The 270,183-nt window shown below is 37.8% G+C and overlaps 5 protein-coding genes across 25 annotated transcripts; 4 read left to right on the top strand and 1 right to left on the bottom strand.

Moving 5' to 3' along the window:
• Positions 1 to 1,402: 1,402 nt before the first annotated feature.
• Positions 1,403 to 23,131, top strand: heg1 (heart development protein with EGF-like domains 1). The gene is made up of 14 exons (XM_028435710.1): positions 1,403 to 1,841; positions 8,008 to 8,989; positions 10,559 to 11,103; positions 17,464 to 17,577; positions 17,722 to 17,844; positions 18,516 to 18,619; positions 18,700 to 18,755; positions 18,841 to 19,001; positions 19,800 to 19,934; positions 20,068 to 20,110; positions 20,197 to 20,234; positions 20,365 to 20,452; positions 22,148 to 22,325; positions 22,408 to 23,131. The coding sequence occupies exons 1-14, from the start codon at positions 1,574 to 1,576 to the stop codon at positions 22,549 to 22,551; spliced, it is 2,979 nt and encodes a 992-aa protein (XP_028291511.1). The 5' UTR covers positions 1,403 to 1,573; the 3' UTR covers positions 22,552 to 23,131.
• Positions 23,132 to 44,807: 21,676 nt separating this feature from the next.
• Positions 44,808 to 65,360, top strand: kansl1l (KAT8 regulatory NSL complex subunit 1-like). 4 transcript variants are annotated; one of them, XM_028435714.1, is made up of 15 exons: positions 44,808 to 44,941; positions 47,666 to 48,678; positions 53,523 to 53,670; positions 54,253 to 54,399; positions 54,472 to 54,575; positions 55,192 to 55,396; positions 55,490 to 55,670; positions 56,640 to 56,762; positions 56,918 to 57,061; positions 59,369 to 59,463; positions 59,599 to 59,717; positions 60,582 to 60,636; positions 60,716 to 60,828; positions 61,771 to 61,897; positions 64,721 to 65,360. In XM_028435714.1, the coding sequence occupies exons 2-15, from the start codon at positions 47,708 to 47,710 to the stop codon at positions 64,916 to 64,918; spliced, it is 2,730 nt and encodes a 909-aa protein (XP_028291515.1). In that variant the 5' UTR covers positions 44,808 to 44,941; positions 47,666 to 47,707; the 3' UTR covers positions 64,919 to 65,360. The 4 variants fall into 4 exon arrangements, with proteins under 4 accessions (XP_028291515.1, XP_028291516.1, XP_028291517.1 ...); XM_028435715.1 differs by having other exon boundaries at positions 44,879 to 45,117; positions 59,375 to 59,463; XM_028435716.1 differs by having other exon boundaries at positions 44,879 to 45,117; positions 60,749 to 60,828.
• Positions 65,361 to 69,935: 4,575 nt separating this feature from the next.
• map2 (microtubule-associated protein 2) lies at positions 69,936 to 153,711 on the top strand. 18 transcript variants are annotated; one of them, XM_028435689.1, is made up of 20 exons: positions 69,936 to 70,025; positions 93,164 to 93,216; positions 102,137 to 102,247; positions 110,968 to 111,229; positions 119,385 to 119,474; positions 120,785 to 120,859; positions 124,240 to 124,455; positions 126,311 to 126,559; positions 127,575 to 130,481; positions 130,579 to 130,821; positions 130,954 to 131,091; positions 132,475 to 132,536; positions 133,640 to 133,781; positions 134,855 to 134,911; positions 135,907 to 136,211; positions 138,747 to 138,839; positions 141,061 to 141,153; positions 142,015 to 142,096; positions 150,216 to 150,328; positions 152,239 to 153,711. In XM_028435689.1, exons 4-20 carry the CDS (start codon positions 111,019 to 111,021, stop codon positions 152,458 to 152,460), a joined length of 5,298 nt encoding a protein of 1,765 aa, XP_028291490.1. In that variant the 5' UTR covers positions 69,936 to 70,025; positions 93,164 to 93,216; positions 102,137 to 102,247; positions 110,968 to 111,018; the 3' UTR covers positions 152,461 to 153,711. The 18 variants fall into 18 exon arrangements, with proteins under 18 accessions (XP_028291490.1, XP_028291494.1, XP_028291495.1 ...); XM_028435693.1 differs by having other exon boundaries at positions 110,965 to 111,229; positions 126,311 to 126,538; XM_028435694.1 differs by having other exon boundaries at positions 110,965 to 111,229; positions 150,216 to 150,277.
• Positions 153,712 to 155,815: 2,104 nt separating this feature from the next.
• Positions 155,816 to 160,961, bottom strand: myl1 (myosin, light chain 1, alkali; skeletal, fast). Its single transcript, XM_028435754.1, has 6 exons — positions 160,706 to 160,961; positions 160,089 to 160,116; positions 157,992 to 158,135; positions 157,686 to 157,859; positions 157,517 to 157,594; positions 155,816 to 156,318 (listed from the first exon to the last, which is right to left on the bottom strand). Exons 1-6 carry the CDS (start codon positions 160,847 to 160,849, stop codon positions 156,290 to 156,292), a joined length of 597 nt encoding a protein of 198 aa, XP_028291555.1. The 5' UTR covers positions 160,850 to 160,961; the 3' UTR covers positions 155,816 to 156,289.
• Positions 160,962 to 175,877: 14,916 nt separating this feature from the next.
• On the top strand, positions 175,878 to 239,398 carry cps1 (carbamoyl-phosphate synthase 1, mitochondrial). The gene is made up of 38 exons (XM_028435707.1): positions 175,878 to 176,133; positions 179,284 to 179,393; positions 179,488 to 179,632; positions 179,918 to 180,007; positions 180,089 to 180,145; positions 180,209 to 180,301; positions 180,395 to 180,484; positions 182,966 to 183,094; positions 183,711 to 183,817; positions 184,427 to 184,568; positions 184,809 to 184,886; positions 185,346 to 185,444; positions 186,230 to 186,325; positions 187,751 to 187,940; positions 188,073 to 188,230; positions 188,314 to 188,442; positions 190,184 to 190,328; positions 190,451 to 190,661; positions 192,637 to 192,835; positions 192,920 to 193,096; positions 194,653 to 194,771; positions 198,885 to 199,026; positions 199,111 to 199,176; positions 200,183 to 200,246; positions 202,247 to 202,428; positions 205,439 to 205,633; positions 207,654 to 207,721; positions 212,962 to 213,037; positions 215,061 to 215,138; positions 218,938 to 219,045; positions 221,954 to 222,043; positions 222,351 to 222,521; positions 227,103 to 227,177; positions 227,301 to 227,399; positions 234,157 to 234,216; positions 234,329 to 234,441; positions 238,820 to 238,949; positions 239,027 to 239,398. Exons 1-38 carry the CDS (start codon positions 176,008 to 176,010, stop codon positions 239,126 to 239,128), a joined length of 4,509 nt encoding a protein of 1,502 aa, XP_028291508.1. The 5' UTR covers positions 175,878 to 176,007; the 3' UTR covers positions 239,129 to 239,398.
• Positions 239,399 to 270,183: the final 30,785 nt, after the last annotated feature.

Below are 270,183 nucleotides of genomic sequence, written 5' to 3'. Positions count from 1 at the left end.
AACGGATCACATTGTGGGATTGGGTCAAAGGTTAGAACAACCAAAATACATTGAACAATGAATGGCAGACATTGAGAGAAATACCAACTATCTGTGATTTCAAGCATTACAAAGTACATCAATTCAAAAACGATAGTTTGCCATTTCTGTAAAATGAACGGATGAATGCATAGCACTTTGGGATGTAGCCTGGGACCAAAAGTGTCTGATAATTCCTTCAAAGCAAGAGCAAATGTCAGCTTCCAAACATGAAAACAACTCGATTTGTTTTATTTTTACATTTCTAAATGAAAGTTTCTCCTACATATTTTATCTCCTGCGTTAGGTGAGCAATAAATAAGGACAGCTATACCAAAGATGGGATGCATTTATTTACAATTATTTTTTGTTGTTGTAATTTCAATAGGACTATACGTTGACTCATGTTCACCTTCTTTGCATGTTGGTACTGTATATTATGAAGTGCTGTAGCGATAGAAAGCCGTTTGAGCATGAATTTGATATCGATAAGCTTTACTAGTACTTAAATTTGGAATACATATGCTAAATTTTGATTTACTAGTGCGCGAGGACACTTTGCTAGTGAAGCAAAAAGTGTCACTACTAGTGCTAGTGAAGTGAATAGTTTTTTCCCAGCACTACAAGTATAGGTGCGTTCACATCAAACGTGACTCTGGCGACGAGATTAAATTCAAAGTCAATGTAAATGATGCAATGTCACGTGACCTCCCTTCAAGCCACGCAACTCGCGTGAATCCAGCAACTCAATCGTGTGATCTACTGGAAGTCAGTCAAAGTTGAACATTTTTACATTTTCAAGCAACTTCGAGTGGCGCGATATAGCAACATCCTCCAATCAGCAAAAAAGCGCGACTATGTTCACTGACTCATCACGGCAACTATAGTCGCTGAAGTCGCGTTAGGTGTGAACGCACCTTAAGCATAATATGCTAATAAGGGGGCGGGGAAAAGCAATTTAAGGCTTGCCATTGGCTTGTGAATGTATCACAACCCATCAGGTTACTGGACTTGGTTATAATCCAATTTGCATTAGGTCTACTAACTACTAGTGAATCTTTACGCATTACGAGCACTACTTGTAGACTAAAAACAGTCTACTAGTAGTACTGGTAAGATTTTGAGTGTACAAACTACCCATCCATCCATTTTCAGATCCGCTTTGTCCTATTTTAAGATCATGGCGAGTAGAACTAGTAAACAATAAATGTGTTTTACCAGTGAAGAAGAAATAGAATGTTTTTGGTGCACTGTACACCTCACCTGTGTGTGTGTGTGTGTGTGCGCGTGTGCGTGTGCGTGTGTGTGTGTGGGGTAGGAGGAGCCGGCTCCTCCACCGTGATAACAGCCTGCAGCCTCGCTCTTATCTTCCGTTGCTCGTGGTCTAAAGTTGCGGCTCTCGCGCGGAGCTCGTGCAGTGCAGGGTTCCTTCTTTTCCCGGTTAAAGTGCACCGGTGTCCGCTGCTCCTTGCCCCCCCCCCCTCCCCATGCTGCCCCCGGGACTTTCCCCTGGCACTCTTTCGACTCTAAGGAAACTATCTTCGGAGCTGCTATCATGGAAACGTGCTTTTTGAATCAACTCCTGTGTGTTTTGTGTGCGGCGGCGGCCCTCACGCGCAGTGTGCCGGGCCCCTTCGGGGCAGGGACCCCCGGGAACAACAGCACGTTCCCGGCGGACGGATTCACTTACTCTGCGGCCACGGACGAGCTGAGGAACTTTGAGAACAATGCAACTTCTACTTCATCCTCCAGTGAGAGTTTATCACCATCCCAGAGGAAGCTGCTGCTCACGCACAGCGAACACACGCACGATGCAGACGTCGGTAAGACTCCGTCTCATAACGGTCCGTGGTCGTCTGTAGAATCTACAACAGGTGTCTGATGAAGGGCTGTAATCATAACACAGTCTAAACGTGTTGTCTGAATGTTCCGATACACATGGAGGTAATAGAAATTATAACTCATTGAATTTAGAAGCAAATGCACAGAAAATGAACAATACTGCATGGTATTCAACTGTTGTGGCCAGAGGTGGGACGATAGACGGTGATCACGATGCGATAAACGATAATGGTCAATATTATACGATATTTTGGATAATGGGGAAAAATGCTGTTTGGAAAATCTCCAAGCTTTTATTTATTAATAATAATGATACATTTTATATAAGCACCTTTCAGGACACTTTATAATAAAAATGTAATAATACAAACATTAAACACAAATATAACAGATTTTTTGATTATTATTTTTTTATTTTAAAAGCAAAAAGTGCCACACTGTAAATAGAACACAAAAACAGAAACCGACAATTATTATTTTTGATGAACATCAAACAACAGTATACAGAGCCAGATTTATGATATAAATGTGCTTATCATTACTTTTTCTGGTGACATTTGAGACCTTTGGATATTGACTAAGTCTCGCTGGGGGCAGATGTATTAGGGATTGAAACTTGGGTATAGTTGGAACCCCCCATACCACGTGCGCTATCAACGATAGATCTTGTCACATTTTAATATTGCGATATAGTGTCACACAATGTATTGTCCCACCTTTAGTGTTAAAATGTCAGATATTTACAAAGCAATGACAGCAGAGGTAGAGTATACAGTAAATGATCATTCTAAAGTAAAGGGGAAATATGTAATTATTTTTGAATGAGGTATTGCAATATATTGTTTAGAACATTATGGTGAAGGAGTTTTTGAGCATTTGGTATTTGAAAGTTCAGGGCAAGGACAATAAGTCAAAACAAATTGAGGCACAGGAAGAAATAGTTTCATTCTTTTCTTCTATTATTCTTCTGTTTTTTTTTTTTTACATCAAAATAATTCTTTGAAACAAGTAGACATTATATTTCTAATGTCAGTTTTAAACTGTTACATACTAATATATCAGGTTGGATACTGCAAATGTATAGAAATTTACCGTACTACCCAAAATATTCAATATTACCAAACCAACTACTGTTTTGTAAAGCTACTCAAATTTAGCTTCTCCACATATTTTCTACCATATATTTATCCTGAAAGAGTGGAAATGACATTGTAGTATGTAACGTTTAGCTGATAGAATGATTTACACATTGTTAGTCAAAGCATAGATAACCCAACAGACTAAACACAAAAAGCTGATGTAGATGTTGCAGGTGCCATGTCCTTCTTTAACCATTCTTTTTTTGGGCAAGTGCTTTAATATTCAGACATGTTTACATGAGGTTTGCGTGTCGATTTAAAATATCTAACAGTTTAAACTGATCTCTAGCTTCCAGAGATTGCTCCAAAGCTTAAAAAGCTGCTTCAGCTCAACTGGTTTTGATCCTGTATCCAACCAATACTGTTGTAAGAATTGGGTCAATTTGCTTTGTTTGTCTCGAGTAGAGTAAATGTTTATTTTGCTGGCAAAAATCAAATACTGGTCAGTGGTTAATCACAAAACTGGTTTAGGAATGTCCACTGGTCGACTCGGGGATTAAAAATGGCTGCATAAACAAAGAAGGAAAGTTGACTCAAAAGACTGTCCAGTTATTCTGATTCAAAGACAAAACTCTGTTATTATCATCACTGTTTTGGGTCTTAAGTTACTACATTGATGGTTTATGTTAAATATACAACATTTTCCCCAACCTCAACCAGTCGATACTAGTTTTTCCAATATTTGATCCTGACTTCAAAAAGTCGAGGTTTAAAGGAATTTAAGGTTTTGAAACATGGCACTATTCCTATGGCAAGCCGTTTGGCAATTTGAGTTTTTTCAGTAGTGAAAAGTACATTTTGACGTGTCGAAATGTTAATTTTAGATATCTGGAAAAAAATTGATTTTCACATTTTAACTAGCCAAAACGTATTCGCAGATATATTTAATTTAATCACACATAACAGTAATTCCTTTTCCACAAGTAAGAATAACAATTATAGATATATACCGTACAAGTAGAGGTGTCCCGATCCGATATTGGTCCGATATCAGCCAGAAAATGAATATCGTATTTTATCGGACTGCATCTAAAATCTCCGATATAAGTGCTCCGATAAGTTTTTGTTGTTTTTGTCCCCGCCCTCAGTTGTTCCCACCATATACTGACAGTAAAAAAATAATTGAAGTGAACTTGAATTGTTGACTATTGTTCCTTGTTTTAGTAACATCACTTGATCGAGCTTTTTCTAACATTCCACACTACAAAATAAGTAATAAAAGTATGTTTGATGCGTGTTGATATTGTAACAATATCGGTATCGGGCAATACCCAAGACCACAATATTGGTATTGTATCGGAAGTGGAAAAGTTATATCGGCACATCCCTATATACAAGTGGATTTCAACATAATATGTCAAGGTTTCATTTATTCAAACAACTATTTTTCAGGAAATGTACTTTGATCTCCTAGGAGATCAAAGTAAATTTTAATCCCCTTGGTAAATTTCAAAGTAAGTTGATGGAAAAAGAAGACAAAATTAACTTGTTGGAAGTAGGAATTTCAACATGTTTAAAAAAACAATTGTAACAATCCATCCATCCATTTTCAGACCCACTTTGTCCTATTTCAGGGTCGCAGGGTCTGCCGGTGTCTTTCTACGGCTCACACTGGGTGCAAGGTGGGAGTACACCCTGAACAGGGCGTCTGACAATTGTTACTAGTAAAAATGTATTTTCCCATTTTTAGATATCAACAATTGCATTGTGGATATGTGGGACATATCCGATTAAATGTTAAAAACGGCTTCCATGCTCTTCCAAAGCTACACACTAGTAAAAGTGATGGTTACCATGTTTTGAGTTATTGGATCTGAAAATAAGAAAATGGAATATTAATTTATTACTTTTGATACTATTTAATGTTCAGTAGATTGTAATAATACGATTGAATAATACAAATTTTAAGTGTAAAAGAGAGTATGTGGTCCTATTTTTTTGAGTGCTGTGAGCGTTCTCAAGTTGAACTCTGGTCTGAATCAGATTTGGATGGTACAGGAGCTGCTGGTGGCACTGATGCTGTTGTTTCAGTCCTGGAGGAGAGCCAGAGAGAGAGAAACTAGACTGCATCAGAAATAGACAGAAACAAAACCAGCGAGGCCACAGAGAGGCCTGATGAATACTGGCGTTAAGATTCAAACAGACTTAAGAAGGATGCATTTGTAGCGTGAATTATCAGTAAGCAAACTAATTAGTTCCATTGGGTTTTTGTCGTGATTGTTAATTTTCAAAAACCCACCACTGCATCTTTAATGGATTAGTTGGTTAATATTCAGGGTGCAAATTAGTCAAGTTATACATTATTGTGAGCAGATTGTTGTCCATAACTCCAAATGTCAATCGTCGTCAATAAACAATCATTTCACGGTGTTGAATACATTTCTAAGGCAAACAGTGAAATGAGTTCATGGCTACACGCCCATGCTGGCAGCGTCCAGCCTCGGCCTTCTGCTCACTCAGCCTAAGGAAGGAAATGCGTTCCCAGCAGAGAGTCGGCTCCATATATAGGACTTGAAGCCATTGTTAAGAGGAGCAGTTGTTCTCCACCCTAAACTATGAGGCGCACTGCTTTCTTCTCTTCCATTGTGCAGCAGGTTAGACGGTCTGTTCAGCGCCCTCTAGTGGGATCAGTGATACATGCAGCAGATCTATCAGCATAATCGATTTTCATCATTTAAAGCTGCTGGAGACAATTTTTTTTTTCGCAGATAAATATAGATACATAATTCAAAGATCAATTGTTTGGAAAACAGATGAAAAAAGTTTAAATTGTTGCTTGAAAGTTTGTTTTAATCTCCTCTGTAAGTGCTTTCTTATTGACTTATTGAAGAGTTGGGCTTTGCATTGTGGGATGTGGAGTCCAGTAAACGGATGCATAGAAGTTTTTTTCACTTGATTCTTACTGTCATTTTTTGTATTTGTTTGCCAGACAATGAGGACAGGGATTTGCTCGACACCATTTTTGTTCCAACTTGTATTTATTGATTATTTAAAAGGGACAATGCGTGACGTTAATAAACAGCCATGCTGTAAATGAGCCACAGTTAGCCAATACAGGCTAGTTTTCATCTGCTGTATCAATGAGACATTCAATTTTGGATTTGGATTTTTTTATGTAAGCCAGAAAATAAACATCCACCTAGGGCTGGGCGATATGGCCTTTTATAAATACCGCGATATTTTTAGGCCATGTCACGATACACGATATATATCTCGGTATTTTGCATTACCCTTGAATTAACACTTTGATGCACAAAATCACACCAGTATGATGATTCTATATGTCTACATTAAAACATTCTTGATCATACTGCATTAATATATGCCAATTTTAAACTTTCATGCAAAAAAGGGGATATCACAACTAAGTCAAAGTTGACATAACTGTATTTATTAAACAGTGAGTGGCTCAAACATAAAATTGTCAACAGAAAGTGCACGTTCTGTGCAAAATTGTCACAGAGACATTTCAAAACAAGACATTAGTGCAGGATGCAACTCACATGGCATTTCAAAACACAAAATTAAAGTGCACTTTTTGTACATAATGCCACTACAATATTTTAAAACAAATAGTGCCCTTTTGTGCATGTTGTCATTGAGATGACATTTAAAAAAAAAAATTAAAAAAAAGTCAGCGAGTTTAACGGTATGGTCATTTTCAACACCGCACAGACTACAAGCTGCGATATATCGAGTATATTCGATATATCGCCCAGCCCTACATCCACCATTGTTTTCCTGCAACTTTCAGTCTGTGAAAACACAAAATTGTGTTGGGAAGTCACTTTGGAAGAGTTTTTGGGGGCAAAATCAAGAATACACAGTAAGAATGGAATAAAAACACTTCTATGGGACTACACGATACACATCCCACAATGCATAGCTCATAACTTTTCCAAAAATGTCAATACGAGAGTGTTTACAGTGGAGATGAAAAGAAACTTTTCAGCTTTAACAAAGTGTGGCTAATGAAATATTTGGTTTGACTGTGCTTTGCCACCATAATTGTAGTAGTTTTTCTCGGCATATTCTGCTTTGAGATTGTTCAAAGCATGTAAGGAATACTTTTACCAAATGTTCTGTGTATGTAGGCTTCGAGTCGCTAAAATACTCATTATTTTACTTCTCTCTGTGCTAATCAGCAACCAATCTTCCTTTTCTTAATAATAAATATTAAGAAACCATCTCCTCCCTTAATTAATATAATTATAATATCCTGTTTTAGATAGATTATACTTTATTGTATCCAACAGTGGGGAAATGCACGTTACAGCAGCCAAAAGACGCAAAAGCATTACAAATACAGAAAGGGAAAATTAAGGGAAAAAAAACACATAGTAAGGCAGTGGAGGAACATTATTACTTACAGATAAGATTAAAGAATACCACAGTACCTATCGGTGTGTATTGCATGGCATCTGGTTACACAATTCGTATCCCGATACACAGGTCAGGATACGATATATCCTTCCCGATATTAAAGTATAAGGCGATTATTGCCATTTTCTTTTTAAATATGTGACTTAAGAAACAACTAATCTGTAAATGTGTACACCTTCATGAGAACATCATGTATGAAATATATTTTATTGGCATATTTTACACTCAAAACATTGGCTTTAACATGTCATGTGTTAACAACTTAAAATAAAAATATAACATAGAATCTGCTTGTGGCTTTTAAACCAACTTTGACTTTAGTGCAACTTAAGTGAGGTATATGCCTAGAACAACAAATAAATGCAGAAAGTTTGTACTTTCTTTTTAGATTTTATTGAAAAAACACAAGCTGGTCAACGTGCAATGTCTCCTGCAGTGGAAAATGCTTTCTTGGTTAAATAAAGGTTAAAAAAATAAAATAAATAATGAATTGATCCGAAAATCGTGCAACGTAATATCGCGATATATCGCCCCTAACAGTGTTTTTACTTATTCTTTTGAAGCCAAGAGTAAGATTTTACTGAAAGTGATGAAACGTCTGATTTTTGTTCTGTTTTATTAACAGCCACTGAACCAACACAGGCCTTCACAGAAACAAGCAGCAGGAACCATGAGGACATCAGTGTGTCCATAGAGCCTCTCACCACTGAGAGCAGCAGTAGCAACATCAGCAGCAGTAGCATCATCAGCAGCAGTAGCATCATCAGCAGCAGTAGCATCATCAGCAGCAGTAGCATCATCAGCAGCAGTAGCATCAGGGAGGACAGGACCAACACACACCAGACCCAAAGCGACTCGCACTCTGTGTCCCAGATTATTACAGATGAGGCCAGTCTGCCTCAGGACAGCGCTGATACCACCCTCAGTCTGTCCTCACAGACATCTGCGCTGACAGACGCTGCCTACACTACCACTATTAGCCGAGCTGGAGAGAGAACCCTGCTCTCCGTCACCTCCACCGTCACCAACAGCACCTCCTCTGCTTCCCCAGAGGAGTCGTCCTCCCACCAGCCGCCCTTCACTGGGCCCATTCCTCCCAGGCCTGTTGACACTGTGAACTATACCTACACTAACCCAGACGTAAACACTGAGGAGACGCAAACAACAGACCAGCACATGAGCTCTTCAGAGACAGGAAGCTCTGCTAATCCCAGAGCAACCCACAACACTGCCCAGCATCAACACACTCCACCATCAGAAAACACAACACCATCAGTGACAGAGAGCACCACTGAACAGTCTGTAGCACCAGTTTCCTCCACACCTGCCTCCACGCCACCATTGGGAGGCCCTGCTACTGTCTCACACACGGATCAGGGCTCAGGTTCCGGAGTTTCCACAGAGTCGTCCAACAGAAACCACAGCTCCAGCACTATGAGTGTAGAGACTTCATCCCAGATCAGTCAGGAAAGCTGGGGAGCAGCTCTGACTGTAGCGCCCTCTACAGTCAGCAGCAGTACAACAGGCTCCAGTGATGCTGTGACAGATGTGGCTGTAATGGATACAGAGGTTTTCCTCACCAGCGTGTCTGTAACTGTGACTGACGGGTAAGTCTGGCTAATCAGTTGTATCATTAACACTCCCATTTCATGCTAATACAAAGCTACAAGTAGCTTAAATAGGTAGCACTTTTCCCTCTAAAAGATATATTAACCAGCAATAGACTTTATCAATTTTTATCGGTTATTTGGATCAATAGACTGATTCTGGATCAGTTTGAATAATTGAAAAATCTCCATTACTGGCAAATATTGAAAAATTTGTACCTCAGTTTGTAATAGACCAATCTTTATGAAATTTGACTCCGTCATGTCAGCGCGGTTCCTCATTTAGCCCACCAAGTTTCATCCGGACTGGATCGGATTGCTCATTTCATTGCGATTATTTTGTAAAAAATGAAGGTGTCCATGCATTTGGATTTACTGTATAGTTATTAATTAATTATTTTATTCCAAGCCTTTAAAATGTGAATAATCACGACATAATGATCAGGATCACTGACGCAGATAACTGACAATACCCGAGTACGCTTATTTAGTTTACGGTAATTTAACACTTTAGCTCAGGGCCCATGTGGGGTTGTTTGAAAATAAAATGGGGTAGCCTAAAATGTCTAGTAAAATATAAAAATGTATGATTACATTTTTTTATTTATTTTGAATGTATTTCTTGTTGATTGGAATAGGAGTGAATGTGTGTGTGAATGTGTGTTGCCCTGCGATCGACTGGCACCCTGTCTAACGCCCAGTGTGAGCTGGAGATGGGCACCGGCAGACCCCCGCGACCCTGAAAAACAGGAACAAGTGGGTCAGAAAATGAATGGATGGATGGAAAATTGTATGATTCAATTTTTATTTATTTTAAAATGTATTTCTTGTTTTATTCTGCACAGTTAAATACATCATTCAAGGATTCAAGCATTATTTGCCATGAATATGTACATAATGAAATAAATTCCCCAATTTCCCTGTTAAGCTCTTAAAAAATAGAGTAAAAGAATAATAGTATAAAAGAATAAAAGAATAAAAATAGAATATATACAAAATAATCCAAATATACAATGATATTCAAAATATTAGTAACAATAATATCAGAGAAATAGATATAGAGTGCAGGAAGAGGCAAAAACCTCAGATCTTTTATGAATATTATTTTTTAAATTAAAACCCCACATGTATTCTATACTTTCACTTTCTCAAATATAAATCTAGTTCAAATAAAAAGCTGTATGAAAATATTTCAGCTGGTGCATATCGTCACTGTATTTGTAATTTTGTATCACAGTATAACAAAAAACTAATTTTAGAGAGAATTTCTCGAGTGTTGCCAACAATTTGTGATATAAAAATGGGATCACGACAAGCAAAAGATTGGGAACTACTGCTTTAGCTGAACCATGTCGTGGGTAAAGTAGGAATAAAAGACAAGAAGAATATGATTATGTTCTGTATGTACAGTACACAGTAATGGGGAATAAGTCCCACTATTGCCTTTAAGCACAAGATAGAATTCTTCCAAAAAGACGAATATAACCTTTTTATTCCCAACAAATAGTTTAATCTGAAGAAGCGAAACAAGTGAACAGATATCCTTCTGTGTTATGTTCTCATTACCAGCTCCCATTTGCCTGAAGAAGACTCTTACAAAGCTACTACATTTAACCTGACCACGCCCCCCAGCAGCACCACCGCCACCCTTCCCAGATCTGTGACCTCATCCTCCACCTCCAGTAGCATCATCTCCACTAGCTCCACCCAACTTCTTCAAACAGAGCCCACCCGTTTATCTGTAGCTCCCTCTACATACACCCCCACCTTGACCCTGCAGACCTCCGCCACCTCCCCGACTCTTCATCTGACCCCCATTCAGACACAGGAGACCTCTACTGGGACGTCTGCCCCCACTCATGCCTCCACCCTGCAGACTGCAACAAACACACAAACTGAGAGAGCCACCGAAGTGCACCGTCAGTACGTCACCACCTCCACCTCCTTCTACACCCACAGCCCCCCCCCAACCAGGAGCACAGAGTGGGAGCACACCTCCAGTAAACAGACGCACAGTGGAGTGACGGAGCAGGTGGTGACAACACCGACTACTACAGTTATTCAGACAACCAGAGCACCACCACCACCACCCCCACCACCACCACCACCACCCAGTGAGTCATGGAACGCTTTTACTTTGAAAGGGTGTGTACAGGATTTTATTTGGAAGGCAGTGTCAGCTGTGGGGATTAGAACTGTTTATTATGAATCAATTAAGTTTTTTCTTATGTGGGGCATTAATAGTATTTCTCTACTCTAAAACAGTGCTTCACAAGTGGGGGTGGAGGTGGGGGGAGGAATCTAGAACAATCTTACTGAACCTTGAGCCTGAAAAAAAATAGAAAATGTTTTGGAGGTTTTTTGGACTTCATAGATGAAGATTTTTTTTTTTTTTTTTTTTTTTAACTGTTCTACAATATGCGATTGCAAAATTTTTCATTCTTCAAATGTGGGGCGCAGCAGAAAATGTTTGGCAATCATTGCTTTAAAATGTATCTATTTTTGGATTCATTAATTTCCAATAACTTACTTTTTAATCTTTATTTAATGTCTACTGTATACAGACTACAGATTGCCTAAATTAATTTTATTTAAATTTGAAAGCGTTGGTTGCCGTACGGACAACCTCGGTGCTATTAGTACTTTTACCGAAGTACACGTACGTAGTGTCTTAGGGTTAGGTTTAGTCTTAGTCACATGACCTAAAGTGGCCAATGAGGGGCGCTGCGTACAGATAGAATGTCGGTATAATGATACAGCAACCATACAGATAGCCACTGCCTTTAAGTTTATTAATATACATTTACTCAATTATTTGGAGTTTTATCCATTTTCCATCCTGATCTGTAGCTTGTTTACCAAATTAGAACATTGCAAATCAATTTATTTTATAATGTTGAACTTTATTGTGCTGTGTTAAACTCTTTAGTAACATAAAAATGTTCCTGAATATAAAGTCTAAAACAAATATTTAAGCATGACAGAAAAAATACCAAATTAAACAGTTTTGTCCAAGGTTTGAAGTTATAATATTGTAGTGTGGATGCGCCGTGAAATAAGGATTGCTGAAGGAACAAAAGGAAACGTCACAATCACATACATCAACCCAGGGCGGCAAACACACACGGGAAACACCCAACGTGGCAACCCAGACATGGCAACACAGAACAACACCAAGGCTGGATTCACCGGCATCACATAGCCCCCTTCTAAAGGGTCAGCCGTCCCGGCAACCACATTAGTCCACATAATCCGTTAGGTAACCAGGGCGCCTGCGGGTCCGCACAGGGCGCTCGCGCTCCTCGGGTGTCACCGCTGAGTGGAGCTCACCCGCGAGAGCGGAAATCAGTCCATCTTCTCCCTCGGCAGTCTGTAGAGCCTGTGGGTGGTATGGTGCAAGTCTGTCCCGATGCAACACCACGACTCGTCCCCTGATCGGCATGCGCACTCGGTACACCACATCATTCAGTTTGTCCATCACCTCACCGGGCCCCTGCCACTGGCTGCTCAGTTTAGGGCAAACTCCCTTCTTCCGCGCGGGACAGTATACCCACACCTTGTCTCCCGCAGCAAACACCTGTCCCCTGCACCGTGTGTCATACGCCCGCTTTTGACGCACTCCAGCGCTGGTCTGAGCCTGGCGGGTAAAATCATGGATCTCGTGAAGGCGATCCCTCAGCCGCCGATAATAATCCATTTCTTTTCCACCAGTGATCTCCGGTTCAGGTGGGGCTCCGAACACTAAATCCACCGGTGTCCGGAGATCCCGCCCGAACATAAGGGCTGCCGGTGTGCACTGACTGGACTCCTGGACTGCAGTGCGGTACGACCAGAGGACCAGCGGATAATACCGGTCCCAGTCCCGCTGATGATGACTGGTCAGAATAGCGAGCTGGGTTGCAAGAGTGCGGTTAAACAGCTCCACCAATCGGTCACTTTGGGGGTGAAGAGGTGTGGTTCTGGTCTTATGTACCCCGAGCCGCCGACAGACCTCGTTAAAGACCTGGGATTCGAAGTTTCGGCCCTGATCGCTGTGGAGCTCCGCCGGAACTCCGAAACGAGTGAACATCTCCTCAACCAGCTTCTCTGCGGTGGTATTGGCACTCTGATCCGGCACCGCATATGCCTTCGGCCACTTGATGAAATAATCCATGGCCACGAGAACATAGCGGTGCCCAGCGTCAGTCACGGGAAACGGGCCGAGGATATCCACTCCCACTCGCTCCATCGGGGCTCCCACCAGGTACTGCTGCAGCGGTGCTAGGGAGCGCTGGGAAGGGCCCTTCCGAGCAGTGCACTTGTCACAGCAGTGGACGTGCAGCTCAACATCTCTGCGACAGCCGGGCCAGTAGAACCGTCCTCGGAGACGACGAAGAGTCTTAGCGTTCCCATAATGACCCGCCGCCGTTGAGCCGTGGGTCAGCCGAAGGACTTGGGGACGGAGCGCTCGGGGAACCAGCAACTGGAGGATGTCGCCTCCTCGCTCCGGAGCCTGCTACCGCCGATACAGCATCTCATCGTGACGTTCAATGCTGTTCCATTGGGAATAGTAGGACTTCAGCTCCGGATTTTGTGCAGACATGGCAGCCCACTCCGGTCGCTGTCCAGCCTCCAGCCAGCTCCTCACCGCAGCCAGCGTAGTGTCATTCTCCTGTTGCTGTCTCAGCTCTAACTACGGTGGCTGGGAAGTGTCAGGTGAATGCATTTACAGAAACGAACACAAATGCAAACAGGTCACAACACGAATGCAAACCGGCCACAACGGAAGTGTTTCCGACGGACCGGTATTACAGTCGGACCGATATTATATGATAGCCTGATATGAAAAATATAAGAGTGTCCTAATCAACTTTCACTTACTTTCATACGCGTTTCGATGTCTTCTTCTTGTTCTTAACTGTTCTGGTGGGTTAAAAACATCCGCCAGAAACGTGTCCGTCTGTAATACCGGTCCGTCGGAAACACTTCCGTTGCGGAAACCCGGTGGCCGGGAAGTGTCAGGTGAATGCATTTAAAGAAATGAACACAAATGCAAAAAGGTCACAACACGAATGCAAAATGGCTACAACGGAAGTGTTTCTGACGGACCGGTATTACAGACGGACACGTTTCTGGTGGATGTTTTTAACCCACCCGAACAGTTAAGAACAAGAAGAAGACATCGAAACACGTATGAAATTAAGTGAAAGTAAGTGAAAGTTGATTAGGATACTCTTATATTTTTCATATCAGGCTATCATATCATAATACCCGTCCGACTGCAATACCGGTCCGTCGGAAACACTTCCGTTGTGGCCGGTTTGCATTCGTGTTGTGACCTGTTTGCATTTGTGTTCATTTCTGTAAATGCATTCACCTGACACTTACCAGCCACCGTATCTAACGGGGACAGCGTAGCAAACTCCTCAGTAGCCTCGGCAGCAGCCACTGTCGGTACTTGGTCCCGCTCCTCCTGGCGGTCACAGTAGCGGCACTCTTCTGTCACACAGGGCCGCCGGGAAAGTGCATCAGCGTTACCGTGGTTACGGCCAACCCGATACTGAATGTCAAAATCATAACCTTGCAGAGTCTCGAGCCACCGTGCTTCCTGCCCCTCCGGCTGTTTAAAGCTCAATAGCCAGGTGAGGGAGGCGTGATCAGTCCGGAGAGTGAAACGGCTGCCCTGCAGGTATGATCGGAAGTGTTGCACCGCTGAGACCACCGCCAACAGCTCCCGTCGTGTTACACAATAATTCCTTTCAGCTCGGTTCAGAGCACGGCTGAAGTAAGCAACTGCGCGTTCTCCATCATCTCCTTGCTGTGCCAGGACTGCTCCAACCCCCGTTTTGCTGGCGTCCGTGTCGAGGATGAAAGGTCGGCGGGGATCTGGAAAAGCCAGGACCGGAGCCTCCGTTAGAGCTGCTCTGAGTTGGTTAAATGCGGCAGCACACGCGTCATCCCACCGGTAGGCCTGACCTTTATTTGTCAGGCGGTGAAGAGGGCTGGCTATGGTGGCAAAACCTTGAATGAAACGCCGATAATAGGACGCCAGTCCCAGGAAGCTCCGCACCTCGCTGACATTTGTGGGAACAGGCCAGTCTCTGACAGTGGCGGCCTTAGCGGGGTCAGTGGCTACCCCGTCAGCGCTCACCACATGACCCAGGAACTCGGTCTCTTTAGCCAAAAGGCTGCACTTGGCTGGATTCAACTTCAGTCCGGCTCAGCGAATGGCAGTGAACACCTCGGTAGGTTAGCCAGGGCACCCTCGTAGCTTCCAGCGTGCACCAGCAGGTCATCCAGGTAAATGACGCACCGGTTTCGGGGTACGTCAGCCAGACCCGCTCCATCAGCCGCTCGAACGTTGCTGGTGCGTTGCAGAGCCCAAACGGCATCACCCGAAACTGCCACAGTCCCTGACCGATGGTGAAAGCCGTTTTCGGTTTAGCGTCAGGGGCCAACTCCACCTGCCAGTAACCACTCCGCAGGTCGAGGGAGCTGAACCAACTGGAACCAGCAATCCAATCCAGTGCGTCATCGATCCGGGGGAGGGGATAAGAGTCTTTCTTAGTGACACTATTTAGACGTCGATAATCCACACAAAATTGCCAGTTCCCATTTTTCTTTTTAACCAGCACGGCTGGTGCTGCCCACAGGCTGTCAGACGGCACAATCGCTCCATCAGCTGCCATCTGACGGATCATGTCTGCCGCTGCCTGTCGCTTGGCGAACGCCAATCTGTGATGACGTAAGCGAACAGGCGGGGCTGAGCCCGTGTCAATGTGGTGCTGGACCAACCCCGTCTGTGTACAGTCCTCATCCTTGGCAGCGAAAATGTCCACAAAGTCTTTTAGGAGGCCCTCCAAATCTTGCTTTTGTCGGGGATTTAATACATTGCAGCTGCGTTGTAAAAGCTCCTGCACCGCTCTCGCTGATTCCGCGGAGGGGGAGTTGCTGGTGGAGGGGATCCTCACTGGTGCTTTATAGGTGTTTGGCGTGGAACTGCTGACTGCGTTAATTCTCTTGGTTATGCCTGCCTTCCTTCCACGTTGCAGCCCGATGGTCACGCCCCCCAGTGTGATGCTTGCTTTGGTGGCGTTGATGCAGGCTCCCCAGTGTGACAGTAAGTCCAGGCCGATGATGCACGGCTCCTTAATGTCAGCCAGCCAAAGCTCGTGCACCACCTCCTGACCACCAACCCGGACCCGAAGCAGCTTCCTCGCCGTGAGCCCCGTCTTTTCTCCCGTCACTGTCATCAGCTGGGTCTGGGTGGGGGTCCATGCATTCGTCAGTGGTCCGCTGGTACCCATTAAAACGCCCGGTCGCACCAGGGAGATGGTAGACCCCGTGTCTATGAGCGCCTGACAGCTCTGATCATCAAGCTGGCAGGTCAAATACAGTCCCTTGGTATGACCAAAACGTCCCACCAGCGTGCAACGGCCTTGGAGGGGTATGGTGGGCTGGGATGGCGACCCCCTCATCGGGCCATCCCGCTGTCGTTTCCCTCCAGCGGGGCTGTTCTGACTCTCGGTGCGGGGGCGGGGCAGTCGCAGGCTCATCACACCAATAGCAGCGGTCAGATGAGCGGCGTGGGCGCTGTCTGGTCGATGAACGTCGCTGCTGAAATTGCGGGGTGGGTGACTGGGCTTGGCGTACCTCCTCAATGTCATAGTCAGCCATCCTGACGTAGGGTTGAATGCTTGGTGCCGCCAGTGCTGTGGAGATGACGTCTTCAACACGCTCTGCCTCCCGGAGCGCCTCCTCCAGTGTCTGAGGCGTCGCCAGGCGAACATGTTGGCGGAGCCGTTCGGGGGCGAGTCCTTGCAGGAACGCAGGGAGAGCTAACTCTTCCTGCGTCATGTGGGGGAAACGTGGGTAACCCCTGCGAACGTGTAGCTGAATGTCCGCCGCAAAGGCGCCCAGGCTTTCTCCTTCGCGGCGGCGGTTGTTTAACTTTTCTCTTTCTGCTGTCTCTGATGAGCGCTGTCCGAACCGCCGTTCTAACGCCGGAGACAGTGCGAGCAAGTTCCGCTCCTCTGCTGGGGCCAAGTCCAGAAGCACCTGCTGCGCCCGGCCTTCCAGTGCGAGGGCCAGATGTGTGGCGGTGTCTCCTTCGCTCCATCCATTGTGTGCTGCAGCGATTCGAACCTGTTTGAGGTATAACTCCAGCTGGTTTGTGCCGTCATATTTCGGCAACTTGACAGCAGCCTTGGGTGTGACTGTAGTGCCACGAACTAACGCGAGAGTGAGGACACAACAAAAGGAAACGTCACAATCACATACATCAACCCAGGGCGGCAAACACACACGGGAAACACCCAACGTGGCAACCCAGACATGGCAACACAGAACAACACCAAGGCTGGATTCACCGACATCACAATATGAAGAATCTGTACGTTTGTCTTTTGTCTCATCTAAAGGCTTCACATACACTGTAGTTAAAGACGTGTGCGCACAGTTCAGTTTTCATTTTTCTGTCATTTTTTCAACTCCAGAAAACCCCTGTGTGTCGAACCCGTGCATGAACGGAGGGATGTGTGTGAGCTATATGAAGCATCAGTTCGTGTGCCACTGTCAGCAGGCGTGGACAGGACCCACCTGTAGCCAAGGTGAGCCAAGCTTCTCCTTTAGTCTCCTCCACTTTCTGACTTTATCAGCCTTTCCTCAGCTTTAAGTTAAGGTTCATATTAGAGTGAATGATTTAAAGTAACTTTGAGCTACGTTTCAGTGATATGTTTGGTCTGTGTGTGCAGATGTGGATGAATGTGAGCAGGACCCCTGCCCACTGGGCTCAATATGTGTCAACACTCAAGGCTCCTTTAGTTGTGAATGTCCGCTTGGCTTTGACCTGGAGGATGGACGCACATGTACCAGAGGTAATACAATCCATCAAAAAGTTACAACATTCACATCAGCATTAAGAATTATGACCAATCTGAGCATTAATACAGGAAAGAATAAAGGATTTGTTTGTATTTGTGTTGTTTTTTTGAGTAATGTATGTGTATTTTTTAGGTTTTATGAATTATTCAGGTATTTTTCTGTATAATTGTGTTTTGTTGTCTTTGTGTATTTTTGTTTGTCCTTTAACGTATTTTCTCTTGTCCTTTTGTTCTATTTTTCAGTAAATTTGTATGGTTTTTTTTTATAATTATTCTGTGTATTTTAGCCGTTTCGTTTATTTGTTTGTCATTTTGTGTGTTTCTGGAGTCATTTCCGTGTATTTATTTATGTTTTATACATTTTTCAGGTATTTTTGTTGATATTTTGTAAATTCATCATGTACTTTTGTGTATAATTGTATTTTTGTTGTACTATTGTTTAATTAAATTTGTCCTTTTGTCTATTTTTCTGTAAATTTGAATTTTTTTGTGTCAATTTGCCGTTTTGTGTATTTTTCTGTCCTTTTGTGTGTTTTTAGGGGCCGCACAAAATTAAACCAAGTGCCGAATGTGGCCCACGGGCCAACAGTTGCATGTCTGGTATAGTGTAGTGATCTAATATGCCTTAAAATTTGCTGAGTGTGTTTTTGTTTGTTTTTTCACAGCAAAGACGTTTTTAGGAACGTTCAACATAAACAGGCAGCCACACGAACCAACAAGCTTCAAGAGCACCGCCATGCATGAGATCCAGAGAGAGATCCTCCAGCTGGTGAGACGCGCTTCAGATTTCTGCTCATTTTCATGAAACTATTCGATTCAATTATTTGTGTATTCTCGTCTTTGCTGCAGCTCAACATGTCGCTGTCGGTTATTCAAGGTTACAGCCGCTCAACACTCAGTAAGCGGTAAGTTTACCACACGTGAAGAGTTTTAATCAGCAAATTCTTTTTGTCTTAACTCACCAAACAATGTTCTCTCCTTTCCTCACAGGGAAGGGAAAGGAGTTCATATCTTAGCAGTCAACATGTTTTCCATCTCCACTGATGTGACGACAGCTGAAGTCTTTAACAGCATCCAGATGTCATTGGGCAACTGCAGCTCCTCGTTGTCTCACTGTCGAGTGGTCCTGCACCACCAGCTCACATACCACAGTAGGTTTCAGTAATGAATATTGTAATCGAACCCATCATACTGTATGTAGTTAAAAATCATGCCAAAACCTCACGTTTTACTCACGCCCAAATGATTTACAAACAAACAAAAAATCTCTCACAAACTAATGCATTTTGTGTTGCAAATAAGAAACGTACCCATTAAACAAGTGCGTCATGTTTTTGCACACGAAAATTACGAAAAAAATATCCTCAAGTACTAAAAAACCTTCAGCGCAAAAAATATATAAAAAACAATTCTGCACCCACAAAAAACTGTCATGTGACCTTTGGCTCTAATTTAATGTCCATCCACCCATTTTCCAACCCGTTTGCTGCTTTTCAGGGTGGCATGAACTAATTTCATGTTTAAAAAAAAACATCCACCTTGGTACCTCCACTCTTATTTCTACTGTACTTGTATGTACTTTTTTATTATGCATTTTTATTATTTATTTATGTTGTATTATTTTTATATTGCACTATATTTCTGTAAATATTTCTATTATTGTATGCTGCTGGCCCCGAGAAACAAATTTTGTTTTCATGGAAACATGAAAATGGCAATAAAAAAGCCTTAATGTGGAATTGTGATCCACCACCACTAGAGGGCACTGTTCAACTCTATGAGGGTCTCTTTTCTTGTTGTGCCATAAAACATGTGATAATGTTTTTGCAATTGTTGCTTCAAAAAACAAGCAAACAAACTATCAAATCATGCTCTACAATCTCAAATCTTTTACAAAGTTATATTTAGTTTTTTAAACACGACATTGTCATTTTCCCACTGTATTCTAGAGGAGAGCCTGTGTGTTGCCCAGAAAACTCAGTGCGACACTGAACGTTCGAGCTGCTCCGACAGCAGTGGCACGGCTTCCTGTCAGTGTCAGCCTGGATACTACAAACACAACGCTGATGACTTGTCCTGCCTGGGTAAAATCCCATCATACGTCATATATATATTGCACAAAACTACGGCTGTTTTGTATTTCCAATATACATGCAACTTCTTCTAAGAAATATGAGTAAAACGTTTCCTAACACACATACATGCATTCTATTACAGAATGTGGCGATGGCTACAAGCTGGAAAATGGCACATGTGTCCCGTATGTTTGGTTTAATCCCTATATTCGTCTTTAACATGTATTTGGCTATAGTGAAAGAATAGTTAACTGAAGCTTCTGGTTCACAGGTGCATGTTTGGATTTGGAGGATTCAACTGTGGAAACTGTGAGTGCTGTAAACTATTCAGTATTTTTCAAGCTGCAAATTATATTATGTATATTATACGTCTTCTGCTCAGCTTTGGTTTTACTCCTTTGTTGTTCTTTGATACATTTTTTTTGTTTTAACTTTACAGTTTACAAGCTGATAGCAGTTGTGGTGGCACCTGCAGGGGGCGCCCTGCTCCTCGTTCTCATCATTGCTCTCATCGTCACCTGCTGCAGGTAAGTCTGCCCCTAGGCTGCGTCCGAATAGTCCCTCCTATCTCCTTTCCTATCCACTGTTCCTTCACCCCCGGAAGTGTTTAAGTGGTGGACATGATAAAGAACGTCCAAGTTCTCTTTAAGCTCAGGAAAAGAGACTAAATTTTTCCCTTTTTTTTTACCTCCTTTAGCCTAGGCAACATTGATACATCCTTTACCAAAGGAGATGAGGTAATGCTGACCCACAATTCCTTGCGGCGACAACATTTAAAGGGACACACACACCCGAGCGCTGACAAGTAACGGAGATCATGCAAGTTCAATGCAATAATATGCCTTAAACAACTTTAAATAATCTAAAACCCATATCTTATTATATGTAAGACATATTATCAGATTATAACTGACTGGTTCAAGAATACAAATCAGAGACATTTTTATTTTTTTTATTCAACATAATTCATATTTGTGAGCGGAAGGTGAGTGTGAGAAACCATTCTCAATGTGACGTTCTTTTAGTTTCACTTTTGTTCCTCGTAGCCTGGTGGCCTCTTTTCCTTTGATTTACATTTAAACCATGTCGTATTTGATATTATATTAGCGCAAAAGTGTTCACAATGTGCTTTTAGTTAATTTCCGGAAATGTGTAGTTTTTTCACCACGGCAGACGTCACTAAAATTTGCGGCCGTCAAGTTATTACGTCACCTAGTGGAAGTGCATCGGACTGCCAAAACAAATATGATGGCCATTTCCTAACTTCTCTCCTAACACCTTTCCTTAACCCCGTGATGTCATTCACGGAGTTATGCAAAAGTGGATAGGAAAGGTGATAGGAGGGACTAATCGGACGCAGCCCGCATGTTTCTACAGAGTATCCTCTTTGTACAGGTAAACATTTTTCACTGGAAAAGACATTTTTTATTGTTTTTAAATTGTCTTCATTTTTTTAGTTCTTGACAAGCACTTAAGTTGGAAAAAATAATACAAAAAAAGGACCAAAAAAATACAACTACAATTATTGCGCATTTCCTGAAGAAAATGCAAGATGCATAGCTGAAAAGTACTTTTGGTCTAGAACTAGTTTAGCACTAGCTTAGCACTTGCCTAACAATAGCCTAGCATTAATCTTGAATTAGCTTAGCACTAGCCTAGCATTAACTTATAATTAGAATGTGGATCTTGTTGGGTTTTTTCTTTCTTATTATGAATTTTATATTTTGATAAGCGCATTGAGATGACTTTGTTGTAATTTGCGATATACAAATAAAGTTGAATTAGAATTAGCACTAGCCTTGCATTGACTTAGCACTAGCCCAGCATTACTTTAGCACTAACACTTAGCTTTAGCCTAGCCCGTTTTGATGCCTTACGTGTTCAAAATGGTTGAATACTGCAGGACGAGTATAAGACCCTATGATAATGATAATAAAGTTTAAGGATAATTATAGTGAGGCTGCTATGCATCAAACAAAATACAATTCTACACAAAAACACCTGAAGAATTTTCAAAACATCAACAAAAATACCTGAAGCATTTACACCAACATTTTGACTGAAAGAAGAATATCACAGGTTACATCTCAGTTCTGAGAATGTATTTCATTGCTCCACTGACTTTTATTCATAGAAGAAAATGTCTGTTATGACAATTTAAAAATGCCATTTCTAATATCAGCGACTGTAATGTTGTTTGACAGTAATGGTGAATTTTTCAGAAAGGACAAAAACGATCTCAATAAAATCATCTTCAAGAGCGGTGACCTACAGATGTCGCCGTATGCCGACTTCCAGAAGAATAACCGAATATCCATGGAATGGGGCAGGGACACTATCGAGATGCAGGAGAACGGCAGCACCAAAAACCTGCTACAGATGACGGACATCTACTACTCTGTAAGAAAACATGTCTTCTCCCTCTCCCACTTTGGTCTTTATTAATTAACCTGATTTCTCCTTTCTCTGTTTTTTCCTTCAGCCTGCTTTACGTAACTCAGACCTGGAGAGAAACGGTCTGTACCCGTTCACAGGCCTGCCCGGCTCTCGCCACTCGTGCATCTACCCTGCTCAGTGGAACCCGTCGTTCATCAGTGATGATTCACGGAGACGGGACTACTTTTAAAACAAGTGCACAGACAAAGAACACGTTTAGGAGAACCAATTCTACCATCAGTATTTTATTGCATTGTTTGTCAGAGTGTGTGTGTGTGTGTGAGTGTGTTGGCATGTTTTAGCTTTACTTTAGCTTGTGTGGTCAACATGGTTTCTGTTTCACAGATTCACATTTGATGCACTCTTTTGATATTTCAGTTTTTCTCCCGTGGTGAGATTTGGCTTCACTTCCTGCTGACCTCGTGCAGATTTGTTTGAAAACTCACCTGTAATGTGAGTAGACATGATTTGTTCACGTGTGTTGAGATTCTTTTGCAAAAATGTGACATAAAATTTTTTCCAAAAAAGCACAAACTAAGCTTAACACAATAATACTATCTGAGGAATTCATCGTTAATTTATTTTAAACATGTCCATTATCCACTAACAAATGTTATTGTGTGTGAGTGAGTTGTATGAATCTTGAAAGTTATGCTTATTTTGTTTGTGTGATGTTTTCTGTATACATAAAAGACCAACACTGTTGAAAATTGAATGTAAAGATGTATCATATTTTGCTCTCTGTCATAAAGTTTTATTTTTACGCTTTTTATTATCGTGTGTGTGTGTGTGTGTGTGTGTGTGTGATTGGTTGATACTGGCGTTTTAGTCAGTCATTCCTATTTAAATAAAATTGTTGCACAGTGTTCTGCTTGAAATGTGTTTATTTTTACCATGTTCTGCCCATGTTTTGGTTATTATCACCTTCATTAATTTGTTAATGTTTTAATATATTCTCTTTTTTCCCCCCTGTTGGCGCAACTGTATATATGATTAAGATTGCAATTTCCTGTATGGAACAGGAAGTTCATGTTAGGTAACAACATTTTTCTTCTTCTCAACTTTTCATCATACGTGACCAAACCTTGACAGATTTATTTGAATTAGCTATTTTCCATGTTTGTCCAGAGTAGACGAGGTGAACCAATTCAAATCTAATGCAAATGAATGAGCTGCAGTAAATCTTAAATAAACAGGAGGAAAATCCAGAATATGAATTATGGAAAACTAAAGTATCTAAAAACAACCAAAACAATTAAATGGCAGTTATTGTCAAAATGTACAATAAAAAAAAGGACCAGATGAAACATCTTAGATAAGTCTAAAAAATGAATATATTCATTGTTTTTTAAAGTAAAACCAATAGTTTGTGGACTGGTTTAAAAAGGCAACAAAGTAAATACAAAAACCAGCAGCACAACTAACGTTAATTAATTCATGGGCTAAACAACAGCAAAAAGGATTTTTTTGAAAAAAAATATTTGAGCAATGTTGAAGGTCCATCACCAGACATAACGTCTTGGAAGTATTTGATGAGGCTGATGAATGCCTTTGGGATACTCAGCGTGTTTCTTTTGAGGAATGCTTCTTTAATGTGAGTTTAACGCTTAATGAAAAAAGGTTCTTTACAAACTTAAGAGTCTTTGGAGGAGTTTGATCTTGTGTACGCCTTCGTTTTCTTCTCCTCAAAGACGAGTCAAAGGTTCTTGTCTCCTGCCTGCAGCAGGTTTTTCTTCAGGAGCTTTCCAGCCATTTGTTTTTTGGCTGCCTTCTTTCCTTCACCAGCTGTTCAATCTCCATTTTAGGGTGGTTGATGTTTTCTTTCTTTTTTCTGCATATTCAGTTATTTCCCAACCATAGGTTTGAATCACTTCTTGGTTTCTCTCCAGCTTTAAGGCCTGGTTCCATCTTTTCCTCTTGAAAAGGAGTTTGATGTCCTGCAAACTTTGGTTTTGGTCCTGCTACTGAACTCTTAATTGACTTGCTTTGTAAGAAGCAGCAGTTAATGCCAGGTCCATGTTGACTTCACCTATTGGGGATGTTACTTTCTTCCAACCACATCTATCTAAAAATACAAGGAATGTCTGTGTGTGCGCATGCATGTGTGTGGAGAGCATATCTCCCAGACGCTTAGTCTGATGGTGCTGAAACCTGTTAACAGTGTGTGCAAATCCCGGGTTTGTGCATCCATTATTTTGGACTTAGGTGGTGTTGCAAAATGTTTATTTTCATTTTATTTTAAAGTCACCGCGGTCGGACATCAGCAGAGAGAGAGAGAGGGCGCTGCAGCAGCGTGGCTGAAGAGGATCCTTTTAAGGACCGAAACGTTGCATTACCGGCTTGCTTTTTCTTCCTTTTGGCTGTTTTACTCCTGTTGTGGATGGACGGGGATAGCAGACTGGCGAGACCCCTTCCAGACAACCTCATCCTGGGCTAGATGCAACCTGGGGATGCATTTACAGGATGAGACTCTGAAGCAGGTGAAAGCTCTCATCACACAGTATGTCGTGTAGAAGATGTGAATGAGCAGGGGGAGGAGGTGAGAGAGTGGAAGACAGGGTTTTACCACCACCAGAGAGCAAGATACATTGTAGCCACAGCTGACCTGAGGCATATTAACGGAAGCGTGACTGCCATTTCGTGCCTACCACCAACATTCATGCACAAATCGTACCCACTCATACAAGAAAATGTGGGTAAAGTGCCTTGCCCAAGGACACAACAACAATGACTTTGATAAAGCGGGATTCGAACCCCCAACCCTTCGGTTATTGGACGACCCACTCCACCTCTGAACTTTTTGATGCTTACTATCATAAGCACATATTACATTTTAAAGAAATGCAAGCGTTCTTGAGTGTTCTCTTTTAATGAATGTATTGTTGATGATTTCAAGACCTACACACAGCAAGTGATGCTCATGTGATATTCTTTCCTGTAGCCTTCTGTGGTTTCAGTTGTTTCCATAATGATCATGGCAGCTATGGTTTAATTGAATGCATCGAGTCTTCCTAACCAGAAGAACAGACTCCATCACACAGAGAGGCTCATCTAGCTTTACCTTTTACAAACCAATGATGGATGTGATTGACATGGGTGAGCAAGCTTTTAGAGGGATCAATGTTCCTCTCATTTTATTCAACATCACAGCCAACATCTTCTATGCATGGAGCTTATTTCTGGACAGAGGAAAACTGAAGCAGCTTTTGAATGTTCTTCTGGGATATATGGTCCTATGGACAATTGTTTATTGTGCCACTTTGATTGTTGTGGATATTTCTGATTATTTAGAAAGTCATGGATTCATTCTGGTGTGGATCATTTTGGGACTGTATACAAAGAGCAGCATGACATGTTATGTCTTGCTGAATTTCTACTACTACATGAACATTGTGCCTGCCAAGCAAGTTCTCATGGTTTGGACAAAGAAGAACATCAAGTCAGTCATCTATGTGGCATTGATTGGTGAAACAATGCTGTATTTAGTGAATGGAGCAGTCAAATGGACAGTGTTTACCTTACGTTTCGACTGCATTAACAACCAAACAGGGACTGGATGGCTTAATGAATTTTATGACTTCAACTACGCTTTAACCGCTATCATCCAAGTGTACATATTTCTCTACGTGTTGATTATGATGGTTTCCAGCTTCTCAACAGCCCACTACCTGGGAAAACACATTAGAAATTTTTCAAAAAGTGCCAGTCGCCTCACCAGTCCCAAGATTCAAAGTCAGATCCGAGTCACCGTTGCTGGAGTCTTGCAAGGACTTTTATATCTGTTCTACTACATTTTCTATCTCACAGATCTTCTCATCTTAAGGTTGCACCCAAATACGTTTTTGAGCCTCAGAGTTTTTATAACAGCTACTACATTGTTCTTCTCATTCACTACAGTCAATATAGGCATCAGTCAGACTGTAATAAGACAAAGAGCAGCTGATGTGTTGAGGGGACTCAAAGCACTGTGTGGGGTTAACATGGAAACACATGATGTGAGTGTGCACACCAGCCCAGTGACATAGATATTTCTTTAATTTTAAATTAAATTAGGGATTTCTAGATTTTAGATTTTAGATTTTGTACTGTATCAATGTTCTGTCTCGTGTACAATGTCTGAATATTACTCATTGTAAATGCAAATGTAAGCTTACAAAATCAGATGTTTTTATTTTGGAAAATGTGGAATGTATAGAATATTTCCTGTAATGTCCAGTAATGACAAAAAACCACTCAAATTAAATGAGATTGTGTACTGTATATAATGTACCTCCTCACATTAAGTAAACCATAGATTATTTGCATCTTTCGGTTGACTGTAATGCAAAGCCCTTCAATTTGCTACTTTACAAAGTAGTGGAAAACTGCATCTCAAACACCAGTCTTGTATAAGCACCGCTCCAAGGCCCTTTGTAGACGCATCAGTTCCAGTGACCACAAGTTTGTTAACCTTTAACTATTCAACATTAGACAATTTATCTACAGTGCATTTATTACATATCGCTTTCAGAACTGTACTGTTTGATGTCAATAATCATAAAGATGCCATTTGAGAAGTACTAAACATTTGATGAATTCAACAATGACTCACAGGTGGTGTGTTATGCTTCTGTGATATTCTTTCCTGTAGCTTCCTGTGGCTTAAGTTGTTTCCATAATAAGCAATGTATACATCGAGTCCTGGTGTTCAACACACTCTTTTTAACCAGAACAGACTCCATCACACAGAGAGGCTCATCTAGCTTTACCTTTTACAAACCAATGATGGATGTGATTGACATGGGTGAGCAAGCTTTTAAAGGGATCAGTTTCCCTCTCTTTTTTTTCAACATTACAGCCAACATCTTTTATGCATTGAGCTTATTTCTGGACAGAGGAAAACTGAAGCAGCCTTTGAATGTTCTTCTGGGATATATGGTCCTATGTACCATCATTTATTTTACCACTTTGATCATGATGGATACTTCTGATTATTTACAAAGTGATGCTGGATTTATTTTGGTGTATACGAACAGCAGCATGACATGCTATGTCTTGCTGAATTTCTACTACTACGTGAACATTGTGCCTGTCAAGCAAGCTCTCATGGTTTGGGCAAAGAAGAACATCAAGTCAGTCATCTATGTGGCATTGATTGGTGAAACAATGCTGTATTTAGTGAATGGAGTACTCAAATGGACAGTGTTTACCTTATGTTTTGATGGCACTAACAACCAAACAGGGACTGGATGCCGTAATGAAATTCATGACCTCAAGGAGGCTTTTACCATTATCATCCAAGTGTACATATTTCTCTACGTGTTGATCATGATGGTTTCCAGCTTCTCAACAGCCCACTACCTGGGAAAACACATTAGAAACTTGGCAAAAAGTACCAGTCGCCTCACCAGTCCAAATATTCAAAGTCAGATCCGAGTCACCATTGCTGGAGTCTTGCAAGGACTTTTATATCTGTTCTACTACATTTTCTATCTGACAAATCTTTTTTTCTTCAGCTTGCGCACAAATATTGTCTTTAGCCAGAGAGATTTTATAACAGCTACTACATTGTTCTTCTCAGTCACTACAGTCAATATAGGCATCAGTCAAACTGTAATAAGGCAAAGAGCAGCTGATGTGTTGAGGGGACTCAAAGCACTGTGTGGGGTTAACATGGAAACACATGATGTGAGTGTGCACACCAGCCCAGTGACATAGATATTCATTTAATTTGAAATTAAATGTCTGTGATTTTTAGCTTTTAGATTATGTACAGTATCAGTGTTAGTTTACAGAATATCCCAATATTATTGTAAATGCAAATGTAAGCATATGTTTTTATTTTGGAAAATGTAGAATGTATAGAATATTTCCTGTGATGTCCAGTACCGGCAAAAACAACTCAAAGTAAATGAGATTGTGTACTGTAATAATGCACCTCCTCACGTTATGTAAACCATTATAGGATATTTGCAGCTCTCGGTTGACTGCAATGCAAATCCTCTCAATTTGCTAATTTACAAAGTAGTGGAAAACCTCAATCTGCAAAGGGTTACTCTGTTGATGGTGGGGAAAAAAAGAAACAAAGACACCAAGTCAAGCCATTTCTTCATAATACAACATCTGAACTTACATATACGCATTTATATCAAGGAGCATTGAAATGTTTACACCTAAATTCCAAATGTCAACATCAAATGATGCCTCATGCATTTTAATTGTGATTTGAAGTGTATAGTATGTACCCACGGCTTGTTGTGGTGTTCTATTGTGTGGTTAATGCAACACTCTGTGTATCACAATAAAGAGAGTTGAGCTGTTTGTTTAAAACTAATGAAACACACTTCTTTATTTGTATTCAAGTCGCAGGAATTTGCTTCCATACACTGGGGAAGAGCAACTGCAGGATTAGGGTGAATCGACTCCTGCTTATTGTTGTGGCGGTTTTGATGAATAAGATAGAGTCAAGCTTTAGGGTTGCTGGTCAGATGCAGTCACGGGGGTTTAGAAGCTGCAAATGTAATAAAAAGCACTTTAACAATGAGATTGTCACATGTTGACAATCTCTGATGTAGTGAGTACTCAAGGATGTGAGACATTCATGTAAGTAGAACTGGTTTAATGAGGTTAGATGCCTCCAATCAATGGGTTTTAACTTAAAGGGTACCTGTAGTAAAGACATAACATAATAAAATATAATAAAAATGGGTTAATGTAATACAAATAAACAAAATATGTGCACCTTTTTGAAAAAAAACAAAAAAAAAACGCTAATAGGACTTTTTGAAACAATGTTATTAGGCTTACACTACGGAGAGCCGCCGTCTGTTTACATTGTGGGAAGTGTAGTTTTTCTGTTGTTATGGTTCCGTGTGCGCTCTCGTAAGCTCCCCCTTAGTGATAAAAATGCAGCATTCAGGTTGTATGTTACGAGAGGATTTAAATATCCCCTTATCCCCTGAAACGAGCCATGACTGAGTAGAAACTTGAACTCCGTAATTTACCAGGCCTCTCAACCACAGTTTGAAGACAACCTGGCGGAGGGTAACACAATGCAACAGGGTTCAGTTGATCTACAGCGTGTTGGAAGTGTAAAAATATGGCAATCAACTGTGATGAAAGCTGTGTGAAGGAATATATTTTCATTAACAGGATGATGCGCCACCACTTCCAAGGACCAGCGCTTGACGTCGCCCTAACAAACAGCTAAGTTCTCCTGACGGAGTTCATCATTTAGCCACAAGGAAATAAGAGAGAACAATTTGGTGGGGATGCGGTTAGTGACATCTAGCAAGTCACATTCCTTGTAGTGTTTTAAACTCTAACCGGCAAATAAAATTATTCTGATTCTGACAGCCGCCCATAGTCTCCCCTGTAAGCAGAAATGTAGTAGTGCTTTGAACAAGTAGGTTTACAAGCTGCATTGAAGGACGTTCTGTGAATAAATTCTGTCAGGACCACGTCTGGTTTCAGACGTAACTTTGGCTTTATGCCATTAGCTTAGCCCATTAGCTTAGCCTGCAGATTCCTCTCATAGCAGCTCAGCTTGAAGTGGTCCTCGCATACCACTGAGTTTTGACCAAACAGAAACGTTATAGGTGTGTATCCTGTATCGATATGGAGCCAACATCTGCCTAACTCTAGCTTAGTACCGTTATTTGGCTTAGAAGACGCAAAAGAAATGTTTCTACTGGGTTTTTCTCTTGTTGTTTGAGCAACCATCAGCTTTACAATCCGCCATTGTTCAGAAATATGACCCAGCACTGGACGATGATAGATTAGCGTCTGCACTGCGTCACACTGCGGTTCAGCCAATCGTCATTCAGCCTGTTCATTGGTACATCACAGCCAGACAAGATGGCACTGAGCATAGTCCTCTGAGGGTTAAATTCCTAGTGCTCTTATATCCTTAAACAGAGCTTGTAATTAAAATTCATTTTAGGTACCCTTTAAGGTCTCTTCTTTGTTCCGCTGAAAGCATGCTTGGATCTGTAGTGAGATTGTGGCATCCAAATGCTCCACCAACTGCCATTTTCAAAGTGAAATGTCTCATTTCCTGGTAGGTTTAAAGTCAAAATCCATCCACGGTCATATTCCCAATATTCTTAGGAGTAACTTTATAACCTTTAATTATTCAACATTAGACCATTCATCTACAGTGCATTTATTACATATCGCTTTCAGAACTGTACTGTTTGATGTAAATAATCATAAAGATGCCATTTGAGAAGTACTGCTTTATTTTGAAACCTAAAACATTTGATGAATTCAACAATGACTCACAGGTGGTGTGTTATGCTTCTGTGATATTCTTTCCTGTAGCTTCCTGTGGCTTAAGTTGTTTCCATAATAAGCAATGTATGCATCGAGTCCTGGTGTTCAACACACTCTTTTTAACCAGAACAGACTCCATCACACAGAGAGGCTCATCTAGCTTTACCTTTTACAAACCAATGATGGATGTGATTGACATGGGTGAGCAAGCTTTTAGAGGGATCAATGTTCCTCTCATTTTATTCAACATCACAGCCAACATCTTCTATGCATGGAGCTTATTTCTGGACAGAGGAAAACTGAAGCAGCTTTTGAATGTTCTTCTGGGATATATGGTCCTATGGACAATTGTTTATTGTGCCACTTTGATTGTTGTGGATATTTCTGATTATTTAGAAAGTCATGGATTCATTCTGGTGTGGATCATTTTGGCACTGTATACAAACAGCAGCATGACATGTTATGGCATGCTGAATTTCTACTACTACGTGAACATTGTGCCTGCCAAGCAAGTTCTCATGGTTTGGACAAAGAAGAACATCAAGTCAGTCATCTATGTGGCATTGATTGGTGAAACAATGCTGTATTTAGTGAATGGAGCAGTCAAATGGACAGTGTTTACCTTATGTTTTGATGGCACTAACAACCAAACAGGGACTGGATGGTGTAATGAATTTTATGACTTCAACTACGCTTTTACCGCTATCATCCAAGTGTACATATTTCTCTACGTGTTGATTATGATGGTTTCCAGCTTCTCAACAGCCCACTACCTGGGAAAACACATTAGAAATTTTTCAAAAAGTACCAGTCGCCTCACCAGTCCCAAGATTCAAAGTCAGATCCGAGTCACCGTTGCTGGAGTCTTGCAAGGACTTTTATATCTGTTCTACTACATTTTCTATCTCACAGATCTTCTCATCTTTAGGTGGCACCCAAATACGTTTTTGAGCCGCAGAGTTTTTATAACAGCTACTACATTGTTCTTCTCATTCACTACAGTCAATATAGGCATCAGTCAGACTGTAATAAGACAAAGAGCAGCTGATGTGTTGAGGGGACTCAAAGCACTGTGTGGGGTTAACATGGAAACACATGATGTGAGTGTGCACACCAGCCCAGTGACATAGATATTCCTTTAATTTTAAATTAAATGTCTTTGGGATTTCTAGATTTTAGATTTTAAATTTTGTACTGTATCAATGTTCTGACTCATGTACAATGTCTGAATATTACTCATTGTAAATGCAAATGTAAGCTTACAAAATCAGATGTTTTTATTTTGGAAAAAGTGGAATGTTTAGAATATTTCCTGTAATGTCCAGTAATGACAAAAACCACTCAAATTAAATGAGATTGTGTACTGTATATAATGTACCTCCTCACATTAAGTAAACCATAGATTATTTGCATTTTTCGGTTGACTGTAATGCAAAGCCCTTCAATTTGCTACTTTACAAAGTAGTGGAAAACTGCATCTCAAACACCAGTCTTGTATAAGCACCGCTCCAAGGCCCTTTGTAGACGCATCAGTTCCAGTGACCACAAGTTTGTTAACCTTTAACTATTCAACATTAGACAATTTATCTACAGTGCATTTATTACATATCGCTTTCAGAACTGTACTGTTTGATGTCAATAATCATAAAGATGCCATTTGAGAAGTACTAAACATTTGATGAATTCAACAATGACTCACAGGTGGTGTGTTATGCTTCTGTGATATTCTTTCCTGTAGCTTCCTGTGGCTTAAGTTGTTTCCATAATAAGCAATGTATACATCGAGTCCTGGTGTTCAACACACTCTTTTTAACCAGAACAGACTCCATCACACAGAGAGGCTCATCTAGCTTTACCTTTTACAAACCAATGATGGATGTGATTGACATGGGTGAGCAAGCTTTTAAAGGGATCAGTTTTCCTCTCGTTTTTTTCAGCATCACAGCCAACATCTTCTATGCATGGAGCTTATTTCTGGACAGAGGAAAACTGAAGCAGCCTTTGAAAGTCCTTCTGGGATTTCTGGTCTCCTGTACAATTACCTTTTGCGTCTCTTTTATTGTTACAGCTTATTTTGGTGGTTTACAAAATAACATTGTATCTATTTTGATGTGGGTCATTATGCGACAGTATACAAACAGCAGCATGACATGTTATGTCTGGCTGAACTTCTATTACTATGTGAGCATTGTGCCTGCCAAGCGAGTCCTCATTGTTTGGACGAAGAAGAACATCAAGCCAGTCATCTACGTCACCTTGATTGGTGACACAATGCTGTATTTAGTGAATGATACACTCGCTTTAGCATCACTTACCAACAGTAACAACATCTCAATGGCTGGATTGAATATTGAATTGAATGACAGAACAATAGCTTTTTCCACCTTAACGCAACTGTACATATTATTCTGCATGATGATCATGATGGTTTCAAGCTTCTCAACAGCCCACTACCTGGTGAAACACATTAAGAACTTTGCAAAAAGTGGCAGTCGCCTCACCAGTCCCAAGATTCAAAGTCAGATCCGAGTCACCGTTGCTGGACTCTTGCAAGGACTTTTATATCTCCTGTATTTTGTTTTCTATCTGACAGATTTGTTCACCTTAATGCTCCACCCAAGGTTTTTTTTCGGCTTTCGGGTTTCTACCACAGCTACCACTTTGTTCTTGTCAGCCACTACAGTCAATATAGGCATCAGTCAGACAGTGATAAGGCAAAGAGCAGTTGATGTGTTCAGAAGACTCAAAGCACTGTGTCTGTTACGTAATAAGGAAATAAATGAAGTGCAGGGACATCAGGTGACATACTGTAGTTAGTCCTATACCAGCAAATCAAATGTCTCTATGATTTTTAATGATTATGCACTTTTATTATACCATGTTTCCATATCATTCAAGTAAATGCTTTTGGAATTACCCATTAAAAGGGGTAACTATTGTGGTAAATATTGAATGCTTTTGAAGTTTTTTTTTTTTTGTGCTATGTATACAATTTACTCCCTCACAATATTTGAATCTCTTGGTTGACTGCAATGCAAATCCTTACAATTTGCTACTTTACAAAGTAGTGGAAAACCTCAATCTGCAAATGGTTTTCTGGCTTTCTAAATCTGTTGCCATGTTCTTTTAAAAGAAAATCCCATATATAATGGAATAACAATAAACATGGGATAAGGTTATGTGACAATTTCAGTGTACAGTATAGTATAAGTGATGTATGATATATGAATGTAGATGTTTGTATTCTGTTAAGTGTATTTGTATTGTTGGATACTGTTATAGGCAGGTCGAAATAAATGAACTGCAACTTAAAGTTGTTCTGTCCTGTTATTAAAGTAACATTGAAAATACTCAACGCTCACGTATCAAAATAAAAAGAGTTGAGCTGTTTGTTTAAGCTAATGAGTCACACTTCTTTATTTGTATTAATGCAACAGGAATTTAAATTCACACTTGAGAAGTTATGACAAATGCAGGATTAAAGATTAAGTGAAACACATTGACAAAAGGATACCATTTGATTTATACTCTGTTTTTGTTAATGAACATAACTAACTGCTTTTGAAATTAGAGCTTTTTAAAGAAGCAATCCAACATTTTGTTAATTTCTTGGGTGGGACGTTGCATGTTGTGGCGGACATTTTGTTTGTGTCTGCCTGTAACATACAAACAGGGCCAGCAACTTCATGAACGCTTCAACAAGTGCAAAGAAATACAGGTCCCGAGTTTTTTAAGGAGCTAATTGCAGTTTTACTGTACCGGTTGTTTTTCCTGTATGGTGTTGCGACAAACAAACCAGCTGCTAAGCTAAGCTAGCAGGGCAAAAAGCTGATGACTCACCGTAAAAACAAAGTCACTTCCTGACTCCAAAAACATTCCCTGTTGGGTCGGACAGGCCTTCTCAGTGAAGCTCCTGAATAGCAGTTTATATGCAAATCTGTCTCCATCTCCTTCCTCTTTTATTTTGTATGTTTGTCATGTTTTTTGGTCACACGAGTTATATGCGACTACTTCTACTTCTTCTTCTTCTTCTTCTTCTTCCTTCTTCTTCTTCTTTCTTCTTTCTTCTTTCTTCTTCTTCTTCTTCTTCTTCTTCTTCCTTCTTCCTTCTTTCTTCTTGTTCTTCTTGTTCTTCTTCTTCTTTCTTCTTCTTCCTTCTTCTTCTTTCTTCTTCTTTCTTCTTCTTTCTTCTTCTTCCTCTTCTTCTTCTTCTTCTTCTTCTTCTTTCTTCTTCTTTCTTCTTCTTTCTTCTTCTTCCTTCTTCTTCTTCTAAGGCAGAGTGGATGTCACAAGGCATCTTACTGCCCCCCACTGGTTTTTATTTGAATGAATAGATCCTTCCATACGTTCCAGTGTCATGCAGGAATTGCTTGGAGACCATCTGGTGGTGGTTCTCATTGTGACCAAATAAAAATAGTTTAAAAATAGAAAAAACCTTTGTTCATAATCTAGACATGCTTGCAAATAGATGCTGCCTTTCTCTCTGTCTTCTTTCCTGTTTCAGTGTATTTCTGTGGCAGAGTTACAGTGCCACATAGAGCCCCCTAATGTTTACTACAGTGTTTTTACTGCCTTTTCATGTGAACACACACACAATTATCCATTTTAGGGAAACCGTTTTCTTTTTGTCTCTGTGTGAACAGTGCCTTAATCACAGGCTCTTGTTTTCCTGCTTCTGTTAGCACAGATAAGGTTTTGGGTGCTTGAGGCTCAATTAATTATAAAGCAGGATGTTGATATTAATCATGTGTAACATAAAAACATGTATAGTTTTATGTTGATACAAAAGTTTTTAATGCTTCTTCCCTTTCAGTGAATTAATTGTTAATGACACCTTCTCCCAACCGTGCTATTTTGTCCATGTACCAGTAGTCATTTGTGGCTTTAGTTGTTTCCATAATGGATATGGCAGTTCAGGTTTAAATGTTGGTTTTCCACACACTCTTCCTAACCAGAAAAGACTCCATCACATAGAGAGGCTGAGCTAGCCTTACCTTTTACAAACCAATGATGACTAAGATCGATATGGATGAGCAAGCTTTTTTGTTCTTTAACTTTCCTCTCATTTTTTTCAACATCACAGCCAACATCTTCTATGCATGGAGCTTATTCCTGGGCAGAGGAAAACTCAAGCTGCCTTTGAGTGTTCTTCTGGGATATCTGGTCTTCCTCACAGTTATGCACTGTGTCACTTTGATTGCTTGGTATTCTACTTACAGCAGAGTTATCAATGCATCTGTGATAATGTGGATCATTTTGGGACTGTATTCACACTGCAGTGTGACATGTTATGTCTGGCTGAGCTTCTACTACTACGTGAGTATTGTGCCTGCCAAGCGAGTCCTGATGGTTTGGACCAAGAAGAACATCAAGTCAGTCATTTATGTTGCTTTGACTGGTGAAACCATGCTGTATTTAGCGAATGGAGTAGTCAAATTCACAGAGTTAACCTCACGTTTTAATTACACTACCAACCAAAAGGAACCGAGTAATAATTTATATGACATCGAGGAGGCTTTTACCATTATCACCCAAGTGTACATATTATTCTGCATGTTGACGATGATGGTTTCCAGCTTCTCAACAGCCCACTACCTGGTGAAACATATTAGAAACTTGGCAAAAAGTACCAGTCGCCTCACCAGTCCCAAGATTCAAAGTCAGATCCGAGTCACCATTGCTGGAGTCTTGCAAGGACTTTTATATCTGTTCTACTACATTTTCTATCTCACAGATATTTTAAGCTTCATTTTCCAGCCAAGGTTTTGCTTCAGCTCTGGGGTTTTAATCACAGTTACTACATTGTTCTTCTCAGTCACTACAGTCAATATAGGCATCAGTCAGACTGTAATAAGACAAAGAGCAGCTGATGTGTTGAGGGGACTCAAAGCACTGTGTGGGGTTAACATGGAAACACATGATGTGACTCTGCACACCAGCCCAGTGACATAGATATTCCTTTAATTTTAAATTAAATGTCTTAGGGATTTCTAGATTTTAGATAAGGTACTGTATCAATGTTCTGACTTATATACAATGTTGATGTCGTAGTTAGGAAATAATTGAAATGCAGGGACATCAGGTGACATACTGTAGTTAGTCCTATACTAGCAGATCAAATGTCTTTTTGATTTTTTGTGAAGTATGTACTTTTAGTATGCCATGATTCATATGAGGTTTCCATATCATTCAAAGTAAATTATTATTGAATGACCCATTAGAAGGGGTAACTATTGTGGTAAATATGGAAAGCTTTTGAAGTTTTCTCGTGTTGCGTATATTAATAACACATACTTTACTCCCTCACATTATGTGAACCTTTAAATAATATTTGCATCTCTTGGTTGACTGCAATGCAAATCCTTACAATTTGCTACTTTACAAAGTAGTGGGAAAACTTCAATCTGCAAATGGTTACTCTGTGGAATGGAAAAAACAACACATGTCATCAAGTCAAGACAACACCAGCCACTTGGAAACCATTAAACGATGGCTTATGGATTTTAATACAGACAAAATAACTTTCTAAATCTCTTGTTGTCATGTTATTTTAAAAGAAAATCCCATATAAAATAGAATAACAATAAACATTGGTTAAGGTCAAGAAACAATTTCAATGTACAGTACATAATATAAGTAATGTATGATATATGAATGTATGGAGATGTTTGTATTCTGTTAGGTATATTTGTATTGTCGGATGCTGTTATAGGCAGGTCAAAATAAAGTACATGAAAGGCTGCAAGTTCAATCAATCAATCAATCTTTATTTGTATAGCGCCAAATCATAACCAATGGTATCTCAAGGCACTTTACAGTAGAGCAGTCTTAAGGACGGACTCTTCATTTTATGGATACACACATATGCATATATACGTATATACACATACATATGTATCCCACACCCAACATGAATTCATCATGGCGGCAAGGAAAACCTTCTGTTAAGCAGCAGGAACCTTGTGTGGATCCCATTCCTATGATGAACAGCCATCCACGTTATGCTGTGTTGGGTGTGTGCAGAGAAAAGGGTGGAGACAGAGCCAAGTTAAAGTTGGTGTTCTGTACTGTTGTTAATGTAACATTCAAAATACTCAACACTCACCATATCAAAATAAAGAGTTGAGCTGTTTGTTTAAGCTGATGAGTCACACTTCTTTATTTGTATTAATGCAACAGGAATTTAAATGCACAATAGAGAAGTTATGACAAATGCAAACATAGTGACAAAATGATACATTTTGATCTATCACATCTCTTAAGACAGAATTCAGTCAGCGTTTCCAAGATTTTTCTACCATTGAGAAAGAAATCAAATTGTTCTCAACTGGTGGATGCAGAAGAAGTGGAAGAGAGTCTGCAATTGGAGCTTATCGAAATGCAGTGTGATGATTCTCTGAAGAATCAGCATCAGCTTCTCTCCCTACCCGACTTCTACCAGAGCTTGGAAAAGGCCAAGTTTCCTCTGATGCGACGTCACGCAAAAAGGATGATGAGTCTGTTCGGCTCGACATACATATGCAAGCAAACGTTTTCTCTGTTAACGCTCAACAAAAGCAGATTGAGAACCAAAATGACCGACAGCCACCTCCGTGATGTCCTTCGCATCTCAACCACCAAACTCACTCCTGACCTGCCAGCCATCCTTCAGTCCAAAGTGCAGCTTCACTGCTCCCATTAAGTGCAACGCTGTTTCTATTAAAGGTGAGTTTCACAAGCTCAATTATTTAATTACTTCAGACAATTTAAGTTGATAACATTTTCTAACAAACGTTAGTTGGTGTGAACAACTTTAATAACTTATTTGCATCAATATCTTATTTTCACTCTTTATACAGGGCTATGAAGAGAGGTCCCCATCCTGACTAAGAAGCAATCTCAGGCTGTTGTATTGAAAATGAGCTGCCAAACCTGTTTGAAACAAATAAAATAAAATAAATGAAAATCTATTAATGGAAATTTGTGATGTAGGTTTTTTTTCCTTTAAGTTTGTTCAGTTATCAAACATAATTTAACTAAATTTGATTGATTTTGTTAACTTTGACTGAGGTGCGGCGATAAACCTCATCTCTTGTGAGTGGCCCAGCCTTTCATATATTTTTCTGCATGTGGCCCTCCATGAAAAAAGTTTGGACACCCCTGATCTATACTGTTTTTTTGTTTGTTAATGAACCTAATTAGCTGCTTTGAAAAATAGCACTTTTTGAGCAAGCAATCCAACATTTTCTTGATGTCTTTGGTGGGACGTCACATATTGGGGTGGACTTGTTTGTGCATGTCTGTAAACAATCATAACAACAGGGCCAGCAACGTTAAAATACAGGTCCTGAGTTTTTTAAGGAGCTAATTGCAGTTTTACTGTACCAGTTGTTTTTACTATAAGGTGTTGAGACAAACAAACCAGCTGCTAAGCTAAGCTAGCAGGGCGAAAAGCTGATGACTCGCCGTAAAAACAAAGCCACTTCCTGACTCCAGTGACAGGCCTTCTCAGTGAAGCACCTGAATAGCAGTTTATATGCAAAAGTAAATTACCAATATTTTCACAAAAATGAAATACATACATGTTTTAATGCACATAAGGTTTAACAAAAACCCAGATGGATTACCATTGCTTAAATGTTGTTGTAATTACACATAAAAAAATGATATATATTTTAGTAAATGCAGAATGATTTTGAATTTTTCTTGTGCTGCGTATATTAATAACACATACTTTACTCCCTCACATTATGTGAACCATTAAATAATATTTGCATCTCTTGGTTGACTGCAATGCAAATCCTTACAATTTGCTACTTTACAAAGTAGTGGAAAATTTCCACCTGCAAATGGTTACTCTGTGGAATAGAAAAAACAACACATGTCATCAAGTCAAGACAACATCAGCCACTTTGCATTCTGATACTGACAAAATAACTTTCTGAATCTCCTGTTGTCATGTTTATTTAAAAGAAAATCTCATGTATATTAGAATAACATTAAACATGGGTTAAGGTTAAGTGTAGAGTATATATAATTTATTTATTATTTATGAATGTATCTGTTGAGATGCTTGTATTCTGTTAAGTACTGTATATTTGCATTGTTGGATGCTGTTATACTGTATGTATGCTATTTGTGTTGTTACTCACTCAAAATAAATTAACCAATAAAATCAATGTTTACACGATGGCAGTGAAACAATTGTTAAGAATCGTAACTAGGTGCTTTAGAAAATAAAATCCAACTTTTTCAAATTTTTTTTTTTTTGGGTGGGACTTCACATGTCTCTGTAAACAACCATAACAACTTTAATACACACTTGCCTCCGTTCATCCAACTGGCAAAAAGAGTTCAAATGTACTTGTCTATAGACATCTTAACTTACTTTGCAAAGTTAATTTGATTTGAACATCATAGTTGACACCCCTAATGTAGACCTACACAATAACAAACAAGCTACTTCAACATTTAGATCATCTTAGGATTTATTAGTTTATTCTGAGCTGTGGTATGACATTTTGAACTTTAATTTGAATTTGCATGAGTGAAGTGAATGAGAGGAGAAACTCGATTGATCTGCTGTCCAATCAGGTTCCAGAGATGGCCAGTGCTACCCCAGCCACCCCACTGGCTCCGCCCCCTGTTATACACGAAAATAAATTACCACCATTTTCATATTAAATAATTACATACTTATTTTAACGTGTGCAAGGTTCCCATATATATATATATATAAGTCCCAAATGGGTCGTGTTTGTCATGTTTTTGTGTTTGTAAATGTTTGGGGGCGGAGAGAACAGTAATTTTGACTCTCTACATGTAGTGGATTTGACAGTAAAGCTGACTTTGACTTTGACTTTTAATCTAACTTGACTTTTGAATTTAAATTCATTATAAAGTAGGGGAAATGCTCTTTAAAAACTGGACTGTTTAATGTTAATAATCACATATAACATAACTATGTATGGTTTTATGTTCATGCAAAAGTTTTGGTAACACTTTTCTTCTTGTGGGGTTAAGGTTAGTGTTATTGTTTAGGGTTAGTGTTATTGTTTAGGGTTAGTGTTATTGTTTAGGGTTAGTGTTATGGGTTAGGGTTAGTGTTATTGTTTAGGGTTAGTGTTATTGTTTAGGGTTAGTGTTATTGTTTAGGGTTAGTGTTATGGGTTAGGGTTAGTTTTATTGTTTAGGGTTAGTGTTATTGTTTAGGGTTAGTGTTATGGGTTAGGGTTAGTGTTATTGTTTAGGGTTAGTGTTATTGTTTAGGGTTAGTGTTATTGTTTAGGGTTAGTGTTATTGTTTAGGGTTAGTGTTATTGTTTAGGGTTAGTGTTATTGTTTAGGGTTAGTGTTATTGTTTAGGGTTAGTGTTATGGGTTAGGGTTAGTGTTATTGTTTAGGGTTAGTGTTATGGGTTAGGGTTAGTTTTATTGTTTAGGGTTAGTGTTATGGGTTAGGGTTAGTGTTATTGTTTAGGGTTAGTGTTATTGTTTAGGGTTAGTGTTATTGTTTAGGGTTAGTGTTATTGTTTAGGGTTAGTGTTATTGTTTAGGGTTAGTGTTATGGGTTAGGGTTAGTGTTATTGTTTAGGGTTAGTGTTAGTGTTATGGGTTAGGGTTAGTGTTATTGTTTAGGGTTAGTGTTATTGTTTAGGGTTAGTGTTATGGGTTAGAGTTAGGGTTAGGGTTAGGGTTTATGTTAGGGTTAACTCTAACCTGCAGTGTAATACCTTACGTAAATACTTGCTGTTTTTTTTTTTTTTAATCCTGTTTTACTAATAACTGATTACTTTTCTGTAAAGGAATCTTACACATGCATAAAAAAAATGTGCAATATACTTATCTGCATAGGAATCTTACACATAGCTTTTCCTCTTGATATTTATTTATGTCTACACCGTTTTAAATATTACTTATGTACTGTATGTACTTGCTGCTGTTTATCCTGATTTTATCCTGCTATACGAGCCAATACAACCAAATGTTGTTCTTATCTGTGACAGTAAAGGAAGTCTAAGTCTATTTCAGTGAATTTATTGTTGATGATTTTGACACCTGCTCACTACTGTGCAATTTTTTCCATGTACCAGAAGTCATTTGTGGGTTTAGTTGTTTCCATAATGAATATGGAAGTTCAGGTTTAAATGTCGGTTTTCGTCACACTCCTTATCTGAACAGACTCCATCACACAGAGAGGCTCAGCTATAGCTTTACCTTTTACAAACCAATGATGGAGGTGATCTATTGGGATGAGCAACATTTTTTATTCTTGCTTCATCCTCTAATTTTTTTCAACATCACAACCAACATCTTCTATGCGTGGAGCTTATTTCTGGGCAGAGGAAAACTCAAGCAGCCTTTGAGTGTTCTTCTGGGATATCTGGTCTTCCTCACAATTATGCACGGTGTCACTATGATTACTTGGCATTCTACTTACAGCAGAAAAATGAGTGCATCTAATATTGCATGGGTCCTTTTGGTACTGTATACAAACTGCTGCATGACATGTCATGTCTGGTTGAACTTCTGCTACTACTCAAGCATCGTGCCTGCCAAGGGAGTTCTGATGGTTTGGACCAAGAAGAACCTCAAGTCAGTCATCTATGTGCTGTTGATTGGTGACACGATGCTGTATTTAGTGAATGGAGTACTCAATGTAACAACGTTTGGCACTTTATTCAGCAAAACTAACAACCAATCAGTGGCTGGATTGAACGACAGAATGACATATACGTTTGACGTTTTTACCGTTATCATCCAATTGTATTTGTTTCTCTGCATGTTGATCATGATTGTTTCCATCTTTTCAACAGCCCACTACCTGGGGAAACACATTAGAAACATTGCAAAAAGTGCCAGTCGCCTCACCAGCCCCAAGATGAAATGTCAGATCCGAATCGCCGTTGCTGGACTCGTGGAAGGACTTTTTTATCTCCTCTACTACATTTACTATGTCACAAATACTTTTATCGTAAAGTTCCACCCAGAAGCAATCTCTGGTCCTCAAGTGATTATTTTACCTAACGCACTATTTTTTTCAGCCACTGCAGTCGTTATAGGCACCAGTCAGACTGTAATAAGGCAAAGAGCAGCTGATGTGTTCAGGGGACTTAAAGCACTGTGTGGGGTTAACAAGGCAACAAATGATGTGAATCTGCACACCAGTGAATCAGCTAATAAGGTAATAAAAGATCAAATGTCTCAGTGATCTCTGGCTGTTTGATTATCTCCTGGTGTAGTTAGAGTAAAGTAAAACAAAGTATAATTTGTGTAACCGTTTTAAGTGATATCTACTCTTAAAAAAATTGGGATCTATTAAATAATTCCTGTGATGACCAAAAATGTAAAAATAAATCAAAGTGCATGAGGTGGTGCACTTTACATAATGTAGTCTAGCGTCTCACATTATAAGAACCATTATGGCTTATTTGCACATTTTGTTTGCTTGCAATGCAAATCGCCAAACATGTGTTCTTTACAATATTGTGGAGAACCTCAGTCTGCAAAGAGCTACTTTGTGGAAATGTCATTTTTTTGCTTTGTATCTGCTAACTGTGCTACATATATAGTAATCTGTTTTTTTTACTTATAAGTAACTGTAATCTTCATTCAACCATGATGAATCATTTATTTCTTGTTATTCCTTTAACATCTATATTGAGTTAACTTGATCATTTTGTTTTTGTCTTGCTATAATATAGTGTCTTTTTCTTAGTTTTATGAGCCTAAATGATGCTATTTGGAATCTTGTCAACCATACATCCTTCTTCCTTTTTAAAAGTGATCTCACACACGTACACACACACACGCCTCATTTCCTTGACCTAGTTTGCACATGATGCAAATAAATCCCAGGTCTTACTTTAGAAAATGTTACATTACCACGCTTGGAAGGAGATGTTTAAAAAAAACACACAATCAATAAGGAAGATGGATTATTTCACCTGGCTGCTGATTATTGGGCCTTCCTCCACTATCTTTAGTTTGATGGTGAATACATTTTTATATCTATAAGCAGCCTTTGAAGCTTCTTTTGTCATCCTTGATTTTCTGCACACATATTTATCTGGCTTCCAATTCATGTTTGCACGATCTGCTTTTATGGTTTGGCTTTAGATAGCATTCGATTGAATATCAGTGACGAAGAATGGTTTTGTCTCGAATATTTTATCATTTGTTCATGCTTATGTTATGTTACTTAATATCACAATATGTTTTAAAGTTAAAGTTCTTTATATGGAGTTTTTTTGGGGAAAATTCTGTAAAAACTATGTTATCCATTAAAGTTCTTGTGGACCCTTTTGATCATTTTGTGTGAGAATTATCTATCTTCTATCTATCTATAAAGCAAGGAACCTCTGTCTGTGTGTGTGTGTGTGTGTGTGTGTGTGTGTGTGTGTGTGCGTGTGTGTGTGCCTGTGTGTGTCAAGTATCTCAGCACATCAGGATCAGACTGACCTGAGACTTTCAACATGGCTGCTGCTCGGTTCAAGGGTGTGCAACGTCGGATTTGTTTGGCCTGCAATGATACCATTCGCAACGTGATATTTTATTATTGCACTATATATATATCGTCCTACTCCTAATTTGGACACATCTCCCTGAGTTTGGCTGAATTAATTTAGAGCACATGTGTCAAACTCAAGGCCTTGGGGCCAAATCCGGCCCCTTAGAGCATAAAATTCTGCCCGTCATTGCGTAAATTACCAACTAATTCAGTTGTAGATATCGCAGCCCCTGAATAATGAACTATTCAAATGATACTTCACATTATTTGCAGTGCTCACAGTTGTTCTGTGCTTATTACAAATGACTGCAGGCATTTTTAATCTCAAATAAACTCAAAGCTGTTTCTAAAATCCTGGATATTCTCACAAAATTGTCCTAAATTACACAATATTTGGTCACAAAATTAATCAATTTTGAAGTGAAGATGTTGTTGGTGCCTTCCATACTTTATATATAATTTATAAATGGAAGTGCAAACTAGGGCTACATATTTTTGAAAATGCTTCTTTGCTAAAAAAAAAAAAAAAAAAGTGGCTGACTTGCGATAAATCTGGTCCTATAGTTGGCCCCTGACCTAAAATGAGTTTGACTCTCAAAGCAGATCACACAGACAAGTTTTTCTGTAATACTTCATAATGTATTTGTTATATTTTCGTTTTGTGTTTTTAATATGTCGAACACCAATCTCTGAGTAGAAGTGTACGTTGATGTTTTCGTTGTGTAGAAGCAAAACGTCCGAGTCTGAGGTGGGTCCATGAAGGCATCACCAGTGTAGCCCCGCCCTTCCTTCTTCAGCTGTGTTTATTCCCGTCTGCTGTCCGGGAAAAGCAGTGGGAAGGTAACGGCTCAGAAATGGATTTACAGCACCGTAGATTCGCACTTAAACGAGATTAAAATCTATTTCTTTTCGATTTACAAGCACTTTTCGACATCAACTCTCACTATCCGGGATTTAATGCGACGTTTAGGTGTTTAACGGCTCTGAAAATGGAACGCGAAGGTAGCGGTTGAGCGGTGAGTGCTTAAGCCTGATTTTTTTCCGAACTGTTTTTAACAGCCAACGCTCATTGTTGTGGTATGTAGTGAATGTGTTTATCACTGTTGGAAAACTGCTTGATTATATCTGAGACTTTTCTTTGGACGTGTCCCATCCGTTACTTATAAAACTAACGCCAGTTAACAGATTTTTGTTTGTCGTACTACTTTAAGAAGAGCAGCAGTATGATGTGTGGAGGGTTACGGTAAGCAAGAAAAGATTTAACCAGAAGGTTTAACTAGTTTAATACTAATAATTACTAAGTTATTACAGCACTTTATCATTAAAAGTTTTTTTTTTTTTTTTTTTTAATTATTTGTCAGGGGTTCTCAACATTGGGGTCAGGACCCCAATTGGGGTCGCAAGCTCAATTTTGCGTATTTTTTCCATTTCTTTCTGCAACTTCACCAAACTTGTCATATTCTAAACTATTTTTATTACTTTTTCTTGACATATTTTTGCTCCTTTTTTTTTTTTTTTGCATTTTAGCTACATTACTCCTATTTCTGCCACTTCTCCATTAAATTTTAATGCCTTTTCTGCAAATTTTTCCACTTTCAATACATTTCCTTATCTATAAACCCTTTCCACCACTTTTTCCTCCTAATGTTGCAAATGTTGACCTATTATTGTCACTTTTACCCTTTTTAACCATATATCATGCTTATTTTTTCCAGTTTAACCACATTCACGGTTTGTCATGCCCATTACTTGCCAATTCAAATGACTTGTTCCTACTATTTGTTCCAATATTGACACTTCGAACCGTTTTTACCACTTTTTATGTCAGTTTTTGGCCCCTCTAATTTGCACATTTTAACCAATTTCTGTTAAAAAAAAAAAAAAAAAATCCCATATCAACATCTTTTCTTCCATTTGTTTGTCACTTTTATTATATAGGATATTAGACCCACTTTAGTTGTTTTTTTAAAAGCCCTTTGTACACTCACTCCTGTAGACTCTACGCAGCTTTCAGCTTGTCCTGAGTTACCATCAGAGCTGCAACTGACAATTATTTTTGTAGTAAACTAATCTATCAATAATTTTTTCGACTAATGACGATTATTGTTTTTGTTTTGAAGCACATATTTTTGAATACAAAGTGCATTTGGTCTTGAACAACTACTCATAAACACTTTAAAAGAAAAATTAATTAAAAAAAATCTGGATGGAAGGTCTGTATCATCATCAGCCATGGATATTGGTCTCATATCAATGACTTATCATATTCAGGATGCTCTCTGTTAGTACTTTAGCCATTTGGGGGGTGCATGAACCTCTCCTCATGACAAACTCATCCTAACGCCTTTGCTTAGGAGCACTATTAAAAAAAAAAAAAGATGTATATGAGTTCACAATTTAAAGATTATATATGTTTATCACAATAAAATACCTATTTACAAACGATCAGATTATCTACAAGTTAAGAAAAATCTAATCATTTATCAATATTATATAAAATTACACAATTGATAGTAGATGAAATCTTTATACTATTCATAATTACTGCTCGTATAAACAGAAAACAAGGTATTTTAATTCAAAGCAGGTTTAGTGAAGTAAATTATGCATAAACAAAACTGAACTAGCATTTGCTAACTTAGTAAGCTTCTTCTGTAGTTTTTTGACAGATGAGCACTAAACGAACGTAGTAACTATTTCTATCACAGTTTGTTGGCTAACAAACAAATCTGCATGTGATTAAACTGAAAGGTTCTTGAGACGTAAACGTGATTTATAATCTCACCTTTCCGCTGGACATGAAGAACATGGAACACCAGCTACGGGGTGCTTGAGCTTACCATGGAAATCTAACTTGTTTTGCTGGTTTATCTTCGCTCAAATGTTCCCACACTTTAGAAACTTTAGGTCGAAGCTTTCGGGCTTCTTCACCATTTTGGTCCATTCTTCCTCACTTGTATTTTCCAAATTCCAGCATTGAAACGGTCAGGTTGGAGTGGTACTGCCCCCCCCCCCCCCCCCCCCCCCCCCCAGTTCATGTAAGGACCTGCACCAGGAATGGCCTCGTGTCGGTTTTTATCCTTTGTTATTGTTAACAAGATTAAACGCTATAAAATCTGCTTCAACAAATTTTTGTAGTCGACGTTATCGATTATGTCAACTAACTGTTGTAGCCTTAGTAACCATGACTACCTGTCAACATTGAGCTGTTCTGCAAAGTTGCATTGAAGACAATTTTATGAACGTGTCTTTGCAGTCCAAACAAATCCGACGTTGCACACCCTTGAGCCAAGCAGCAGCCATGTTGAAAGTCTCAGGTCACTCTGAGCCTGATTAGCAGAGATATTTGAGGAACAGACAGACAGACAGACAGACACATACACAGACAGACATATATTCCTTGCTTTTATAGATAGATTATAGTCTTGTACAAGATTTGAAAGTATTTCTCTTTTTCCCCCCATCGTAATATTCATGCAAACCTTGCCCAATAATGTCCATTTTATGAAATATCATGCAGCAAAAATCCTTTAACCCATTAACAGTTGTTTTTCTCATTGACAGATAATTTACTCCGTGCAGCACCTTCTATTATTCATCACTGCTATGGCCCCAGCTCTGGCTAAAATGCTGAAAAATAGCCATGGGATCCACCTCTCTTCCCCTCCTGCCTCTGTCACAGTGGACCAAACTAAAATAACCAACTATAATCCAGATCTGGGGCCTGATACGAGCTGGATTAAAGATGGAGACCTGAAGAAAATGTGGCAGAATCTGTCTTCGTTTCACTTCCTGGATTCATGCCTCCTGCTGAATACCCTGGACGACCCAGGAAATGTTGAGTTTTCACCACTTCCTACAGAACCCCATCCCTTGAACTCTGCTTTCCCAGGTGTGTTGGGCATGTTTTCAGTCCCTGCTCCTGAGCACAATAGACAGGAGGCGTGTCTGCTACATGAGCAGAGAACGGTGCCCGAATGCGGGCCAGATGGTTCTAATATGCCTCACTCTTCTCGTGTTTTCCCTTCAAATTCCCACTGGGAGATTAACTCTCAGGGCTGCGCTGCTTTGTTAGTAACACCGGATTCACTGACACACGCAGAAATAACTGAGACGGGCCGTCCTCCTCCTGGGAAAACCTGGCACAGATGGGTGGCTATAGATCATGTGCCATCCACAGCTGTGAAGCAGCAGCAGTGTCTCTCCAGGCAGGCTGAGTTACATGAGCGAGCGTTGAAGCTGCAGAGAAGACTGCAAACTCTGCTGGGGGAGCATACAGTAAAGCACTGTAACCAGCAGTTGGAGGGACTGAGGGAACACTGTCAAAGGGGAAAGGTTTCACCTCAATGTCTGAGTTCTCCTTCACACCGTTGTCCACAACACTCAAAACTAAGCAGAAAAGCACTGTTTTCATGGCAAAAGCAGCCGTGTTCACTTGAGGAGGTCAGGGAGTTCAGCCGCTCCAGCCAGGTGCTGCTTCGAGGACTACAGGAGGCGTTGGACTCGGAGGCCACAGCCAATAGCAGCTCAGATGAAGAACTGGACAATGTCAGGAAAGATGGAAATAATTCACCCAAGTGAGTATAATTACATTACATTGACCGGCATTTTTCCCAATTACAATTAAAAGTACGAATATTATTTTCCCCCTGACAGTCAATTACAATTATGTCCTCAATTACTAAAGGTCAATTGCAATAATCACAATTACTGAGCCTTTAATACAGACATGGGCAAGTGGTGGCTCGGGGTCCACATGTGGCACTCAGTCCAACTTTTGGCGGCCCAAAAAAAGCAAACCCCCAAAAATTGTAATTCAAGAAGTCACACAAAGTACACAAATGCACCAAGTACAAAAAAATACAAAAAAATCAAAAAATTCTAAAAATACAACAGATTATAATAATGCACAAAATGACAACAAAGACAGGCACAACAAACAGTTAAAGCAAAACTAAGTAACTTTTTCACCTTAATAAATTCTTCTCGTAGTCCCTGTGAGGGTAATACAAGTGTTTATGGGGTGATTGGGGGGTCTTTCATCACCCCTGCTGTCTCTGGCCAGAAAACAGCACCTGCAAGTTGCAACTTTCCCTGCCTCCGACTCGGTGGCAAGATGTACTGTTTTACGGCAGCCCAATACAAACACACTGTCGTCGCGGCAACAAAAACGCACACACTCGCAACGCAGCGCTCCATCAGGCAGCACACACAAATATCCATCCATCCGTTTTCAGAGCCGCTTTGTCAGCACACAAACACACACACATCACACACTCCCTTCCGTATTACTCCCACATCATTTATTTTACTTGTCTCTCTTCCTCATACTGTTCACATGGTCTCATGGGACTATATGTGTGAAAGCACCCTCAGTGTCACTGTTGTATTAGGATTTTTCAGTGATCGATTGCTACTGTCTTGGGAAAGCAAAGGTGCGCATGTAGCTGTGGGGTGCAGAGTTTTTACGACAGTGACATAACCAAAAAGGGACCTTTAGGGGGAGCGCTAAGCGCAAGTTACTTAGTTCTGCTTCAAACAAACAAAATCACTACAAAAACATACAAAACAACCCATTAAAGATCTGAACTCAATTACAATTCAATTACTAATACAACAGCAACATATGTTTTTCATTTGTCATTACAATTGTAATTGGCCCCACCCCTAAGTGAAACCTGCACAGATACCAAGCTTTAAACCTAGACAGAAAACGAGCTTTCTAAATAAATAGTTTCCACTTTAAACTCAAATGTGTTTCCCTACTTTGATCTTAATGTGTTTACAGCGTTTCCTCTGCATGTGGCTGGCAGAGCGTGTTGTTACAGCTGAATTAAAACGCTTGAGATAAAAACAGAGCCTCATAGCACATGTTAGACTCTTCAAGCAGAGCTAGATTTAAACTATATCTGATATTTTAATACCGAACAACTTGTGGAATTCTTACCCATCGCGTCGTCACTACCAAAGCATGCGTTTGTGACGACATTGTTGTTCTTCACAAACCACTGACCTTTGTTTTAGCATGCAGTGGTTCATTCCATCACTGGAGACTGCGTGTGCACTCACATGAAGCATAACTGGATTATTTAAACAAATCATGACACAAGGAATCCTTGTTTTCTCTCAATGTCAGTTGATGGTTTTATAAAGTTCCTCTACAGTGTGTCTCCAGTTTTCCAGGCTTGTTTTTCTTGGACCATAGTGACATTTACAGTGCAACTGGTATAAGTACAGGGTTTGCTCTCACAGCTGTTCGTATGGTTCTGTCAGATTGAACTCACCAAACGTAGGGAATAAAGCAAAAAGAAACAAGAAAAAAAGCCACAGGTTCCCCTTGTTGTTAAATTTCCCATTACCTCTGCTTTTTCTGTCCATTGTTGCGGTGCAGAAAAGTTAGTAAAAGGAAAAACTTCATGGAGCTTTGCCACATACGGTTTTATCAATTGTTTCTCATACAAACAAGATTGCAACTAAAAACTGTTATGTTTGCTACACTGTTAAGAATAAAAATGTGACTTTCCTTAAAACATGCTAACTTGTTGTCTTAAAAATAACAAAATAATGTTGACTTAAATCAATTAGATATGATTTACGAATCAAATCTAATTTATCGAAGTCAACTTATAAGTTTATCAATGATAGGCGAGACACTGCGTCACCTGCACTGTAAAGGATAAGCTTTTGACTTTACTTAAAAAAAAAATTTGCAAAGTTGTTGCCCAAAAAAAACTAATCAATTAGATTTGATTAAGTTAATCAAACATAAATATATGTTTGATTAACTTAATTAAATAAGTTTTCTTTTTTAAAAGTCTGTGTAAAGCAGAAATACATTTGTGTTATGAGTTTGTTATGAGTCACACCACTGGGGCAACTTTGAAAGATGAAAAATATCACTAAGTATATCAAATTAGGTCTCAAAATCATGGAAAAACAAGTGCTTCTGTCTGCTCTGAGACGCTGGAGGTGTGTCAGTTAGAGGCACTGGAATCAAGCCCATGCACGGGAAGGGTACAGTGTAGGTGACGCAGAGACGAACAAATGATTAAAAAAAATGATTGCCAATTCAACTTTCATCCACTAATATTTCATTTTTCCACATATATTTAACAAAAAAAAAATTCCATTAAAAATTGTTAATTTTTTGCAATTCTCGTTCAAATATAACTCAACTCAACTTTATTTATATAGTGCAAATTACAAGAAAGTCATCTGTGTGCTTAACAAAATATAAAGACCATAGTAAGAGAAATCATAAACACAGTAAGGAAAGCTGGCTCTCCCTATATCACCAACATAACGTTGTCACATGTTGCAATTTATTAATATATTGAGTTTCATTCAAAAATGAATATTGTCATAATGGACACTTTTGTCCAGAAGGGATTCAGCGATGATGGAAGTAAGACCATAAAAAAAAAAACTACATTTTTCATTTTTGAAAATCTAATTTCATCAAATTGTAACTGTAGTTACTCTATTGTGTTTGTTTGTAAAACTAATTGTGATAAAAATCTGTGCCTCACCAGCAGTGAAGCTCACCTCTAAGATTAAAAAAATCCTCCTCAAAAACAGTTTAATCGCACCAGTGTCTTAACCAATAGATAATCATTCTAAGGTAAGACCTGACTTACACTCTGCTGTTTAATATGAGTTTATAAATTAGGGCAATAAAAGTGTTTATTTTTATGTGTCTGCTGTTGATTGTGTGCAGCGCGCCCTTTTGTTCTCTTTGCAGTGCCTGTCTCTGAGGTAACAGTTTGCCCTTTACAGTTTCTTCTCATGCACGGAGGGATGCTTTGTGCTCTTTTTTTAAGTCTTTTTTCCCCGGGGAGGTTTTTAATGGCAGCTTCCTCCTCAAACAGGATGACTTTCTACTGAGGAGTGCATGGGTCACTGCTCCTCTGGAGAAAATGTGGAAGTTGTCAGACAGATGAAAATACCAAGCAAGAGAGATTAAAAAAAAAAAATCCTGTTACACCTTTTGCTTTTGTTGCGTTTAGCCTTTTGTACATTTCTTTATGAAAGTGGATTAAGACACACCTAGTAAATGTGATCCCTGTGTGGGTGATATGAGGAAGTACTCAAGCAGAGGACTATTTAGAACAGAATTACGTGCTGCAGCAGGCAAGTCATCCAACCCCGACTTGGTTATCAAATCTCACAGAAGATGTTTGCAAATGCAATTTCACTCAAACATGTGAATATTATAATAAGATCTAATACATTCCGTTTTTATAATGCAGCTTTCCATACAGAATGCAGTTATCACTACTCCGTCCTCTCCTTTCCCACTGAATGCTTGGCAAATATTTCAAGAATTTTCTCATTATACAGATGGAAGGAGCCACAGGGCGTACACACACAGATGTACGACTAGTGTTACGACTTGGAAAAAAAAATGATCTTTTGTGTAATTTGGTGCAACCAACAGAAACTGATGTACAGTATTTGATTATACATTATGAAGTCTACCTTGTAGTATCAAAGCGTATGAGAAAAGGAAGCACAGTATCTGATCCTCCCATACATCAGTGTTTGAAGTGTTTGAAGTGTGTGTGTGTGTGTGTGTGTGTGTGTAGAGGTGGGGGGTTCTTTGCTGTTCTAGACAAGGTCCAAGATCATTGCCATAGCAACCATTGCCCTGCCACTGACAGCCAACTGCATGCATGCACGCTATAGCAAAGAAGGTGATTGGTTACTAAACACACTCGTGTCATGGAAACAACACAACACAGAAAGTCAACCGTCGTCTAAATGAGGTTTGTGCTTTCAGAGAATCTACCCTGGTTCCCTGTTGTTGGTGTTGGTACACAGAACATAAGGTGTTTGAAGAGTGGGTCATTGAACAGAAGATCAATAGGAGAGAAAATCAATACTGGTCACCAACACTGACTAACACCACTCGTTTATTATTTTCTTCTAACCTTTTGGCAACGTCTTTCTACTTTTATGTCAACCTTTTCATCCAATGACACTCAGACATTTATCAATCTGTAGGCATCTACAAAGTCACAATATTTAATCAAAAGGCATTTGTGTAATTCCGAGATTCTTAAATCCGACCTTGGAGAGCCCCTGTCCTGCATGTTTTAGATTATATCCTGGTCCAACACAGCTACTTGTAAAGTAGCTGTTTATCAGGCTTTCTGTGCAGCTGAGCGATGACACCATCATCTAATATATTACTGTAGGCGCACAATCATCAGTTTTGGTCTCGTATTGGCCTTTTATTCTGTTACCGTGCACACATTAAGAAAAGTACTGGAAGTTAGTTGATAGAATAATTGCATGTTCACTGAATTTTTACAATATGCATGCAATTGATTTTTTAAAAGATATATTATAGGTTTGTGACTGTTATGACTGAGATCCTGGTAGTACTGTAAATGTCCTCTGTCCGTCTGTCTGTCTGCAGAAGCCACAGCTATGACCGGGAGAGGCACTGGTTGAAGGAGCGAGCAGAGCTGGGCAGCAGATGGAGTTGGCTGCAGCTGCGTCTTTCTGAACTGGAGGGAAGGATACAGGGCCTGGTCGGGGTCTACAAGCACATACGCTCCAACAAGGTACGACTGAAGTCGTAGAAAAGGGTGATTTAAAAATATATTATCCCACATTTAATCTCATCAAGTTCTTTTTGTCTTCTTTTTGAATAATATGTTAAGGTTTCTTTTATTCAGACAACAGTTTTTCAGGAAATTTCCTTTGATATCCTGACAAGTATCTCCTGTCAACTGCCAGTCTTCTTCAGAGGTGTCTGCTGATTGCTTTATCAATGAATAAATGAAACCATAACATATTATTCAAAAAGAAGACAAAAAGCTGGAATTATTATGTGGATGTCAAAGTCGAAACATGTCAGGAGATCAAAGGAAATTGCCTGAAAAACTGTTGTCTGAATAAATGAAACCATAACGTGTTATTCATAAAGAACTTGCTGGAATTATTACGTGGATGTCAAGGAAACACCAAAGCAATCAGCATAAGCCTCTGAAGGACAGTTGAAACATGTCAGGAGATCAAAGTACATTTCCTGAAAAACAGTGGTCTGAATAAATGAAACCTTAACATTATATTATCACACATATTTAGAATAACTAAAAGCTTGATAATGAAATGAGAATCTGAAGTATTTGTGTCTCCTATAGAGCGGTGTGGTGCTTGCAGACTACAAACCACTGACTGAGATCCAGCGGTCACATGTTATGGCGAGTCCAGGCATATCCTTCACCTCCTCAGACGCTGACACTGAACCCTGCAGCCCGACTCGTCTTTTACACAACATAGAGAAACAGGTGAGAGGCTCCACGCAGGATTTTATTTCACCCTTTGAATCGATCTGACTCGTGACTTTTGTTTTATTTCAGAGCGCCCAGCTCAACCAGATCGTCAACAGTCTGATGCCTCCTTTTGGCTTTTCACCGCCCTCCAAACAAACGCCCACCTGGAGGGGAAATCAAACCTCCAAAAGGTATGAGTGATTTGAATTATTTTTTTTACTGTAAAATCATTTTTCGTGGTAAAAAAAATGAAAAATTAGACCCAATTTGTGCTTCAATTCCCTTGGATTTGTGCCTGTTTTTGCAATTGTTAAACACGTGTGTACAACTACTATATTGAAATACTTCCAGCAAGATTCTTTTTGTCTTCTCTTTAAATAATATGTTATGGTTTTATTTTTTTTAGAAAACTGTTCCTCAGGAAATCTACTTTGATCTCCTGACATTTTTCGACAACTGCCAGTCTTCATCAGAGACTGCTGATCGTTTTGATGTTTCCTTTGATGTTTTTTTTAAAAGTTTCCTTTGAAGTTTCCTTGACTTCTTTTTGAATAATATGTTAACACATTAACATATTATTGAAAATATTGTCATCAAAGCGTTCAGCGGATGCTTCTGACGAAGACTGGCAGTTGTCAGTTAAAACAAGTCAGGAGATCATAGTGGATTTCCTGAGGAACAGTTGTTTGAATAAATGAAACCTTAACATATATATTGAAATACAGTTTTAACCAACTTTATAGTGAAAAACCCCACACAAAAAAACATTTACTAAAGAAAACAATATATTCATTTTTACTCCTGCAGGGCTCAGATAAGCAGGGATCTTTTTCTGTCCGGGAGCAACAAGAGAAACGCATTTAGGACCAGAAGAAGAAGCTTCAAAGTTGATTCATCATGCACTTGTGCCCGCACCCGACCCTTGGTCTTCTACCAAAAGCCTAAACTGTTCAATTTTAACCCCTGCAAAGCCAACAGGCTACTTCACCAAACCATTCACGATACAATCAATGTAAGACAAATTCTTATAAAAAGATGAGTGAAAATGTGTTGGAAAAAAACTACATATTGTATCACGACCAATTTCTCTATCTTTGTGCTCTAGGACTCAGGATGTGTGAGATCTGACCTCTCCTCCTGTCCGTCCCCGTCTTCCTGTTTGTGTTGTTCTCGGTGCGACTCCGTAGTGTTGTCTTCTGATCATAATTCCTCCAGCAGCATCTTGTCCTCCAGCTCCTGTAGTTCCTTCAGCTCTAAACCTCACCTGTTGCCTTCCTTATCCCTTGGTAGGAAAAACAACAGCAGCAGCATGTGTTGATGTTTCACTCGTGCCAAATTTGTAGAAAATAATCAAGTCATTTTATGTATCATTCCATGTCATTTCTACAAGTGAAAGCTACAATGACCTCATGTAAAGTATTGCTAATATTTGCGAGTAGTAAAATAAAGTTGAGGTCCAAAAAAAAAATGAAGTCGATAAAGACAATATTTTATACCCCATGAAAAAGTCATCTTTATATTATAATTTAAAGCAGAGATCAGATTTTTTCTTACGTTTATTTACCACATGCACATATGGGCCAATGAAAATAGTAAAAAAAAAAAATTTCGGATTTCAATAGACTGTCACCCTAGAACCAATGCTTATATCTGACTAATCATTAGTGATGTGAATAGTCTATATACATAGCTCAAAGCTGATTATATTACAGGGAACGGAGGCATATGCAAAGTAGTTTATTGAAGGCCCAAACATGTTCCAGCCCTACACCCAGACACTCTTTTGTCAAATTTTAAGGGGCTGGCATGTCCACCAGATAGGATGTATAGCAGATATTTTTCTATATTCTACGAGAGTAGGTACAGCTGTATTACTATACTAAATATCTGTTTCCTATGTGGTGTTGTTTCTGAGATATTGGAAGCTGAAAATGGAAGAAAAATAGGGACGAGCAAAAATTTTGACATATTCCCCCACTAAAGTATCTATCCGATCAAACAAAAAATGTACAGTGTGCCTATTGAATAATCACGGAACAACTGGTAAAAATTTCAGAATTTTTTGAGACCAAAGTGCGTGGGCCATTTGTTGAAATGACATGGAATGACCCTTATGTAATTGTTTAATTTCTTGAACCATTAATCTCCATATTGAGTCTGATTGGAGGCTGGATTACATTATAATTTTGTGAGAAAGTGTAATCCATTAGCTGCATTGTGAATGTAAATTATTTCTATTAAAATGTGTTCCCTAGATAAACTTTTGTTGCACCAATCACGGAAGGGCAGAGAGGTATGGTTTCTAAGGCCTCTGATTGGCTGTAGCCGATTACCAAGTCCAGCTAGACACCAGAGAGCCTCCTCCACCCCCCACAACAGTAAGAACAACAACTTGTTCTGTGTCATCGAGATCGGACAATGATTATCACTGATTTTACAACAAAACGAAGTTGAAAAAAATCATAATTCGGTTTGTTTGCCTCTGTTATTGAGTCAATAGATGCCAAGCTCTGCTAATTCTTTATGTTTACAGGCCATAAACACAAGCAGTATGTAAAACATCACAGAAAGAGGTTCACGAACCTGTCGCCTATCGGCCCGTCAGGATCAGCTCGCAGTCAGCACAGTAAAGATAGTCGGAAGAAACGAAAGCGACGACAGATCCAAAGAGCGATGGGTGAGTGCTGAGGTTTACACACTCAATGTTTTCATATTATATGGTGAAGAATTTGAGTAGAGGGTTTGCTGCAGCAGGTGATTGATCAGAAGCACAAGAACTCTTTAGGATGTACCGTATTAGATTTTTGGCTGATATCCGATATGCTAATATTTTAAAACTAATTTGGCCAAAAACCAATATCAATATTCGACCCCTATTTGCTGAGATCAACAAGTTTCTGTAGTGAAACTGTCAAATAGAATTATTCTGCAGACTCTTTATCATGTTTGCCCGCTGGCAAATGCAGACCTAAGACAAAGCTGAAAACTTTTAACATCAGTAATCATTGCTTTTGCAAAATAAGAAAAATACTTCAACTTACTTTAAAGCTGATATTCGGAGTTTCTGAGAGGACGTCTCGATGTCCCGCCCTCAACAGCTCCAATTCCTCCCCCTGCCTCTGCATTCTACCAGAAGCCACGCCTCTACTTTTCTGCACACGCATCACGGAACATAACAAGGTCGCATTGATATAGGTCTATAGGTCAGGTAAGAGCCAAAATCATATTTACCTGTTTGCTGTTGTTTCCGTGCACAGTTCTGCATTCACTTTGATTGACAGTCTCAAAAACAGGAAGTAGAAGCCTATTGGCTGGGCAGACTCAGCGATCATTTCCATTTGTATAAGGGTCTATAGGATGAAGGAGGGACTTATATACATTAATGTATATGAATGACCACCGGCAGTAGACCATAGTAAAAGACTAGTTAGGTATTTTTTTCACATTTCAAAAGAATCATACAGATTTCTCAGAAATTCCGGATATCAGCTTTAAGGAGAAAAAGAAGTCCTACTTAACACATCTACTACCTACTGATCTACTATTTTGTATTTGAGCGGAATAAGCTACATTTGTTATAAGATCCAAGCATTCTGTGTCACAGCTAAAAATGGACTAAAAGATTTTTTGGAAATTGCTTAATTCAGTGAATAATTCATACTTTGAGATTGTTCACTGTCTCTTACCTCCGTTGTGTTATGGAATTCTTCGAGCATGCATGATGTCTTATGAAATAAAATCAATAATGAGCCAAAAGATCTTTAGTGGAGTTTATTCCAGAGCTCTGGCATGAATAAAAACGGTACAGACTAAGTGGTCTCTCATGAAAAGAAAAGGCATTTTTCATACAGTAAAAGCACAGTTTCTTATAGAATACAAAATTGAAGGCTGCTATTGGCTAATCACATAAACAGAGCTCAGGACACATGCATGAAAATGTTACTAGACTGTCTGACACTGGTGGAGAAAATGTGTGAGAACAAAAAGTGTTTGTGAACTTGTCTGTGGAGAAACACAACACGGGGAAACAGAGTTCTGAGAAGCAGGGAAGGAGAAATATACATATATAAGCATTTATATTGGCATTTATATGCACTACTGCAATACTATTACAGTTGGTTTACAAGCACTCCTGCAGACTGCTTCACACACACAAAATGGCGGTGCTTAGCCACGCCTCTCCACGAGTGAAGAGGCATCTACGTTTATAATGTCTGTGTTGATGAAAGAAGCAAAGCCTGTTATTTTATCTGTCAAATACATCGGCCTAGTGTCCAATACCGATTTGAAAGCTAATATCGTCCGATATTGATAACGATAATATTGTGCATCACTATAGTACACTGTATTAGTGCTGCACTGTAGTAACTACACGAGTCATTACAGGTGAGTTTTAAAGATCCACCAACATAAATGAATAGGGATGTCCCGACATGATACTGATATTGCAGCCTTGCGTATCGGCCGATACCGATATTGATTCGATATCAACATGAATCATACATACTTTTTTTTTTCTTTCTTTCTTTCTTTCTTCAATAAAAAAATTACAATTACTTATTTTGTAGTGTGGAATATTAGAAAAGGCTTGATCAAGTGATGTCACTCAAACAGAGATCAATAGTCAGCAACAGTAGGTATGACAAAAACTGACCCATTTATTATTAACCAATTGGTTACATTATTTTTAACCTTCAATATAATATGTAGAGTATTGTACAATTGAATGAATAAATGAAAAATGAATTGAAAAAAATAAATAATCGGAAATGCAGAAATTTGAATCCGATATCCGTTTCAGGGTGCCGATGAATTAATATCCTAGTTTTATTCTGTTTTGAACATGAAGCTGGCAATTGGGCTACACAATGTTTCTCATCTGTAAAGATTTTCACTTTAATACCACTCCTGTTAATTTGAGAACATTCGATTTAATGATCGTGTGTGTGCGTGTGTGCGTGTGTGTGTGTGTGTGTACACTAAGGTGAAGATATCTCACATCTGCTCTGTGATCTGACTGAAAGCTCTGATGATTTCGAGGAAAGTCGAGCACAAGTTTTACTGAAGCCAAGCGTGCAGGTAACTCACACAGTGTCGCTTCATCATTATTAATGATGTAAACAGTCTTTATTATGCTTCATTCAGAAGTGAAACTGTACTGCGCTGTCACTTTGTCTAACCGTTGCTCCTTCACTCAACCACATTTCCATCCAGGGCTTAGTGCGCAAACACCAGGTGGAGAGTGAGAGTGTGTTTAACATCAACAATGTTTTCCTGCCAATATCATTGAGGAAAGTGGAGAAGCTTCAGTGCAAACACATTGTGACACCTAGGTATGGAATAAAGTAGTTTATTGGTTCATATCAAACTGTCCTGCTTCTATAGAGACTTTCTTCATCTGGTATTACATGGCATTTGCATGGATGTAAATTCTAACTGTATGTATTCAAATTAGGGGAAAGTCAGACATTGGATCTAAACCAGGGTTAGGGCTGCTCAATTAATCAAAATTTGATTACGATTTGGATTTTTACACTCAAAGATTACAAAAATAACAAAATAAAATATATATATATATATAAATATATATATTTATTATTATATTTTACATATGTTTTATTCGCTAAATAAAACAAACCCACTATTTTGGACATCTACAAATAATAAAGCTTGGCACACACATGTTGTTTAATCTGCGCACATGCAAGCTCCTCCCCTCCACCCCACCCCTCTCAAAGCCAAAGCTAGCCTCCAGGCCAACATGAGGAAAGTTGTTGCTCGTGGTCTTGAAACATGGCAGGAGAAACGCAGCAAAACGCTTGGTAAACAAGCGAGGCAAGTCAAATTATCTTATATAAGAACATTTTGGGTTTGATGATGAAGACCTAGAGCAACGACACATCACGTGCAAGAAGTGTTTTGTTTTGTGCAAAAGTGAACATACTTGATTTTATTGTTTGAAGGATTTTATTTATGCTTAAAGAATATATTTTAGGTTTTTTTGTACAAAAAATAATTAACTTTTTGGTGGACAATTAATCGTTTGAATAATTGTGATTTCAATGATGACTACAATAATTGTGACTGTAATTTTTTCTGTAATCGAGCAGCCCTGACCGGGGGTGAACCTTGTGGTTTGAGTTGGTTTTTAACACTGATGCTCTTTGTGTCATCCAATGATACTGTCTTTGTTACAGTTGGCGAGTTATTGAGATGGATCCACTCCACGATGACGTCCCTGACGATGCAAGGGTAAAGTTTGGACTCAAGTCTTTAGATTTTTTGTCAAAAAAAACCCCATCATTTCCTTTAGTGTTGTGTTTGTGTGTAGGAGGAGGATTTGAGTGATAAAACCTTTACTCAGAGACATGAGCCTTTGGAGCTGAAAGAGAAACTCCTCTGGTCATCGTGGGGAAAGAGGAAAGGCTGCAGTCGCCCCACTGGGTAGATACGCACGCACGCACGCACGCACGCACGCACGCACGCACACACACACACACACACACACACACACACACACACACACACACACACACACACAAACACAAGAAGTCTTATTTCTTACCTAATGCAGTGCTTTTTTTTTTTTTAAACCTATTAAATGTTAATTAGTGTTTGCCATCAGGGTTGGGGTCGATTACATTTTTCAGTTACAATTATGTTTTCAATTACCCATGTTCAATTACAATTCAATTATGATCATTTTTTATCCTCAGAAAGTCAATTACAATTTAATTCTCAATTACTAAAGTTAATTTAAAATTAATCACAATTACAGAGCCTGAACTATGTACCCTAATAAAAGTCAATCTTCCTCTTGTGTTAGCTTTCTGTTAGCATCAACTGTAAAATACACTAAAAACAAACGTCTATCATCTAATTTCTTTCCTATCTATTGGTTACCTTGTTTGTTTTCCTAATCAATGAAAATATAGGTTTTAATATTTTTGGTGTGGGCGTCTGAGTCTTTTTTGTGTCTGTTTATTACTTGATTTATATAATTTTTTAAATGGTAAAATGTTGGGAAGCTTGATATGAAACATATTTTAATGATTATTAACTACATATGTGTAGAACTGTACATAGAACTGTAACATGGCAGTTTAGTGTTAAATTATATTTGACTATTTTTATAGAATTTTCATGACAATTACAGTTATCTGATTACGACAGCAACAGATTTTTAAAATTAAAATTACAATGGTAATGTGCCATAATTGTAACTAATTATCAGTTAAGTTTGCCATATTTGCTCTTTTATCATAAAAAAGCAAAAGGCACATTTTTTTAACCCAGTTTGAGTCACACTGTGTAAATCTGTGCAGCTGTTTCATAGTAAACATTCTGATTGGATCTCACGGACTGCGCTTGTTTTCTCCACCCCAGCTCAGGCAGCAGGATGTCAGGCTGTGGGGGCGGGACGTGCACATTAGGAGAGGAGAGCTTTTTAGATAGAAGCTCCGTTCAGCTGGACGTCAACGAACAGCCGCCGTCGGAGGAGGACGAGTGGCTGGTAAGATAACACGTGTGCCAAACTCAAAGTCTGGGGGCCAAATCCGGCCCTTTTGACCAGTGGTTCTCAAACTGTTTTTGCTCAAGTACCCCCTTTCTCTTATCCTGAATCCAAGTACCCTATTTGTCCAATTACAACATTTTGCTCAGAATACTATGAAAAACAACTATAGAGCATAATGATGAAATAAATCAGTATTAACATACATTTTAAAGAATTCCATTGTAAATAAGTAGAATGAAACAGTATTCAGTGTCTGATAAATAGATTTATTTCTATAGTTTTTATCAATTCCGGTTATCTCCCGCCTGGTGTGGTACCAAGACCGTCCCTTGTATTTTCACTTCATGTTCTAATCAAGATCATTTACATCATCATTGTTATGATTATCATTTTTAGCGAGAAATAAACATTATAAAACCCCATATTTTTTATTCTTTCTTTGTTCATTTTCCACTTTCTCTTTCTCAAGTACCCCTTGTAGTGCCATTGCCTACCCCTAGGGGTACACATACCCCCATTTGAGAAAGACTGTTTTAGAGCATACAATTCGGCCTGGGGGAGAAAATAAAACTGACAGAGAAACCATTAATCATTGTGTGTAAATTACCAACAAATGACAGAGATGGTAATAGTTAAGATGATCAACAGTTGTTGAAAAGTCAAAAACATGGCAGATTAGCACTAATTGTGACATTGATGCTACTGTGCTGATGTTTTTCCCAACACTGCCACCTCTGTACACTAATACTATGTCATTATATTTTATTAATTGCAATGTGGTCGTACCAGATTTAGCAGCTAGCTTATTTCTAGCTCACCTAAAGCGGCCACTTTAGGCTTGACTCAACAAAGAGTATGCCCACTGCCTTGCATAATCCCGTGGGCTGCGCCAATAAAACAACCAGGCTTCTCATGATTGGGAATGGGACAGGTGTCACTGAAGAGGTTGGTATAACCGCAGAAATGCCGGTGGAGGACTCCACCCAGCCATAGAGAACATCAAAGGAAGAGATCAATGAGCAGACACTTCCTAGGGAGAAAAAGATCAAAAGGCTCAGACCGAGTGTTAAGTGGCCCAAAGCTGCAGATAGAGAGTGGCAAATAGTTATGGGACGCAAGCTCATGCTTGATCACCTTGTAGCTGGCCACCTTTGATGCAGGTGTCTACAGTTAAAAAGGCCAAAACACCCCCTGATTCAAAGAAACACTACTAATGATGCGTCCCAAAATTTACATCCTCCCCATATGTGAGACACAGCTCCCACACCACACTCAAAAGATAAAACTCATGTTACTACCATCTTTTGGCACAAAAGACAGTTTAACATCACGGCCCGTGTTTAATGATTCTGATTTTATCTCTAATAATGACTAGTAATGAATAAAAAACATAACATCCAGTCAGTCATACCTAATTATTAACTGTATATCCAATTGATCTTTTTTTCTTTATTGAATGATAACTCCTTTTTTATGGTGAATTTTACTGTGTATTAAATTTGTGAAAATGGATTAAACTCAGGGCAAATTGAACACAGCCCTATAACCTATAGTTTTAAAACATGACCATGTCTGAAGGATCATTATTACTGTTTCTCTTACATTCAACACTATGTTGTTCATCCTTGTGCAGAAAAGACAAATAAAAACCCACTCGTTGTGTGTGGAGCTGTAAAGCTTCAAAGAGTCCTTGAGAGCCCACACGGATGCTCTCGTTCACTGGGATCATTGAGTGATTGGAGGTGATCTCAGCCACTCGCCTCTGATTGAAGAAGGATTCAGTCACGTCCAATCAGAACCTCCCGCCTCGCTGTTTAGCTCTGTAGATATACAGCATAGCATACAAATCATCAATATACTTTCCAGGGGTTCTCAACCTTGGGGTCAGGATCCCACTTGGGGTTGCGAGACACTGGGAGCGGGCCACCAGATGCCTTAAAGAAACTAAGAATAATTTTTTTCAACACTTTGAGGCCAATTTCAGCAACTACACCAAAATCTTTTTTGCTGCATTACTCCTGTTTTTGCCACTTCTCCAATACATTTCAATGCCTTTTCTGAACATTTTTTTTTTCCACTTTCAAGATATTTTCAGCACTTATAAACCCTTTCTACCACTTTGCCCATCTAATGTCACATATGTTGACCCATTATTGTCACTTTTAACCTCTTTTCACCGTTATTTTTTTTTCAGTTTAACCACATTCACGATTTGTCATTCCCATTATTTGCCAGTTTAAACTAATTGTTCTGCAGTTTTTTCACTGACTTTGTCTTGACCCCTTCTCCCACTTTTAAGCCAATACTGACACTTTGAACCCTTTTTACCACTTTTTCTGTCCATATTTGGCCACTCTAATTTGCAACTTTTAACTAATTTCTGCAGTTCTTAAAATCCCATTTCACACCACTTTTTCCACCAATTTTTGGTCATTTTTTACCCATTTTATTTCTGATTAAAACAAGGATTTACATATTTAAGATGACTATATACTAGGGTGAAAATAATAATAAAGTTAAGTATAAGTCATTTATTTATAAAGCGCTTTTTGCAGTTCCTGGATAACAGTGAATATTATTCAGATAAATAAATAAATAAATAAATAAATAAATAAATGTGGTTATTGCTGATTCATAGAACATTGGGCCATCATTTTGCTGACCCTGTCTCCACATGACTGTTCTTCAGTATTCATGTCTGTGTTCAACCACCTTAGGACCACCAATCTCTGTACATTTTGTGTTTTTAGCTTTCAAATCCAACTAAATGAAGCTATTAGAAACTAAATGACATGTTCTCTTCTGTTTGTTGTCCTGCAGCCTCGGACACCGTGGAAGCCCCGAATTTTTCCTTTAGATGTGATTGAGGAAGCCCTTTTGCTGTCAGATGGGTTGCATGAAGCTCCATCAGAAGGTTGGGACTCCATCATGGTTTCCGTACCAAAGAACTCCAGCTCCCACCTCTCCCCAGCTCCCTCGTCTCGTGTTGGACTCGCATCTCAAGGAAAACCAGAGTGAATGTGATCGTTCATGTTCTGCTCAGATTCACATTTAATCACCTGCACGTCTGCTTACAACAGGAAGCACAAATGGAAACCTTACTTGAATGACATAACTTAATCATCCGATTCCATACATGCTTTTATAATAAAATACTTCATAATATTTTTTATATAACTTATGTCTTATAGTAGATCTAAACCTATTTAAGAAGTTCCTTTAGATTTTAAGGTACTGTGTATAGAGTAAAATCTATAGCAAGTCATTCATATTAGTGACACTTATTTTATCTGTTGTTGTACACTATTGTATTAAATTGTTCATTTAGATCAAAGATGTGGCTTTTACGGTAGGTTGCTGTTTTTGTTTGTCTTTTTGTCTTTATATGTAAAAAATAAAGGCGTAATGCTGAGATTTTATAAATATTTTTTTTAAATGGTAATAAACATTAGTAAATAATAATGTCATGAATTGTTATTGTGTTTGACTGACGTAAAACTCAATGCCTATGGGGCCAATTTTGGCCCTTTAGAGCATCCAATTTGGCCCACAGGAAGAAGTCAAAAATAAAAAAAATGACACAAAAAACATGAACAATCAATGTGTAAAACATATATTATCAGCTAAATTGATTTTAGATAATGCAGTACCTCAAAATACACAAATTCAATGAAACTTTACAATATTTGCGAAGGGCTCACATGTTTATATCACATGATGGCAGTCGTCTTTTTTCTTTTTTTTTTTTTTAAAGCAAATTGTTGAAAAGCTAAATTTTTCCCAAATCCTGCTAATTTTGTCCAATTATTCCACAACGTTTCCCCAAAATTATTCACAAAATCAAGTAAATTTAAGTGATCTGTACCATATTGGATATTGTTGTTAAAATTTCTGGTTTTCCTGCCTGTAAACTGTGGCCCATTTGAAATTAATTGGCTCCTTGGTATTTGACCCCTGAATTAAAATGAGTTTGACACCCCATGTAATGAAATCAAAACAGTTACACGACTGACCTCTACTGGTGAAATAGGAAAATTGACCTTAAGGGGGCTGTAATTTAATTTGAGGCATCCTTTATTTATTTATCAAAGGATGTTTATTAGTGTGAAACAAACCAGTTAATAGCAAGTGTAATGTGTAGATAGAAATATAATCAAAATTCCAGCAATATTTTTTGAATAGTATGCTCTCACTTATTCAGACAACTGTTCCTCAGGAAATCCACGTTGATCTGATAGATTTTAACTGACAACTGCCAGTCTTTGTCAGAGGTGTCTGATGATTGCTATGATGTTTCCTTTGAAGTTTCCTTGATTTCCGCGTAGTAATTCCAGCAAGACTATTTTTGTCTTCTTTTTGAATAGTGTGTCAAGGTTTCATTTATTCAGACGACTGTTTCTTCAAAGGAAACATCAAAGTCATCAGCTTAAGCCTCTGATGAAGACTGGCAATTGACAGTCGAAACATGTTAGGCGATCAAACTGGATTAGCTAAGGAGCAGTTGTCTGAATAAATGAAATCTTAACATATAATTTGAAAAAAATGTTGCTGGAATTGCTACTTATATGGGGAAGACAAGGAAACTTCAAAGGAAACATCAAAGCAATCAGCAGACACCTATGACAAAGACTGGCGGTTGACAGTCGAAACATGTCAGGAGATCAAAATGGAAACCTTAACATAAAAATATAATAGTCCCTTCAATTTTATGAATATTTTTTATTTATTTTAGTGGGTGTTTAAATGTTTTAACATTTAATATAAATAAATATATATCCACTAAAAAACCCTTCTCAAAAGTATGTTTCTGGCCTTTCCCTGCATTGCTCTCTCTTCTCCATCCTGGAGCTTCACTGTGAGGTTAAAACAGAGATAAACTGTTGTAATAAACCAGTTCACAGCAGTTTGGTCACTTCTGCTAAAGGTGAATTTATCACAGCTATGTGAAGGGCAGCTGTAGGTCTCTGCTTGTCTGTTTTATTCAGGTGTGATTTATGAATGCATATGAGATGAGCGTATTGTTGCGAGGTCGTTTTAGTGATTTGGGTGATTAACATTAATGGAGGTCAAAGCCATTGAAGGCCTCTTTAAACTGCAGCCACTCAGAATGTGAATGTTAAGTCCTCATTGTATAATGTCCTTCATGGTTTCCAGGAGGCCCAGAGGGACGGATGGTGGCCACGGCCGTCCCTCTCAGTACATGTGTGCCAATTTTGTAAAAAAAAAAAAAAAAGGCTATTGATGTTTAAGATGTGACACTTATCATGTACACAGTTGAAATGAGATATTCTTTAAGTAATTCTTTATAGAATAACAGCAGCTGAACAGTTTCAAGGTCAGTTTCTATTTGCATTCAGATGCTTCACTGATTGTGTGCAGTGACCCAGATCCCCTTTCACAATAAAGGTAAAGCTGAGGCACAGGTTTAAAGCCCTCCTGTTGAGCACGGCCTACAGTTGGACCCATTCCCGCCTGCTTTTTCTAAATGCTCCCGAACACAACTTGCTGGAAGTCAAGGAAACATCAAAAGCAAACAGCAGACGCCTCTGAAGAAGGCTGGCACTTGACAGTCAAAATATGTCAGGAGATCAAAGGAACTTTCCTGAAAAACAGTTGTTTGAATAAATGAAAACTGAACATATTGTTCAAAAAGAAGACAAACAGAACTTGCTGGAATTATTACACGGAAGTCAAGGAAACATCGAAGCGATCAGCATACGCCTCTGGAGAAGACTGGCAGTTAACAGGAGATTAAAGTGAATTTCCTGAAAAAACTGTTGTTTGACTAAATGAAAACTTAACATATTGTTCAAAAAGAAGTTGCTGGAATTATTACGCAGAAGTCATCAAACATCAAAGCGATCGCTATATATATATATATATATATATATATATATATATATATATATATATATATATATATATATATGTATATAAGCCCATGTTGTTTTGTACTCTTACAGTAAATATTAGTCAAATCAATTTTTTTTATTTTTTTAATAATAAAAAAGCATTTTACCAGTATTTGATGGTTTTTTAATTGTACAAACTGAGCTTTCACACTGCAAATCATAGACTTAGACATTTCATTACAGCAATAATAATACAGCCTACATTGCAAGACTATAAATACACACGTGAATAGGCTTCAGCATGAACATTTAGCTGAAATCACATTTGATCTAATACTGAAGGCAAAATTACTAATTCACTGAGGGACAGAAAATAAATGTATTAAATTCAATTCAACACGTAGGCAATTGTTTGTATTATTATAAAAAAGTTATTTTCTCATACTGAAGTAATGAATATAATTTGGTTATGTATACAGAAATGTTATTAATTGATTACAATGAATTATTCATATGTATTATTTTACAGTTCTGGATTTCTCTCATATTTTTTTTTAAACAGGAAGTAAGTATTTTATTGTGAAAAAGCTCTAATTGTCAATAAAGGAAGGAGGGCTTCGGTGAAAACGCTTGTTTTACTTTCGTCCGTGAGTAATGAAGCCCACACAACCAGTAAAAACATTTTAAATGCTAATTGAGAAGCAAACATAGAGTACGTCAGCTTTTCACTAGAGGGCGCTCTCGGTTTTACAATATTTGACAGCTTCTTTGTTACATATAGGACTAAACAGTGGATGCGGGTTTACTCCAAGCATTACGGTCATGTTTTTAATCCTCTGGTTCAACACACCTGAAATCATTAAAAACTGATTGATACCAAGACAGAGACAAACATGGATGCAAAACATGTAAAAACAAGATTTCATTTGACTTCAGGTGAGTTTAATTCTTAAATATTAAGGAGTAAAATACAGCTTTAACAGAAACATTATTCTCTACTAATTGACATTTTGTTAGCCTTTTATTTACCAACGCAGAATGCTTCATACTCTTAAGGAACACTGTACAAATTATTCTTTAAAAAAATATATTTTTGCCAATATCCTTCATGTCGATATTGTCCAACACTAAATTTCTGATATTAATTGATACCGATATATACGTAGACGCCTACAACCATAATTTTAGGTAAAATATTAAGAAAATAACAGGTTATGGCTACTTTTAATGTGATGCAACACGGGATATTTTCAACAAATACACATGATCTGTGCAAAAATAACAATACTTAATCAATTTTAGTGATGGAAAAGAGCGATATTTGTTAATGTGTTGTCTCAAACAACAGCACAAAACAGTTTTTCAATATGGGTGGACAAACTAATACCGATGTAGACTGATATTACATTTTTAGGCCATGAGTCAAATTCTTGGCCCGGCAAAAGCAACAAAACAGTCAGAGAAACGATGAATTATTGTGCTAATTAAACTAAATCAGTTGTAGATATCTCCAAATTAATATTCGAATTCAATGAAACGCCACAATATTAGCAGGGCTCACATTTCTCCACGCTTATATCACATGATGGCAGTTGTTTTTAATCTGAAATTGTTAAAAGAACTCTCAATTTATCCACAACCTTGCATCTTTCTTCAAAGAATTCCACAAAATTTCCCCGAATTACATAAAATGGGGTCACAAAATCAAATAAATTGAAAGTGAACACCCTGCAGGGACTGACATATATCACTTTATTGCTTTGACATTATCAGTGCCTTACACACCTTAATATATCTTTTATTTATACGTGGAAGTGCAAACTAGAGCACCTTAAAGATTAAATTACTCATTTTCCACCTAAAGTCTGTGGCCCACTGCTCCGTATTTGGCCCCTGAAATAAAAGGAGTTTGACACCCCAGTTTTAGGCAATTATCGGCCGATAATATTGCCTGTCACTAAATAAATAGATACTTTATTCATCAAAAGGGATCATTTATATGAATTAATAATTTCACTGCAGAATTTTACACAGCATTATCAAACATGTATTTATACAATCGACCTATGACTGTCTTTTTTTTAACCTATTTGATCCCGTAGTTTTCCTTTTCTATGATAGATGAGAGTCACCACGTCACCGTAAACACTAGTTCAGAGGTGTTTTCTGGTGTATGCGCGGCAGCTCCAGGCATTACGGTATGCGCATGCTGCGGAGCCTCTGTGTCCACTGACTGAAGCCGGTGTTGCGCTGGAAGACGCTGCGCTGAACAGGTAATAAAAACCCATTGTTACTGCTTTTTATTTCACCCTAACGTTACAACCAACTTGTTTTCACATCAGGGTTTAGATGTAGATCGAATGTCTGGGTGATGTTAGGTTGTAATAGACAGAGATTGGAATGATGAGGTGCTCCTCTGTGTGTGTGCGGATGCATGGGAAAGGGACGCATTGTTTGCGCCCAGGACTAAAGCAGGGTGTTGGGGTGTCAGTCTGGTTCTGAGGCGCAGTGTTGAGGAATGAGACTCCGGGGAAATCTTCCACTGCAGCACGCAAATGACCCCCAAAGGGAATAGCTGGAGGAAACCCACTTAATTGCGTTCATCGTAATTGTTCTTCTTGGGTTTTCAAGGGCTTGAACCATTGATGTCTGCAATGTGCTGGTTACTACTGCGGAAAACCTTGTTGTTTTCTGTGGCAATGTGTTGCCATCTGGCTTTAGTGGTCTATTAAAACTGTTACAGACAGGTTTGCATTAGAAATCAGCAAAACAGAATTATAAAAATATCTATTTTATAGATAGATGATGTGTTTCCCTGCATAGATCTGATGGTCATATTCAATGTTCCTGATCTGAGGGGGTGCTCCTCCTGCTGCTGAGTCATATTCCCTCATTCCTGATCTAAAAAATCAAAACAAATACATTGTATTTGTTTATTTTACACTAAATTTCCTTCAGTTTAATCTGTTTACTGATTTATCTTTCCCCTTGAACCCTGTCCCTACCCTTAACTTATGTTCTCCACCTTTTACTGAATGGCTTCTAAGTGAACCCCCACATTGGATTTCCTACACACCCCGTCCATGCTTCTGTGGTGTGATTAGCATATACTGTAGCTGCCATTGAATCCCATGTAAAGAACCCAGTAACCCCAGCAGCGTGTGCACCTACAGATTTGAGGTTTTCCTGCTGCATCCAGGATGAGGCTGAGTTTATTGAGTCATGCACAGGGTGGAAGTGAAGGAAAGGAAAGGGAAGGGAAGGAGGAAAGGGAGGAAATAAAAGGAAGGAAGGAAGGAGTGCCTCTTTTGATGAAGGATTGAACTGAAGCAGCAGGAGAAAAGATGCTGACAGCTTTGCATTATACAGTTAGTTGAGCCACACGGTGCAGATTCAGCTGTCGCACAACACAATTCTTTCGCGTTATCAATCTCAGTAAAAAAAAAACAAAAATGAAATGGGTGCGTGCTATAGTGTCTTGGGTTGCTACTCTACTCTTATGTTTTTGACCTACATCAGGGGTGTCAGACTCATCTTAGTTCAGGGGACAAATATGGACCAGTTTGATCTCAATTGGACCTCAGATTTTAGATGTCCCAGTTTTTAATATCAGTCCCTGCAGAATCAAAAAAATCTTCATTTTGTAACCAGTTTTTGAAGAATTGTGTGGAATTGTTTGTGAGAAAATGCAAGATTCATGTTCTTTCCACAATTTGCAATTAAAAATGACTTTATTCTTGTGATATAAACAAAGGAAAATTGCAAGCCCCGAAAGATATTGTAGTTTTATTGAATTGGTGAATTTGAAATATCTACAAATGGATTATTTGGTAATTTACTCAATAGTTAATGTTTTTTCTGTTCTTTTACTGTCTCCTGTGGGCCAAATTGGATGTTCTAAAGGGCCGGATTTGGCCCCCAGGCCTTGGGTTTGACGCATGGTTCCCTATGTATTTCCAAAGGCTGTAATGAAAAAAGCTCTAGAGTGAAAGGCTATTTTGTGAAGCTAAAAATGTAAAGTGCTACAACTGACCTGCTACAAAACTCCAGACAAGGTGAAGGAGTCTCAGTCCACCTAAATGTTTATGTATGTCTCTACTCTTAACTTCCTTAGTTCCTTCTCTTTCGAAAGCCCGTTTTATAACGTTTTGCTTGTTCGCTGTGGTTAGTGGTGTCCCATTACAACTTTTTCTCTTACAATATTACACCGATATTACTGCCTTGAGGATTTGTGACGATATCAAAACAATATTGGCACAAATCATGCATACGTTTAGTACTTATTTTTTACTGTGTAATGTTAGAAAAGGCTTGATCAAGTGATATTATTTAAAAAACTTGAAACATAGCCTCAATAAATCCAATAAACACTATGTATTAGAGTTCTTAAAACATTGGTTCCCAACCTTTTTTTGGGTCCTGACCCCATTTTTATATCTCAAATTTCTGGCGACCCCAGAGCCTTTTTTTCCTTCTAGAATTAGTTTGTTCACATTTTATTTTAATGAGATTTTTTTTTTTTTTTTTTTGTGTAAGTGTAGAATACAGTTGTTTGAGTTTCTGTTGTGGTATTTTATTTTAAATCAGAATAGTAATTTGGGAAAAAATATATATACATATCGTTTTAATCTGTCTTGAAAAAGCAATGGTTTAAATGGTACATTTTATATGCAAGCAGATACATTAATATTGGACAGTTATTAATATTGGATCAATTTCCCAAATAAACTGTCATCAATCATCAGATCATTGATTTATGATAGTGTTGCTTAAATTGAAAACTTTGACCTTAAGACGAGGCATTGTCCCACTATTTTAGTTAAAAAAAAAAAACCAAACCAAAATAAAACAGAATAAGGCAGGTAAAGATACCAAGTGGTTACCAAGGTGATTGCTCATGTAACGTTCCACAGTGGTTGTGAATGGTTTGAGTATTAAACGTCACCTGTTCCTCCAGCTCTTAGTATCTTAGTAAGATCATTAGGATAATTAGGTCAGAGCGAGCGTTTGTTCACTGACATGAGCAGTTTGCACTAATGATCTCTGATACGGACTCTTCAAAGGGAGACGGGATTCTTGTCTCAGCAGTAACGGTAATAATGTGTATGCCTAAAATAAAACTAAAGCTGACGGTTCAATTCAGAAAATGTATTTTACAGTTTTTAAAAAACGACTTTGTGTGTGTGTTTAAAATGGGAGAACATTAATCCAACTGAGAGAGGATGGTTCACACTGTCCGCTGCCAGTTCAAGGTGTAGTGCCACATCCTGCTGCTGCCCAGCTTTAGTTAAGCCAACGAGAGAGTCTAATCCTATTGATTCCCACAAACACAGTCAGCTGGACAACAGAATCACCACCACTTGGACAGTGTGTAATGCTTAGTGTGTGTGTGAAAGAGAGAGAGAGGTACTTTGAAAGGATGACATCAGAGTCTCTCAGATGTTGCTTTGGCAGTAGCACCAAATGCATTTGATAGAGCTTGGTGCCAACTGACTGTCAGTCCTGTCTTTCTCTGCCTTTCCTGGTTCATGCAGACTTTGGACCAATGAGCCTATGGACAGATTGTATGAATGTGCTTTGTCAAGAAAGTTGGTAAGACCTTAAATGTTTTTAAAAATTTTAACGGTATACAACGGTATTTTTTTTAATGCATAATCAGATGTTCACAGCATTTTTTATTGGTTGAGAGAGGAATTACTGCCGTCGATTGACTTAGGATGGTGTATTTTACTGTCATGATGACTGAATATTATAGAATAATTCCACACTAGTAGAAATACAAGTTTGCAACAACAGCCCAATGACTCTTGCTGTGCTAGCTTAGCTTTAGCATTAGCTTGTTTTCTAGCTTTAAATGCTGCATGTTCAGTGGTGTGGTGGTTTCTTATGGTGAATAAGGTAACGTTTTGTTTGCAGCTCCACCAGGACTTATTTCCACATTACAGGAATTACAAATTGCGATCCTATGCTCTCTTTTTTTTGTCTATTATTGCCGACATGCTAAGCTAACCATGCCTCTGTGTCCTTGAGTGTTGTTCTCCTGTAGCAGAGGCATGCGCACGTAGGCACATGCTCACATGTAGCTTCAGAGCTTTTAATTGTGTCTTTCTTATCCATTTACACATACGATTTACACAATAACTAACACCAGAGCACTACTGTTTACCTTCCTGTTTAGAAGTGCATCGTTGAAAAGGGTCCGGTCTGAAACGCGGCGCAGCGTAGCGTTCCGAAAGTTGGGGGAGGGGGGCAAAACGGCCCTTTAGACCATTCGATTTGGCCCACAGCAGAAAGTTAAAAAAAAGTCAGAGAAACCATGAATCATTGTGTAAATTACCAACTAATTCAGTTGTTGATATCTCAACTAGATATATCAAAAATAATGCTTGAATTTGCACAATACATACATTCATAATACACAATATTAGCCGGGCTCACGATTTCCCCACGCTTATATCACATGATGGTGGTAATCTTTTTTTTTTTTTTTTTTCATCTCAAATTGTTAAAAAAAAACTCTAAATGTTTCCATAATCCTCTAATTTTCTTGACATTATTCCACAAAAATTCCCCAAATTACAAAAAATTGGAGACCAAATCCAAAAATTTCACTTGTTGCTTTGATAGCGTCAGTGTTATACATATTTTATCATTTATTTATGCATGGAAGTGAAAACTAGAGCACAATATCGTTCGAATTACTCATTTTCCTGCCTAAAATCTGTAGCCCACTTGAGATGAACTGCTCCGTATTTGGCTCCTGAGCTAAAATGAGTTTGACACATGTAAGTTAGGGCCTCCGATGTTCCATTTCAAAATTTCTCAAATCAATTCCGCATCATATTAATCTTTTCCATTTCAAGATCTTTCCCTATTTAGATTACTTTACTGGTTATAGCAGTTCCTGAAATCATAATCAAACATGCTAATCAGGGTTAATAGCTTAATTTTATATGGTTCAGATGGTTTACAGAATCGTGAATTAGGCTGAAATCATGCAAGATTACGTCACAATAGTATATTAGCTACACTGCTAAACCCTCGGCCACCTGTTTACCTAAAAAAAATACCATGGAAATGTGTGATATGGTCGCAAAACATTATTTATGAAGCTTTTAATCACCACCAACCTGCGAATTTACGCTCACGTTTTGCACGTAACTCGTAGCCGTGTGATTGGAGAGGCTTCTGCCTTGACGTTTCACCAGGTAAACTCATTACCAGTTCAGCTTATACACCATCAGATAGACCTGTCTTTCTACCAGTTCCTTTTCAGATTTGAATGCAGTCAATAATCTGAACCACTCGTTGATCACAATAAAAAAACACTTCACATGAAGCTCTGCGTGTATTTCCAATCACAGGATTACACGATTACCATTCGATCTGTTACACCTATCGTGAGATTTTGAACGGGATAATCAGGGGGAGTGGACATTTTTCACAAAGGACAATCGTTCCGATCAATCACATGTTTTTTGGTGTAAAAATGGCATATTAATGTGTGATGTGTTTCCAAAACCCTAATGATGGTGAGGATGTGCTGTAGTCTGGACCACGGCTCTGTTTTGTGCTCAGACATGTCAGTATGATAGATGATGGAGTCTCTGTAATGGCTCTCTGACTCCTGGAAAGTAAACCTGACTCATCTCTCTTCCTCTGTCTACTGCTGCTGGCCCCAAGCGGTTCCACAGAGTATTAAAAAGCTGAATATCCATTAACTTAAGCACACTTGAACCGTGTGACAGCTGGACCACAGGCTGAATTTGGCAGGATGGAGTCTGTACCACTTTGGCTTCACATAAACAGAACCTCAGGAGGCTTTTGTGGACCCCCCTGGGATGCTTTTTTTTTTATTCGGGTACTTCATTGTGTCCCAGCATCATCATATGCTTACAGTAACTTTGGTCAGGGCTTGTTTGTGTTTACTTATATGATAGCTGCTTCCCTGACAGAAGGTGAAGAGATGCAGATAGCTGCAGAATGTTGATGCTGAGAGTTTGAACCAACACACCAAAACAAATTCCCCATATTGTACAAACTAACTATACCTGACAATAAGATTGCTTCTCACTCAGATATAAAGAATTCATTTTAAAGGGTTGTCCCCAGAGGTGTGAAGAACTGATATATCCTACTCAAGTAGAAGTATTGTTACTTGATTAAGTAAGTCATACATAAAATACTCAATTAAAAAGTAGCTCAATTAAATTGTTCTCAAACTAAAAGTTACTGGTTACTTTCACCCCATGTTTATTTTTGGTAATAAATCTTGCCGCGGTTCCTTTGCACACAGTAAACATCTCATGTATATACTTAAAAAGGAAAAGATGAGACAATTGGAACCGAATTTATTTTCCATAAAGGCATCTGTATAGAATAAATGGTTTGTCATAATGAATAAAATAACACCAATGACTTGAGACTAAAATAAAAAAATAAAATTCCAAGCTCTACATATAGCTACATTTATGAACTCAGTGCTATACCAAATATGCCATGTGGGTAACAACATATTAGGTTGTTTGTTGTTTATTATAGCGTACAGTTGACCAGCTTTTCTGTGAAAATGACTTGGGTTAAATATTGACTATTTCTGCTTTTTTAAATCAAACTAAGATTCATCTCACTAACTAAACTTTGATGCTGTAGTTCTACTGATGTCCATCTGTATTCCAGTAGTGAGTGTTCAGTGCTGACTGCAGTATTGTGAAGGACAACAACTGAACCACAGAAGTGGACAGCGTTGGTCCAATCCCATCTTTTCATTTTCTATAAAACGGTGATTTCTTTTGTATAGTGATTCTCTTCTCTCCCAGCTGTGCCCACTACACCTGACAGAAAGCAGATAGAGAGACATGCGTGGGCCCGGCTGTGTCACAAAAACACAAAGGTGACTCATTGCTGCTCACTCTACTCATACTTTTTTCTCGTTCTCATTTTGTTTCTTTTATGCCGTCCTTTGCCATGCTAATGCTTTCCAAAGTGCTGTGTAGTTCATTGCATGATAAGCTGAGCTCAAAGCCACAAGTAGCTCCGCAGTCATGTACGACAGAATCATCACATGATTCCCAAGTTAGAGTTTCTTCTTGAGTGCGTGAACATTCTCTTTGATCAGTGAATTCAAGCCTTTATTTTGTGATATAATGCAGTAATGAAGACGTTATCAGAGTGCATCATTAATTCCTTTGAGTCCGTAGAGCAGTGTGTGGGCACAAACGCCACTGTGTGACCTGGCAGTCGGAGGCATATTGACGTGGGAGGCAAATCTTCTAATTGTGAACGTTTAGTGAGCTACTTCAAAGGTACTGAATAAGTTGTCATGATTTCACTTTAATTAGAAGGTAAGATAATAAAGGGAGATTCACAGTAACTTAAAAAGGTAGGAAATGTTTAAGTTTCATTATTAAAATGTTTTATTTTCATTACATTGCATAGGAAATCTAATATTTTGTTCATAACTTTTATGGACAGAATTTCTAGGCGCAGTCAGGGCGTTGAGGGGGTCCGGTTCGGGGGCCTCAGTATTGCATCACTGCTTTTTGCAGATGATGTGGTCCTGTTGGCTCCAACATACCGTGACCTTCAACTCTCACTGGATCGGTTCGCAGCCGAGTGTGAAGCGGCCGGAATGAGAATCAGCACCTCCAAATCCGAGTCCATGGTTCTCGACCGGAAAAAGGTGGAGTGCCTTCTCCGGGTTGGAGATGAGGTTCTGCCCCAGGTGGAGGAGTTCAAGTACCTCGGGGTCTTGTTCACGAGTGAGGGAAGGATGGAGCGAGAGATCGACAGGCGGATTGGTGCGGCGTCTGCAGTGATGCAGAGTCTGCACCAGTCCGTCATTGTGAAAAGGGAGCTGAGCCAAAAAGCAAAGCTCTCGATTTACAGGTCGGTCTACGTTCCAACCCTCACCTATGGTCATGAACTTTGGGTCATGACCGAAAGAACAAGATCACGGGTACAAGCGGCCGAAATGAGTTTCCTCCGTAGGGTGGCTGGGCTCTCCCTTAGAGATAGGGTGAGAAGCTCAGTCATTCGGGAGGGGCTCAAAGTAGAGTCGCTGCTCCTCCGCATCGAGAAGAGCCAGATGAGGTGGCTCGGGCACCTAATTAGGATACCCCCTGAACGCCTCCCTAGTGAGGCGTTCAGGGCACGTCCCTCCGGAAGGAGGCCCCGGGGAAGACCCAGGACACGCTGGAGAGACTATGTCTCTCGGCTGGCCTGGGAACGTCTCGGGGTCCCCCCGGAAGAGCTGGAGGAAGTGGCCGGGGAGAGGGAAGTCTGGGCCTCCCTACTGAGGATGCTGCCCCCGCGACCCGGAAACGGCTAAGCGGGAGAAGATGGATGGATGGATGGATGCATAGGAAATCATAATGTTCCTGTTTTACAAGCCATTAACAACTTTTAACCAATCTTACAACATTTAATGGTTGTGTAATTTAACAGTTACCGGTACGTCATATTTTACGAAAAAATCTACAAAAAACATATGTAATCACAATGCAAACCTGTCTGTGGCACTTGAACACATTTGTCATGATGTTTGACTGAAAATGAATATTTAAGAAAGTTAATTTATTACAAAAACTTGTCTGAACAGTAGTATGTAACTGCACTAAGGCACTGACTACATTGCCTGTATTTATATTTGTGAGTTTTGAATCAGACTTTAGACAGAACGCATTGGTGGCTAATGAGCTCCATGGTGTCTACGGGCCTCATGTTGGTGACCCTTGCTCCACACACTCTTATTTACGTATTAGTACAAGAGACATAGTTAACAAGATGTATGTTCATAATGAACTTCAACAAACATGCACGACTCGCTGGCATTATAGCCTCCATCACGATGACTGCTCTCTACATTATTTTTAGTTTAACTCTTACTTTTTGTTTAATTTTTTATTCGAATTTGTTAAAAAAAAAAAAAACCTACAAGAAAATATTCAAAAAGCTCAGGAAGAATTTTACGAGACAACTCTATTACCAATATGAAGTGTTAATACAACTTATCTAGTGCCACCCCCCATTGTTGCTTTTCCTCTTCCTCCCCCAATATAAACAGTCGGAGCTTGTATAGGATAACAAAACAAAAGAAAATGTGTATAAGCACAAAAGGCTCATCGTTATAAGTTCACGTTTCTTACTTTTATTTTTTAGACTGAGTGTGAAGTGGCCCAAAGCTGCAGGTAGGAGAGAGTGGGAAACAGTTATGAGACGCAAGCCCAGGCTTGACCACCCTGTAGCTGGCCACCATTGATGAGGGTGTCTAGTGTATAAAAGGCCGCAACACCCCCTGATTCAAAGGAACACTACTGATGATGCGTCCCAAAATGAACATCCTCCCCATATTTGAGACAAAACTTCCACACTCACATGATAAAACATGTTACTACCATCTTTTGGCACAAAGGATGGTTTAACATCGCGTCCCATTTTCAGGAGATACTAAATAACAGTAACACATTAAATGAAAAGATTGGTAGAGCGATCATAAATAAAACATAATTGCACAATATTATTCAACCTGCTTGACCACACAAGTGTAGTTACAGTATAATAGGTGATTGTTTTACTTTTCTATCTCTGTACTTCTAATTTAATTTATGCAGAAACCTATTTACTGGGGCTGAAAACCTTTAGGCCTAGTCTGGCTACATCATTCACTCATCCCTGTTACTGATGTCAGTAAAGTAATTTTAGAAAGACAAACCATTAAAAAAAGAAAGATGAATGATTAATGATTAATCTAAGTCTTTAAAAGTAATTTAAAGAGTTTCAAAGCTTTAATTATTAAGCAGAAATATTCAAGTAACCCAAGTCTTAGCTCTGTGGTTTCAGTTTGGCCTAGAACTGGAAACATATTTAAATGTGGCTAATGTAGCTAAACCCATTTGTCTGTTGTACACACTCTCAAAATATAAAAAGTTAACTAAACGCTGAGTCACCATTTGGCTGCAGCTAACATCAGATCATTGTTTCTCTTCTTCCTCCTGGCAGTCTCCGTTTCCCACCATATTGTCGGAGGTGTCTCCACCAGACACTTTGTAAGTTGTTTGCGATATCCGTGCTTTTGAACTCACTGAAGATCTGTGGGAGCCCACAAGGTAAACGCTTACAAGTGATGACGGCAAAAAAGAGCATGAATTATTCTCTGTGCTTGGAGTGGTTGAGTTTGATCCTTTTGGGAAGGGCTCTTCTCTCTGTTATGTAATAAATACCCATGCTTGGTGTGAAATTACACTCACAAAGAAAACGCACACATACACAAACACCTTCACACAAACACAAACTCCAAGTACTTATTATAACAGATGATTTGTTTATTATTTTAGTCTGGTTAGTGTTCTTGACGCTAATTATTAAATTCAAACTTAAATCAGCCTATAATTAAATAAATCATCTAGTTAAGAACAGAACTACCAAATAAAGATATCGAAATCAATTGTTTCACAAAATTAAAAACCAAGATGGCCAGGAATTGAATATTAACAGCAGTAGCGTGTGATATGGTAGATATATCACAAACAGAAATAAAGCTCTACTCTGACAATGCAAGCGTGCAGTGAAACGTGTGAAAAGTCAGATTGTCTATGTTTCAGTAAAAACAAATCCGGCTTTAGGTATTCTGTCACTTTCTTGTGTCGAGTCCTTTTTCCTTTCCTTCCTTTTTGGGAAAGCAGCCTTCATACCTTCATGTGGTAGCGGTCCCTGTGAATCCTCCCAATTACCACGAGTGGGTCCAGTGTGACCACAGAGACTCCCCTTCTAACAAGTTTTTCTCATTATCTGCTTGGATACAGAAGACTCAAAGTTAACCATATACTGTATTTGTGGCTGTAAGCAATCACAAGGCAATTTATCTTCTTTAGAAATTAACCTAACTAATGATGCTTATTGCTCATAAGACATGAAAATGGCTTAAATGCACTCCTTTATCATCCCTATAGCTGCTTTAATTCTGTGCTATCTACGGTTTTCACACACAATGGGGGGTTAAGGAATGGAGAGAACACATAAAATCCTGCACACACACACAGCAGGATCAACAATGAAACTATGAGATTAATGGAGATTAAAGGGAAAACCTTCTAACTAAAGAACATTACAGGATTACAAAAATATGAGATTACTACACATCTCCCTCCGAACTCACACACAGACACATGTGATAAGGAAAGAGGAAGCAGATGTCATTCTCATTCAGACTTTCACTACATTCTTAGTCGTGAGAGCTAAACACAATGACTCCGTGCTATACACTACAAACTCGATGAGTATATACTGTCGACTATATACTATACATTTGATTAGGATGATGAGTGTTCCCACTGAAGTATACTTCAAAGTTTCCCAAGATGAATTTCGAACAAAAACCTGAAGCGCACTGACTAAATATCTCCGTTGATTCTCCACCTTTGAAAGTTCTGAAAACAATCTAAGTGAGAAAGTGACCAAGTAGAATATCAACATGTGGTCATTTGATCCATGACACTCGCGTGAACACATTTCATGCCGACATTTTGGAGGTTTTCGGAGACTCGCTATTGTACTATTTACAACTTCCGGTTAACTGCAAAACAAGAGCACTTTTTTACAAAAGTGTTAAAAACTAATAGAAGGCATGAAGAGATGCTTTTGTTTTGAAAAGAGGATGTTTGACACTTAGATTAAAGCCGGTCCCAAGGATGATTTTACATTACATACTCGCAAAGCATCATGGGGCGGTTGAGTATGACCACTTTTCACTGTGCATTCTTAAAAAGTGTCCCAATATAGTATACATCTGGGTTTTTCTTGCATACTCAATCTTTCCATACTATCTAATGTGAACGCACTACATAATCATTTTTACGTCAGACTTAGTATGAGTAGTTAATTGATATGTGATTTTGAACACGAGTCAATGTAGATGTTGATCAAAATTGATCTGCAGTCAAGTACATAAACAAGAAGGCGATAGGTTCAGAATCATTGCCACGTAAATATTTTAGATATGAGTTATTTGTATATATTCAGTTAAAGTCACACCACTTTGATTTTAAATACATTTTTACTTGGCCCTGTACCTCCATAACAACAACTGCAAATGACTAACATTTGTGAGGACTCTGATTTTCCTTTTCATATTCACCCAAATTCCATTTCAAGGTAAGCCTAGGCAATATATAGAGCCAAGATGTATCGAGTTTTGTATTTTGGTGATATTTAAAATTACAATATTGATTATAACGATATATTTTTGTTTTATAGCTTATTTTGTATTAAAATACTTGTTTTAGGAGTCGCTGCTTTTGCTACTTCTCAGAACAGCATAGAAAGCACAGATAGATGGATTAACAAAACTTACTTACACATGCTGTCCCATATAAGAGAAAAAGCCATAAGTGGCCAATTTGGTAATAAATGTACATCAGCAAATTTAGCCTCAAATCGTCTTTCTGGTAAAACTTTGAGTTAAAATGTTGTTTTATATTGTATATCACCATTTTGTGAAAAATAAATATTGATATTAATTTTTGTCCTTATCACCCAGCCCTTTTTCAGGGTTCATCCATTTCTGCGTCATTTCACCCATTGCCTTTTAGATGACTTTATAGGCTCTTAAACTACCTTTAGACAAGTATTCAGCATATCTTCTGCCATGTGTATTAGCAGGTATGCCTCGTCCTAGATAATCTGCGGTGTCTGCCCATGGTGCGGTACATGATTTTATGAGCCTCGTCGCAGCTTCATGCTGATGCTGCACGTGTGAGGATGAATGAAAGAATAATAAAAAGTAAAAACCCTTCCTCTCTGCTTGCATCCTCGTGTTCTGTATGAAGTGAGTAGCCTTGACAACCAATAATAGATCATTCTTACCCTGTCTTGCTTTCTCTTTTCTCCAATTATCCATTAACATTATAATAATTCTCTGTTGAATAATGTCAGAATCGACTGTGGTTCACAATAACATGCGATTATTATGATAGAAGGGCACGAAAACCAGGAGCAGAAGAAGAAGCAACAGTTTTTGAATGGGGGTGTTTTAGATGAGGCACATGAGCAGTGCCCTGCCTTGGGCTCCATTTAAAAAGCTAAAGCTGTGTCCAGATAATCAAAAAAAGTGGCTGTGTTATTTACATGTAGACAGCAATAATACTGTATTAATTACAAGACCTCCTCCACGTGCCAAATATCCTCTTTACCAGATATTTACATTTATCTGGATCAGTGATCCTGATCATGGTTTCATTATCATTCACACTTTAAAAGCTTGGAAGAAACTTCTATCCCCATTAATAACGATGCAGTAGGTCCAAATGTATATGGACACCCCCATTTTTTTTGGAAAAATTGCACTGAAATGTACTTTGTGGAGTAATTGAGGAACCATCCCGACAAGACTGAGTCAGTTTTCATAAAGATCTGTCAATTAGGAACAGAGATATTAATCTTTTGGAATTTCATCAATGATGATTTTTTTTAAATTCAGAATATTGATTTGGACCCCCTTCAAAATGTAATGGTATCCTCTATGGCAAAAGTGTCAAACTGATTTTAGTTCCGGGGCCAAATAAGGAGCAGTTTGATCTCAAATGGGCCACAGCTTTAATGCGGGAAAACAAGTAATTTCAACTATTTTATGCTTTAGTTTACACTTCTATGTATACATAAAATACAAAATATGTAAGAAACCAACCATATCCAAGCAATAAGTGAATATCAGTCCCATCAGGATCTTCACTTTAAATTCCCAAGATTTTGTGACAAATTTCTATTTAATTTGAGGAAAATTTAAGGATTTTTTTCAACTGTTTAACATTAAAAATGACTGTAATCATGGGATGTAAGCACGGAGAAAACTGTGAGTCCCTGCAAATATTGTCATTTTTATTTTATCCTGTGGGCCAAATTGGATTCTCCAAAGGGCCGGATTTGGCTTCCGGGCCTTCTTTGACTCGCTCTATGACATAAGATCAACCTTTGGTTAAATTTAGGGATGTAACGATTCACTCAACTCCTGATACGATTCGATTCACGATACTGGGTTCACGATACGATTCTCTCACGATTTTTTTTACAAAATGGGACTGTAGACCAATTTTTTTTTTTGAGAAAAAAACTAGAAAATACTGTACTATTTTCCTTTTATTTTTCATTGTCAAAAGCATTCCTTGATAAACTATTCAAAACAATGCAATTTAACTAAAAATAAATCTTGAATTAAATAAAGGAATAATACAAATGAAAATGAAGCCTATTAATTTAAATTCTGGTTCTATAATAAACAATGCAAAACTACATAATAGTTATTTTTCTTTTTAAAAGTGTAACTGAAAATGTATTTTGTGCCTTAACAATTGGACTTTAAAAAAAAAAAAAACCGTGATTACACTGATTTACGTCATATTTGTTTGGACCAGCAGAGGGCGCTGGTAACACAGTGGTTGGTTGGCATGCAGATATCTTGCAGTGAAGAAGAGAAGCTATGCTAGCAGACAGAGATAATAGAAAAACGTGACTTTTACAGATATTCAAGTAATATTACAGATGTTCTGTCGGTGCTAAAGGGGTAATGAATCATTTATTAACATATTTAAGAGTAGAAGGCGGCCAGAAAGAAAGTATTAGCAGACTCCGCCCGCCGCCTACACTTGTGGATAGCGCCCTCTGCTGGTTAAAAAGTACTGCGATTCAATTTTCAGAAAATCGATATCAACCGTGATACCTATTAATGGATTTTTAACTGCCTTGCGATTAATCGTTACATCCCTAGTTAAATTATATTTTTCAAAATCCGTTAAGTAATTTTGACCTAATCCTGCACACAAACAAATAAAAAAGATGCTGTAACAGTAGCAGGATGAATATGAATGAAGTCCATTCCACCCACACAAGGTATTTTTTTTCTTCCATGAGAACCTTGGTTTAATAATGATATGAAGACATTATTAATATTTACAGCTCATGATTGGTTGCTTTGATTTATTTCTCACAGGGAGCTAATCAACACTGATGCCTTTATAACATGCCTTTCAGCATGTTTTAAACGTCTCCTTGAATCTAATGAATGTCATCATCTTGCTCAGCAGAAATCCTGATAATGAGCTCATCTCTACCATCAGGTGTGTTGGACCACGGTAGCATCTAAAACACCGGCGCTGTAGATCATAACTCTAGTTAGCATATGAAAATGAGCACTAATGTTATAATGTTCTCATTTTTCTTTTCTTAGAATATTTATTATGAGTTAAAGAGTTGAGCTACAGTAATGAAGTCACCATTCAGTTTCTTAATACAGTTAATTGACGACATTAAGTTGTACAGATCGTGCAGGCTTGCATAAGCGTTGATCCCTTTGGGCTTTTTATGTTATTAAACCAGCTCATCACCCACAACAAAGGACTACCAAAGGTATTTACAGGCTTTATGATTAAAAAAGATTTGCGCCGTCCTGCATTCATCTCAACTGTTAGAGCGTAACAGCGTAAGCATAAACCTTATGTTTGTGGTTCTGTGTGAACGATGCTAGTCGAGATCCAAGGTCAAATACCTGCTTTTTTAGCATCTGTGTTAATGTTAATTAAGGGTTTCCCGATTCGATATCAATATCGGTCCGATATCAGCCTGAAAACAAATATCAGTTGTCGGATTCAAATTTCAAACTCATTTTTTTAATTTATTTTATTCAATTGTAGAATAATGTAAATATGTTGAATTTTAAAATGTATGTAACCAATTGATTAATAATAAATGAGTCAGTTTTTCTCATATCTACTGTTGCTGACTATTTTTCTCTGTTTGAATAACATCACTTGATCAAGCCTTTTCTAACATTCCACACTACAAAATAAGAATTTATTTTTTTTCTTAAAGAGAGAGAAAAAAAGTGATAAAAGTATGCATGATTCATGTTTATCGGATCCATATCGGTGTCATATCGGAAATGAAAAAGTTGTATCGGGACATCCCTTATATTAATAAACTAGTGTTTTTTGACCTTTTTTGAGTCAAGGTTGGGGCTGCACAATTTATTGAATTTTAATTGTAATCATGATTTTGGTCGCCATGATTAAATTAACCTGATCGTCGGCAATATTTAGATTTAAAATGCGGGCTCTGCACTCTGTAATAGTGTATTTATTTTTCAGTTTATCCTTTACAATTTATAATCTTGGATAAATGTTTTTTTGTTGTCATATTTCTTATTTAAAGCATCATTTTGCTGTGTGTAATAAAAACACAGATTTTTTTTCTTCCTAAAACGATAAATAATTGTGATTGTAATTGTGATTACAATATTGATCAAAAATAATCGTGATTATTGCTTTGACCATAATCGTGCAGCCCTAGTCAAGGTGTATCTTTTCATTAAAAAAAACCCAAGGTGCACCACCAACCAAAAATGTTTAAAAATGTTACTTTGTAGCCTATATTAACAATATACAGTCATTCTTATCAAAGTGGCTTGAATAGGGATCAAATAAATGCAAAAAGTGTTTTTTTAAATAGAAATCAAATGACAACAGAAGAAAATAATTTATTATGATTTTGTGCATTTTTGTTCAAATAAAAAGTGAAAGTGTAATGAAGAATATGCAGTAATTCTTATCAAAGTGTATTGAACACAAATAAAACAAATAAAATATTTTATCATCTTTAATATTTTGCATACTTGATACATGTCGTGGGAGAGATAACAGTAATTTAAGAATATATTAAATATGATTAGAACTAGAATTGAACTTGATTCTGTTAAATATTGTTTGTTTTATATGATTTTAAAAAAAAAAATATTATATAATTTTATTCTTATATAATGTGTGATATATATAAATATATAATTTTTTCTATTATGTTTGTGCGCTAGGCTGGTTTACAAAATTATTTTTCACCAAATTTTGCCAGATTGCTTTTTTCTATGTTCACATTGACATTGTAAGCATCAGTTCCAAAAAATGGAGTAAAACGCTGCATATTAGGGGTGGTACACTTTTTCATAATGTTGATGTGTTTTTTTTTTTTTTTTTTTCAATTTTCAGGAATAGTATTTGAACTGTTCTAATGTTCTTCCTCATTTGGTATAAATACAGGGAGAAACTATTAATGACCATAATTACCTTTATATCGTTCAAGTTTCTGATATCTGTGAATTCTTTGGTTGAGAAACAGAAATTGTGAAAAAGTGTGCCACCCTTTTATATATGACTGTATATTGGCTACATTTTTGGTAAATATGTTATCAAAATATCACTAGCAACAAAGCGAAATGCGATCTGGCAAAATTTGGATAACTCTATTTTTTTTTTTTTTTCTACCATTATATTATGAACCACCCTACTGTGCGCTTTGGGATGGGGAGGGGCTCACAGCAGCACAATGGCATATTTGCAGAAAATAATTTATTAATTTTCAAAAATGATTTTTATACCAATTAAGCAAATTCGAATAATTTCCGGCACAGTGGTTGAAAATCCCTGTAAATAACCATCCACAGACTACGTAAAAGGAAACAGTCCAAACAGTTATCAAGCTATTGGTTTACCACAAAATCTATGCAATACATATCATGCATTGTCCACAAATTGTAGCAAATCCTGCAGCTTTAGTTGATGTACTGAGCTTGTCTGACTGCACACACTCCCTTCACTACTTATCATTAGCAACCTTTGTATAAAAAAAACAAAAAACAAACTAAAATCTATTACCTTCCCCCTGTCATGAACCTTCACATTGGCTGAATCAGCTAATGCTGTTATCAGTTGCCATAGAGACTGAGTTAGGATGTTGCCGTGGAAACTGCATAGCTGCTCATTACCACCCACAGCATCCCTCCTCCTCCTCTCTCCCTTTAGCAGCTCCTCAACACACATACCTATTAATGCAGCGTTTAAACATCGCACTCTGAAGATTAATTAAATATGTTTTTTGTAATACAATTGGATTTGTATTAATACATTAGAAGATTGGTAATTGACTGCTGATTTAACATGATTTATACTGTATTTGGTGTAGTTGGATGCTAAAATAATGTTCGACTGATGCGTGACTATGATAATTCCCATATTTTTTAAAAATGTATTCTTAAATGTATATGGTTTTAAATGGTGCAGTGTGCCGCCTTCAGGTGTGGTCCAAATGATGTGGCTGGAATCTACGATGCAGTATTTCTAATTAATCCACGCAGTGTCAGGGTAAAACCTCAATCAATCAATCAATCTTTTATTTGTATAGCGCCAAATCATAACCAATGGTATCTCAAGACACTTTACAGTAGAGCAGTCTTAAGGACGGCATATATATGTATATACACATACATATGTATCCCACACCCAACATGAATTCATCATGGCAAACCTAACATCTAATACCAGACACTAGCAGCACTATTTTCACAACATATTGCATTGTGTGTTCACAAATCAGGACATTAAGGGATCCTTAAATGTTGCCCCAAATGTTTCATTGTACTTACTAAAAGCTATGTGCTTAAATACTGTACATGCCTTGGTTAGAAACATATAATTTTTGTCTACTAAAGATAGAAAGTCAAAGATGCTAGAGGCCACCATCTTAATTGGTATACAAAGCATTGTGGGTAAATGAAGTGTTTCAGCAGACATTTGCTAGACATTTAGCAAATAAATAAAATAAATTTAATCACTTTGGTCAAAATAATGGAGCTATTTAGTGTTTTCAGCCGAATGTCAATCGAATGCCCACCTATCAATCTACACCAGTGGTTCCCAAATCGTGTGCCGTGAGGCAAGTCCGGATGTGCCATGGGATTTTGTGACAACCATACATAACTTATTGCACTATACAACTATACAAAAATAATTATTCTTTAGTTTACTACTTTGTATGCACTCATTTCACAATACAGAGGCAAACTCTATAGGTACAATTTTTTTAATAAATATTTCATGAGTAATATAGTATGTAGTATAGTCTTAAATAATTATGCACAGATACAGATATTGTACATGATATGAGTGATAACGTGTTATAAAGGCTTTTTAGCACAATAGGTGTGCCTTCACATTTGTTACTTGTCCTTTGGTGTACCTTGGGCATGAAAAGTTTGGGAACCACTGAACTTCTCCAAGTTTTGGTTTCTGTGTTCGTGCATTCCTTTCAGTTAAATATTTTTTGTAGTTGATATACAGTACGTTCCCAAATGTGATCATGCAGTTTTAGGCAGTCTAAAAGCAGCAAGTTGTTGTATTCATGGTTAGCAGCTTTCCATAAACTGTAAATTCTCATTTAAAGAAAATTAAAACAATTTCTTCCACTTTTTAGTTCTTGAAATTGCTGATAGTTGGTCTTTCTTGTTTACCTTGCACGTATTTTGGTTACTCTGAAACTGAACCCACAATGCAGTGCGTGGCCCAGATGTTAAATTGGTTGGCTATTCATGATACTTTCTCAAACTCTGATCTGAGCACCTTTTGTTGCATGCAGCAAAAAATAATAATAATAAAAAAAAACATGTATTAGTTTTGGGATCATAAATAAAAGATGAACTGAATATTCAGGATTTTCCAGCATTTCCTTTCTGGCAACCTTTTTCTTAAGTTGTTTCCCATGAAAGACAAAATGCAGAAATAAAATTATTCACATTATTTTTGAAGAATGTAATATCCTCTGTACTCTTTCTATTGTTTGACATATCTTTACTGTGTTTAAACATAGCACTAAAAGTAACAGCCATTGCAACAAAGGCATGAGGTCAAGTGACTGAAGACACAAAGTGCCTCTCCAGGAAGAGAGAGTGCAGTGACAGAAGATAATTGAACATTCCATTGAGTTCATGATACTCACAAGCTCTACCGATAGCATTTCATCACATCCTGGTAAAAGAGGTAGAACAGATTGTCATGGCAACCACCGTAACAACATATAAATATGAACCAGGAAGGTTTCAAGCTACTTGCAGAATCTCTTTAGAGGTGTTACTGGGGATCTAATTGAATAGTAACCACTTAATCACTGTTTTTTATCAGAAAGAGCAACACTATCCACAGCTATTGAACATCTGAGACAACATGGAGAAGTCGTTGGGTTTATATTGGGGGTTTTTTTCAATTAAACTACACTTTTTCATCTCCCAGCTGAGTTACTGCCCCAGTTCTTATTTGCAGTAGGAAATTTTTAGCTACTTTGGTCCACAGTGTTGATGAAAATAACCCCCAATGCATCAGCATATCTTTATGTTCCCCAAACACTGTCCACTCATTACGCATATTGACTAAGGTATTTACTGGAGTAATATATCTTTTATTTGCAAATAACAGTCTGCTAATAGTTGTGGACAGCCTTTTTAGTATATTTATTGGTAAATAACCACATTTAATGCTTCTGTAAAGTTCCAACCACAGTTGTTTCATAAGGTTTTGTTTAAACTTACCAAATATAGGGGGTTGATTATTGTTTAGGTTTTCTTTGTGTCCTTTTGTGCAAACAAACACCTCATCCCCCCCCCTTTTTTTTTTTGCAATCGTGTCACTTATTCAAGATAAGGAGGATGTTAGATAAACCCATTCCTTGCTAAAGATGACCAAGCTTCATTTTTTGGACTGAACTATTATCTTTTTTTGTCTTCATTAATCAAAAACATACTAAATTATGTTTTAAAAAACATTTTTTGGGAGAGGTTTGGGGGGAGGGGGATATATTTTTGTTGTTCTGCAAATAACTACATTCTTGGACTGATTACCAACTATATGTATATGTATGTATATATGTATATGTATATGTATGTATATGTATGTACAGTATATGTATATGTAAATATATATAAGTTTTAATTTTGTATTTTGTTTTTGATTTTCAATTATTATTTCATTCAATATATTTCCTCATACAGTAAAGTTTAATTGTGTATTTTGTCTCCTGATGTTATTAATGTTCATTTGTTAGCCCTAATTTAATTTTTTTTTGTTTGTGTTTATTACATAGTCTTTGGGCTTTGTTCCGTCCTTGCACCTTTAAAGTAGTTTTTTCTTTAATGTGTAAGAAATGAATAAATGAAATCTAACATTTTAGCAGTCTTGGCTAATAAAGCTAAAGCACAGTTCAACAACTAGCATATAGCATATGCAAAGTAAAAAAAATGTTTTAAATGATTCTCTAATAAAACATATTTTAAAATCTATTTGATATTTTTCAGAAAAATATATCATGGCTCCACGGCACATTCTGTGTCCTGTGTTGCAGGACAGGATATTGAATTTATTACAATCTTTGGTAACGCTCTCCCTTCCAGACCAATCTTTAAATATTAGCATAATTTGCTAACTGTCATCCATGACATGTTGTTGCTGCACTACTCTAGCAGCTGTAGCAGGTGCATGCTAGACAAAATGTGTGGATCATTTGTTTCATATTTATGTTGTGTATCGTGACTCAAAACTGCGTAATCAATCATATTTATCTTGTAACTGCTGATTGTTCAGAGCCTGCAGCGAATAAGAACCAGCTGTGTGTCCACAAGAAGAGAAAAGTAAACAACTTCTAGAATGAGAGTTTTATGTGAAGAATTCAATTTGGTTACATTTTCTTCATTGATAAAGAAACAAAATAAAAAAAAACACTCATATGATCACGACAATTAGGAAATGGAAACATGAAGTGTAAAGGGCAAACTTAAAGGAGGACAATCTTGCTTTTAGCCTTTTTTTTTTTTATCTTTATTTACACACCAGCCTTTACTCCACTTCTGCCTCCCAGTGTGTATAGTGTATTCTGTGGACGGAAGAGGCTTAAGCTGCTATTTTCAGCTTTCCCCAAAGTGTTTTGCACTGCAGGATGATTTTTAAAATCTGAACTTTTTTAATCGGATTAACACATTTTCGAGCCAAAATTTGACTGTACATATTTTCATGCAGTCTCTCTAATTATAAATCCTATTGGTAAACAGACCTATTTTGTGCCCAAATTGATCAAAAGAAAATATTTATTGTTCAATAGGAGTAAAGTAATGTATACGTTCAATTTTCTTAATGGAATTAGTATTTAATTTTTGGGATTTAACATGGATCAATCTTTTGTGTTTTTCTTTTTGATTACATATGTAGATCTAGTCCAATCATATCAGCAATGCATGCCACATTTTGCCTCTTCAATGAATAGATTTATCTGGAATGAGATTGGATAGATAGCTTATTTTTTCTTACGGTTGAAAGAGAGAAACAATAAACTTTGGAAATCCCCAATAAATAAAGCATAAGTCATATAACATTTGGTGCTTTCAGTTTGTTATTCACTTGGTTTTTGACGTTGATTGTCAATTTGATTAAAAAAACAAAAAAAAAAAACAAAACACAGAACTAACAAAACAACAACAAAACTTTATCAACAATTAATCAACCAATGAATTCCCCATTTAAAGGCCTTCACTGCTGGTTTACAAGGTAGGAGCAAGTGGTGTTTATCCGCCTACATCACCCAGCCATAGTTCACGTCCTGGGACCAAACTGGAAAGATTGCAAATGTTTAATGAAGATTATGATTTCGTTTTTTCCTTTACTGAATAACTGTTGGTTGAATTCTAACTTTTACCCAAGCTGCCGTTTGATAAATGAAGCTGTGAAACAACCACAGACAGTGAATATATTAGTGGCTCATAGCTTGGCTAGCACAGTGTGTGGCAGACCCTTTGTCATGACTGTGAACAAAATTACAATATTTTCTTCTTTGCTAGAAAGACCTGTCTTACATAATTTCTCAGAATGCTCAGTTTTATACTAAAACATTGACATGCATCCTAATATTTCATTATTATCAGCCCGAGTTGTTTACTGGACAGCATGGTGAGTGTGTAAATGTTGATTATTGTTAAAATAAAAGGAAATCTTCTTCACGCTTCCTTCAGTCGTCAGGAATGTCAAAATCTGAAAATGTAATAAAATGTTTCTGTTCACCCAGCATTTCAAAAGGAAAACACTTTGTTGGTATACATTATTGGTCTCATTTCCAGAGGCGCCGCAACCCTTCAACAGCATGTCCTTATGGGACAATTTCAACATCCAACATTTTCTGAGTAAATGCAGTTTGTCTAGTTATTTAATTCACCAGGTGGCAATGAACTGGGTACATTCAACTTTTTATAGCTACTTCGTTTCTTTGTCAATAAATTCAGGGATTAAGAAAAAACTTGAACCTTTGATCTGGTAACAAGACACATTAACAACTTCAACATCTCAGCAAAAGAGCAATACATTTATCTTGGTGTTAGATTGAATGAGTGTTCTAAATTTACAAAAGCAAGCACAAGTTTTGGTCACCTTATGGTTTTTTTTGCCTCTTTCTACTACTGCGTTACTACTACCAACCAAATCTAATTCCCCCCCCTCTCTCTCTCCCCTCCTGCCTTTTTTGTCCCCTTCTTCACTGTCTGTCCCTGCTGTCCTCTTCCTTCCTTTAGGTTCTGGATGTTCTCCTTCCATCCAAATCGCAGACAACAGTGTATCCAGCCAGGTGAGACTCTACATCTCTTTCTCTGTGTCTGTTTTGTCATCTCATCCTCCCTCTCTTTTTCCTCACTGTAAATGCTTTTGGATGCTGCTGCAAAGATGCTGCGTCACTGTGCAGCTTTAAATGGTAGTTGCTCGACTGTAAAGCAATCATTAAAAAAACCCAAATTAAATCAAACTAATGCATTTCCTTTATGTCCAAATAGTTTCTTTCTCTTTTTGACTCAGTTTGTGTAACTGAATTTCTAAATCTGCCGTTTTAAAGGAGAATTATGAAGCCGGAGCACTCAGTCTGTAGGCAGCCCCCAATCACTCATGCTGTTGACAGTATGTGTAATAAGACAGCTGACGTTATTAAAGGTGATTGAGTGTCTGGATATGTCTTGTTGCCGACATGCAGTAATTCTTTGGAAACCTCCTGTCTGGCAAAAATGACTATGCGTTGTCAAATCTGGTCGCCTCACTTTCTACTGAAAGTGACAAATTGAAAGAGTGGAGGTTTAAACCATCTCACATGCGAGGAGATGAACTCAATAACCTTGGCTCAGTTGAGTTTTATACTTTTGCATGGATGAATGTAAACCATTTCATGACTTTCATTTAATTTCCTTTATTTAACAGAATATTATACTTGATCATTAGGGCCACAAAAACCTTCCTATTATTTTAAAATCGGTGTCGCATGTAGGTACTTCTGATATCTGTACCTTTAAAAGACCAAAATGGTTCCATTTAACTCAATGAGTGCCATTCACGTCTATAGACGTGAATTGTGTTTTTCGGCTGGGGTTGCTAGGAGACAGTGTGACGAAGCTCTCCGGTGAATATCTAACTTGTACAATGATGTAGTGACCAACTGGTGCCATGTAGGTGGCAGCAGCGCACCTTTGGATGAGAGATCACCCGTTATGGGCAGAGCTCAGAGGGAGAGGAAAGGAGTTTACAAGACAGAAAATGGCGCTACGAGAGTTGATGGTGAAGTTCCCACCAGATCAAAAAAACGGGGCAAGCGGTGACACTCGGCATGTCTGGGATGAGGAGGAAGTTGCGTGTGTAGAGACTGACGGGGGGAGAAACTTGGAGGACGGCCAAAATACAGTAAGGAATCCATTCAACTCTGACATAGATAGCAGATGGTGTTGTTTTTGTAGTTTTATGGAAGGAAACCAATGTTGAAGTGTCACTAAAGCAAAAAAAAATGCTTCAAAGTCACTCAGATTTTTTTCAGAAAAAGCTGTTTTTCTCAGCTTTTTGTCACAAACTAACGATTTGTGTGAAACTTGCCTCCACATTCAACTGCTGATTACAGAAGAACGAAACAAGCTAGAAACAAAATTATTTTTTCTGATGAAATTAGAGACTTTAAGCTTTCAGAATCTGGTGTCATAGTATAAAATATTCTGTGGTTGTTTACAAATGAGTCATGACTGGCACTGAGGGGGTAGAAATTTTGTAAAATGGCTGGCACTGAATGAGTTAAAGTTAAAGTAATTCTGGTGGTGTTGGGATTGTATAATTACTGGTTCTAAAAGAATTTAATGCAACTGGCCCTATGCCAACCACACTATATGTAGAGGCAATACAGTACAACAGTGTGGAGTCATAAAAAAGCTAAAATGTAGTTTTTTTTTGTCATCAAGTGCTAACGATTTTGAATAAATTTGCTTACAGTATTTTTTTATTTATTTATTTAGAGCAATTTAACGCAAACAAAAATCTTTAGTAGTATGCGTACATGTTTCCATTATTAGCCTAAATGGCTAATGTCATATGTATTGAAATATTGTAAATAACATAAATAAATACACTGATCGAAAGGGAGTGGGATGAAGTATTACTTATTATCTCTCACCCCCATTTTTCATTCAGTTTTCAAAGCTTATGTTGGTGACATTTTCAACTTTACATACATCAGTTAAGGTTATATACAGTACATACACAAGGCTGATAAACATTCATACTTCCACAACATCTTTGATGATAAACATGTTAGATCACTGCTCTTCCTCAGCTCTATATATTTTGAGAAAATAGATTGATTGTACTTCGATTTAAATATATGAAAAGTCACAGACACGCAAAAACTTGTCCTTGTTGTTCTGATAGTTTTAATTTTGAAATTCCCTTAGGAATAGATATATTCCTAAGGAATAGATATATTCCTAAGGGAATGGATAGATGCTGCTGATGTATGTAATCCATATTGTTTTTGAAGCAGAATTTGCCTAGATCAACAGGTTTTTAATCAGGAATCTGAATCATATGGTTTGCTTAGTGTGCAGCAACATAGTCAAATTCATCATACGTAGGTTTATCTAATCAATTGATTACCCGGTACAGAGCTGTCATTGACTGTGGAGTAGGGGTGGGCGATATTTACTGAAAAATTATCCCGATAATTTCTGGTATTGTCAGGATAATGATAAAAATCACGATAAATAAAAACTATAAATAAAAAATTAATAAATAAGAAATTCACAACTTCGTGTAAACTGGTACCTTACAAACACAAATAAATACATAAACACTATAGACACATTAAAAAAAGGCTTCAATAGTTGCTGACTCAAAGAGCTCATGAGCTGATATTTTATGGAATATATTTGTGCATGTGGTTCACTCTATTAGTGTTATTGTATGTAATTATTTTTTTCCTCACTTGAAATGAAATTATAAAAAAAACAAAACAAAAAAAAAACCACATGAAAAGCACAAATAACTCCAATAGTGTTTTTACTGCTGATGAATCTCGTTCATTTCATATTTAGCTTTTATCCTTCCATACAAGTGTTAAATTAACAAATCGGTGGCTCTCTGTGGTTTTATGATAGTAAGACGTGTTCTTTTAATCTTTTTACTTGGTCTATTCCTTATATGGAGTGATTAGCATTAGCTCTTAGACCAGTCTGTGTGCCGGTGTGCTAGCTTAGCATAGTTAGCTTTAGTTGAGTTTCCAGTTCATAATCGTTGCTACAGGTTCATTTCTGTCCCCGTGTTTGTGGAACTTTGAGTGGATCTGACGGACGAACTTGAATTGGTTCCCTTTGTTGGATGGTTGTCTGGTTTTAACCAAGTAGCGGTTTATGATGTATCGCAGCTTCAGGTAGCCGAGACGAAGACCTCACACACTCAGACGGCGGTGGCAGAGCTTCTGTAAACAGCATTCCGGTTCAGAGAATACTAAGTTGTTGACAACAAACGGGCAGTTTTGCCCCGTGGAACAAGGTTTTTGGGGCATTCTTGGCTAAACTGAGGGACAAATGGCCCATGGCCCTGGCTAATTTCCGACATGTGAATTTATCCTTTATATCGTGGGATGACGTATTCTTACTGGTGATAATATTTTTGACAATGAATCATAAATCATAAAAAAATATCGCACATTCACAACTGAGTATTGCACGATTCCAAGAGACTACTTGTTTGTGGTATTAGACTATTTTTGGGGGTAGGCTAATTGTCTCCTTTAGGATTGACCTAGTAAGCTAGGTTCTGTCCACTTTTAGGATGCATTGACCAGTGGTAAGTCTCTTCAACAAGACACACATTCCATTTTCACTAAGAATTATAGCCCGATGCAGAAAAACCCATGTAGCGTTGTGTAGGGATGTGCACTACCAAGTAATTTGGCCACCTCATCCTCCTGCTTCTTTGGTTTGTCTTGATTCCTGATTCATTGGAGCTCTTTTTGCAGAACATACGTATTGGCAGTAAATATGATTTTACTAGTGATTCCTGTGCTGAAAACAAAAGTATTTTACCCATTGGTCATGTCTAGCCCAGCTTTTGAGGTCACTTAACCAGATGCTTGTATCACCTAGACACGCGTTTGCTTTTAAACATCTGTTTTTAGCCGTTGTGCACTTTACCTCTGAATGTAAAGCCTTTTCACTGCCACTCAGGGAAAATGTGTGTGACACTTTCTAGCTGGTCAGCTTGACCTTGTCGTCTTAGTCGAGCTTGTTTTTTATGTTCTCAGACTGGTGACTTGGCAGGAGAGCTAAATCTCTCTCACAGGGAAATGTGTTTCCCTGAACACACTTTTAAAGTAATAGAGCAGTTATTACAGCTCCCAGTAACCACAAAAATTAAAAAGGGATTGCAGTTTGACCTATTTGTAATATCTGTTTCAAAAAAAGGTACTGAATGGTTCTTTGATATTTAAAACAGACTTTCTTTAATGTTTTTATTTCTTTTACAAATGTAGTCTTATTTAACAGTATTGTTCACGTAAGCAGATGATTCATAGGTCAGGTTTGGGGGTGGTTTGGCTTTGTTTTTCAATCTCTTTTTTTTGTTTTTAATCTGTAAAGCATTAAATAACCAAACCAAAATAACCAATTCATAAATAAAGTGATTGATAAATACACTTTTCTTTTTACTGAAAAGGCACATTTTCAGTGAATAGTTGAGTGGGGTTTGGTGTGGTGAGGCCTTTTCTATATCTGTTATTTGGCTGTTTTCTCTCAGCTCAGTGGTTTTTCTAAGGGTGCTTGGTTGTATTTGGTGACGCGTGTTGTGAGACTTGCATAAGAAAGGAATGGTGACCGTTATCTTGCAATGTGTAATTTGTGGTTATCCAAACTGCAGTATATATGCACCTCAATATGTGTGATTTCACCCTGATTTTCATCCTCATCTAGGAAATATGCTTTACAGTCCAGGTACTAAATCATCACACTTTTAAACTTGAGCCAAAAAGGAAACACAGTATGCTTTTTTTTTTTTTTTTTTTTAAAAAATAAAAAACTCCCACCTACAGACTAATATTTACCACAACTGATACTGTGTTTACGCACAGGTCATAGCTTTCTTTGTGCTGCCTAGAATAATTACATAATAAAAGTCCTTTATTCCGTTCTCTACAACACAACTTGTTTATTTCGATCCATTATTGACAGCAACTTTACTGACCAGCCACTTATTATTCAGTGACAGGTGATGTAATGAACATTGATTTTGTCTTTACCCCTCGGGGCACCTTTGGGAAAAAAAATACACCCTTTGAGCTTATAGGTACCAAAACAGCACCCTTCATAAAACTGTTGTAAAAATACTGTATATAATTTCCCCCACGTTTTTTCACATGAAATCTTTCACCAATTTCAGACCTAACCATAGATGTAAAGTTTTCATCATTTTATGTTTTTCTTTATGTTTTTATGCCCTTTCATCATAAAAACACCTTTTTTTTTCTATAAGTAAAACACAAAATATGCATTTATTTTGTAAAATAAAGTGCAAAGTGGAATATTTTGTATGAAGTTATTACAGCCTTGAGTAGGTCAATAATTGATAGGAACATTGATTTTTGAGGCATTTAGAGCTATGAGCATTTATTGAAAAAAAAACAAAACCACACACTGTGAGTGTCGGTACCAAAATGGTACCATTTAAAAGTATCTTCAAAATGGCATGTATGAAAATATTTCGTTCTTTTTTCACATCAGATCTTTTCAACAACTTCAGACCTAACTGTAAATATAAAGTTTTTCATTATATTTTTATCGTTCTTTATTTTTTTTCTCCCCTTTTTGTCATAAAAACACAAATTTTTTTCAATGAGAAAAACACAAATTATAATTGGGAAAGTTACTGTTTTGTCAGGATAACAGTATATCCAAAGTACGCGGTTATAATGGCAGTCAATGGGACCAAATTGGTCCCAAACACAAAGAGTTTCAGTACATTTTATATCTCCTGTTCTATACATCTTCCAATAAAAGTGATCATGGAATTATGCACAGTGTTAAAAGAAAATGCCTGGCCTAGGTTCGTACAATTAGTCTTTAAACTGAATGAGATATTGAGAATTTAAAAAAAAAACTGAACAAGCAGAAGGTACACGTTTGGTGCCCCAAGGGGTTAAATTGACTCCAATCAGGACAGTGATGTGTTGGTTTAAAGAAAAAAGGGGGAAACCATTGCTGGTATAACAGCAGAACTTTGACTCGAGTCATGCTTTGGTCACCTGATGCTACAGAGGAAGTAAAAAAAAAACCCCATTGATCCAGCTCTGATGACCCTCCCACCTCTGTTTGCACCTGCAACACGTAATCATAAAGTAAAAGGTGAGAAGTCTTGTTTAGCTCTTGACTCACAGTGAATGCATTTTGGAAAAAAATGTCTTCAAAACATAAAAAAGTCTGATCAATCCATTAAATGCGTCTTCGGCCTCCAATGGATCGATCTGTGACGCTATCATGGTATGAGTGGCATAACTCATTTTCCACTTTCTATTGTCAAGACGCAGTGATAAAGTTCATAGGTTTCACATTTCCAGTTTGTTTCTGAGAGTCATTACACTTTAAGGCATTTAATTTGCATTTTTATTAGAAAAGCCTCGACCGTAGATAATTGGAAATACACTGGTCGATCCTCCAGGGAAGTGTAGCGCACCTAACAATGAGTCTCTCCACACAGAGTTATTGGTGATTTTACTGCCACTAAGTATTCACTGGAAGAGATTTACTTGCATGTTTGTAATCGTAAAATAAAGGGTCTATTAGGACTAGCCTCTACGTACTCACCTAGCTATATATAGTGCTTGTCTGATTTATTATTATTATGGGACACAGTGTTTTTCTTTATAATGCTGATAACATGCCTTTGTTTGGCATGTTTACAGGTTATCAGATAGAGCAAAAATGTTAATGTATATTATTTATCTTCATAAATCTCACTTTTGCTCTTCAAGTGTTTACATTGGTATGCTGACTCATGTGGAGATGCTTCTGCTCTCACACCTCTCCTCTTTATTCACTGTGATAGAACAGGACATTTCATGATGTATGACACAGAAAAGGTTTATGGCACTGACTCCCGACTTGCTCATCAGTTCAGTGGCAGTCCTTATCAGCATGTACAGCAAGCCCTATCCTCATTAAAGCCACTTTTATATTACTGGATAACTCAACACTTGAGTATGATATACGGTTTTATATGGGTAATGCTGTTGGACATTGTCTCAAAGGATACAATGATTTAATGTGGAATTAATACACTTTTAAAATGTACAGTAGATTCCATTAAAAAAAATTGTTTACAGAATTAGATACTGCCTATGTCCTATAAAAGAAAATTGATCTGTAGTATAAAAAATAATAAATGCAAGTTACAATTCAAAATATTTAGACATTTTGAACAAATGTATGACTTTCAACCAAAGATGGAATTTTATCACACCGAGGCCACCAAAATGTGGTTGTATTGTAATTGTAAGGGGAGGATTAAAAACATTCAGGTCAGCATTTAGAATGACCAATCTGAGCATTAATACAAGAAAGAGAAGATAATTTGTGTGATTTGTTGTCGTTTACTTTGTTGTGTTTCATATATTTTTGTGGTACTTTTGTGCATTTTTGGAGGCATTTGGTGTAATTGTGTTCTCCTTTTGTGCATTTTTATTTTAATTTTGTGTATTTTTCTGTCATTTTGTGTTATTGTAGATTTTTGTGTATATTGTTGTCATTTTGGTATATTTTTCAGTTTTTAGGACTGCACAAAAATAGACATACAGCCACCAGTTGCCCATGTCTACTTTAAGCAATCATGACCTGGAATTTTAAACCAGCTTACAATATTATTAATTAGAAAAGACCAAAAAGTCCACTGAAGATTTGTCATTTGACAGGGACTTTACTGTTGACTTTATGTTTAACAAATGCTTTTCTTACTTTTTTTAATTTATTTATTTTCTATCAGTAATCGCCTTCCTTGCTGTCTGAACCAGATGTCAGATTAGCATCAGCCAATTGCTTTTGTGTGAGAGCAGATCTGCTTATTATGGTAACATCTCTGTGTATGCTTTTGTTTCTTGCTGCTGTTTGTCTTTTCTAAATCTGTGAACAAACAAAGTTGGCAACGTGACGCATGAAACTCATTATCTTAAAAACTCTTGACTGTTGTCATGTGTGGCTACTTTTGTTTGAAATATTAGCAAATGAGCTCGACTTTATGCTCAAATCCAATTAGGCAGCACATGTCGAGAAATAAATAATGTTCTGGTTATTGAGTCATTGCTGCCAAAACTTTAGTGGAAACGTACAGTGCTTGAAATTACTGAACGGCAAGTTTTATTAATGGGTGAACTAAGGAAACAATGTAATCTTGATTTTCCTTAGTTTGTGTTACCAAGAATTAGCATTTCGCACAATCAAATATTTTAAAATTTAATTGTATGGTGCACTACATGGGAAATAGGTAGCATTAGTTCATTATTTACCAGAATTGTGTCATATTTCAACAAATATGCTCCTGAAGATAATTTGTGCAAGCAATGTGAGGAAGTGTGGATATTTGGAATAAATATGAACAATGACAGACATTTGGTCTCATCCATACAAGTATTTTCACAGATGATATACACACTTTAATGGTATCTCCAAACACAGCTCTGCAGGATAAAATGGTCACAAAGCGGAATGGGTACGAGACTAGCAGTTATTTGGATCAATGATCAATGATCATGGTACCATTAATAACGATACAGTTGGTACAAATGTATGGGCACCTCCCATGATGAAGTAAATTAGGAACCAACTTGTCATAACTGAGTCAAATTTCATGAAGATTGGCCAATTATGAACCGAGATATGAATTTTGAAGTTTTGACAATGAGAGATTTTAGAAACTGATCCAGAATCATTATATTGATCCTCCAAAATGTAATGGAATCTTCTATGGCTTAAGGTCTTTGGTTAAAATGTTATCAGCAGGATTATGTCAAAAGTACTTGAAAGATTCTTACAGACAAATAAGTGAAAATATTACCTCCTTGGTGGGGTAATTATTTAAATGTTGGCCCAAGTAGAAGGTAATCAACACTTTCATGTAACCAAACTACAGGGGTCTTAGTTTAATGATGGTATCTGTGCTATCAAATGTAAGTTATATTAAAATGTCTTATTTTTCATTATCAACAGGTGCAACTGGGAATCTGCCTGGCTTCAAGTTTTCTGCTGACAATCTTGTTGAGAGACAAGTTTTTTTGTATTAATCTCGACTCGTCTAAAGGGATCTTAGCACCTAACCAGGTAATGGCACGTTTACAGTAAATGGAAGCTTCTGGGACCTGTAAAAAAAAAAAAAAACAGTTAACTCTAGCAAGAGATAAATCAGTTTTTGGGGGGAGGGGGCATTATTCACGTTTATACAAAGTTAACTCATGCAGCTTAAGTGCTACAGAGTGTCATCTCATAGTTAACAGAGGCTTTAAATGCTGTAATACAGGGGTGTCAAATACAGATAAGTTTGATCTGAAGTGGGCTGCAGGGGTTGGTAATCTAACAATTTCAACAATAGTGCTACTTTGCATTTCCATGTATAGATAATATACAGTAAATGTATGTAGTATATATATATATATACTGACAATATCCAAGAAACAGGTGACAGGTAGTGACTATATTTATTTATTTTGGAGGAATTTTGTCAAATAATTTGAGGATTGAGCAGGATTTTGAAAAAAAAAAAGTTTCTTTCAGCAATTTGATGACTTTCATCGTGTAACACAAGCATGGGAAAACTGGATCCCTGCAAACATTGTAGAATTTCATTGAATTTGTGACAAATTCAATGAAATTCCACTTAAAGCTGGGGTACTCGATTTATTTTCTTTAATAATAATAAAAAAAGAAATCTTATTAGCATCATATTGTATATTGTTTTCTGTCTTGGACTAACTTTGGACTCGAAGAGACTGTTTTCCTTCCAGACAGCTAATCTAATGTTCTATTTTCCTATATTTTGTGTGCATCCTTTTGTATGGCGACATGTTTTTCCGGTAGTGCACATTCAGCTCTTGTGCATGATTTCGTGCACTTCCGTGAGAGGAGACTGTCATGGTTAAAAAATCAGGTAGTGCAGCTTTAAGTAATTGTAAAGTTCTACTTTCAAATAAATCTGTAAAAATGGTTAATTGTAAGCCGGAGATTGGCACCGGCAGACCCCCGCGACCCTGTTAAACGGGAATAAGCGGGTAAGAAAATGGATGGATGGATGGTTAATTGTATTATTTTGCATGGATGCCAATGTTCATGTTTGAATATGACAGTCTCTCCTAATTTCTGCTTAATTTAAATAAATAATTCCCATGAAAAGTCTTATCTTTTTGAATATTGCAAAAATTCCTGAGCTTAAGTTCCTGTGGAAATTTGCCAGATATTTTACGTCCCTTTGCAACCCTACTGATATATCCACAACTAAATTATTTGGTAACGTACACTTTTATCTCAGCCATTTTTACTTTCCCCATGTGGGCCGATTTGGATGTTTTCAAGGGCCGGATTTGGTCCTCGGGCCTTGAGTTTGACACACATGCAGTAATCATTCTGCTTCTGCTTCCATACTCTGAAAATCATAGTTATTCTGATGCTAAATAGAAATACAGTATCATGTGTACCAGGGGCAGCCGGCTGTGCCTAAACAAAACCAAACAAGGGTCTCAAACCAAACGTGTTCACTGTCAAACCTAACAGTCCGAAGCTTTTAAGATTTGATGAATGTGACGGAAAGAAAAAAAAGAAATAATTAGAGCAAAAGAAATGGAATGAATGCCTGTTACCTCCGCAGATGAAATGGCTGTGTGGGTGGATGTACATGTGAGTGCAGGCTGCTGGGAGCCATGAGTGGGATGTGGGTACTGAGTGGGAGGAGAAGAGCTGCTTCACTAAGACAATCCGCAGCGAGACCTGCTGAAAGGCAGTCACGCTTCCATGGCTGCTTTGTTTCCTGATGTGTAGGTAGAAATGGAGGTAATCAGGCAGGTTATACATACAGAAGGAGACTGACTAATGTCTATGCATGGAGGACGGATGTGTTCAGCACCTGTTCTCCATTACACTAGCTTTGTACAAATCATGGTGTATTGGCTGAAGAACAGTGCAACTTTTTTCACAGCAGGGGCCACAAACAGGTGATTTCCTTTAATGTATTGGTTTGTTTAAAAGGGACAGTGTACATTAATTTCAATATTGAAAATATACCAGAATTAGCCAAAATGCTATTTGTCATTTTTCAGAATGTTCAATTGTCAGCCTAAAAGAACACAAATTACACAAATAACAAGAAATATACAATAAAATATACAGTGCAAAATGTAACTACATAATAACATGTAACTCTTCCATTTTGTTTACAAAAAAAAAAAAAAAAACAGTGTTTGAGAAGAGACAATCATCAGATTTTAAAACATACATGTTCATAAGTTACCATTAGGCACACGCAGTCAGGACTGATCCAGCGACCACATTATCAGAATATCATCACAGTGTTTAGAACAATTACCAATGTGAGCATTAATACTGGGAATAAAACAGGGTTTAGTCTTTTTGTTGTCATTTTCGTGTTCATTTTGTGTGTTATCTGAGTCATTTTGTGTATTTTTCTGTTTTTTGTGTATTTATAATCATCTTACGTGATTTTAGAGTCAATTTGTGTGTTTTAAAATAAAGAATAACTTGCTGGAACTACAAGTATTTAGTCAGCCACCAATTGTGCAAGTTTTCCCACTTAAAAAGAAGAGAGAGGTCTGTAATTTTCATCATAGGTATACCTCAACCATGAGAGACAAAATGAGAAAAAAATTCAGAAAATCACATTGTAGGATTTTTAATGAATTTATTTGCAAATTATGGTGGAAAACAAGCATTTGGTCAATAACAAAAGTTCATCCCAATACTTTGTCATTGCCAACAAAGGCTACATTACAGAGGTCAAATGTTTTCTGTAAGTCTTCACACACTGTTGCTGGTATTTTGGCCTAGTATCTTGGAGGTTTTCACTCAAAATCTCACGATACATGGCCCCATTCATTCTTTCCTTTACACGGATCAGTTGTCCTGGTCCCTTTGCAGCGAAACAGCCCCAAAGCATGATGTTACCACTACCAGTAGTGGGGGCAACTCAGCATTCTCTCTTCTCCAAACACGACCAATTGAGTTTTTACCTAAAAGTTCTATTTTGGTTTCATCTGACCATATGACTATTTTTGAGATATGACCTGTCAAAGAAGAAGTTACCGGTCTGTGAGAGCCAGAAATCTTGCTTCTTTGTAGGTGATCAAATACCTATTTTAATTAATTCATTAAAAATCCTACAATGTGATTTTCTGGATATTTTTTTTTCTCATTTTGTCTGTCATAGTTGAGGTATACCTATGATGAAAATTACAGGCCTCTCTCATCTTTTAAGCGGGAGAACTTGCACAATTGGTGGCTGACTAAATACTTTTTTGCCCCACTGTATTACGAGGCCCATTGGTTGCTTTTGTCTGATCGTGTGAACCAACTGAGCTCAGCAGTTATTTTAAATGGTCCAGAGGAAGACCTGTTTCTGCATTTGCACACTAGTGTCTGTTCTGATTTACACAAAACAGATTTAGAGAAAGTGTAAAAGAATGTGTTGTTTAGGTTATTCATTCAGCTTCTGTACACACTTTATTCTGTACAGGGCTGCGAGGCTCTGCTGGTAAATATATCTGCTCCCATTTGGCACAAGGTGGGACTCACCCTGGAGCTCACTTTGATTCTTGCATGTCTTTGTTAAATAAAACAAACTATGCATATAATGGACTGGGTTGATGGGAAGAATCCCTGCCTCACAGTTGTGTGCTTGTCCTGTTCTTTCTAAATTAGGATCTCCCAAATCTGCCATACTTTCATAGTACAAGGGTTAGGGGACAGTGTATGATGCTTTTTTTAATTCTCTTAATTGGTCATATGAATAATTATAATAAATCAAATTTGTATAGCGCTTTTTTGGACACTCAAAGACGCTTTACATGGGGATAAGACATAACAAAACTAAACAAAAGGGGTTTATGGAAAAGCCAGTTTGAAGGTGGGTTTTGAGTAATGATTTGAAGTTTAGTAGTGAGTCCGAGTTTCTAACGGGCGGTGGGAGTGAGTTCCAAAGGGCAGCGATGTCGAAGGCTTTGATAAATAGAATGCAATAGGTCTGTCAAACTGTAAAATTCATATAGACTGTTGGTTTTAAACTCTATGACAGCCCTTGTATAGGCCTGAATATAAACAAATAATAAGTTACTAATCATTTTGTGTTTACTACTCTGGTATTTGCTTTTAAAGCAGATTCTGTATTTCTCACTCAAAAGTGTATCAATGCATTTAAAGAGTAACTAAACCCCAAGGATTTGGCTGGAAAACCAAAATACTGTCTTGATCATGGGCGGGGCTCCTGGAGAATTTAAGACACCCTCAGTCTATACTATAAAATCTCTAAAGAACAATCTAGGCTACGCTAACTCCCTACTCATTAATCACTATACTTCTCTGTTTACAATTATCTCGTCCAACCTACTCGCCACACATTTCCGTTTTTATAGAAGGGGCGGGGCTAACACTGCTGGTTTATGACGTAAGAAGCCACCAAAACCTCACAAGCTATTATTCTCAGTCAATAGCAAAATTAATTTGTAATAGCCAGGTTTCAACCCATGGAGGGCAGTCACTCTTTGATTTATAAAATGCCAATAGTTAGACAAGAACCACTTAACAACACTACTTCATACCCAAATAAGGGGTTTTGGCATTTTAAATCATTCAGGTCATCAATTGTAAGACAGTGAAACTTGAGGCAAACCAAAAATATTTTTTATTGAGCTACAAATGATCCATAAGTGTCAGGGGGGTTTAAATGTAATGTCAGAACAATAGTGGAAATGTTTTTTTTTTTTTTTTATTATTATATTATTTACATCTACTTAATTTCATAGCCATAGACATTCTGCTCTAATTCCTATTTTCTTTGCAAACACTACCTGCCAAACAACCTCTCATTTGTCGAGGAGGATGAATTTAGGATTTCAGTAACCATAGCAATACCCATAATTATATTTGGATACAATTTTTTTAGCATTTTGCATGTGCACATTAGGCAAAATCCTACACCGTTGTTTACACACAACTTTATTACATGACGACAGGAAGGACGAACGCGTTCACACTTCATGATGAAGCTCTCACCTCCTTAGCCTCTCCTGCTCTTCAACTGAGTGATGGCCCTCGGAGGAGAGCCCTGCAATGCAGCATCTGTATGACTCAGTCACACACATGCATAAACACACAAACATACGCACACACAGTGAAAATGGCAGCATTTGAAAAAGCTCAGATTGTGGGAGGAAGATGAGGGATACAGTGCTGCTAGGCCAAGCCGAAAAAGCAGAGGTGTTGGAGGAAGAGGAGGTGGAAGTAGGTGGAAGAACAATTATAGTCGGAGGTGGAGGGAAGTAAAGAGATGGAACAAGTAATAGTTCAAAGAAATATCACAGTATAAGGTGGAAAGGGACTGCGAAGAAAAAAAGGCAAAATGCAAATAGGAGTCTGGTAAAAGACCAAGGAGATGATGAATGACCTTGCTTGTAGTTCTATTTTTTTTATGGAGGAATGTACCCATTCTCTCTTGCAGTCAAGGATTGAACATGTACGAGATATTGAATACAAGCGTCATTCATTCATTCACTCATTGATTTATTCATTGAACATATTTCCACAAACTGCAACCTGCCAAACTTTATATACTGTATATGTTAAAGGTGGGCCTCGATTTAAAGAAAAAGAAAAATCTAAATCAGGGGTTTTTAACATTTTGCCACGGTCATTAAATCGCGACCCACTTTTTTTTTTTTAAAGAATTCCACCAACCAAATTTAGTTTTTCAAAAATAGCTGTTGAATATGCATAATTTTCTTCTTTTTTTTAATTTTTAATATGTTTTCCTGTGCAACATGCATTTCACAGCATGTCTGTCAAAATAAAAGACAAATCCAACATGAGAGACAGTAAGTATTTATTTATTTTTGACTAGCTGTCTGTGACCCACCTAGTACAGGTCCACGACTCACCCGAATCGCTGATCTAATTAATTAGAGAATGTGTAATGAATCACGATTAATCTAAATTAATCTCAGTATTTGACACGAGAAGCAATGTTTTACAATTTAAATGTAATTGGTATCTGACTGAATCAATGGAATGAAAACGACAAATGAGCTTAAACAACAAAATTGTGTTTATTATTTTCATCGCTGAGTGCTGACATAATGTGCAATATGAAGTAAGCTACATTTTTTGTAAACTTTCTATTACAAATGTGTTTTTGTTTATTGAAATAAAAAACATCACTTAGTATAGAACATTTCAAAGAAGTGGATGCAGTTCCGCACTGTTTGTAGTGCGAAGAAGAAGAAGAAAAGGTGATTAAGTCCATTATTTTTCTATACTTAATCGTGTTTGACGCATTCAAATCCCATCTCTTATATATGTTTATTTAAAATATATAATATGAAAAATGATAAATGTATGAATGAAAAAAGCTCGACCTTAACTAATCCTTTTCCCCAAAAACCTACATTTTGCCACAAAGATCATGTTTCTATGTCAAACAGAACCAAAGTTATGGTGAGATTGGGTAATTCTCAAATCCAGATGGCGGCCATCTTGGATCTTGCTCTGAGCACAATTTTATGGTCTTTGACCCTGAAAACCTATAATTCACCACTAAGATCATGCTTCTATGTCAAATAGAACCATAGTTATGACAAAATATCCAAATTGGCAATACTGTACATATGGTGACCATCTTGGATTTCTACATTTTGAGTGGGAACCATTGGTTTCCCTGTGTGGATCCCATTAAAAAAGAAAAAAGAAAAAGGATTGTATCTTAGCCTAATATTTCTACATATCTGCCAGGCTAAGTGCTTTCAGTTGAATAAAGAACATTTGAGATGAGCCTGGTTGGTTTCGTACTGAGAACAAATAAACGTGATAAGAAGTGTAAGAAAGTAGTATTTTCTTCTTTTTCCAGATAAGTCTTTCTTGTCCTTTCTCTCCCGAATCATTACAGACATGCTTCCTGGCAACCAATCAGCTTCATCATGTCGTGTCTGGAAATTTGCCACGGAGGTCAATGTGACCCTCAGCCTCAGACAGACAGCATGTGGATGTGGATGCAGCATCAATTCGGCTTTTTACGAGCCTTAATATTGGAAGTGCTCGTTAGCGAGGGCTGGAAAAGTGACACAGTAGATTAACAAGCGATGGAACAGGCAGGTTTTATTAAGGCAGTCGCTGGAGTGGAGCGTGGCGTTTCTGTGGAGTTCTCATTCACATTGATGTTCCCTTCAGAGCTGAGTCATTGCCTTTTGACTCTGATCCGTTCAGGCTGCAGGGGCTTACAGATGTCACATATTCAAATCGTTTCAGTTCTACTTCTGGGTTTAGGGCCCCCTGTTTTTCTGTGATTCACCATTAATATTTTTTGTGCTATTTCTTTGTTTATAGCTTTATTTAGATTAAATATAATAATTTCAATGTGAGAATAAGAAATTGGCAACATTTTTCGAACAATTTTTGTTATTGTCAGGGTTGGCCAACTCACGCTCACATGGAATAACTTGAATTTATATACATAATGTTGACATTACACTGTCATTATTATGACACATCTGTCATTAGCATGAATAAGGTGTCATGAAGGCTGTCATTAAGTGTTGTTCGTTATCCTAACATTAACCCTACCTCACCCACTAGATCCCTCCACCTAACCCAACATAGCTCCAAAGGTGTCATAATTTAGCGAACGACACTTAATGACAGCCTTCATGACACCTTATTAATGCTAATGACAGCATAATGTGAGCCTCATGTATAAAACTTCAAGTAAAGTGTAATGATACATGTGTTAAATGCTTGCAGAAAAAATAACTACAGTAGTACCAAAAAATGGAATAAGGAACCGCAAATATGTTGAAATGCTCCAGTGTGTTAAAGACTTACCTATTGTCCAGGTAGAACACTTTGCTCGCAGTCTGATGGTTTGCTGGATGATATTAGCATATCTAAAAGTCAAACGGGAGATGGAGCATTCAGCTATCAGGCTCCTCGCTTATGGACCTAGTTCCCAGTCTCAGTGTAGGATGTTGGTACTGTCTTTACCTTTAAAGAAAAAACATAAAACTTACTTTAAAAAGTGTATAATTTGGTCCTGCTGATCTTTGTATTCCTCCCCGATCTCGGCTCTGTCTTATCCTACTTGGGTTGGGATACAGGGCCATGTCTAGCCTAGACACTGGCTGTGTTTGAAATGGCATACTAACTTACTACTTACTAATACTAATATATTAATACTAAGTCTGATATCAAAATTTGTATCTAGTGTGTTCACATTAGAGAGTTTTGAAAAAATTGAGTATGCGATAAATACCCAGATGTATACTATATGGGGACATTTTTTAAGTATGCACAGGGGGCGCTCTCGTCATACTGAGCTGATGCATTGCAAGTGGAATGCAAAATCCTCCTGGGACCGGGCTCCAGCTAAAAATCAAAACATCCCCTTTTCAAAACAAAAGCATATCTTCTTGTCTTCCATTATTTTTTCAACGGGTTAAAATAGGGCTCTTGTTTTGAAGTTAACCGGAACTTTTGTCAGTAGAACAATGGCGCGTCTCCGAAAATCTCCGAAATGTCGGCGTGAAATGTGTTTCTGCGAGTTTTAAGGATCAAATGACCACATGTTGATATTCTACTTGGTCACTTTCTTGCTTGAAATATTTCCAGAACTTTCAAGGGTTGTGAATCAGCAGAGATATTTAGCCTCGGTGTTTTTCCATATAATTTAGTAATGAGTTTAATGAAATGACTTGATGTTTTTGACGATGTATGGACAAAGTTGATTGCTGATTGCTCTTTTCTTCATCTTCTCTATTTCTTCTCACCTATCAAAGAAGGAGAGGACACGGTAAACGCCGGCGCCTCCTCGGCTGCGTGCGACCATCAGTATGGAAGACAGTCGACAGCCAGAAGACAGTGCCCCCCAGTGGGATTCTTCAGGGGGGCAGGAGCCCAGTGGCACACATGGAGCAAATGGCTACTCGTCCTCAGTTTACAGGACATGCCAGACAGGGGCGGCTCCCATAGGTACAGCCCCTTACTCCACCAGAGAGAACGGCTTTAATGGGGAGCTAATGGGAGCTCACGCTATTACCGCAGGTAATGCTTTTTCACTCATCTGGGATGTCTTTATGCTCTGTGTCAAGAAACTAAACCGTTCTGACAAATGAGGAAGTTATCAAAGGAAAAATCTGCTATGATTACCCAAAAAACTTGCTAAATTTGCTAAACCAAATTTTAAATTACATTCTCCTTAGCACTAGTTTAACAAACGCATTCATAAACACATCCAAACACATTGTGAAAGCAAATACCTTGTTCTCACTCTAGCCAAGTGCTTGAAACGGGTTACTAGCGTACCGTTCCTTTGTCTCGTTTCTTTGCCTCCGTCAATCTTCCCTCTAAAGTACGCACAACAAACTAAAACCTGAAATAATTAAAAATAAAAGCATGGTGCTATAGAGTTAGCAGCAATATGCATAAAACTTACAGGAAGTTGTTGTTTATTGTAATAAATCATTCACAAGTCGTTTACACATTCTGTTTTAGTACCATGTGGTGAATACATTTTTTTTAATGCATTTTTATTTGCACACACATTCTGTTTTGAGGTTGTGAGCATACATGCTTGTTTGTGTATTTGTTTAGTGTATTTAGTCTTGTTATTGTGCAGGCGTTTTCCACACGAGCCGCAGTCACTGGAATCACACGCTATGTTATTACCATTGCTATGATTAACACAGAAAACCTGCCTCGTTCCCCCTGCTGTCCCTCCCACTTCCTTCATTTCCCCACCCTTACTCACACCCTGGAGACAAGACCAATGATGTAACCATAGCAACAGCTCCCCTACAATTTACTGTGCCAGGCCTTTTGTTCTTCTCGACTGTAACTTTCCACAAAAGGAGCCATGTAGCATGCAATGAATGCAGTTTAATTAACCTCCTATCTCATTATTTAGGCGTTATTTGGGATTTTACTGTTCGCAGAAGTGGCCTGTTGCAATAATCGGTGGATTTTTAGATGGATATGAGGATGGAAGTGTTGAAAGGTTAATTTGACCAGGTGGTGTAGTGTTTCTGGGTTAAAATACTGTCATTTGTATGTTCTCCCATTGCTTTTTAATGTAGGTATGAAAAAATTGTGACAAACGCACATTTTTTCTTAGAACTAGTTTCTCACTAAAAGAAACAATACATGGTTGTTTAAATGTTGTTTAAACCAATAAAAGCCAGCACTTTATTGTATGAATGTTTCTGACTAAAAAAATTGTCACTGTCTCAGCCTTTTTTGTGTAATTAAAGCTGTGGTTTTCTAGTTTCTACAAAGCTTTTTGTCAGCATAACTGAGCATTGTTCCAGAGCTGGCCGGGGAATGGAGATAAGTCGGGAATACTTGGTGGCAGAAGGACCACTTTGTGAAAATCACTTCAGACTCAAGAAGAGCTACTGAAGCACATAATTGTCCTGTCGACATTCCTTTAAAAAAAAAAAAAAATGTAGAACGAGAAGGGAAGTTATGCTAGAAATGGTCCAGAGACGGGCAGAAAAAAACTGCTCATCAATGGAAAGAGAATGGAAAGAAAGCAACATTTGAAATTATTCTAAAATTAAAAAATTCTAAGTCACATCAGGCTGAACCAGGTTCAGATGTATTGATGTAAATATACGTCAATTGGATTTTTCAATGGCGGTTGCTAGGAGACACTTTCCCGGACCTCTCCAATGAATATCAGCCTTGTACTATGATGTAGTGACCAACTGGTGCAAGTGTAGGTGGCAGCAGCGCACCTTTGGATGAGAGATTAGCCGTGATGTGAACAATCAACAGGGAGGGAGAAACCGTGGATGATGGATAAAATGAAAGTAGAGTCAATTCTTTCAGGATCTGGTTTCAGATTTTACATGGTCATAGTACAAATATTTTTGTGGGCCTTTAAAAATCAGTCACAATGCTGTAAAAATGGCTGGCAGTGACGGGGGGTAGCTGTTCTGAAAATGGCTGGCAGCCAATGAGCTAAAAACCACAGAAATTGGTAAAAGTTGCAAATTAGAATTTACCTTAAAAGTGGCAATAAAGGGTTGAGAGGTGCTGAAAATGTGAAAAAAGAAAAAAATGTGCAGAAAAGACATTGAAATTTGAAGGAGAAGTGGCAGAAATAGTAATGTATCAAAAACACATGGAAAAAAGCAGAAATATGGCAAGAGAAAGTGGCGAATATAGGTTTGAATAGGGTAAGTTTGATGTAGTTGAGAATCCCTGTGTTAGAGGACAGCAGTGTACAGAGGATATTTACCTTTATTCATGATAACCAGCAATATGTAGGTTTCCTCTATTTTCTGCACAGACCCAAGTGCCACGCCTATGTCAGAGCTGGCCCACTGCCGCGTGTCTCGCTTATTAAGCTTCTGTCTGGATGTCTTTGTAACATCAGTAGTCAGGGTTGGGGTCAATTTTAATTGTAATTGTGTAATTAATAATTACAATAATGACATAAATATAGTGGTAATTGTAATTTTTTAAAAATATTGCTGTTGTAATTGTAATTTAATTGTATTTGAGTTCAGATAATTGACTTTGTAAATGTACCATAATTGTCATGGAAATGCTATCAATTACAATTTAATTAAACTCTCAATTGGGGAACCATGTTACAGTTCTGTTGCTTATACATACAGTATGTAGTTAATAGTTAAGTATGTTTGATATCAAGTTTTCCCTTGACCTGTCAGTTCTCTTGAGGATCATTTTACCATTAAAAAAAAAATTGAAATCAAGGGGTATACCGACAGAAAAAAGGCTCAAATATTAATATCAATATTTTCATTGATTAGGAAGACTAACAAGGTAACCAAGAGATGAGAAACAGATTATATTATAATATTTAGTGTATTTTACAGCTGATACAAGACATGGGTCAAAAATTGTAAGTGAATTTTAGTAATTGAACGTTATTGTAATTGACATTCTGGGGAAATTATTGTAATTTTAATTGTAACTGGAAAAAATGCCGGTCAACGTAATCATAATTTAACACGGATAATTGAAGACGTAATTGAAAAATGTAATTGACCCTACCTGTCGGTAGTCCTCTTACCAACATGATAAAAACAAAAGTATAATGATTGAAAAAAAAAAAAGCAGGCAGGCCTATTAAAACCTAGCCATTACATTTTGATTTTGGACACAGACCAAAAATAAGATTCTGGACCCAAAATCAGTGGGCCACCTTTCTGTTGCTATGGCAACCACTCGCTTTACACATTTCGGACGCCCCACTGGTATCCTATGAATCATCACTTCTGCTGTGTGTGTGTGTGTGTGTGTGTGTGTGTGTGTGTGTGTGTGTGTGTGTGTGTGTGTGTGTGTGTGTGTGTGTGTGTGTGTGTGTGTGTGTGTGTGTGTGTGTGTGTGTGTGTGTGTGTGTGTGTGTGTGTGTTAGTTACATGGGGCAGCCCTATTGGTGCTGTATGATGACTCTGAGCTCCCAGTCGCAGTCTGTTCTGTTCTTAGAAAGGGAGCGTTCTCTGCTGCTGCAGGCTTTTCTTACACACAGGTAACACACGCTTCCACTTTACATGGAAAGTCTGTTTTTGTCTGCTTTTGTTATGATTGGTTACTGATGTTGGTAAAAAGATAAAGGGATGCTGACTTTTCCTTTTTGTAAAAATCAAAGCAGCTCTTTGTGCATGTGATGTATTCTGCTGTCATAGCAGGCCGCCGTGCATTTTGACATCACTCAGAGAAATCCCGATTCAGCACGATAAGGCTTTATTTCATCACTGCCGGTGAGCTTTAGGGATGTCTCAGGGATGTTTTACGGTGCTGTCTGTTGATGTTTTATTGGGTTAACAAGTCTCAGCTTCTCCTATGAATGCTATGCTGCTTTTATCTGTGTCTACAGGAGACTGTCCTGTTGTGCATTTATTTTCGTGCCCATCAAAGATTAATGCAAGCAGCTCATACATACATTAACCCTGAGTTTCTGTTAAGATTTTTCCTTTAGTAGCTACTCAATGTACTTGACTGTAAATGCATTATTGATTTACCAGAATAGGATTATTATCCTGATATACACATTTTTGAGTGTAAAAAATTGCTTTCAATGCTTAATGTGTTGTCTAACCAAACAAATACTTTCAGTAGTGGGATGTGTCATAAAAAGTTTGAGGCGAACAACCACTGTACTAAAATTTTTGATTGATTTTATGTAGCTTTTTTATTTTTAACTTAGCTTAAAGCTGCTGGAAACAATAATTTTGGTCATACAAAAACATAGTGTAGACCTCATAGATCAATAAACCGAATATCATTTGCAAAAAAGTTTGAAGATACCACTCAAAAGTTTGTTTTGATCTCCACTTTAAACGCTCTCTTATCAACATTGACGTTTAGATTTGGCACATTGCATTGTGGGACGTAGAGTCCCGTAATCAGATGCATAGAAGTGTTTTAACTTTTTTCTTTCAGTGATTTCTTGTGTTTGCCCTTAAAACTCTGCGAAAGTGACTTCCTAACACATTTCTGGTGTTTTCACGGACAGATACTGTCGTTGAGGCAAACAATAGCAGATGTTTATTTTTGGCCTTATGCAAAATGATCTGAATTATGCTGAAATTAAATGTCTCACGGAGAGAGGTAATATCACAGGGAATACTGGGAACAAACTAGAAAAATGGTGCTAAGGGAATCCATGTCTTCCTCCTCTGCCAAAGAAAAACAGGAAATCATGGTAAAACTGAAGGGAAAACACGTCTATGCATCAGTTTATAGGACTCCACATCCCACAATGCAACGTGCAAAATTTTTTCGACAGGTCAGTAAACTAGTGTTTACAGTGGAGATCAAAACAAACGAGCAGTAATTTCAACCTTTTTTATCTGAGATTTATTGAAATGAGGCCTACACTATGTCTTTAATTCATATAAAACTAGTAGAGTGCCCGTCAGAAGTTTGTATTCATATAATGGGGCTTAAAAAGAGTTGTCAATTATGACCAAATGAGTATGTGTTTGAAGGTTGGATGTACATAGAGGTGTACATACTTTTTGTACCTTTCTGTTGTGTTTTTGTGCATTTTTTGTATAATTGTTTTTTTTGTTGCCATTATAGTGTGATTCTAGAGTCATTTTGTGTATTTTTGTATTTTTTTTGGTGTAGTTTTGTGCTTTTCTGTTGTCATTTTATGTATTTTTTTGTATAAATATTTACTTAATTGTATTTTGAGTCACTTTAATATTTTTGTGTGTGTGTGAGACTTGCTACTCCATGGAGCACACACATGCACCCACATCAGTGACATCAGGCCCAATAAGTGAGACTTGAGAGCTACGCACACACGCAGAACATTCTTGCATTTATAGGTAGATATATTGTCTCCAGCAGCTTTATGTTTAGTGGACTAAAGGTAAGTGACTTCTTTACATAAAACACCAAAAATGGGCCACTGTCAAAATAAAGCAATGTGCATAAGGTAATAACAAGGGTCTCTCTTGAAATAAATACTTTTATACTTAACCTTCAAACCTCTTCATCGCTTTATTTGACAGTCTGTACAGCTTTTGCAGCATTTCCAGGTGAGCCAAAAAAATAAACTTGAAGCTCTTTTCTTTCCTCTCAAAGTCTTTGTGCTACACATATTGCAGATGGGAAATGTGCTGACAGCAAAGGAACTACCAGATAGATACCTTAGAGCTAAGCTTAGATTAGCATACCGTATACTGTAGCAGCACTGGCTGTGCAGGGAGAAAGGAGTGTGTCTGTTATTGGGTTCAGATTGTCTAATCAGAATGATTAAAGAACTAAATAAATTGCAAATATGTAATTGTTGTGTTCCCAACTGCACAGCTTCTGTTAATGATCCAGCTCGCTAACATAATGGATGGAAAATTAAATCTACCCAATTTGTCACCTGATTAGGTACTGTAATTCACGAGCTGTTAGTACTAAACTAATTTCTGAATGTTTGTTTCTAATTAAGCTAAACAATAATATCTCAATTACATTTGTTTTGTTGTTGATGTTGTTCTCATTGTTGTTAATTGTTTTTCTTTTTTTTTTCCCGTTTTCTGCTGCGTTTCTGTTTTTTTTTTTTTTGGTGCCTTGTCGTTCTTTTTCTGTTAAAATTTAACCAACGACCACATTTTTATTGGTTGAGGTGCCTTTTAAAATGTGTTTGTTTATAGAAACCAAATTAAAAACGGTCTCACGTGATTGAACATCACATCAATCCTCAGTTTCATTTAGTTACTAAACCATTAAACTGGCTCTGCTGACCTTTTCATTGCATTCTGCTACTTCGGTTAATATTCAGAATTAACAGTACATTCTGGATGTGTGCATGCGTGTGTGCCCCCTAGCTCATTGTGATGTTGCACAGTTGGAAAAAAATGCACATTTTTAATCTGCTCCCACAAACAGTGTTTTGATGCAAATGTAGAAGTGGAGGAATGCATTTGGATGCAGTTCTTTATCAACGTTAAATTAATGCACAAAAGTCAGACTAAAAAACATGAACTTGATGTTTTGGAATAATTACCATAAGTCATTCAGCTTCACAACAAATTTGATACAATTCATTATTTGGGGGAAATCTATTATGATTATTTGAGACACCTCTTATTTGGGGTGTCATGCTTATGAAGTTTGGAAAAGAAATGAGTTGGTATGACTTTCATTTTTAGTTCAGCCCCAAGTTTGTGTAAAGTTTGACATGGTGCTTAACTTAATTTTATTCAACTTTCATGAATCCAACACTAATGCTGTGTTTGCATGCAAATCCTTGCTAACTAGCCTTTATACGTTCATCCACCCCAAATCCCAAAACACATGACTTCTCTTTATCTTTAGACGGTTTTTCCTCCTCAGGTTTCCTCATATGCATTTTTTTTATTGCCCCTCATTGATATACCGCAACATTTATTAATGACTTTAAATGCCATTTATCATTGAACGGGAATGATGGGTGTCTGGTAATCATTACCAAATACAATTTTCATTGACAATAAAAAACAAAGAGAGAAAATTAAAAGTTGGGATGTCCCGGTCCTCTGCTAATCTTGGTATTTTTTTAAAAAACAAAACATTTCTTTGTTTTTTATACTTGAAAACTGATTATTTATTCGATTTTTTTTATTTTTATATATATATATTTCCATCAATAAGATACACAATGCAGCTATGAGATATAGATTAGCATTGGTAAGTTAATTTTATTCTGTTTTGTTTTATGTATTGCTTATAATAAATAATATTATTTTAAATAAAATTGGTGTCATCTTAAGCGTCACATGGTAATTTCTGTAGTTATGTACTACTACATAATTTAGAGATTTTCGGTTCATGAATCACACCTTACAACCGTATTTGTCTGCTTTTATTTTTCACCTAAAATCTTTGCACAACAAATAATTCAAAGTAAAATTTATCAGTCTTCAGTTTTCTCAGGCTAGTCAAATTCAAACGATAAAATAAAAGGCGTGCGTTTTGTGACACAAACACTAAAAACTAATGCATATGAGCTTTCCACATTTTAACTCAACTCAACACAACTTTATCTATATAGCGCACATTACAACAAAGTCATCTCAGTGTGCAAAGAACATCTCATTAGGTGTTCTTTGGCCATTTATAACTGGGGCTGCTGCATTGGTTAGCATCAACCTGTCTTGTTTAAATAGACATACATGGTTTGCTCTGCCTTCCTCCTAAAGTTAACTGGGATTGGCTCCAGTAATTCTGTGACGCTGTACAGAATAAGTTGGTACGCAAGATGAGAAAAGTAATTAATATTTCATTTGTGTGTGTATGCATGCTTCAGGGACAAAAAAGATCTGATGCACTAAATAGAATAAATAAGTGGAAAAAAAATTGTATTTATTCACTGTAATTTGTATTCTGCACCGACTGAAGGACAGTGGGTTTCCATGGAGATGTTCAGCGCTTTCACCAGGAGTCCTTGTGTCACTGCAGTTATGGAAACAATCTCAGCCCCCTCACATCGGTTTTTATCTCAGGAAACAGAGGGATGTAAAATTAAGGATTGGGCTGTATTATTTATGTTATATGAAAATTGCATTCAGTGTCGCATAACTTTTTATTTAAACATTACTGCATCATAAACACACTAACCTATTCTCTTGATGCTGCCCCTCAACCTAATTCCGCTTTATCAAATAAAAATCCAAATCACTTATTTACCTTTGTACCAATAATGATGTTTTTCCTTTTCTGTCCATGTGATTTTTCTACTCAGAGCAAGTGTCGGCACGTATTGTGCAGGAAGTGACAGCGGAGGCAGTGGCAGTTCTGAAAGGAGAACAGGAAACTCAAAGACTACCATCAGGTGAGAGCTACAAAGGAGCACGTTTGGGTTTTATAATCACTCTAGATGTTACGGCTCATTCGTACCGTCCATTTAGCAATAATCTTTATACTAACTGGTGCTTGAGGGTTACGGTAACCCAGGAACAGGCTTTAAATATTAAAAAGTTTCAGCATTTCATTTGTTTTTCTTTGGACAGTGGGAGGTGACCACTCCACACCTGGGTCACATCTTTTAATTACACGCACACATGAGTTACAGTGCATCAAAGGAGCAAATAGACATGCTTGCATGCGCAACAACAATCATTGCAACATGTACTCAAGCATGTCCATTAGCAGCAGTTGGACTTTCCACTTTCATGTAAATAATGTAAATTCTAGGCTCCCAAAGTGGCGTACGCAAATTGTGATCGGGGGTATGTGAATAAAAAAAAAAAAAAAAACACGTGACAACATTGGAAACTAGAATATAAATCAACTAGGAGTCAGGAGCCTTCATGCATTGCCACTAATTCCACATTGGCCTCTGTAAAAAAATGGCCAGTCGCCCTGCTCTTGCATAAACTTGTGTGAATTTACACCTGTGATTGACTGTCGCTCATTCATTGAGTGTGACTAACCAATGAAAATGAATAAGATAAATGTCCTTTCACATGGACTGCTACTAGTAGTCAGCCCACAGTTGAAGCGTCTCCTGCCAGCGACAGCTACACGCATTATTCAAGGTGTACGGAGGACAAAGATGCTAGCAGCGGTTCACTAGTTGATAGCCGAGCTACTAGCATGGAAATGGACAGTAGCGAGGAGTCCCCTCATGCAGCCTCAGAAAGAGAAACAATCTCCTCAAAAAAAGCACAAACATAAAATTCAGCCACACATTGCCAGTTTTGTGCATCTTCTCAGCCTCACTCTTCTCACCAAAGTTGTAGAAAGTTGTATTTCACAGTTTCAGGGTGATGAATGTGTTGTATTACTGCTATATGTTCAATCAACTAATGTTTTGTAGATTTTTTTCCAAAAACAAAGATTTTTTTTTACTGAAAATACCAGTGGGATAGTTAATTAAATATAGCAAACAAGTTATAGTTCTGATTACATTTTTATTATATATTATTCCTCAACAGGATAGGTAAAAATTAGGGGGACAGTTTACTCTAGGGCTACATTGTATATGAAATTACATTATGTTTAATTGTGCAGGAGTAGAGGATACATAGCTTCAGGTTAAATGTCTAAAAGTTTACAGGACTGTGAACAGTTTGGGAACCTCTGATGTAAATTGTAGGATTTCTATGAATTTCCTGTGATTTTCTCTACTTCTCATTTTAGTTGAAGATACCACCAACTTACCCCCCTCCCCACCGCCCTCACCAGCTGCAGAGCACTTAGGTCCTGTGGAACGAGGTAGGCTCAGAGTGTCACCTCAACACATCTCCAATGGATGAGGCCTTCTTATTTCCTCATTTTAGTGCATCTTCTGGATTTTTGTATTTCCCAAAACTTTGGTGGTGGAGCATGTCCACACTCATCCACTCACTTTCCCTTCGGACGTGCCCTTTCAATTGCAATGAGATCAAACATAGATAATTCCTGAACAAGAATTTCAACAAAAAACGTTTTTTTCTCTATAATAACTCTTGTTCTAAAGATCCTCATCTACATTGTATTATATAACATCAAACAAGCATTGTTGGAGGTCCTTAAACACCATTACCACATTAAACTAACCATACCTTTTCATCATTCCCCTTATATTCTTTTGGATTTCTGTCTCGTACACACTAAAATGAAAAGTCCTTCAACTTGTTCTTGTTCTTCTTCTTCTTATTATTATTATTATCTCACGGGTGTGTTTGGTTCACGTCTTGAGTTGCATGGGTGTATTGGCCTGTTTCCTCTGTTTGTGTTCGCCTGTGGCCGCAGATCAGAGTCTTACCAATGCAGAGTTACCTTTCAGTTAAACAATAAAAAACACCATATTTATAGATGACACTGAGTTCTAAAACCACAAACAAGAAGTTATACATTGAATACTCTTGTTCCCCTGTTGCGAGTTTTTGTTGAAGCAGGCAGACTAAAATAGTGTAGTGTTTTATCATGTCATGTCATAATTTAGGTCAATACTGAGCAGGAGCTTGCTGACTTAATCAACATAAAAAGCAGGAAGGCCTGTTGGAAAAGGGAATATTGGCTACACAGAACGTTTCAGGGTCTGTATGTATGAAAACATTGTGACTTTGTCTGGGTCAGAATGTGCAAGAAAACAGAGAAATTGTTTAAATTTATTGTTGTCTATTTGTGTTTTATCTTATCGTTCATATCTCCAGCAGACAATCTCCCCGTATGACTCTTTATACTCATAGTTTCTCATACTGTTGGCTCGTGCTCGTCCTGTCTGTGTTACGTGTCAGTTGGTCCCACGCAAGATTTGTCATCCTCTTTTGTCTCTCCATTTTTGTTGCCTTATTTTTTGTTTTTTGCTCCGTTTTAGTTTTTGTATGTCTTTATCCTTAACTTCAAAAATGTCCATCTTAAAGATTTTTATGCATCAATGGGTGGTCCGTCACAATTAGTTGTAATCATATTTTGCAAAAAATAATACAGATGTAGGAATTGCAGAATTTATTGGAGGATCCAATGTACATAAAAAACAAGCAAATAAACGTAAATTTTTAAATGGCAAAATAAAGGACAAACGTACCAAACAAAAAAAACTGATAAAAACTTAACTATCAAAACTCACCCTGATGTAAAACAATAAACAATGCTGTAAGTTAAATTGTCACTAATGGCACATTATAAATATGGATAATTAATTAAGAAGATTTGCTTCACCTGTGAGAGACGAAGCACACGGCCAAATCCATAGTGATAAATCAGCAGGACAGAAACTCTCATTCATCCATGCTCAATGCATCCGCAGCTGACTGATGGATGCAACTTTATAAACAGACTGAAACCCCCCAAAAATGCAGAGTAGGAACCAAAATATAGAAGTAATATTTCATGACAAAACTCAAAATGAAGCCAACAGCTTGAGAGATGCTACCCCAATTTTTTTTTCCTATTTAAATTTTAGATTTGGATATATTTGACAAATTTCAGAGAATTATATTTTCCCAGAGTGAATCTCTGTAGCTCAATGCCAGTGGTCTCCAACCACCGGACCGTGGACCATATGATCCCAGAGTGCAAAGAGAAAATAAACTTTTGAAAAATGATGAAGTTTCACACAAAAGGCCAATTTCTGACTAAAAGCTGAGAAAACAGGCTTTTTCTGTAAAAACATGTCGGTAACTATGAAGCTATTTTTTTTTTTTAGGCTTTAGGGACACCTCAACATTGGTTTCCTTCTTCAAAACAACAAAAACAACACTGAGACTGGGCTTTTGATGGCAATAATATTATTATTTTGCTATCTGGGTCAGAATTGTGTGGTTCGCTTACTGTACCCCGTCTACACACACACAACTTCCTCCTCCTCCCGGACATGCCGAGTGTCGCCGCTTGCCCCGGTTTGTTGATAGGCTTTTCTCACGATCGAGACACTCTCAATAATCCAGTTAGTTCCACACATGCTCTGGTCGAATGTGAGCTGCTGGGAGCTTCACCATCAACTCTCATGGCGCCATTTTCTGTCTCGTAAGCTCTTTTCCTCTTCCTCTGACCTCTGCCCATTATGGCTAATCTCTCATCCAAAGGTGCACTGCTGCTACCTACATGGCACCAGTTGGTCACTACATCATAGTACAAGCCTGATATTCATGGGAGAACTCCGTCACACTGTCTCCCAGCAACCCCAGTTGAAAAACACAATTGATGTACATATACGTCAATGGCAGTGAACGTTCAGATTCGAAATGACACATATATACGTCAATGGCAGTGAGTGACTTAATGTGAAGGAGGCAAGAGCAACACACAAGCACATGAAAGTGCACCCAAAAAACAAATCTCTCAGATTTCCTTTTTCAGTTTCCAAGAACAGATTAGATTTTAAATTGAACATAAATTAAAAGATTGTTTTTAAAGGAAATGCTGCGATCAAAGATCTTTTGGACCTCCTGCTAGATTATTTTATAGTTGAAATGTTGTTTTTTTGCTTCTGATGTTTTGTAGTGCAGCAACCCAAATTCTACTGAAGTGGCTGAAGTAGAGCTTGTTTTAACTTTACTGTCTAGGATTTCATCTGTAACAATGGTGCAAAGAGAGGAACATATGGATTTAAATGTTTACACTAATGTCTAATACTCTGATTTATTAACACAAAGCACAGTGTTGATTTCTCATAATAACATTAAAGCACATGAATCAGCCGTCTTTATAAAAGAAACCTGAACAAAGCACAGATTAAAAAGATCAGGCACAAGGAGACGCTCGGCACCCAACAAAGTTTTCTGGGTTTAAATCGTTATTACAAGAAGGATTGTAACCATATTTGGAAAACTTAGAATATAAAAATGGGGATTTATGGCTTTTTACAAACTGAGAAACAAGTTTAATAAACTTAAAGCTGCTGGAGACAAAAAAAGATCAAATGTTGACCTCATAGATGGATCACTCTTCATTTGCTCGAAAGAATAAAGATATAAAAGACAAAAACAAAAAAAAAAATCAAAGGATCTCTGGAGAAAACTAGCTCCCTTTAATGATGGACGTTTTGAGGTTTAATTGTTTCCCTTTCACTTTTGGTTTTTGTCTTTCTTCCCTTTCACTTTCTCTTTTCCAGTCTGTGCGTCCAGATTTCCCTGCAGTTCTTCTCCTTGTGTCTGTCTTGTTTGTAGATGTAGGGGATGAGGAGGAGGCGGGTCCTCTCCGCCGCTTCCAAAATTCTCGGGAGAGGTGCAAGTTCCTCGCCCCCTCCATCTCTGTTTCCGTGCCCGAGGACGACCCCTACCACTCCGACGAGGAGTACTATGAGCACCCATTGTTCAGCCCAGAGTGGACGCACTCGGGCTCCCGCCCCACAGGGCAGGCCGTGGCCTTTAGACAGATTGAAGGTGAACCACGCACGGTTCCTCTGTGCCATTTCCCCGTCTATCTCTTCTCTATTCCTTTCTGTGATTTGACCTCCGTCCTTTTCGTTCTTTTCTCTCCTCTTCGGTCAATTTGTCTTTTCATCTCTCCATATGTCTTCGTGTTTGTGTGTCTTAGTGATGTATATTCATCCTTACATTAAACACGTATATTTTCTAATCATATTTGTTTTTGCTTTATTATTTCAACTTTAATGTATTCCAATACATTATCATCTGTTGATGCCACAGCAGTAACGTCAAGTTGTTTTAGCACTGGTGTTTCAATTGTGATGCACCTGAAGGACATTAGCAGTCAAACATGACCTGCAAGATTGACTCCCAGGACATGACTTAAGGTACCATCTTTGAGAGGTGTATCCCTGAAGCATACTTCTGATCATTGTAACCATGGTATACTACGTAAAAAGCCCTTATTAGTAGTATTCTTTATCTGGATCCAAGAGAAAGATCTAGCCACAATGTAAAATGCACATCTCCCATTAATAGTATGTGATATGGCAGTTTGTAACAACCTTTAAATGATAATTAATATGCTAAAGCAACTTTTTAAAGTTGGATTTAAAATTGAGCTGCTGGCATTTTTTTTGTGAAAAGCCAACATTTGTAGAGACTCTAAATTAAAGGAACACTGTTATCTCCCCGACACAGTTAGAGGAGGAACAATCTAGGCCTGAAGACACTTCAGAGAGAGAGAGAGAGAGAGAGAGAAAAAAAAAAATCAACTTGTAAGGGTGCAGCGATTGATTATTTTTTTTTTTGTTGGTTCTACATTTTAGCTCCTTCCATCCTCAGTGAGCTAACGTGCTGAAACTGTTCATTCTGCCAACAAGTGTTTGCTTGGCTGTGGAATGCAAAGAAACATGTGCCACCGATTCTTGTGATTTCATTGCTTGACAATAGAAAGTGTTCAGGTGCAATAGAGTGGTTCACAATGCAATGGAAGAAACAAGAGTTTGTCAAGTTTTGCCAGATCACATTTTGCCTTGTTGCTATTGATATATGATATATAATATTGAACAATTGTTCCAAAAATTCAGCCAATATAATGTCCGTAAAGGCTGGAACACTTTTTCACATTTTTTATTGCTCAACCAAATAATTCACATATGTCATAAACTTGAACAATATATAGTTAAGTATCGTCATTAATAGTTTCTCCCTGTATTTATACTAAATGAGTTAGAACATTTGAAGAGTTCAATTACTATACCTGAAAATGAAAAAAAAAAAGTAAACATTGTGAAAAAGTGTTTTCACCCCTAAATGCGCTGTTTTTGGTACAGATGTCAATGTGAACATGGCAAAAAGTGATTTGGCAAAATTTGGTGAAAATGAATTTTGGGGAACCACTCTAAGGTGTAATGGTCTGACAATGTAATACAGTCTACAAAACCCCAAACCAAACCCATACTGGCACAAATGTGTGTGTTGCTCTTCACAAATACCTGTCCTCCAGACTAAACACAGTACATTGATCAGTTTAATTAAGACACTTTTAATAGAAGAGTCAAGACTGAGTAAGAAATACCAGAAAGCAGATAATTGCCTAATTAAATCATTTTAGGACTCATATGACACAGTGGATCGTTTGTTTTACCTTCAACCAATGTCTATGTCGCAAAAACAAGAATTCACTCACTCTCACTTGTTGATACTTTGTGTAAATTTGTGTGTGTGTGTGTGTGTGTGTGTTGGATAGAGTACAGCTCCTGTCAGATCTGAAAGTAACCCATCATGAGTGGTGTTCTCACATGACCCAAGTCTGTGTTGCCTGTAGTCTTAATGTGTACCCCCCTGTCATCCTGTTTTTGTGAAGAAGAGACCATGGAAGCTCTTACAGCTGAATATGAAGAAGAAGTGGAAGAGGAGTCCGAGGGTGCTCTTGATGAGCAGCAGTCGAGTGGGGAAGAGCCTGAGCTGGAGGAGGCAAAGACTATAGCAAAGGCCCAGGATGTTGACCTGGAGCCTCCTGAGGCAGCTAGTGCTTCTGCAGAAAGCTCTGTGGACAGAGAGGAGGAGGAGGAGGAGGAGGAGGAAGCAAAGGGTGAGGAGAGTCCTGAGACAGGTGTGTCCTGCCCTCTGCTCTCCCTGCCTGCATGTGTTTTGCGTCGTCTGCTTTGAGAAGCAACACATTTCTGAAAAAGATGAATAATTTAGGGATTGTATTTCAAGTGGAATGGCAGGAAAGCCTCCCAGCGCTCTGCTGTGGCTGCAAGGCAACACAGGCTTGATGGTGAAAAGTGCCACTTTTGGTTTTTGTATTATTTTTGCTTGCATGTTTAATTTTCTTTTACCTGCTGTGATTTTTATGCAGCCCAATGTTTTGTTTTGGTATGGTAAATTGAAATGCTGCTGAGTGTGTTGAGCTGGAAAGCTTTAAAGTATCTCATTGTTTTATGTACTGTATGTCCTTGGTGCTGGTGTACCAGTGCTATGTAACACTGTATTTGTAAAGCACCTCAACTGTTTTTTGTTTGGTACCTCATGTTCTATGTGTCGCCTAATTGTTAGTGACGCTGAATTCATGATACATCAGGGAGGGTTCCTTGACTTTTTTATTTTTTCTTGCTGGTCACTTCAAGCTGATGATATGTTTCTGTCATTCTACAAAAGACTAATGAAGAAACTTATACATAATTTAGCAAAGCATTTTTAAATCATCAACTCTCGATTCATCATTTTTCAACTAAACCTTTAAAAAAAAAAAAAACATGTATTAGTTGGAAAAAAATCAATACAATTCTATTACTTACCTCCCTTAGAATGACAGGAATTTTTTGTTCGTATTGTGTGTTTTGCTGCATGAATATATTTATCAACATTGTTTCCAGAAATCAGTTTTACAGTTCTCATTACATCATTTCATACTCTCATCTGTCTGTAACTTGCTGGATCTCATTCTCTCGCCGTACTTCACCACTGATGGCTGTATTACTGTGCTGTAAGTTTCACGGGAAAGCTTTGCTTGATATTGCGATAGCTTCCTAAGCCTTTAGTCTAAACGCATTATTCTGTATTGAGCATGCTTACATAGTAGTTTTGTTGCTTTCAGAACACCAAACTCACAGATGTATTTTCAGCTTTGAAGATGGAGTTGGAGAAGCAAGATAGTGGGTCCATAAGCCCAGACAGCATTGGATCGGAGAAACGCCCCGAAGTGATCTTTGAACCGCAGATGCAAGGCTTCTTTGCAGGAGAACGAGTTGTACCAGAGAGCCCCACCATGGATATGCCGTCTTTTGTACTTCAAGACCAAGCCAAAGACTCTGCCAGATCAACCACACTTCAGCCTACTTATGGAGAACCAATCACAGTGTCAGAAAAACAGCCATCAGTGGAGGTGGTAGATTTCAGCAGTATTGGTGGCCCATCTGATTTCTCATCAATAGGTGTCAAAGCCCAAGGTGGGGATTCAACAAAAAATACCCAAGACAGATCTGGAATGTCTGCCTATTTTGAAACGTCAGCTATGGAGGTTGAGGAAGGTTACCAAAGCAAGGGTGAAGGGTATTATGAACTAAGCAGAGCTGGTGAAAAGGAGAGTGCAGTTGATTCCAAGTCTCATGAGATCAGCTTGAACACCATAGCTGAAGATAAAAACAAATGTGAAACCAGATCAAGTATAACAGAAGGCAGTAGCCAGTTTACAGTTCCTGATAAGAGTAATGAGTGCAAGCTGTCACCAGGTAAACTTGCCTTGGATCAAAGAAGTTACTCGCTCAACATTACCATTGGAGCAGTTGATCAGAGTGGCCAAGGCAGACTGAGGAGCCTCTCCCCAATGGCCCCAGATATCCTGTCGTATACAAGTGGAAGTTTAGATGAATCAACTGACCACCATCCAGTTCCAACACCCTCTGTGGACAAGCCTCCACCATTCCCACCTCTAATTATTGAAACTGCTGCATCTATCACTTCGGACACTTCATCTCCACCTAAATCCACTGAACAACCATTGATTACATGTATTGAGCCAGATTCTCCAGAATCACCAGAGCCCACGAAGAACATCTACAAAAATGGGACAACTCAAGATTTGCCTGAAATGCTGGACCTCGCAGGTTCCCATTCATGTCTGACATCTGAAAACAGTCAGCCTGAGATCACCCGGAGAAAGTCCTTCCAAGGTGACATTCCACCCTTTGGGGATGACATGCTGGCTGGATTAATGTCTGGGGAACAGAGTCCTGGGGTTAGAAAGAGTGACAGCCAGCTTGAAGAGGGCTATTGTGTATTCAGTGAATATTCAGGGCCCATGCCTTCCCCTGCAGACGTGTTTAGCCCTACAAACTCTTCTACCAAAGTCTTTACCCCATCTGTTCTGGAAGAGAAAGTGGCTGAACAGGCAAGGAAGATGGCAGTTAGGGATACCTCAGTGGAAGATATAGGTCAGACATTAGTAGAGGTCACTAATGTAGTAGAAGAATTTGACCACAAGCGAGATGACAGAAAAAAGTCTGATAATGAAAATACCAAAGAAGATGGTAAAGATCAGTGTTTAATTTCTGTGAATGATGTGCCGATAATTCAATCAAGTGAGTCCTTTGTGACACCAACTGTAACTGTTACTCTAGAAGGTGGAAGGTCAGCAAGTGAGACTGAACGACAAGCCAGTGGCGATGGCTCAGCATCAGAAACTGAGATTGCTGACTATGAGAGACAAATTCGCAAATTAGAGATGGAGGACAGGCCTCTCAGTATGGAGGAAGAACGTGAGTTACAGGAGCTTCGTGAGAAAGTCAAGTTAGTACATCAGGAAGCCTATGAGGAGGTGGACGCAGAGGATGTGTACCAGTTGACCGGTGTGGCCAAAGACAGAATTGCTCGACCTGTCAAAACATCACCTGCTTCATCAGTGGAGAGCAACATAGAAGATGACAAGCTACTTTCTCCTGTCCTTTCACCTGCCAAACAAAAAGAAATGTATGGTTCCCCCAAGAGGGCAGCATCACCAGTGTTAGGCATAAACATTGAAGGAAGAGAGAAAGCTGAAAGAAAGCTGAAAGAGGAGAAAGAAAAGGAAGCAGCTGAGCAAAAAATTAAAGAGGAAGAGGAGAGAAAAAGCAAGGAAGAAGCAGAGAAGAAAGAAGAAAAGGAAAAACTTGAGAAAGAAATGTTGGAAAAGGAAGAAGCGGAAAGAATATTGAGGGAAGAAAAAGAAAGGAAAGAAAAAGAACAAAAAGAGCAGGAAGTAAGAGACAAATTAGAAAACGAGAAGAAACAAGTGCAAAAGGAGCTTAAGGAAAAAGAAGAGAGAGAAAAGAAAGAGAAAGAGGAGAGGGAGAGGATGGAAAAGGAAGAGCAGGAGAGGAAGGAGAAAGAGGAGATGGAGAGAAGGGAAAAGGAGAGGAAGGAGAAAGAGGACAGGGAAAAGGCAGAACAAGAGGAGAGAACAAGGCAAGAAAAGGAGAGAATAGAGCAGGCTTTGAAGGAGAAGGAAGAAAAAGATATGCAACTGAGAGAGAAAGAAGAGAGTAAGAAACTAGCTAAAATGGACCAAAAAGATTCACAGAAGCCTCTTGTGGAGGGAAAACCATCTGAAGAAGTGCCAATCAGTGGGTCTGCTGAGAATAACGGTGACAATCTAAAGGATGAAAAAGGGGCTATAAACAAAGTAGAGGTACCAGAAACCTGTGCTGTCATTGAGTCTGTGGTGACAGTTGAAGACGACTTTATCACTGTGGTCCAAACCATTGATGAAGCTGAAGAACCCGGGCACAGTGTTCGTTTCTCTGCTCCACCTGAAGCTGCAACCACTGAAGTGGCTGTCCTCAAAGATGAGGAGGAGGAGGAGGAGGAGGAAGATGAAGAGTCAGTGGAGTTGGCTGAGGAGGCAGAAATGGACGCTGCCAATCTAGAGGAAGTGGTGAATGTCCCTGAGAGGAAGGTTCAGCCTGTGGAGACAGAAGGTACAACGGAAAGTTACGATAGAGACGAAACTACAATAGACGACTCCATCCTTGACAGCTCCTGGGTTGACACGCAAGGTTAGATCACTTTAATATTTTACATCCATATCTCTTGTTATCCTTTTTTTCCTTTCTATTAATTACTCCAGCAAACAATGTCTTGTTTCTCTAACAGATGATGATAGAAGTATGGTAACAGAGCCGATTGAGCCTTTGCCCAAGGTGCTTACATCAGTCAAGAAGTCTGCTGGAGTTGAGAACAAACAGACACAACAGCGGAAGACGGAGAAACAAGAAAAGGCAGTTAAGCCCAAAACCAAGAGTGGGCGGGTCAAAGGGCGGCTCTCCACACCTGAACGTAAACCATTTCGCAATGAACCGGTCTTCATCGCCAGAGACGAGGTCAAGAAGAAAAAAGGTTGTCATTTGTTTTGTAAAACTTCTTAAAAGGCTCTTGCTCACACATAAACAAAAATACTTTCTAAGATTATGTTCCATTAATGCAAATCCTTGCATCCCTCTATTTTTCTCTTTCCTTAAAATGAAGTAGCTGTGGTAAGAAAAAGTGAGTTTACTAAAAAGACGGACACTCAGAGTCAATCACCTTCCAAGAGGAACGTAGTGAAAGCAACAGTTCGACAGACGCGACCCGTTCAGCATCACTCCTGCCCCAGAAGGAGATACACAGGTGATCACGTGGCAGAAGGACTGCCACTTCACTGTATCTCCATCAACATCTGAATCTTTAGATTTTTTGTTCATTTGTTTCAAATTTCTCCATCTTGTGGTATTGGTTTTGCATTTAATCACAATAAAAATTGTCACAATTATTTTATTTGTCTTCATTTGTTCATTTGTTCTTTTTTTATTACATTTATTTAAGATGTTTTTCACCTCTCTCAGTTCCTTTAGGGGTTATATTACCAGATTTTTAGATTTCTTTTCTTTTGAAAAAAGAAAATCTTTTAGATTTTAACAAAAACATTTATATAAATAAATTAATATTTTTCATTAAACAATTAAAATAATTTCAAGATGTGGGATATCCTGATTGTGGGTGACATAATCGGCTTTATTTGTTTAAGAAATTCACATGTTTCACTCATTGTATTTATTCTATGTATGTGTGTTTTATTTTACATATGTACGTGTTTTTATTTTGTTCCTTTCACACCAAGGCCTTCTCACCTTAACATACTTGACCTGTGTGGCCTTGCTTTAAATTACATTTCTTCCTCAATGGTTTTCCAACTTACAGTTGCCTAGCAACTAATAAGCTGTTTTTTTTCCACAGATGTGAGATACTACCAAGAATGATGCTTTTTGTTCCCATTGGAAGTTTTAGCTATGTTTTCATCCGAAAGCCAGAATACAGTGTTTAGAATGGATTTTTGGCATTTTCAATGAGTATGAGCTAGCTGGTAATTTACTACCAATCATCCTAGCGTCATCAACAAAGTCCAGGAATAATAAACCATGAGGAAAAAACTGCAGTTGAATCCACGAATTACAATCATACACTCTTGATTTGGTTTTGGGTAACGACATCTGAAAAATTTTGAGGTGATAAAATGTGATTTTTTAAAAAATTATTTTTCAAGAGGGTTAGGGTTACAAATCAATGGTGAATTCAACCGACAAGCCTTTTAGCATTTTCTCTGACCTTATACAAGTGCTATAGCCATAGTTTCCTGTGATACAACTAGCATTTACTACTTCTATACTCTTCTGATTTAATCTTTTAAATATTAGAATGATTATTTTCAGTACACGCTGTTTTGGGAAGACATTTTTTCATGCGATTACAGATTTTTTGTTTGGTGGGGTAACGAGTGCTTAATCACCTTGCACCTTTCCAAACCTTTTACAAAACTGTGATTTTAATAGAATGGAGACTTGAAACCATTGAACATTCAACTTGTCATGTAGCTTTTCATACAACATTTAGGAATACACAACTGGTTCTTTGAAAAAAAAAAAAAAAAAAAAAAGAACATTAGCTTTTTCTACTTGATTAATTTTGAATTATTTTTTTTGTGTATTTCTTTCTTTCTTTTGTTCTCTCCCTCAGAAGCTCTACCAGACAGTCGCCAGCCTCTCACCGTTGCTAGACATTCACGTGACAGAGCATCGGTGAGTATCTACACAACACATATCTAACAATGGCATGACTTCTTTGCCACTTTCTGGTCCCACATATCCTAAAAAGTTTAACATACCCACACCGTGAATCAACAATAGACCCTTGGAACTAAACTTAAGATCAAATACTACAAATAGGAGTACTTACAGAAATGAATCATGTTTGACTGTCATGCTTTCCTCCCGTAAACACCCAATAAACAACCAAGTTCAGACAAAAGTAATTACCGCTAAAGTAAGGATACAAAGCATTTCAGGTATCCCACTGCAAGAAAACCAGACTTTACCTTGATAAAATATTACTAATTGTTGTTTATGTTTATCTCATGCATAAAGCTTCTTAATGGTGGTTTGTTTTATAGATTTTGTGCAAGTAAACAGGACTGATCCCTTTAGAACGTTGGATTTTACTGCGTGGGTGTTAAATCAGCCTGACATTTTTCTCACACGGCTTTGGTCGTGACTCCCCTTTACTCCTCCACAGTGGTAATAACTATTACCATGACAATTGGCAAATTATTGTGTCTAAATGATCACCCCTACTGCATGTCCTAAAATGCCATGTCATTATGGCTCACTGTGAATACCTCCTTTTCATCAACTGCAACGCTCTGCTTTTTAATTCTTAAGAGATGCATAACAGCAAGAATGGTGCAATAAAGTTGATGGATTAGCTTTGAAAAACACACGTAGGCATCCATTTGATTCGTGTGTTAAAAATGAATGTTGAGGACTCATGTTTTTGTCCTACCATTGTGTTCACTGTGAATTCTTTAATTTTGTGTCATGCTTAGTTTCCCATAAGGCTTCATCTTTTGTGTTTTCCATCTCAGTGCTTTATCCATCCACTCACAAAGATCCCCACGCCCATATCTAGACCAGCACTGTCAATAGGTAGGCCTCACCCATGCTCAGCAGAGCTTCCGAGCTCAGCAGAAATGCACAGATCTAGAACAAAGGTACGTAGATATTTGGGTGTAGAGATAAAAAAAAAAAAAAGTCTCTAGATGTAATTTCTTTTTTTTTCTTGATTAAATTATTGCACATTTGTTTCTATGTATAAGCCTGATCACTTTTGGCTTGTCATCCAACAGGATGGTGGATCACGTAGCCCTGCCAAAAGGGCATCTGTACCACGGCACGCCTCCATTCTGAGTCGTCGAGTGTGCCACGACCACGAGGACAGCTCAACCTCCATCACGAGCTCCGGCTCCACGGCTCCTCGCAGACCCACATGTAAGCTGTAGCTGGATTTATAATGTGAAGTAAATGGATTTCACTGAAATAGCACTTGTGCATGGAGGTTGATTTGTGTCTTTATTGTTCAATAAAAAAAAAACACTTTTCAATAAAAAAAAACTCACTTCAAGAAAAAAAAAAACCTTCTCAATCAGAAGGTTTTTGAAAACCTTGATTTTTTTTTAAGGTTCCTTTGAAAAATTTTTATTGAAAATTAAGACACAAATCTACCTCCATACTCATGTAGTCTCAAAGCACTTTCATTCACACACATTAATAAACCGATGGTGACTAAGCTGGCATGCAAAACACTAGCCCTCCGTCAGAAGCAACTGGTTCAGTGTTTTGCTCAAGGACACATGACAGACACAGTTTGGGATTAAACTGCCAACTGAACAAATGCCAGCGTATCAGTAGATAAATTAACAAAATCTAATAAGACATGTTAAAGGTCAATCTTTTTTATGTTTTCTTCAGCAATTATTGGATGTAAAGAGCTCAATTTCTGCAGTGGGAGGCATTGTACAGGCTGAGAAAATGTGCTAGTTTTTAGTTAGACTTTCTACTGTATGCACACATTTAAAAAAAGAACACTTTTTTTGTGGTGTGTGAGCGAGGTTTAGAATGAGTTTAACATTGGTGCAAGGGGCCCAAGAACATGTTAGACAAGAGGTAGTTAGAATAGTGAATAGAATAGTTATATGTGGAGGATTAAATTAATAAAAGATCAAAGAAGAATTCAGGGTTGATGTAAAAAAAAAGAAAAGAAAAAAAAGACATGAAATTAGAAGAAAATCAGGGTCTAAAAAGACATTTGGGGATAAAACACAACGTATTCTTACTCCAGTGATGAAAACTAGTTCCCTGTCAAGAAAGCGATAACTTGGAAGATGTAAATTCTGCCCACATTCTCTGCTTTGATGTTTGCACTTTTTATTTCTAAGGTTGAACCTTCGACACTCTTTGTAAAAAAAAAAAAAAAAAAAAAAAAAAAAAATACATATAAACAATGCATTTTGGAACAAGACTTAAACCTTTTGTTATTCTACTCCATTTGTTTTTATTCTTAGCATTTCGCTCTGAAATGAGGGCAGAGCATCGAACAGGACGAGCCCCAAGTATGACAGGTATGAGAACGTCACCAAACATGTTCATAACAGTTATTGTTAAAAGGTCCCATATCATGCATTTTTCACCCATCTCCATTTGTTCAAAGAACCCAAAACATAGTATTTGAGGTTTATTTTCACAAACTTGCCTGTTTTCCAGAGTTTTGGCCTCTGAAAAGTGACTTTCTGACCAACGGGCAGTTTCCTGCCTGCTTATGCATATTCATGAGTGGGCGTGTCTATACACTGACTTGCCAGCATGACTTGCTCTGAGGCAGATCAGTGATCACCAAAGCAATTTTCTCTTGCTGTCCACACACTGTTTTTGTTTTCAGCCAAAAAACTGCACATTACAGTAAAACACATGGATATTTAAGCGGCTATTGTGTGAGTCCGTCTTCATGCTGTGTGTGTTCATCCAGCAGCAGCAGCAGCAGCTTCAAACACTCACTAGAGTATTAAGCTGCTAATTCACTTTCTTCTCCTCCTCCTCATCTTTATTAAATACAGGAATAGTGCTTTTAAGGTGATAATCATTTGTTTATCACCTCAACCGTTGCGTCGCATTGGGTCACAAACACGTCAGATCAAGTCAAAGGCGATACGATGTCTGCTCCCTTGGTGCCTACACTGCAGTGTTCACCGTGGAGGCGTGGCAGAAGGCACTTCCTGGAGGGGGCGGTTCATAATTCTAGTGACATCACTAGAATTTGAACTGCTCGTGTTTCAGAACAGGGCAGAGAAGCTGCTCAGAGAGCAGGATTATTGAGGATTTCTCAGAGATGCAGGAAGGAAGCCCAATAATACTTTGGGGGTGTTATTGATAAGGAATTAACATTGTATCAAGGTTAAAAGCTAAAAAAAAAAAAGTCGATTTGCATGAATAGGACCTTTAAATCTTATAAATATTTTTGATTTCACTTGCAAATTTCATTTTTATGTACTCAGGTCTGATGAAACTACATGACTGGAAAATGATTTCCTAATTCCAAACCTGTAAACTTTCCCACCAGCTACAGAATCGGTGCGCTCCCGCTCAGCTCGCAGTGGCCACTCCACCCCCCGCACTCCAGGCTCCACAGCCATAACCCCAGGAAGTCCACCCAGCTATTCTTCATCCTCTAGGACCCGGACGCCACGCTCTCTGAGTTTGATTTCTCAGGAGAGAAAGGTGGCCATGGTTCACACTCCACCCAAATCACCGGCCACCACGCCCAAGCTGCTGCGTATCATCAGCGAACCTCTGCCTGATTACAAAAATGTCAAGTCCAAGATCGGCTCCACAGAGAATATCAAGTATCAGCCCAAAGGAGGACAGGTGACATTCTTCATTTATACATCTTTCCTAAACTTGGTTAAAGGGTTACTCATTGTAAAAGCAGCAGCTTTCCAACGTTCTTATTTTTTCTCTTTTCTTTAAGAACATATTATCATATATTAGCCATTGTTATTGCTATGGGATCATTCCATATCACAAACGCCCACATGCTTTGGTCTTAAGAAATTCTACCAATTGTTACCTGATTATTCAGTAGGCACAATGTAAATTTGTCGTTCGATCGGATGAATACTTTTTATGATTTGGCCAATTTAGTGTGGGGAGTATGTGTCGATTTTTGCCTCCTTATTTTTCTTCCATTTTTAGCTTCCAATATCTCAGTAACTACACCACACAGGAAATTGAAATTTTGTAAAGTAATACAGCTCCACCTACTCTCTCAGAATACATAAAAAGATCTGCTATACATCCTATCTGCTGGACATGCCAGCCCCTCAAAATTGGAAAATAGTATGCTGGGGTTCTCAGCTGGAGCATGTTTGGTCCTTCAGTAAACAACTTTACATATTCCTCAGCTCTCTGTAATTTGATCAGCTTTGAGTTATGTACATAGACTGTTCACATAACTAATGATTAGTCAGATAAAAAATAGTTTTGTTTTTTTTAACTATTTTCATTTGTCTACATATTAATCTGATCTTTGTTTTAATTTATAGTATAAATGTTTCTCTTTCTTGGGATATTAAACAATTTTTCTTTATGCAATTTCTTCATTTTTATTTTGGACCCCAACTTTGGGTTATTTCACCACACGTTAATATTGAAAATCCTTTACATGAGGTCATGTATCTTGGCTCTGTGTCATATAATAATTTGCTGTTTATTAGTTTTTCACTAGTAACATAAAAAATATATGAATTATTAAGGAAGAATTGATAAAAAACAAAAATGTTTAGAATTCTTTGAGACCAAAGAGTGTGGGATGTCCTGAAAATTTGTTGAAATGACATGGATTGACCCTAGTGTGAGTGTGAGTGTGTGTGCGTGTGCGTGTCCCTAATAACTTTACGATTTTGAATGAGACACATTTGGGTCGTGGGAGGTTTTTTCTGAACTCTTGTTCTTTCTGATCAGAGTGATTGATCCGATTTTTGATGCCATGTTGGCTTCAATCTGCTTTATCTGTCTCTAATAAAAGTACATACGCTACATCTTGAGTTTATAAAAGAAAATGAAGAAGATTTGGTAAGACATGTTTCTTTTGGAACAGATGCATTATAATTATCATATCTGATTTTTTTTTTTTTATTTGTATGGAAGCTTAACTGAACAGAATCAATTACTACTGATCACAGATTATTTAAAACAGTGTCCTCCTGTCCTGATCCTGTGCAGTTATAGAAGAACCAGGTCTTGATAGTCCTTTTGCTGCTGTAGAGAACCTCCCCCAACCCACCCTCCGTCCATCACTGACCGTTCACTGACTGTTCTCGTAGAAACAAAAGGAACAAAATGTGTCAACAGAGGCCAAACGCAGAAGCTCTTTAATCTGGAAGTCCTTGCTGCGCTTCATCTCCGTTACTCTGTGTCTGTCCGGGGCCCACAGTGTGACCTGGACTCAGGATCTGCTGGTATTTCATCACTGTTAGTTCTAGTACTTTTTCCTGTGAATCTCAAGACAGTGAAAACCCAAAAAAGTTTAGATTTTACTAATATTTTAAATTGAACACAGTTGGATGACCACAGATTTTTGGTTGCATAAATAATTTGGTTTTTTAATTAAATTAAGATGATTTATAATACCTTTATGGCAGTGGAGCAAAATATGTTTTCTCCTCTGTAAGTTAAGTCTGGACTTACAGTTTTCCACTCCTAAACCTAACTAGAGGAAAAAAAACTCTTGATTAATTCACTTTTTCAAAAAAGACAAAAGAAGGAATTGCTGGTGGTAGACTAGGATATCGTAGAAAAATACTTTTGATGCACATTTTTTTAAATTGCAAATTTGACACTTAAGACAAAGATTTTGTTAAATACTCTAATATTCAACTCACAAAATTTTTAGAGAAATGTTACAAAAACCATTAAAAAATTATAATAACCAGTTATGTTGTGCTCAGCTTTTTAGAAAAAATACAAAATATTTTTAAATAAGACACATGATGAAAAAATATTAACATGGATACTTTTTGTTTATTGCATCTTGTAACTTTTGAACCATTGTTTTGTCGATTGATTTTATTTTCACTTTTTTAATTGTCACAAATAATATAAAATCAGCATATTGTACTTGCTTTTGGCATATGTAGTACATTAAAAATTGCAGTCATATGCCCCTTAATGATGAATAAGTAGGTAAAAAAACAACCTATTTATGTATCAGTACAGTTTAATAAATACACATTTATTTATATATTCAACAACTTGTGTCGATCGAAATGACATAAAATGAATAAATCAGGTGCATAATGAGGATCAGGATACAGGATATCTCTCAATACACACAATTCTAAAATTTGTGCATTATCTACCGTCCATTTGGGACACACTTATGTTTGTTGCATTTCTCCTTAGATTGATATTTTCAAAAAGAAGCTGGACTTGAGTACCTTTCTGTCAAAGTGCAGAACCAAGAAGAATCTGCAGCCTTCTCCCTGTGGAGCAACTGTATGTACCCATTAGCCTAGCGTAGCCTAGCCTGGCTGTTCATCAAATCAAAGTTTGCTTTAAGGCTAGTTTAATGCAGTAGTCATGTAGCATAAATGTGTTGTATTCGGCAGAACTTTTAGCGGTATTGTAGTTATTTTCTTGGATGTTGAAATGGGAATTTCTTTCATTTACATGGTTTATTACTGACGCACTTGTGCACTGACAGTAATGGCTGGTCTTTGAGCTTCTGGTTAAATCTTACACGCTGCTGTCAGAGCTAAAAGCCAAAAGTTACAAATGTGGGCCATTACAAAGCCCCCTTAGGTAAACACTTCTGCAGCTAAATATTCTTCTTCAGAGAGACATGCCTAAAGGAGCATAACAGAGTTAGTCAAATGCTATGCTAAATATGGGCTACAGATTTGACCTGTCACTCAATTTTTGTGATTTCTCAGTGTGTCTTAAGGTGAGGATGGATAATAAAGTAGTTTTGTCATTTATCACTAAGGGCCTGTACTATGAAGCTGGATTTCCTCTAATTTCACTAACTTCCAGGATTTATTCAATGTGTGGCGTACTACGGCGCTCGCTAACATCTTACAGGGCTAAATCACTGTGGTAACTGAACACCTAACCTAGTCAGGACCAGGTTATGAAGTTGATAGGATCCAAGCTAGTACAAAAGTCCCATTTCCTGACCAATCAGATCTCTTGGAAAATGACCTGCCCATTGTTAGAAGATCCTGGTTGGTGCGTAGATTTGACAGCTGCATTTAAGAAAGAAAGATTGTTATTGGATAAATGCAATTCTTTCATTTACCGATGACACCCTTTAAGAAAGGGATGGATTTATATCATTAATTGTGATGTAAGTTGCTCCACAGTTTCCCCGTGATTGTGATTGGTCTGTTGTTGTAATCTCCAACCCTTGTCCAAGTAGTGCACATATATTCTGGCTGAAATCACCTCGCTTAAATGAACGCACTTACATCCAGCTTCGTAGGACTGGTGGTCTCTGACAGAGAATGATTGGTTAGGTCAGGGGTCACCAACCTTTCTGAAACTGTGAGCTACTTCATTGGTACATGGTCCAAAGGGCTACCAGTTTGAATAATTACTACATTTTCACGGTTTCACTTTAATTAGAGGCTAAGCTAATAAGAAAGGCTAGCAGTAACTTAAAAAGATAGTCAATGTTGAGGTTTCCACATGAAACACTTTATTTCTCCTAATTTATGCAATTGTTTCATGTTCTTAACATTTCATCGAAAATCATCATGTTCCTCTTTCACTAGCTAACAAACAACTTTTTGTGAAACATGTCAAATTGAACCAATTATCTCATATTTTATGATTATATATCACATATCACAAGTCATACACTAATTAGCAACACTTTAAAACATTTGTCACAATGTTTCAATGAAAATAAACAAAGTTTTAGGATTAAATCAACCATCTTTATCAGGTGCAGCAGTATTTAACTCTGCTAAGTACTAACTACACATCTCATATGTATTTATCTTTGTGAGTTTGAATCCTGGAAAATAAATCAGATTTTAGATGGCGCTCATTGGTGACTAGAGCTCCTGAGGGCCCCTCACGTGGTCCATGCGAGCTACCTGGTGCCCGCGATCACCGTGTTGGTGACCCCTGGGTTAGGTGAAGCAAACGGAGAGATATCCAAGATATACTTATCCAGCTTTGTAGTACAGTCCCCAAATGTAATAATGAAGGCGTGATGAGTTTTTGGCAAAGCTTTATAAATGCACAGAGTTGAGCAGTTAATGCTATGTAGTGTGTGTCTTGCGTTTTTGTCTTTGATGTATTTCCCATTTGCTTTTACTGTGCTTTTTCTGGTCCTACGCGGCACACATTCCCCCGCCTACAGTTCCACAGTCATTAACAGCAAACCTACATGTTTTATAACACCTGCATCATGCACTGATTGTCTGTTACTGGCAGAATCATTAATCTGCTTGATGACCCACTGCAGAGATTTCAGGTTTTCTAGGTTTTCTACTCTTTCCGTTACCAAACAAAGTAATTGCCACTGGCCTGAACCTGAATCACACAAACAGGCATAACTACCTTCAACATATTCAACATTAGACATGTTTTTACACCTAAAATCTGCACTTGTACAAATCACATTTTACTGCAATAACAATGCAGAAGTCCATAATCTACTTAGGTTGTTGTTACATTAACATTAAGTAATGACCAACCCCTCCCACAGGTTCTCATCCCCAGTGTTAGGCTGGACTATAGCCATGTTCAGGCTAGGTGTGGCTCCTTGGACAGGCGAGGCTACTCAGCCAAAGGTGGAAACGTGAGTCTTGTGTCGCAAACACATCGTCTCAGTGTTCTGTATGTGTCGTGTTGTGCTTTTGGTGATGCTGTTTTTCTCCCTTCGGTGTCATGGTTTATAAAAGTCAGGCTTTCTTAGCTTTAGCCACAAAGAGGACTTCTGTGTCTTGAGAAAACCCCTGCTCATCTATTATAGGAGTCTCTCATTCATAAGAGCATTTAGCATTAGTCTTTTAATGGTTGCAGACACACTGTGTTCTCCATATGCTGGTTCAAAGTTGACTCATGCTGTGTTACATAAGCTGGACATAAATGAGATGATCCAAAGCCCTTTCTTCTTTGATTTCACTCTTTCAGCAGGTAGAGGTTGCTAGGAAACAGCCTCATACAACTTAAAATGGCTAACATATTCTCCCAAAGGCTGGTATATGCTGACTTTCTGCAGTTCTGATGCCTTGTTTATGCTCTGTGGCTTTAATCTCAGGATGTGTCAGTTTTTCAACTGTAACCCGGTATCCTATCTATCCTTGACCTCCTCGGATTTATTCTTCCTTATTTTGTTGTCTTTGCTCTTTTTATATTATCAATTAAAAACTAATTTCGCTCAGTTCTATTTGCATTGAATCACATTTAGTGATTTTATTGCCACTCTTTTATTGCTCACAATGAAATGCATGTAGATTTTAACTGTATAGATTAGTAGGAAGTTACATGTCACTCTTTGTTGATACACAATTGCCATACTTCCTGCAAATTGGAGCATTACTTACCTGGCACAATGGAGGTCAGATGAAACCATAATCTGCAGTTTGAGCGCTGGGGTCAGTTGCTGTGTTTACGTTCAGTTTGAGCTCACGTTTCTTCTTGTTTTCTCTCCTTTCAGGTACAAATACAAAACAAGAAAATTGACCTGCGCCACGTCACCTCCAAATGTGGCTCTTTGGACAACATTCATCATCGACCAGGTACAAAGTTGTCATTGCATCTTGTTAGGACAATCAAATACTAATACCTTAGATTATTTTACGTCTCGTGTGCTTGGTTATTGTTGGTTTTTTTTGGTTTTTTACAAATACATTTGCAGACATGTATGTATATTGACTATAAAAGGTGTAAAATCAATACAGGCAAGACCACAAAAATCATCAGATGTTGCCAAAGGAAAAACCTGCTACAGTGAAGTGTGGAATATTACACATGAAATTTGTATTTATGTTGACTTTGGAACTAAATCTATTGCTAAAAATAATTAAATGCATAAAAAAAATAGATGTCAACAGAAAGAACCAGGCACATTTTACAAGGAGAGGCGACAGTAAATGCAAACTGGCATCTTTAAACCTTTAAGTTGCATCCACATGTTCAACTAATCCTAACATCCATATACTCAGCACTGGCAGCGAATAAATTAAAGTAGCGAGAGAGATTGTCTAAGTATTTAATACATAAATTATGAGATTCTCACACTTTAGCATCTTCACCAGAGAGATAGAAAAGGAGAAAATATCCTTTTCCGATCATTTCTCTCAGTACATGCACACTACCTTGTTTATAACCAGAGGTAAGAGGAGATTTGCCAGGCTGGGTTTAAAAAGTCAATAATACCCGCTCTTACAACATGGTATGCTGAGGATTATAACTGACTTCACGTCACATAAAGCCTGAACCAGATGGGTTTCCATTGAATCAACCAGACAGAGCAAAGTAAAGTAGTAAGGAGATGTCAAGTGTTAAATAGTCGATCTTAGACGGAGTTAATAAAAATAAAAAACATTAACCTGGGTTTGCAGTTACAGCTGCCAAATATACCTAATTAAAAGTTCCAAGTATTGATAAACCATCTCAAATCAATTCCAATAAGATTAAATGAAATTATAATACAATACAGTAACCATTCATATACTGTATGTATATAAGCTTTTTCACATTCTCGGAAATCTCGCTCTGTTCTTGTGCGAGTTCAATGGTCAAGAGGGATAAATTCGTCTTGGCTGACAACGAGTCTGACAGAGATTTAGATTATTTTACCTGTTAGAGCATTGATTGCTTGAAAGATTTTTTGCAGAACCATGGTATCGGTCTCCAAGACAGAAATGCTGCACACAAGCTGAAAAATCTGTTTTTTTCTGGCTTTTTAAACAGTGACCAACCAGCTAAACAGTGCTGTTTCACTTATTGGTCTGTTTAACGTCTATCCTGTGCACTTCCTTCAAATTTGTAAATATGATTAAAATAATAGCTTAATAAAAATAATTATGGACCTGGTTAGTGCAGGTGTACCTTGTAAATTTACCTTTTCAAAGTGTCCTTTTCATACAGAAATCTTGCTTTTCCCATCAATAATAATTTATTTTATTTATAAGCGCATTTCAAGTATTTAGAGGAAGTATTTAATCTAATAAACAGCTTCTCTAAATTATCAGACTATTCCATTAACTGGACAAAATCATCAATCCTCCCTTTGACAAAAAACTCTTGGAATCCTGCACACCAAAATCCACAACACCCCTCCACCACAAATACAATTAAATATCTAGGCTTAAATATATCACCAAACTTAAATGAATTAATTAAACTAAATCATGATCCGATGTTGGACAAAGTCACAGAAGATCTGCGGAGATGGAACAATCTCCCCATCTCACTACTTGGCAGGATAGCCTCAGTTAAAATGAAAATCTTACCAAAAATAAACTACTTGTTCTCAATGATACCACTAAAACCACCAAAACAATGGTTTCAAAGATTAGATTCTACAACTACAAAATTCTATACTAGAAATAAAAAACCTAAAATAAGCCTTTCTACCCTTCAAAAAAACAAAGACGAGGGTGGTTTAGAAGCCCCTAATTTCATGCATTATTACTTAGCAAACCAAATACTATATTTAACAGAATGGCTAAATCCAAAAGAATACTACAACACCTGGCTAGAAATAGAACAGTTAGACTGCAAACACATTAAACTCTCTGATCTCCCTTTTATCACTGCGACCCTCAAACATCACAACTGCTTTAAAAACCCACTAATTGCCTCCACACTGACTGCATGGTGGAAAGCCCTGGACATCACAAATGGCCAATTAAAAACTAGTATACTCTCTCCAATCTGGCACAACCCCGACTTTAAAAATAAAAAAACACCACTCTATCTGAAGACATGGGAAGAGAGTGGAATCACTCATCTCCAAGACCTTTTTGAAAATGACAAGATCAGGTCATATAACAATCTAACCCAAGCATTCGATATAAATAAAAGTAACTTTCTACAGTACTTACAAGTAACAGAGACAATAAAGAAAACCACTCCACTAGACTTAACTACGTTACAACCTCCAGAACTGGCTATATATATGAAAAAAATCTCAACAAAATCAAAAAAACTCTCAAAAATATACAGAGCGCTTTCGAACACTAACTGTAATTACTTACCAATCGCGAAGTGGGAGGCCGAACTCTCAATCACCCCGAGCACTGATTTCTGGGCAGAAATTTGTTGTAATACTTTTAAGATGACAAAAAACACAAACCTTCAGCTAATTCAATACAAGGTCCTCCACAGATCCCACATTACCCAACAGAAAATGCATAAAATGGGCTTCTCAGCAACAGACATCTGCTCTCAGTGCACCCAGAATACAGCGGATTCCTATTTACATGCCTTATGGCTTTGCTCCCCAGTTCAACACTTTTGGATTCTAATCACTGAAAAACTGTCCTCCATTTTGGACTACAGAATTCCTTTATCTCCAAATCTTTGTTTGATTGGAGACCTGACAATGCTTCAACCTCCAGCAAACCAATCACAATCAATCCTTGCGGCACTAGCCATAGCAAAAAAAACAATATTACTAAATTGGAAAGACAAAAAATCCTTAAACATAAACCAATGGCAAAATCTCCTCACAGAATTTATTTCCATGGAAAAGATGTCTGCTCTCAGAAAACAAAAAAAAATAACGTGCTTTGAGGAGCGTTGGACTCCTTTTTTAATTGCATTAAATCTAAATTTTTAAAAGCCTGATGATCTAGCCTGCAAGCGACTGCCAGCACCACTCTTTACTAACGCACTAGCCCAACTGTAGGCCGGGGCCGCCTTGGGCCTCTGGGGTGGTCTTGGTCAGGATGGCTGGGGTGGGTTGCCGGGGTGCCTTGTTGCCTCAGCACGGGTGTGCATTCCTTCTGGGTGTTCACGGGGTCCCGGGGCTGTTTGATTTGGCGCCGTTGCCCCTTGCATGCGCATCTGGTTGGTCTCTGGGGCTGGGGCCCTGCGTGCTCCCCTGCCGCTCCTTCCCCTTGCTCCCTGTCCCCCTGTCTCGTCCTCCCCCCCTCCTCCTCCTTTGCTCTTGCGCCCGCCATCCTGTGGGGTTGGGTTTGGGGGGCTCCCGTTGGCCTGGGGCGCTGGTGGGGGGGCTGTGGCTCCCGCCTGGGGGGCGGGCGGTGCCGTGCCGGGTGGGTTGGCTGGGGGGTGGTCTCGTTGGGGGGCCTGGGGTGGTGGGGTCCTTGGCTCCGGTCCGGGGGGATCCGGGGTGGGGGTAGCTTTGGGGGTGGCTGCTGCCCGGGGTCGGCGATTGCCTCCTGGGTTGCTGGGTGGCGGGGTGTGGCTGTGGGTTGCTCCGTCGGCCCTTGCGGGTCCTTGGCTTGGCTCCCTGGGGCGCACCTTTGCTAGGGATGTCGCTTGCGCGACGAGCTAGGCGGGGCCCCCTCGGGGGCTTTTTGTACGACCGCAATGGCCGGGGTGTGGACGTTATGGCTAGGGGGTGGGGTGAGGGGTGCTATGGGGCCTCCCCGGGGGTCGTATTGGGCGGGTGTGCGGGGGCGCGGCGCGTGGTTCCTGGCCCGGTGGATCCGCGTTGGGATTGGCTGGTCTGCTGGCTGGGTGCACCGGGCGCCGTGGGCGCGATTCCGGGGCGGGGGTGCCCCGGGGGCGGATCCTTGGGCTACGTGTCCGGGGAGGTGCTCTCCGGCCATCTGCCCGGGGACCGGCCGCGGCTCGTGGCGGCGCTGCGCAGCCTTGGGCGGGGCGGGGCTGGTGGCCTTGGGCCCGCTGTTGTTTGGGGTGTGCTGGCGTCGGGGGGGTGTCTCGTGCCGGTGCGTGGGTCGTCGGGGATTGCCTCCGTGTGGGGGGGGGGGGCTCTATTGGCGCCGTTGGTGTGGGGGGGCGGTTCCGGGCTGGGGGTGCTTCGGTACTCTGGCTTGCCGGTCCGTGGCTGGCGGGATGGCCCTGCTTGGCGGTGGATGGCGTCCTCTCTCGTCGGGGGGGCCGGGGCCGCCTCCCGGTGGAGAGTGTTGTATCGTGGCGCCGGGTGGGCCTGTGCTGGCCCTGGTGCGGGCATGGGCCTCCCCCCCGCTCGGCCGCTCCCCTTGGTGGCGGGGTGGCGTTGCTCCGGGCCGGCGGGCGGCGGGGGGTCGCCCCCTGGGGCGCCGGGGGATGTTGTTGGTGCCTGGCTGTGCCCGGGGGTGGGGGGTGTCGCCGTGCTCCGCGGGGCCGGCGCGGTCTGGGGGGTGCCGTGGGGGGGGGTCTCCGGCTGTGCTGTTCCGGGGCCCGCAGTGCCACTTGCCCGTCTGCGCCATCTACCCTCTCGCGTGGCCCGCCACGCGGACGGGCCCGGCTCACACTGGACAGGCCTCCTACATGTTCACTTCACCCCACTCCCAGCTGGTCTGGCTCACTCACAAAATGCACCACACACCAATACCCAACCCTTGGGGGGCTGGATGGTGGGGCTGGGGGTGGAGGGGGCCGCCACCTGTGTTACTATGTAGTGGCGTGGGGGCGGCCCTCCCACCTCTAGTTGCCCTACTAATCCCTCCAATTTTAATCGCATCTCAACATGTCACCCCCCGGAGGGTGTATCATCTTTTACACCCTCCGGCCTATTACACCACATACACATAAATCCACAGAGGCTGGAGGGGGAGCACCGCTCCCCTCCATCCCCCTTCTTTTAATTACACCCCATACATTCACCAAACACACACATTCACACAGGGGATCGGGAAGTGCCTCTCCATTGGGGAATGGAGAGGCACCATAACAGGGTGGTGGGTTGGTACACATATTTGGGCCTCTCCGGTGGGGGCCTGGCCCCTCTGTTGGTGGCTGGGCCACTGCATAGAGCAAAAGCACATCAAGATGGTGCGGTCGGGCGTGGCGGTGGGTCTCGGGGGGGCTTTGCCGGGGTCTCTCCTTGCGGGGTCTTTCCGGGCTGTGTCGGCCGGGTGGGGCGCGGGGGTGCCTCTCCCCCTTGGGTGTGGCTTGGTGCTTGCTTTGTCTCCTGGTGGCCTTGGGGGCGGGCCCCGCGGTGTGCGGGCCCGGGGCGGCCTGCCTCGCCGGTTTGGGGGGTGGGTGTGCTGGGGGGGTGCTGGTGTCCTCGCCGGGGTTGGGGCGGGGTTGCTTGGCGCCTCGGGGTGATGCTGTTTACTGGGGGGCGGCGCTAGCTGTTCCGGTGGTGGAGGTTGCTGTCGGCCGCCTGGTGGGTCTGTCCTGCCGTTTGCGGACTGGTGGGTGGGTCCGGGGCATCTTTGGCTGGGGGCTGCTGTCCCGCACTTGATGTGTGCCGTTGGGGTGCCTCCGTCCCCGCGGTGGGGATCGCCGGTTGCTCGCGGGCCGGCGGGGGGCGCTGCTCCGTGGCTGGCGCTGTCCGGGGGGCGGCGGGCCCTGGGCTGCTGGCCGTGGGCTGTCCGGGGCTGTGCGGTCCTGCTGGGCCGTGGCCGGGTCCCGGGCGGGGGTGGGGGATGCGTCCCGGGGGGCTTGGCCCGGGGGCTTGCCCTTGGGGGGTCCTGGTCCCGGGGGGTGCTCCTGGGGCCCGGGGTGCTTGGCCTGCTGGCCGGGCCGGTCCTGGCGGGGGTCTTTCGGGGCGGGTGGCGCGTGCCGCGCCCTTGCGTACCTACTGGTACGGCCCCTGCTTGGGCAGTGCCCCGTGAGGTAGGGTGTCGGGGACCGGAATAGGGGGCCACATCCCGGCGGGGCGGTCTGGCTTGGCCCTTGGAGGGGGCCCTGGCTTTAAAAAAAAAAAAAAAAAGAACTGAAGCTCGTGGCGCGGGCGGCATCAGTGAAGGGTGATCTGGGGCGCCGTGGGGGGCTAGGTTGGGGTGCCTGGGGGCCGGCGGGGAGACTCCCAGCGGCCCCCTGGTGCCTTATGCGGCTTGGGGTGTGGTCGTCCTCCCTGGGCGGGCTGCTCCTGGTGCTGCATCCGTTCCGGGTCCTTCTGGCCTGGGGTCGGGCCCCTGCTGGCTCTGGGCTCGCCGGCGGGTGCCCACTGGCTGCCTGTTCGGCGCGGTTCTGGTCGTCTGCTGGGTGTGGGCTTCGGCTCCTCCGCTGGGGCCTCGGGCAGGGAGTTCTCTGGGCCCTCCCCTCGGGGGGTTAGGCGCGGGGGTGGGGTGGGGGGGTGGGGGGGTCGATGGGGTGGGGGGTCTGGGGGTTGGGGGTGGGATCGGTGGCGTGGTGCGCTGGGTCCTTGGCTCCTTGGGGCTTTCTCGGGTGTGTATGGGGGGGCGATGGCTGCCTCTCGGCTTGGGATCTTGGGGGCGTTCGGGGGACTGCTTGGCCGTGGGGTGGTCGCCGGGGGCCCTTAGGCTGCCTGCTCTTGCTGCTGGCCTGACTGCTTCTTCGGGCCCGGGGGCGGCTCTTGGGTTTTGCAGTGGCGGTACTTGGAAATACATTTGTCATGGATGCACTGGCCTTGGGCTGTGGGATAACACTCATACTGGGCTCAACCTTAGACACGTTGTTCCCAAATACCTGTTTTATGGAATTTCCACTCACCTCTTCCTCTGTTCACAGCCACCACCATTATTCCTAAACCACACACTGGTCACCAAACTGGCTTGACAACACAACAATAAACACAATATACACAACCACAATTTCACATCGCATCACTTAAAACTATTCCTCACCCATTCCATATCCTATCTTGTATCCCTCTTCCCTGCTAACTTCCCCACCCCCCTCCAACCCCTCACCTTGGTGTAACACTGCCCTCTCTTTTTTACATCCTCCCTTTAATAAAGTATTTCTTACCCTTCCCTAGGGAGGGCTGGTGACGGTCACAATTATGCAATGAAATAAATAAATTTATTTAATTGCAATAATAAAATATGCATTGCTGTCAAAAGATTGCACTTCTTGTAGTGTTAACCTTCGAAAGCATGTGCAGACAAGGTAGAAAAAAAAAAAAAAAAAAAAAAAAAAAAAAAAAAAAAAAAAAAAAAAAAAGAAAAAAAAAAATATAAGCGCATTTCAAAAACTCCAAGACACTATACAGTTGTTAAAACCGTTACACAAAAAAAACAAAAAAACTAACAATAATAAAGGTAAATACAGAAAAAAATACATAACAATCACAAGTTAAAAGCTTGGGAGAAGGAATGTGGAAACAGAGGAGCCTGTCGCTTTAATACTGCTTCTCTCATCGGTTTTACAAAAGTGCTCAAATATGTGCATCATTCCCGGGTAGAGTCCAAATTCCACCTGCTGGAGACCCAGGTAGTCTGTGTTTTCTTCAGCGAAAGTGCCTGGTCCCTCCTCGAGTTCAAATATGTGTAATAATAATAATATAAACACTATTAAAACACTACAAATCTCTGGAATAAAATGACAAATGCTGTTAGGTTGGAAATATCAACAGAGTGAACGAGCTTGTTTACGTTTATATTCATCTCAACCTATGACCCCCCCCAGGTCGCGCATGCGCAGTTCCAGAGTATGAAAAGGCTTATTAAATTGTATTTTCAATCACTGTTTGTTCTTTGCATTGGCTAAAATGTATTAAAGGTGCCTTTGTAACTCCAAGGTCTTTTTCTCTGCTCATTGTAGCTAAATTAATGCAAATCACAGCTCATGGATTATGACTGTGCATTTCAGTCAATGACATCATGTAGTGCAGCGCCACCTGGTGGTCAGCAGGACAGCAGGTTACCACATATTGTAGGACGCATAGGACGCCAAGGTTTATGTAAGCTTTGTTCACAACCGTGTTCTGACTAAGGAGCACGGACGGAGGCTGTCTAGAAGCATCACGTTTTAATCTGGTCATAAAGAAATAAAGTTTAAAATGACTTTCTCTCCTGTGATTTCCAGGAGGGGGTAACGTGCGTATTGAAAATGTGAAGTTGGACTTCAAAGACAAAGCCCAAGCCAAGGTGGGTTCCCTGGAAAAAGCTCACCATATTCCTGGTGGAGGTCGCATCATGGTGAGTGTCAGCTTCCAGCCTTGGATTCATGACGTACAGGAACACAGCAAGGTTTTGTCAGTTTGTCTTAGTCCCAAATTTAGAAGAATGCACACATACACATGAATGCACACACGCACAATATAATCACCTGATTAATTTAGCACTTAATCTTAACTTATGAAGAAGTTAAATTAATAGAATATCTGCATTACAGTGTAGATTTTAGGACATCCTCAGGTCTCAGAGTGAGATATCAGGAAAACCTCTGACATTTGTCAAACTAAACATGCTCATGTCTCAGCAAAACCTTTGTCAAATGATACACCGTCAAATGACACGGCCTCTGGCTTCAAAATAATAGTCATCAGACTCAACGGCCTCAGGACATAAAACATGACAGGCCGTCGTATTTTGAAGAAACCGGAAATATACATGACGTCATCAATATGTGCTGATTTGGATATGAGAGTAAGTTGAAAGCTGTCATTTTCTATTTATTGTTAAAAGTTAAGATCTTTAATATATCAAATTTAATTAATCTGCATATTTATTTATCAAATAATACGTTGCTATAGCTTAACTATTAAAAATAAAAGAAAGAACTTACCTTTTCATGTGTACTTCCGGTTCCTTTAAAAAAACAACAAAAAAACGGCATTTCGTTTTTTACTGACTGAGGTTCAGACTTTTATTTTGAAGCCTGAGGCTGTGCCATTTTATGGAGGTTTTTCTGAAACATGAGTCAGTTTAGTTTGATAAGTGACAGAGGGTTTTCTGATACCTGAAACCTCACTCTGAGACCTGAGGATGTCCTAAAATCTACACCGTACTGCATTGAATAAAGCCAATCTTCCAAAAACTTGTTTTATTTTTTTTATCATCACTTGTAGGTGGCAGTGACGTGCCGTGAGCACTAGGGTTGGGTAGGCAGGGCGTTGCAAATCGAGACCACCACTGTTGACACCAATGACAATTTCATATGTTTCTTATGGCAAGTGTTAATCTAACAAAATCAACATCTTAAAACACCATTAAAGAAAAATATACAATTATTCAATAGCAGCCTCCATACTCTCCCAACAAGATATATCTCATGACATGGCAGTGCATCCGTTGTTTGTGCTGGAAACACAGAAACACGGAGGAAATGACAACAACAACAACTCAGAACAGCCTCAGTGAGGCGTGTTCCACAAAGCCAATCCTTCCTTTTGTACCATTCACTGTGGAAAGTACCAACAATGTTCTGACCTTGCGTTTGCTGAAGGTCTGGTAGCTCAGGTGTTGGTCTCCATCTTTTAAAAATTCAAATCAATTCACTAATGCACTGTGAACCTACGTATAGCATTTAGCATAGCACGGTTACATCCAAAGGCAGCGTAGAGAGCTGCCTTTTTACGAAAATGGTTTTCATCTTGGGGAACTGATTGCGCATGCGCAAACACATAAAAACACACTATGGGAACAGAGGCAGAGCAGCAATGTGCTTTTGGGAGGGGGCGTGGCCTCCTCCTGCCTTACAGAGAAGTGAGACTGTGCAGCGTCTCTGCCGTGCCAGGAAATAGCGATGTTTTGTCATTTGGGCTATGAAAAGCACAAAATACGGACACTTTCAAACTTATAGGTACTGTGGGCTATCAGAAATTGAAGAATAAATTATTTATAATTTTATTATAATTAAAACAAATGATCAAAATATCAATTCACCCTTGGGTAGGCACTGCCTACCTTGCCTACCCTGACTGCACGTCACTGGTGAACATATTACAAGCTGTAACAATCCCTCATTCATACTCAGAAACACACGTTTGAATGATATAAACTGACATGCAAGAAGTCAGACATTGTCCTAAAAGGGTGAGTGATTGTGACGTTCTTGCATTTCTGTGTAGAATAATGCCTGTTTCCTTACACCGTGTCGTTATCAGATCGAGAGCCACAGGCTGGCGTTCCGTGACCAGGCCAGGGCTCGGGTGGACCACGGGGCCGAGATCGTACTCCAGTCCCCGGGCTTCTCTGGCATTGTCTCTCCTCACCAACAGCAGGACAGCCACCTTTCATCCTGCGGCAGCATCAACGCCACAGAGTCGGAGCAGTTAGCCAACCTGGCTGAGGACGTGACCGCAGCTCTGACCAAGCAGGGTTTGTGAATGATGGACCCTTAAATCTGATCTCCTCAAACTTTTCTGCCCTCTCGTGGCTCCCAGAGGAAGCGTCATCTTAGTAGTCAGTTAGACAACATCTTTGTCATCACTACATTTTAATGTCAAGACTCCAAATAGAAACGACTGCAGACTTTGATCTCCTTCCATCTGTTTATTGATTTAAAACTGTCACCTCATAGTTCTGATTCTTCCCCTTTTTAGAGCGATGTTGCATAGAATAGTTCACTCTGACACTGCTTCTCGTGTGGGGAGTTTACACACATAATGTGGGGGAACTACTTGCAACAACATTTTTCTACCTAAAATAAGGAAAAAAATTGACAAGCAACCCATATTGCACGTCTCGTTTCTCGCTTAGTAAACGTGCATGGAAGCCACCAACCCTCTAACTAAACATGCAACCCTTCTGCAAGACATTTCTATCACTCAGTATATATTATACTTACTAAATATATGAAAAAAACATGTATAAAATACAAGTTTTTTGCTATCCACTTGTCCTCAAAACATTTGAAAAGAAGTGAGCAAATGGATACAAAGCATAGCTGTAAAACTGCATTTAAGTAACAACTAGGTCATGTTCTGACACGCATGTATGGATTCTACTATTTATTTGGCTATTTTGTAATTAAGAAAAAAAAAGTTTTACGACATTAAGTTCTCATTTTATCGGATATGAATTGAACAAGTTCATGTTTTGTAGTTCATAGGTGTTTACAGTGAAATGCTTGGTGATGATGTGTCAAACAGCTGACGTTGGTGATGCTGAGGAGTACGTTTCAGTCCCGTCATAGAAGCATCACACGTGTATCTGCTAAGAAAGGATGCAGAAGCTTGTTTATATGAAATGTCAAACACCGGAATTCATTTGAGGATAAAAATCCCTCCTGAAAGGTGAGAAACGGATGTATTTTACCTTTTACCTGTTCATAATCATAAACAGTGCAGACAAGCCTCCACGTTGAAAACAGGCTGATGACGCACTCATCAGGTCCATCCTCAGAGGAAAGGGCTGATGTGTGGCTTGTGTTTAGAACAGGGGTTCTCAACCTTGGGGTCGCGAGACACTAATATGGGTTTGCCCAATGCCTTCAAGAATATTATTTGAACTATTTGAGCCCATTTTTGCCTAATTTTACCATTTTCCGCAACTACATCAAACTTGCCATATTTTAACCTTTTTTCATCACTTTTTCTTGCTATGTTTTTTCTCATTTTAATGCATTTTTGCGACATAACTCCCATATCTTCCACTTCTCCATCACCTTTTCTGCACATTTTGTCCACTTTCAAGACATTTAGGTACCGATAAACCCTTTCCACCACTTTTCCCACCTAATTTTGCATATGTTGACCCATTATTGCCACTGTTAATCTATTTTCACCATTATTCATGTTTATTTTTGCCAATTTAACTACATTCATGATTTGTCATGCCCATTATTTGCCAGTTTAAACTAATTGTTCCCACTTTTTAAATTACATTACCCCAACCTCCTTCTCCCCATTTCTGCCACTTTTAAGCCAATATTGACACTTTGAACCCTTTTTACCACTTTTTCTGTCAGTTTTTAACCACTCTGACTTGCAACTTTCAACCATTTTTTGTGGTTTTTAAAATCCCATTTCACCACCTAATCCACAATAATTGGTCATTTTTAATCAATTTTATTTCTGATGAAATCAATAATTTACATTTTTAATGACTGTATTATGAAGCAAATAATAATAAACTTCCTGGTTAACAGTGGCTATTATTCAGAAAAAAAAATAAACGTGGTTATCACGGATTCATAGACTTTATGGATGGACCCTAAAAAACGATCCCTTTATCCCCCTTATAGATGGCCCTGTCTCCATATGACTGCTCTTCGATGTTCTTGTGTGTGTTCAACCACCTTCAGATACAGTGGGGGTCCCCGGTCTCTGGCACCTTTATTGTGGGGGTCGCGGGCTGAAAAGGTTGAGAACCACTGGTTTAGAAGAGGACGCAGTTCCTGGGAAACCTGTGTGTGTGTGTGTTTGCAGACCATTCTGCTTTGCTATGGAAATTTATCTTAATGTTTTCTTGTGTGGACCAATATTTTGGAGGGAAAATAAAGCAACCGCTGAGGAGCAAAGGACACGCTTTGGAAGATACGCAGTCAATCTGTTGAAATACATGTTAGGGATAAGTATATGAGTAGTTCTGTTTCTTTTTTGGACTCAATTTGTGGTATGACATCTTCTCTATTTCCTGTTCTACCCTTACCTGTTAGTTTGCTTCTGTATTTTTTCAGCATTCCTCATCTTCGTGCCCCCTTTCCCAACCTCCTCCTCCACCTCCCTACGGCAAATGTCAATGTATTTAAAAGGTCAAGTAGATGTTTGCAGTTTTTCTTTTGTTGATATGACACCAGTTATATTAATTAAAGCCAATAAAATTAACAATAAGTGACACCAGAGTGGCATTTTTCCTCTCTTTTAGAAGTTAGAATGCTCACCGCCTTCTGTGCCACTACAAAAATGAGATTAAAGAGCTGTTGTTTATCAAGAAATAAGTATATGTTTTAAGAGCAACCGTTTAATATGTCACATGTACTCTGGTTCTACTGGTTTTGTTGTTTAGTTGCAACTGATGGTAAATTATAATATTAGATTAGATGTTCTCCTTTCTTAATCTGACATTTGGGAATGTTGTAGTTCTTTTTAAGGAAAGCGTTGTATCAGATGAGTCATTAAAAACGTGCAGGATTGCATCTCTCCACGACTGAATAGAGGAGAATGAGTGAATATTAGCTAATCATCAAATGCATATACAGTATAATTTAAAAACTCACATTCCTGTTTTGTTTTTATTGCGTGTTAAAGTTTGTTTCAATTAAGTCCAGGTGCAAAACTGTACACGTTTAACAAATATTATTTAAATTTTATAATTTAATTTAAATAATGTATTTCAATCAATTCATCACCTTTGTGGCCTCCTGAAGAAGTCATGTTGAGTGTTTTTGTTGTTGTATGTGTGTTCTTGGTATTGTTTAGTACATTTTCTATAATTTTTTGTGATTCTGTTGTTCTTTTGTATGTTTCTGGTCTTATTTAATATCATTTTCTCTCATTTTTGTTGTCTTTTGTCTTTGTTTTAGTTGTAATTTTGTATATTGTTTGTTGTTTTTGTGAATTTTAGTTTTGTATTTCTTAGTCTTTTTGGGTTTTTTGCAGTCATTTTGCGTGTTTACACTAAATTAGACCCAGGGTTCAAATGTGGCCTCCAGTTACCTATGTCTGCTGTAGAGCCTGACCTGTCTTTGCTGAAAATTAATCCATTGAATCAAATATTCTTTTGAGGAGGAAAAAAAAATGGGTGTGTGAAAAATTTATTTTGAAACGGCAGAGGATACAATAAGTTAAGACTTGGGAATGGGATAGGTGAGGAGTGCATTTATTTTGATGGCCAGTCCCGGGCCAACTAGTAGATAGAGAACCAGTCAGACAGAAAGTGAGAGGGGGATGATAATTGTTTTCCCACCCTCCTCTTCATCACTGCTCCTCCAGAGAGCTTGGATGAAGATGAGGGAAGAAGCACCTTGTGCAACATCGGGACAGCTTCCTCAATAGCAGGAAGAGAGATGAAAACAAAAAAAGCACCAGTTGATGTTGGACAAAAGAGAAAAAAGATGGAACATAATAAAAGACGGGATTAGGAAAAGACATCTCATAGTCCTTTGTTCCCCCGCTTCCACCGATGGTTTATGGGAAACAGCGAGTAGATGTCCTGACTCCATGATGTCTGCACATATAGTTTTCCATGGTCACCACCACTGTGGAAGGGTCCTTACACAGACATGATGTGCTTTACAAAGGCTGCAGAGCCATGAGCCAATCGGAAAAGAGAAAAAACAGAGGAAAAGGAGATGAGTCAAATTAGACTATGACACATTATTGTTAATAATTCCATCAAGCTCAGTTTTTAAAGATATGTTAAGGTTTCATTTATTCAAACATTTTTTCAGGAAATTTGATCTTCTGACATGTTTTGACTGCCAAGCAATCATTCCAGCACGATTAATTTTGTCTACTTATTGAACAGCATGTTAAGTTGAGATTTTGTTTATTCAGACAAGGTGTTTCAGGATTTTTTTTATCTCCTGACATGTTTTGACTGCCAGTCTTCATCAGAGGAGTTCTGCTTATCGCCTTTGATGATTCCTTTGATGCCTCACTGGGTGTTAACGTAACAGTATGTCTGATGAAGACTGGCAGTTGACAGTCAAAACATGTCAGGAGAAAAACTATTCCTGAACATACTGTTATAAAAGAAGACAAAATGAATATCGCAGGAATTATCACATGGTAGTCAAATAAAACTTCAAAGGAACCATCAAAGGCACTCAGCATGAATAAACGAAACCACAGCTTAACATGCCAAGCAATCACTAGATGCCTCTGTGGAAGACTGTCAGTTGGCAGTCAGAACATGTCAGGAGATCAAATTCCTGAAAAAAAAAGTTGTCTGAATAAATGAAACCTTAATATATTATAAGACATTATTGTTCCTGAAATACAAAAATGTTAGTTAATAATAATAATTAAAAAAAAATAATATTTTAAACATTTTTATGCTGAAAAAAAAGCAAACTTTAACAACACTTGTAATTGTATACATAAGGCTGTCATTAGCATGAGTAAGGTGTCATGAAGGCTGTCATTATGTGTCATTCACTATATTATGACACTTTTGGAGCTATGTTGGCATGTTTTAAGTTAGGTGAAGGGATCTAATGGGGCTATGTAGGGTCAGGGTAACGAAGGACACTTGATGACAGCCTTCATGACGACACTTTATTCATGCTAATGACAGGTGTCATGTCATAATAATGACAGCGTAATGTCAGCCTTTACGTAGAAAGTGTTACTCAAACTTTATATGATAGTATATTAGACCAATATCATAGAAGCATTGACAATATTTTACAAATTTCATGTGTTTCAAGCTCATGGGGCTTTTTTTTCACTTCCTGATAAAAATATAAATTCTAAGTAAGTGAAATTTATGTCTTACCCTCGTAGTTGATACAGCCATTCTCGTCCTCCTGTCCTGCCATAAGTGCATCAATCTCAGCCTCATTCATCTTCTCTCCTGTAATAGCAGATGGTGGACATGGTGTGAAGAAGGATATGGTATGAAAAACAACAAAGTGGTCTTCATGGCCTAGCCATGCCTGACTCACCCAGTGTTGACAGCACAATACGCAGCTCAGCACCCATCACTGTGCCGTTGCCCTCCTTGTCAAAGACACGCAGACCCTCAACGTAGTCCTCAAATCCTGCCTTGTTTGGGCTGTTGATGATGGTCTGGAGCATGGGCAGGAATGCCTCAAACTCTATTCTCTTGTTGGCCATTTCTGATTGGAAAAGAAGTGCAAATGATAATTGGATATATTCAAAAGGTGAATAAACTCTTTGTCCTACAATGCCCAAATGCAGACCAGTATAAGGTAAAATGCTTTTAAAAAATGATTAAACGTATTGCTTACCATCAGCCGAGGGGTTGCCCAAGATAGTCTTCACCTCCTTGTTGGTGGGGTTCTGTCCCAGAGCACGCATGATGTCGGCAATCTGGTTATAAGCCACCTTGTTATCTCCCACTCTGTCAAACAGACCAAAGGCCTCCCTGTAGTCTGCCAATGACAAGTGTTAAATGTTAAAAAAAAAAGCTAATAGATTCACTGGTTTAAAATAGTGTGTATTACTGCATACAGCCTATAGAGTATAGTGTGTGTGAGAGAGAGGAGATTTAAGCCTTTATTGTGCATGCAAGTAATTCTAACAAAAATAATGAACATGAATCATTTTCTAGGAATAGTTTAGTTTATTTTCACAGTTTTCTCAATTGTTTTCTATAGTTATTGAGCTTTCATAATGCTTAAGTAAATTTTTCCATGTTTTTTAAAATTTTTATTTAAATATCAAATACTTGAATACATCTTTAAATATAACAATAATTGCAATTGTTTAAAATATTTAATTTCTTGTCCTTTAGTTTTCTTTGTGTAAAATTCATCCTTTTAATAGTTAAAATTAGTGTTTTTCAACCTTGGGGTCACCTGAAATGTCTAGTAATTGATAAAAGCAAATTACTGATTAAACATTTATTTTTGACATTTTTTAATTATGATTCTTGTACATATTTAAACACACAATCCAACTGTATTCTGTACTTTCACTTTGTTCAATTTAAATCTAGTTATTATTAATGATACTAATATAATGCTGTATAAAAATATCTGAGCTGGCACAACTTGTTACTAATACTGGCAATTCTGTATTTGTAATACAGCATAAGAAACAGCCATCCATCCATTTTCAAACCCACTTGCTCCTGTTTTACAGGGTCGCAGGGGTCTGCCGGTGCCAATCTCCGGCTCTCATTGGGCGCTGGGCGGGGGTACACCCTGGACGGGGCGCCAGTCCATCGCAGGGCAACACAGACAAACAACCACTCTCTCATTCACTACTATGGGCAATTTTAGAGACCCCAATCAACCTTACAGTCATGTTTTTGGATTGTAGGAGGAAGCCCACGCAGCACAGGGAGATCATGCAAACTCCACACAGAAAGGACCCAGGTAATCAGAAACATGATTAAAAAAATTATAATTCTAGAAAAAAAAATAATAACGTCTTTAGGGTCGCCAGAAAGTCTTGATATTAAAATAGGGTCACGATCCAAAAAATTTTGGGAACCACTGGTTAAAAATCATCTGCATTTTACAATGAGGAGCTGATGGTCAGCCATCCACTAGGTGGCAGCGACTGCAAATGAATTTTCTATACAAAGGCCAAGACAATCTTCAATGTGTGTGGTATCAGTGCACATAGCCTACTATTTCTATCCTATCTCTCTTCCTCTTCCTCTCTCTCTCTTGGGGCAATGGGCTCTTTTAAAAGACCACCTTGGAATTGATAAACATAGCTGAGAATATGAGACCCTCCTTTTAAAGGCAAGAGCCCTCCATGGGTGAGTAAAAGTAGGGAATGCTGACTGTAGTGTAACAAGTAGCCGCTCTGCAGATCCTGAGGTGTTTGATTCATGAGTTCACCTTAGTCCCCCTACCTCGTTCCGTAACCCCTTAGTCCCCTACCTGGTAACCGTTGAACTGTTGAAGGAGCTTGTCCTGATCTGGGTATTCCCAGATCAAGACATTCACAATTTGGAGTAAATTCCAAATTACTCTAATGTACGATCTAAAGTAAACCTTTATGATTTAATGCAATTTAGCACACTTACATTTTAGTGGCAGCTGTTAAGTTTATTGTGATCTGGATTTGAGCTATTTCCATTTTTTTGTTTTTGGAACAAAACGTTATATCAACAGTGGACAGACATTAACAGAAATCATTACACTTTAGGGGCACGCCAGGGAAAACCCAAAAAACCCTCGAGGGGCTTGAAGAAGAGGGCTCCATGTAACATTTTAAACTTTACCTGAAGAGAAAAATAATAATAATAATAATAATAAAATAAAGTCAAGAAAAAATAATGAATAGCGCTTTGTTGTTGTCAGGATGTCAAGTTGTATGGTCTATTGTGCATTGTCACTGAAAGCAAAAATGTAACGTGGGCCACATACCGTCAATCTGGTCTCCGCTGAATTCAATCTGCAAGCCAATACAAAGCAGCGTAATGAGGATTGATCACAGAAAGTAAACACATACAAAGACCTACATAACAAAACACGGATTCTTCACTTTTTTTAAATCTGCATTCAAATTGTTTCTTTGCCAATTTTAGCCTGGGATGGGGGCACCTTTTCTGCGGAGGTCCATCTTTAGCTACATTAACATGTCCACATTTGGTGTCACCCACTGCCCTCATGTATCAGTCACCGCTGTGATGGTCCAATCCAGAGAGGCCGGGGTGTGGTCTAAGTCATGGTGAGCTATCCAAGGTTCTACTCATTCACCCTCAGATTCTTGCTCCCCTCACAGTGAGAAGCTTGAAACGGTCACTTCCATCTGTTTTTAGGACTAAACTCTAAGTGAAAATGAATTCTGTTGATAAACTGACTTGTAGCCATCTGTATTTTTCATCCTACCTACTATTCAAGAAAATATGAGGAAAACATTGGTAACTGTTATAAGTTTTGTTCCAGTTGGGGAATCTGTTAATGAAGTTCTAAGTAAAAGTTGAAATCCCAGCTTTTTCCAAACCCTCCCCAAAAGCAGTTCAGGTTGGCATTCATTGTACCTTGACAGCGGACAGGTCAACTGCAGGAGTCTTAGCAGGTGCAGGTGCAGGAGCTGGTGCTGGTGCTGCTGCTGGTGCTGGTGCTGCTGCTGCTGCGGGTTCGGCCTTCTTGGCGGGTGCCTTAACGTCCTTCTTTGGTGCCATTTCAGCTGATTGTAAAAAAAAAACTACTTTGGCCCTGAAGCACAGACAAATTCCAGTATGGGTGGCACACAAGTAGTGCAGCACAGAATGGAGGGGACTCGAAGCAAGACACCCCCCTTTGGGTGTATATATATGAGGCTATTTTTCTTCTTCACCCTCGTCAGAGCTGCTCGTACGTACGGATTGGATAGCTGGTGGGAGGGGTTTGTGTTTTTTTGTGAGCATGTGGTGGGCTTCTCTCTTAACATGGAATACAAGGCTGTCGGCCCGAAAGTGTTTATTCATGCCATATAGCTATAATCAAAAACGAAAACACCACTGACGTGTGAAAGGTCATGTGAGGCCACAGGAGAAACTCTACACTTTCACTCACAACGGCCCGCTTTCTTATGCACTATCTACTTCAGGGGTCACTGAAGTACTTCATACTTAGTGAATAGTCTGAAGGGCTACCAGTTTAAAGAGAACTTTTAAATCCTAAATGTTCACAGTTTCACTTTAATTAGAGGGTAAGATAATAAGGAAGGCTAGCAGTAACTTAAAGAAAATGTTGAGGTTTCAAAATCAGATTTTAGATGGAGTTCATTGATGACTAGAGCTCCTGAGGGCCCCTCAGGTGGTCCATGCAGGCTGCCTGGAGCCCGCAGGCACCATGTTGGTGACCATTGATCTACATCATTTTAGGAGGAATCCTTGGCCAATGCTAAATAGGACAACACATTTAAAAACAATCTCTGTGTGTATTATTCAAGAAACACTATTTTAATCCATTATCATACACCTTATAGAATATATACAGTAGTTTATTATGCATTATATAAAAAGCTAGAGTATAAAGTAACATGCATATCATATGTCACACACATGCTGTAAATCAGTGAATGAATATAAATAAGACACTGGAAAGAAGTCAAGTAGGGCTTCCCAGAACATAATTATATCCATTCCCAGCATTAAAGTTTTTTTTTTTTTTGTGGTCTCATGGGACACGTCTCTACTTACCATACAGGGGTCTAGTGTGATGGGTGTTCAGTGTGACACAGGGTGAATTAACCTGATTGGGCACCCCAGGGGATTGACAGGTACCCATGTTACTGTAAATATACGATTCACTTAAGCACAGAGTGCAGAGCAAACATCTATCAAATGACTGGGCTGGTGTGGGTTAAGTGACTTACAGGTATGTTATAAACATTAGGAAAGGCTAGAAGATAACAGCTATGCAGCTATGTAGTGCTATAGGAACAAATTAATGCAGTTAGTGGAGCATAGGGTAGTGATGTGCTCAAGACCACAGTATCCAAGATCAAGACTTGACCTAGAACAAGACAAAGACCAAGACAAACCAAGACAAGACCAAGACTATACCACTAACATAGGGCTTACACTTGAGCTATACATCACTCTCTTCTTCTCTGGACAGTTTGGTCTCCTCCAGGTTCTTTTTGACACTTTGTCGCCATATCACCTTTGGCCGCGACCATACAACGTCAGTAATGGTTGCGATGGGCTCCTGGTTGGTCTTCTTTCACAGGTTGTCATTGGACATTTGTCACACCCCCATGATGTAGCGCAGCTGGCGCTTGACGAAGCATTGTAGATGTTGGGTCATCTTTGTTTTTGTTCTCCAGGTTTTGTTGTTGAAGGTGTGAGTCTTCATTGTTTTTAATTGTGCACTGTTTGGTTTAGGGGTTTCACGATTCGTTACAGATATGAGATTTCGGTCCGATATGGGCAAAAAGCCAAAAATCTGTATATATCAGTCTACATCTAAAATCTCCAATATATGCATTTGGATAGAAGTGGTACGTTCTAGAACTCCAGCACTTCTATTGAATGAGTTTTTGTCATACCTACTCTTGCTAGCGATTGTAAATTCACTCTACAGAATAAGTTATACAAATATGTAAGATCCGCGCTGATATAATATCGGATCAATGTCATGATCGGCCGAATACTTAAGGTTGTAGAATCGGTATCGAATCGGCCGTGAAAGAGTTGTATCTGGCGACTCCTTGATTTAATTTATCTTCCATCTGAATGTTTCACTTTCAATCATGTAAAGCACATTAAGTTACCTTGTGTATAAAATGCGGGATATAACTAAATCTGCCTTGCCTTTAAGGAGATGTGCTCGGACCTCCAAATGCAGTGGAGTGCTGAGAATGCCACTTGGGCTTTTCCGCATCAGGTCTTGATGTCTTGCTTGGCCCATCCCTACTTCTACATCAACAACGCTGCTAATACAGGTGAACTTGTCGAGATGTTCCAATGGTCCGACATTAAATACTAAAGGAAAGACCATTTAGGGACTCAAAACTCAACTGATTACTTTATTGTCACATAAATATGGGTAAATACATGAAATAATTTCTCTGTTTTTAACTCATCTCTGAGGAGCACTTGGCAGCAACAGGGTTGTTCTAGGAAGCAATTGGCAGGGAATGGCTTTACTAATGCGCCCACAGTAGATTAGAAACTATGTCCCTCAATGTACGAGTCGCTTCTTCAACCATTAGCCACTACTGCTCTGCAATATTGGTGAATTAAGTGTTGGCTGCCCCTATATGAAAGTCTGCTTAGTCACTGTTTAATATTAGACTCAAACAGCTGTTGGTTTCTTCCCTTCTCTGAATCTGTAAACCTGAGTTTTCTTGAAATATTGCTCAAACATGCAAGTGTACAAAAACAACATTTGTTATGAAGATAGTAGAGATACTGCAGAAAGGTCTCTGTGTAGACAGGTGGTGGAAGTGGCGTCATCTTAATCTAATATTGCGCCTTTGTTTATTTTCTGGTCACTAACTATTGGGGTTTGAAGAAGCAGCACCTGTGTTCAGATTGAGAAGGATGTGACGTAAAAGCCCAGGGAGATGGAGATCTAGTGGAGCTCTCAGCTGCCAATGCCAGTAACCCAGACAAGGCCAAGAGTGCAAATTCTGTCTCCTTAATTCTAGTCTATATCTGTCTCTCAGGGCCAGCGGTGCAGCCCTGCCCCCACCACCATCACAGGGCCCGGTGACGAAGGAACTACATACATTCTTCTACCTCCCATAGCCCCCTTACCCAATGCACACACACACACACACACACACACACACACACACACACGCCCTGCCCTCTTGCTTTCGCTGACCCCATCTCCATGAGGGTAAGCTAGAGAAAGCCTCAGTCCCTCAGCTGTCATCCAGGCTCACTTGGGGCTCTCTGTTGTACCTTCTCCCAGTCTGACTTCTCCTCACTCGCCTCCCTATAGAAACTCTGCCCCGTCCTTGCACCTGTGCTGCAGTACAAGCTGAGCTGAATTCTAGAATATTAATGGATTTTCCAGCACCGTAGAGTTGGGCTTTATTAAGAAGTGATGGCAGGTCAGCTTAGGAAAAGAGAGAGTGAGAAGAGACAGCTCAAGTTTATTTGATGATGAATTGGAACAGATTTTCTAGAATAATTACCCCACAAATAATCCTTATGTGACTGATCAATGACAGATGCAACTAATATGACTTCCCCTGAGTTAATTCCAACTGACTTCTAAACAACATATTTCAATATACCGTTACCAATTTTCAGCATCAGATTAGTGCAGATACACAATCTTCTCTATTGAAATAAACAAATAACCAACCACTGATGTAGTCACAGTGTTCAGGTCTTTTGGGACAATGATTCTAGAGATAGGAGGAATGTGTGGTCAGACCTAAATTAAGGAAAAAAAGAGCTTCAGTAAGTAACAGGTAGCACTGTGTGATTCTTTGCCTATTTTGAGCTGATTTTTCACTTGTGCGTCTATTTTTGGGATCTTGACGAGTCGTGTTGTAAACAAGGGCTCACAAGAACATGACCACCTCCCGATCAGCAATCGTATGGTCGCAAGAAAACCTGTTTGAAATCCTGGTCACCCCTCATGAGGGTATTGCACTGTTGAAGCAGTGCCATGGACCGGCTTACCTCAAACTCTCACACTGGGCATGCGCGCACAGTGTTGGACCGCTGTAGAATTGACAGACCATACTGCCCATGTCTGCTCAGCCTGTTCCACATCGCCGCCGCCTTTTTAAAAGCAGAGAATGGCACAAATTGCCAATTCAATGCTTTTATTTTTGCTTATCATTGCGAGTGTCTATCTACTTCCGGGTTCTTCTTTTATTTTCTATTTTAATGACTATGCTTCAGAGTTCTTCTTCTTTTTCTAATTTTTATGTTGCATTTCCAGATACAAGACTCCGACGTGTCGTGTATGGACGTGCAGTCTGGTTGAGTCAGAGTGTCGGTCCGTATAGTGTGGGAACATGAATCGTGAGCTGCGAACATTTGGACTCTTCGCACAATTTGTGCTGGAGCTGAGTACAACTATTGAAAAAAAGTGCACAGTGTATGCCTACCTTAAACCAGCTCAAGGACATACAAGATGCAAGCAAACATGATTGAAAATGAATGGCTGCTTGATCTTGCCATATAGATCTCAGATATTTTAAATGCTTTTAAAGATTATCTATATATAAAGAAACAATCAAAAGTTGTTATTGAATCTTAGATGATGCATTTGCACCATTGTGATTTGGAATCTAATAAATTCTATGAATGTGCTTCAAAAACACTTGATGATCACAAATTGTTCCTATTAGACTTGCAGAAGAGTTTTTTGACAATTGAGAATTTGGTTCTTTTTTCATCTTTTTTTACAACTTATATTCAGCGGTTTACACCCTAAGCAGAATGTCAGAACACACTCGATAACACAGATATACAACCACAGCCATATTAACAGACTTCACTGAACCTCACATAGATGTTTTTGAACTGCGGGAAAGAAATCAGAGTCCTTAGTGTAAGCTCATATACCCTGGGTAGGTACATAGAGCAACCACGGTCAGAGCAGCTTCAAGGCTAAAAATGGGTAGCAGGTCATTTGGACATATTTGACCTAAAGTTTCTGCAGATGTCTTTAATATGATTTAATGTAGCATTACAAAGTGGAGTCAAGGTGCCAAGATAAAAAAGACTGCATGATCTTTCATTATAGATCATTTTGATTGATTACTTTTATTGCTACGTGCACATACAGACGTGGCTCACATTGTTAGTGTCAGAACAAGGCTTTGAAAATCAATAGGTCAAGCTTCAGGTTTGCTGTAAATGCATGATTTAATGATCAAGAAGCAATAAATAATGAGTCATGTTACTGTTCTTTTCATTTCACTTAATTTTATGTTATTTCATATATATGCAGTATACATATATTTTTAAATACATGACTTTACTTTTTCCACAGTGTTTAAATTGCATCTTTGGCTGATTTCTAGTGGCTCAGAAGGAACTAGAGAAAAGGTCATCAGCATCAGTGCCATGGACATACTGCACTTTTGGCTTAAAGGGAACATGAGCAGATGTAGAGCAACTAATGGTGTGAGATGGATGATATTAAACCAATTTTGGATGAAGGCAACATTAATAAAAAGAACACCAAAAGGGTTAACATCACATTATTTCTATAAATACACATGATTAGTTATGGGTGATGATTAAATGGTGAATAGGACGCTCATGTGGAATATTATTGCAGAAACTAAAGTCTCTTTGATAACTTTTCTGTGTCGCTTCCTCAGTCCTGAGCGTTGCCCTTGAGACAAACAGTGCATATCATAATATCAGCCACAGGTTTGTTTCAGGACAGACGCTATAACCGTCTCCTCTAAGGAATGACAGTTGTGATGTGTAGTGCTGATGCCTGGTTACACCACTTTATGTTTTTAGTTATCTTACACATTTGGGGTTTACATTTCATGGGTATTTTCCAATTTGTTATTTGCACCATTCAAAGGTTCATGAAGTGTTCAATTAGGAATGGATGCAGATTAAATGGTATCATTGCTGACGTCAAGGTGCAGCAGCTGTCGTCACCTTGGAGTTCTCCAGTGTGGATGATTAATGAAAAGGGTTCGAGTTTATGAAAAGAAATGCCTTCTGTATGGGGCGCTGACTGTAAAGTTGCGCATGCTAAAATAAACAACTTTTTGCAACATTTAGCAACAAACCAACTTTAAAATAACCTGTGTGAATTTTTTTTGTTACTTTTGACCAGATTTACAGCAATGTTTGTGAAATTTCTTTTCTTGTAAAAATACAATGTCAATGTGAAATCTAAATCTAAATGTTAAATTCAAATCTAAATGTTAAATCTAAATTTTAAATCTAAATGCTTAATCTAAATCTTCAATCTTAATTTTAAATCTAAATGTTAAATCTAAATGCCCTGGGTGAAACTACATATTTTGCTAAAATGCGAAATCACCAGTGGTAGCAAAATCAAAGCTCATTCCAGTAAATTTGCACATTAGCTGAATATTTAGTTTTAGTTAACATTTAGCAATTAACAAATTAACAATTAACATTTAGATTTAGATTTAACATTAATATTATATTTTTATGATAAAAGAATATCACAAATTACCCAAATATTGCTGTAAATCTGGTCAAAAGTAACAAACAAATTCACACATTTTTAAATGTGGTTTGTTGTTAAATGTCGCGAAAAGTTGCTGTTTATTTTAGCATGTGCAACTTTATAATTGGCGCTCCATATTTTTGTGATTGGATTTCAACAATGTCAAACTCAAGGGAGAGTGGACAGGCTTCCTTTTCCATAAAACATGCCGGGGGCGATGACCCAGTCAACCCCCAGTGATGGGGGTAGATTTGGGACTCTGGTTTGATTCTAACTCCCCCAACCTCCCTACCCCCGCTCCCCCCCACACACACCCCACCTCCCTGTTCCCTTTTAAACTCCAAGCGCTTCCTTCCCGGACCCCTATCCATGCCAAAAGGAATGAGGCTGTAACTGAGCCTGGGGGGACAGATGGTGCCTATTTATAGTCTCCACAGAGAGGTGTGAAGTTTCTTAGGATTTCTAAGAGCAGGAGCTGTGGCTCCTTAAGGGGACTGATGCTGGCCCCGTGGCCCTCGTTCCTGTCTTTCCCCTCATTTGCTCTCTCCCAATTCTCCTCCCTGGCCAGTCGGGGATTAGATGAGAGTGGGCTAAACAAAGCTACAACTGCCTTTTTTTTTTTTTTTTTTTACCATGGATGCTTCATCATTATGAGGGAGGGAAACTTAATGTCAACTCAAAGGGACATTTATTTTCTCTAGTTGATGCTTTTGTCTCCATCACATCTAATATCTGGAGTCCCAAATTAAATTAGCAGGACACACAATCTTTCATAACATCATGCCACTGATGATGAAGACGATGGAGCCTTTGGTGTATTCCTAAAATCTACCCTAAGATTTGCTCAAAATTTGATTTAACCCCTTTATCAGGATCAATAGTCAAACCAAGGTTATTGCAGCTTGAATGAGGTCCACAAGAGCTACAATTTTTCCACAGTTTGTCTTGTAACTAAGTCTGAAAAACATCTTTAAATAGTTTTTATTTTTAACCAAAGTTAACTGTTCTGTTCTAAAAGACTACACTCAAGGTCATGGTGACCTCAGCTCCACCTGTAGAAGATTCCCCGCTATTAACACGAGCTCATTATTCTATGCTTTTCCTTGAAAACAATGAGAGAAAGTAGAAATGTCACAATTATTTAATGTAATGATGTTGCCCTGAAATGCACATTTATATTTGACATTTAAAGAGGCATTATAAAATAATGAACATGAACATGAACTATAAACCCATGCTAATGCTGAAAAAAAATAAATAAACGAAAGCAGGAAAAACAACAGTTAAAAAAAAAAAAAAAAGAAGGGACTCAAGACTAGATATATTTATTTTTTTATTTAACGCTATACGATATATCAGCCTATAACCAATATATTGCTCAATAGTGGATGTAATATGAATTAAGAACAATAATATACACAGGATATATACTGTATGATTTATTAGAATACATAAAATATGATTTCTAGACAAAGACAAACACTATTTGATTTTTAATTAGAAACACTGTCAACATAAGGACAGTAAAGCCACCAATAAATGAATTAAGGAAAACTGTATTTCCAGAATAAAATATAATAATAATAATAAATATTTTAGTGTTGAGACATAGCTGAACATTTTCAAAGATTACATCACAAACTTTCCTGCAATGTTCTGTGCAAATATAATGCCTATAATTTCCTTTTACCAATAGGTCATGGTATGACTATGAATGACGGTTGGGTTAAACCATAACTCATTTTTTTGGTATACAAATGAAAGCTGCTATAATTAATTAGCATCAACTTACTATAGCTCTACAAACTTTTAATAACTTCCATTAGCGTAGCACATCATCCAAGTAAACAGGCTGCTAAGAGGAATATTTCAATCTATAAAGATTCAACTTTATTGTCAATATTGTTTTTTTTAACACAAACAAATAAAGATGTATGTTTAAAATAAAAATATGAATGTGTGAAGTACTTTAACAGTGCAGTGTTGGATGCAAGATGTATCTCTCTATGAAAGCAAGGAATTTCTGTCTCTGTGATGATGATGTCATCACTGTAGAGTGATGATGTAATCAGAGCCAGCTGGGAGCAAATACAATTTTCAAGGGGGCGCCATTGAGTCATTTTGTCATTCACACGTCCAATTCCCCCATAAAGTTTTTTTAAACCCGTTTAGGCCCTTAAAAAATGTGATCACTTTTTATGTAAGAATAATAATAATAATAATAATAATAATAATGAGGTGCATTACAATAGGATCCTATGCACCGCTGTGCTCGTGCCCTAATACCAATAATATTGATAATAAAAAAATAAAGCTTATAATGCAGAAAGCGCAGCACAAAGCGACTAAAGTTAATTCATCAGTTTCATATGAAATCCTGACCAACTAATCAGCTGAGCTATCAATCAATTATTGATTAACCTGTGATAGCTGTGTCAGGCTCTACACGAGACATGACTTCAAGTACAACAGAGACTGAAACAAACACTATTTGAGCTGCGTCTCCTGATATAGTGGTTGGGTAACAAACACCTGTGGTGAGGGTCTACATTCATGTGCACATACGTATATACAGACAGAACACCCACACAGAACCATGACAGGAAGCGTCTCATCTACTATAGTCACGGGGAATGCTGGAGTTTATCCCAGTAGACATACAGTAACGGCATTAAGTGGTGAAAACCCCCCTGGATAGGACGTCAGTCAATCACAGAGCTTGACAGACGATTAATATTCACTGATGAAAATCAACTAAAACTCATAAAATAAACCCCACATCAATGAATAACTGAATAAAAAAAATTATATTCCTCTTATTTAAAGCACTAAGTGCAACAAGTGCTTCAAGTTTGACCTACAGAGGGGGCCACAGGCAGATCGGAAAAGAAAAAAATCCCTGCGAACAGGTTTTTCTGAAATTTCAGTCAAATTTGACTGATGTTGGGAAACAAACTGAGATTGAAAGACATTAGTGACCAGAAAAATAGCACCAGTCGTCAAACTTGTGGCATTGAAAAAACATTGAATCTTATTTATGTTCACTTTTGATTGATTGATTGATACTTTTGTTACTTAACTTAACCTAACTTGACTTAGGTCACTTAATATCAAACACTGCTAGCCTTTTATTCACACTACACTTCTTCTGTTAAAAGTTGACCACAAACGCTTGAGGAGCACATGCAAACTGTGCATGAGCTCTTGAACAAGTGAAGGAAAATGAAATGTTAAAATATTCACATTGTGTTATGGATTTGATTAAGTTTAAAACATTGCAAATTATGTATAAAGCTAATTACAGAACACTGTCAAAAAATGTTTTCTGATTTTTTTTTTTAAGTAGAGAAGGGGAATATGTTTTGCGGGGTGACAGAGAACATTCTGGACTACTTTAAAAGTGTGTGCATCTCAGTTTGTGGGGTATCTCTTTGGAACAGTCTTAATATTATACTTAAAACATGGGATGTTTATGCATTTAAGTATAGGTAGGCCTATGAATGCTTGTTTTTGTTCATATTTGTGTATTTTGTTGTGTGTGTGTATATATATATATATGTGCATCTGATCAAATGTCAAATTTCTTTTGTACTTTGTGAAATAGCTTGGAAGTAGGGGCAGGACTAGATAAGTGTTAAGCTTCTTTCCGCCCCTCCTCAAACATTGCTGGGGCTCTTTTTAAGTGAGCAATGATTGCTTTATATTGTTTTTTAATGTTTAAAATAAATGAATAAATCACAATCACTTGAATCAAAACTAGTTCTGATCATGTCTGAGCTTTGACTAACTTTGTTGCTTCAAGATCCTGAACAAATGAGGTCAACTTCTGAAAGTATAAAGCCTTCTTCATATCAGCTGTGCCCTCCACAGAGCAAAGGTCGTCATACATTGTTGAAATGAAGCGACTATTATTTCTGTCGTCTCAGGGCCGTGCTTAGAAATACAGCGATCAGGGCCAGAGGGAGTCTATGTCTATTTGTGTTCTCCCTTAAGCTCCCTTAACATCTGAAACTCACACTTGGAATGGCAGACAATGTGGGATCCCTCCACTCCACCGCCGACAGACGCTGGAACTCGTTACACAGCCCGCCAGCCAATCAGTGGAAGAATTTAAGAGGCGACCAATACCCACAGGCCTTCTTCTAATGGAGGGCCAAACGATGCATTAAACAGGCTTCAGTGGTAACCACTGCGTGCACTTCAGGCGTTATTGGTGCCAAATGCCCAAGCTTATTCTGTGATGGCAAAACTGTTATTAGAAACTTACAGCAGAGAAAAAGCCTAGCTGTATTAGTGGAACTATGTTCCATAATGACTGAGCCATAAGAATACTCAATGACTATGGCTTTATTAATGGATTCTTTAGGTCAGATGTGTCATTCATTTTAGTTCAGGGGCCAAATATGGACCAGTTTGATCTCAAGGGGGCTGCAGATTATAGAAACAGGAAACGTGCATTTCCACTTTTAAATGATAAGTAAAGTATGTAAAAAATTGACAATATCCAAGCAATGAATGACAGATATCAGTCCCTGCAGGATCCTTAGTATAAATGATTTTGTGCTGCATTTTTATTTAATTTGGGTAATTTTGTAGAATAATTTAGGCAAAATTGGAGGATTTTGGAAAAATGTTGAGTTCTTTCAACAATTTAGCTTTTAAAAATGTCTGCCATCATGTGATATAAGTGTGGGAAAACTGTGAGTGCCAGCAAATATTTTAAAGTTTTATTGATTTTGTGTATTTTGAGGAACTCAGATATCTATAATCCATTTAGTTTGTAATTTATAGATTGATGTTTATTCTGTTTTTTTTTCTTCTCTTCTGTGGGCCGAATTGGATGCTGTAAAGGGCTGGAATTGGCCCCCGGGCCTCGAGTTTGACACACATGCTTTAGGTAATGCCACAGTTCAGAAATAAATATATACACAGTGTTTTATAGGTTGTTTATTGTGTGTAACTACAGAATGTGTGTATTTGTATTTATTTTTTATTGTCTGCATGAATAAATAGTACTATTAATTGGTAATATTAGCCCTCCTATTATCCTTGGGGTCAATTTGACCCTATTCAATGTTTATCCTTCAAAAAAAATAATAGTTTACTTTTTTTTTGCTTCATATTTCACGACTATAAAATTATCATGATATTTTTTCAATGTGCTAAATGTGCTAAATTTTACCCATGGGGTCAGATTGACCCCATGGGTAAAATATATTAGTAATATTTGAGGATAATAGGAGGGTTAAACCTTCATTTAGACAGACTTCTGTTCCTTTTTGGTATTCAAAAACAAATCTGATTTTAAACAATATATTTAGAATAAACAACACATTTATACTCAATGTGTGTGTTGTTTACCGACAGATTAAATCATCTCTCAGCACTTGTATCAGTCCACAGATATGATGGTGTAAATGTGTGACAATCTGTGGCTGTGACTGACTGGTAAGTCGAGGGCGTTTCTCAGCCTTTTCCTTGGCTTCAGCTCAATAAAGCTTGATAAACAATAAAGATGGATGTGATAATAGACTGACAAACTAATCATTGTAAAAGTAAACCATTTTTTTTTTAATCAAAACGTAGCAACTCTTACTGTTGAACTAAAAGATAAAACACAAGATGCAGATAAAAATGCTCTAGTCACACACAGGAAATGTACATGTAATGATAATTGTGTTTCTCATTAAAACTTGTTAATATTGAGGTGGATATATATATATATATGTTGATAACCTGCAGAAAACCAAGAGACCACATACCTCATATTCCTTTTTAATTAAAAAAAATCCTTTGATAAGATATATGGGATCAGTGGGGGCCACAAAAAGGTGATTGTCTGACTCGGGGGCCACATGATCAACATTTATGTCATCATTTAGAATATAATTTACCTTTATTGATCACAAGAGGGGAAATTCAATGACCGATCTGAAGAATAATTCAGGGAACAATAAAGGGTTTATCCTGTTCTTTTTGTCATTTTGAGTATTTTTCTCTTATTTTGTGTATTTTCATGTGTTATTTTGTCTGTGTGTGTTGTTTTTTTTTTCCGTTATGTTATTTGTGTATTTTGATGTCATTTTGTGCTTTGGAGACATTTTTGTAATTGTTTTATTCTTCTGTTATACTGTATCTCTGTATATCTTGTGTGTCTTTGGAGTTTTGTGTGTTTTTTTGAGTCATTTTGTGTATTTTTGTTGTTATATTTTAAGTCATATTGTGTATTGTGTGGTCAATTAGTGTTTTGGAGACATTTTTGTAATTGTTTTGTTTATTTTTCTGTTACATCGGTGTATATTTACATCTTATGTGTTTTTGGAGTAAATTTGTTGTTGTTTTTGCTTGTAGATATGTGTATTTAGTTCTCCTTTTGTGCAATTGTTTGTCATTTTGTATGTTTATTTTCAGCCAAAATGTGTGTTTTTGGGGCCATATTGTGTATTTTGTTGACATTTTGGGTTTTTGAAGACATTTTAGTCATTGTTTTGTTATTTTTCTGTTATATCTGTGTAAATTTGTAGTGATCTCATGTGTTTTTGGAGTAATTTTTATTTTTTCCCATTATAGATATGTGTAAATTCGTTTTTCCTTTAGTGCAAAATGTTCAGGCATAAACTTGTTTATAAAATTCTTCCTACAGACATAGTGCTTCACGGTCAAAACATTTATTCGACTCGTCTTCCAATCCTCTCCAGTTTGATTGCACTTCTATAGCTGCAAATTAACACACTGACCTCCATGGAGGTGTCAAGCTGTCACTTCTTTTACTGCGCGGTGGCAGCGAAATGATGCTCGAAGCATTTACAGTAAATATAGAGACTGTCATGGTGCCACTTTGACTGAAACTCTCTGATTTTTTTCAGGGTAAGAATTGCCACTGGATGTCAGCAGTGCTCCACAGAGTCACAGTCAGTGGGAGCAGCCACTGCCAAGTGTGGAGAGAAACAAGTGGTTTGTTTAGTGAAATGTGAAGAATCAAAAAGAAATTTAAGCCTGACTGAATAGTTTTAAAAATATGTATTTGTTCTGAAACTTACTGTAAAAGAAAAATAACAAATTGGGGCTGTGTGATCCACCTTATATTAATTAGAAATAGAAAACTACCTTAAATAATATGTATAAATACCGAATTAAATGGTTCAAAGCACATAGGTCTATTGTCACACACCCAATATCTGGAGTTCGAGGGATTTCCTGAACCATACAAGTCTTAATACCCACATCCACTTTGTTCATAGTGCTGAACACAGCAAAGTAACAATCAAAAAGCCTTCGTCCACACAGGAGCAATGTTGCAGTGATCAGCAAATCACACACAGACCCCTCTAATCCCACCACCGTGCAGCCGCTCTATGGTCACGTTGGCTTTTTTCTTTGCGGCCAATTGGCTTCAAAGAAAAGGTTGTACAAAGAGTTTGTAGCACAGAAAGCACCGAGCACAAGTTAGTGACAAGAAGGTTGATATTCAATCAGAAAGCTGCATTTTTATTTATTTATTTTTTTCCCCCAATGAAAATAAGAATTTAAATAATGTATGTTGACCCATAGATGAATATAATTTTTTTTAATTATATTTCTACATTTTTTTTTTACTCAATATTACTTGGTTGACCAAAAAAATAAAATAAATAAGTGCCGTAAATAAAATGATGTTAAAATTTGATTTAAATTTAAACTAAGCAAAAAGCTCATTCATATGGTTCGCCCATTGTAAAGTTGCACATGCTAAAATAAACAGCAGCTGTTTGCAACTTTAAGGAACAAACCACATTTAAAAAATGTATGTGAATTCATACTTTTGACCTAATTTATAGCAGTATTTGTGATATTTACATTTCTTGTAAAAACATAACGTCAGTGGTAAATGTAAAGGTTAAATGTTCAATCAAAATTCAAATGTCAAATGTCAAATGTTAAATGTAAATCTTATATCTAATTCTAAATCTAAATGTTACATATGAATGTTGAATCTCAGTCCAAATGTTGAATCTAAGTCCAAATATTAAATTTAAATGTTAAATGTTAAATCTAAATCTAAATATTAAATGTCAATGTTAAATGTTAAATCTAAATGTTAAATATAATTCTAAATCTAAATGTTAAATCTAAATGTCACCGGTGAAACTAACTAATTAGCTAATATTAGCTATATTAGCTAAATATGTAGTTTCACCCGTGACATTTAGATTTAATATTTAACTATTTAATGTTTCACATTTAAATGAAAAAAACAACACAAATGTTGCTGTAAATCTGGCCAAAAGTAACTAACATACGTTTTTTGTTTTTTTTGTTAATGTTTGTTGCTAAATGTTGCAAAAAAAAAAAAAAAAAAAATTCTGTTTATTTTAGCATGTGGAACTTTACAATGGGCACCCCATACATTTCTGGTTTTAGGTTGAGTGCAAGGGATTTTGTGTTTTTGCCTGTTTTTAATATAAAAGTTGTGATTTTAGGGTCTTAACCTATGCATGTGGGCGTTTTATTTCTGACCAATAGACGCTCTGTGCGCTTCCTGAGTGCGTCCTAACGCAGGCCGCTGACCAATCAGCACCGAGCTTACTAAAGCCTGCATGAACTGCCAGTGCCAAACTTTAGTAACTTTCTCAGGGGTTTTTTTTCCCCCAGTTTGTTTTTGTTTTTTATGCTTGTATTTTGTTAATTTCAAAGCTGCGAATCATTTTCTCTAAATTGTTGGCTTCAGGTTAATATGACAAAAATCCTTTTGGCTCAAAGCGTGTTTAGAACTCTGCGACATGGATGCGTGTTTGGCAGGAGGTTGGGAAACACGGCGTGTTTGGTGAAACTTCACCATGCCAAACTTTTGAGTGTGAAGGTAAGAATAAGCTCCGGGTGTTTGCTAAGTTGTTGGTGCGTTTCATCCGTGTGGGAACACGCTACAGTCACATGTGGTTGCTGGTGATATTCCTGTGTGTTGCTGTAGCATGCACACACTGTGTAGCCTGTTAGCTGCAGCTGTCACGTCTCAATTCGACACAGAAACTCAAATAACATTTCTTTTCTCTCATTGTAAACTTGTTTTTCTTTAACGGGGAAAAAAATAAATCCAATATTTGTTATAATACTTCTGATTGTAAAGTGTAACAGCAGCGTTGATCTGTGCGTTTCTATGTTTAACAGTTAAAACATGTTTATTTAAAAAAAAAAAAAAAAAAAAAGTATTAGTGAAAGGTTTACAGTAAACTATTAGGAGGCCGAACATTAGGTCACTATATTTGATTAAATCTTACACAAAAAGTTATTTGTTTGTTTCTATTATTTGTGTCATTATTGAAGTTTTAAATGAAAACATTCTTATTTCTAATAGAGTTTGGACTTGAGGTTCATTTGTTTGATTAATAGCATTTTCTTTTTTTTTTAAATTTATTTATTTATTTTTTTTAATTGCTGGGGTTTTGTATGTGTATTGCATTTATATGTGGAAGTGCAAATTAGGGCACAATGATATTGAAATTGTATTTTCTAGAATGTGACAGAGGAGGGTAGTGTTCTTTTTTACATTATTTGTAAAAAAAAAAAAAAAAAAAAAAAAAAAAAAATTAGACTAGACTAAAGGAATTTGTAATTTTATTCAAATCAAGGAGATTTTCAGTGGATTGATTTAATAACAGTCCATCTTTTTTAATTGATTTATTTTTTAATTTTGAAGTCACTGTTAAAAAGAATATTTTAATTGTCGTAGTGCTGTAAAGTATAAATATTATCACTGGTTTTGTTAGAGCTGTGCTTGACAGTGTGAGTGTTGGATGAGAAAGTAAAAATGACTGAGAAAACAACAAAGATTCTGTAAATTATTCATGATTCAGTTGTAGATATCACAATCTCTACAAATTAAATAAAATTTCAATGAAATACCACAAAATGTGCAGATGCTCTCTGATTTCCCGTGACTACATCACATGACTGTAGTGTTTTTAATTGTTGAAATAATTCTCAATTTTTCTGAATTCCTGAAATTTGTCATAAACAATCTCAAAAACACCCAAAGATCCTGCAGGGACTGAAATTTGTCATTTATTGCTTGGATATTGTATGTGTATTGCATTTTTATGGGGAAGTACAAATTAGGGCACAAAAATGTTGAAATTGCACACTTTTTCCATTTAATTTTGAGCAGTGCTGAAAAGGTCCTTATGAGTGTAAATATTATCCCTCATTTTGTTTGAGCCGTGCTGGACAGTGTGAGCGTTGGATGATTCCACAAACTAGACATTTTATCATAAATTTGAGCATAAAAGTACAAAAGATCTCACTTGTCTGATGATTATCCTGCAGGACAGAACCAAAAAAAAAGCCATATTGTCGTCTACTATTGTTAAATGCTGAGTGGCGTTTAGCGGCTCACACATCCCTGATTTGCACATTTTCATGGTTCTTTATTGGGTCATTTTATGTCATTTCAACTAATTCAATCAACACATTTTTAAACCAATTGTTCTATGGTAAATGGTAAATGGACTAGATTTATATTGCGCCTTATCTCCACACTGAAGCAGTCCCAAAGCGCTTTACATATTAGCTCATTCACCTAATCACTCTCACATTCACACACCAATGGGACAGGACTGCCATGCAAGGCGCTAGTCGACCATTGGGAGCAACTTAGGGTTCAGTGTCTTGCCCAAGGACACTTCGACACATAGTCAGGTACTGGGATCAAACCCCCAACCTCTCGATCAGAAGACGATCCACGGTCGCCCGTATGATTATTTCCATTTTTAGCTTCCAATATCTGAGGAACTACACCATATAGGAATCTGAAATTTGGTATAATAATTAGGGCTGGGCGGTATATCGGTTCATATCGAATACTGGTATATATTTTCGTTATGAATTTTTAATATATCGCCGTACCAGTGTATTTGATTACGCAACTTTCGGAAAGTTACACTGCGCTACGTTTCAGACTTGATCCTTTTCAGCGATGCACTTCTAAATAGGAAACAGTAGCGCTCTGGTGTTAGTTGTGGTGTAAAGCATACGTGTAAATGGATATGAAAGACACAATTAAAAGCTCTGAAGCAACATGTGAGCATGTGTGAACGCATGCCTCTGCTACAGGAGAACAACACTCACGGACACGGAGGCATGGTTAGCTTAGCATGTCGGCAATAATAGACAAAAAAGAGAGCATAGGATCACAATTTGTAATTCCTGTAATGTGGAAATAAGTCCTGGTGGAGCTGCATTTAAAGCTAGAAATCAAGCTAATGCTAAAGCTAAGATAGCATGGCAAAGAGCCATTAGGCTGCTGTTGCAAACTTGTATTACTACTAGTATAGAAATATTCTACAATATTATTTACTCATCATGACAGTAAAATAGACCACCCTAAGTCAATCTACTGCAGTAATTCCTCTCTCAACCAGTAGAAAATGATGTGAACACTTGATTATACATGAAAAAAAAAAAAAAAAAAAAAAAATCATATTCCGTGAAACTGTTAGAATTTTGAAAAATACCGTGATATACATTTTTGGTCATACCGCCCAGCCCTAATAGTAGTATAGCTCTACCTACTCTCTCAGAATATAGGAAGTTTTAAATTAAAAAAAAAAGAAAGAAGGATGCTCAAAAATCAACACATGCCCTCCTTATTACATTTTTTTGAGATTGAAGTGCTTGGAATGTTGTGAAAATGTGTTGAAATAACATGGAATGACCCTATTATGGAATCTTACTTTCTCTGTTAAGTGGCACTACACAGAAGATTAAAGAACAGATCTTTAGGCCTCAGTTTTCACCACACACTTCACAGTTTGCAGTTTAACATTAAAGTGCTGGAGGCTCAATGGTTTTAATTTCTCCAGAGCCCAAAAAACTACAACCCATGTCTTTATCTAATTACTTTTAGGTGTTGCCAGATTTGCTTTATTAAAAGATAATACGCCATCACTGAGTGAGTTCATGCTCAACATCTTGTGCTGCTTTTTCTTTTCATCTTTTTTTTTTTTTAAACTCCCAGACCCAGACAGCTCATTTAGTTTTAGAGGATGGCACCAGGATTAAAGGGTTTTCCTTTGGCCATAACACCTCTGCAGCTGGAGAACTGGTCTTCAATACAGGTCTAGTGGGGTAAGAAGAAAACACACAAATGTTTAAATCCAGGAAGCATTCACCACATTACCATCATCTACAACATTTATTTCTATCAATATTTCTACTCTAGCTATCCCGAGGCACTGACTGACCCCAGCTACAGGGGCCAGATCCTTACCCTGACTTACCCAATCGTAGGGAACTATGGGGTACCCAACACCAGCGAGGTGGATGAGCTGGGTTTAAGGAAGCATGTGGAGTCGGAGCGCATTCAGGTGGTAACTCGAGGCCCGGGGGCCAAATTCGGCCCCCGGATTTACAAAGAGGGTACTTAGATTCAGAAATAAGAGAAGGGGGGTACTTGAGCCAAAAAAAGTTTGAGAACCACTGGTGTTTACCATGTTTAATATAAGATTGTAATGAGTTGGGCATGAGGTTTAAGACATTAAGTGGGTAAATAAGTTATTATGAAAGATTAGGGTTCATTCATTTTGAGCTTTCCACTTGATATTTCCTCAAATTTAATGCTTAAACCTGACCATTCCCATTGTTGCATGTAGGTGTCTGGTCTCTTAGTTCAGGACTACAGCCATGAATACAGTCACTGGAACTCCGTCAAGTCTTTGGGTCAATGGCTACATGAGGAAAAGGTTGGTTTCTATTCAACTGTGACACCTTGCATTGCCTCTTTATCTCTTCAAATCTTCTCAACGTTATTCTTTACTCTAAAGGTTCCTGCACTGTTTGGCATCGACACCAGAATGCTGACCAAAATCATCCGTGATAAGGTAGTTTAAGCACAAATTTCATCTCTGCTGCTCATTAAATCTGATGCTTTGGTTCCTTCATAGGGGACAGTTTTGGGAAAGATTGAATTTGATGGTCAGCCCATTGAAATGACAAACCCCAACCTTAGAAACCTGGTAGCTGAGGTTTCCACAAAGGTAACATCATACCACAGCAGATAAACACATGTATGTTCAGAGATTGCATCTACTAGTATTGATCCTGTTTTTGTTTCGTTCTCCTACGACAAGGAGGTGAAAGTTTATGGGAAAGGAAACCCAGTCAAAGTGGTGGCTGTTGATTGTGGCATTAAACACAACATCATACGGCTGCTTGTTAAGGTAATAGTTTCAGAATTATTATTTGATTTATTTAAAGTTGACCTATCATGCTTTTAAATCCTTCCTTTTTACGTCTAAATCCTACAGTCTATATAAAGTGGAACTGCAATGCTTGGGTCTGAATTCCTCATTATTGTAGCTCCACAGGCTACTTTTCTACCCCTTTTCTGATGAACGTCTGAGAGCAACTCATTTTTGTGTGTTCTCTTTAAATGCAAATGAGACACTTCATGCCACGCCCCCTCGCCAGGTTGCAGAGGTGCAACTCTGTTCAACTCCAGCCCATTCGGCCATTATTATAGTTTGATAGTAGAGATACGATTATCTAGCGGCGCAGAACCTTTTTATTCGAACGTTAAAGCAGAACTAAGTAACTTGCGCTTAGTGCTCTCCCTAAACGTGTCTTTTAGTTGTCGTAAATACTCCACATCCCCCGCCGCCTGTCCCACCCCACAGCTACATGCGCATATTTGCTCCCCCAAGACGGTAGCAACCGATCACTGAAAAATCCTAATACAACAGTGACACTTAGGGTGCTTTCACACATACTGTATAGTCCCATGTGAACAGTATGAGGATGAGAGCTGTCAAAGTGGCTCTGAAAATGGATGGATGGATGGATGGATGGATGGATGGATAGATATTTGTGTGTGTGGGTTTGGTGGAGCGCTGGGTTGTTTTTGTGTGTGCGTGTCTGTTGCTGTGACGACAGTGTGTGTTATTGCTGTGTGTTGCTGCTGAGCTGTCACTACATTGAGTTGCTCTGTTCCTCTGACAAAGGTCTTCTCTGCTTTTTTTTTTTGCTGGCTCCGCCATGATATAAGTTTGAGAAAAGTGAATTTATAGACAACCGTGCATTAGTTTGTATTGGGCTGCCGTAAAGCTGTACGTCTTGCCACCGGGTCGGAGGCAGGGAAAGTTGCAAGTGCGGTTTTCTGGCCAGAGACAGCAGGGGTGACGAAAGACCCCCCCATCACCCCATAAACACTTATATTACCCTCACAGGGACTACGAGAAGGATTTATTAAGTTGAAAAAGTTGCTTTGTTCTGCTTTAAGTATAAAATGATAAAATGTCAACAAGGGATGATTGATTATTTCTCTTCTTAAAACAAGCACACTAACAAGACAAAAGACTGCTTCCTAATCTTACCACTAAAATGTTATATTGACAATATGCTATGTTTAGATATGCATCAGAAAACGCAGCAGTTAAATGACCATTGTCATTAATCTCAACAACAGTAATACTGCTACAGACGTGTACTTAAAAAATAAAAAAAACAAAGGTACTGCTAAACCATGACCACCATGTGTTTTAAGAAAGTAAAGTACATGCGAAATATAATTCATAAATAGGACAGAAAATTGTAGCTTACAGTGACAACAAATGCTGTGGTTTTATTAACATTACTGACAATCCTTTAACACAAACTGCATGCCAGATACTGTGTAAAATCGTTAATGCTAGTTACTACAATAGGCTTTCGACCTCGTTAACGACCAAGCCAACATCAGCGCTGAGCTAATGCTAGCGCCTAGCTAACGTCACTGACTCCAGTGTTTTCGGAGACAAAAATGGCAAAACTATTGAAAACTTAAGTATACACTTCAATTAAAAACACGTATATCATCAAGGATCTAAAACAATGAGCTCACAGCTCTAACATATGAAGACGGTGCAAGTGCTAATGCTAACAAAAACAATGACAGGGACGTCTTATAATCACACTTTTTAGCGTTAACTGTGTTCGTCGTTTCCAATAATAGAAGGAACTGACCCCTCAATCAGACAAAGGCTTTCGACAAATCCTTCTTCATGCTGGCGGAGGTTGCTGAAGCAGTCATCCTTGAAGTGCTTCGCGCGTACAAAAATGACTTTACCCACAGATGTGGGTACATTCATGTGAAAAATATATTTCAACCAGGTACTTCGAAGAGGTTCTGATGCTGGGAGACGGTGTAATGAAGCGTGTGGGTTACTACACCTAACAACCAAACATTTAGAGCTATCTTCTCGTACCTTCAGCATCCTTGTGCTTGGACTACAAAATCGCAGCAAGAAATAAAAATGGCGGATTGCTAGAAATATTTGGCCGGAAGTTGATGTCCTAATTTGGCAGTTCTGCTGCAAATACTGTGACGTAATTGTTCAAAAAACATAATAGAGAATAGAAAAATCGGAACAGATTAAAAAATATGACCACAACAGAATATAAAGATATCATCGCAGCACCTGAAGAGACTAATTTAAACTTTTCTGTACTTCTAAAGAATCCAAATACACAACAAAATGCATTAAGCGCTAAAAAAGTGGGTTTAGCATTATAGGTCCCCTTTAAATTATTTTTCCTGTAATGCACATCAGTTGTTTATTTTCTAGTCTGTTTGTACAACATGTAAAAAGACAACGGTTTGGATGAAAGTGAAGACAGAATCCAGGATTAGATCACTGTGTAACTTTCTGCATGTGTGGCTGCAGCGAGGTGCCGAGGTCCATCTGGTGCCCTGGGACCAGGACTTGCTGAGTTTAGAGTATGATGGCCTTTTCTTATCCAATGGACCAGGAAATCCTGCTCTGGCTGAAATGCTCATCCATAACGTGCGCAAGGTAATGTATTGAAAAAAAAACTTTTGTGAGTAGTGCAGTGGTTCCCAACCTTTTGTTGGATCGTGACTCCATTTTGATATCAAGAATTTCTGGCAACCCTAAAGACATGTTTTTCTCCTAGAATTAGTCTTTGTTATATTGTATTACAAATACAGTTGTTTTGATGCATTTAATTATTATTATTAATATCTACAAAATATAGGCGTTTTATTTTGAATAAGAATAATCAAAAATGTATTTTAATTCAGTATTTTTTTATACACTGTTTTTGATATACTGTATTTGATGCAGATGGCTTCCCTCCAGAAAAAAACCCCAAAACAAAACAATTACATACAGTATATTACTGCATACACATACTTTTTTTGTTCGGCAGTGGGTGGAAGTATGAACGTATTAGTCCCACCTCTTTTTCTACAGTTACAGTTACAAATAATCATTTTTTTAGCCACTGCTGCTGTTAATAAATTAAATTAACTTTTTTTTTTTCTTCTGCTTTTAAATCAATTACTAGACATTTCAGGAGACCCCATTTAAAATCCAGATGATCCGACAACAAGGTTTTTTTTTGTTTTTTTTAATGAAAAAATATATATGTATGCATGTATTTTTCAAGGTGTTTGAGAGTGATCGTCTCCAGCCAGTATTTGGGATCTGTATGGGTAACCAGATCACTGCGTTGGCTGCAGGAGCAAAGTCATACAAACTGCCCATGGGCAACAGGTAAACCTAATATTTAATCCTAATTATCTAAATTTAATTCAACAGTTTTTCTTTGGTTGCATTCTTGTTCATTTTGCAGTAGTTTAAAGTTGCTGGAGATGCACATTGTTTTAACAGATAAAGACACTTTAAGTCACCTGTTGTAACTTGCTTTTCCATAATCTTTCTTTTGTTTTTATTGTTATTTCTTTTTTTTTTCTTTGATTTTTAAAGCACTTTGAGTCCCCAAAAAAGTTCTATGTAAAATTGATTTGTTGTTGTTATTATTATTATTATTATTATTATTATTATTATTATTATTATTATTATTATTATTATTATTATTATTATTATTTTATTGTAGGCCTAATAAATCAATACATTAGGAATCTTTTGCTTAAAGAAAGATGTAAAAAGTTGCAATTGCTACCTGAAAGTTAGTGTTGAACTCCACTTTTAAAAAAAGGAGAAAATTGAATAAATAAAACTTATCGTCTGAAAAAAAGTGAGAAAGGAAAAAAAAATAAAAGAAAAAAATAAAATGAATAAAACTTATTATCTTCAGCAGCTTTAATCTTCTTTAAAACAATAATAAAAATTGTATTTCCATGCTTGTCTGGTAATTTCCAGAGGCCAGAACCAGCCTGTGTTGAATGTGAGGACGGGCCAGGCCTTCATAACGGCTCAGAATCACGGCTACGGCATCGACAGCACGTCCCTGCCTCCAGGATGGAGCCCCCTGTTCGTCAATGCTAATGACAACACCAACGAGGTTAATTTCTCTTACTGCGAATATTAAACCTCATTCTAAGGAACATATGTACATGTAACACTCATGTTCTACAAGTTTGGGTTAAAAAATGAATCAAAAAACACAAATTCTGATAAAAAAGCTACAGTGCAACCTATTCATTGGCTGTAAAAAGTATATTTCTGATTTGTTTTTTAATTTTTTTTTCTAAAAACTCAACTGTGTGATCTTAACAGTTTGTCCTTTATTGATCATTTCCAGGGTATCATGCACAACAGTAAGCCTGTTTTCACAGCACAGTTCCACCCAGAGGCTAAAGGTGGTCCCACCGACACAGAGGTAATTAAAGACTTTGATGATGCTCTATGAAGTTCTTGAACACTACACTAATTAGGGTGCGTTCACAAATGCATCTAGGTAGATGTTGGGTCTTTCCTATGGAAAATGGAACAAAGGAAGAGTCGTTATATTTTTTGGTTGGGGCAAAAAAAAAAAACAAAGAAGGGTTAGTGAAAGGGGAAGGATTGATGATAAGAGTTCTGAGGCAGAGGGAACAAAGAGATGAGCAGTAACAAGAAATGTCAAGATACGGATAAAAAAAAAATTTGAGGCGTACAACTTTTTTGCTTTTTCAAATTAATACATAAACAAAAAGGACAACATTTGTTTAGTTTTAATTATTTTGGAATACAAACTACAGCATTGGTTTTTATGTTCTTATTGTGATGTTTTTTGCAAACAGACTTTCAAACCTTTTCTGGAGTTTTCATATTTAACAGATGATTCTGGTTTCCACAGTTCTTCTTTGACTCCTTCATGTCCCTGATCAAGGAGGGGAAGGGGGCCAACATAGCATCAGTCCTGCCTGCTAAACCCAACGTTTCTCTCAGAGCTAAGGTACATCACTGCATGTCAAACGGGTGGGCTGCTCTGAGCGCCATGGGAAGGGTTGGATGTGCAAGTTCATGTGGGTTTAAGCACAAATCTTAAACTTTCCCTTTTTACTTAAATCTTTCTTCATGTTACAGTTAAATAAGGGTTAAGTTTGTGAACCAATACACGACTAACTCCTTAAAGAATCTTAAAATAAACTTTTTTTTTTTCATCTTGGTTTTATTTATTTATTTTTTAACATATAAAAACAATACTTATAGAATAAAACGAATGTCACTGAAAAACAAGTTCATTTCCAAAACAAGATAAAAACACTAAGTAGATTTCAATACAATATTTACACATTCAAAAAAGCTGTAGGATGAAGTCTGACCTATTTAATCCTACCCCTCTTATAACCAGTATAACCAATTTATCTGTGAGCTACATATCGCCTATATACTGTACATACACATATAAGCACCCATACATACTGTATATACAGTACACACCTATACATATGTCGATACACATAATGTACATAGCCTACAGTAATAGTATATGCTATCCATATACAAGTTATAATTATAATATAAGCTACCTATATACATATGAACACAATAATAATTATATTAATAAAGGTGGAGACTTCACCTACATTGTACATACAACCACATTTTTAAACAAAATTTCATTTAGAAATAGCTCTAAATTATTATGAAGAGGTGCATGGTCCCTTAAATCCAATCAAACTGTTGGATACAATCAACAAAGCTTTTTTTATGTTTAATGTTTCCATGTTCACACAGGTGTCAAAGGTTCTCGTCCTGGGCTCTGGTGGTCTGTCTATTGGACAGGCTGGAGAATTTGATTACTCAGGATCTCAAGCCATCAAGGCAATGAAGGTAAGACCACAAGAATAGAATGTCTTTGTTTATTAGGAGTGTAATGTTTTTGTTGGGAGGTCCTTTTCTGTATTCGTAGTATCAGGTGCAACTTTGAGCCAAACTTAGCTCCCATACTGCTAGGAGATGACAGATGGTGATACTCTGTAAACATTATATGCTGCAACATTTCTCACTGTAAAAATTAGCTAAGCTTGATTTGAATCTGTTTCAAGGAAACGCACAGTTTTAAATAACTGTTTCATTTGATTAAATGTATGGCAAACAAATTTTTAAAAATGACATCCTCTTGATAGGAGCACCTTTCGGTGTTTATGAAACCAATCTTAGGTCTAACATTTAATCTCTTTTAAATTTACTGGGACTGTTCAGCAAAACAAATGACATCAAAGATATTGCTACTTCTTTTTATGGTATTTTTCAAAAAATGACAATTAACTTAAGGTCAAACTGCTGTGTTTAACTGAGACTCTTAACAAATAAGCTTTACCTGTATTTCTATCATTACCTCTCTTACTATCAAAATAAAAAACATGTCTTCATTGAGAAATGCATTACATCTAAAGCTCTTTTTAAAATGTATTTATTTTACTTGGCAACATATACGAAAAAAGACAGAAACAAACGACAATTTTTATGAGTCCTTCACAGTACAATAAACTGTGTGTGCGTGTGCGCGTGCGCGCGGCAATATTAACTAGAAAATGTGCATTTCCTGGTGAGGATGCAGGTGCTGGCCCGCGTCACACTGCATTAGCATTAACCTAGCATTAGTATTAGCATTAGCCAAGTGTTATTATTAGCATAAACCTAGTATTAACATTAGCCTAGCATTAGAATTAACCTAACATTAGCAATAGCTTAGTGTTAACAATAGCATTAACACGAGCCTTGCAATAGCTTAGTGTTAACAATAGCATTAACACGAGCCTTGCAATAGCTTAGCAATAACATTAACCCAGCATTAGCAATAACCTAGCATGGTATTAGCCTAATGTTAGCAATAGCCTAGCATTAGTAATATTCTAACAACAGCATTAGCCTAGTATTAGCATGAACTTAGCAATAGCCTAGATATAGCATTAGCAATAACCTAGCAATAGCATTAGCCTTGCATTAACAGTAGCTTAGCATTAGCCTAACATTTACATTAACCTAGCATTAGCAATAGTCTAGCATTAGCAATAGTCTAGCATTAGCAATAGTTTAGCATTAGCAATAGTCTAGCATTAGCAGTAACGTAGCATTAACATTTGCCAAGTGTTGACATTAGCCTGGTATTAGCATAGCATTAGCATTAGCCTAGCAATAGCATGACACTGGCACTAGCATTAGCCTAGCATTAGTATTAACCTAGCGTTAGCACTCGCCTTGAAAAAAAATGAAGTTCTGTGAGTCATTTAGTTTTATGATTTTATGGAACAGGAAGAAAACCTGAAGACGGTGCTAATGAATCCCAACATAGCATCAGTTCAGACCAACGAGGTGGGCTCCAAGCAGGCGGACTCCGTCTACTTCCTGCCTGTTACACCAGAGTTTGTAACGGAGGTCATCAGGACTGAACGCCCTGATGGTATTCTGCTCTCCATGGGGGGACAAACTGCACTGAACTGTGGTGAGTTTATAAAGTTTTACACTAAATCGTTCCCTGCAAACGCATCACTGACATATTTGTGTCCAATGTTTGGCAATCATATGTTTTTGGATTCAAATGTAATGTTTGCTGATGACATTGTGTTGTGTTTAGGAGTTGAATTGTTCAAGCGAGGCACTCTGGAGCAGTACGGGGTGCAAGTGCTGGGAACCTCAGTGGAGTCCATCATGGCCACAGAGGACAGACAGCTCTTTGCAGAAAAATTGATGGAGATCAATGAGAAGATTGCACCCAGTATTGCTGTGGAGACGGTGAGACTCCACATCCACATCTGTTGCTGCTAAATCATTCTGTCAGTTTTTCACGTCAAAGGTTGTTTTTGTGGACTTTTTAGGTGCCCGATGCATTGGAAGCTGCAGAGGAGATTGGCTATCCAGTGATGCTGCGATCCGCTTATGCACTGGGAGGACTGGGCTCGGGTTTGTGTGCTGACAAATATGAACTGGAGGAAACTGCCATCAAGGTCAGAATAATTTTACTATTGTGTGTACATCAGACATGGGCAATTGGCGGCTCATTCAAATATCTTGCGGAAAGAACATTAAATCAGTTCACACACTATTCCTGACTTGTGACAAAGTGTGCCACCACTAAATATGCAGCGATTAACTCCATTGTTGGTACAGATGCTTACAATGTCATTTGGAACAGTTCTTCTGTTCAGGTGGAAAATGTGAGCCTCGCTCGTAGACATAAACGATCCATCAGTTCATTAACTCATGGTATAGAGTTTTGTATTTAGGATCAAAAGACTTGTTCATTTGATATCTGAGCTGAAATAATAGGATCCCTTTGCACAAAACCTTTCACATTATTGACATTAATTTATTTGCTTCGGTGACAAGAAAAGAATAGTTTTGCTGTTGCCAAGCAACAGTCTTTCCTCTTTGCCAATGTTATGTCTGACAGCTTTAATCTGCGATCACAGACCACGACTAGAACTGTCTGCCAGCCACTTTTGAATTGGTAAATATTTCTCATGTCTTGTCAGGTGTTTTAAATGTTTGCAGGTTAATCATTTATTATCTGATTAAGTCAGACACAAAGTTCCCCAAGGCTTCAGTGAACCTTTGATAGAAAAGCGTTATAGAAATAGGGCTGGGCAATATCTCGATATTTTTTCTCAACTTTGCAATATTTATATTAATTACTGTATACTGTATAGTTACTTTGTAACTGTGCAATATATTTTAATCTTGTTTTGTTTATTTGTATATTTATTGTCTACGTGGCCCTCCTTGTAAATACACCTTTCTATCTTTCTATTTTTTTTTTTACTGTATTTTGCACCATGAGAGTTGTCTCTTAATTTCATTATACTTTGTGTATAATGACAATAAAAGCATTCTATTCTATCAAATTGCTGTCAATATTTGTATTTTAAATAAAGTCAAACCAGAAAAACAATTCTGGGTTAAATTTGCTGATGCAAAATGCCACGGCCACATTTATGAACAAACACTTTTAGCTTTTTCTCCTCTAAGGGACAGCATGTGTGAGTGAGTTCTGTAGTGTGGCTTGTTTAGGGGAAGGTCTGGATTAGGACACATTCACAAATCCATCTAACTGAGCTTTTCACGCTGTTCTGAGAAGTGACGAAAGCAGCTACTACTAAAATGACTATTTTAATACATTATAAGCTTTATATATAATTGATAATGTTAATTATTATTAATATTATAACGTTTCGTGTGCCAGGGTGCCATCTAGAAAGTGGTGTTAAAGGGCTCTAGATCACTTTAATGGGTTAATAATCAATACCTTTCCCTTTTTTGGTGGGTTCTTGTCACTAAATAGAGGCCAAATAAAATCCTTATGGTTATAAAAACAGTAAGTATAATTTGTGGGTTTACAATGTACAAGCAAGCATGATAATAATAGGCAATTTCACAATTATTCAAATGTTACTATTGACTAACTGGTATAACACAATATACTATAAAATAAAAATATATCGATGAAGGCGATGTTGTAATTTTCTGTATCGCCAAAATAGAAATCTCGATATATCTCGATTCTAAATATATTGCCCAGCCCTACATAGAAACCCAAATTATGTATTGCATGAACCCAGTCTGTTGCTGTTTTTATCAAAGATGGAGCTGCTGTACCACTGGGTTCTTATAGTTTGTTCTGAGCTAGTGTTAGTAGTAACTGTGTAGCACCAATTATGATAACAATAGTATTATGTGTGGTCCTTGTAGGCCCTGGCCATTACTAATCAGATCCTGGTGGAGAAGTCTTTGCTGGGCTGGAAAGAGGTTGAATATGAAGTGGTGAGAGATGTGGCGGATAACTGTGTGACAGTCTGCAACATGGAAAACTTTGATCCACTGGGAGTTCACACAGGTATTCCATCGTTAAAACACAGTAACTTGAGCCAGTGTTTCCGTACAGATCAGTTCTTGACAAATTCTAAGAAACTTCCTGTTCAACTACTCATAATCTCAATCTTATTACTTCTTTTCCAGGTGATTCCATTGTGGTGGCGCCAAGCCAGACGTTGTCCAACGAGGAATACCACATGTTGCGTGAGACAGCCATAAAGGTGGTACGTCACCTGGGGATCGTAGGCGAGTGCAACATCCAGTACGCCCTAAACCCATCATCGCTGGAGTACTGCATCATTGAGGTTAATGCACGACTATCAAGAAGCTCAGCACTGGCATCTAAAGCGACTGGGTGAGAAAGTAAACCTAGAAGAGCAGAAAATACATGGCATTTTTAGACACCTTGGATTGCTTGAGACGGCCAATCAACTTATTCAGCTTAGACTAAACCAAGCATACTAGTTTTTATCCCCCACCACAAAGTGTGGCAGGGGAATATAGGTTTGAGCTCCGTCCTTCTGTCCGTCCATCTAACCGAGTGAAAGGGGACAGCCTTTCTCAGAAACTGTTTAAGATAGGATAACCAAATTTGGTGTGTGGCTTCAGAGTATCAATACCTTGATAGAGTTAAAAAATGAGAAGCGCATAATTACTTTTCCCGGAGTTATTGCCCTTGTTCTGTTTTTTTTACTTTGTTCGAGGTATCTTGAAATCGGACAGCTTTTCTCAAAAACCCTTTAAGATAGGATAACCAAATTTGGTGTGTGGTTTCAGGGTATCAATACCTTGATAGAGTTCGAAAATGAGAAGTGCGCAATTATTTTTCCGGAGTTATTGCCCTTGTTCCGTTTTTTGGACTCTATTCGAGGTATCTTCAAAGGGGACAGCTTTTCTTAGAAACAGTTTAAGATAGTTAGTAATTTTATATTCTGATCTGAAATTCTTTTCTTATGTGTACATCTAACTTCTTAGATTTAGGACATTTAGGAAAAGGTTGTGAGTTATAATGACAACAAATCTGGTGGGGGATGTAGATGACTGTCTTCTTGTTGTTTCTCATCTTGATACTTTTCACATTCTCTGTCAGAAACAATAGAGTATAAATATTAGAATAAATCACTTGTCATTATTAGGTGTTGTCTAATGGTAGTTGCATTTTCTTGCGACTGGGGATATTAAAGTCAAGTCAGGGTTTAAATACAAAAATTGTACAACCTGCAAAGATCTTGGGTAATCAGTTGACAGGTATAGAAACGTACGAACCACTGTCAACACATGAAGACAGACAGACATTTACTATTAAGAGTAATTCTTTTTGTTTTTGATCTACGGGAGTAAACCAAATCAAGTACTGAGCTTAAAACTGCTGGAGAAAACGAAGTGTAGGCCTGATATATGAATAAATTGAAGATCATTTGCTCGAAAAAAAAAAAGATGTAAATGTTAAAATTGGCCTCTCTAAATTTTAATCTCGTCCATAAATACTTAATTTATTAATCTTGTCTGAAAAGTGGCATTGCATTGTGGGATGTTGAGTCCCGTAGACGGATGCATGGAAGCGTTGTTACTTCGCCAGACAAAGAGGACGGTGATTCACTCAACACCATTTCTGTTCTTTGTTCCCGGTATTCCCTGTGATATCACCTCACTGCGTGAAATACTCAATTTTAGCTGAATTTGGATCTTTTCGTTGTAAACCCCAAAGTATACATCGGCTATTGTTTTGCCGCGACTTTCAGTTTGTGAAAACACCAGAAATGTGTTGGGAAGTTTTTGGGTGCAAAAATAAGAAGTCTTGAAAAGAATGAAGCACTTCTATTCATCCGTCTATGGGACTCCACATCCCACAATGCAAAGTATGAAACTTTTCCAACAATGTCCTTAAACCATGTGTTTACAGTGGATATGAAAACAAACTTTTTTATTTTTTTTTCAAATTAATGACAAACTACCACCATCAGTTATCATTTATTATGTATTCATTTATTTTTCTCATCTTTTGTCTTCTTCCACCCCCTGGATTTGTTATTTGTAGATATTTGTAAATGTCGTTTTTGGGTGTCTTGTCGCAGTATTACACTGTTGTCTATGCAACGTACATACAAGACTATGACAAAGTAAAAAAAGACAAAAAACAAGCATTCATTTCAACCTTTTACATCTTTTTTTTTTTTTGTTTTTTACAAGCAAATGAGCTTTAGTTTATTGATCTATGAGGCTTACACTAATGCCTATAACTGATAAACATGTATCGTCGTGTTGAGTATAATCGAAAAGATGCTACAGACGGAAGTTGTTCTGATTTGTCCCGGTCTTCTTTCTCGCAGGTATCCCTTAGCGTTTGTAGCTGCTAAGCTAGCACTTGGAATCCACTTGCCAGACATCCGGAATGCTGTATCAGAGAAGACCACCGCCTGCTTTGAACCCAGTTTAGACTACATCGTCACCAAGATCCCCCGCTGGGACCTTGACCGCTTTCAGGGCATGTCCCGAGAAATCGGCAGTGCCATGAAGAGTGTGGGAGAGGTGGAGACAACGCACACATGTAGATTCACTAGCTCACATTTCTGAACACCAACGCCTTTCCTTTGTTCTTCCTGTTTTGTTCAGGTGATGGCAGTAGGTCGGACGTTTGAGGAGAGTGTGCAGAAAGCCTTGAGGATGTGTCATCCATCAGTGGATGGATTTGTTCCCCAGCTGCCGCTCAAGAAAGCCTGGGCCGACACTCAGGACCTGCAACAGGAGCTAGCTGTGCCCTCCAGCACACGGATCTTCTCCCTCGCCAAGGTGCAAAAACTCCTGGCCAATCAACTAGCTTTGAACGAGGTCGCTTCCGTGTCTAAACTTTAAATAGTGTCCGTTTTGTTCCAGGACAGCTGATATAAATCAGTTTCTTGCAGCAAGTTGTCACATCGTTAAAGGTAGAGAAAGTAATAGGGATTCATGATCCATGTCTTATTGCTAGTCTGGCAGTTTCCAGGCTGCAGGGTGGTTTGCACTTTACCCATCACTGCAGGAACAATCTGAAAACATGGAACAGACTGAGGGCTTGAAGTTAGACTTGCACAAAAAAGTGGAATATTTTTAAAGCGATGCACAGTACATGAAGTATTCCTAGTGTTTTGTTTTTCTTAGATCCAGCTAGATATTAAGTTTTTGTGACTGTTGACAAAAATTTAACATAAAACATAAGACAACAGTCAACATGTGCTAAGTAATCCATTTCTCTAGACATGCACAAAAAAGGTTGCTAAATAAAATGTATCTATATAACGGTAGCATGGTTTCTTTACGGTTCTTTCATCAGAAGAACTAATAATGTTACAACCACTATCAGAAATGCGTGTATGTTATTTGCCAACTTAATGGCACACGAGTACATTCTAAAATGAAAATGCAATGCTCTTTTTAAAAATGTATTTTATGTTTTAGTCAATGTTTGTCTTTTTTTTTTTTGGTAACTAATAAAAATTAAACTATAACATGAATACCATCCACATCTGGTTGATCAATGGTAATGGTATATTTTAATTATAAACACATGAGTTAATGCATTTATTAGTTAACTATATCTGTAATATATATATATATCTGTAGGGCGGCCGTGGCTCAGGTGGTACTGGGTCGTCTTCTGATCGAGAGGTTGGGGGTTCGATCCCAGTAACTGACTGTGTCGAAGTGTCCTTGGGCAAGACACTGAACCCTAAGTTGCTCCCAGTGGTCGACTAGCGCCTTGCATGGCAGTCTTGTCCCACTGGTGTGTGAATGTGAGAGTGATTGGGTGAATGAGCTGATATGTAAAGCGCTTTGAGACTGTTTCAGTGTGGTGATAAAGCGCTATATAAAATCAAGTCCATTTTACCATTTAATGTATTTAATCTTCTAAAATCTTAATTTCATTTAATTCCAGCAAGTTAATTTTGTCATCTTTTTGAATAATATGTTAAAGTTCCTTTTATTGACACTGCTATTTTTTTTTTAGGAAATGTATTTTGATCTCCTGACATGTTTCGACTGTCAACTGCCAGCCTTCCTCAGAGGAGTCTGCTGATCACTTTGATGTGTCCTTATGAGTTCTTACTTTAATGACATTTTGTTAACTGCAAGTTAAATATACTGATTACTGAAATAAGTTGCGTTTTAGCTAAAAGATTATAACTACAACCAAATCCAACACTGGCTTTAATCTCACATTTTTAGTGTTTTGTGCTATACTTGATCTACTTACTGGATTAAAGTTACTGAGATATAACAGTCACAGCAACAGAAGGAACGCATGCTAAAATGAATGCTGTAGAATAGTTGAAACGCTGCTTCACGAACAGTATCTCTTCACTCTACAGGCTCTGCACAGCGGTATGAGTGTGGATCAAATCCACCAGCTCACAGCTATAGATAAATGGTTCCTCTACAAACTGCAGAGGATAACACAGCTGGAGCAGCACCTCTCAACGCACAAGAGGTAACACACGCACACGCACAGGGAAGGCCTTAGTTAAATAAATAAAGTAAGCTCTCGGATGCTCTTAACACCTTTAGTGTGTTTTTACTGATAAGTTCCAGCCTTACAGCAAGAACAGGAAGTGGAGAGGGACCCTTTGTGTGGAGTTTGCCTGCTCTCCTAATGCTTGCATGGGTTTCCTCCTCTTCCCCTGGTTTCCTCTTACAGTCCACAATAATGTACGTTAGGTGTGAGTGAATACATTAAGCATTTCAATAATTATCCTTCTGTGACTGTAGCTATTCATGTTGTTAATTACAAAATAAATGGGCAAAATTTTCATTATGGATGTTGAAAATCATGGAATTTAAAGGTTTCTGTAGCTCACTCTATTTTCCATGTTGGCTGTGCTGTATGAGCAGCATAGCATTAGTGCTGAATTCTTCCTAATTTTTGTTTAACATGGGGTTGAACAGTGATCGTCCTTTTTGTGGTATTGGAGTGGAATGGATAAAATGAATGTGGGTCACAACCATCACACACTCGAGTTATCACTCAATGGTTCCTGTTTAGTGTCCATCATTGCCTTTTAAAAAAATTGACATCCAAAAGTTGTTCTTGGGTTTCCATGGATACAGTTGATGATTCCGGAGTGGAAAAGAAAAGGAAAAGTGCTGAAAACTGTCAATCAAACCTGCATTTAAAAAAAACAAAAAAACAAAAACAAAAAAACTCAGGGAACTAGTAGATTTTTGTACTTTATTAAGCAATATACATTTGATATTTCAGTGGGTAAAATTTTTCCTGAGAACAATATGTCGGCCCAGACAAGGATTTTTATAATTTTGCCCGAATACATAAATAAAATCAAAAGGATTTGATGACAAAATATTGAAGATAAATAATAGAGAACTGGTGGTAGGACAACTTTACAATGTGATGGAACAGGGTATCATCAGAAATAAAGCAACTGAGCTTCAAGTACACAACATACTGACATGTCACATAATCCTAAAGTGTCAATGTCACTATGAACATCAAAATCACATCGTCAATTATTGTTTCTCGACTATGAAAATGGACATCTTTGGAAACTGTGTTTTTAAAAAACATTTTTTTATCATTTTTGCAACCGTTATCTGTCAATTTTCATTCCTTTTCATTAAAAACAAGCACATGCTCAATGGAGACACATTTCGTGTATTGGGCAGTTGTACTTAAGTATTCAGTAAGATGTTTTTGCTAAAAATTCAGTCTAAAACTGTTGTTCCTCCCTAATTACTGGCGTCTCAGTCTTTACACGTCTGGTGTTCTTTTCGATCACCTCTACCATCACTGGCCCTGTTACTCTCCCTGTCTCTCTACCCTCCGGCTCTTACCTGGACAGCTTAAATCAAAGCCGCTGTGAATTTTCTTGGGGCTCAGCTATGGGTTACCTGCTGCTTTCTTCTGACTCTGCTGTTTAATAATTAATGACTGGCTGTCTGCTGTGTGCCTACTGAAACACGCTGACACATGGAGGGGTTATGACCACGTCCACTCCCTCTGGAGCATGGGACACTGGGATGAGGACTGAGTGATGGAGCGTAGAAGAGTGAGTGAAGGGGTTATATTCAATGGTGAACACAGGCTATGGAATAGAATTGTGTTGTTTGGTTAGGGAGGACATTTTTGGTATAAAATCCTTGATTCTATTGGTAAATAAAACCAGTAAGAAATGGAAGAGCGTATAGATTACCCTTGTAATACATTTTTTCAAACAGAATAATATCTTATCATCTGTACCAGACAATTATGATAAATCTGGGTGTTGGTTTCAAATAAACAAAAAGGTGAACGTTATATACAGGTTTATACCCCTGTATAGGTCAGAGCTGTTTCATCCATGCTTATTTGTGTTCAGTGAAATGATGATTCTTTATTCGCCCCGCTATCAATATTAATAATTCAATGTTTGGTTTTTCAAATACAAATTTTTAGTTTCCTTTGAATGAAATAAACTCAAATACAATAAGAGATGAGATAATAAATACAAAAGTTTGTAAATGGAGTTTAAAAATGTCCATGATTTGCGTGTTATTAAAAATGTGGCCACTCAGTAATTGGCGATTTAAAGGCACACTGTGGAACTTTTGGCCACTAGGGGGGCTTGACGTAAAAGTTACAAGTCTAGCAACTGATCCAGCACTGTCACAAAAATCGACAGTCAGTCGGGCCAGCCTCCCTTGTCTTTTGATTGTGTATACAGACAGTAGTTGACCTGTAACTTCGGGATAAGGATTGGAGCTCAGGGCTCGCACGCCAGGTCGCCTGTCCCCTCCGACCCCCGGCAAAGGGGGCCAACAGCAGCGGCGAATCCAGGGAGTAGGGGGGAAGCGCCACCGACGGGGGCCAAGCACCGACGGCGGCGGGGAGAAGAGTGGGCGATGGCGACTACTAGCCCATAGACTGAGAGCCAATCCTTATCCCGAAGTTACAGATCTGACTTGCCGACTTCCATTACTAAAGAATCCACGTTTCACTGAACTATCACGGCGATTAGTGCATCAGTAACCCAACACGAATCTACCATTTTGTGCTCTTTGGCTGTAAACAGAGGCCAACTCTGCCCACAACAATAGCGCCGGGTCGGGAAATGCCCGTATGTTTTGACGTCATGCGGGAACTATATATAGCTGAGCCTGTGGTCTTGTGACTGCTGTAAAGTGAAACGTTCTCCAGACATTCTTCAGGTCACATGACCTGGTGAAAGACGATCCGTCTCTCCAAACTTACATGGTCGATATTTCAAGAGGGAAGCCCCACTCAGAGCACTGATACTGTCAAGCTCTGTATATTGGCCTGAGGAATCATTTAAAATAACTCATATGGGTCAACTCTTTAGGTCACAAAGTTTGCACTGTGCCTTTAAGGAAAAACATAGTTATCAAATTGTGTTGCAACTTTTAGATGCGAGCAGAGGTGTAAAGAGTACTGATATATCCTACTGAAGTAGAAGTACTGTTATTTGAATGAAATTGTACTCAAGCACAAGTAAGTCAGACATAAAATATTCAAGTACATGTAAAAAGTTGCTCAATTAAATAGTACTCAAAGTAAAAGTTACTAGTTACTTTCACCCCCCATGTTTATTTTGGCCACGATTCCCTTCCATACAGTAAACTTCTCATGTAGAAACTTAAAAAGGTAAAAAACCAAATTTACCACAATTGGAACTTAATTTATTTTCCACAAAGGCATCTGTATAAAATAAAAGATTTGTCAAAATGTGCAATTCTTTTTTTTTTTTTTAAATAAAATAGCACCAACAAATTAAATTATTATTTATGAACTGAGATGATGTGGACTGAGATGATGTGATGCATTTGATTGTTGTCTGGTCATTTTAATTTTTAATAATCATAATCATAAATTATTTTATTTAAAAGCGCTTTTCAGGCCACCCAAGGACACTTTACAATAAAAACAGTGCAATATATTAAAACGATGTCCGTTGATTATTTTAAAACAAAAAAATGATAATTTACTCAGTAACGGTTGGGTGTAGAATTGCAACAAGTTACTTTACTACTTTTAAAATATACTGAAGTACAAGTAAAATGACTGATTTTAGAAATATACTCAAAAAAGTACAAGTACCCATAAAAGTAACTCGATTACAGTAACCTGAGTACTTGTAATCCATTACTTTCACCTTTGAATTTGGTGAAAACAGTTAAAACAATGGTTTATTTCAGAATATTGTTTCTTTTCTTGCCTGTTTATTTACATAGTGTCTGATAGAAAGACCTCAGTATACACCTTACCTCAAAATCTGTTCAATGTTGGTTAACATGCATAGTTTTTTTGCTCATGAATGTACCAATTTCCCGATCAAAGAAGTTTAAGAGGTCTTACTGTTTCCTAATGCTCCACATTGGGATGTGTTGGTTTGCACAAGTGGGCATAAAGTATGGTAAGTAACATGTGCTGACAGGTGTTATCATCACCACGTTTTGAGAAAATTACAATTATTCTCTCCCTCTCAAAAACAAAAACAAATGATTAAATCTCGGTACATCATTTCTCCTTTTCTAAATATCCTGGTGGATTTGAAGTGGTTTGATAATTACAGTTTGAATGTGTTTTCCACAGTAAAACTGTGCCCAAGGATTTACTGTTGAGAGCGAAACAAAACGGCTTCTCAGACCGACAGGTGGGGAAGATTCTGGGCTATAGTGAGAACCAAGCTAGAGATTTGAGGCTCAGTCTGGACATCAGACCATGGGTGAAACAGGTCAGTATCACTGAGGGATTTAAATTGTCAATCAAAGTCATCACAAAATTAGATTTAAAAAAAAAAAAAAAAAATGTTTTCTAGATTGACACTTTGGCAGCAGAGTATCCTGCAATGACAAACTACCTCTATTGTACCTATCACGGTCAGGTATGTGCACATATTTCAGATTTGACTGAATTCACTAAAACTTGTACAATTCCCAATTATCTACTTCTACATTGACCTAATATACTATATTAAAAAAACTAAATGAATGCAAAAAAATTAAAAATAAAGCACATTATTCAGCCATAACAAATGTAGAACCTCCAATACTTTATCAGTCAAAGGAACAAAGATCCCTGGAATTAATGAAAATGTAAAAATGTCTGCAGTTTTTATCCTGACCATTAGAATGACACTGGTCACTTCAGACAACACACACTTTTTGAAGTTGAATGTCAATGCAACCATCCACGGAGATTTTACAGTACTTATAGTATTTACTTTCTTTCTTTATTTAGCACATAAGTCAAAGAACACAAACAAACAAAAACACAAATACGAAGGAAGAAGAACAACAACAAGGAAGAGGCAGAAAATAATACTGTTGAGTTCTTTCTTTTATCTAGTTTTTCTTCATTTTCCACACACCTTTCTTCATCATTTATAAATAAAAACCTTGTTGTCATTATGCTCTATTATTGTGATTATCATTTGCTGATACTCATCCACAACTGTAGATCTCGATGACCCCGCTATTTAAAGAGTGGATGGAGAGTGAATATTTTCTTTTTTTTTTTTAGCAAAAAAGCATATATGTATCTTTGATATACAGTATATATATTGTACTATATTGAGATGCACCCGTATGTATTAAAACAAACAATAAATAATCTAAGCACTGACTTTATCTTATCCACTGGATACGATCGTGACAACTGGGAACTCTCCAAAAAGACTTTTTTCATTTGATTATAATTAAAAGCCTCAATCAAATCCTAATGTGTACATATTAATGTCATTTATTTTTTTTGCCATATTGATTTGCTGTGTAATATGTACCCATAATCCATCATTCTCACTTTTCTGATTAGTTTTGTCTGGTGCTGAAGCCAAAATTGAAGCATTTCCTGGACAGATTATGATTTTTTTTCTTTCTTCTCCTTTCTAGGAGCATGATATTAACTTTAATGACAATGGGATAATGGTCCTTGGCTGTGGACCCTACCACATAGGTAAGTGTAAAAAAAGAAAAAAAAAATGTAGCATTTTCTGGTAATTTTTTTTTTTTAATTAAACCATAAAGCACTATTTAACTCTCGGAGCATCTTTGCGGCCAAAAGTGACATTTTGGGTGTTTTTATTTGATCGCCTTTTAATATTCTGGTCATTTTTAAGGCTAGTTGCATGAAATTTTGCCCCTATTGTTTTTTAGGGGGCCAAGCCCGCGGGGCCAGGGAACCGCATATGTAAGCATACGCGGTTCCTAGGACCAGCGGTGCTAGGAACCCTATTGTAATCGTAAGGATTTTTATTATTATTATAATATTTATTTTTATTATGTTTCCCCCGGTAAAAGTGGTGCTGCAGGCTAAACCGTGCAAGGTAGGGTGGTGCCCTTTGGGGGTTGGGTCCAGACCACCCTGCGTACCTCGGACGCAAAAATTCACATATGTCCGCCAGCAGGTGGCGCTATAACAAAGGTCAACACGTTTTGGCCAATAACGCCCACACTGTTTGTTGCAAATTTAAAACCTTCATATTCACAGATTCCTTGAATAGCACTGAATCACCTGGGCTAGGCCACGCCCATTTCCGCAAAAAACTCAAAATCACAAAAACTGGAAAACGTACTTTTTCGAATTCCTCCTTGGGGTTTTGTCCAATCAGCGTGAAACTTGGCACGTAGAGTCTTCAGTTGGACGTGATATACAGTTATCAAAATGAGTTTTTCCGGGTAAATTATGCGCAAATTATTAACGAGTAAAGTTTTCTAGCTAGCAATAAAAATGCTAACTGGCGCATATCTTATTTCAGCTGAAGTAATATGTTGAGGGCTGTGAAATTTACAGGGTAACCATAGAAGAGCACACTGATCACCCATACAAAAAGTGCACCACGAGGTGGCGCTATAATGGGTGCAAATGCATTTTGGCCTGTAACTTTCACACTTTAAATCACATCTTCCAAAACTTCATATCCACCTGTTCACAACAAATGGCACGTTGGCCTGTGTAATGACCCTCGCCCTGAACCCGTCATCCTTTGTGACGTACTTCCACGAGCTCCGTGAAACCTGGGGGCCAAGTCGCGCGGGAAGGCTTGGCCCCCTTTCATAACTGTTTGCAGTTCTAGTTTAATTTTTATTTGCTTAATTCCAAAGTCCTGTGTATTGGAAGTGTATAGAAAAGGAGATATGCATCATAGTGACACTAAGTAACCTCATGACCAAAATTGCCCCATTGTCTCCCATTGTAACCACATATTTTTCATATACTGTAATCATGACATATCATAATGCTTTTTCAATTAATACCTAATAGATCAAAGCCTCTACCTTCAAAAATAAAGGCAAAACATGTTTTAGATGTAATGACCTCCTACCAACCAAAGACCATCGCATAAAGTTTCAGGGAAATTTTAGTGAAGGCCTGGATTTCTTGTCTTGCTAAATATACAAAGTGTACAAGTGTAATGTTTTTCTTTAAAAACGTGTTGTGGAAAAAAACAATAATGCATTAAATTAAATTTAGCTATCAATTAATGACACCTTCAAGGCTGTAATATTTTAATCAAAAATACCAATTTTTGGAAATGCTGCATATTTTGTTTTTTTCCTGCTGAAAAAAATAGAGGTTCTCATGATGAAAAGTCCATACAAACATAAAAAGGGTTTGAAAATTATAATACATTTTATATCTATGGATAGTTCTGAAGTAGTTAAAAGGATCTGACCAGGTGGAAGTAAAAAATAAAAATAATGGAATGTTTTTATTGCACTTATGAGACTGACCGTTTGTGTACAAGTGTATGTAAATTTCAGGGAGTGCACAACGGTTAAATATCATGAATTCATTTAATAATGTATTTTTTGCTTGTTTCTGTTTAAAATGTAATTGGTTTTGCTTAGAAAGTAGCACTAGAACACCTTGTTCTCATTAATAATGAGTTTCTGTGCTGTTTGAATGCATGCCTAGCAAATGCACAAATCACAGAGTGGAACTGATCTTCCCAGGCAGCAGTGTCGAGTTTGATTGGTGCGCGGTGTCGAGCATCAGAGCGCTGAGACAAATGGGGAAGAGGACAGTGGTGATTAACCATAACCCCGAGACTGTCAGCACTGACTTTGATGAGTGCGACCGTCTTTACTTCGAAGAGTTGACGTTGGAACGCATCCTTGACATAAGCCAACAGGAGGTTTGCTTTCCATTTGCTATTCATCTGTTTTTTTTTTTTTTGATGTGAAACATTTAGTTTGTGGAGTGCAATCTGTTTGAAATGTTGCTCTGGGATAATTCTAAGGGATTTTACACAGAGAGCTGATAACTAATTAAGATAAGAAAACAAACCAGTCAGTTAGGCCATCAAACATTCTTAAATCAACCGCATAAAAACTGGAGTTAAATATAAATAATGTAAAAAGACTTCAGCTAAATCATATATATATATATATATATATATATATATATATATATATATATATATATATATATATATATATGATTATAATAAATACACATGGATATTGGACACAGGAAAAACTGCTTTAAACTAACATTCACACAATAGCTGACAAATTAAATTATGAATACACAGAAAAGCATAAAAAAGATCAACCAGCCTTTTCAAATGTGAGAAATTGCACATAATAAGCACATCCAATATTTAGCATTACAGAGTCATGGGAGAACTAAATATTTCTGTAATTCAAAGGCGTGTCAATATTTGATGGTTTGGTTCAAGGCTGACTGTGTTACTCGTGCCCTCAGTTCATGCACGCCACTTTCCGTTTTATTCTATTGTTGCGAGACTTTAAACTTCTCTAATGAGGATAGTTTGAATAAAATCTAAAAAAATCATGTCCAGATAACTCATCTTTTCTTAATGTAGATGCTCCACCGTTAGCATGGACTCAGAAAGAGGTAAATATAAGATTATGTGTTGTTAGAGCCCGAACTCGAAATGTAACAAGAGCTAAATTGCTATATTTTTAATAAAACCCGAATTGTAAAAACTGGTCAAAAATGTAACAATAGTGCTGACCCCGAAATGTAATATATTTTTTTTAATAAAACAAAATATTGCAACTGGTCAATATTGTAACAAGATACTGAGCCCAAAACGTAAAAACCTTTTGCCCAAAATGTAAGAAGTTGTAAGAATGTAAGAAGGCTGGCAAAACATTTTAATTGTAATAGTTTAATTTCATCATAGAGTAAATTATCTATAGATTATTTATTTATTAATTTATATTGTTTCAATGAATGTGTGTGTGTGTGTGTGTGTGTGTGTGTGTGTGTGTGTGTGTGTGTGTGTGTGTGTGTGTGTGTGTGTGTGTGTGTGTGTGTGTGTGTGTGTGTGTGTGTGTGTGTGTGTGTGTGTGTGTGTGTGTGTGTGTGTGTGTGTGTGTGTGTGTGTGTGTGTGTGTGTGTGTGTGTGTGTGTGTGTGTGTGTGTGTGTGTGTGTGTGTGTGTGTGTGTGATTAATAATTTTGGAGAACCTTAACATTTTTGTTAACTTTATTTATACACACATATATTAAAGTGCATATATATAAAAAAAGGATAAAAAAAAAATGTATGTTTTAGGCTTAGCATCTTGTTACATTATTGAGCAGTTGTAACATTTGGTGTCTTATTTTCTTAGTGTTTTATAGCTCTGGTAACACGTTTTGAGCAACACACACTCGGGGGCGCTTTCTTTTGGGTGGCCTTCAGTTGTGTCTGTTTTCAAGTGTGCCACTGCATATGACTAAAAGAGAATAGGACTCAAACCTCAACCTGTTCTTTTTATTCTGACCAAGCGTGTATATACAATATGTAGTTCATTGTGTGGTCTTCAGTTTCCTTTGTCCCTGATAATGTCAGAACATGTCTGAGAGCAGCCCTGCCCTCTGTCTGTTTGTATATTGGTACATGTGTGTCTGTGCTGACTGACATCCACGAGCATCCTTTTCAAAGAGGAATTGTTATCGAGTTAAAGTCGCGACAGGATCAGGCCATGATTAAGTGTTGGTTTGCTCTGAGAGATAGCTTTAACCACAACCCCTCACTCTCAGTCCTCTCTCTAGATTTGTGTGTGTCTCTGTGTGTGTGTGTGCATATATGTGATAAATACAACTTAAGTGCATGGAGATAAACCCTGGACGGGAGCAAGGAGAACAGGCCCATAAATAATGAAGAGATACAACCTGGCATTGCCATGGAAACAGCATCCCCCTTGGATCAGCTTGACAGGGAACGGGTCTGCATGCTGTTATCAAAAGAAGCGTGCATCCACACAAAGAGCCAAACGCACTGTTTCTGGTGATGACTGAAGTGAATAGGTGGCGGAGATCAACTATTTATGTGTTCAGTGGTCAGAATGATTGGAAGTTTTTCACTGTGAAAAGAGTTACGCTAAGATAATATAGCATTAGCCAAGTAATAGCAATAGCCTAGCATTACCCTAGCAATAGCATTAACCTAGCATTAGCATGAACTTAGCATTAGCCTAGCATCAACATTAATCTAGCATTAATATTAACCTAGCAATAGCATTAATCTAACATAAGCATAAACCTAGCAAAAGCATTAACATGGCTTTAGCATAAACTTTGTGACAGCATTAACATTAGCCTAGCGTTAACTTAGCATTAGCCTGGCAATAGGATTCATCTATCATTAGCATAAACCTAATATTAGCATTAATCTAGCATTAGTCTAGCAATAACATTAATTTAGCATTAGCATAAACCCAGCAATAGCATTAATTTAGCATTAGCATAAACCCAGCAATAGCATTAACCTGGCATTCGCATAAACCAAGTAATAGCATATTAACATAGCATTAGAATTAACCTAGCAATAGCATTGTTGTAGCAATAAAATTAACCTAGCATTAGCTTAACAATAGCTTTAACCTAGCATTAGCCTAACAATAGTTTTGACCTAGCACTAGCCTAGCAAAAACATTAACCTAGCATTAACTTAACAATAGCAGTAACCTAGTATTAGCATTAGCCTAATAATAGCATTAACCTAGCATTAACTTAACAATAGCAGTAACCTAGTATTAGCATTAGCCTAATAATAGCATTAACCTAGCATTAACTTAACAATAGCAGTAACCTAGTATTAGCATTAGCCTAGCAATTTCCTTATTTGTCCTCCTGTTTTCAGTATATATTATTGACCCCAGTCTAAAAGCATGTTCGTCTTTGCTTCAGGGGTGCTCTGGTGGCATCGTGTCAGTGGGGGGTCAAATTCCCAACAACTTGGCAGTCCCTCTGTATCTGAACGGTGTGAACATCCTGGGGACAAACCCGTTACAGATCGACCGAGCCGAGGAGCGCTCCGTGTTTTCCAGCATCCTCGATGACCTGGACGTGGCCCAGGCCCCGTGGAAGGCCCTGAGCTCCTTGGTGAGGGATTCATTTTTTATTTAGAAAAAAAGCTCTCCATGATGGACTTCAATGCAACATTATTGATGTTCTTGCTGATCGTCCACTTTAAAAGTATTTTAACCCTCTTATTATCCTCAAATACTCCAAACACATTTTACCCTTGGGGTCAATCTGACCCCAGGAATATTTGCCTTCAGAAAAATGATTTTCAGAAAATTGTTGACCAAGTTTTTGTGACAGGCACTTGTTTATTTGACAATGCTACCTGTATTTTGTGAGTTGTGAGTGAAAAAAACAAGTTTTTTTTTTTTTTTTCTTCATTTTTTTGTTTATTATTATAGTTATTTTTAGTTTTTTTTACAAAGATCAAGCAAAGGAAATCTAAATGTATTTATTTACTTTATTTTTTCATATTAAATTGTTATCATAAAAAATACCCTAAAATAATCAAATGAAATATTGAATTAAAAATAACTCGGTACTTGAAGTTTAATGCATAAGACTGACATTACACCTGTCATTAGCATGAATAAAGTGTCATGAAGGCGGTCATTAGGTATTGTTCTTTACCCTAACTCCACTAAATCCCTCCACCTAACCCGAAAAATGCCAACGTAGCTCCAAAGACACATAATGACAGCCTTCATAATGCTAATGACAGATATTGACAGCGTAATGTCAGCATTACGTATACAATTAACTTAATAATGGTAAATTGACTTTTTATGCCTACTTTGAAGGAGCCCCAAAGTGCTTTAAAATATCAACTCATTCACCCATTCACACACCAGTGGGACTGAGCTGTCATTCAAGGCGCTGGTCAACCACTGGGAGCAACTTAGGGTTCAGTGTCTTGCCCAAGGACACTTCGGCAGGTATAGACTGGGATCGAACCACCAACCTCTTGATCAGAAGACGACCCCTCTACCACCTAGTAGTAGTTGAGAGTTGATCTAATTTACCACAAACTTAATGACTAAATTTTAATTTTTTTTATAATCCTCTTCCCCCTGCTTTACTAATCAATCACATGTCTTTTTTTGGGGGGGAGGGGCATTAATACAATCCCCCAAAAGCCTGGTTATTGTTCATGAAGTCTGTTTCCTACTTAGATTTCATATTTTCTCCTAACTTATCGTGTCCCGTTTAATATTAGTCGAGTGTTTGGCCTTCTCATGTGGCTGCCGGCTACATCTAAATGAGGCACTGGTGGTGAGCCCCTCTTTTGAATATGTAGAGCAGTGGAATCCATCAGCAGTCACTGCTGAATCTCCTCATTTACCATAGCTCATGTTTCCAGTTACCACTAAGGAGCTATTATATCTGCTGTACGCACAAATAAAAGTTCTGCATCGCTGCAGTCTATACCTAAATATTCTGTTTTTGTGTCCATCTTCAGCAAAGTGTTTGTTTTTTAATGGTCTTAAATAACTGTAGCACAGCCACAAGGAGATTGTTTTTGGTTCTCTGGGAGTAAATAGTGCTTTATGTAGCGAGTGAACAGTAGGTAATGATAGAGAGAGAGAGAAAAAAAAAAGTGAGCGAGAAGAGTGATGAAGACGAGGAGCTGTGGGACGTGCACGCAGCCGTCTCCACAACTCCTGCTTCATCCCTCATTTTTCTTTAGGGATCAAAAACAAAAAATAAATCGAAGCTCTTTTTTTTCTTCTTTTTTCTGATGGTTGACGCGCTTTTATTTTCACTTTCACTCCTTTGATTTGCTTTCTTTTTGGCAGAACAGAGGGAAAAACTACTCAAATAAGGAGCGTGCTTTATGAAAGGTTTATTGCTCCCTGCAACGGATCAGAAACACGCAATTGTTTTGATATTGCGTTTTGTGTTTTCTCGTTTGATTTATAGTTTTTTACACACTTTACATTTTGCTCTTTTACATTTAATCTCAGCCTTGGAATGATGTTTGCCCATTGATTCAGCAGTTTTCTCCAATAAATGCATTAAGATTCTTACCAGTTTATATACGACATATTTTTTAGTGCAATAAACTAAAAATAATGTGGGCTTCTCTTTTTTTTCACAGGAAGATGCTTTTGCCTTCACTAACCAGGTGGGTTATCCCTGTCTGCTGCGACCTTCATATGTGCTCAGGTAAGTCTAAAGCAGTCGTTCATAGGCTATTCTGCACTTTGATCAAAGGTGGACTTTCAAGCCCCCCCGAATACACCTCTCAAATAACACATTTTCATCAGGGGACAAGTCATATCATATTGCATACAGATATCAAAACATTTAAATCTAAATTAAAATAATGACCTGCATTAAAAAAAAAAAAAAAAAAAAAATGTAAAAGTGCAGTAGTCAAAAATGCAGGAAATAACAAAACAATGTTTGCAATCTGTGCCAAAAAATCTTAAGAAAATAAAGGAAATTCAGTGCACGTATAAAATAAACTTAAAGGGAGCAAGTAATATTGTGTCATAATGCATAAATAAATAAGGACTCAAAATCTACATTAAACTAATTATCAGCATTAGGAAAATAAAACTACATTAATCAAAAATGTAGGAAATAAAGAAACATTGTCTGCAATCTGTGCCAAAAAACTCACATCTAAAATAAATGTAAAGTAACATCATGTTGTATGATGCAAGTAGCATATTTCATGAATTAACCAAAACTCAAAAACTAAGTTAAACTAATCATCACCTGCATAAAAAATCAAATGTAAGAGTGCAATAGTCAAAAATACAGAAAATAATAAAACATTGTTTGCAATCTGTGCCAAAATCTAAAAAAAACTAAAAAGGAAATTCAGTGCACGGTGAACACGTACACTACAAAACTACATTAAACTAATTGCCTGCATAAAACAAAACAAATGCACTTTAGTTCCATGTTACATTTTGTTCCCTGTCGCATATCTAATCCAGTCTAATCATTTAATGCTCTTTTTAATTTCTGCCACATCTTCTCATTATTACTTTCTTTGTGTGTAGGCGTTTTGTTTAGTGTTAATAACCTTTCTCTAGAAAGAATGGGATTTAAGAAGATTGGCATGAAATTGAAAATGTCCTCCTGTTTGTTGCGCCCCACCTGTCATACCCCCATTCCCCACCAAGGGGGGCGTGCCACGCACTTTGAGAAGCACTGGTCTAAAGCAAATCATAACCTTTCAACATAAATACAAACCTCTTCTCTCCCTGTAGTCATTTATGAAATATAAGTTAAGGTGTATGATTTGTAGCTGCTTTTATTATATTATCATTATTATTATTATGGCTGTGCAACTATGATCATAGCACCTGAGTTGCATTGAAACTCTCATAAATAACAATTAACCAATGAGAGATTTTGTGTAATTTTCATGAATAATTTAAGAAATAGTTGCTACAAGAACAAATAATCCAATTGAATTGCTTCATTAGTCACACCTTTGCCGATAATCTACATCAGCCGAGGCTGGAGCTGAAAAAGTGCAGCTGTGTCAGGGTGAGGCATGAAGGCAAAGTTGGTAAATTCTCTTATTACCTAATTCAGACTAATTACTGACTGAAGTAGGGAAAATAAACACTTATAGTTATGAAGATAAATGAAAGGAACTGGGACCAATTCTTCTTGCAGGGTGCAGTAACTATTTATTCCAGCAGGGGTCATAATGACACCCTGGATAAGGCAGGGTTCTTAATGTCACTGTAAACTTCAGGTGTTGAGAGCTTTTCCACATTGGTGATGTTTTACTTCAAAATGGTGACGCTGTTTTAGACGCTATTGTGTACTACAGGCAAATATTGGGAAACCAGGTACAAGAAATAAACACGTTTTAAACAACACAAGTTATAAAAAAAATAATCTTCCTCTATTTCACTGGTTCTGAACCTTTTCAACCCACCCAAGACCCCCAAAATAAATAAGAGCTTTGCGTCATAGTATATAGTCATCTTAAAGATATAAATCCGTCTTTTAATCAGAAATAAAATGGGTTGAAAGTGACCAAAAATGGTGGAAAAGATGATGAAATGGGATTTTAAAAACCACAGAAATTGGTAAAAAATTGCTAAGTAAAGTGGTCAAAAAAAGAGAGAAAAAGTTGTAAAAAGGGTTCAAAGTGTCAATATTACGAAGCATTAATTTAAACAGGCAAATAATGGGTCAACATATGCGACATTAGGTGGGAATAGTGGTGGAAAAGGTTATAAATGCCAAAAATGTCTTGAAATGGTAAATGGACTAGATTTTATATAGCGCTTTATCACCACACTGAAGCAGTCTGAAGCGCTTTACATATCAGCTCATTCACCCAATCACTCTCACATTCAGTTAGAGGGTGATTTGCTCCTTTTTTACTGCAGGGCGAGCCCAAACACCTCGCTCCAATTTGATGACGTGTTCCCACTTTGATGACTCAGAGAAGCCGCGCCTCCAGGAAGCTCTCTGCCGTGATTGACATGTAAACAGACGGACAGTGTTATGTATGTATTTTCTACAGTCTATGTATGTACCGGCGAACGCCCCGCCCCCCACGCTCTGTCTCGTGTTTATAAAGCAGCATGAGCTCAGCTACGGAGTGGGTGAGATGAGGGCGCGCTGTCCTCTGGCCCTACGTCACCGTGCGGGGAGGAGGAAGTCAGTGTCCCGTTTCTAGACACGCCCAGTCATGAATATGCATAAGTAGGACGCAAATCAGCCTGTTTATGTAGAGTTGCTCAGAAAGTGACTTTTCAGAGGCTAAAACTCTGGAAAAAGGAGAGTTTGGGAAATTAAACCTCAAATATGTTTTTGGTGTTCTTGGAACAAATGGAGATGGGTGAAAAATAGCATGACATGGCACCTTTAAATTTGATGGAGAAGTGGCAGAAATAGGAGTAATGTAGCAAAAAAGCACTGAAAGGAGCAAAAATATGGCAAGAAATAGTGATGAAAAAAATTTAAAATATGGCAAGTTTGGTGTAGTTGCAAAACAAGGGTGAAAATAAGCTAAATGGGCTCAAGTTCAAAAAATATTCTTAGTTTCTTAAAGGCATCTGGTGACCCCAAGGTTGAGAACCCCTGCTCTATTTTGGAGGGCTTTCTTTCTTTTACTTTTCAACATTGCTAAATGTCACCTTCCCTGAAGTTTTTTTTTTTTTTCCCATTGTTTCATATTCCCTCTTACAGTCTGACATACTTGTTAATATTTTCAATGTTGTATATGCACAGCTGATCACACATTTCCATATCAAACACCTCCTCTTCTGATTGATGGCTCCTCTTCTTCTTTTAGTAAATTGGTGATACACAGTGGGGGGTGTTTATATATTAGCATGCTAATACGCTTGGTCACTGTTAATGTTGTTATCAATGTGAAAACAGTTATTACACTGGAAAAGGGAGAGAGACACACGCTGGTGAGTGTTGCAGGTTCCGACTCCTTGATCGAAGGAAAACTCAACAACACTCGTCCACAGGTGACTTTTAAAATGATAAAAAAAAAATAATAGAAGTAATTAAAAGGTAAATAGGATGAAATGTAGCTTTCAAAATTAAATAAAACAGTGAACTTTTCCCCACTCTTCCATTATCCTACCCTGACTCCCTCTTCCCCGTTCCCCTCATATTGGTGTAACACTGCCCTTTCTTTTTGTTTTCCCTTTAATAAAGTTTTTCTTACCCTTCCTTAGAAAGGGCTGGTGATGGTCACAATTATGCAATAAAATACATGTATTTATTTAATTTCAATAGTAAACAAAACATGCATAGCTGTCGCAAATTGCACTACATGTAGTGTTCGACAGCATATGCAGACAAGGTAAAAATAAATAAATAAATAAATGAACCCCGCAGCACTTCCTAAGGAATGTTCAACTGCATGTATACATCTCACATTTATAATGTGTGTCAGAGAAATTAAGTAGTTTGATCTTTTTATGCTCTTTAAAGAAATACTGCGTTTGTAAGGAGCATACATTTGGCCGGTGACACTTTACCAGTGCTTTGATAGATCATGTTATTATCCTGCATCAACACAATGAACTGGTTTGATTCATTAGAAACAGGTTATGATCTCAGCCTGCGGAGGGAAATTGCTAACAATCTTCCTTAATATATGAAAGCATCTTCATGGTTATAATTATTGGAGATGCTTGTTCTAAAATGAAGGGCCAGTCTTCATCTGGAGGTTGGTATTGCATTAATGTGCTGTAGGGATAAGTGCACATGTCTAATTGTGTTTGTAGATCCCCTTCATGCAGCTATGATGATGCACTCTGTCACTGTGTGTGATGCTGTAGCCTTTATTTTAATAAACTCCGAGGACAACGTGTTCACTTTGCACCTGATATGTCTCATCCACCAACAGGTGATGTAACAATTAGGGGTGCACCGATCCGATTTTGATATTGGAAATACGTCTAATATCAGCAAAAATGAATAAATTAATTCAATCTGATTATATCAGCTTGTAACAAATCTCTGATATGAACTATTCATTGCAGTCTACTCCTGCACTTCTATCCAGTAACTGGCAGTGCTAAATACTGACAGTAAAAATTCATAACTGACTTGAACTTGAATCGTTATTTCTTTAAATTCCGTATTGGTTTTGAGGTAATTTTTCAGGGTGTTCAGATTTTTGTTTGAAATTTTTAAAAATGTAATTCAATTGTAGAATATTCTTATGTTTAAGTTAAATTAGTGGTAATTTTGCACTTTAAAAGTATAATTTTAGTTACTATTGGATTTATTAATGACATTTTTTCAGGTTTTTCATAATTATGTCTTTATGTAAGGTTAAAATGTATTTAATCCATTGGTTAGTTTCTCTGTTTGAGTAATATCACTTGATCACATTCCAAACCACACAATAAGTCATAAAAGTGTAACTAACATTCATGCTGATGTTGGATCGGATCAATACTCAATGCTACAATATCTGTAATGAATCAGAAGTGAAAAAGTGTTATCAGGGCACCTTGGGGACGTTCATTTTTATTCATTACACCCGTCAGTGGTCATCATGCTATGGTTGAATATTGTATACTTTCAAAGTTGACACCAATAGTTCACACCAATGGCTGGGTTTCCCTCCCTCTATATTTAGTTCCTTTGCAAAAGAGGGAAACCAAGCTTTTTAAGATGTAAAACACCATTGGCTATTGTTTTTTAAACTAGGAAGTTTTGAACTCCTTTTCAAGAGCCGGGAGTGCTTTTTGACCTAAATAATGCTGTTCTCTCTTGCCTTTAACACACACACACATACACATACACACACACTCTCTCGTACATGCTGCGCATCTCATTCCTTTTCTACTGTTTCCAAACCGTGTAACTTGTGTATGATAATAGTGATAGTAGTTTGAAAAGTTGCTGATGCTAGGATGTTCTCTGGTTTTCTTCCTCCCATGATTCACCAGTGGTTCAGCGATGAACGTCGTGTACGGTGAAGAAGAGATGAAACGCTTCCTGGAGGAGGCCACCCAGGTGTCTCAGGTGGGATTAGTGTCAAGCCTGTGTGCACGATTGTCAGACATATTGCCAAGAATCTAGTCTCTAATGACTTGGGGACTAGATTACTTAAGTGAAAGTACTACTTAAAAATACATCTGTAATATGAACGGTTACTTGTAGTAACATTTAAGCATCCTGACTTACAGTATATTAAAAAAAGAACTAATAAAATGCAATGTTCTGCTAACTTAAATTTTACCAGGATTATATTGCTGCTTTTGCTTTCAAAAACCTTTACTGTGGGCCAGGGGTGGACTGGGACAAAAATTCAGCTCTGGCATTTTCTGTCCAGACCAGCAAACTACATTATCAGAGGACACTATACAGAAGCCATTATTAGCTTTCACACATACCTCTTTGCTCCACACCATGCTTTGCTTCCTCGGATACTCCGGTTGTCTTTTTGCGATATATGAAAGGTCACTGAACGTCTGGTGCGGAGGAAGCAAGCGAATTCTGGTCCTCTGAAAAATGTAGGTCTCGGTTTGGCTCAAGCAAAGCATGGTGCGGTCTTTAACCATGTGAGAAAGCAACCAGGAGAAAACATAGGACTTTACATTGAAGCGCAATTGTAATGGAGTTACTCCATCAGTGACAGCAGCTGTGCCGCCGCTGCTGTTGCGTGCCTGCCGTCACGGTAACAGACATGAGCACACATTTACAACAAAGTTCTCCAGCAGCAACACACACATATCCATCCGTCCATCCGTTTTCAGAGTAGCTTTGTCAGCACATCTCTGTTTTCCCAACTGTTCACAACTGTTTTATCTGCATATGTATTCTCATATCTTCACACATTACACATCCTTACCGGTAAGTTACTGGTGACAGGACAGCTCTGAGCGCTGACAGATGGAGACGGAGCCGAGTCATCGCTGTGTTTATGTAGAGCATTAACGCAAGTTGTGGCATCGTGTGATTATGGGTTATTTTGAGTTATTATTAATGACTTTTCTGCTGTGATTGTTTTAGGATTTTCTTTGGAAAACATAGGAAGAGAGACCAAATATAGAACGTGACCAAATATAGAGCGCGACAGTCAGTAGTGACAAGGAAGCGCCACATTACCACGGCATTGGAGGTTGAAGTATTCTGTCCAAATAAGCTAACTTTTGCCCAATAAATATCACTGTTTTCTTTTTTTTCAACATTTTGCCTCTTTTTGTTCCAAATGTTTGCCCTATTTAACTATTATTGGCCACATTTTGACCATTTAAGCCACCCTTTGCCATTACATACCACCTGATTCCTCTCTATTTGCCCATTTTTTTTTAGCCACTCATGACTGATTTTGGCCCATTTTAGTCTCTTTTCGCTCTTTCCTTCCCATGTTTTTGACACTTTTGGACCATTTTTGGCCACCTGTTACAGTGTCTGCCTCCACTCATTAGTCAAAAACAAAAAAAAGGGACTGGACCGGCCCACTTCGGATCGACGGCCCACGTCCACCCAGTCCACCCCTGCTGTGGGCCGACAATGCGGCCATGGTTTCTCTGACGGAGTATCTTCGTCCTTCTCTCAGGGCCAATCTCTGCCAAACAATTGCCCAAACAACAACACTATTAGACCCTGTCTGTCTCTGATTGGCTCATGCTTTGATGAGCATAATGTATTAAAGCTATGGTAGAACTGATACAACCCGTATGAGGATCAACAGAAAGTTTTTGGTACTAGAACAGAAGCAATGAAAAAAGAGTAATGAGAGTAACTATTAATGTAGTGGAATAAAAAGTACAATATTTGTCTTTCAAATGTAGTGGAGTGAATGTAAGAAGTATTAAGAAGTATTCCTCAAAAATACTACTCAAGTAAGTACAGATATATCTAGAAACTTGTCGACATCCGTTTGTCTCAGGAGACGATGGTATATCCACCACTGGCCATTAATGAAATATTAATTATTATTCTAAGGTATTAATAGTTACTCTCGTTACTTAGTACTTTTTCACTGAAATTTTTCCCTCTATAAACAGGTTGTATAACATGTTGTTTTTTTTCTCTCTAGGAACATCCAGTGGTCATCACTAAATTTATACGAGATGCCAGGGAGGTAGAGGTGGATGCTGTGGCCAAAGCGGGCAAGGTAACACAATCCTCTGTCCAGTTTGACGGACTCTTGTTGGTTACAGATGGTGCTTAAGGAGAATGCTACAAGTTTGATCTATTGTTCCTCTTATAATGGATCAATAAGGTTGATCACTGTCTATGTATAGCAAAAAAAAAGCATCTCCACCCCTTAGAGCACATGTGTCAAACTTGAGGCCCGGGGATCAAATGCTGTCTTTTAGACGATGTGTGTCAAACTCAATTTAGTACATATACGGAGCAGTTTGAGCTTGAGAAGGCCACAGATTTTTTGTGGGAAAAAGAGCAAATTCAACATTAATGTGCCCTGGTTTGCACTTCCACATATACATGATAAAGTATCCCTGCAGGATTCACTTAATGATTTTGGGAATTTGGGAAAATTTCATGGAATAATTTGAGGAAAATGTTCCAGATTTAGGAAAAATGTTCTGTTCTTTCAACAATTTGAGATAAAAATGACTGCAAACTGAGATCGGCAAATATTGTGGATTTTAATTCAATTTTTGTATCTGAAGGGGGTGCTATATCTACTACTGAATTAGTTGGTTGTTTACAAAATGTTTCCTGTACGTTTTGCTCTCTTTCTTGAATGGGCAGAATTTTGATGCTCAAAATCCTGCAATTGTATTCAAAGGATTGGTCACAGAACCAAGGAGATTTAGGTAACTGATATCTGTCACATGTTTCTTGGATATTGTTGGTGCCTTTCAAACTTAATAGTTTGAGAGTTGAGTACTCTCTGGTCTTTTGGAGAGAGCAGACGTGTTTTCACTCGCTCCGATAACATGACCTTGGCTACAGCTGGCAACAGCTGAACAGCCTGAAAAATTGGGCCCAAGACGAAAAGAAAAATGGTTAAGAAACCGCATGGAGGCCCTCCAGAACCTGATCCGGGTCTGGAAGAGGTCAAGGAGATGATACGCGAGGGTCTACGACACCTAAAAGACGGTCTATCTGCCGAGATAAAGTCGTTGGAAAAGACGCTGGAAAAGTCACTGGAAACCCTTCAAAGTGAAGCAAAGGTACTGAAAGAAGAGAATGAAAGAAATGCTGAAGAGATAAAACTACTGAACGCAAGGGTTGAAGAGTTTGAACAAAAGGAAAGAGCGAAAGATGTCATCATCACAGGCTTAAAGATAAAACCCAGGAGTTACGCAAGTGACGAAGAAACAAAATCGATTGAACAACAGGTCATTGACTACTTGGAGTCAAAGGACATTGTCCTGAACCCTGACAACATCAATTCCTGCCATCTCCTGCCAAAGAGAAATGATAACGGAGCTGTAAAAATCACCTTCACGAAGGTGAAATTAAAAGGAGAACTATTGAAGCAAGGCAGAAAACTGAAGGAAATGAAGGTTTTTATTAATGAAAATCTGACTAAAAAAAACGCAAGCATTGCATGGAAGGCACGCCAAATAAAAAAAGGAGGAAAGATTCTAAAGACGTGGACGAAAAACTGCAGGATTTATATCACACCACTGGGAGAAGAGAACGGAAAACCAATATTCATCAAAACGATGGAAGACTTGGGAAAATACGAAGGATCCACCTAAACAACAACATTACTGATGGTAATCATGGAGATGGACCCAAATCTATATAAACACTGGAAACAAAACTCAGACTGTGATTATTTCATTGACACTGAATTCAATGTGGAAACCAAGAGTAAAAAAGGTCTGTCATTTATTCATTTCAGTTGCTAGGTAGTGGGGTCATTAAGGATTACATTACTACCTTGCTTATGAACTAAGACATAGTAATGTGTTTATACAACAAATGGTTAAATATAACAGTGGAAAATTTTTGATGTAAAAAACAGGGGACGGGACCTAGATAAGCAAACTGCTTCTCTCGTCTCCTTTTTCGGCATGTACAAAAAAAAAGAAATGTAAAAAAAAGTGAAATAAATAAATAAATAATTCTTTTGGAGAAGTGAAAAAAATTTCTTGTTTTCCCGCCAAAAATCTGCAGCCTACTTAAGGTCAAACTTCTCCGCGTTTGTCTCCTGAACTAAAATAAGTTTGACAATCCAGCCTTAGACACGTAGTTTTGACAGTTTTTATCACACAAGTTTGGAGTATCTGACTTACCTGATGATTAAGTTTCTTTTCAACACACCACAGTTTGTCCTTAACACCCTGCCTATTTTCTCCATTGTTTGCCGTGTGAGAGTCATTTCAAGGGTGTCATTTTAAACGTTTGTTATCCAGTTTGTATGGAAGATTCTCCCACTCTGCTGTCTCTGAATACACTCCTCCTTTATCTTCAATATCACATTAACAAGCTGTCCATTCAATGAATACCAAACATACCTCATTATCGCAGACCAAAGTTCGGTGTGTAGATGTGTGTGTGTGTGTGTGTGTGTTTTTCAGTGTACGTGTGGGAGGGAGAAAAAGTCAGAGATAATACGGATTAATTACAGGCACTATCTGAAGAGAGCTAATGAATGCTGTGGTTAGCAGCAGTTTAAATGAGCTAATGACACAGCAGCTCATTTACAGACACACACTTGCCTGGAGTTCCTTGGTAATATAGATCTGTATCTGTCTGAAGGAAATGTGGAAAGTTATTCTTCTGACACGGCGTATCTTCTGATTTTTTATTTTTTTTTACAGTGTTGGTTTTCTAATGCACAGACCTGGTCTTAAACTGTAATATTCAAATGCTAAATATGGTCGTCACTGTTGTTAACCCTCCCGTTATCCTTGGGGTCAATTTGACCCCATTCAATGTTTATCATTGAGAAAATAATAGTTGACTTTTATTTTTTTGCTTCATATTTCGAAAGTTTTCCTAAATTTATGGATACAATTGATTGAAGCATACAGTTTTGTAGACATTGGTGTTCCTCTGGGGTCAATTTGACCTCAAGTTGTTTTAGCAGTGTCTGTCTGTGTGTGATCCATGTGTTACCTTACATCCTCCACACCTGCAGGTGCAGAAAGAAACGTTCTCTGTCAAGGAGGTTTTGGAACAGCTCTTTCACAGTGAAAGTGACATAGAGGAGAATGTGTTTGAGAAAGAGGACTTTATAGTGAATAACCCCAAATATGTTAGAAAAACGAAGCTAACTTCAATCAATATGGTTTTTTATTTATTTATTTTTTATTTTATTTATTCAGTTTATTTCCAACATGGTTACATTCACTTTTTTTTTTTTTTACATTTTTTTTTCTTTTTTGTACATGCCGAAAAAGGAGACGAGAGAAGCAGCAGCATTCTGTGTGTAATGAATGTGCACCCCAAGTTAGAAAATATTTTGATGAAATGAATGAAATATCTTCAAGATACACTAACTCTAAAACTGAAAGTTTGACCTGATGGTGGCGCTGCAGGAAAAGTCATGTCATTACCATAACCAGTAGGGTTCCTACTCTTGTGTCAGTAAATTTGAGAAGATTTGGATGAAAACTATTCAAGATAAATTAATTCAAATTTAAAAGTTTGACCTGTTGGTGGTGCTAGAGAACAGGTCATGGTTTCACGATAAAGGGGTTATTTATGTATTCAAAACTAGGTCAACAATTTTCTAAAGATAATTTCCTAGAGGCAAATATCAATGGGGTCAGATTGACTCCAAGGGCAAAAGGTGTAATATTTGAGGATAATAGGAGGATTAATTACACAGCATGCATGAGATTTTTTTTTCTTTTTCTTTTTTTGGTGATGCACTTTTCAAAAAAATCTGAAAGTTTCTCTCGGTCATCAAACGGAAACTTTGCTTTTATTTCTGTCGACTGAAAATCTGCTTAGAAAAAAAACTTTTTCTATCACGATGTGTTCAGGTTTTGGTCCACGCCATAACGGAACATGTGGAAGATGCAGGAGTACACTCAGGAGATGCCACCCTCATCTTACCAACGCAGACCATTAGCCAGGGTGCATTAGAAAAGGTCAGTCAACTTATCATAATCATTCCTCACATTCCATGTAGCAATTTGTCTGCTTCTTTCACTGCGCAGTGCATTCCGGCTTTGATTCATATTCTCTGCTGATCAAAAAAAAAAAAATGGGCCAAAAAAGGACATTGTTTTTTTCATCAAAATGCTAAAATATGTGTTTTTTTGGGGTTTTTTTTTTACATAATGAGAAAAATATATCGTATTTATTATTAATTACAGCAAACTTACTGCAAAACACATTCTTATATTACTTGACTCAGAGTGATTTGGTTAAACTCACAAATCATGCAGAGAACATGCAAACCTTACAGTTATCGGGCAATGCTTGACTCATTTATTACTGTAGGGCACTGAGTGGCCCTTAATATACTGTATAAACACGATACAACATTGCATTTATCTCTTTAAACTGTCATATTGCTAAGCAGATGTATATCTCACATCTGTTTTGAACATAATGTTATCCAAAAAATGTGATGGAGCTATTAAAATGATTCATAAAATTAATAATAATAATAATAATAATAATATTGATGATGATAATATTAGATAAAAACTCACATTTTTAATTTTATGTATTTAACTTTAACACAACCCATACTCAACTGAAATTATGAAATAGAATAAATAAATGAGGTTAAACAGGTTAAAACAGACAAATACTTTATTAAATAATCATAATCTATTCTTTTTATTTATTTTATTTACTTATTTTTGAATAATTACAAAATAATGACATTATCACATAAAAGATGGATAAGCAGTGCAGGAAAAGGCAAAAATTCCGAAGAGCTTATTTGAAGCATTTACTTAATCAGTAAATCAGTGAAGAACAGACAAAAATGGAACTTTAAAAAAAAAAAAAACATATATATATCTTTGATTGGCATTATGCACCAAATTTGTGCTTTATAATCAAGAGCGACTTACAAAATCTCTGTAAATCTGACAACACATTGCACACTTTTTACTGTTTTCTGCAAACTTCCCAATGTTAAAAGCTGAATCCTAATTACAGCACTGAACAGAGGTTGTTAAGGGCATCTTTGTACAGCATAGATGTGTGTTTAACCTTTGCTAGACTCTCTGTCAGCTCAGGGTCATAAATATAATACCAGCTTGTTAGTGAGAAACAGCTGCATGTCGGACGCACAGCTGCTTCACTGGAAAACAACTAAATTAGGACAAATTAAAATCCAATATTTACACCCAATGGTAGCAGTAAAAACAGGTGGAACTTCAATGGAAAAATATAGCCCCAGCATTATTTCAATGTTTTTTTTTTTTTTTAACAGCCTTTTTCTTTAGTAACTCTTCATTGGTATTCATTTATTATCCTGTAAAAGTCTAAGTGCTCCTGAATGTGACGCGTTCATCTAACAAAGCAATGTGCTGTGCTCACTACTTGTTTACAATGAGAACTACTTTTATTCGACTTGAAATCTGTATACTGATTTATATGACAATATGATCATAAAATTGCCTGTGACAAACTTGTTATTATATCCTTTACCCAGTGACATGTTTTCTTGTGGTTACAATCAGTTTTTCAAAAGCTACTCAGGACTACATGACGTACATGGTCAGTCTGTTCTAGATTTTCCCACAGAGAACAAAAAACATCCTGAATCACCTGCAAAAGAACAATAAATCAGACCAGTGACAATAACCACTTGAAGGCATTACACATCATGCATTTGTCTCGCAAGTTTAACAGCAGCTTTCAGACCGTGATTGCCAGTTGTTTTTATTTGCGTACTCATTTTGTTCTTTTTAATGTATGTGCATCTTGTTTTTCAGCAGATATGTGTTAGTCTTACGATGGCCTAATGCAGACATAGGCAACTGGCGGCCCGGGGGCTACATACGACCCTTGGTCTAAATTTGTGCGGCCCCCAAAACAAAATTGTAATTCCGTAGTTGAAATTTCACTGAAGCCCAACATAACACACAAACTCCAGAAATGCAGAAAACGACAGCAAAACGCACAAAATGTCAACAAAATTACACAAAATGATAACAAAGGCACGCTAAACAACCACTTAAAGCTAGGGAAGGCGATTTTCCAAGCCTCACATAATTTTGAATGCAGCCTCACCAATGGCTCCGCCTCTTCTCCCCTCCCCCCTCCCCTCTGTGTTCCGTGGCACTCACATGCATGCGCACAGCTGCTGCAGAAGAGGAGCTCAGCTCATCGCTTGTATTGTGTAGAAACGTCATTGTCTCATTCAGCAGTAAGTAAACATTAAACTTTATCATTATATATGTTAAAAATGTGACCAAAAACTCTGTTTTAACTCTTGTCAGCAGTGACGTACTTTCAGTGTTCGTGCATGCAAGGAATTGAGAATGAACAGAGCGACCAATGGAAAAAAACGAACCGTTTTATTTTTTAACCAATCACGTCTAAATTATTACAGATTTACAGCTGCTATAGATGACAGATTTTTCTTCATTCCTTTTTCAGAGCACATACGATCTTAATTTCTGTCAGGACATAAAGGCAATTTCAACCAAAAACTTAAAAAGTGTATCTGGAGAAAATCGCCTACTGTAGCTTTAAACACAAAATGACTACAAAAACAACAACAATGACAGAAAAATGTCTAAATTGACAGAAAAATAGATAAAAAGACAACAATAACACAAAAAATATAACAAAAGGACACATAATGACTCGAAAAACACACAAACGGGCAACAAAAATTTGCCATATGAACAATAAAATAGACATAATGAATTCAAAAACACGAAAGGTCTTAAAACAAAAGTTAAAAAAAACACCAAGAAAACCCACACAGAAGGACTACAAAGACAAAACCCTTTGTTCTTTCCTGTATTAATGCTTGGATTGGTGATTATTCTAGATGCTGACATGAATGTTTCCATTTTTTTTCAGGTCAAAATTGCTACACGCAAAATTGCTCAAGCATTTGAAATTTCGGGGCCCTTTAACACTCAATTTCTGGTTAAAGGCAATGATGTCATGGTAGGTACTCTTTCTCTGGATTTAACCTAATGACAATGATTGGTGCTTTTACACCAGAAAATGCAATTGGCTTACAAATTGAAACCCCATTGTGCTGGGAAGGATATGCTAAGCTGAACGGATTCATTCATCGTTTTTTTTATACAATCAGTGCTAAATCCTCTGTAACTACGACATGTGTGTGTAATCCGCCCAGCTTTGGAAATATGAATGCACCTTCACGTTTGTCGTTGGTAAGGTGTTTACTGTAAATCTCAATGAAACTGTATTTTTTCCTGTGTATGCTTTTTTTTTTAATTCTTTTTAGGTGATTGAGTGCAATCTGCGGGCATCACGCTCTTTTCCATTTGTATCCAAAACAATTGGTGTAGATTTTATTAATGTGGCAACCAAGGTGATGGTCGGAGAGCCTTTGGATGAGGCCGGCCTGCCCTCGCTGGAGAAACCCATCATTCCTATAGACTATGTAGGAATCAAGGTGGGTTTGACTTTTTCTTTTTTTTTAACCTTTATTTAAACAGGTAAGCCTAATTGAGATTAGGAATCTTCAGTTAACTGCCTATTTTTCCATGTTTGTCAATGTTAAAGATGCTCATAAGTGTTTTCCTATATGAGGCAGTTGGTCAATATTCTCAGCCTCGTGTGTTTGTGGTGTTGCTCTTTGAGTGAAAGGACTCCTCAAATCGCATCCTGTCGTAGTTATTAGGGATGTAAAGGAGCAGAAACTTTCCAGTGAATTGTCATGGGAATTTAAGCTTGGGAATTTTGAAAATGTATTAAAAAATATAAACTTTTCAATGGGAGTTTTTTTTTTTTTTTTTTTTTTTGGGAATCAACTGAAAATTGGGAGTAATTTTAAATAACCGTAGCATTCCCAAATATAGATATCAGCATCCATTCAAAATAATACAACATTTTAACTAGGGTTTAAAAATTCCTGGAATTTTCAAAGTTGGAAACTTTCCATTGGAGTTAACGGGAAATGTTCTAAATTATAGTTTGGCACTCAACGGGGGATTTAAATATATAATTGGGAACAACTCTAAAGTATCAGTAGTTATTATAAAGTTGCTCTTTTTGAATATTCCAGAAATTCCAAATTTGAAGCCCCTATGCACAATAGCTATGAAGCATTTTTTTTTTCTTTTTTAAAGTTCTATTGTTTTGAAATGATCTCATATTTATGTGTACAATTAAAACACAAAAGTCAATGTTTGGTGAGACCTCTGGGTGAACAAATGATAAAGCTTTGTTCTAGACCCTTCTCGCGAATCTTCACAGCTGCGGTGCCCGCCAGGTCCCCCCGTCCACCGCGCCGACCCCCGACAAAGGGGCCGACAAGGCCAGGGAGTAGGGGAGGGAGCGCCACCGATGCAGCGAGGAGGGCCGGGCCTCCGGGGCTGGGCTCCAGAGAGGAGGGCAGTGGCGACGGCTGCTGCTCCTTTCTGCATACACAATCAAAAGACGAAGGAGCCTGGCCCGACTGACTGACTGTTGATTTTTGCGACAGTGCTGCAGCACTTGTGGCCACTAGGGGCGCTTGATGTGAAAGTTACAGGTCTGGCGCCCCTAGTTTCCAAAGGTTACACAGTGTGCCTTTAACATTTTCAAACACACAGAATGTGATTTTTATGATTAAAAGTGCATCATTAAAACCTAAAAGTTTAAATTTAATCATATAGAATCAATAAATGTATGAATAAATCTCGCTACAAACTCATTGATACTTGGTGCTTAGTCGGGACATTTGATCATCTTTGGAAAGTTCCAAACACCCATGTTTCTAAACTTTGTATGAGCAAATGAAAAAAAATATTTTCCCGTTAAGAGTCCTTCATACAGGTGTGATGTTTTAATAGTTTCTGTAGGTGCCACTAATGCTGCTTTCTCTGGATTATGCGACAATGACAGCAATTACAGTGGCAGAGGTACAAAAGAATTCTTTCCGATACCAACTGGGAGGCTTACTTCCTCCATCAGCTACGAGACAGAGTTTATGTGTCACCAGCTGTTCAAAAGCTATTCTTGAAAAGTAATTTCTCTCTCTAATTACAACAGAGCTGCTGTAACAATGGTGCTAGTTTGAGCCAATCATGCAGGTATAATCCCCTATTCTTCACCACCACCTAAAGTTTTCCATTTTCTTTGCGACGCGGTTGTGAGGAATAATAATCAGAGGCTGTGTTATCTGCAGCAGCATTTTTTGAAAGACTTCCAGAGTTTATTTGGAGTGTGTGATACAGTCTTCACTCCCCTGATGGCGAGGCGCGCCTTAGGGGAAATCCCGCCATGGAGTCCTAAGAGTTGTCAAACACAACAGGACTAATTTTTGTCTGTCTATTATAGGCACAACATCAAGTCCAGACTGTAAACACTTGATTATGTCTGAAACCATTTGCCAGCCTGAATAGCCTGAAGTGCCGTCGATCAATAGCACCTCTCAGCCTTTTCGCTCCTGCTCTCACAGTTTCATGGGAAGGCTCCAGTCATTGGTGTCCAGAGACTCCCTCTGCATTTATCTTTCACCCTCACATGCTCAGGGTTGCTGCCTGTTCTTTTTTCTGTTCATCGTTTGTTACTTTTCACTAACAAGTCCCTGTTGCAAATTTAAAAAAAAAAAAAAAAAAAAGAAGTTCATTTTTGTTTTCTAAGTGAACGGACACGTGTTTTATTTGTTCATTGGATTATGTTAGGGTTATAATCTCAGTAGGGAGGTAAACTCAGTACGTGACAACGATCCCAAGACGACTAGTGTGCCCCCTGTGCATACTTCAAAAATGTTCCGATATCGTATACATCCAGGTATTTTTCACATACTGCCATGATGCTCCCTCGATCCCTCCGACCTCCTCCAACACACCACATTCATACTAGGTAAAGTGCCTTGCCCAACGACACAAGGACTTGGCTAGAGCAGGATTCGAAACCCCAACCCTTCAGTTATTGCACATTATTTGACTTGCACTATTTTAAGGGTTTGTTTCTGAAAAAAAAGAACTGACAGGTACGCTATGCTATAAGAGTTAGGGGAAACCCCAATTAAATCCCAGGAAGACATCAATATATATTGAATATTGCCATTCTGGTTTGATTGTATGCATCAAAGCATCATCTTAAGGCAAGGGCGAAATATCAAGATACTAATAATATAATAGTATATCGAGATATTTAAAAAAGGCCATATTGCCCAGCCCTGGTTGACAACAACAACAGTTACAATAAGTTCCATTTTTGACTAAACACTCGCCCTATGTCTTAAAATAGCACTGTTAGATTTTATAATCCCATCCAAGTGAAAGATATAAAATCTTTAAATATGGAAGATGAAGCCAGTGTAACTTCAATCTCGTGGTCGCTAGGTTGTGAAAACTCTAGGCTTGGGTTAATCTTTCCGTATTTGTCCTGGTTTAGTCTCTTTCCTTTTAATGTTCCTTCTCATTTTCATTCATCTCTTTCTATTTCCCCATTCACTCCATTTCATTTTCATTCCTTGGCCTTTGGCCGTGTTATCTCTCCATATTTTCCCTTGTCTGGGAGTCGGAGTCTTTTCTGATTCTTTGAACAAAGGCACGGTGAGTGATACTTGCTCCCTGTGTGCATTCCCTTCTTTTTGTCCTTTCTTACATTAGTATGCTAACATTACATTCAGTGATTAGATAGCCAGTTTCAAGGATGAGTTCTTCCCTAGATGTCCCTTGCGTGCCTCAGTGTGTTTGTGTGTGCTCAGGTGGTACAAGTGCTCAATGCCACTTTAATATTTTAGTTAATTTCTGGGTAAAATGAAAATGCATTGCACATTAACGCTGTCTTCTCATACTTTCCTTTTTAATTATGATCGTCCTTCCACGCTGCCTCTTCTCTCTTCCTTTTTTGTTTCCTTCTTTCAATTCTCTTTAAGTTCATATCTTGTTTTCTATGCTTTCTCTCTCTCATTTCTGGCTCAGCCTACTGATGCTCTATCGCTATAAGGCCACCTGCCTCTTCTCCTCTTTCTTCTCTTTGGTGAGACAAAGTGAAAACAGACTGGTAAATGAACTAGTCTCAGGTTGTTCAAGGAGTGTCCTTTGCTTTCAGATGTTCACTTTGTTGTGAAGCTTCAGCTGAAGAAAAGTCTTTACCCATCAAATATTCTGTCACACTGTTGTATTTCCAAAGGAGCTCTGTCTTCTGAAACAATATAACAATGGTAATTGTAGGGATGTTCTGTACTGGCTTTTGGCCGTTTTGCCGATATTGTCCAACCCTACTTTTTTTTATATTCACCAATTCCGATTCATACACGGATTCCCTCCCCACCAACCTAATTAACTATACCTCCATGGAAGTAACAGTTTAAAGCTGCAGTATGTAGAATTGTGAATCTTGTATAGAAACAACCACGTTCCCCCTCCCCTCCCTGTTTTGAAACCTATCATCCCTTGCCGGTATCCTCTTGAACGCGCACAACTGTGGAGCTCTTAGCTGCTTTTTAAGTCCACCCCACCTACCGAGTCAGAGGGACATCCGTGAATTCGTTCTGTCAGTATGTTTGAGCCTTTATTCTGTTTTTCTTTTTCCGCTTCCTTTGCCATGTAACCGCTATGCTTTAAGTTACGATGGGGACCTCTGCTGTAACGTCTGCCATTGGACTTTTACTATCGATGGTACGTAAACACGCACTGACTTCAGTCGTGCAGCCAATAGTAACGACCAAAACAGCTCATGGAGCACAAGTGTTTGTAGAAAGATTTCTGATTGGCTGAAATCTAGCGTCACGCTCTTGGATTTCTAAAGCCAAAATATAAATCCAAGGGAAGGTCCAGAGGTTCAGTTTCCACTCGGAACACTTTGAACTACAATATGCTCAAAGGTGATATAGATTCTTGACCAAATGATGCCCAAAAAAAACTTGCATACTGCAGCTTTAACCCTATGTGATTTCCGACTGGATGTATGGCACAAATAAACATAATCTTTGAAAAAGTTTGTATTTTTATCATATTGTCTGAAAAAACAGCACAAATCTTCTAAATTTGAAAAGTTTTCCTCAAAACTTCCTCCTCTATTCTTCCTTCATTAGGCACCGATGTTTTCTTGGCCACGTCTGAGAGATGCAGACCCTGTGCTGCGATGTGAGATGGCTTCCACTGGAGAGGTAGGCATCATTCACGCACGCACTGACCCTGCTTTCAATAACAGGATTAATAATGAATTAATTTTCCTCTCCTGTCATGTCCGATCTGGTATCTGACTGCTGTGTAACGTGTTTGATTTGCAGGTAGCGTGTTTTGGACCAAGTATTTATTCAGCCTTCCTGAAGGCCATGCTCTCCACAGGCTTTAAGTTGCCACAGAAGGGCATCTTGATTGGAATTCAGGTACGGCCACAACCATCTGGAAGACGACTTCCCTTCTGTTTCAATTTCCTTTTGGTACCTTCTGCCCACAAGATATCAAACACAAGGTTGCTGATAAACAGGTGGCCCAAATTTTTTTTGAGTAGTAGCTTTGTGCTATTTTCAGCCTGGATATTACAGCAAATTACACCTAAATGAGACGTAAACCACTTTTTTTCCCTGTGAAATGAAATCATGATTGGGTTTAAAGTGACAACATGTGAGGGGATGTCAAAGTTCTCTTTATAGGAAAGAATCAACATTAATATGGAGAGAAATGTGTGTTGTTTTTATGCAATCAAAAACAAATTGTATTGGGAATAAAAAAATAAAAAAGAATTAATGGATTTGTAATGAAAAAAACCATCATTGCTATTTTTTAAAATGCTGGTTTTGTTTAAAAATCTAAAATTTGTTTTGATTGCGTTTTCTAAGCTTTTGTTTATATGTTTCGTGAAGTTTTGATTGCATTTTTTGGCGGGGCCTCCTCTGAACGAACCAAAACTTCAGTAAACGTAAACCATATGTGTAGTTTCATGAAAACAATTTTTTGATTTGTAAACAAAACCAGCATTTGAAAAAAAATTGTAATGATAGTTTTGTTTGCAAATCTTTTTTTTTTATTTTTTTTTTTATTACAAATCCATTATTTTAGTTTGATTGCATAAAAAAGACACAATTTCCTCGACTACATTTTTTGAGCGGCACAAACTAGACTATGGTTACTTAAAAAAAAAAAAAAAAAATTAATGTGAGCAAAAACCATCTCAAAATCTATTGATATTATCAGCAAGGCAAACATTTTTGTGTAGTGCATTTCGTACACAAGGCAATTCAATATGCTTTACGTGATCAAAAAGTGGAACAGAAAGCATTTACAGTTTAAAAATCAATATAAACATTAAAATCAGCAGTAAAAACGTTTAAAATCAGCAATAAAAACATGAAATCAGAAATAAAAACATTAAATCAACAATACTATGATTAAAAATCTCCCTTTCAGTCATACGCAGTAGAGAAAAGAATGCCTTTAACTTGGATTTAAAAATGTTCACATTGGATGCTGTCTTCAGCTAATAATGATAAAAAATAATGATGAAAAGTTAAAACATAAAATTTTTACATGAGACAAAATCCAATCGGAAAACGGCAATTTTATTTGTGTAGCGCATTACATAGACAAGGCAATTCAATGTGCTTTGCATGATCAAAAAGTGGAACAGAAAGCATTTACAGTTTAAAAATCAATAAAAACATTAAAATCAGCAGTAAAAACATTTAAAATCAGCAGTAAAAACGTTAAATCAATAATACTATGATTAAAAATCTCCCTCTCAGTCATACGTAGTAGAGAAAAGAATGCTTTTAACTTGGATTCTGACTTTAGCTAATAATAATAATAATAATAATAATAATAAAGGTTAAAACATATAATTCACATCCAATCAGAACTATGTTTCTTTTTTGGGAATGTATCCAATAAAACTCCTTTTGTTGTGTGCAGGGGACGACGTGTGAGTGGACATCAATGTGCACTTTGAAATAATAATGAATATTTTAAAAGTACGCTACGGGTAGTTCATCCAATTATAATTAGGACTCCAAACTTAAATCTGAAAAACCAGATGACACCATGAGTTTATAGATTTGCCATTATATGACATTTCCAGTTTTTTTTCTAGTCTCGAAGTAGCAGTAATGAGCCAAGTGCAGGCATTCAGCTGTATGGTTTTATGACATCATATCACAGTGTTTGACAACGCAGTCCTTCTGCTGCTGCCTGTGAGTCAAACTGCAAGTTTCACAAATGTGCTTTTAACAGAGCAAATACTACTCCAACGGTTTAATTTGTGCTCATGGGGAACAGGTCACTTGAAGGCAAGTTCCCGGGGTTACACAGCTGACAAGATGCAACACTGCAGGCTTTCTTTCACAGAAACACTGGGATTAGGTTTCACTTTAATAGTTTCTAGAGAAGGTTAAAACTAACATTTTAGTGGTTGGCAGGCATGGGAGTACGTTTAGAAGAACATTACTGCACTCGTCATGTATTGTATGAGTGCAGGAGTTCTATCACAGTGGGAAGGCCTGTGTTGCATTCACGGGGGTATTTTTTCTCTATGTACATGTACATGTGAACAGTAACTCAAAAACTAATGGAAGGATTTTGTTTAATTTTTTTGGGAAATATCCGAAATGGAATAAGAAAGAAGTGATTAGATTTTTTTTTTTTTTTTTTTTGAGAAGGTAGACAGTTATAACATAAATAAAAATAAAAAATAAAGGAAGAAGTGATTAGATTTTTGTTGATGTTATGGATTGATATACTTTTCTTTGATTTGTTTCTGTTAGCAGTCGAACTCAAAAACTAATGGATGGATTTCGATTTTTAAAAATTTGGTAAATATCCGAAATGAGATAAAGAACAAGTAATTACATTTTAGGGATGATCCAGATCAAGATACTGATTCTGGATCATTTTGGAAAAATGGATAAATTCCTCTGTTCAGCTCTTTGAGCTGGTTCTAAAACATATATGCTCTAGTAATAAACTCTTTTACTTTCATACAACTGCACGGCCACGTGCTGGAAATGTCTTTATAGTGTGAATAATCATAGTTCCATGATCAGGATCACTGATCCAGATAAGTGTCAATATCTGGCAAAGAAAAAAATGTTCTAGTTTGGGGTAACACTTTACCTAAAGTTTTATATATAAAAGCTGACATTATGCTGTAATTATGACAACATGACATCTGTCATTAGCATGAATAAGGTGTGACGAAGGCTGTTAAGTGTTGTTCGTTACCTTAACGAACCCTACCTAACCCCACTAGATCCCTCTACCAAACCCCAAAAATGCCAACATACAATAGCTCCAAAGGTGTCATAATTTAGTGAATAAAACCTTTATGACACCTTATTCATGGTAACCCTAACCCTATGTATAAAACTTCAAGTAAAGTGTTACCTCTAGTTTTTACTTAAACTCAATGCATTCATTTTAGTTTATAATTTAGTTGAAGGAAAACATGCTCTTTGAATAATTAGGACAAATATCAACACTGGAAATTAGAGCTAGTATTCAAGCTCAAAGAGCCCCTTATGACACCATATTGTTCTCTATGTACAGTGCATAAATAGGAACAATGCATTTGTTGTTAGTTGTAAGGTCTGTTAATGAAAAAGCTGGTACTAAGACTGAATGATGGTTTTTATACACAATTTCAGGTTTTGAGTAAGCACTCCATAAATGTATGTATGCTTTTATAGATATTATTATGTGTACAATAAACATTGTCAGGGTTTGCTCAGTTGTTTCTCTTTTAATCTGAATGAAACTATGACCTCCTCCGTGTGTTTTTATCAATTTACTGCACCACGTCGTAGATATCCAGCTGTGTTTCAGAATTGCCAATCAAATTAAAAACATGCATGCTGTAGACAAGTCTCAGTTTGGTAGGCTGCAGTGAATGTACAGAGGGTATCAAACCATATCACAGTGCTGGGGATAAGACGCCAGTAATTTCAGCAAGCATCGTTCACTTGGCTAAAAGTTAATTTCAGCATAATTAGTTGCAAATGAGCGCAGAAAAAAAGACTCTCCGGTATTTTGATTGTGATTGGTGGAATTTATGAAGGAAGTCGTGTAAAGTTGGTGTTTTTCTGCATGAATGATGAGCTGCAAGGCTTATTTGGATACTTTTACATCAAAACTGTTTATTGAAGCAAAGCTTAAACCTAAAGAAAACGGGTATAAAATGTATTAAAAAAATTGCAAAATATATTTGTGATTATTTATATATATATATATATATATATATATATATATATATATAATTTATTTATTTTTTAAAGGGCTATACTCAAGCTAAAATCTTGGATGTTTAAGTTTTTTATTTTAACATTTAAAGTTCTATTTTTTTATGATTCAGACATGTTTTCAGTTTCAGAAGGTTTCGGAATGTTTTTTTAGAATGTGTTTCATTGCCAAAAAAAAACTGAAAAGGGTTTAACTTCTTAGCATAACATAATTTTCAATAAATAAGAAGGGCCCAAGATTATAAAACACGTTTAAAAGCAATCCTAATGTGTTCCTGCCCTTTGATTCTTGTCAGCATCTTTGCAGCTTGGCTATTTAGTAACTGAAAGTTTCAAATTATCTTTTGTGGAAAACAAGAAAGAACAGCATTACAGTAATCAATAAGGCTACGGATGAATGCATGCATCAATAGAGGACCTTTTGTCTTTTTCTGCTGAGTAGAAAAACTAAAACCCTTTGATAACCTTAGAAACGTAACCTTAAAGTGTATTTCGTGGTTTGAATGGACTTTATCTGCTAAAAGGAAAGCTAGCACAAGTTTTATCTTTAAAAAAATATGAGGTCCCTTATGGTGTAACTACCTTGAGTCCAAACAAATTCACCAAAAAACTCATTTTAGTTCAGGGGCTAAATATGGACTAGTTTGATCTTAAGTAGGCTACAGATTATAAACAAAGAAAAGAGTAATTTCAACATTATGGTGACTTAGTTTGCACTTAAATGTATAAATAATATATAAAGTATGTAAGGCACCAATAATATTCAAGCAATAATTGACAGAGATCAGTCCATTTAGGATCCTAACTGGAATTTTCTTTGATTTTAGGATTTTTATTTTTTATTAGTTGATGAAATTAAGGAAACTTGCAGGATTATGAAAAAAATGATAATAGTTTTGTCAACATGTTGAGAATAAAAATGGCTGCCATCACGTGATATAAGCATGGGAAGTGTGAGCGCTGGCAAATATTGTGGAGATTCATTGAATCTGTGTATTAGGAGTGGCTGAATTAATTGGTAAATGAAACAAATATTCATGTTTTCCCTGTTATTTTCACTTCCTGCTGTGGGCTGAAAAGGGTTGGATTTGGCCCCTGGGCCTTGAGTTTGACACAAATGATCTACAACCATCATCGAGGGTTTCCTTCCTCCTCGTCTAATTGAGACATTCTACAGTGTAGATACGCTACGTGTATGTCTTTGTGGAGTGGAGTGCCCCATAGGCTTTGAGATTATGTTGCCTGAAGTGTAATACATTAGCTGAGCGTACGCAGTCAGAAAGCCCCGGTGCTGGCTGTGACCAAATCGCAGATGGCAAGAAAAATCCTATTGGGAAAGTAAATGGACTGTCACACTTTAAAAAGGCTTATTCTCAGTAGTCCTCTCCACATTTTTTGTAGTCGAAGAACAAACTGAGCCTAAACTGAGTATTTAAAAGACTAAGAAGGATTTAGGGGGTTTCAAGTAATGCATTAAAGGGGCAGTCAGAAGAAACATGTTCTTTTTTTTTTAACGTTTTTGTCAACTTTCTTGTTAGCCTGATGTTCTGCCTGTAAATATGTACTGTATATATCTGTATCCTTTATTCTTTGTTATTTTTTGTATTTATATTTCTATTTATATATAGCTTCTATTATTGTATTGTTTTTTTGTTTTTTTTCGGGTGTTCCTGTGTGATGCCTTCTGTTGTCTTTTTTATTGCACTTTTCTTCATTGAGCTGTCATGACAGTAAATTTCCCCACTGCGGGATGAATATAGAATACTCGCTACTCTTTCTATGAAGGTAGAGTAAATGTCATTTACAGTATTTGGAAGTGAAAAATGAATTAAAGCCCAAAAATAACACTGAGCCACAATGAGTGAGTGGAAATCCTTGACCAAGTTTCATGTCAAGAATCTTTTGATTATAGACGGACGGTATTATCGACACACAACGTTATTGGCCAGTATTTGACATAAAATGTTATCGTTTCACATCGTTATTGGTTTTTCCACAAATGTAAGCCTTGTGTTACTTTGTTTATGGTGTTCCAGTGCTGACTATTGCTGGGAAAGAACATCATTTGGCTTTTCCGACCTGAACTTTCAATATGGTTATTTTCTGTCGAACCCGGAAGTACCAGAATGTATCCCTGCGATGTGGCCTTGCCTTATAGAATTTGTGTTTTCAGTTGATAGACAATGTTAATTATGTTTTTCAGTCATTTTATGCTTTAAAATAGATTGTTGTTCTTGAACCACCAAGGCAAGCTATTTTAGGAGAACTTGCAAACTCCACTGAGAAAGGTCCACACAGTGAATTGGCTAACCAAACTGCTCATCATCACACACCCCCCACCACCCCTTTATTTTAAATTCATTACAATTTTTGCATAGTCAAAGTTTTTTACAACACCATCTTTTCGTGTTTTTGTGCTAAAACTTTTGTCCATGTGTTTTTGCCTCTCAGTATTCCCATGAGTTTGGCTGTAGATGTTTTTATAGTATTACTGTGTGATTGTCTTAAGATAATTCACTTTTACTTTAAGCCTTTGGATTCAGCTAGAACCTTTTGAATTTCCCTCGGGACGAAAGAAGCTTCTTCCTACCAGCCTCATATCATTCAGCGCTACACTTTTGTTTCAACTCGTAACACAGAAACAACACTTTGCACTCTGCGTCGGCTTGGTGCATCACTGCCTCAGCGCTCTCTGATCTTAACCTAAAATATGAATTAGAAATACGCTGAAGCTTGGTTGATAAATTTACGGCCACATGTTTTGGAGAAAAGAGAGAGACTGTGATAAAGAAAATTAGATTTTCAAGATCATACATTACAGTGCACATTTGGCTGCACGCATAAAAGCCTTTTTCAGTTCAATGAGAATGTTCCCGCTATTTGTTTTAGAAGAAATATGTCTGCTTCTCTCTTCTAGCATTCGTTCCGACCCAATTTTCTGTCGACCGCGCACAAGCTTAAAGATGAAGGCTTCAAGGTGAGCAATGGAAGTTCGCACAGGCCCCTTAACCACACGGACGCATCTCCTTGTCATTTATATTCCTGTGTTTTTCTGCTTTGTTCATCCTGTATCTGTTTTATTACTTCAGCTCTTTGCTACTGAAGCTACCTCTGCTTGGTTGAGTGCCAACGATGTGCCTGCCAATCCAGTCTGTTGGCCCACTCAGAATGACCACAACACCAGCTTGCCCAGTATTAAAAGGTAGGGAAGTGTTCATTTAAAGCCCCCAATTCATGTTGTTTTCTGAAACTTTTCAGCTATAACATTCTGGCTGAGGCCTGCATGAGGTTTAGCTAAGGATGTGTGTAAGTAAGGCAATGAAATGAATTTTGGCATATGCAAAAGCATTGGCCGTAGCCTTAAGATCTGAAGCCAAAGCCTCCTAATTATCTCTGAACGAAGAGATCCAATAAATTATAAGATCAAAGAGGATGTAGCAGTCTCTTAAGTTCAGAGTAATTACACAGACCAAGATGGGGCTTGAATGAAAGGGTGTCAGGGGAAAAAGAGAGGAAATCGTCAATAATGTAATTATTTATGCTTGGAGTAAAGTTGACAGACCTGAGCTGCCTTTAAAAGTTGGATGAAAACATAACACAGGAAAAAAGGAGTTTTGAAGCCTAAAACTAAATGATTAATAGAGAAAAAATAAAATGTACAAAGAGAAGTAAAAACAATATAGTCAATAGAAATAAAAGTGATTCAACTATAAAATCACTATTTTTATAATGCGCTCATATACACGTACCCCTGGTTGGGGAAAAACTGGATTAAACTAATGGCAACACAAATAAAAATCTTTCAGTATTGCTTGGATTGACACTTGTGGGGGAATCAGGAAATCACAATGTAGTTGGTGTAAAACATCTATAGAATGGATCTAGATATGGTCTGAGTTTCTATGCCTATAGTTCAAGCTCGTCTCTCCCATCAGTTTACTGGACCACTTCATGATCTGGTTCAGGTTGAAGTCACTTTAGTATGGTTTTTCTAGTATTCTCCCCATGTCCCAAATCATGTATGAGTGTCTAAACTAAGTAGATTCTTGTGCTATTTACATACTTGTGCTAATTATAGATCACTTTTTCAAGAAACACACATATAATATGATGTTATATAAGTGTATTTCTTGTGAAAAAGTTAAAAAGGAAGTGAAGAAGTTGTATTAGTACACCCCTAGTGGAAATTTGCCCCAGCTTTGAGGTAACTGTGTGCACAGGCAGTAACTTTGATATACTTTCACGTGCAAGTTTTTTAACATGTTACAAGTTGATTACAGAAAGTCTGCATTGAAGGGAACAAAAAAACCCTCTAATTTCCATAATGCGGCAAGCTGGTCACGTTAAGCTAAATTGACACATGCCCAAAGTGTTTTTTTCATTGATTCCCTCAATTATTAGTTAGAGGGTGATTTGTTATGTTTTCGGGATTCTTAGAACAAATGCAGATGGGTGAAAAATAGCATGACATGGGACCTTTAACAGCTGAACTTGATCTTAATATCGGTGTCCCTTGGGATCAGCTTGCTTACTGCCCTTGGCTTCAGTGCTTGAGACTCTTAACAGGATAAGCAGGTACAGGAGAAAAAAATAGTTTTTAAGCTTTTTAAATCTTTGTTTAAATTGATTAATGAAAGGAAGGGGTTTGTCATGAGCTCTGCTGTTTACTGAAATCGTCGTTAAAGTTTTGCTGCGCATTGCATTGTGGGATGTGGAGTTTTGGAGACGGCTGCATAGAAGTGTCTTTAATTCATTCCGATATAACGCGGATTACTGGGAAAAAACTAGAACAAAAAACAGTGTGTAGCCAATCACTGTCCGCATTACTTGGCAAAGAAACACAAGGAATTATGGTAAGAATGAAGTAAAAACACTTCCAAGCATCTGTTTATGGGACTCCAAATCCGACAATGCAATACACAGAAAAGTAAGCAGAGTTCACGGTGAAGATGAAAACAAACTTTTGAGCAGCAATTTAAACATTTTCCAACTTTGTTTGTTTCTTTTCTTTGCCTCAAACTTAATGACAGAATCACCATCAAAACAAAGAAAACTAAACATGGAATGCATACATTCTCATCACTATACAATGGAAAACAGACAAGAAATAGATTTAACACAAATTATACATATGTATCCTTCAGTTTGAGAAGGGGCAAGATAAATCATAAGCTTATCCAGTCCTGACCCTCAAGTGGTCAACAATTTTTTCATGTTTCAAGCAAATAATCTGTAATGTATGGGTCTATGAGATCTGATATAACATTTTCGTGCCCAACAGCTTTAAGCTTAGCTCAGAAAACAAAAGTGAGCATATGATTTAAATAACTGTTGCTGGAATTTACTTTTATAACATAGTCTGATCCTCAAACTGCAAATTGAAAACAGTGCCGTTTGCTCGCTGATGGGCTTCAGAAGCTGTAAACATTATTTATCAAAGCTCCCACCCAAGTCTCTACTTAACAGTTCCAATTCATGAACTTTTTTTTTAGTCAGTAATGCAAAGCCGAGGATTGCTTTTTGCATTCAGTGAGAGCTCCACACTGTGTGCTCAATTGACCAGGACGATGTTAGCTGAGGAGTTACAGAGTCTGTCAGATTAGAGGGCTCAATGAAATATGCAGGGTGTGTTATCTGAGCTATCGCTAATGTTGCTTGAATGCTGGAGCCGATGCAGGTATATTGGCCAAACATTTACCGTGTCACAACTCATTCACGTGCACAGACTTCAAAAAACGGCTTTTGAAGCACAAGCTGATATATTCCAGCCTAAACATAAGAAAACGACATGGCTTAAACTTAAACTCTGATCAAAGTCTGACGACGTTTTAAACACATTTCCCATTACATTTAAAAAGGCACGTACACAAGTCTATCCACATGTATTAGTATAACATAGATATGCTTTTACTACAGTCTCTGTCTTACTTCAGAGATTATCCTGCTGTTAACGGCAGAGCTTACATAGTATAAACAGACAGATACATAAATACTTAGTACATTGAGTTTGACAGCAATTTTCAGGTAATGATTCCATAAACAAGTCGTGAGCGCGTCACAATGAAGCCATCTGGACCGTATGTCTGAAAATGAGCTGCTAAAAAGAGGACATTAGAAAATTTAATAGGCTTAGACCAAACGACTCGCTCACTCCCCCCCCCCCCCCCCCCTCTCAAACACACACACACAAACACACGCACACACACACAAGGTTGCTGGACTCAGCTGTGAGGTGGCATTGAGGCAGGCTTTTTGTCGAGAAAGACATAACCTTTGTTGTCACCGGGACCTGTCCTCCATATTTTCATTTAGAATTCAGCTCTGTTTCTGTGCCGTCTGTAAAAGGCCTTCGAATGAAAACAGTGGCAGAAGCGAGGGCTCCACATGGTGAGTTTGTGTTTGAGGGACAGGTGGAACGGAGAAGCAGAAAAATGGCTGATAATTGCTTGTGCTCTATAACAGTTATCGCACAAGGAATAATATAAAGTTTTTTTTAATTTAATTTTATTTAAGTAGATATCTGATTTAGGATATTCATAACACAAGTGTTGTTTGGAAACATTATGAGCTTATTAGTTCAGTAACCTCACATACACATTAAATGTACACAATTGTGCTAATGTTGACATGCATTTACAATTCCTGAACTATATCGCTCAACAACACGGACATCCTTTATGTGGATTTCACTCACACTTTCTATTCCAGACTTTAAAACTGACAACTTCAGTTGGACTGGACATTTTCCACTGCTTATGTTCAATCTAACAACGCTACACCAAACGAAATAATAAATAATAATTTTAATTTAATTAATGATTAAAAAAACTAGAATGGAAGAACATTTAGCTTGTAGTAAGTCATATTTCAAAGTGCAGTATGATTTATTTACATTCTCAAACAGTAAGTGAACTTTCAGTAACTTCAAAGATCTGTCAAAGATAAAAGTTTGCGATAAATGTTTTTTAATGTACAATCAATAGCTTCTTTGAAATGTATAACATTATGCAAAAATGTGACACCTTAAAGGTGCATTTCGCAAAATTGTAAAGCTAGCAAAATTCAAGCTCCACCCCCTCCTCCCTTGGCCAAAGCCACGCCCCCACAATCTTAAAAGCAAATGGAGACTAGAGCCGACAGCCAAGTCTCAGGATTTCATGAAGGCATCTGATTGGTTATTTCCATTCAGACCAAATTAATGGATTTGTCCATTATTTTTACAGGATTCCAGTTGCTGCAGAGGTCTGATTATTTTTATTTATTTTTTTGACTATGTAACGTATTGAATACTCTCAGGATGGTGGGTTCATTTTAGCCGGGAATAACAAAGTATTTCTGAACATGATTGTGGAGTCCACCTTTAAGATCAAAATAGATTTCAATCCTTTCAAATAAGTAGTAATGGAGCTTTTACATGGAGTTGTATCCCCATCATGATGTGTACAACAGACTGGGCTTCTCCTGGGTATTTGAATGAAACTTTCCCAATGGGAAGAAACATTTCAATCAATATTTCAACCACTCGTGAAATGAAACTTCTATTTTCATTAGCTTTAAGTTGTTGTCACTTGTTTTAATAGACTAATCAGAGAGGGCGACATTGATCTGGTGGTCAACCTGCCCAATAACAACACGCGACATGTGAAGGACAACTTCCTCATCCGACGAATGGCAGTGGACTACGGTGTTCCTCTGATTACCAACTACCAGGTCTGTAAGATGTTTATAATTATGCATTGTCATGATGCCTTAACTGCTAACATCAAGATTCTTTTTGTTTTTTCTAGGTAGTGAAACTGTTTGCTGAAGCTATTCACAATGCAGGTGAGCTCGACACCACTAGCCTCTTCCACTACCGACAGAAGAGCAAACAGAGAACAGGGACGTAGCAAGGATAGAAGCTCATTGGAGACGTCACTTTTTGTCACTGCATAACAGTCATTTAAGGAATATTATCCATTAAGTTTATTATTAGATGAATTAATTTTCCAGATATTCTACACATTATCTTAAATGCTAGTTCACTTGCCTTCTTTTTTTATGTTGTAAGAATGTTTAAATCTGATCAATGATAATGAGTTGGTGATACAATAATAATCTAATGGGGACCACAAGTGCTGGTATTTGTATTGGAAAAATCTAATAAATACATAAAATACCCTTCACGTCAATTTGGATTATTTTTGTACTGTGAGATAATGTTATTCTTTGCATCATAATGGAAATATTTGGAATGAAAAAGTGTAAAGCTATGAACAAATAAAATAAGATGCAAGAAAGTAAGAAATCATTTCCTTGGACGTTTAAGATGAAAGACTAAAATATGTCTAGAATAAAGATTTGATGCCTGTTTGTTTTACAAAATGCACTTTAACTACACATTACACACCTATAGATCTAGGAATGCTGAACTAAGGTAAGAACAAACCACAAACAATATTCAGTGGACTCATGGCCAGTCCTCAAGATCATTGCCATCAACAGCAACTTGGTAACCCATAATGGAAACCCTGTGGAGGAGGTTGGTGATTTCCTGTACCTGGGTAGCGTCATTGATCAACACAGTTGTACCGACACAGATGTAAAGGCACAGATAGGCAAAGCAATTGGAAAGCATTCATTCAGCTCAAGAAATGAAGAAGTAGAACAATCTCTCAAAGAACAAATATCAAGTTGTCAAATCCGTCCTTATTTATGGAGCAGAAACCTGGATGACCAACAAGAGTACCATCAAAAGACTGCAAACTTTCATTAATATCTGCCTCAGAGGAATCCAACCGTTCCAATGGCCAAAAACCATAAGTAACAATGAACTTTGGGAGAGAACTGATCAACTACTGACGGAGGATGAGGTTACAAGATATGAGCCGGTGGCCCTACAGTTACAAGTCCACTTCCTTAACTGTTACGCCCCATTGCCTGAGATAAGGAGAAGATGGAATTGGATCAGACATACCCTACGCGAGCCGGCCACCAACATCACCAGATGAACCCTTACGAGATGACGACCAAGAAACACCTCGTGACGCGACCTAGAGACTGACACCAAGATGATGGGACATACGTTGGGAGAACTGGAATGACTTGCCAAGAACAGGGAATGCTGATTAATGCCCCAGGAGTGGCAAAAGGCCTCAACAAGTAAGTCATGTTCAGTTCTCCTGTAAGGTGTAAACATTCTCTGAGTGGCAAACTGCCAGTTTTACTGCTTCAGGTTACTTTTATAGAATCAACTCTTCAAAGAGGGCTAATAATAATTATTGTGCAAGTTCTTGGCAATCTTCCTGCAGCTATTTGACCAATACTCAGCATCTCTCTATACCCTCAGGGGTGATGGACTGTGCACAAACTTTAACATTTAGCTTTCATCAGGAACACCTTTCCTTCTTTTCCTTTTTGGATGACAAAAGAAGGAAATGTATAGTTATTCAAATGAAGGTCCAGATCAACAATTGGATTGTATTTTACAGAGTGAAGTCCGTAGCTCCAAATGTTGTCATCACCTTCCAATACTACACAGCTTATGATCATGTTTTAGGCTTGATGGTTATTTCATCAGCAAAGGGAAGGGAGAGCAGGGGAAAGGCTATTTCTGATTCCAACCCTATAAGGAATTTTTTTTTTTTCTTGTGGCTCAACTTCCCTTGCAAAATGATTTATTGACATCAAGCGGTAAGTGCGAGCCACCTTATGCACAACGCGCCACATCACCAATTCGACGCCGTGTGCGCACATGCATGCTGGAAACTAGCAGATGACACCTGTACTTATTCAATAATGAAATATGGCTGTTTTTTATTGTTTTTAGTTAATTACCATTTATTTTGGCTATGTCCAGGGTTGGGGTCAATTATAATAGTAATTACGTAATTGACAATTAATTAAACTTATGGCATAATTGTATTTTTAAAAATCTGTTGGTGTTGTAATTATATTTGGATTGTAATTGAGTGTAGATAATTCACTTTGTAATTGTAATTGGCATGAAAATTCAATATACATCTGTCAATTGTAATTTAATTTAATACAAAACTTGGGATAAAAAACAAATTACATGATCGATAATATTTTTTATTTTGATTTAAGATGGGCTAAAACCAACCCGGTATCATGAGAGATGCTAACACAAGATGGTTAATTTTTATGGGATAATTTATTTCATACTCAATAATTGTGATTGATTGTAATTGAACTTTAGTGATTGAGAATGTAAGATCCTTTAGGGAACAAAAAAAAAACAACTTTTATATGTAATTGGGAAAAATGTTGGTCACTGTAATCGTGACTGAATTGTAATTGAACATGGAGAATTGAAAACGTAATTATAACTGAAAAATGTAACGGACCCCAACCCTGGCTATGTCGGAGGACAACGTTTTTTATATATACTGGATGTATTTGATAAATACAAGTCTAAAAAAGCAACAACAACCACACAATTGGACTTTACTCTTTATTTGAGAAGAGGTAAGAACAGGTATATAAGCAAAGCTTCAATTCTTCCTCCTTTGAGCTAATACTTCCTTAGCCACCCAGGGCCATTAGAGTCACGATTCACTGCAGGCACAGTAACCAAGCAACGGAACTGCATGCGGCGTTCATCACTAACTATTACTCTAAGGTAGACCCCTGTGTCCTAAGCAGTATGCCCACAAATCCCACTTTGATTAAAGTTCAGTGTTGTTAAATTTAACCTTACTCTGTTATTATGAAAAACTGATATTTTCTTTTGGGTCTGCTGGCTTTGAAACCCCCAAATGTCCAACAGAGGGGTTGGTTGCTATATGAGAGTTGGTGTTATTTGTGGGAATGAAAGGAATTGGAAACCTGCAGCAAGAGAAGATCACGGGTAAAGCTCAGTAAATAATATGATATATTAACAAAAATGTATGTTTTTAAATGTAATTTTGATGTGTCAGATTAAAAATACTTTTTCCGTGTGATATTTATTTGCAATTATTCTGAAATCTTATTTCAAAGTTATGCACAATAAATCTCATCTCATTCAAAATCCAATTATCCATGTTAGACCTCAGTTACATATGTTAGTTATATTCAATCTAATTTACAATATGAATAGTAATTTGACCTTGGGGTTTGATTACAACTGATAACAGTCAAATATTGAATAAATGATTAGATTACATCTTACTTTAGAAAGCTTGATTGGCAGCGCAGGTACAATAAAGATAAGCTAGAGAAGTAACGACGTTGATGAAACTGCTCTTTGTTGTTTAATGTTGTAATTGGGAGTGGATAATTTGAATGTTTTGGACTTAAATCTACAAAGTCCTACTTAAATAATGACTACTGTAAATGTCACAGATTTATCAACTGACCAATTTTCCCAGTGCTGCTTATACAAACAAAAAAGTGAACTTCATTATTTCTTACAGCCAAAACACAATCGCAGTATTCAAATAATACGGCTGTAATAAGAAAAGCAGGACATGGGTTCTCCCATCAAATGGAAAAATTGACAGAGATCCATTTAGAAGAATGGGGCCATTTAGTTGTCGTGTCCAGAACATTTTAAATTATACACTGTTTCACTTCCTATTTTTGCAAAGTGGTTAAAATGTGAGATATCCTGTTTTATATTATAGGGGAAAATAAACATGACTAATTTGACATTTGATATACTGTGCTAAATAAATAGTTAATGGATGTATGGGGGAGGGATCAGAACAGATAGTGGTTCAAGACCAATAGTCATGCAGTAGAACGTGTATTTAAAATATCCTGTTTATTTACTCAGTGCTCATTACTGAGTTTTACATTTAAAAAGTGGTTTTACTTCTGAAAAATGACCTACATTAGTAAAATAAAAACAACCACAATATATATATATATGTTTTTTTTTATCTTTCAATTCTATACTTGGAACCACTTAAGGCAGAGGAGTCAAACTCATTTTAGTTCAGGGGCCAAATATGGAGCGGTTTGACCTCAAGAGGGCCACACATGTAATTCGGGAAAACAAGCATTTTTAACGTTTGTTCCATAGTTGCACTTCTACATATGCATTGAATATAAATTATGTAAGAAACCGACAATACCCAAGCAATAAGTGACAGATATCAGTCCCAACTGGATATTGACTTGAAATTTCTTTGATTTTGTGACCAATTTCTTTTATTTTAAGGGAAATGTTATGTTAACATTAAAAATGATTGCCATCATGTGATATAAGCACCAGGAAAACTGTGAGCAATTCAGTCATTTTTGCTTTTTCCTGCAGGCCGATTTGGATGCTCCAAAGGGCCGGATTTTTCCCCCGAGCCTTGAGTTTGACACGTGACTTAGAGCCTTATAAAGTCAACTCATAATTCTGCATTAAGGCTAATCCTTTATCGTCCTTCTGGTGTGTGGTAAATACCAATCTGACAGCAAGATATCATCTCATTAGCAGAAGCATCATCTCACTTCAATAGCGCTTGTGCTGCTTAATTGTTTCCCCACATCATCAAACAGTTGAATTTGCCATCAGGAAAGGAACATTTACCATAATGTGTTTCCATGCTGAGAAAATTTGGTCACCTATTGTTTGACAGCCACTGTTTTCCTCATAACATCTTTCATAATTTACAGCGTGATACCCGACTCCCCAGCACATTCTCTTTACATTGGTGGAGAAACGGTGGCTAACTATTGTTTTTGATGTCCATACATTGGCAGAAACTGAATGATATTTAGAAAGTCTTTTACACGACAAGCGTTGCCAATTGTTTGTTCCAGGTGCAGGCCTGCTTCATTCACTGATTTCTTATTCTTGATGAGAAAAAAACAGTCTTCTCACACAAATGCACACACACACACACACACACACACACACACACACACACACACACACACACACACACACACACACACACACACACACACACACACACACACGTTGGTACCTGTTTCTCTTCTTCTTGAGTGAGCTATTTTGCTGAGCCCATATTTAGATTACATCCTTGTTAATGTATAATTAAAGCCACTTTTCTGAGAGAAAAATGGCTATGATGGTGATTTTCCATTTGTTGTGTTGTTTTCCCCTTGTTTAGCCAAAGATGGGGTGGCAATTACATTGGGCAGCAGAGCGGTGTTGGTATTCAAGTGGAGTATGGGAGATTTCCCAGTGCGATCTCTCAAGGTTGGCACTGAGCCTTTGTGTAGAATGTCAAAGATAAGGTGTGCTGTCCTCCTTAAGCACACAAGCGCTCACGCTTAAACGCAACTCTACAGCTGTAAAAAGCTGCTTGGTGAGCTAAATCGTTCGGCAAAGCTCTGAAAGACGCTCAAGGGAAAGCACAGGATCATGTTTCCAAGCCTAACTATTCAGCTCTCCGGTGTATTTACCAGTTCATTAAGCAGTTAGTGTTGATACTGAGTGGGTCAGTAGGGAATGGCTTACAAGTGTGGATTATGAGTTTGAAAATAAAAAGGTTCTTTGTCACCAGTGTGACTTTACCTTCATGGGAGTCGAAGTGGTAATTTGTTCTGGCTAATTATTGACATTCAATTATCTGATAATAACTTGCTTTACTTTGGAAATAGCAATGTCATTGTCTTGTTAGGTAATGGTTAGGAGCTGCAATCCACACCCTTGGGTAACCTTCCACTATGACGGGTTGGCTGATGCATAACCTAGCCATATCCTAAACAGGAGGCCTCTCTATGGTTCTGGAGAAATCTATTAATTTGGAGACTCCAGTTAACCCAATGTGTTTGGACTCTGGAAGAAAATACAGGGACAATGGTACCAGGATCAAGGCCCTTCTTGCTATAAGAACTGCACTTACTTTAAAAACTCTGAACCTGTTCCTAAATATTGATTTGTTAGTCTACTGAATCAAACGGCTAAAACTGCTCAGGGTGGTAATTTATTATTATCAGATAAAGACTAAGTGTAGGCCTCATAGATCAATAAATCAAAAATATTTTTCTCGAAAGATGTACTGTAACGCTCAAAAGATTGTTTTGATCTCCATTGTAAACACTCCCTTATTGACATTGTCGTAAAAGTTTTGCACATTGCATTGTGGGATGTGGAGTCCCATAGATGGATGTACAGAGGTGTTTTTATTTAACTTACTGCGATTACTTGTGTTTTCCCCACAAAGACTTCCAAACCCATTTGTGGTGTCTTCAAGGACTGCTGAAAGTTGCAGAAACAAGGGTAGATGTTTATTTTGGGGCTTTCATGACAATCTGAAACAATCCGCAGCTGTCTTACGGAGTGAAATGATACCATTGTGAATACCGAGAACCAACAAGAACAAAAATGGTGTTGAGTATCACTGCCCTTTTTGTCTGGCCAAGAAACACAAGAAATCATAATAATAATGAAGGAAAAAAACACTTCTATGTGTCAGCGGGACTCAGTAGATCCAATGTGCACATTTTTTCCCACAATGTAAAAAAAGGGAGAGATCAAAACAAATTTCCAAGTCGCATTCTCAAACTTTTACATCTTAATTTCTCGTAAATGTTCTTAATTTTGTTTTTGATTTAAGAGCCCTACACTTTGTCTTTATCTGTTAGAAAGTTATCGTGTCGAGGAGCTTTGAATTTTTAACTAAAACATAAATGAATAATACATCTTTTGGTGTATGAGACATATAATGATGAACCATTGCTATTCTTCATCCGAAGTGGGCTTAATTGGTTTAATTTAATGAAACATTGGCCAAATGAGTAAGTTTGGGTTTAAAACTGAACACAAAATCAAATCACTCCTACATCCCTAGCAGTCTGTTTTTTTTTTAAGGCCGTGTAAATATGAATGTTTATTGAATCTATTTTTAAACTCCAAAGATGTAGAAATGCATTTTTTTCAAAGCAGAGTCCTCACAGCTAAACTTCCACCAGAAACGCAAGAAGAGAGTTTTATGTCCCAAAGCAATCTATCCTCAGTTACTTGCCATTTAGTGACAGACGCACGACCCAGAACTGAAAAACAAAAATATCAAAACAGCCTTTCATGTTAAAAGACAGATCTTGTTGAAACATTTGGTACTTCAAAATGTCTGTTACCAGCTGAGCCTTGTTGTGTTATCCCTGCTTTTTTCTTCTGACGCTGAGGGTACAAATCTGTAATGAGGAGTGCTTGTTTGGTCCTTTAAAGCATGGGAGCTAATGCTACACTCAAAGCTAATTAAAGAAAAGGGTGAACAATGGCTCAGTGGCGTTCATGTCAGCGAATGGCCTTCTGTGAAACAAGCCATGTAGACATGGAAGAAAAACATCCTATAATCTAGACCAGTGGTTCTCAAACCCCATTTCTCTTATTTATGAACTCAAGTACCTCCTTTGTCCGACTACAACATTTTGCTTAGAAATCTATTGAAAAACAACTAGAGCACAAAGATGGAATGAACAAGTGAAAACACACATTTTAAAGAATCTCATTTTGTAACTAAGTGAAAAGAAGTGCAGTGGTTCCCAACTTTTTTTGGATTGTGACCCCATTTAGATATCAAGAATTTCTGGCGACCACTAATATTTTTTTAGAATTAATTCTTGATCATGTTTGAGCTCAGACATATATACCACATTTCAATGCCGGGTGACCCCACCTCAATAGATTTATTTCTATAGACGTTTTTTTTTTTTTTTTTTTTTATCATTTCAGGTCATTTCACACCTGGGGTGGGGCAAAGACTATCACTTTGACTTTATTTGTTAAATTTTCCTCTGTCTTCCTTTCTCAAGTACCCCCTTTAGTGCCATTGCATACCCCTAGCGGTACGTACCCCCATTTGAGAAAAACACTGATGTAGTCTATAGTAGCCCCACTGACACAGCATAGGCCTTTTTAATCACTACTCCACTGTGAAACATTCAAAATCACTCAGTAGGTGCTATACTGGAGGATTAGCATTGTTAAAAGTATGAAAAACAATGGTTCCAATTGATCTGATCTAGACGGCGTTGCTTACATAGAAAGCATGAACAGCTCTTTCTCAACTCAGAGTACCTTTGCATAAAAAATGACGAGTTGAAAGAAGAGTGTTGGTCTCTCCAGTGTGCTCACAACAACAACACAACATTAAACATTTAGCTTTGGCTCTCTTGTATAACTGGGCTTCTTTAAACTCATTAGATATGAATCCAGGCCAAGTAAATAATTCACCACGGGCTACTGTTTGAGTCTGATCTCTTGTCTCGCCTCTGATTGAGACCTTTACCTTTTATCTGCAAACCTTGCATCGCACAAAAGCTGCTATAGAAACAAGAGCGGTGGTGCCGTTTGGAAATCTGAGCACAGTTTAATCTTTGAGTTTTTAACTTTTACTTTATTGTGTGATTTAATTTTCATATCACAGTATCTTCTGGGTTAATGCCAGCAGCATCCTGTTGCTCTTTGTTTGCCACTTGGTTATGAAAGCCTAAGGGCTAAGAAGGAAGAACGATCTGAACTGAGACGTGATGCCTGACAGCTTGTGTCTCATGTTATTAGATGAATAATTTCTTGCGCAGAGTCAAAAACCATCCTGCATTGTAGAAGTGTGAGGCAGCATTGTGTGCTACTAACACAGTGGCAGCAGAGAGCCAATCGATTACCCCTCAGACCGAAACTAAACGTAAAGTCCGTGTAAAGCAGAAATACATTTGTGTTATGAGTTTGTCACACCGCAGAAATTGTTAAATTTATGCAAGATATAGGCCTACGTAAAGTTGTAGGCATACAAAAAGTTTATTTTACTGTTTGTTTTACATCTGCATAACAGTCATACTTCGGGATTAAAATACTTTGATTATGGGCGGGGCTTCTGCAGCAGTTAAGACACGCCCAGTCGATACTATAAAATCTCCAAAGAACAATCTATGCTATGCTAACTACCATCTCAATACTTACTATACAGTTTTATTCACAATTTTCTCAATCCCAACCTACTCGCCACAGATTGCAGAGTCCACAGGTGCTAGTTTTTTAGGAGGGGCGGGGCCAACAGTGGTGATTCATGATATACGAAACCTCCATAATGTCACAAATCACCATTCTCAGCCAATAGAAAAAAAAAAAAAATGATTGATAGCCCAGTCCAACCCATAGAGGGCAGTCACTCTTACATCTTTACAACAAAATACTCCAAATTGAAATACTTTTACTAAAATGTCAAGAGTTGAACAATCATCAAGCAACAACACTACTTGATACTGAATACACTTGTTTCAGAAGGAAAAAAGTAGTTTTATTGGGTTTAATTAACAGATTTCAACCTTGATGTAGAAGGACTTTTTAAGCCTACAGACTGCTGGTCATCCTGCTCTTCCAGCCGCTCCCAAGATACAGCTGTAATTATTGTTAATGCACTACACCTGGGATTAATGAACAGTTATTCCCTGCACCATACCTGCTCTTTGAATCTTTCTACCAGCCTGTACTTCACCCATCACAGTTGCATTCCCCAGGAAACGACAAATGGGACTTTGAAATTGTCGGTGGGCACAGCAGTTGGATGCCAGCATCTTACTACACATCCATGTCCGCCTTCAAGCTGAACAAGGAAGATACCATAAAACGGGCAAGTCTACGCTACCTCTGGAACCATTAGATGCCTCTAACCTCATGAAACCAGTTGGGAGTTACATGATGGAAACACTTCTTTGTGTCATCACTATCTCACAGTTTGTCAAATATGGCGACCTCCACGAGTGTGCCTTTTAAGTGCTTTTTATTGAACACGCAGTTTCTAAATTGCCACTTATTCCTACTAGTAAAGTTTGCATAGAAGAGTCTTTGACTTGAGCAGTCTTTATCATTTGGCTTAAGCATCTTTTTTAAAGTAAAGTTTGACACTTTGCTTTAATACTTCAGTCAACCGTAAGGATATCCTTGCTCAAAAGATTAAGACCTTTTTTCAATTTTCTTCGAAATGTTTTTCTTTGCAGCCCAGGAGCAGTTGATGTTCTCCCTATTCCATATCCTTATCATATCCCCTCAATTAAAAGGCACATGTCGGGTAAGTCCAATTGACTTGTTTAGTTGTGCAATCTCATTTTTCTTCTAAGAGAATGAAGAAAAGCATTTAGAAATTGTGCTTTAAACCAACTCTTGGTTGATCTATGGGACAATGGCTATTTTTAACATCCCAACCAGTATTTTCAATGGAAAGGGTGCATTTCTTATTTTGACAGCATGAGAGCACAGGGAAACAACATTAGTTGTTGGCTGAGCACCCTTACTCTTTATACCCTGATTGCAACATCAATAATGATCTCCAACTCAGAGCTCATGATGGGTCCATCCGTTAAAGGTTATACTGTAAATATATATATATTAGTGAGTGACTCATGTAAACAAGCCATTCACACATAGCTGAGGGTGTGTGTGTGTATGGCACCAGCCCAGTGGTTGATTTTCCTCTTACTGTTACACCAGGTACTTCCTGGCCAAATGCTCTTGCAGTCTTGTTCACAAAATAAAACGGAGCCGAGTTTCTGGGGAGAAGCAGAGGAAACCCAACACGCACTTTGAGCTTACCACTACCACCTTCAAAAAGCATCCAACAACATTATCCGGAGCACGACTAGTCATTAAAAACAAAGATCAAATGGTTTCCCTAATTCTTACAGTTGAAACACGCAGGGTTTTACCACAGTAGGGGCCACAAATGGGATTCACCTTCATATCAGCATTTAAAATAAAGACTAATCTGAGCACTAATACAGAGAATTACAAAGGGTTTTGTGTGTTATTGTTGTTTTTGGAGTCGTTTTGTTAACTTCTGTTTCTTTGTCATTCTGTATAAATTGGTTATTTTGTGTGCCAACAGACATTCTGTGCAATTTTGGTGTTATTTGGGAAAAACCAAAAAAAAAAATCAGCTATTTATTTGTTTTCGTCTTGTACATTTTTGGTGTAGGCTAACTGTGGATTTCTTTTTTTTCTGGTTTTTGTGTGTATTTTGTCTTTGGTGTGTTTTTGGAGTCATTTTGTGTATTGTTACAATTTTCTCATGTATTTTCTGTAATTACGTGTCATTTTGTACATTTACTCTCGAGACCATATAAACATTTTTTTTTTTCGTCCTTTTGTGTATTCTTTAGTAATTTTCTCATGTCTTTTTTTTTTTTTTTGAACTTTTTTTTTTGCGTAAATTCTGTAATTTGTGTTTTTTTTTAAGTCACTTTTAACTTTTACTTTGGGGGCCACACAAATCTTGATGAAGGCTCACATTTGGTCTCTGCGCCGCCCGTCACCCTCTGCTCTAGAAGGACTAAAATTATTATGTTTTTTTATTTGTATGGACATAATTCATATGACTAGTTTTGTTTCTTGATAACTCTGCAAGCTCCACCCTATTGCAGCATACTCTGTGTTGATATTCCTTAATGCCTACATGTTTTAAACTAGACTGCATGAAAAGAACATAATAGCTCACTGGGTGATTTTTAAAAATATATACTTAATTAACATACGTCTGCATAGCTGTGAAGGCAGTTTTTCAAAGTGAACCTTGAACCTCTTTCAATGTTCACGTTAACATCACAGCTGTCAGAGGCTGTTAGCTGGTGGTTTGAGTGGCAGCAGTCAATCATACCAGCATCAAAGTTCACATCAGATTGCAAAGAAGCATTCAACTGAAAAACGTTATAGCCTGCAAGTTACACCCACTCACCCAAGAATAACACCATGTAGAAGGACAGAGTGAAATGGATACATTGGACAGACTTGCACAGTGACAAATCATTGATTTAAACGTTAATAACAACATTGAAATTAAATGCTAAAATCTCTGTCCAATACACCATTTATTTTGCAAGATAACAAGTTTACCAAGTTTATAAGATCTGGTAAATATCTTTGAAATTTCTGATCCTGTTATGTGTAGGTTTTGGTTAGAACAGCATCATTACCTTTTGTTGAGCAACTCTCCAACTGTCTGGTGACCTTTGTTGTTTTCAGATAAAAAGTATTAGATGTTGCCACTGATGCTCACAAAAACTCTGTTTGATATTTTACAATCCTATAGGAAGTTTTTTTAGTCTTCAACACGACATTTCACATAAAACTACTGACATTTAAGCACAAAGTTTCACAATCTGGAACGTGGGTGTGTTTCTTTTATGGTTTATTTTTGATTACTTCATTTAATTTCGTTTATTAGTTTTTTTTTTTGGAGCAGGGATCAAAAAAAATAAAAAATAAAAAAGGAACAAAAAAACTCTGTGTTCAAGGAAACTCCAACTGAGAAAAACAATCGGAGCTGTTCAAAATAATATATAAGATCCATGTACACTTATAATTGTAATAATATGTTTCAAAAGGGAGAGGGAACAACAAAGACAAATTGATTAATCCCACCCACCATTTCTTAATCATACAATTTTTTTATCATATTGCTTCTGTTTGTTTGGACTTCGAGAAATACACAAGAAGTGTTAAACAAAATAGGAAAAAAGAAAAAAAAAAACTAATTAGTAACTTAAGATATGAAAAAAAAAATACCAACAATGGTAATAAATTCCATACATTTAAATTTGCATATAAAGACAACACTAGCCACAGATGTAGTCGGCCTTTTACTCAGTTGGTTATGTGGCGCATGCGTTTAAATTTGGTTTCAGAGATCTTGGTTGTGAATTCAAACCCTGGTCTTGTTTTAGTAATCTTAGTATTTTTTTTCAGTTGGTTAGTGGGTAAGTGATTAGAGTGAAAGAGAAGGATTCCCTCATCCCTTTTGTCTTCACACAGGTGTGCCTCGTCTATTGATTGCCTCCCCACTCTACTTAAAGTTTCCTGTTCCATATCTGGTCATTGTCTTCAAACTGCTTTATTGGTAAGTACTTCTTACAGATTCCTTTGTTTGGATTTTTTCTTTGTGATCCCTGAACCTTCTTTCTTGCAACAACCTTTTCATACAGTGATTTCATGCATTATATTGTTCTAGTTTGATTAATGTAGTGGATCTTACTCCATAGCTGCGTAGTCCCCATCCCCATCATTGGCCATGATTACATGATGTTTTTTTTTAATTTGGTATTAATTATTTCGAATTAAATTATTGGGAATTAAAGTGATCTGCTTCGTGTTTACATGGAAATAGTATTTCCGAATTAGGGTTTACATGAAAAACAGGTTTATTTGGCTTTATTAAATTCCGCTTTAGGTCTGGGGGTTGGGAAAAGTTTGGAATCAACCAGCCACCTAATTTGGATTTAAGTTTAAATCTGCAATAATTCGAGTACAGATGCTTGTGTTAACATTTGTGTGTTATGTACTTTGGTAAAAGTTTAAGTACCTACTCAGTTTCTTAACTTGGCTCAGTAAAAAGTTAGTATTGAATTTTACTTCTATATAGGGCCCAGATAACATAAAAGCTTTAAAAAGTACAGTTTTAGTGTGTTTATTTTTGAGCAGTTTACATTTTTAACTTTTTTTTTTTTAATGCAATATTCACATTATCCAGTTATAGAAGCTCAAATACGGAGTAGGCCAAAGCTATAAAGCTTATATATGCCTACCCCGTAATTAGTGTAATAAACATTTACATTTACAGGACAATACGGTCTGTATCCAAGACAAGAAGTCAGAGCAGCATACAGTATTTAATTCCAGAGGTGAGTAGTACTCAACCACACCCACTCAAGTATCAAAATGAATATCACAATTTCCACATTACTTTTATGTTTTGTTTCACACAATTCATGGCATCATTGAAAATAATCACACTTTTCCGCTCTAACCATTACTCAGTACTCAAGTAACAATTTCTTCAAGTATTCTTTTTTTTCACTTCCACTCGAGTAGCTGTCCGGGTCACCACCTTCCACTTCCACTCGTGTAAAATGACTCCTACCTGAATAAATATCCTGCTTTACCCACCTCTGTTCAATTCTGAAGAAAAGCTTCAAAACAGCATCAAGGACAACAAAATGTACATATGGATTACAACTACTAATCCTCTTTGAGTTTGACATTAAATAGACATCAGACAAAACTTCATCCTCAGTTTCCCAATTACAAAATATTTATAAAGAAAGGGAAAAAAAAAGAAAAGGAAAAAAAAAAAACTCGTACGTAATAATATCCATAATCAGCTGCATGCATAGTCTCTGCATCATGCGCTTGTTTCCGCAGCAATAGTAGGAAATTAAGTTCATTTTCCATAGACAGACACACACACCGCTAGGTGCCTGTACCTGTCCATGAATGATCTTTTATCATATTGCAAATACATTCTCAACCATACGATTAGCAATTTTAACCTTACACTTAACAGCATTGATTAGGACAGAGCCTGTAGCTACATTTCACAACAAACTTACAACTACAGAGTCCAGACTGGTGAATTTTACAGATAATATATCAGATTTGATCATAAACTGAACAGAAAAAAAAACAGCACAACTTTATCAATCGTCTTGTTTCTGAATATCAGTAACAAAGGATTTGGTCAGTTTTCCTCATACCTGCTGTTGCTGACTATTGTTCTCTGTTTGAGTAACTTCACTTGATCAAGCCTTTTCTAACACAAAATAAGTAATAAAAGTATCCGTGATTATTGTTGATATTATATCGGTTTGATATCATTATCGGCCAATACTCAAGGCTGCAATATCAGAATCAAATTAATTGGTATATCGGTATTGTTATGGAAGTGAAAAAGTTGTATCGGGACATCCCTATTATTTACGTTTACTACACTTTGTAATGGAATATAATGATGAGACTGTTAAATCATAACAATAAATTGAAATCAGACTTAGTGTTTCATTTAATTCCGCTACAAACTCAAATTAATTCTTAGTTTCCAACTCACACTGGTCTCCTCAGTTATGAAAGGAAGTTAGAAATGCAGAGTCCCTGGCGATGCATGTCAATACGCTACAACCTTGTGAAAGAATACAAATTTAGTTTTTTAATTTGATGTTAAATAGCATTGAAGCCTGTTAACTTTGAAGCAATGCAAAACAGTCAGAATTTCTAATGCAATTTCAGAAACACTCTGCTACTTGGGGTGATATTTTGGTATTCTGTCCAACACTTGATGCCCCCTGCTAACATCTACGTTTCCTCGCTGTCCCCCTTGCAGAGATGCTCAGCCTGTTTAATGAGTGTAGACATCTTCTCAGAGCTGCAGCGTGCAGACTCGGTCTTCTTGAGCGGTGGCGGCTGCTCGGCCTTTATAGAGATAAAATAAATACACAATCTGTCATGCAAAAAAGCAACCTCTAGTTGTGGATCGGACTGGCTCACGGTTCTGCCCAAAGTTCCTGGAACAATCGCATTATTCCATATTGTGTGGATGTCTCGTACATATTTCTCTGTTTAGGGTGATTCCATGGCATATTTTTAAAATTAAATTAATAAATAAATAAACGTGAAAGATAAAAAAGAGGAAAATTAAATACAATATATATATATATATATATATATATATATATATATATATATATAAAAAATGCAAATAAAATATAAATACATAACTAAACAATTTTTTTATATAATAAATTGTTTAATGTTTAACAGACACACTTAGGACAGACAAACATAAATAAAAAATATGCTTATATGTATAAAATAAATTATGAAATAAATAAAAGTAAAAAATAAATAAAATAAAATAAATTATATTTGTATTTACACTTTTATTTATCAATCTATATATAATCTTTGGACAATATTTTTTCTAGTTTTGCATTTTTTAACTTTTGTATTTTGTCCCACTTATATTTATTCATTTGTATTTGATTTTCAACTTTTGTTTGTGTTATTTTTCAAATTTTTTTTTTTGTAGTTATTCATTTTTTTTTTTTTTTAATTTTGGCAGGTTTGGTCCTTCCTAGTATTGGCCCTGAGCTGAATAAATCCTAATTAACTCGATGAAATATTGATGGATTTACAAATGGTTTGCCTTATTACAAACCTTATTATACGTAGGTATGACATTGGATGCTTGTACATGTTGAAATTGCCGCTTGTCGTTACAAAATTGTTTGAAAATTGAGCAAGTTAGAGTTATTTAAATAGTACATGCACCATTGATATCGATGTAATGACCGGGGCCAGCTGTCTGAGGTAAGACGGTCACCTCGTTGATATGTCGCTCCCCATTGTCTAACAGCACAGGTAAGTCATCTAGTGTTTATATATACTGTATATCTATGGTGATTTGCCTCCAGACTAAGCCCCGCCCAACAAAATACATCACAATGTTTACAAACAATCAAAGGGTCTATAAAATAAAAGGATTGTTAAAACATAAATTTGAAAAAAGAAATAAAATAACACCAATGAATTCAATTCAAAATAAGAAAATAAAAAAAAACATTCTCAGTCTCTTAGTATAGCTAAATTAATGACTGAGTTTTGTGTCTGTTATGATGTGATGCATTTGATTGTTGTCTAGTCATTAAATGTTTTTGTAGTTTCACAATGTCCATTGATCATTTTAAAACAAATAATAATAATTTACTCCGTAATGGTGGGGTGTAGAAATGTAAAAAAAGACTTTACTTCTTTTAAAACATACTTAAAATTACTGATTTAAAAATGTACTCTAAAAAATACATGTACCCATAAAAGCAACTCAATTACAGTAACGTGAGCACTTGTAATCTGTTGCTTTCACCACTGGCTTTACATTCTTGAAGGGTATGTCGTTACCAATGACGTACTGTATTTACAGAGACACAACTGTTGCCTAGAAAAGACATGATCCAGCTGCTTCACTTGAAATGATATGTACAAGGTTTTTGCATTGTCTGAAATTATGTTTATTCCATGACAACAACACACTAAGCAGTAGCTGTAGTGTTCAATTGCGTCAGAAAAAATAAATAAAAAATAGCACGCATTACTGCAAGGATGTGACAACTTACGTTCTGCTTCTTTATACACATTTTATTTTGGATTGCAATGTGTTTAATGTTCTTTTAGAGAACACGAGTTCCTAATCGATGAACAAAATCTATCGGATAACAAAGACATTTTTTGATGCAGGCCAAGTTTGTTGAAGATGAAATAGAACTATTCTCACAACCACGAACACTCAAAACTTTTCCCATTTTGTTTCCCAATTTTCCACATCTCACCTTAATGTGAGTGTTTTCACTATTATACAGCAAACAGAGTCTCTAGACAGCCACCATTTCAGATTAGCAAAATAGCTCAAAAGAGCCGAAGATCATGATAGAAAAATAGCTTTTGGACTGTGTGCTTCAACCCCTGTGTGTCGTTGGTCCAAAGACATAACACAAAGTAGCCTCCCTTCATATTTTGAATTGCATAATATGAAATACTGATCCAATTTTCTTAAGCTGTAGAAGTGCAGCCTATCCCACTTCATTTAGAACACAAAGAGAACAACATCACATACGGAATCATCAATGATCACCAACTCTTCCTCAAACTGTTGTGCACTATGGTCGGATTAAGAATTTTAAAAAAAAAATAAATAAACTACTTCAACTTTCCTCAATTTGATGGCTGACTGCCAGCATAAAGCTTAAATCCAAATTATTGAGGTGAATCTAAATCCCTTCAACTTTTTTTTTTTTTTTTTTAAACTAGTGGTTTTAATCCTTCAAATGTGCTCAAAATCCCTCAAAAGGATGGAGGTCTTTACTGGAAGGTAGATAGTTGCATCCACTTCTCCTCTTTAAGCTCTCTTCTATTGACCTCATCACCATGTATGGCCTTGAACATATTCCCATTATAGACGGACACTTGCTGTGGTAGACCAGCAGGTTTGTCCTTGCAGATGAAATGAACAGTCACACAAAGACACTTCTGTTTTATTTGGTTGATTCGACAGTGTTGTTAAAAACGACATTTACAAATTCATTTTATCAAACAATTCGTAGAAAGTCGTTCTCTTGGACGTCGATGATTAAACGCTTAATTAACTGAATAAAGTTGGACTATTAGAGAGAACTGGAAAAGTAGAAGGTTGAGATTGTCTGAGGGTGTTATTTAAAAACAAGTGTCAGTTTTTTCACACCTATGATGCTCTGATACTGGTACTGCTGAAGGGCTGGTAGCGTTTCCATTCCTGCTGCCACTTTCATACAAAAGACAAAATTTAAGGTTTGTCTAAAGTGGGGGTACACTTAGATTAAAGTGATGCTTGAATTAAGCGACTGTTTAATTTGGTCAACTTCATTTAAGTTGTTAGGCTGTAAAATCAAGGTAAATAAGTGGTTCTCAATCATTTTTGTCATGCGTACTCTCCAGACTCCCCTCCTGTGTCTAGACTCTAGAGAAATACTTTGAGTCTTTTGTTTATTGTATTGCTTTTATTTTAAAACTGATTTTGCCATGAAGAAACTGTCCACATTCATTTCTTTACATAAGTTATTTACCTTTATTATTCTTTATTATATTATTAGTGACTAATTACAGAAGCCAAGATGAGTAATATTTTCATTTGCTTTGTTTGCTTGTCTGTTAGCAGGATTACGTCAAAAATACTCAACAGGATCGACATATATACAAATTCTTAAATAGTTTAAATAATCAAAAATTCCCTATCTGTCATAATTAGCAAATTAAAAAAAAAAAAAAAAAAAAAAACGTTTCTTTATTGACTGATCTTTATGACTCAGTTAAGTCAGGTTTGTTCTTCAATTACCCCTCCGAGTTTCAACACTTTAAAGTGTAAATGATCATCGTACCATGATTAGGATCATTGATCCAGATAACTACCAATATCTATACTATCAATACTAACTGTGGTTAGTGCTCTTAATTTAAAACAGATTTTGCCATGAAGCAACGATCCACCTTCATTTTTTTTTTAAAATCTCTTGCTTATGCACCAGGTTTAGGGGGTTCGGGAAGGGCGCTTAGAACTAGTTTGAATGGTCATAGCAGTTTGAAAAGGACATTATGAAACATCTAAAGCTTCCGTTGGTATAGTAGTAGAAAATGATGTTTATTTTAAGATGATTATTTTAAAATGTTTGAACTATTAAATTGGATTTAACAATCAAGCTTTTGGAAGTTTTGGCCTAAAATTGACAAATCCTTGTTAGTTGCATCAAAAAGTACACATACCAATAAATCTCTTCATTTGACAGCTGTGCTATTCCTTACCAACTATATACTGTCTCTTTGGTTTGTTTGGACTTAATATGAAACAGTCATTCATTGAATGAACTGCTGTTTAACCAACCAAACTGACCGTCATTATTGTTAAAAAAAAATCTTAGAAAGAGTCCTCAAGCTTATTCTCCTTGTTTATAGTTTTGTGTGTTCCTCTGAAAGCTTGTCAAGCACGGCTAAAGGTGGGCCCATGCTCCGTATTTATGAAATTGGCTCTGTGTGAAATTGGTTTTTGCCTAATGGATCCCTGCATGGGTGCTCTGTTTGATACCTCTGCCTCGGCTTATTGGCACTGGAGTCACACTGAGGCCAGAGAGACGGAAGTTGAAGAGGGACAAATACAAACGAATGAATATTAGGACAAAGAATGCATGATTGAAGAGAAAAAACTGAGCTAAGTTGCTACAATTTTTGTTGAAAATAGGTTCTTTTAGGCCTCAACGTTTCCAATGCATCAACTTTATTTAAATCTTTTTAGTTTAGCCTCAGAATGAAAAGTAAAATATTCTTATTTACAAAAACAAGGTATGTGACTTGTTTTGTGCTATTTGCTCACCAACCATCAAAGATAATTTAGACCAGTGTTTCTCAAATGGGGTTACGAGGTGACGTAGAGAGGGAGAGAGAGAGATTCTGTATTTATACACTTTCACTTTGTAATATATAAATTTAGTTCAACTAAAGTGCAGTAACATATATATATATATATATATATATATATATATATATATGATTTCAGACTTTGGGGTCGCAATGCTAAAAAGCTGCATTAAATACTGTTTTTTTCCACTTATTTAAATGTGTGTTATCACTCGTTCATGCCATCATTATGCTTTATAGATGTTTTTAAATACTTTTCTGAGCAAAATGCTTTAGTCAGAGGGGGTACTTGAACTCAGAAATAAGAGAATTATTTGAGTCAAAAAAGTTTGAGAAACACTGTTTTTGAGCAACCCATAAGCCAAATCATTACCATTGCACTGGGTTTACCTTGTTTTGTATTTGAGCCAAAGGAATCTGTACACGAGGTCACGAAGTCATCAGTAATTCAGAACGCTTTGTAAAAAAATTATTTTAATGACAAATATCCTTTCCCTTCACAGACATCATGAAACTCAGCTTATTGTGGAAGTCTCTTCTCTTCTGCTGTCAACGTGAAGCATTAAAGGCAAACACAAGCACATGTATCAGTGTTTCAGATCTCTAATGTGTTGCGTCAACGTCTAGCACTGACATAGGTTTACATCATCCAGTTGCTTACCAAAAAAAACACACTGATATTATGTTCATTTAGTGTGAGAGGTTATGTTTCATTTATTATTTTAATTCTTATTTTTTTGAGATCCACACACCATGATTGTATTATTTATTTTAAATGTGTATATATATATATATATATACATCTTTTATTGATTTGCTCTTTTCATCAAAATGCAAACCAACATAGATTATTACATCAAATATTATTACATTTTCATTCTTGGAAAGGAGCAGTAAGTTTGTCTTACATTTCTGCCACTTTACTTAATAAATACATAATTAATAACCTCACCAACCTTCCCCCATCAGTCCACACAGTTTTCACTATTCTCTAATAACCTAAAAATGACAAATCAAAATTTACACACACCGAGTCGACTTTCTAAAGCATATTGGCATTTTTTTTTTTGCCCTATACATTTTTTTAAATTGACAATTATTTGTACAAATCCTCAAATCATTTTGTTGGGCATTCCACTACCATTCACTGACAACAGACAAGTACATTTGTTTTGAAGTAGCATGAGCTACTTGGTGTTTAAAAATCAAATTTCCTCCTGTGATCATCATTCTCAGTTTAATTATATCTTTACATTTTATTATTATTATTTTATTTTTTGTAACAAAATCAATGGTAAAATATTGCTAGTATACTGTATATGTTCCCCCACAGGTCAACACAATAAGTGAACTATGGTAAAATAATAGAACAATATAACGTTCTCAAAATGTTTGTAAGATAGAACGTGCTTGGCTTTGTTCAAAAACTTTTTACATATGATGTATGAGCTTTCCATGACAGTGGATCATCCAAAATAAATGTAATGCAATACATTGCATAGCAGAAAGAAATGACAGTAGAACAGATCTGTAGAAAGTATTTAGGAGATAAACAATGCCACATTTGGGGGGGGAAAAACTACATTGAAATCCTGTGTTGGTCGTGAATACAGAAAAGCAGGCCATGATCAACCTATCAGTCCCTGAATGCATCTCTGAACGACGATGGCAGTTGACGGTAAGATTGCCACCATTGAGGATGTGCATCCTTTATCTATTTTTTGTTTAATCTGGAAAATTACAATTTTTATTGCTAATTTAATTTGCAGCCATATGCTTTCTCATGCATCTTCATCACTTCAATGAAAGCATTGAAGTATAAAGGGAGCGTACAATGGATGGATGGATGGATGGATGGATGGATGGATGGATGGATTGTAGCTGGAGCAATCAGTCGCCTCCCTCTCCGGTCTTTCCTCTTCCATCCTAACCATGCTGACAGGAACCTTCCAAGCAGAACACCGACAGCATGCCAGGTAATTCATATTCCCTTCCTTCACAGCCACCTCCAGTAAAGGCACCAGGAGACAGACCTGCGGTGAGAAAACAGTGGGAGACTAAGGGGGGAAAAAGGAGGGGCAAAGACTACGCTAAAATGTAGATGTCAATCAATGTCAAAAGCGCCATCGATTTTAATACAAATGTTTATAGACTTTTTACTGAATGAACTGATTAATGCTTTTATTCCAAGCTTCTAATAAGATAAAGATGTCCAGCACTAACGCCCTCCATTTGATTTTCCATCCGTCTTTGACATTCAAACAAATTTATTCCTGCCCCCATAAACCATCCCTGGAGATTTGCTGCTGGTGTATGATTAGCAAAAAAAAACTTCCATTTTAAAAAAGACATCTTCCAGCACGATATCAGTAGTCTCCTCTCTGCTCAATAGCAGATACATGCAACATTATGAGTACTTTACTTTGGTTTTTAGGAGTAATAGTTTTTTTAATTCATGTTATATCGATGCGAACAAAAGTTGTGGCAAAACAATGTCGGATGTTTATTCTTTGGGTTTATAAAAAAGCTCTAAGTCAAGCTGAAACTGAATGTCTAGCAAAGTGAGCTGATATAATGCAGGAGCTGATAGAGATTTAAATTACATCTTGAGTATAAAATGACACACTATGGCAGCCTCGCCTCTGTCAGTCTGCCCCAGGGTAGCTGTGGCTACAATTGTAGCTTACCACCACTATGCGTGGAGTGAAAGAATAATGCCTTGATTCTGTGAAGCACTTTGAGTGTCTATTATTATTATTATTATTATTATTATTATTATTATTATTATTATTATTATTATTATTATAATAAATGGTTTGAGTGCTGGAACCTATAGAGCATCCATTGCTGAACCCCCAACTGTGATTCTATGTTCTCCTGTTGGTGCAGTCAATTATAATTGTAATTGCAAAATTGATAATTAATTACAGTTATGATGTATTTCTAATGTAAATGGGAAAATATGTTGAAAATATGTTGCTGTTGAAATTGCAATTTCATTTGTAATTGAGTTAAGATCATTTGTAATGGTAATTGGCTTGGAAATTCTATAAAAACTTAAATTACAATTTAATGAAACGCAGACAACCATGTTCCAGTTCCATGGCTTACACATACGTAGTTAACAATTATTAAAATATGTTTCACATCAAATTTTCCAACTAGCTGTCTCTTGAGTATAATATAAACCATTTCTAAAAATAAAATAAAAAATCGAGGGGTATTTTGACATAAAAAAGGCACAAGAAAAAATATTAATATCAATTTTTTCATGGATAAGGAAGCCAAGTTAACCAGAAGTTGAAAAACCAATTGCCTAATAAATAAAACATGTTTTTGCGTATTTTACAGCTGATTTAAGACATGGGTTTTATCATAAGAGATGCTAACAGAAAGCTAGCACAAGAGGAAGGTTACATCTTTTTTTAAAATGTCAATAATTGTTAATAATTGTAATTGAACTTTAAAAATGTATAATGTAATTGTAATTGACATGCTGGTCACCATAATCGTGAATGAGTTGTAGTTTAACATGGATAATTGAAGACGTAGTTGCAGTTGAAAAATGTAATTGACCCCAATTACCCCCCAAAACCCCAATTACCCCAACCCCAATTACCCCCCAAAACCAATTTAAATTACTTAATTGAGTACATCAACCAGGTTGGTGTCAAATACTTTAGTTTTAAAGTCTGATCACAGAAATAGAGTTTTTAAGCATGTCACTTGATGCAAACTCCAATAAGAATGAACTAAAGGTGGTTCTTGAAAACACATTTGGAATACAGCGATTAAACTTTGTAGGAACCTTACTGATCAATAATCTCTGGTTTTTAAATGATGATTTTGGTGCTTAACCCATTTAAGAACGGCTTAAAGGCCTGGCATATTTGAAGCACGTATCAAGTACATCAATAAAACCTGGTCGACTCATTTAGTGCAAACTTGATTTAAGAACAGCCCAAAGGTGGCGCTGGTGCTGTTACATTTAAAGAACTGCATGAGTACACTTAGTGGAATTATTTAGTATGCCACACTGATCAAGAATCAATGGTTCTTAATTGACTAATCCACTGCTAAACCTAATCAAGAATGACCTGGACCTATACCTGGAGCTATAAACGATTGGAGGTATTACAGAAGAGCTTTATGAAACTTGCCTTTATCTGAATAAAAAAAAAAAAAAAAAATCTTCTCCTGCAGCTTTAATTATCTGGAAAAAAGAACCACACTCATTCAAGTCGTTCACACCCATACACACACAGGCTTTGTGCACATAGAGAAAACACAGCCAGTGAGCTGGAACCTATTGCTGTAATTCGGGGATGCAAACTATTCTCACCGCCATTTAACTTTTGAGTACATATTGAATGTTTTAGGTAAGAATAACAAGTTTTTACTCTGGAAATAAAAACTCAATTCCAAAAATGCTTAAAAATCCAAGGACTGCTGTTTCTATTTGTGATAAAAGATGTGCTGTGGCTTGACCTGCAGACCAGTTAAGCCGACACTCGTGTCTCGTCCTTTCTCGCCCTCTCCATCTTTCCTCCTCCCTGTTTGTCCTTTGCAATTCAGGAGATGTCACAAGGAAATCTTAACCGTCGGATGAGGACAGATTGTGGGCCTCTGTAGCGTAGCGTAACTGATAGGTGATTGGATTGAGAATAATTCCCTCTAATGACGAGCCTAGCTCAAGGCTGTTAGCGGTAATGAGAACACGATACGTGCACTGGAGCAGACTCCTGTCTGGCCTCCCAATGCTCATCAGAAGTCCAGAAAATGAGCATTCACGTACACTTTGACACACAAATGTTGATCCTAGGACAAGGATGTGCACAGAGCTATTTCACTGTTATGTTGCACCTTGTAAAACCAAAGTAAACATGCTCAGTTCTGTCTGATTTTTTTTTTTCTAATATGAAAAGAGAGACCTTGAGAGGGAGAGGGTACACATAATTCATAAATCTGAAAAACATGAACAAAGAAACAGCATGCTCATATTTTAGTTCTGCTTGGTTGAATATGCTCCTGAAAAGGCGGTTTGCGTTAGTGAAGGACAATCTCGTTCACATTTTAGTGGCTGCTCTGAATGAACCCTGTAGCGCTGGCAGGAGATTGGCATGGCTTCCCTCTGATGCCTGGTGCTAACTGGCACCAAGTATCGGTGGGTCACAAACCACCTGCCAGACACACATGTTACTCGCATGTTGCCAAGAAAGGCATTTCCGCACACCGACCATTTGTAGCGTGAGCACAGCAGAGTGTCCGACTGTCTACCTGAGCCTCTGCTTTCCATTTTCCCCCTCATTCACATATACACCACATACCTGCAAGCCACCGTTATTTATTCACACCTACAAAACAAGGTGACTCACACCGACCAGGTCACAGAAAAACAAGGTAGTAGATGCAGCTGAACAGAAAAACAGATACACAAGTGAACACCTACTCAGCATATGGATGCACATTTGCACAGGTAACAGAAGGAGGATATTGTGACTTTCTGTTGTTCTGCATTAAAACTCTTCGTGTAGACGTGACAAAGCAGGTGCAAAAAAAAATCACCTCCAGATGCTCAGTCGTGCTGATTTTGGTTCAATTTGATAAGGACTTTCCCTGGAAACCTGCTATTCCAACGCTAATCGATTGTGTTGTAGTACTCATTACCGGTTTTTAGACAAGACATTCTAGTCTTGGTCTTGTCGTGGTCTCAAACTTGCCTGACTTGAGATTTTCTATCAAGGCCAGTCGAGACCAGTACTGATCTGTTATTATTCAACTCCATTAATGTAATAATGAGCAGAATCAATTGTAACTGTTCCTGATTTGTAATTTGACTTAATACATGTAGCAATAGCTTACACTGGTTGCTCCGCCTGCTTGGAAATCTTTTCGAGTACCTTATGTGTCACACCTGCAAAAATCTTATTTCAGAATTATGTCTGAACGCTTACATTAGGACTCAATCACGTGGGAAATATCCTATTAAGTATTCCAAATGATTCTGGATTTATCAGTGGCTTTTAAATCCACACAAGGATTGTTTTTTCTTCTTTTTTTTACATGTTTTTAGATGGAACAAATTTGTCAAGATTTGAAGTGATTGCATGTTGTTCTCTTAAAGTTTGTTGCAGACATCTTGTTTTTGTCTGTCAAATATATTTAAAAGAAACGTAAAGGGAGAACGCTCTGACTGTTCAATCTCGTCATAGTTTTTTAAAAATACATATTTATGGTCTTAGTCTTGTCTCAATCTCTGCTTGTCTTACCTGGTCTTGTCTTGGTGCATTCTGGTCCTGGATAGTTTGGTCTTGAGTACAACACTACAGAGAGCTAAAAGGAGGAACTTCATGTAATCTTGTTTAGGCATGTAGGTCCATATGAGTGTGTTGTCATGTTGTTGAGTTCTCATGATGAGATACTTTTAATAATGACTTTACCAAAGGAAGTTGTTGATTTATTCACATTTCTTGAACTTGAAATTTACATTGTAGTGACAACTGTATTGTCCCCATGAGCAAAAACACATTGAATTTAAAAAAAATCCGACACGTCTGGATGCTCCGCCTTATAGCAGCATGTCTTTCCTTAACAAAGAAAAACCAGGCCTAAAAAGTAAAGCAATAAAGAAAGGAAAGGGAGAGAATGTGAAATGAGGGAAATCTACTGCTTACTCAATTTTTCAGAGGTGAGCTTTAAAACACAATCTTTTTTTAGGCAATATATTATTTTGCTTGAAACTACGTGCACTGTTACATATTTAGATGCTGCAACATTCCTTTTTCATGTCAAGTCTTTATTGGAAATACATATATTAAATATATATATATATTTAGCTGCCACCAAGTCTTAAGTAGGTGGCCAGAGTGTCCCCATGATTCTAATACTTCTATCTTTACCTTTTATTAATCTTTGTACACGTTTGTTTTGTGTGTGTGTTAGTTGTACCCCCCCCCCCCACAAAAAAATAAAAAATAAAATAAAAAAAATTACCAGCCGCTCCAAATTGTAGAAAAAAATGTGTCACAAACACAATATTCAATAAACTACAAAAATATAGTAGAACAGATTTATAAAATACAAGCAATGGATATAATATAATGTCTTAGTGATTAAAAATAAAATTCTATTTCAAAATGTGTTTCAAGTTTTTATTTTCAAATATAAATCCAGTTCAAATAAAATGCACTATGAAAATATATAAGGCGGTGACGTTTGTGATATTAAAATGGGGTCACGACCCGAGAAAGGTTGGGAACTTCTCATTTTAAAGAATATAAATTTGTAAATAAGTGGAAAGAAACAATATTTAGTGTGGTGGTACCCAACCTTATTTGGATCGTGACCCCATTTTTATATCAACTGCATTTTAGTCTAACAAGATTTATATTTCACAAAATGAAAGTATAGAAATACAGTTGTTTAAGATTGTGTGTTTTAATAATAAAAAAAAAAAGAATAATCATTACACATTTTCAAAAAATGTGACATGGGCTCTCGACCCCAAGGTTGAAAAACACTGTTTATTGGCTCCTGAATAGATTTATTTTTATAGTTTTTATCATTTCCAGTCATCTCACCCCTGGGGTGGGACCAAGACTAACTCTTTATTTGTTAATTTTCCATTCTCTCTCTCTCTCTCTCTCTCTCTCTCTCTCTCTCTCTCTCTCTCTCTCTCTCTCAAATAACCCCTGTAGTGCCATTGCGTACCCCCATTTGAAAAACACTTTTTTTTTTTTTTTATATATATATATAGAGGTCATATTTTTATTTATTTTTTTAAGCCAGCAGGGGGTGGTATTGCAACTTATCTTACCATCAACTCAGGTGTGTGAAAGACTTTCTACTGACACACCTGGTTACATGATAGTTATGATCAAAACAGAATACAAAATATAAAAATTCCAATTGTCATGACTCAGCAGCAAACATAATTAGACCCAAATGTTGAAAGTCCATTTGAGTTGAAGCAGTGCACATGTAAAATAAGAGGAGGTGAAGAAATAGAAAAGCTGCAAATGGAATTGAAGACATGGTTAAGGTTAAATATAGATTAGAGTAAACATTTCCACTGAAAGCTATGCTCTACAGATCTGCGATGAGTCATTTGTGTTGCTATGTCATGCAGCTCTTTCGTCGTCGTGTCTGCGATCACTCACTGTGAGGCACGGCGTGGTATCCAGTTTCTTTTTGTCACGATTCCCCATTTAGGTGAATGTTAATGTTGGCAGATATACTGTATGTCGATATGCAACCTAGCTACTCCTCAGATTCAGGGTTGTGCATCACTGGTCTACAAATGTACTATTAGCAAGTGGAACAAAAGGAATTTCTACACAAAATGCACAGAAAGATGATGAACAGTCTGAAAACATCAGTCTCTGTTCCACCGCTTTCCTCACGTCGGCTCAGGGCGACTGACACAGACGCTTGAATTAATTCACAATTATCTGCGCTCCTCATCATCAATCTTTCCCGCTGTGACAGTGATGATGGAGAAGATTATTTCCCACAGTCAAATTTGGCAAACATATGATGGACACTAATGAGAGGAAAACTGTTACAGTAACCTCTAATTTCAGTTTGCTGCGATTATTATCTACAACAGGGGTGTCAAACTCATTCAGGGGCCAAATATGAATATGTTTGATCTCAGGTGGGCCACAAATGAAGGGAATCAAACAATTTCAACATTAGTGCTACTTTGCTTTTCCAGGTATAAATGATATAAGTATGTACAGCATAATATGGAAGAGGATTAGGGCCAATTTTGATGGAGAAAATAAAGTCGGAATTTTGAGAGAAAAGTAGAAAAAAAAGAAGAAAAAAAACCAAACCAAAAAATACATTAATCAGAAAAAAATGATTTTTTTTTTTTTTTCAAGTGACTGCAATACCGTACGTTTCCATAAATTTCAATAAATAATAATAAATAATTCCCATTAAAACTTTCCGTTTCTGTTTTTTTTATGTATTGAGAAAATTCCTGAGCTTAAGTTCCCGTGGAATATTTTACGCCACTTTTAGACCCTACTCATACATCCACGACTAAATTATTTGGTCATTTACACAGTTTTTCTCAGCCTTTTTTTCTTTCCCCTGCGGGCCGATTTGGATGTTTTAAAGGGCCGGATTTTGCCCCCTGGCCTTGAGTTTAACACAGTCTCTACAACATATTCCAATGCTACTTTCCATTATGGTAAAATAAATAAAAATGTGCAATGATTTTATGCATTGATCATCACAGGCTTTTTCAGCATCACATTTACATCTCATTCAAGCACATTTAGCTTATCATAAATTCCCGTTTCATTTAGGTTTAGGTTCGATGAAGCTTTTCTAAACATTTTAATGTCATGCTAAATGAGCAGCTTCCTGCACTCTGTGGCACACAAGGTCCTGAAACCAAAGCATGCACGTGTATAAATATAAATTATGGCTCATTCATGCCTCTCTGAAAGCGTATACAGCCTGTGGAAGCACTTGTCTGTTCACTACAGTGGGGATTAGAGGAGGCCATCCTCCGCTCTCTGAGTCTGGTTAGAAAACACTCACTTGCTGGAGTGGATGGATGCATGACTGCATCACATTCGACACACTAAAGCATAAACATAAAGTGAATTTGTTGTTTCTTAGCATGTTTATTATCATTTTATCAACAGCCAGACAGGTAGTAGAGGAGAACGAGGCGGAAAGTTATGTTCATTATATGTTGCTTCTCCATACTTAAAACTAATGATTGAAATACCTGTACTCTGAATTCCGTTAAATATTAATTTGGTGAGAAAGAAACACCGATCATAGGTGAGATAATAATTTAAAACAAAAAAAAGGTCATAATCCAAATATTTTGTCCTTTTTTCCTCCTTGTATTCATAATATTTGTTTGTTTTACCAGTTAATACCAATTAAAGCACAGAGAAAGAGCTGCATTCTGGGTAGCTTCATATGGTTGTTTTCACCTAATCTTTCCAGTTGTGTTTGGTTGTACAAGTACAAGTAAGTCAGGCATAAAATACTCTATTACAAGTAAAAACAAGCTCAATAAATAGTACTCAAAGTAAAAGTTGCTAATTATTTTCACCCCTTACTTTATTTTTGATAATAAATCTCGCACAACTGGAACTTAATTTATTTTCCACAAAGGAATCTGTATAAAATAAAAGGTTTGTCAAAATGTCCATTTTTTTTTTCTTCAATAAAATAACACCCAGAAATTCAATTCTAAATGAAAACATTCTCAGGCTCTATAAGTATAGCTACATTTACAGTATGAACTCTAAAACATCAGTTTTAGAGTTTTGTGTCTGTTTTGGCGTTGTGCATTATGTTTAATCTGGTTGGTCTTCTATAAGGTGATTCATTTAATTGTTGTCTGGTCATTTAATTTTTTTGCAGCTTCACAATGGCCATTGATCTTTTTAAAATAAAAAATAATTTACATAGTAACGGTTGGGTGAAGAAATGTAATGAATTACTTCTTTTAAAACATACTTAAAGGTCCCATATCATGCTATTTTTCACCAATCTCCATTTGTTCTATAAGAACACCAAAAACAGTATTTGAGGTTTATTTTCACAAACTCACCTGTTTTCCAGAGTTTTAGCCTCTGAAAAGTCACTTTCTGAGCAACTCTACACAAACAGGCTGAATTGTGGCCTACTTATGCATATTCATGAGTGGGCGTGTCACTGACTTCCTCCCCACACGGTGATGTAGGTTCCAGAGGACAACCCGCCCTCCTCCCACCCACTCCGTAGCTGCTTTATAAACACAAGACAGAGCGTGGGGGTGGGGCATTCACCTTTACATACATAGACTGTAGAAAATTCATACATAGCAGTGTGTGAAGGACGCTGAAATGCTCACCTTCAATGGGCGTTTCTGTTTACATGTCAATCACGGCAGAGAGTTTCCTGGAGGCGCGGCTTCTCCAGCTCAGTGCCGCGTCAAATTCATCATCAAAGTGGGAACACATCATCAAATTGTAGCGAGGTGTTTGTGCTCACCATGCAGTAAGAAAGGAGCAAATCACCCTCTAACTAACGATTGAGGAAATCAATGAAAAAAACATTTTGGCCATGTGTATGAAGCCCTAATAGCACTTTTTATCATGTTTAAAGCACAGAAAAGTTTATTTTGCTTGACATGGATCCTCTAAGTACAAGTAAATTACTGATTTAAAAATATACTCAAAAAAGTTCCCATAAAAGCAAATTAATTACTATAATGTGAGTTCCTGTAATCCATTACTTTCACCTCTGTGACTATATCAACATACAAACATTATGTGATAT

This window comes from Gouania willdenowi, chromosome 21, assembly GCF_900634775.1.
Source record: "Gouania willdenowi chromosome 21, fGouWil2.1, whole genome shotgun sequence".
In the NCBI taxonomy this organism is placed as follows: domain Eukaryota; kingdom Metazoa; phylum Chordata; class Actinopteri; order Blenniiformes; family Gobiesocidae; genus Gouania; species Gouania willdenowi.
The sequence above is the reverse complement of the archived record's forward strand: the minus strand, read 5'-3'. Positions and strand labels throughout refer to the sequence as shown.

Coding starts and splice junctions, on each gene's coding strand:
- cps1 (XM_028435707.1), top strand. CDS start 176,008: ATGACAAAAATCCTTTTGGCTCAAAGCGTGTTTAGAACTCTGCGACAT. Junction 184,569..184,808: donor CTAATGACAACACCAACGAG/GTTAATTTCTCT, acceptor GATCATTTCCAG/GGTATCATGCACAACAGTAA. Junction 202,429..205,438: donor TTGACATAAGCCAACAGGAG/GTTTGCTTTCCA, acceptor TCTTTGCTTCAG/GGGTGCTCTGGTGGCATCGT.
- kansl1l (XM_028435714.1), top strand. CDS start 47,708: ATGGCCCCAGCTCTGGCTAAAATGCTGAAAAATAGCCATGGGATCCAC. Junction 54,576..55,191: donor GGAAATCAAACCTCCAAAAG/GTATGAGTGATT, acceptor TTACTCCTGCAG/GGCTCAGATAAGCAGGGATC. Junction 55,397..55,489: donor CCATTCACGATACAATCAAT/GTAAGACAAATT, acceptor TTTGTGCTCTAG/GACTCAGGATGTGTGAGATC.
- heg1 (XM_028435710.1), top strand. CDS start 1,574: ATGGAAACGTGCTTTTTGAATCAACTCCTGTGTGTTTTGTGTGCGGCG. Junction 8,990..10,558: donor TCTGTAACTGTGACTGACGG/GTAAGTCTGGCT, acceptor TCTCATTACCAG/CTCCCATTTGCCTGAAGAAG. Junction 19,002..19,799: donor CCACCAGCTCACATACCACA/GTAGGTTTCAGT, acceptor ACTGTATTCTAG/AGGAGAGCCTGTGTGTTGCC.
- myl1 (XM_028435754.1), bottom strand. CDS start 160,849: ATGGCACCAAAGAAGGACGTTAAGGCACCCGCCAAGAAGGCCGAACCC. Junction 157,860..157,991: donor GGGCAACCCCTCGGCTGATG/GTAAGCAATACG, acceptor TTTTCCAATCAG/AAATGGCCAACAAGAGAATA. Junction 157,595..157,685: donor TATTGTGCTGTCAACACTGG/GTGAGTCAGGCA, acceptor CTGCTATTACAG/GAGAGAAGATGAATGAGGCT.
- map2 (XM_028435689.1), top strand. CDS start 111,019: ATGGAAGACAGTCGACAGCCAGAAGACAGTGCCCCCCAGTGGGATTCT. Junction 119,475..120,784: donor AACTCAAAGACTACCATCAG/GTGAGAGCTACA, acceptor TTCTCATTTTAG/TTGAAGATACCACCAACTTA. Junction 134,912..135,906: donor ACGAGCCCCAAGTATGACAG/GTATGAGAACGT, acceptor CTTTCCCACCAG/CTACAGAATCGGTGCGCTCC.